The 238,002-nt window shown below is 44.0% G+C and overlaps 3 protein-coding genes across 8 annotated transcripts; 1 reads left to right on the top strand and 2 right to left on the bottom strand.

The window, feature by feature from the left end:
* Positions 1 to 24,099: 24,099 nt before the first annotated feature.
* On the bottom strand, positions 24,100 to 139,093 carry ZZEF1 (zinc finger ZZ-type and EF-hand domain containing 1). 4 transcript variants are annotated; one of them, XM_082603120.1, is made up of 55 exons: positions 138,625 to 139,093; positions 119,332 to 119,476; positions 115,679 to 115,873; positions 113,993 to 114,164; positions 112,078 to 112,277; positions 110,429 to 110,639; positions 106,898 to 107,014; positions 105,674 to 105,852; positions 104,017 to 104,115; positions 99,997 to 100,088; positions 99,466 to 99,614; positions 94,852 to 94,963; positions 93,552 to 93,767; positions 91,596 to 91,696; positions 90,903 to 91,072; positions 90,187 to 90,320; positions 85,834 to 85,904; positions 84,760 to 84,874; positions 80,988 to 81,147; positions 79,722 to 79,843; positions 79,513 to 79,635; positions 78,473 to 78,639; positions 78,308 to 78,389; positions 77,152 to 77,353; positions 75,922 to 76,070; positions 73,988 to 74,228; positions 70,698 to 70,777; positions 68,210 to 68,303; positions 66,977 to 67,445; positions 65,943 to 66,107; positions 62,454 to 62,573; positions 61,501 to 61,662; positions 59,790 to 59,919; positions 57,959 to 58,097; positions 56,218 to 56,383; positions 54,978 to 55,240; positions 53,445 to 53,614; positions 49,429 to 49,579; positions 47,876 to 48,015; positions 47,265 to 47,542; positions 46,005 to 46,179; positions 45,385 to 45,517; positions 40,414 to 40,613; positions 38,798 to 38,917; positions 37,014 to 37,205; positions 36,040 to 36,140; positions 34,328 to 34,463; positions 33,873 to 34,232; positions 32,693 to 32,836; positions 30,971 to 31,139; positions 30,705 to 30,803; positions 30,137 to 30,302; positions 27,708 to 27,861; positions 27,039 to 27,110; positions 24,100 to 25,228 (listed from the first exon to the last, which is right to left on the bottom strand). In XM_082603120.1, exons 1-55 carry the CDS (start codon positions 138,976 to 138,978, stop codon positions 25,148 to 25,150), a joined length of 8,907 nt encoding a protein of 2,968 aa, XP_082459246.1. In that variant the 5' UTR covers positions 138,979 to 139,093; the 3' UTR covers positions 24,100 to 25,147. The 4 variants fall into 4 exon arrangements, with proteins under 4 accessions (XP_082459246.1, XP_082459247.1, XP_082459244.1 ...); XM_082603121.1 differs by having other exon boundaries at positions 85,834 to 85,901; XM_082603118.1 differs by lacking the exon at positions 24,100 to 25,228 and having other exon boundaries at positions 25,235 to 27,110.
* A 312-nt stretch (positions 139,094 to 139,405) lies between these two features.
* On the top strand, positions 139,406 to 152,080 carry CYB5D2 (cytochrome b5 domain containing 2). Of its 2 annotated transcripts, none has more exons than XM_082603122.1 (4): positions 139,406 to 139,796; positions 145,525 to 145,665; positions 149,782 to 149,968; positions 150,467 to 152,080. In XM_082603122.1, exons 1-4 carry the CDS (start codon positions 139,541 to 139,543, stop codon positions 150,681 to 150,683), a joined length of 801 nt encoding a protein of 266 aa, XP_082459248.1. In that variant the 5' UTR covers positions 139,406 to 139,540; the 3' UTR covers positions 150,684 to 152,080. The 2 variants fall into 2 exon arrangements, with proteins under 2 accessions (XP_082459248.1, XP_082459249.1); XM_082603123.1 differs by having other exon boundaries at positions 139,615 to 139,842.
* Positions 152,081 to 157,483: 5,403 nt separating this feature from the next.
* On the bottom strand, positions 157,484 to 231,811 carry ANKFY1 (ankyrin repeat and FYVE domain containing 1). 2 transcript variants are annotated; one of them, XM_082604806.1, is made up of 25 exons: positions 231,753 to 231,811; positions 215,077 to 215,269; positions 210,694 to 210,812; positions 200,024 to 200,159; positions 195,729 to 195,852; positions 194,451 to 194,600; positions 192,993 to 193,158; positions 188,178 to 188,382; positions 186,858 to 186,926; positions 186,437 to 186,636; positions 181,170 to 181,267; positions 177,639 to 177,870; positions 176,585 to 176,683; positions 176,191 to 176,344; positions 175,276 to 175,447; positions 174,344 to 174,462; positions 173,382 to 173,538; positions 172,007 to 172,207; positions 170,279 to 170,455; positions 165,546 to 165,693; positions 164,989 to 165,079; positions 164,560 to 164,684; positions 162,914 to 163,060; positions 160,906 to 160,996; positions 157,484 to 160,241 (listed from the first exon to the last, which is right to left on the bottom strand). In XM_082604806.1, exons 1-25 carry the CDS (start codon positions 231,760 to 231,762, stop codon positions 160,109 to 160,111), a joined length of 3,516 nt encoding a protein of 1,171 aa, XP_082460932.1. In that variant the 5' UTR covers positions 231,763 to 231,811; the 3' UTR covers positions 157,484 to 160,108. The 2 variants fall into 2 exon arrangements, with proteins under 2 accessions (XP_082460932.1, XP_082460933.1); XM_082604807.1 differs by having other exon boundaries at positions 175,276 to 175,444.
* Between the last annotated feature and the right edge of the window lie 6,191 nt (positions 231,812 to 238,002).

Below are 238,002 nucleotides of genomic sequence, written 5' to 3'. Positions count from 1 at the left end.
GGCCTCGGTCCTCTGTTTACTCTGCTCTCTGTTTGTGATTTTTCCACAACAGGCTATTGAGGACACAATGCCAGCTTCCCCCCGAGGAGGTGCTGCAGAGCCCACGCCCACAGCCAAACAGCGGATGTGACTCTCCAGCCCGGCGGTGGGGGGTGGGGTGTGCGTCTCAGACACCCATGGCCCCTGGGCCTAGACCTCAGCCTTCTGAGAGGGGTGCAGAGAGCCCGGGTCAGATTGGGGTTCCATCCCCAGAAACATGCGTGAAACCTACAGCAAGTCGCCTGCCCTCTGAGATGACTCCCAGGCTGTAAAATAGGTCATGTGCCAGCCTGGGGGCCTCTGTGAGGCTCCAAGAGCCCACCACCGACAAAGGGTCTGCCTAAGCTCCTCCCAGAGGCAGCCCCTGCCCGGCATCCCCAGGCACAAAGGGTCGGAGACTCTGGGCAGCAAATGCTTCCTGCCGCAGCTGGCTCCAAGCCAAGCACTGCCTGGCCACGCTCAGGTCAAACCAATAGTATGGCTTTCGCCCCGGCCTCTGGTCCCCAGCCAGGAGCAGGCCCCGGGTGAAAATGCCAAGACACAAATCCTAAGCGTCACTGGGTTTTGTGGTCCTAAGTGTATATACCATCATTGTAAAAAACTAAATATAGAAATAATTGGAAAACAAGTGTCCTTAAACTTCTTGGGTTCCCGGCATAAGACCGTAACTGACACTCAGCCTGCAGTATGGGCTAGGTGTAATCTGAGCACTTTGCCTGACTTTACTCCCTTTATCCCCACTGAGGTTTTCCTCCTTTGATGGTTTATCTGGGCTCAGAGAGGCTAAGTGACTCGCCTAAGGGCACATATTTGTTTATGTTAGGTTCAGGAGCTGAACTCTAACAGTCAGGCCCCTGAAATTCAGGAGGCTGATCTCTGTGCGATGTTGCCTGGAAACGCTGACATCTATTGTTTTGAGGTGTGATGTTGCCTGGAAACGCTGACATCTATTGTTTTGAGGTGCGGGGTGGGACCAGTTATTTTTCCAGGAGCTTAGAACAGTCCACAAGGCACTCTAAGCCTGGCATCCTCTAAGGATCCTTATCCTCAGGGCCATCCAGGCAGGGTGGGTGAGGAGCCCTCAGCTCCAGGCCTTCTGTCTCCTGCCTCAGCCTTACCCCAACCCCAGACTCTGAGCCCTTTGGTCACTGGTGGGCTCCCCCTCCCTCCCAGCCAGCCTGCCTCCGGTCCCCTCATTTCAGTGTCCTCCCACTTCTCCAGCTTACTTCCCCACTTGCTTTGTCTTCTTGTCCTGTCTTTACTCATCATATTCCTTTCTCCTAGTCTGTCTATCTTCATCTTCCGAGACACAAACCATCCTGGCCTGAGCTGGGTCTGGCATTTAGTACACCTGTCCTTTCTGAAATTGTGTAAGTGTGTCCTCTCTTCAAGGTTCTCAGGGGGCCTGGGAGACACCCAGCCCAGGGGTCTGTGTGGCTGGGACAACTGGATATTCACATGCAACAGGCTGAAGTTGGGCCCTTACCTCACACCATATACAAAAGTTAACTCAAAATGAAACAAACAGTTAAAACTATAGGGACTTCCCTGGTGGCACAGTGGTTAAGAATCTGGCTGCCAATGCAGGGGATGCGGGTTCGAGCCCCGGTCCAGGAAGATCCCACATGCCACGGAGCAACTAAGCCCGTGTGCCACAACTACTGAGCCTGTGCTCTAGAGCCCGGGAGCCACAATTACTGAAGCCCTCGAGCCACAACTATGGAAGCCCACGCGCCTAGAGTCTGTGCTCTTCAACAAGAGAAGCCACCACAATGAGAAGCCGGCGCACCACAACGAAGAGAAGCCCCCACTCGCCGCAACTAGAGAAAGCCCGTGCGCAGAAATGAAGACCCAATGCAGCCAAAAATTAATAAATAAATAAAATCTACGTTAAAAAAAAAAACTATAAAATTCTTAGAAGAAAACATAGGGGTAAATCTTCATAACCTTGAAATTTATAATGGTTTCTTAGATATGACACTAAAAGCACGAGCAACAAAAAACAAAGAGATAAATTGGACTTCATCAAAATTAAAAACTTTTACAAAGGAAGCAAGAATATACAATGGAGAAAAGACGGTCTCTTCAGCAAGTGGCACTGGGAAAGCTGGACAGCTGCATGTGAAACAATGAAGTTAGAACACACTCTCACACCATGTGCAAAAATAAACTCACAACGGCTTAGACTTAAATATAAGACTTGACACCACAAAACTCCTAGAAGAGAATATAGACAAAACATTCTCTGACAGAAATCACAGCAATATTTTCTTAGGTTAGGCTCCCAAGGCAAAAGAAATAAAAGAAAAAATAAACAAATGGGACCTAATCAAACCTATAACCTTTTGCACAGCCAAGGAAGCCATAAACAAAACAAAAAGATAACCTATGGAATGGGAGAAAATATTTGCAAATGATGTGACCAACAAAGGCTTAATTTCCAAAATATACAAACCACTGATACAGCTCAATATCAAAAAAAACAAACAACCCAATCAAAAAAATGGACAGAAGACCTAAATAGACATTTCTCCAAAGAAGACATACAGATGGCCAACAGGCACATGAAAAGATGCTCAACATCATTAATTATTAGAGAAATACAAATTAAAACTATGGGTTGGCCAAAAAGCTTGTTTGGTTTTTTCTGTACAATGGCTCTAGTAGCCCTTAGTTGTCTTTCACTTCATTCAAAACAAGTTTGTTAGATTGTATTGTGACAACTGTCGTATCAGTGTGCATTTAAAAAAAAACTTATCAAAATTGGTGAGTTTTTGTGCAACCATTTTAATATTGAAGATGGAAGAAAAAAAGTAACATTTTTGGCATATTATGCTTTATTATTTCAAGGAAGGTAAAAACGCAACTGAAACACAAAAAAAGGTTTGTGCACTGTATGGAGAAGGTGCTGTGACTGATCAAACATGTCAAAAGTGGTTTGCAAAGTTTTGTGCTGGAGATGCTCCACGGTCAGGTAGACCAGTTGAAGTTGATAGCGATCAAATTGAGACATTAATTGAGAACAATCAACGTTATACCATGCAGGACATAGCTGACATACTCAAAATATCTAAATCAAGCGCTGAAAATCATTTGCACCAGCTTGGTTATGTGAATCACTTTGATGTTTGGGTTCCATATAAGTTAAGTGAAAAAAACCTTCTTTTTTTTTTTTTTTTTTTTTTCGGTACGCGGGCCTCTCACTGTTGTGGCCTCTCCCGTTGCGGAGCACAGGCTCCGGACGCGCAGGCTCAGCGGCCATGGCTCACGGGCCCAGCCGCTCCGCGGCATATGGGATCCTCCCAGACCGGGGCACGAACCCGTATCCCCTGCATCGGCAGGCGGACTCTCAACCACTGCGCCACCAGGGAGGCCCGAAAAAAACCTTCTTGATGTATTTCTGTATGTGACTCTCTACTTAAATGTAACAAAAATATTCCATTTTTAAAACAAATTGTGACGGGCAATGAAGAGTGGATATTGTACAACAATGTGGAGTGGAAGAAATCGTGGAGCAAGTGAAATGAACCATCATTAACCCCACGAAAGGCCGTGATGTTGTGTATATGGTGGGATTGGAAGGGAGTCCTCTATTATGAGCTCCTTCTGGAAAACCAAACGATTAATTCCAACAAGTACTGCTCCCAATTAGACTGACTGAAAGCAGCACTCGATGAAAAGTGTCCAGAATTAATCAACAGAAAACGCATAATCTTCCATCAGGATAACACAAGACCACATGTTTCTTTGATGACCAGGCAAAAACTGCTACAGCTTGGCCGGGAAGTTCTGATTCACCCACTGTATTCACCAGACATTGCACCTTCAGATTTCCGTTTATTTCGGTCTTTACAAAATTCTCTTAATGGAAAAAATTTCAATTCCCTGGAATACTGTAAAAGGCACCTGAACAGTTCTTTGCTCAAAAAGATAAAAAGTTTTGGAAAGATGGAATTATGAAGTTGCCTGAAATATGGCAGAAGGTAGTGGAACAAAATGGTGACTATGTTGTTCAATAAAGTTCTTGATGAAAATGAAAAATGTGTCTTTTATTTTTACTTAAAAACCTAAAGAATTTTTTGGCCAACCCAATAAAATGAGGTATCATCTCACACCAGTAAGAATGGCCATCATCAAAAAGTCTACAAATGGGAATTCCCTGGCAGTCCAGTGGTTAGCACTTGGTGCTTTCACTGTCGAGAGCCCAGGTTCAATCCCTGGCCGGGGAACGAAGATCCCGCAAGCTGCACAGTGAGGCCAAACAAAACAAAACAAAAGCCTACAAATAACAAATTGTGGAGAGGTTGTAGAGAAAGGGAACCCTCCTACACTGTTGGTGGGAATGTAAATTGGTGCAACCACTATGGAAAACAGTATGGAGGTTCCTTAAAAAAATTAAAAATAGAGTTACCATATGATCCAGCAATCCCACTGCTGGGCATATATCCAGAAATGAAGAAAACTCTGATTTGAAAAGACAGATGCACCACAATGTTCACAGCAACACTATTTACAATAGCCAAGACATGGAAGCAACCTAAGTATCTATCAACAGATGAATGTATGAAGAAAGTGTGGTATACATTTATGAATGTATAAAGAAGAATGGACAGTCCCTCCCATCAGGAAACTTGCACAAGCCTCTTAGATAGCCTCATCCACCAGAAGGCAGAAAGCTGAAGCAAGAAGAACTACAATCCTGCAGCCTGTGGAAAACCACATTCATAGAAAGATAGACAAGATGAAAAGGCAGAGGGCTATGTACCAGATGAAGAAACAAGATAAAAGAAACAAGATAAGCAAGAAAAACAACTAAATGAAGTGGAGATAGGCAACTTTCCAGAAAAAGAATCCAGAATAATGATAGTGAAGATGATTCAGGACCTCAGAAAAAGAATGGAGGCAAAGATCAAGAAGATGCAAGAAATGTTTAACAAAGACCTAGAAGAATTAAAGAACAAACAAACAGAGATGAACAATACAATAAGTGAAATTAAAAAATACACTAGAAGGAATCAATAGCAGAATAACTGAGGCAGAAGAACGGATAAATGACCTAGAAGACAGAATGGTGGAATTCACTGCTGCGGAACAGAATAGAGAAAAAAGAATGAAAAGAAATGAAGACAGCCTAAGAGACCTCTGGGACAACATTAAACACAACAACATTCGCATTATAGGGGTCCCAGAAGGAGAAGAGAGAGAGAAAGGACCAGAGAAAATATTTGAAGAGATTATAGTCGAAAACTTCCCTAACATGGGAAAGGAAATAGCCACTCAAGTCCAGGAAGCACAGAGAGTCCCATACAGGATAAACCCAAGGAGAAACACGCCGAGACACAAAGTAATCAAATTGGCAAAAACTAAAGACAAAGAAAAATTATTGAAAGCAGCAAGGGAAAAACGACAAATAACACACAAGGGAACTCCCACAAGGTTAAGAGCTGATTTCTCAGCAGAAACTCTACAAACCAGAAGGGAGTGGCATGATATACTTAAAGCGATGAAAGGGAAGAAACTACAACCAAGATTACTCTACCTAGCAAGGATCACATTCAGATTTGATGGAGAAATCAAAAGCTTTACAGACAAGCAAAAGCTAAGAGAATTCAGCACCACCAAACCAGCTCTACAACAAATGCTAAAGGAACTTCTCTAAGGGGAAACACAAGATAAGAAAAGGACCTACAAAAACAAACCCAAAACACTTAAGAAAATGGTAATAGGAACATATATATCGATAATTACCTTAAACGTGAATGGATTAAATGCTCCAACAAAAAGACACAGACTTGCTGAATGGATACAAAAACAAGACCCATAGATATGCTGTCTACAAGAGACCCACTTCAGACCTAGGGACACATACAGACTGAAAGTGAGGGGATGGAAAAAGATATTCCAGGCAAATGGAAATCAAAAGAAAGAGTAGCAATACTCATATCAAATAAAATAGACTTTAAAATAAAGAACGTTACAAGAGACAAGGAAGGACACTACATACTGATCAAGGGATCAATTCAAGAAGAAGATATAACAATTATAAATATATATGCACCCAACATAGGAGCACCTCAATACATAAGGCAACTGCTAACAGCTATAAAAGAGGAAATTCACAGTAACACAGTAATAGTGGGGGACTTTAACACCTCACTTACACCAATGGACAGATCATCCAAACAGAAAATTAGTAAGGAAAAACAAGCTTTAAATGACACAGGTGACCAGATAGATTTAATTGATATTTATAGGACATTCCATCCAAAAACAGCAGATTACACTTTCTTCTCAAGTGCGCATGGAACATTCTCCAGGATAGATCACATCTTAGGTCACAAATCAAGCCTCAGTAAATTTAAGAAAATTGAAATCATATCAAGCATCTTTTCTGACCACAACACTACGAGATTAGAAATCAATTACAGGGAAAAAAATGTAAAAAACACAAACACATGGAGGCTAAACAATACGTTACTAAATAACCAAGTGATCACTGAAGAAATCAAAGAGGAAATCAAAAAATACCTAGAGACAAATGACAATGAAAACACGACGATCCAAAACCTATGAGATGTGGCAAAAGCTGTTCTAAGAGGGAAGTTTATAGCTATACAAGCCTACCTCAAGAAACAAGAAAAATCTCAAATAAACAATCTAACCTTACACCTAAAGGAACTAGAAAAAGAAGAACAAACAAAACCCAAAGTTAGCAGAAGGAAAGAAATCATAAAGATCAGAGCAGAAATAAATGAAATAGAAATAAAAAAAAAAACCAATAGCAAAGATCAATAAAACTAAAAGCTGGTTCTTTGAGAAGATAAAGAAAATTGATAAACCATTAGCCAGACTCATCAAGAAAAAGAGGGAGAGGACTCAAATCAATAAAATTAGAAATGAAAAAGGAGAAGTTACAACAGACACCACAGAAATACAAAGCATCCTAAGAGACTACTACAAGTAACTCTATGCCAATAAAATGGACAACCTGGAAGAAACAGACAAATTCTTAGAAAGGTATAACCTCCCAAGACTGAACCAGGAAGAAATAGAAAATATGAACAGACCAATCACAGTAATGAAATTGAAACTGTGATTAAAAATCTCCCAACAAACAAAAGTCCAGGACCAGATGGCTTCACAGGTGATATTCTATCAAACATTTAGAGAAGAGCTAACACTCATTCTTCTCAAACTCTTCCAAAAAATTGTAGAGGAAGGAACACTCCCAAACTCATTCTATGAGGCCACCATCACCCTGATACCAAAACCAGACAAAGATACTACAAAAAAAGAAAATTACAGACCAATATCACTGACGAATATAGATGCAAAAATCCTCAACAAAATACTAGCAAACAGAATTCAACAACACATTAAAAGGATCATACACCATGATCAAGTGAGATTTATCCCAGGAATGCAAGGATTCTTCAATATACGCAAATCAATCAATGTGATACACCATATTAACAAACAGAAGAATAAAAACCATATGATCATATCAATAGATGCAGAAAAAGCTTTTGACAAAATTCAACACCCATTTATGATAAAAACTCTCCAGAAAGTGGGCATAGAGGGAACCTAACTCAACATAATAAAGGCCATATATGACAAACCCACAGCAAACATCATTCTCAATGGTGAAAAACTGAAAGCATTTCCTCTAAGATCAGGAACAAGACAAGGATGTCCACTCTCACCACTATTATTCAACATAGTTTTGGAAGTCCTAGCCACGGCAATCAGAGAAGAAAAATAAATAAAAGGAATACAAATTGGAACAGAAGAAGTAAAACTGTCACTGTTTGCAGATGACATGATACTATACATAGAGAATCCTAAAGATGCCACCAGAAAACTACTAGAGCTAATCAATAAATTTGGTAAAGTTGAAGGATAAAAAATTAATGCACAGAAATCTCTTGCATTCCTATATACTAATGATGAAAAATCTGAAAGAGAAATTAAGGAAACACTCCCATTTACCAGTGCAACAAAAAGAATAAAATACCTAGGAATAAACCTACCTAGGGAGACAAAAGACCTGTACTCAGAAAACTATAAGACACTGATGAAAGAAATTAAAGATGATACAAACAGATGGAGAGATATACCATGTTCTTGGATTGGAAGAATCAACATTGTGAAAATGACTATACTACCCAAAGCAATCTACAGATTCAGTGCAATCCCTATCAAACTACCAATGGCATTTTTTACAGAACTAGAACAAAAAATCTTAAAATTTTTATGGAGACACAAAAGACCTCGAATAACCAAAGCAGTCTTGAGCGAAAAAAACGGAGCTGGAGGAATCAGACTCCCTGACTTCAGACTATACTACAAAGCTACAGTAATCAAGACAATATGGTACTGGCACAAAAACAAAAATATAGATCAATGGAACAGGATAGAAAGCTCAGAGATAAACCCACACACCTATGGCCAACTAATCTATGACAAAGGAGGCAAGGATATACAATGGAGAAAAGACAGTCTCTTCAATAAGTGGTGCTGGGAAAACTGGACAGCTACATGTAAAAGAATGAAATTAGGACACTCCCTAACACCATACACAAAAATAAACTCAAAATGGATTACAGACCTAAATGTAAGACTGTGCACTATAAAACTCTTAGAGGAAAACATAGGAAGAACACTCTTTGACATAAATTACAAAAAGAGCTTTTTTGATCCACTGTCTAGAGTAATGGAAATAAAATAAACAAGTGGGACCTAATGAAACTTCAAAGCTTTTGCACAGCAAAGGAAACTACAAACAAGATGAAAAGACAGCTCTCAGAATGGGAGAAAATATCTGCAAACAAATCAACGGACAAAGGATTAATCTCCAAAATATATAAACAGCTCATGCAGCTCAATATTAAAGACACAAACAACCCAATCCAAAAATGGGCAGAAGACCTAAACAGACATTTCTCTGAAGAAGACATACAGATGGCCAAGAAGCACATGAAAACTGCTTGACATCACTAATTATTAGAGAAACGCAAATCAAAACTACAGTGAGGTATCACCTCACACCAGTTAGAATGGGCATCATCAGAAAATCTACAAACAACAAATGCTGGAGAGGGTGTGGAGAAAAGGGAACCCTCTTGCACTGTTGGTGGGAATGTAAATTGATACAGCCACTATGGAGAACAGTATGGAGGTTCCCTAAAAAACTAAAAATAGAATTACCATATGACCCAGCAATCCCACTACTGGGCATATACTCAGAGAAAACCATAATTCAAAAAGACACATGCACCCCAATGTTCATTGCAGCACTATTTACAATAGCCACGTCATGGAAGCAACCTAAATGCCCATCAGCAGACGAATGGATAAAGATGTGGTACATATATACAACAGAAATTACTCAGCCATAAAAAGGAATGAAATTGGGTCATTTGTAGAGACGTGGATGGATCTAGAAACTGTCATACAGAGTGAAGTAAGTCAGAAAGAGAAAAATAAATATCGTATATTAACGCATATAGGTGGAACCTAGAAAAATGGTACAGATGAACTGGTTTGCAGGGCAGAAATTGAGACACAGATGTAGAGAACAAATGTATGGACTCCAAGGGGGGAAAGCGGCAGGGGGTGGTGTGGTGGTGTGATGAATTGGGAGATTGGGATTGACATGTATACACTGATGTGTATAAAATGGATGACTAATAAGAACCTGCTGTATAAAAAAATAAAATAAAATTCAAAAAAAAAGAATGGAATATTACTCAGCCATAAAAAGGAATGAAATAATGCCATTTGCAGCAACATGGATAGACCTAGAGATTATCATACTAAGTGCAGTCAGACAGAGAAAGACAAATATCATATGATATCACTTATATGTGAAATCTAAAAAAAGTTACAAATGAACTTATTTACAAAACAGAAACAGACTCACAGACATAGAAAACAAACTTATGGTTACCAAGGGGGAAAGGGGAAGGGATGGATAAATTAGGAGTTTGGGATTAACAGGTACACGTTACTATATACAAAACAGATAAACAACAAGGATCTACTGCATAGCACAGGGAACTATATTCAATACCTTGTAATAACCTATAATGGAAAAGAATCTGAAAAAGAATATATATGTATATATGTGTATATATATGTATATAGTGTGTATATATATATGAATATATATATGAATCACTTTGCTATGCACCTCAAACTAACACATTGTAAATTAACTATATGTCAATTAAAAAAATTTAAAGCTTTAATGCATCAAAGGAACTATTAAGAGAGTAAAAGGACAACCCATAGAGTGGGAGAAAATATTTACAAGTCATATACCTTTATCTTTACTTTTATCTAGCTAAAAGTATAGTTTCTAAAAGACACAGGATAAGCAGGGTGCATCTTACTTTTACTCCAAGATTTTTTGGAGAACACATTCTTTAAATATTAAGACATAATAATAGAGAATGCAGAATTTACACAAAATTCTAGGTACCGTGGGAGACTTTAAGAAATGTGGAACGTGAAGTCAAGCATGTGGTGGGAATGTGAGTTCAACTTCTTGCTCTCCTGCCAACGAGGGACTTGTACAGGAGAGTTTACAAAATCTGCAGGGCTCTGTGGATGGAAGGACCCAGAGGGCTGCCTTGCTGGGCAGGCTGGTGGGGAGACCACAGACAAGGTCAGCCACCAGGAGGAAGCCTGGACCTTACTGGGTCTGTCTGTCACTGCCACGTCCCTGAGCCTGGCACAGCACCTGGCTCCTAGCTCACTGAATTAGGCCTCTTTTGTTTGCAGGTAACAGAAGCTGATCTCAGAGTGGGTGTGCAAAAATGGGAAACTCTCGGCTCCTGTGACTGACAAGTTCAGGGTAGCTGGGGTCAGGATGGCTGCATCAAGGGATGAAGCATCCTCATACTTATGCTCCTGACAGAAGTGCAGAAGGGCCATGCTGATGTTCCTGTGTCCCAGCAACCCCCGTAGAGAGAGAACTTCTCTTTCTCCACAGTTGCGGCAAAGGTCCTGGGACAGAGTTTCATTGGAATGACTTGGGTCACGTGCCCACCCCTGGATGAATCACTGTAACAGGGGAACAGAAGATTCTGATTGGCCAGGCCTGAGTCCGGGCCAGGAGCGGGCATCCTGCTGGGTGAGCCCCAGAGAGAAAAACTTCTGCGAGAGAAGGGAAAATGGCAAGAACAGGTGCTTTATGTAATAATATACATGTATATTTACTGACATGTAAAAACGTTCACAGCGTATTACTAAATGAAAAAATAAGTTATAGTGTCTACAATTTTTTGACCTATAGTGAAAATCTCACAACATTTGCAGTAAAATATTAACATCTGTCATCATTGGCAGCGAGATTATGGGAAATATTCTTTTTGCTTATCTGTATTTTGAAAAAAATTTTTTTGCAATAAATGTGTGGTACTTATTAATAAGAAAGGAAAATAAAAGTTGGTTTTTTGGTTTTTGGTTTTTTTAACATTCTATTGTGAGAGTTTGCTTTTTCAAGTTTTGTTTTTAAATTTGTCACAGGGTTTGGCTTTCTGAGCTCCAGGCTGGAATATGTGGCAGGTTTCCTGCTTGGGGAACTGTGTTTTTCCAGGTTGCCTGAGAGGCACTGGGAGTTTGGAACAAACAGGAGCTGCCCGTTTCTCATGAAGCCCTGACTCTGGGGCAGCCCCTGGACCTGGGTCACCACACCACCCTTAACGCTGAGCCCCACATGCCAGGCCTCAAGCCTGTGTATTTAATTTTACCCTTATTTGCATGAGCACTGTTACTCACGCAATGTTAATGTTGTGAGACTTTTCCTTCTGGGGAAAAAATGTTTTTTCTTATATAAATGGGATTGTTGACATTATTTATATCTTGTTTTTTTATTTAGTAATATGTCTATCTTTATGCCAGCATCACACTATCTTGAAATTCTGTTGCTTTGCAGTAAATTTTGAGAGTGTGAGTTTCCCATTTTTCTTTTTTCAGGATTGTTTTGGCTATGCAGGGTCCCTTGTCATTCCATGTGACTTTTAGAATCAGTTTTTTTTGCCAGTTCTTTTGCCAGAAGAACTTTGCCAGTTCTTCAAAGAAGTGAGTCGGGAATCTGACAAGGGATGGCACCGAATCTATAGATCAGTTTGGGGACTATTGCCATCTTAATAGCAATAAGTCTTCTGATCTATGTATATGGAATGTTTTAAAATCCATTTAGATCTTTTTTTTTTTTTTTTTTTTTTTTTTTGCGGTACACGGGCCTCTCAGTGTTGTGGAGCTCCCATTGCGGAGCACAGGTTCCGGACGCGCAGGCTCAGCGGCCATGGCTCACGGGCCCAGCCGCTCCGCGGCATGTGGGATCTTCCCGGACCGGGGCACGAACCCGTGTCCCCTGCATTGGCAGGCGGACTCTCAACCACTGCACCACCAGGGAAGCCCCATTTAGATCTTTAATTGCTTTCAACGATGTTTCATGGTTTCCACCGATAAATTTTGCACTCCTTTTGTTAAATTTACTCTTAAGTATTTTATTATTCTTTTTTTCCCCCCCTGTAATTTATTTATTTATTTATTTATTCATTTATTTATTTATTTTTGCCGTATGTGGGCCTCTCACTGTTGGGGCCTCTCCCGTTGCGCAGCACAGGCTCCAGACGTGCAGGCTCAGCGGCCATGGCTCACGGGCCCAGCCACTCCGTGGCATGTGGGATCCTCCCAGACTGGGGCATGGACCCGTGTCCCCTGCATTGGCAGGCGGACTCTCAACCACTGCACCACCAGGGAAGCACCCCCTGTAATTTATTTTTAATCTCATAGCATTGTGATCAGAAAAGATGCTTGATATGATTTCAATATCCTTAAATTTTCCGAGGCTTGATTTGTGACCCAAAATGTGATCTATCCTAGAGAATGTTCCGTGTGCACTAGAGAAGAAAGTGTAATATGCTGGTTTTGGATGAAATGTCCTATAAATATCAATTAAATCTATCTTGTCTATGTGTCATTTAAAGCTTTTGTTTGCTTATTAATTTTTGTCTGGATGATCTGTCCATTGGCGTAAATGAGGTGTTAAGAGTCCCCCACTATTATTGTGTTACTGTCAATTTCCTCTGTTATAGCTGTTAGCATTTGCCTTATATATTGAGGTGCTCCTATGTTGGGTGCATACATATTTATAATTATTATATCTTCTTCTTGGATTGATCCCTTGATCATTATGTAGCATCCTTCCTTGTGTCTTGTAACATTCTTTATTTTAAAATCTATTTTACCTGCTATGAGTATTGCTACTTCAGCTTTCTTTTGACTTCCATTTGCATGGAGTATCTTTTTCCTTCCCCTCACTTTCAGTCTGTATGTGTCCCTAGGTCTGAAGTGGGTCTCTTGTAGACAGCACATATATGGGTCTTATTTTTGTATCCATTCAGTGAGCCTGGTTTTTTTTGTTGGAGCATTTAATCCATTCACATTTAAGGTAATTATCAATATGTATGTTCCTATTACCATTTTCTTAATTGTTTTGAGTTTGTTTTTGTAGGTCCTTTTCTTCTCTTGTGTTTTCCACTTAGAGAAGTTCCTTTAGCATTTGTTATACAGCTGGTTTGGTGGTGTTGAATTCTTTTAGCTTTTGCTTGTCTGTAAAGCTTTTGATTTCTCTGTCAAATCTGAATGAGATCCTTGCCGGGTAGAGTAATCTTGGTTGTAGGTTCTTCCCTTTCATGCCTTTAAATATATGGTGCCACTCCCTTCTGGCTTGCAGAGTTTCTGCTGAGAAATCAGCTGTTAACCTTATGGGAGTTCCGTTGTATGTTATTTGTCATTTTTTCCTTGTTGCTTTTAATAATTTTTCTTTGTCTTTAAATTTTGTGAATTTGATTACTACATGTCTCAGCGTGTTTCTCCTTGGGTTTATCCTGCCTGGGACTCTCTGCGCTTCCTGGACTTGGGTGGCTATTTTCTTTCCCATGTTAGGGAATTTTCAGTGATAATCTCCTCAAATATTTTCTCGGGTCCTTTCTCTCTCTCTTCTTTTGGGACCCCTATAATGCAAATGTTGGTGTGTTTAATGTTTTCCCAGAGGCCTCTCAGGCTGTGTTCACTTCTTTTCACTCTTTTTACTTTATTCTGTTCTGCAGCAGTGAATTCCACCATTCTGTCTTTCAGGTCACTTATCCTTTCTTCTGCCTCAGTTATTCTGCTATTGATTCCTTCTAGTGTATATTTCATTTCCGTTATTGTATTATTCATCTCTGTTTGTTTGTTCTTTAATTCTTCTAGGTGTTTGTTCCTTAATTCTTTTAGGTCTTGGTTAAATATTTCTTGCATCTTCTCGATCTTTGCCTCCATTCTTTTTCCAAGGTCCTGGATTATCTTCACTATCATTATTCTGAATTCTTTTTCTGGAAGGTTGTCTATCTCCACTTCATTTAATTGTTTTTCTGGAGTTTTATCTTGTTCTCTGGTACACAGCCCTCTCCCTTTTCATTTTGTCTGTCTTTCTGTGAATGTGGTTTTTGTTCCACAGGCTGCAAGACTGTAGTTCTTCTTGCTTTTTTCTATTTTATTATTCTTGATGCTGTTTTTTGTTTGTTTGTTTGGAATAGTTTTCTTAATTTCATTTTCGGGTTTTTCATTGCAAATATGTAGAAATATAATTGATTTTTTATATATATTGATTTTGTATTCTGCAACCTTCCTGAATTCATTTGTTAGCTCTAGTAGTTTTTTAGTGAACTGTTTAGGATTTTCCATATACAAGATCATGTCATCTGCAAATAGAGATAATTTTACTTCTTCCTGTCCAATACAGAATCCTTTTATTTCTTTTTCTTGCCTAATTGCCCTGGCTAGAACCTCCAGTACAATGCTGAGTAGAAGTGGTGAGAGTGGACATCCTTGTGTTGCTCCTGATATCAAGAGGAAAGCATCCAGTCTTTCACCAGTAAGTATGATGTTAGTGGGTTTTGCATAGATGCTCTTTATAGAAGATCTCTTCTACTCCTAGTTTGTTGTTTTAATGAAAGGGTGTTGGATTTTGTCAAATGCTTTTTCTGTGTATTTTGATGATCCTGTGGTTTTTGTTTTTATTCCATTGATATGGTGTAGAACATTAATTGATTTTCAGATGATTTTCAGATGTTAAACCAACCTTGCGTTACTGTGACAGATTCCATTTGCTCGTGGTGTATAATTTTTTTGTGTGATGTGGATTTGTGCGAGTATTTTGTTTAGGATTTCTGAATCCAATTTCATAAGAGATAATGGCCTATAGCTTTCTTTTCTGGTGCTATCTTCACTATTTTGGTGTCAGGGTAATACTGGCCTCATAGAATGAGTTGGGAAGTATTCTTTCCTCTTCCACTTTTGGAATAGTTTGTGAAGATTTCTTTGGTATGAATTCTTCTTTAAATTTTGGTAGAATTCTGCAGTGAAGCCATCTGATCCTGGGCTTTTCTTTGTAAGTAGTGTTTTGATTACTAATTCAATATTTTGTTAAAGATTTTCTATTTCTGGGAACTCCCTGGTGGTCCAGTGGTTAGGACTTGGCACTCTCACTGCCAGGGGCCCAGGTTCCTGAAGGTAGTTTGTATCTTTACAGGAATCTATTCGTTTCATCCAAGTTATCTAATTTATTGGCATACAACTGTTCATAGTCTTCCTTTATAATCCACTTTATTTCTGTAAGGTTGGTAGTAATATTCCTTCTTTCATTACTGATTCTAGTAATTTGAGTATTCTTTTTTATTTTCTTGGTCAATTCAGCTAAAGTTTGTCAATATGGTTGATCTTTTCAAAGACCCAGGACTTGATTTCATTGATTTTTCTCTACATTTTTCTAACTCTAATTCATTTATTTCCACTCCAGTCTTCATTCTGCTTTCTTTAGGCTTAGTTTGCTCTTATTTTACCATTGTCTTAAGGTAGAAGTTAGGTTATGGACTTAAAATCATTCTTTTTTTATTGTAGGTAGTTACGGCTTAAAATTTCCTCTAAGCATGGCTTTAGCTGCTCTTTGGTGTTTTGTATCTTCATTTTTATTCACTTCATTTTCTAATTTTCCTTTCGGTTTCTTCTTTGACTCATTGGTTATTTAGGAGTATGTTATTTAATTTTCACATACTTGTGAGCTTCCCAAATTTCTTTCAACAGAATAACAAAGAGACACATTTGTGGGACTTCCCTGGCGGTCCAGCGGTTACGACTCTGCGCTTCCACTGCAGGGGCCACAGGTTCAATCCTTGGTTGGGGAATTAAGATCCTGCATGCGGCATGGTGTGGCAAAAAAAAAAAAAAAAAGACACACACACACACTTGTGCACGTGTTCTAAGGTTTCTGCGGGATACGTTCCTGGGTGTGAAATTGCTGGGTTAAGGGTATATATATTCAGCATTTACTTAGATCTTGCAGAAAGGTTGTATCAGTTTGCACATCCACCAGCAATGTGTGAGAGATCTGGGTAAGGTAGAATTTTCTAGTTTGTGTGAACCTCATGGATAAAACAACTGTTTGAATTACATTTCAATTATAAATGAGATTGCACATTCTTTTTCATATCTTCTTTGGCCAGTTGTATTTCTTTCTCTGGAATTTATATTGAAGTAAGGTGTGAGGTAGGAATCAAACTTTATTTTGTTTTCCACATCTGACCCAACATGCTTTCAAGCTTTCCTCTCCTTTGCAATAGTTCTAAATTTTGTATAGTCAAAGTTGTCCATGTCTCCTTTATGGCTCCCATCTTTGATGTCATGCTGTTTGACACTGCCTCTGTTGGACAGAGCTCTTTATGCCTGGCTATCCTGGGCCTCCATTGCTCAGGGCCTCACTGGAGCTCTTGTCAGAAGCTTCTCTTGTTTAAGGAGCAGCCCAGGGCCCCCTCCCTTAGCAGAGAGGCAGGAATGGGATGGCTGTCTCTAAGAAGGATGGTGGACCTGTAAGCTTTGTGACTGACATGTCTAGGACCCACGTTTATCCTCATTGCTTTTTCTTTTTAAAATGTTATTATTTTGGGACTTCCCTGGCAGTAGAGTGGTTAAGACTCTGTGCTTCCACTGTAGGGGGCGCGGGTTCGATCCCTGATCAGGGAACCAAGATCTCACATGCCACGCAGTGCAGCCAAAATACATAAATAAATAAAATCTTATTATTTTATTTTTAATCTTCATTCATTCCTTTCTGTTATCTTGCCTATGTTTATTTTGCTTTTTGATTTCTAACTTCTTGACATGAACACTTTAGTTCATTTAATTTTGCTTTCTTTATGTTAGTAAAAATTCACTTATGGTTATGATTTTCCTTGAATAAAGCTTTGACCACCCTCCACATGCACAATTTTTATATTTTTTCACTGTCATTATTCAAAATAGTAATTGCAGCGTGGATTCTCTTTTTCACAAAAGAACGACCTAGGATAGTTCCCTTCCCTTCTGTTTCCTTGTTCTGGTGGCTAGATTTCTAAACCTTTTGTTAATAACATCTGGTCTTACGGCATATAATTTCTGCTTTAAGTTTTTCATTGAGATATAATTCATAGAACATAAAAGTTACCATTTAAAAGTCAAACACAATTTAGTAGTTTCAGTGTATTTACCATGTTGTGCAAACATCTCCATGATCTAATTTCAGAGTATTTCCATCACCCAATTTCTGTTTTTAAAATATTTATTGAGAAACCCACTCACATTAAGTCAAGTAAAAAGGAGAACACTCTCACAGAAATGAAGTGGAGGAACAATAGCTGGACTTCAGAGGAAAAAGAAAGTACCAGGAAGCTACTCTAGGGCTGGGAATCTCTTATTGAACCTCTTTCTTTTCATCTACTCCAATATCTACTCTGTAGATTAGTTTCATTCACTTGAACATGGCGCAACATGACCACCAGCCCCAATTTTATGTAACTCTTTAGATCCACGGTTTGCCACAGTTTTTGTGTCCTAAAATCCTTATTTCCTAAAGGGTCTGATTGCCGTAAGTTGGGTCAGGTGTTCACTCCTGATCCAATCACCTGTGGCCATAATGGATGGTTACTTGCTCACCACCCCCACCCCCCAGCTGCGCTAGGAATGGGGTCAGGTTCCCTTAGAAAGATTATATGGGAAGTGATGTGATGTCCAGCATATCTAATACAATGGCCTGAAATAGGATCCATTTTTAGGAATTATCCATGAGCACTGGAAAAGAAGGCCTTCTCTATGGGCACGATCTGCATGTACACACACAAGCACAGGTACGCACCCACACTTACTTAAGAACAGAGCAGTGCTATTAACTGCTGTAAGACTCTTGAACAGAGAGACGGTGGGTGATTGTGTTGTGGTCTAGCCAGCCTGTTAGTACCATGATGGGAAGTTGAGTGGAGATGTCCCTGTAGAAACTAGACATTCCCACTGCCCATCAGCCTGGGAAGAATTGGACCTGGGAGAGAAAGTGAGGACTTGGAGCAGGGGCTGGTGTAAGGTGTTTTATTTATTTTAAAATTTATTTCATTGAAGTATAGCTGATTTACAATGTTGTGTTAATTTCTACTGTACAGCAAAGTGATTCTGTTATTTATACATATATATATATATACATATATGTGTGTGTGTGTATATATATACACACACACACACACACACATTCTTTTTCATATTCTTTTCCATTATGGTTTATCACAGGGTACTGAATATAGTTCCCTGTGCTATATAGCAGGACCTTGTTGTTTATCCATTCTACATATAATAGTTTGCATCTGCTAACCCTAAACTCCCAATCCATCCCAGTATAAGGTGCTTTAGAGGGAGGAAAAGGTAGCTCCTGTCCTTTCTGAATCCTGAAGGGCACTTCCTCCCATCCTCTGACTGATGACCAGAGCTAGCCAGTCACCTGTGGTAGATTTGGCTGTGCTGTGGCTCCTGCCTGCTCTGCCTTGACCATCTGACAAGCCTTGATGAGCTGCCCAGCCCAGCCCTGGTTGTGTCATGGGGACTAAGAGGAAGGCCTATGTCCATACCCAGCCTGCAGGGCAAAGGGAGCACAAGGCCCCCAGAGTAGCATGACATGGTCCACCCGGAAGGGGACCCTCAGGGACGGGAGGCAGGCCTAGGAGAGTCAAGGCCTGGGAGGGTCAACTGCCCTCCTTCTCAGGAGGTTCTCTCACCATGGGCAGTCTCAGAGAAGGGGAGCTTTGTCATGAAAGCTTCCTTACAACTCTGCTCTTCATTTTTTTCAAATAACCTGCTGGGAAATGAGAAGGATGTCACCTACCTTCCATTACAATTGCTCAATTCTCCACACATTTCTAGCAGTGTTTGCCTTATGTAATTTCTGGTGGGATTTGGTACAGAAAACTGTTTTAATTGCATATTACACTCTTAAAAAATATATATATATATATATTTGGCTGTGCCAGGTCTTAGTTGCAGCATGCAGGCTCTTAGCTGTGGCATGCGGGATCTAGTTCCCTGACCAGGGATTGAACCTGGGCCCCCTGCATCGGGAGCGTGGAGTCTTAACCACTGGACCACCAGGGAAGTCCCACAAATTACTCTTTATCCACAGAAAATATTGATCCATAAAATGACATTTGGTCCAGTTTAATTTTTTTGTCTTGAATTGCATTGCCTAATACTAAATGACCCTGATTTTCTGGTCTCATCTACTTGATATACCTGTGCTCATTCTTTTCCATGTAACCTTTTTGTTTTTAGATCGGTTGTTTTTGGATGTTTTTCTCCACTTCTGTATGGGAAACGTCTATACCACTAATGGATGAGGGGCATCTTGCCCGGCAGGGTAGCTGAGTGGTTGAGCAGGTGTGCTGGTGTGACCCACAGCACACCTCCGTGGGGCTCTCCCGGCACATCTCCTGCCCAGTTGTCATGGATGCTGTGCTGCTCAGCAGTTCTGGGCTGACAACCTGCAAACTCATGGGTCTCCCAAGTAGCTTTGTAAACATGAACTTAAATCATGGCTAGAAAACATCAGTTAACAACTTAGGGAAGCATCACATAAAGAGACAGTGAGAGGCTGTCGCCACCGGGGAGTCAGTGGTGGGCAGCTGTCAGGTTGGAAAGGAGAGGAGAACCATCACCTGGTTCTTCACCTTCACCTTTGTGAAAACCCAAGAGGGAAGCAGAGCCGGGGAGGGAGGGGGAGAGACAGACAGACTGACCTGGAATCTAGCTTTGCCTGGAGCCAGAGGCAGCTTGGGCTTTTTCAGTTTTGTAAGTCAATGAATTCTCTTTTAAATTAAGTTAGTTTAGAGTGGGTTTAACTTGCAACTGAAGAAATCCCAGTAAATCCAGGGCAGGGCCTCCAAAGTCAGTCTGGAACTTCACTGAGCATGAGCAAAGCTCCATATCAAGAATCCCTAGAAAGGAGAAGAATAACTTGGCAATGGCTGCAGCTTAATGTCATCTGTGGCTTGACTGGACACTGTCAGAAGTCTCTTTGATTTTATTTCAGGAATTTTTACATATTTGCTTTCCATATACCTTTCATATTGAGGTGATGAGACAGAACTACGACATTTTTTTGGAACTATTGGAGCCAAATTGTTGCATAAATTTGGGTCAGAATTGCTTTCAGCTGTAAGAGACCGCACAACAACAAACATATTCTCTCTCATCCTCTCCCTCTCTCTCTCTCTCTCACACACACTCACACACACACACTTCTAGAGGTTGCCCCGTGGCAGCAAGACTGCTGGGGGAGTGCCAAGCATGGTGTTCTCTCACCACAGTCAAGAGGAGCAAGTGGGGGCCGGGGCAAAGTCCCTTCTCCAAGGCCTCCCAACAGGCTTAAGCTGAATTCTCTTTAGCCAGAACTGGGTCACACAGGTACCCTGACTGCGGGAGGGGCTGGACAAGTGAACATTCAGCAAATAGAAATGAGATTACCGAGACGGATTTAAACCAATCGTGACTTTCCTCAGGAGCTAGTGGAAGGTCCTATCTTTCTTGAGATTAAAGTATCTCCAGTCGCCACCTGCAAAAAAATTGGATTCTGTGAGCAGGGAAGGGGAGTGGGTGGGAAAGGGCAGTGAGTAAGTAACAAGGTCCACCATATAGGGCACACAGGGCCATGTTTACATTTGGCCTTGATCGGAGGCTGGTTTTGTTTTTGTTTTTAATAGAAATTACCATTTTAATTAAAATGCAGACTGGAGAACTTAGTAGATGAAGAGGAAACACTGGGGGCTTAAAATCCTTGAAAACATCAGAATTTAAAGCCAGAGCCTGGGTTTTTAACCGGGTGGTTTACATGAAGCTCCAACACCTAGCATAATGCTGACTGGCTGAGTAAATTTGCTTGTTGAATGAATGAACGCATGCCTACCACGGTGATAGCTTTGGGGCTGGTGTGTCAGGAGAACTGAGCTGGTCTGGTTCTGCCACCACTTCCTGTGCGATTCCAAGCTGACCTCTCACAGCTTCTAGTTCTTTCTCAAATGAGGCTTGGCAGGTTGAACTGTGTTTCCCTTCCGTTCTAAAAGGCTTGAGTTCAGATTGCTTTTGACCTCTGTGACCTTCTATTGTTTACTCGTGGGTTCATCTCAGCAGGCAGCCTTTCCAGCCCAGCAAAAGCAGTGTCAAAGCAGCAGCACGGGGCTCAGACGCACAGAGCACAACACAGCCAGCCTCTCCAGGCCGACTTTTTGGAGTAAAGGCCCAAGAAATCAATGTTGCTTAGGTAACACTGTGAGACAGGAAAGGGCGAAAACGTCACCAACAGGCTCTAGAGGGAGACTCAGTGGCTGCACAGGCCTTGGGAGCACCCAGTTCTGCTGAGCCCCACGCTGATCCAGTTTTCTCTCCAGCCTCAAGGATGATGAGGGCTGAGTCTGGGTCCTGGGTCCTGGCCCCGGATTCCTCAGAAGGCAGTCTGGGGGCTTTAGGGGGATGTGTCAAGATGCTTTCAGGCCGGAACAGACGGGCCTCGAAGGTTGGTTACACCCAGCTCCCACCGAAGTCTCTCTTCTCGAATTCATGAGACAGCCCTCGGCGCTAGGAAAGTGGCTGAGAAGGGGGCAGAACAGTAAGTGGCAAACCAGTGACGTGAGGGAGGAAGCGCAAGACCCCAGGATGGGTGGATGTCGGCCTCGTGTTTGGTCAGAAGCAGGTCCAGAGGCAGGCAAGGAGGAAACCAGGCCCTGGCAGGGCAGCAGCCCCGTGAGACCCCTGCCTTCCTCCTCTTGGCGGGCTGCACACAGGTCCCGTGAGCTACAAGAGGTGAGGGGTGCCTGGGATGCAGTTGGGGTGTGTGGCTGGAGAGGAGATGACTGGGGAGAGAGCGTGTATGTGCACAAACCTCTGAGTAGCTGTGCAGAGGGACAGGCCCAGGGAGCAGGGGCTGAGCATAAGCCCCCAGACCATAAGCCCGAGGGGAGGGGCATCTCCGGCACGGCTATAGTCAAGGCAAGAGGTGCACCTGGGAGAGGTATTGGAGCTAAGAACCGTTCTGATTCCTTTCTACCCTGAGGCCGTGGGATTCTAGAAATTCATCAGGATGGACTTGGTAGAAACTCCAGGTATCATCTTCGTAAGAGAGGCAGAAGGAGGGGAAGGAGAGGAAAAAAAGAAAAGCCCACACACAAGTGTACCTTTTTATATAGAATTTGTACAATATATTTCTCTTCATTTGCATATTTTACCCACAACTTAACATCCTTTATACAGGCTGAACTTACTCAGCTGATATAATCAAAATTCTTTCCTTCAACCAAATAAGAAAAATTCAAAATCGTAAACCTGTAAGAAAACAAATTAAAAACGATGATGAAAATAAGTCACTCCTCGTTAGGAACAGCGTCTGTCTGTACAATATACATGGTTTGGAACAGATTTCTTTATAGATTAGGCACATGTTTCCACAACACCTTCATTCCTGCCAGTTTTCTCTCATTCCAGGCAGTCCTGCCTAAGAAGGATCAGAGGGATGTTGGTCTTGATGGAAATCGCGCTTTCGGGTGCTGCTGGCCCAGCTGGGGACCAGGGGAGCGGGGCCTGGCTCAGCGGCGCCACCCAGTGGCTGGAAGCAGAGGCGGGTGGGATGCAGGGGAGCTGGGAGAGGCAGGGCCCTGCCAGGAGAGAGCAGCAGTTGTGGGTGAAGGGGAAACCGAGGCTTATTCTGTGCAAACTGGATACAGAGAGACCAGAATAGCAAGGGTGGTGTACACAGAGAAGCTATGAGGAGTCCAGCGTTTATTTACAGTTTATTTTCCAGGCGGGAGGATGGGGAGCAAAGCTGGTGGCTGGTGGCTGCTGTCAGTTTGAGGCACGGAGGGGTATCGGGGAGGTGGGGGCATGGCGAGGGTAAGCAGTGAGTGCACCATCTCCGTGCTGACCTTCTGTGGAGCCCCTCAGTGAGCCCGAGCGCGCAGTAGGGACCTCTCCTCCCAAGCACGGCACTTCTCTGTGATTTCCCTCCTCACTGCGAGACCCACCCGGGTCTGGGTGGTACGGAGCGTAGGCCCTTCTCTGGGGATGCAGGCAGAGCAAAAGATGAGAAAGCGGCTTCTACCAAGCCAGCAGCGCCTCACACCTCAACACCGTGAGACACCGGGCCAGGCCCGGGCCTTTCCAACACCAGGGTGATGGATGGGCTTCGGGTCACCGAGCTTCAGGAACTGTCCTGTTTCTGTCTCCTTTGAATTCTTCCCTCCATAATGGCTCCACATGCAGCTTGGGGCTGGGCTGAGAATCCAATTCTAGGGCTGCAGAAGGTCGCTGCACCTTGGCCTCCTGACCCAGAAGGCAAAAGTGCTCTTGTGGTGAGACGCTCCTGGGACCAGGAGTCTTGGGCCCTGCAGAGGGGGCTTCCGAGGCCGTGGCAGTGCTGATCTGCTCAACTTGGCCCTGGCTATGATGAGCCTTCCTTGGGTTTGGCCCTGTGTGGGGGACATGCTCGGGCCCAGACCCCCACCCTTAAACGGCAGCTGTGGCTCAAACGTTCTTCAAGTGGCGAGTCCCACTGCGGCTTATCCACGGCACAGGTGCCAACCCAGCCTCACACTCCAAAGCGTGGCTTTGGAAAGAGAAGAGTAATCAGCACTTCAGGGCAAGACTACAACCATTTAAAAAAAAAAAAAAGTGGAAAACAGCATTCATTAGAACTAATGTAGTTATTGCCAGACAAGTGACAGCCAAATAACCACGGAGAGTCCCAGAGGTGGACGTGATGGATTACCACGACCATGGAGCAGAAATACAATCATGTGGTTTTGTTTGTTTTTACTTCTAAGGTAAGGTATCCTCTGACTACACTTCGAGTCTTTAGGTACAGAAGCTAAAGAGTATTCTTCAAGTTCTGCTACTTTCACACAAACCAGTTTGTCCCCCTGAATGACCGATCCACTGGTCATGCCCCCGAGCCTCTCAAGGGAGTTGGTGTGGTCCTTTCTAAGAACACGAGGTGGGAACTGAAATATGTTAAAACAACGAAAACCACGCAGCTGTGCTGGGAGCAGTGCACCGGCAGACGCGCACGGCGGCCCGCTGGCTGTTCCCAAGGGCACTTGTTCTCACCAAGGATTTCTCCGGGACGGCCAAGGCTATGCAGGGGGCCAGTGCGGCAGTGTGTTCCGAACTGAATGGTGGGGACCAGGTGGCAGCCCCGAGGGGCTCTCACTGGTTTTGGTTTGGATGACCCAGTCTCAAGAAGCAAAAGCAAAAGAGGAGCTGCCAGGCTGCTGCTGGAGGTCCTGCTGAGAAAGGTGGCCCAGGGCAGACCCTGTCTTCCCCTGAAGGTCAAGTGCAGGCAGTTCCAGCTCAACGGAGACAGACTCCTTTCCAGAACGGCTGCAGCCAGGTCTTCTTGGGGCTGCGGCTTCTGCAGGGACAGACCCTGGAGGAGGCTGGCCTCTGAACAACCTTCTCAAGGGCCTGCTGCCTGCCCTTTCTGAATAATTTTGCACTGGTCTGCTTATTCTCACATGCTATGGTACATGCGGGTGCCTGGCCTGTGACACGGGAAGTTCTCGGAGACGTGGCGGCTTGGCATTCTAGTTGGGGTGGAAGGGGGAGCTCAAGGAGAGCCAGGCACCGACGCCACAGGAATCTTCCCGAATGAGTTTAGGCATCTGCTCTAAGATCCTTGTGGACAGATTAGCTAGTTCCATGCACACCATACCAAGGGCTAACACTCAACATTCCAGAGGCGGGTGGCCTTGTTTGGGTAGTTGATGGCCAGGCTGACAGCAGCAATGTTCTGCAGGGCCTGTGGAGGGAGAAAGAGTCATCACCAATGTCAAGGACCGGTCACCTGCTGGGTCACTGACTGCTGACAGAACAAGACTCTCAGCTGAGCACCTGAGGGTGGGCAGGCGAGAGGCAGACGCGAGCCAGATGTGGTTCCCCTCACCAGGGGGACCACAGTCTAGAGTGAAAGACAAAGCTATCAAGAAAGACCACATGGAAACTCCAAACGTAGGCAGAATCATCATCACTGTCCCGAGAGGGGAGCAGGTGCAGTTCTGGGGGCTCAGAGGGCACATCTGCCGGGGGGTCTGGGAAAGCCGTTTAGGGAGTGGGGACAGCAGCACAAAAGTGCAGAAGGGAAGAAACAAACAGCCAGTGGGCCCCCCCCACCCCGGAAGCAATCCTGGGAAGGCAGACGCCCTGGAGCCAGGCCAAGGCTGGTCTCCAAGCCAAGGCAGCAGGAGACGAGGGCGGGGGCCGGGGAAGGAAGAGGCGGAAGCAGGGAGAAGAGGCAGAGAGCCAGTCCAGCAAAGTGAACAGGCTGCAGGGAGGGTCAGAATGAGGATTAGGAGGCCGCACACAGCGGCAGGTGAGGGAGGAGCCACAGGAATATGTGATGTGAAGCTTCCCATGTCAAAACAGTCAAATGTCAAGATTTCACTGTGTGAAACCTTGGGACACCACGGGTGGTGATGGCAGGGCTGGCAGGCATCTTTCGGGAGGGGAGGGAGTTTTCACTCCGCCTTCGGGTCTCAGGACGATTCACACAAACCCCTCTGTAGTGGACGGGGGAAGCCCACTTCTAAGCAGGCACTCTGACCCTTTTTTGTAGGAGGACCATAGGTTCACTGAGAAGACTTGCCAGGAACAGAGTGCAGGGCGCTGGCCGGGAGTCCCAGCTGGATGCCCCCTCAAGTGAGACCGCGGGCAAATCTTTCCCTTCTCTGAGCCTCAGCGTCCCCATCTGTCCACTGTGGACGCAGACCACACGCTCTACGATGTTCAAGGAGTCTGTGAGCCTAAGGTTCTCAAAATGTAGTCTGGATCCTGCGGGTTCCCCAGACCCTTTCAGGGGCTCTGCGTCGTAATAATAATACCGAGACATTATTTCTCTTTTTTCACTTTCATACTCTCACGAGTATACAGTGGAGTTTTCCGGAGGCTGCTGTGTGATAATAGAACAACTGAAAGCAGAAACAGATCTGCGAATCCAGCTGTCTTCTGTTAAGGCAGACATTAAAGAGATCTGCAAAAATGGAACACAACGCTACCCTTCTCAAAAACTATTTTGTTTTGAAAAATACCGTTGTTTTTCACAACTGTAGTATTAAATAGAATGAGATTATTTAAAAAAACAAATTGATAAGTGTTTAGCATTTAATTTCTAACTTAATTTCTAAATTTAAAATCTAATTTAATTTCTAACAGTATGTATCAATATATATAACGCACATAAACAAAATCTTTTGGGGATCCTCAGTAATTTAAAAGCGTAAAGGGGCCCTGAGACCCAATAGCTGTCAGAGAGGAGTTCTCCTACCAGGGAAGAAAGTTACATCCAAAAATATCTGAAATCTAACTCTGTAGAAACTTCAGGGATCAGCAAAACTATAAATTTAAGGCACTGGTTGTTCTGGTTTAAAAGCCACAAATTCTTGCTAGTGTCTACTGACCCCACAGTTTAATACCAACGACACTGATAAATGGGGCTCCGTTGCTCTCTGTGACACCAGCAGGAAGTGGCTGACTCGGAACAGAGCTCCGTGTAAAGCCGGGGTGGAGTCTGCACGGGTGCCGGGGGGAGGTTCGGCCACCTGGGGAGGGCATACCTGCGCCGCGCAGCGCAGAAGGTGGTCGTCAGTGGTTAAGGCCAGCAGGTAATCCTGCAGCAGGCCGAGCTCCTGCGGAAAGAGCAGAGGGCAGCTGTCAGCAGGCCACCTGCTAGCACACACCCACCCATGACCCACGGCCCCAGAAGACTCGGGCGGGACACGGCTGCCCACTCCGCTGGGCATCTCACTGCCTGCTTTCCTTGGGAGCCACGGAAGGAACGGGACGATGGGGAGCCAGGTGTCCTGACTCACCGCAGTCTCCTCACTATAAAATGAGGGTGTGAGCTAAAGGGCTCTGAAAGGCCCTTTCATCTCTCACAGTCAGTGAGTCTATTGTGCTGAGGGGAGGGAAAAGAGGAAGAAGAAAGAACCCGTTGGTTTATTTTCCCAAACTCACTGCTGTCAAGGGTCGATCCAGGGCAGTTTCCTTCCCCCTTTGGCATCAGGCCTGAGCAAACAAGCAATCTCGGGGAGGGCCTGGCTCCCCGGGGTGGGAGAGAGGGGAACCCCGGGCCCCAGGCCACGCCTGTCTCCCTGTGCGGGTTTGCCAAGCCCCCACGACACCCCGGGCTCTCAGAGGGCTGTGACCTGAGGCCCAGCGCTGGCCCCAGGCAGCAGACGAAGCAGAGGCCGGGAACCTGGTGGGGAGGCAGGACAGGCCCTCACCTGGGCGTGGTTCTCAGTGACAAAGAAGAGCTCGGTGAGGGCGCGATGCAGGGGCAGCAGGATGCCAGGCTGCGTCACGTCCTCAAACAGGCTGTACTCCATTTGGGTGAAGAGCTGCCACAGGGGCTTCAACAGCATGAGGTCACAGAGGTCGCTGTGGGAGAGGGGTATGGTTTGCTGGGATCACGCCCATCAGACGTCGGACAGACAGAGGGTAGCTGCCGGGCACTGCAGCTCCAACGCTCCCCGCCCCCCTATCCAGTAAAGGCACGACAAGACAGTTCCAGTCACCTCACACCCCCCAAAACAGCCCAAACTATTCACCAATGGCAAATAAAAAAGGGGGCAGCATCTCAACTTCAAACCAGGACTCCGGAGAAAAGGATATCCTCAAGCACGTTCACGTAAATCAACTGCACAGCTTTAAAAATGGTTGTTAAAAACTTCCAGTGACAGTAGAAAAAATCTCAAGGTAAATGTTAAGTGGAAAAGAGCAAGATATGTAACATAAAATGTAAACATTTAAAAACTGTATATGTAGTATTATGTGACCATATTAAAAACAATAGTAAATAAACATATCAAAAATGTTATCAGGGCTTCCCTGGTGGCGCAGTGGTTGAGAGTCCACCTGCCGGTGCAGGGGACACGGGTTCGTGCCCCGGTCCAGGAAGATCCCACATGCCACGGAGCGGCTGGGCCCGTGAGCCATGGCCGCTAAGCCTGCGCGTCCGGAGCCTGTGCTCCGCAACGGGAGAGGCCACAACAGTGAGAGGCCCACATACCGCAAAAAAAAAAAAAAAAAAGGCAAAGGACCTAAAGAGACATCTGTTCAAAGAAGGCATATAAATGGCCAACAGGTACATAAAAAGGTGCTCAATTATCACTAATCATCAGGGAAATGCAAATCAAAACCACAATGAGATATCACCTCACCTGTGTTAGGATGGCTCTCATCAAAAAGATAAGAGAAAGCAAATGCTGGCAAGGATGTCGAGAAAAGGGAGAACCCTTGTGCACTGTTGGTGGGAATGTAAACTGATACAGCCACTATGCAAAACAGTATGGAGGTTCCTCAAGAAATTAAAGCTAGAACTACCAAATGATCCAGCGATCCCACCTCTGGGTATATCCAAAAGAAATGAAATCATTATCTCAAAGAGATTATCAGTACTCCTATGTTCATTGCAGTATTATTCCTAATAGCCAATGTCTGGAAATAATGCCTGTCAATGGACGAATGGATAAAGAAAATGTGGTGTATATACACACAATGAAATATTATTCAGTTATGAGACAAAAGGAAATCCTGCCATTTCCAACAACATAGATGAACCCGGAGGGCGTTATGCTAAGTGAAATAAGCTAGATAAAGAAAGATAAATACTGCATGGTATCACTTTTATGTGGAATCCAAAAAAAAGTCAATCCTATAGAAACAGGGAGTTAGAATGGTAGTTGCCAGGGGCTGGGAAGTGGGGGAAATGGGGAAAGGCTGGTAAAAGGGTATAAACTTTCAGTTATAAGATGAATAAGGTCTGAGGATCTATTATACAACATGGTGACTATAGTTGATAATAGTGTACAATACTATAACACATAACAGAAATTTGCTGAAAAGAAAATTTCAGCAAGAGGGTGAAATTTAAGTGTTGTCACATACCACAAGGTAATGAGGTGATGGATGTATTAGTTAACTCGATTGTGGGAATCCTTTCTCAATGTATAATGTATTATGTATCAAATCATTACCTTCTACACTTTAAATACATTACAATTTTATTTGTCAATTACACCTCAGTAAAGCTGGCGGGGGGGGAAAGAAATAAACTAATTCTAAAATTTACATGGACATGCTGGGTAAAAATAGCCAAGACAATCTTGAAGATGAAGAACCAGTTGAAGGATTTATACTGCTAGATAACGTAAATTTGCTATAAAGCTACGATATCTAAGTGTGGTACTGGCACAAAGATAACCAAAAAGACCAATGGAACAAAAGCAGCCAGGGATGGATCCATGTGTATACGGACACCTTCTCTGTGACAAAGATGGCACTGGAGTGTGGTGAGGGGAAAGGTGGGCTTTTGAGTTAAGTGGAGATCCATGTGAGAAAAAGCAAAGTTTGACCCTACCCTTCAAATCATGCACTAAAATTCATTCCATGTGGATTGTAGACCTAAATATGGAAGAAAAAATGATTAAGCTTTATCTTCATGACCCCAAGGTCAAGTAAGGCAAAATTTTCCTAAATAGCACAATGAAAGCTCTATCATAAAGGAAATGAGTGATGAACTGGAAGACATTAAAATTAGAAACTTCTTTTCATCAAAGACACCACTAACAGAGTGAATGGCAAGCCCTGAAGTGGGGGAGATACTCACAATACAAATACCCAGCAAGGGACTCGTAGCCAGAAGGCAGCTTACCTGTGGGTGCAGCATCGCACGATCCTCAGGAGTAGGTGGATGGCTTTTAACCGCTGATGACCAGTCTGGCGACAGGCCACACCCACCAGCCATTCCCAAATTTTGGCCAACGGGAGGTGCGGCACAACTCTTTCCTCTGACAGCATCTGCTTCAAAATCTCGAATCCTGGCAACCCCCACAACACAGAGACATTTGAAAAATGTAAACTGCTCAAGTTTTAATGAATAGGAGGAAACCACTGTGATCATGTACAGTTCGCCTGAAATTATGCCTTATGTAAAAGTAACATAGGAACACTTTCAGTTCTTCCTTTTTGCAGAATGCCCTGGCAAATTCTAAGAGAACAAGCATCTTTCCTAGGTCTTGACAGATGGCTCTTTAGAAGTTACAACCTGCCAACTCCAGCACATTCACGAGTGACGTGCGTGGGCCTTGCGGACAAATTCGTTGAAGTCTCAGACAAAAGTACCTGCTTTGATCTTAACAAAGATAAGTAACATAATGGCACCGACCCCCAGAGTGTCCCGGGCCGGGAGATCATGCAAACAGAAAGACCAGAGCACACACCTGTCTGGAATCGCCCCAGGTGCCCAGCCGTCACAGTGAATTTGTAGCCCCACTCGGTGTTGCTCATGTCAGAGGTGAAGCGGTAATACAGAGTATCTCCTGGGGCACACAAGAATCAGAAAACAGGTCAGGACGCTGCAGCAACAGGGAAAGGCAAGTGAGCGCTTTCCACTGAGACAGATTCAACACAGTTTTAAACCCCTCAACAATCTCCCTTCTAGATACTTAACGCTAAGAGTCTGTATCCCTCAGTATTTATTTACTACCTGGAAGCTCAAAATCTTTCCATTTCTGCTGAGACCCACTGAAGTTGTGTCGATCCTGCTGAAAGTCACTGCTGCTGGACATGGCCAGCTCGTCACAGCCTTCCTCTGTATTGCACTGAGGATCAAATTTGATTGAGAGGTAGATTGCACCAGGAATGTGAACTTTATCCTAGGAGGGGAAACAAGGACATTCCTGTCATCGCTGGCCACTGGACAGTGACTGAGGGCTTCCTTGTGCCAATCCTGCAGCTAAAACTGGGCATGTAAGAAGGGGTGAGTCACAGCCCCTGCCTTCCAGGAGCTCTCGGCCCAGTGGGGTCCGGGAGCACGCACATGGCTGCAAACACGGCAGGGAGCACACCGTGCAGCCCGGGGCATAGCTCGAAGGAGGCGGGGGGAGGGGAGGGGAGGCGAGGGCAGAAAAGAGTCCCAGTGAAGGGATGTTTGGGTTGCTGTGGAGACTGGGGGCACAGGAGCAGCCTGTCCAGGAGGAAGGAATGGCAGGAGGCAGGTGAGAGAGATGAGCACCTGGGGGGTGCATTCCAGGCAAAGGAAAGAGCCCCGACTGGAAAGCCTGACGTGTTCAAGGAATAACAGGAGCTTGATGTGACTGAGGTACAGGGTGAGCTTTGTGTGCACGTATGCTTGGGAGATGGGGACAGGGGTGACGTGACCCTGGAGAGGCTGGCAGGGACACATGCAGAAGGCTTTGTGTGCTAAAATGAAGCGTCGAGACTTGTCTGGACAGCAGGGGGAGCCCTGGAAAGGTTGTAAGCAGGAGAAAGCCTAGGTTAGGTTTGTGCTGTACCAGGATCACTGTGACAGCTGGTGTGCAGCAAGGCCAGGGCCGGGCAGGCCAGCAGTGGGGGACCAGAGAGGAGCAGAGGGAGGGACCCAGGGAAGGGGAGGAGTCAGGGCAGCGGAGAAGGTAAGGTGATCGCTCTGAGGTAGAACTCGCTAGCTCACTAGGTGTGCCTCCGTGGGGCTGGGGGAGCGGGGACAGAGCCTAGGAGCCGGGGAAGAAAAGAGGCTTAGAAGGTAGAGAGTGAGGAGGTTTATACTTCTGCAAAACGGAACCTCAGCTGGCAACAACCATATCCTGGATTAGTTTCTCCATCGCCCACCACTGTGGCCACAGGCCGTCACCTACTCAGAATGACAGCTCCAACATTTTGAAAAGAGATGAAGAAATGCAAGCAGCACTAAGTCAGTGAGGATAACTGAGGCCGCCCCGCTCCTGACTCATCCAAACTCCTACAGCTCTCTGTCCACGTACAGACTTAAGGATGGAAAAGATGAGGCTTTTCAGTTCTGGGTAATTAAAGGGGTGGGAGACTCCAAGGTGTGGCCAGGTCATCAGGAGATGGACAGTGTGAGGGCTGAACCCAGACCCACACTCAAAGCCTCTGCCAGAGACACCAAGGCCTCATTCTCAGGAGCTTGCTGCAGGAAGAGGAATCTCTCCTCCAGGGCGGGGTGGCCCCTTGCTTTCTATTAAAACAAGGTCAGGAGAAGAGAGGACTTGTCTGTATAGATTCCCGGGACCGGCTTCAGGGAGGCAAACTGCTGCTGAGACCACGGGAGCACTTTCTAGGCCACGTCTGTCCAGGCAGAAAGAGCCGCAGTGGGAGTTGATGAGATTCATGCTACTCAGCAACCCCTGCAGGTCCTGCCAGCTGCGTACCCTGAGGCTGGGCGAGTCTGGCCGACCCGGGATCGTACCTCAAAGTTGGTGTTGTTGTTATACGGGTGTTTCGACTCCCTCACTTGCACCTCCATTCCTGGCTCCTCCATGAACTGGCAGGCAGCCAGGGCCATGGTGCCTAGCATGCTCTCTCGGCACCCCTGGAGCACCTTCTGCAGTATCTGGTGGGACACAGGCAGGAAACATGGGAAGATGGTGACAAAACTTTGTAGTTCAGCTAGAGACTGTGCCCAGGGCTCCTGAGTTCTGCTATGTGGGTCCCCTGGTTCTACACAGAAGGAAGTGGAAGAGATGCTTCCAGCCCTGTGAAAGTTTGCTAACCCAGCACTACTTCAAAAGACCAAGTCGAAGATTTGATTTAAAAACAAAACAAAAGATGATCATCACTTGTCAAGTTGAAACTTAAAATTAGAGCACTGGAGACTTCCCTGGAAGTCCAGTGGTTAGGACTCCGCGCTTCCACTGTACTGGGCACGGGTCTGATCCCTAGTCAGGGAAGTAAGATCCCACAGGCCGCAAGGTGTGGCCAAAGAAAAAACAAAATTAGAGCACTGGACTTAAGAGAATGCACAGACTCTGGTAAGACCCCACGTCTGCCACCCAGAAGCTGGGAGCCTTGGCCAAGCCTCCCGGGCTTGATTTCTTCACCAATAAAACTCCCTGGGTCACAGCGTAACACAGGTATAAGTGCTGGCAGAGTGTCTGACCTGAGGTAGACATTCTAGAAACCATGGTTTAAAACAGAAGACGTAAACCTTCCTGGAAGGCTTCCTGTATTACGGGAACAGGCTGTCAGAATCATAATTAACCCTGTCTCCCAGACTTCACACTGTGTGAGACCCTAGGGGACATGAGAAGAGACAGGCTATCAAGGAGAGTTAGACTCATAAGTCTGAAAACAAAAAAGGAAAACTGCAAGGGCAGGTTTCATGGATCGTTACATCAAACACTCTCTGAGCACCAAGTCTGCCTAGGCCGTGAGCTCGGCTCCAGGCCAGTACTTGGGAGAGTTTAACAGTGACCTGACCCTTCCTTCGTTGCGTTCACACCTGTAAGGGGGCTGTACAGCCACATAGGTAACCTCACTCCAGGAAGGCACTCACTAGAGGAAGCCTATTCAAACCCCCCAGCAGGGGGCTGGGAGGGACACAGAGGAGGAGCAAGTGGGGTGAGCGCCCAGCCCGGCTGCCTAATTACCTTCTCCCACTGGTGCTTTTCTTCCAGCTGCATGAACATATCCAGAATGTAGGTCATGTGGGCAGGGCCGCTCAGCTCCAGGATGTCCTCGCTCACCGGGACGTGCCCTGGCCACTCAGCGAGCAAGGATGCGAGCACGTGGCGGGCGTACAGGACTGCTGTGGCCTCGTTCACGCGGAAGAGGTAGTCCCGCACAGCCCTCTTGCTCTTGCAGTTGAGCTCTTTGTGCAGGAGGGCGGCGCTCTTGCTGCGCCGCTGCTTGGCATAGCTCTGCTGCAGTTCACTCTCCGTGCTGGAGATCAGCTTCTGGGTCACGGGGTTTGACTCCGTGGTGGCCTGGTCACAGCGTGCGGGCCGGGACTGCAACCCAAAGACCACCGTTACAGAGGCCTGGCCTTCTCACAACTGGGGTGGGGGTGGGGCAGACACCTTGCTTCCCAGGTGGGGCCACATACCAAGCATGGTAAGATAATCATGTCTGTATCCACAGCTTTGGCGCTCTGCTCGTCCAGTCTCAGACTCCTGCTGGGCTGCCACCTCTGAGCCAGGGTCCGTATCCTTTCGTCGGTGGTGAGCTCATCCCCGTCAAACCTGAAGAGAAGGAAGGAACACAAAGTTGGGCACCCTAGTTACAGAAAGGCAAGAGTTTAACCTGCAGTGAAACTTGCAGAAATGCCGATCCGGGTTATTTTCCTGTTATTTCGCAATTACGTTATTACGTTCCATATTTCACACGCTAGATTCACAGTGTTCATCTATTCGTGCACGCAAACATGCACACAAACAGACACGCAGGGCTTCCCTGGTGGCGCAGTGGTTGAGAGTCCGCCTGCCGATGTAGGGGACACAGGTTCGTGCCTCAGTCCGGGAAGATCCCACATGCCGCGGAGCGACTGGGCCCGTGAGCCATGGCCGCTGAGCCTGCGCGTCCGGAGCCTGTGCTCCGCAACGGGAGAGGCCGCAACAGTGAGAGGCCCGCGTACCGCAAAAAAAAAAAAAAAAAAAAAAAAAAAAAACGGGCACACAAACGTGCACGCGTGCCCATGTGCCCAAAGCAGAGATGCAAGCCATCCCTTAGGATCCATTCTTCCTTTCATTTAGAAACAAAGTTCCCTGAAGTTTTAGCAAGATACACAATCACCCAGCTGGAGACACAGTTCCCAGTCCTCCTAGCAGCAATGCAACTAGGGTCATGCCAACGGGAGGCCAGTGAGGTAACGTGTGCCATTTCCGCAGCCTGCCCTCAAACAACTGGGTTAAGGATGAGCTCCTTTCCCCACCTTCCCCCTTTCTTCTGGGCTGGAACAAAGAGCTGGTGTCGGGGAGCCAGCTCTGACGACACAGATGAGGATGGCACCCTTGGGGGTGCGGGGTCCCTTGTGAAGCAGACCGCCCACCCACCCTAGGCTGCTGCCTACCTCTGGACTGCGCCGTGAGAGGGAAAACAAATTCCATCTTCCTTGACCATGATACTTCTGTGTCCTAACTGATGCAACCCCGCCTCCCCTCACAAAGGAGTTGAGGCAGTAGATAAGAAATACAGACGGGAAAATAGAAAGATGAAATAAAAGAGAATTAAATTGGAATTGGATATAAATCAGAATAGGAAGTCAAACCTAGGATGTGGGGGATGGAGGAGGAGATCAGTTGCAGAAACAGAAAGTTCTCCACAAATTTAAGAGCTGGGCCCGAGAACTAGCTCTGAACTTCCTGGCCAAGAGGAAGGGTATATTGTTAATTTTATAATAATCCTTGAAGAAAAAACATGAAAATAATGTACAGAAGTGAAAAAACAAACAAACGAAAGGACACTTCTGACCAGAATGTACCAGAAGGTCCTGCTCTGCACTGTTTGCTCCCTGGGCTGACGTGGGAGAGAAACCTTGGCGTCTGTGTCAAAACTCTGCCCCCACAACGAGTTTACTCTAAGAGGCAGACTGTGAATATAAAGCTCTTCCTAAAGGAGAAGCACACAACACAACTCAAAGATGAGCCATGCGGTGTGGCACAGCCAGCTTTCATGTCACTTTACGAAGAAATGAAAACCAACTGCTCTTTGGCCCGTCGGGAGTTTTTATCCAGATCTAGTTGGCAGGAGGTAAACAGAGTCCCGCCCTTACTTGTTGCCTCACTCACTACACTTTGGCTGCATCTAAATGTCCCTTACCTCTTCTGAACCTCCAGGAAGAAAGAGTCGGTCCTCTTCATCTGCAGTTCGTATATGGCCCGGAGAACGTGCAGAGGGGCATTGAGGGCGTCGTGAGCCATCTGAAGGCCACGAGGAGGAAGGAGAAGAGAGACAAGTTAAACTGCTTTAACACGTTATTGATGATCTGACCTCAAAAGTGATAAAACAATTATGTCCTAAAGTTACCACAAGTTATAATTTAAGAACATCACATGGGCACTTCATGTATATAAGATTATAAGCCCTAAAACATGGACTGTAAAATCTGCATTACTGTTATAAATTCAAAGGAAGATATAAAACATGGAAACACCAAAAAAAAAAAAAAGTCATGCAAACAAATGTACTGTTAATAGTCAATAATTACCCACCAAATTGAATTCATTGCTAGCTTCTCTGTAGCAGCTGCCTTGCACTCAAGTTTGTTAAGTGGCACATAAATCTAAGTACTGGACTTTCTTTTGATGTTTTTAAAAACTGTACTTGCTTTTCTTATATCCACCCCATACTCTCTGTTTACTCTTCACACAGTTAGACCCTTTGAAGTCCAAGCCCTTGCCCATTTTCACATCATTCTGAGGAAGAGTGGACTATCCAGGGAAAGTAGGAGTGTGTCTGAGAAACTGTGAGGGCAGACTGTCACCTGGGGATTTATGGACAGGCCTGAAATTACGTGCAAAATTTTACAAAAGTATTTGCAAGTATAGTTTATGGGAGAAACGGTCTAAAGTTTTTGGGTCCATGACCCCCAAACATGAAGAACTACTGTTGTAATAGGGCTTTTCCATCCCTCTGGACGAATTCTGCACAATACCGACTGAGTCTTCAGGAAGTGCGTTCTCAGGACATCAGTCTGAAGCATTTTCACATGGAGGCTAAAACACAGTCCAAGCCAAAGAGAATCCATTCCTTAGAGTCCCTTCCTCAGTCCACACCATGACCCAAGAACGTACCAAGAAACATATTCTGGTGGGCTCATCCAGGCTTTCGAGAGGGTCTAGCTTTTTCTGCTCTGGCTCACCCGGGCTGCTGACTGACCGTTCCACCTCTTCCTCTTGGTCCCCTCGCTCATCCAGCTCCAGCTCTCCATGCTCAGCCAAAGTGCTGATCTCCTTTTTTGAGGAGTACAGCATGATGGACAAAATCTACACAGAAAGAAAATCAGGCAGGGCAGGAACATGAGTGTTTAGTGGGTGAGATCTTTAACCCTCAAAGGGTAGAAAATACCTGACCGAACCTTTTAAAAGACATCAGAATTCACAAAAAGAATGTAAAATTAGCAAAGAAATATGAAAACATGTTCAACCATACTTACAATCAAAGAAATGCTGACTAAAAACTACAAGGGACCTTTGTGTTTAACTTTGCCACTGATGGTGTAAGTTGTTATCATCCTTTTAGAAGGCATTTTGGTGAAATGTAAAGAGCTATACAAATGTTCATAACCTTTGACCTGGTAACTCACCTTCTAGGAATAATGTAAAATGTGTAAAAAGTTATACTCCTGATATGGTCAATGAAGCACTTAATAATGGCAAAAAACTGAAACCCATCTTTATGGATCATCTGCAGCCACTAAAGATGGTCGTTATGGGGCTTCCCTGTTGGCGCAGTGGTTGAGAGTCCACCTGCTGATGCAGGGGACGCAGGTTCGTGCTCCGGTCCGGGAGGATCCCACATGCCGCGGAGCGGCTGGGCCCGTGAGCCATGGCCGCTGGGCCTGTGCGTCCAGAGCCTGTGCTCCGCGACGGGAGAGGCCACAACAGTGAGAGGCCCATGTACCGCAAAAAAAAAAAAAAAAAGATGGTTGTTATGAAAACTACCTAGCAACTTAGAAAAATGGCCATCACATGACCTCAATTTATTTCAACAGTGTGCTTCATTGTACAATCTAAACCTATGTATGTAATATAAACACAGAAGGAAAAAAATTAGAAAAAGGAAATACACATAATACTAACGGTAGCTGTGTTTGGGGGGGATGAAATTTGGAGTTTTTCTTTTTTTTCTATTTTTCAAACTTTCTGAATATAAAAAATATAAGTTTTTGAATGCAAAAAATTTTTACTTTAAAATATTTCCTAAAGAACAAGAGCTCAAATGCTCACCAGGTTATCCATTAATATGTTTTAGCGTATTTTCCTAAAACCTAACCAAATCCTCCTGTGGCAACTGAGAGCTGTTTCCTGGAGCTCAGGCCTCTGTGTGACTGAGAATGGCCAGCTGAGCACCCCCATACAGCAGCAGCCTTTTCTGACCTGAAGCTGACACTTGGCACAGAAACGTCCCAGGGAACCACAGTAATTCCACTAAGAAAAATCTAAGGCCTATGGCGAAAAGTAATAAAATGAAAATTATCAACTAAAATCCTACATAAGGTAAACATAAGTGAGGACAAATTTAGGAATTGATTTTAGCTCAAAGGAATTTTAAAGGGAAATAATAATTCAAGGGCAGATTTACTACCATGATATAACTGGTCAACCGTTTGTTTCCACAAAATACTTCTCTTCCAATGTTCTTTGAACAAACATCAAATTCATTTTCCCTGACAAGGGAGGACAGGTGTCATAATCTCTATTTTCAAAAAGGAAGACAAATATAAGACACTGTTTTAACGACTGCACCAGATGAGAGTGCACAGGGCAGAAGCAGCTGTAACTGACTGGTGGTTCTAACTCCCAGGCCAGTAAATCTGCAGCAGAAAGCAGCAGCAGGGATCACCCTGGTCCCTTACTTCCAGGTCCCGGAGGAGCCACGTTTTACTGAAGCCGGTCCCTTTGCTGCACTTTTTCACCAGCAGCTTCAGCAAATCAGTCTGAAGGAAGGTAGCATGGGTCTCTTCAAAACCATGAGCCTGCCAAACAGAAAAAGAATGATATGCAACTGCCTCAGAGTGAAAAAGGTAAGGGGCACTCGGGGAGAAGCAGGCCTCTGTCAGAGCCCAGTCTCAGCTAGTGGCCCAAGTTCACCTTCTGGTGAAAATTCCAGAGTCAACGGGGAGGATGAAACTCTGAACCTGAGCCATAACCTAAGTCTGTTCGCTAATTCATTCACTCAACAAGTATTTCTGAAGCCTTGTACATTCTATGTGCTGAGTTCTGTGCTAAGAACAGAGGTTTTATGTCCCTCTCCTGCTCTCTACCTTCCAAAAGCTTCCCACTGCCCTGCAGACTGAAATCCGAGTCCCTATTCATAGCTGACAAGGTCCTGCAGGCTCCCTGCCTGTCTCTGTGGTCTCATCTCCTCCTCGGCACTGTCCTGAGGCCCTAAGGTAGTTCCTTCTACTCCCTGACAACCAGGCCTGGAGTTTGACCTCTTCCAGGATGTAATGCTCTGCCCAGACTCCTTATCTATCACCTCAGATAGGCTCTTTCTGACTCAGGGTGGATTTCCTGGCAGGCTCTTTGCTGTCTCCCTCGCAGTTTAGGCTGAAAGCTCCATGACAGCAGGGACATTCTTTCTAGTTCAACACTACGTACTCAGTTCCATCTGGCCATTTGTCAGTTCCATCTGACAAATAGACAAATATTTACGGAATGAAGGATTCAAAGACAGAAATGGTCTCTGCCCTCAGGGAGTTTATTTTCTCTTTCCTACTGTAATGTAAACAACTAAAACAATAGTAGATTGTGATAAATGCCATGAAATCAACAAACAGCAGATGTGTGGTCTCAAGCCTAAAAATATAAACTCTCAGGGCTGGGCCAGAGCTGAAATGCCATCTAGTCCAATCTCCTTGTGGTGCTTGAGTCATTCCATGGCCTCATCGCCAGTGCTGCCAAAGTCAGGGAACGCATAAACTTGCCAAATGAGATCCTTCTCTCATGGCTAGTTCTGTTGGAAAGATCCTCCCTATCGATGCCCCTCAGCTGGTAGAAGAATCATGTTCCCCACAAGTCAAGGCTTCCCAACTCCATGTCAATTATCGCCCAGCTCTTTAACTTGTCTGTCTTCTCTCACACCAAATGCCAAACCTATTGCTCCAAGATCCCGTAAGATATTAGCCCCCTTTATTCTTCCTAGGATGAACCAGAAGGGACCGTGGTTCAGAGGCAAGTGAGAAACTGTTCAGTCCATTTTTCTTCTCATCTTCCAAGGTTATGGGCCCATTAGGTAGTGGTACCTGGTTCCATGAGGCAGGACTGAAAAATTACAGAGAACCAACTATTGGGAAAATTCTGTTTCTTCCTTAAAGTTATCCTTGTGCAAGGTGCCAATTATTTCTAAAAATAATCAAGATCCTATGATTAACCATCCATTGAAATCAGATGGTACTTCCTTCTAGTTAATACCCTGCAGGTGTGAAATCACAGCCAGATTCATTAGCAAATGGAAGAAGCTCACCACTACCTTTAGTGTTTTGTATAATCCTTTGAGGGCCAGGGACAGGACCCAAGTTGCTTCCACTGCCTCGGGACAATGGCTGTCCATGCTGGTTTGCAGAAGGTGACTGGCAATAAAGGCGAAGTGCTGGGAGTATTGGCTCAGCTGGGCCTGAGAGTTGCTGCATTCTGGTCCTCCTCCTTTCTGGACCAGCTGGTAGTCCTTCACTGAAGGGTGATGTCAGGCAGGAAAAGAAGGCACAAAAAGCACAGTTAATACTTCCTGCAGATAAGTTTCTTCCCCAGTAATGTGCCTTACTGAAGCAAGAACTGCAGACCCCCAAACACAAATCTCTCTGGCTTCAAACTTAGCCATTATATTTAAGGCCAACTTGCAGCTGAGCACAAAAGTGGTACTGGGCCACCTACCCACCAAGCCACCAAGAGATGCAATTCACATTCCTACTACTCACACAAACAGGTTGTCTCCAAAGGTGTTAAAGGAAGTTCACAAACACAGAACACATGAGAGACTTCCATTTCAGAACAAGCCTGAGTAAAAGGGATCGGATTTACTCTCTTACATTAAACAACCAGAACCCTGGAAAAATACATGAAACAATGGTTTGCAGACATTGGACAATAGGTAGTACAGGACGATGACCCCTGAAAGAAGGGACATAAACCAGGTGAGCCTTCCAATAGCCCTGGCTATCTGGAGACAATTTCCAGCCTGCACAGCATGGAGTGGAAATCCAAGTCCAGTTTTAATGAACTGAGGAGACAGAGGTCAGAGTTCAGGAAAGTCAAGGCAGCTAGAACTTATGGGACAGAATATCACAGAGAAGGGAGATGAACAGAGAGAGGGCTGTGTGGGAGACCCCTCTAGATATCTACAGAGGGTTCCTCATGAATATTTGGCTGAATACTGATCTACACAAATGTGAGAGGAAACTATCTAGATAGGAAACTACCTAGTTCTAGGAAAGAACTGTCAAAAAGCAGTAGGCAGAAGAATTCTTGGAGCTCACAAAGAACTCTGAGAATATTCTGTCTTCTGACCAGTGAGAGTGGAAGTGTCCTAGTCGGGGGCAAAAAACTATTTGAAGACATAATGATCAAAAAAATCCCAAATTTGATGAAAACTATAAATCTATAGATTCAGGAGCTCTTTAAACCATCAAGCAGAAGAAACATAATGAAAATCATGCCAAGGCACATCATAATCAAAATGCTAAAAAGCAGTGATTAAGAGAAAAATCCTAAAAGCAGGCAGAGAAAAGAGACACATTTTGAAGAGTAACAGAGAATGACAGCTGACTTCATGGCAGAAACTATGCAAACCAGAAGAAAAAAGATCAATATCTTTAAGGTGTGCAAAGAAAACTCTCTCAGCCTAGAAAAATTCACCTCAAAGATGAAGTCAAAGTAAACATTTCTTTGGTTTGGCAGGACGAACCAAAATAACGATTTTGTAGCAGCAGACCTGCACTACAAGAGATATTAAGGGAAGTTTTTCAGGAAAAAAAAATGATACCAGGTACAAACTTGAACTTATACAAAGGAGTGAAGAGCACCAGAAATGGTAAACATGTGGCTAAATAGTTTTCTCATTTTAAGATCCCTTTTAAAGTATGTGACTTTTAAAGCAAAGTAAATAATGTATTGTGAGGTTTATACCATGTAAAAGTAAAATGTGTGGCAACAACAGTACAAAAGATGATGGAATAAAACTATAAAACCTATGTTTCTTCACTATATGTGAGGCGGTAGATTGTTTGAAGATAGACCATGATGAGTTAAAGGTGTATATTACAAACCCTAATGCAACCAGTAAGAAATTATTTGAAGGTAAACTACTGTAAACCCTAAAGCAACCACGAAAAAAATAAGATATACTTTAAAGCTAATAGTGGAGATAACATGGAATCATTAAAAAAAAAAAAACTCAATCCAAAAGAAGTTAGAGAGAAAAAAGAACAAAGAACAGATGTGACAAACAAAAAACAAGCAAGAAGACAGTAGAGGGGCTTCCCTGGTGGTACAGTGGTTAAGAATCCGCCCGCCAATGCAGGGGACATGAGTTCGATCCCTGGCCCGGGAAGATCCGACATGCCGCGGAGCAACTAAGCCCCTGTGCCACAACTACTGAGCCTGCACTCTAGAGCCTGCGTGCCTCAGCTACTGAACCCCGTGCACCTAGAGCCCATGCTCTGCAACAAGAAAAGCCACGACAATGAGAAGCCCACACACCGCAACAAAGAGTAGCCCCCGCTCGCCACAACTAGAGGAAGCCTGCGCACAGCAACGGAGACCCAACGCAGCCAAAAATGAAAACAAACAAACAAATAAATAAGAAGATAGTAGATTTGAACTCAATCATCCTGATAAGTGTATTGAATACAAATGGTCTAAACATCTCAATTAAAAGGCAGGTATTGGGGAGGGATAAATTAGGAGTTTGAGATTAACAAACATACACTACTATATATAAAACAGATAACCAACAAGGACCTACTGTATAGCACAAGAAACTATACTCAATATTTTGTAATAACCTATAAAGGAAAAGAATCTGAAAAAAGAATATATATATTGAATCACTGTGCTGTAAACCTGAAACTAGCATGACATTGTAAATCAACTATACTTCCATTAAAAACAACAACAACAAAAAAGGGCAGGTATTGTCAGACTGGATTAAAAACGAAGACTCCACTATGTGCTATCTACACTTGAAATGTAAAGACACAGGGAGGTTAAAGCAAAAGAATAGAAAAAGATGCATCATGCAAATGTTCGTAACAACAACAAAAAAGCTAGAGAGGCTACCTAAATATTAAAGTAGATTTCAGAACATGGAATATTACTAGGGATATAAAGGAACGTTTCATAATGAAATGAGAAACAGACCATACACACAATTATAGCTGGATACCTCAACATTCCTTTCTCAGTAATTGTTAGAACAAATAGACAAAAAAATCAGTTAAGAGTACAGAAGACTTGAACAGCACTGTCAAATGACTTGATCTCAATGACATCTATAGGACACTCTACCAACAACACAGTATATGCATTTTTTTCAAGTGCACATGGAATCTTATTTGAAACAGACTAAATTTTTGGCCATAAAACAAACTGCAGTAATCTAATAGGACTGAAATAATTCATAGTATGTTCTCTGACCACAACTTGCCATCAATAACAGAAAGATATCTGGAATATCCCCAAATATTTGGAAATTAAACAAAATTTTAAATAATCACAGAAGAAAGAAAAGAATCACAAGACGAATAGAAAATACTCTGACCTGAATGAAAATGATAACACAACATATCAAAAATTATGGATGTGGATAAAGCCACACCTAACAGGAAGTTCACAGCATTAAAATGCTTCTATCGACAAAAAAAGAAAGGTCTCAAATCAGTGATTTAGACTTCCACTTTAAGAAACCAGAAAAAGAAAAAAGAGCAAATTAAACTCAAAGCAAGAAGAAATGAGGAAATTAATAACGGAAAGATAGAAATCAATAAAAGAAAACAGATATAACAGAGAAAAATCAATGAAACCAAAAGCTGGTCCTTGGCAAAGATCCAATAAATTGATAAATCTCTGGCTAGTCTAGGAAACAAAAAAGAAAAGATACAAATTACCAAAACCAGGAATGAGAAGAGGCATCTGATACCCCATGTGAGGTTCAGAGAAATTAAAGATCTACATTTTATAAGACCCAAATTTATCCCATAAGTGAATGGAGAGATATACCATGCTCCCAAGTCAAAAGACTCAGTATTGGTAAGATGTCAGTTCTCCCCGAATGGATCTATAGATTCAACACAAAGCCAATCAAAAGTCCAGCAGGGGGACTTCCCTGGTGGTCCAGTGGCTAAGCCTTCACGCTCCCAATGCAGGGGGCTCGGGTTCGATCCCTGGTCAGGGAACTAGATCCCACATGCATGCTGCAACTCAGAGTTCACATGTCCCAGTTCACAGCTGAAAGGACTCCACTTGTCACAACTAATGATCCCGAATGCCACAATGAAAGAACCCGAATGCCACAACTCAGACTCGGTGCAGCCAAAATAAAAATAAACAAATAAGTATTAGTTTAAAAAAAAAAAGTCCAACAGGTTCTTTAATAGAAACTGACAAGCTGATTCTAAAATTATACAGAAACGCAAAGGAACTAGACTAGCCAACAATTCTGAAGAATAACAAAGTTGGAGAACCTGATTTCAATACTCAGGAGAAACCTACAACAGTCAAGACGATGTGGTATTCGCGTAAGGACACACATATAGATTAATGGAACGTAACAGAATCCACAAATAGACACAAACATACATGGGTCAATTAATTTTCACCAAGTTGCCAAGATAATTCAGTGAAGAAAGAATAGTCTGTTCAACAAATGGTCGTAGAACAATGGGATAGTCACATGCAAACAAACAGACAAACAAACAAATAAACCTTGACTTTTACATTGCACAGCACACAAAAATAGTACAGACGGTGCCTAGTGCTGAAGCTGAACGATAAAGCGATTATTTCAGGAGCAGACCTCGGCACATAATGACGCACCTTCACTGTTCTACTGATGAAACAAAATGGAAAGTGACATGAATGCCAATACAACCATGTGTAGTTATTTTACAGTCCCGTGGCCACCTGACTCCGTCACATAGTTAAATTACCCATTAGAAAACAAATGACACTGGCAAATGAAAAGAGTTAATGTTCAGAATCTAAACATCTAGCCAACTCGAAAACACAGAGCCATGTACACAAAACAACAGTGTGGAAAGGGCCTTCAAAGCGATTCCAATTCAACCATATCACTTCAGAGACAAGCAAAAAGAAGTTCAGGGAGCTATAACTTGTTTTTCAAAAATTCACATGCAGGTGAAGAACCAAGATATCTTAATTGATTTTAGGGTACACAGAGATTAGAAAACTGTCTCTCATTCTCAGAAAAAATAATTATGCTTGGGACCTGTTTTCCTCTTCCGGGTTTTGACATTGACGATCACAGCCCTGTTCTTCTCAGTAAAGTGCTTCAAGATGGTCACATTATGTGGTTCGTTGGCATTATCCATATAAACACAGCGGGTCCCCGCGCAGAGGACCTAAACATGACACAGACAGGAAAGGCAACTCAGCAGCACATAGAGCACAGTGCCTTTTGCTTGTGCCGCTGACTTCAACAAGCACTCAAGGACAGGGTTCTTCCCATCTCTAAGTCCAGGGCCTGGCACAGGCCTGGCACAGAATTGGTTTAAGTGCTTGCTGGATAAAGCCATGTTTTCACAGTCCTCTTCGTCCCAACCAGTTGAGAGACGTGAAAAGTAGAAATGAGATCAAGATGAATGCCAAAGTGAACAACTGTATTTTGAAGTTCTCTGTAATTTAATATATTACAGTTACCTATTATTCAAAGCCAAGAAAATGAATCAAATGGCTAGACTGTTAAAAATGCAAGTTGAACAACCCATCCCATAATCTTGAAAATATACCAATACTGTAAAGGCAAATTATACAACTAAAGAAAAAAAAACTTCCAAAGATATACACTGTGCACATGGTGAAGAGGAGGCCAGGCCTTCAGTGGCGTACCTGGGGGAAGCCGACCAGCACCAGCAGCGTGAAGATGTTGGTATGTTTCAGCTGGAAAGGCAGCTGCTTGATGCAGTGGTCTGTGAAGGTGGCAATGACGTCACGCCACAGGGGGGCGCTGTTGAGTGACCGCAGGATCTCCGCCATGGAGCAGGCCCAGTCTAAGCCCACGCGGCTAGAAGGCAAGAAGAGCTCCATTAGATGGCAGCGCAGAGGCTCCAAATTCAACTCATCAGGTCGCCACACTCTAAGGCAGACCCAGAAGCATGCCAATGAGCCATTCATTATATTAATTTAAAAGCTACCAGAATGCTAGACAACTCTTTATCTGATCAGGAGCCTACTCCTCTATTCTTTCTTTACTTAAAGGTTTTCTTTAAATCATGAATACGTTGTTGTGCTTTATCAAATGATTTTTCTTCACTGGTTGATATGATCACATTGTACTCCCTCACTTCCATTTTGGTTGTTGTTAATGTAGTGATTTTAAAACTGTAAACCCTCCTTGATTTCCTGGAATAAATGTAAAGTAGTCAAAAACAAAACAAACAAACAAACAAACTACCAGAATGATGCTTTTCATATAATGTGATAAGTGTGTGTGAGGGGGGATATCAAGATTTGTTACTTATATACTCAAGTCTACAGCTATGCTTTTAAAAATCTCTATAAAAGGTCACGCACCATGTGCACTTGTGCACACTCACATTCACGCACAGAAAAAAACGCATAGGAAATATATACTAAAATAGCACCAGGGAGTTCCCTGGTGGCCTAGTGGTTAGGATTCTGGGCTTTCACTGCCATGGCTCGGGTTCAATCCCTGGTCAGGGAGCTGAGATCCTGCAAGCAGTGTGATGGCAGTGGGGAGAATAAAACAGCACCAGATGCATTGATGTGGTACAAGGCCAGGTGATTTTCCCCCCTCATTTTGGTTTTCCAAATTTGGTATTGTGATTATGTTACTTTTATATAATGAAAATAGATCTATTTTCTTCAACCCCAAAGCCTACACTTATTACTCTCAGGAAAGAACAAACCAGAATATATATCACCAGAGAGTGCCCAGACTGCACAGCTGTCTTAATGTGGGTTTTAAGCGCAGTTTTAATGTCGGTTGACAGTGTTGCTAATAAAACAAATTCCACTCTCACAAAAGAGCCCTAGACAAGAGCACAGAAGCACGCTGAAATTAATCAACAGTCAGATCACTGACCTAAAGAAATGAACACCAAGGTGGGGTAGAGTGAGGGTGGCTACCTGTCCAGACACACAGCTCCCAGGCTAAAGAGCAGGTGGGTGGTCTTCCAGCCATCTGGCACAATGGAACTGTCCCCGGCTGCAAACAGGTTGTGTTTGGCTGAGAGGACCTTGGTCACTGCGGCATCTACCTCCACTGGTGAAAGGCGGATGATTAACTGGCCGAGAAGACCCAGGGTGAGGTGATACGTTTCATTCAGGTGGCCTGCATTTGAGATGACGACCTGGAACATGAGTGGGAGCACGTGCTCCAGGTCTATCAGGGGGACTGTAGGATCCTGTCGAGAGAGGAGAAGAATCTGTTCAATACAAAAATCTACGTAACCACACCAACTGAACACTCCATCTCCTTCATATATTATTTATAACTGGCCTGGTGCCAAAGGAATTATGCAGTGTCTTTCACAAATGGCTTAGGGACAATCGACTGTGAAATAAACATTCTCAGGTATCATCTTACAATCCTACTTGTAATTTATAATCCTACCCCAGGGATACACAGATGACTGCAATTAACAGTTAATTTCAGTAAATGGCTTTCCAAAAATTTTTTCTATGCATAACACTACCCACCCCACCCCCCCTTTTTAAAATGCCAATTTGTCTCTTACCGAGTTTAAGGGAGGTAACATGGCTGCTAATAATCCCAAAATCCTCTTCTGGGAACACTCAGCAAACACCTGCTCAGGGCTTGGGGTAACTGCCTTTTCCTCGATGGGCTTCTGAGATGATGCTTCTGAATTTTCAGCATCTGAGTTGTAAAACACCAAGCTTTCAGATTTTGCCAGGTTCTATATGTGTATGAAGAGGCAAGTAAACCACTGCACTGTTCCTGTGCCACTACAGAATCTAGCTGGGACTTTAAAAACCTATTGCTGAACACGTCTTACTCAAGGAGGTCTGCCCTGATCACCCTGGTTTAAGGTGGAGCCTGCCCTCCGATCTCTCCCACGCCCTCTGCGCTCTCCATTCCCCTGCTCTTTTGTGCTCATGGCATTTAATTACCTTTTAACACACCATATTATTTGATATTGATTGTTTACCATCTGGCTTCCCTTCTAGATTTTTGTTTTTTTCAGTGATGTATCACAAACACCTAGAAATGTTTCTGGAGCACAGCAGCTATTCAATAAATACTCGATGGATGAATAAACTGTATGTGAACCAGGATGCTGCCTCTCAGATGGAATCAGACCAGAGTGGATTTTGATGACCTGGATTGACATGGAGTCAAACTGTTTTCTGGACCTTAGAATTATAGGCCCTGCAGAGATAAGCATCGGCCCCGTCTAAGAGCTGGTCCCACGGATGGGGCAGGATGCCGGCGCTCACCCCTGCCTGTCACGGAGCGGCCGCGTGGGGAGGATCCCGCCTCCCCGAGCTGCCCTGAGGACAGGGCTGACGTTTCGCTGCCGCACTCCTTCTGCCCACAGCGCCCCCACTCCTGGCTCCTCAGTTGCCCTGAAACAGCCCTGACCTTGCGCTGACATCCCCAGCAGGTGTCCGAGGGCCTCCACAGCAGAGTGCACAGTCCCTCTCCACTTCCACGTTCCAGCGCTCCACTCCCTCCCTACACACCTGCCCCCCAAGGGACTGCCTGGATTCTCTGGGGGTTCCCACTCTGGGGCCTTTGCTCATGTAGTTCCTTCTGCCCTGAATGCCCTTCCCCGCAGTAGATCTCAGAACACTGAAGGTCCCATGCAGGCCTTATTTACAAGGGCTTTACATTGACACAACCTGTTCCAGCTATACACCCATCACCGCTAACACCCACTTGGGCCTCTCTCCTGGACAGAATCACATCCCAGCTCAAATCAGTTACACACACCTTTGTCTTAAACCCTCCCAGACTGTCAGCACTGTGAGGGCAGGAGCTATGTGTCTATTTGTCTGACTTGGTCCCTGTTTCATGCCCAGGGCCTAGCACAGTGCTTGGCACATAGAAGGCACTCAGTAAATTAGGGAATAAACAAGGTAGGAAAGCAGGCAAGATGAAGAAAAGATGACTTTCAAAGTGTTATCAGTACCATCTGATGCAGAACTGAGAAACCATGCACCCTTGGGTGCTAGCCAATTTTAAATTGTGTGCAAGGAATAAGTCAGGGACGGGTATGCGTGCATTTTAAGATGAAAGAGATCAAGGTAACTGTCAAAGAGTCTTTACCTGGAAGTTCTGTAGGTGCACAGGCATCTGCAGGCGAGTCTGAAATCTGCGTCCGGCAGGAAGGACCCTTCAGTAATGATGCACCTTCCCCCGCCTTGCTCCTCCGCTTGCAGTCTAAAGGTCTGACTTCCTTAGGGGCATCCCTCTTCCCCTAAAAACAAAGCGGTGAGTGTGAAAGAATTAAGGTTTCTTTCTTATAAAAGTTTACTTGTTAATATAATACAACTTTTAAAAAAACTAGCCAGTCTTCACAAACAAAAATACTTTTGAATTAGAGAATGCCCCACGTTTCTGATGATAAATCTGTACTCTAATTAAGACAGTAATCACTGCATCACATCCCCCCAACACCTTCCAAATGCCGCTCTGTCAGAGCCTGCAGTCACATAAGCAATGGCTCTGGTACAAACCGCTAACACATTCTATTTATCTTCCAGAAGCCAGGTATGGACAGTTCTTCTCTTGGGGAAAAAGAAAAAAACAAAGGTGTGGATTTCCTTCTAGCACAGTAAGCTGACTTTACACCTTTGAAAATTCCATTTTGGCAGAGAGACTTATAAAGGGGGGCCCTTATTGGAGCTGGGAGGGTTTTCTGGGCTCAGGAGTCTGGCAGTGAGCTGCCCACACTGGCAGGGTGACAGTCCTTGACCTGAATTTCCTTAGGAGTCACTCAGAGTCACCCCAAAAATCACCTGCACTCCCTGGGCCCTCAGGGTACTTTTCTTTGCTGTCACACAGGCTTATATGTGGAAACCAGGCCAGGCAGGAATTCTGTGCATGGTGGAGGCACCCTAGCTCCAAGGAGTCTGCGAAGGCAGGACACTTTGGAGCCAAAGATGGAGCGTTGTCCAACACTAAACACTCATGAGAAGATCCTGACATCTCCCAGCGGCAGCTGACTTATCCTCCCCTCTCCAGATACTGTAACCTCAACATCAATCCTATCCTCAACACCCCCCTAAGAAGGAAGTGGCTATAAGATTGTCCAAGAGATTTGCCCGATGCACACCATGGAACCAAGACACAGAATGGAACTTGAATCTAAGCTTGAAACTGATCACAGCACCAGTTCTGTTTGACCACAAGATGACTGGAGGTTTCTGAGCTTTGTGGTAACCCTGCATCGAGCAAGTTCATCAGAGACATTTTTACAACAATATGCTTTTTAAATTAAGGCATTCTCTGTATTGCCCAAGATGCAGAAGAAGAAATGGAAATGGAAGAGAAAATGTGGGTGCTTGAAGAGTGGACTGGAAACTGGAGTACCATTTACTTGGCTGCCAACAATGAAAACATGGGAAGTGAAAATGGACCACTAAGGATGAACTTCTGCTTACTAATGAGTATCCAATGGTGACACTGGAGTCACCTTTTATCAAAGGGTTAATTGTACATGTCAAAGCTTCAGCTTCCTTGCAAAAAAAACCCCGTGGCTATCTGGTTCAGCATGCTCTACTCGGGGAAGAACTATTTATACACACTTCCTGATTGCAGGAAGGTATGTATTATTTTTCTAGTCAACGTAAGTGAGGACGGCTTCATGACTTCCCTGACGATGGCCCTTGCCATCTGAGCCCTGAAGACTATGAGGTTTTCAAAGAAAAGACAAAGAAAATGGCTGTTCAAGTCAAAAATATCATTAAAGTCAGTGACACAGATACCTGCCCCCGTGACACAAATTAGCCACTCCTCCCCCCGTCTTCATGTCACTGTCGGTTTTTCCCTATGTTAAGTCAGCTAACTGCTTTCTGCATTTGGAAGATAACACATCTATATCATGAATCGACACATTATCAGCTTCATCCACATGAAGACAAATGTGCCTTTACTTTCCACTGTGTTCCCTACCTTCTCTCTCCCCTATGAAGCTGAGATCCATAGACCTGACCATTTTTCCCAGCTCTGTTCCTGACTTGTTTCTTGATCTTGGACTTCTCAATCTCTACGTAAGTTTAAATACAGTTATCTAATAGAAAAAAAAAAAAAAGATTGTCCAAAAAGGGGACCGAGACTGGGAGAGCTACCTGCCTTGTTAAAAATGTACCCTCTGAAAAGATCTCCAACACCATACTCTCTGTACTATGTGGCCCTTTGTGGAAACAATATAATTCCAAAGTTCTGGCTAATAATGTTAGTCTTGATCTTCTTTCCTGTTATCACAGGACTCCAAAGAGCCACTGCAGTTGCACCACATGGCACTCAAGAGTGTCTCATTACTGGCCAGAGGCCGTTGTAGACAGATGATGTCTCTGGCTGAGACTGCTTTCTCAGTTGTTTAAAACAAAAAGTATCTCTAGACATTAGAGGGAAGGAGGGACAATACCCTTAATACAGCCTAGGATTGGCTAGAAACGCATAGAAGTTCAAAAACAAGTGATTTGTACTCAGGGCCCAAATAGGATATGGTTCTTAGGGCCATTGTAGTGGGGACATTTGGGTTCTGTTGTGGGCACAGTGTTGGAAACTGCAATTTGCTAGAGAGAAGACTAAGAGCCAGAGGCAGGGTACCCTGGGTACACCTAGCTGCTGATGGGAAGAGGACCCAAAGGTAGGGACACTTCAGGAATAAAAATAAGGCCCTGGGAGATCCTTAGAAAAAGGCTGATTCCAGTCCCTAGGCAGGGAAAGCCTAAGATAAGCCTGAAACATCTTTTTGTATCAAAAATTAAGAAAGTGCTCAGGCTTCCCTAGTGGTGCAGTGGTTGAGAGTCCGCCTGCCGATGCAGGGGACACGGGTTCGTGCCCCCGTCCGGGAAGATCCCACATGCCGCGGAGCGGCTGGGCCTGTGAGCCATGGCCACTGAGCCTGTACGTCCGGAGCCTGTGCTCCGCAACGGGAGAGGCCACAACAATGAGAGGTCTGCGCACCGCAAAAAAACAAAAACAAAAAAAAACAGGCTTGAAGGTTATTATGTCACTTGTCCTGTGCTGGCTCTCTGGCGGAATGAAGCTAATAGAATTTTCAAGTTTTTGCCAGCCATCTTTGCTTTTGCCTTCCTCTAAATGACAACAGGATCCCAGTGAGCTATAACTACCAAATGGGGATCCTCCACAACAGAGACAGAGGACAGAAACAGCAGCAGCTCTTGAGGCAAAGCCAGGGGCATTTACAGCATCAACTCAAGCTTTGGAGGCAGCATTGTGGAAGCTCTGCTTGCTCTTCCACAGAACAATCTCAATGTCACTGTCACAGGTTCCACCTGGATCCAGGAAGGCTTTCCTTCTACTTACACAAGCATATGTAAACTACTCTAAACTACATACGTAAACTACTTGGTAAGTAGTAAGCAATTAGTATCACCTATTTGTTGGCTGAATATAAAAATAGTTTCACATATATAGTGCTCACCATAGGTCAGGAACCAATCTCTGTAGGTGCATAATCTTGTTCAATTCTTATAAAAACCACAGGAGGCAGGAAACAGGAATAATTAACACTGACTGGGAACTTACTATGAACACTGCTTTTCTTAAAAAATGTTTACTTATTTATCTATTTATTTATTTGGTTGTGTCGGGTCTTAGTTGTGGCATGCATGATCTTCGTTGCTGCGTGAGGAAATCTTCGTTCCAGCATGCAGGCTCTTCACTGTGGCATGCGGGCTCTTCAGCTGTGGCATGTGGGATCTTAGTTGCGGCATGCGGGATCTAGCTCCCCGACCAGGGATCGAACCCAGGCCCCCTGCACTGGGAGCACGGAGTCTTAACCACTGGACCATCAGGGAAGTTCCTGAACACTGTTTTAAGCACTTTATAGACATTAATTCAATGTATGTAATGCATGTAAATCCTCACAACAATCCTAAGGAATAGGTATTATCATTATTATCCTTCCATTTTCACCGATGAGAAAACCAAAGCGAAGAGATTCTGGTGATGTGCCCAAGGTCTGACAGAGGATCTGCACCCAGGCAATCTGGGTCACGAGCCTATACCGTTAACCTCTGTGTTCCAGCCCCTCGTGTGAAAGCTCTGAGCTCACCTGTGATTCTGCCCAGGGAAGGATTGTTACTTACACTGCGGTGCACAGATGGGCCTGCATCGGCTGGCTCCACAGCAGCCTGGATGGCTTTTTTCTCTGGCTGCTCCTCTGGTGTTTGGGTGGGCACAGTGACTGGTGGGGCCTGCTTTTCTGAAGTAGAGTCACCGTCTGGCAATATGCCAAGAAGAGCTAGAGCTTTAAGACCTTCATGGGAAGCAAATAAGAGAATGGTCAAAAGTTTTATAATAAGGATTATTCCCTGCAAATGCCACAAAGCACTTTGCTACTATATGGAAATACATGGCTGAGTTCTCCACAAACTGAACCAAACAGTACTCAGTCCAACCTTCCACCCTCCCACCCCGCCTCCCGCCATGGCTGTCCAAATCTACTCAGCTCCTGATTTCAGACACCTAAAGTTTCGATAGTGAGGGATACTTGTACTTTATTAACAACAGAGGACAAAAGATACAATAGGATTGTCTGTTTAGAAAATCACAAACATTAAAATTTTGTAGTAGTCCCATACAGCCAGACTTCTAAATTTCCACTGGCAAATAGATAACGAAATAGCTCTGAAGTACTGGTATTACCCACGTGCTACTTCATCCAAGTCTGATTTCCCTAATGTTTATTAGAATGGGGAGTTAGTCCATTATTCTGAAAGGAATTTAAATTACTCAGAAGTTGAACATTCACATTATTTTTCTCCTTGGCACCCCTCAGTAGATTCAAAGTCATCTAGATATTTTATTAGTCAAACTTTTTTAAAAAAAATATTTATTTATTTACGTATTTGGCCTTAGTTGCGGCATGCAGGATCTTCATTGTGGTGTGCAGGATCTTTAGTTGCAGCCTGCAGGATCTTTAGTTGTGGCATGCGGGCTCTTAGTTGTGGCATGTGGGACCTAGTTCCCTGACCAGGGATCGAACCTGGGCCCCCTGCTTTGGGAGTGCGGAGTCTTAACCGCTGGACCACCAGGGAAGTCCCTAATCAAACTATTTTAGTTATAAATAGCTCTCATCTAGAACACGGTTGTGTGGTAGTAGATTTGCACTCCAGGTTAAAAAAAGGCTGCATTCCTTTGGCAAAGTCAAGTCTGGTGGATTCAAATACTAAGTACTTCATCCCTGGACATCAAGTTTTAATTATTAATTTTTTTTACATCTTCATGAAATATTTTAGAGAAACTAAACGCTACTTTAATGCCGAAATTTCTCTCAAATGAATCTGGGGATTTTATTTATTTATTTATTTATTTATTATTTATTTATTTATTTATTTCGGCTACACTGGGTCTTAGTTGCAGCATGTGGGATCTAGTTCCCCGACCAGGGATCGAAGCCAGGCCCCCTACATTGGGAACACGCATTCTTACCCACTGGACCACCAGGGAAGTCCTGCATCTGGGCATTTCAAATTAGGTTCCACTCCAGGGTGAGCACCTCTTGTGGAAAACTGGGTTTTACTGCCTCTGAACTGAGCACTGCATTTCACTTCCACTGGGGCTGTTGCTTCACAAGCAGCTGAGGGGTGGTCTGGTTTCCATGCATGAGGAACAATTACCTTTTCCCTGGTGAGCCTTCATCAGACAGTCCCCGACGAGCTGCATACACTGACTCCGCAGGGTGGTGGCACTGCTGCGGGCCTGGGGATCCAGCTTTTCGCCATCCATGTCTTCGGCGCTGGCCAGGTGGGTGCTATAGAGAGCCAGGGCGGCAAAGAGCAGCCAGGAGTAGTTGTGGATGTAGGGCTGGATGAGCCTCTGCCGGTCGCTGATCCGGATGGTCACCATCGGATGGGCAGTGATACTGTGGGTAGGCAAGTGGCTGCAAAGGCAAGACATTTTTAAGGCCTACAGGTCTTTGTCAGCCCCCCAAAAGGGAGAATGGGGCCTCAGGGGACCACATGCATGGTCACAACTGGGCATCAGGTACCTCTAAGACTGTGGTTATTGAAAATTTAAAGACAGGGCTTCCCTGGTGGTGCAGTGGTTAAGAATCTGCCTGCCAATGCAGGGGACACAGGTTCGAGCCCTGGTCTGGGAAGATCCCACATGCCGTGGAGCAACTAAGCCCGTGCGCCACAACTACTGAGCCTGCGCTCTAGAGCCCGCGAGCCACAACTACTGAGCCCGCATGCCGCAACTACTGAAGCCTGCGTGCCTAGAGCCTGTGCTCTGCAACAAGAGAAGTCACTGCAATGAGAAACCCGCGCACTGCAACGAAGAGTAGCCCCTGGTTGTTGCAACTAGAGAAAGCCCGCACATAGCAACGAAGACCCAACGCAGCCAAAGTTAAATAAATAAAATTAATAAATTTATATAAAAAAATTTTTAAAGATGGGTATGGGCCCTCTCTTCAGAAAAATGAACAAACACTGCATATTCCATTTTGGGATTTCACAACCCCCAGAAGACTGTCTATGGAAACCAGCTGAAGTAAGAATTCCTTATTGTGAAGTTTCGCAGGGTGTGGTTATAGCATTTTGGTAACGTGAGAAAATGACCATAGTCTTTAGAGATGGATATGAAGTATGCAGGAAGGAAATGATTTAAGGTCTGGAATTTGTTTTAAAATACTTTAACAAAGGGAAAAAAAAAAAAGAATAAGCTAAGCACACATAGCAAAATCTTCCTAATTGTTGAGTCTGGGTCATTGTTACATGAAGATTCATTGTACTACTCTCTTTACTTGTGGGTATGTTTGAAATTTTTTATAATGCAAGTTTTTTTTTAATTATTAAAAAAAAGGCAAAGGAATACATGAACAAAAGTTTACCAGGCCAGAGGTCATCTGAGACATACCCATAGGAATATTTCTTGGCCGCATAGCATCCATAGCAAAGGTCAAAGTCATCGCACACATTGCAATTCATCCTCCGGCCTATGATCAAACCCTGGCAGTGGTCACACGTAAACTCCATGTTGACCATTTCGTGGTCATCTCCGTGGCCCTCAGGCTTCACCCCACCTGGGGAAAAAACAGCAGCGTGAGGTGAATTGGGCAAAGGGCTCTCAGAAGGGCTAGTTTCCAAACCCAAACCAACCCCAGAAGCAGGGTTGTTCCCAACAGATTCATCGGGGCATCATGGGCCACAGGAATCTTCTGGAGACCAAGGGTTCCCCAGGTGGCTCTTAGCATATGCATGATGTTCTTGGCATGGAATATCTTAGCAATGGTACCGTGCATTGACCCTGCTTTTCCAGCGCAATACGGAGTCTGATCAAACAGGACACCAATCCCATCATGACCTCCATTTGGCAGCACAAGTCCACACACCAATCTGTGGGCTGTCTCCCATGACCTCTCCTCTAACAAATATTGGTGTATTCTTCTTAACAGGCACTGAGAAGTTATCAGGTATTTGCCCTTACTTTTTCATTCCCAAATCATAGATGAAAACAGACTCCATAACCACAGACCCACTGAGTGAGAAAGAATGTTAGTCACGAAAGAGACTGACAGCTCTGGTCTCCTTCTTACTCCGAGTCCAATGGGTCTCTGAGCCCCGTCATACACCCTGCTCAATGCTCCTTACCTCTGATCCACTTCAGTTCCCACTGCCAGAAACCCAGTCCAGGCACTAAACCCCTTGTCACTACTGTGATTGATTTCCTAAAGGAAACTCTTACATGGACAGAACCCCCTTTCTCTAGCATAGCTCTGGTCATGTTAACACCTTTCTTGAAAAACCTTCCCCACTGTCTGTGGACTCATTCAAACTCCTGAGCCTGGTATCTCTGGGTCCTACAACCTGGACCCAACCTGTCTCAATCTATCACTCAGCAGCAGACACTGGAGAGTCTGTCTAAACACACTACGTATGCTCACTCCTCTGTCCCTGGGCTTGCTCGGCTTTGGATGATGACGCACTCTCCACTGTTTCCTTCATCTCCCAGTTCTAACTTTCTTCAAAGACGAATTCACATCCCACCTCCTCCACAAGCCTTCCTGCAATGGCAGCCTTCCCTACTTCTGAACTTTTCCAGAACAATCTATACTGTTCATCTGTAACTCAGCATGTACACTCTTGTCCTGGAATATACATTCTGTGAGCAGGGCCAGTCTCCTGCTAAGACTATAAATGCTTCCAGAGCAGGGGCTGTATCTTATTGGACTGGGTGATGCACACAGAGGGCATTCAACTGCTTACTACTGACAACCTGCTTTATCTCAGCACCTACAAGTCAAGAGGATTCAAGACTTTCTGAAGTTTGCCTGTGTGTATTTTACTTCTTATAAACACTGCATGATTCAGAAGGCAAAATCATTTCCTGAAAACTCAGCTGAATGTACATTCATTGGTGCTGAGTGTTTATCAAGTGCCTATACCCAGAAAGATAGAAGATGACAGCGCATCACATAACAGAGCTCTGGAGTTTATCACTCAGTTGGGGAGATAAGCGTCATATTCGCCAACAAGTCAGAGGACACTGCTGGGGCTGTATTGTTACTGTACAGTGGGAGTTTAAAAAATGACAAGATCACAGAAAACAGAAATGCTTATTCCTTTTGGGTATGGCACACTCAGGCCGTGAAATTTACCTAGGAAGCAAGTCTTGCAGAGATCCATGTCGCTGCACTGCAGACACCGGTAGCGATGCCAGGGGGCAATTTCGTCACACCCGTCACAAGAGATGTCCACGTTTAACAGGTCGCAGTAGCGAGCAATAAACATGTGCATCTATAAGATGAAATAAAACACAATTAACCAACAGACTTTTAATGTGGCCACTATTCAGTAATCAATCCATCCTTCAGTATGTACTTAAAATATTCCAGGCACTGTACTAGGTGCTAGGATTAGGAGATACAGGAGCTTAGTGTCTAGTTGGGAATTCCCTGAAGCAAACAGATGACTGCATACAGTATGACAGGGGCTTGGATAGACGGTTTCAGGAGGCTTACAGGGCACGTGGAGGTTTTTCAAAGGTGCTAATTCCTCAGGTGAGACCCGAGGGGCAAACAGGCATGAGTGGGTGGGGGTAAGGGTGGTGGGCACGCCGGATAAAAGCAATAGCAAGTTCTACAGGAGGCACGAAAGGATCAAGGCAAGGGCTCATGAACTTGGCAATAATTCCGTACGTAGAATACAGTGTGGAGGGGGGATAACCAGATAAAGTTAGAAAGGTTAAACCACAAGTGCCTGGGATGCTAGTCTAAGGAGTCACGGACGTTTTAAACAGAAGAGTAACTGAGCATTCTGAAAGCTCCTCTGGTTACTGAGTGAGAACGGATCAGAGAGGGCAAGACTGGAGACAGGGAGACTGACCCTGACAGCAGCTGTTAAAGCACCCCCCCAACAGGTGATAAGGGCTGGACTGGGCCAAAAGTGAGATGGTGGAAGGTGAGAGAGCTGAGAGGTAGTAGAAGGCAGAGGTGAGGAACCCTGGGGGCTGACTGGTTATAGGGCCCCGTGAAAGGGAAGGGTCAAGAACAACATCCAGGTTTCTGGCTTGGGTACTTGGCTGGACAAGGGTAGTGTTCACAGATACAGGAAACACTGTAAAAGCAGCACTGTTTGCTGGCACTTAAGAAGAAAAACTTTCTGGGGAAAGAGTAAGGGCACCATTTCATGAGCAAAACAAATTGTTTTACTGCAAAGTCCCTAAAGGCTACAGTATGCTTTATCTTTACGGCCTAGAAATAAGGGAAATAAACCACTAAGTCACCATAGTAGTATAGCATAGCAAATATGCCAAGCCACCTTAGAATGGCTCCCAATAAGGTATTAACATACAAGAGAGAAAAATCGCAAAGGCCAAGTTGGTGTGCTCCATCCAAGCACCACAGAGATGCCAAATGAGCAAAGTAACTGGCACATAGTAGGCACACAAACTAAGAAAATGAATGCATCTGAAGCAGCAGATGCCTGGCATAATGTGGTGGTGACAGATAAACCCCTAATGTGGAGAGGGACATGGCAGGCTATGTGAGCCTGATGCCTCTACACATATGAATCATGTAACTCTGATTCTGGGCACACATGGCTGCTTCCACGCTCACCAGGCAACCTTCTGATTGAAACATGACTTCCCAAGTTGCTTGCCTACAGGAAAAGAATGTACCACGGACACCAGAATCCAGGGCCTTCAGCAATTCTATTTCTCACTGGCACCTAATATTTTACTTCAGCCCCACGAGCCTATTTCCTGTGAATCTAGTTCTACGGGAGGGAACCACCACCTGATTGTGGTCAAGTCAGGATTCAGGGCCCCTCAGGTTAAAGACTAGGCTGGGTGATGGCCACTCACTAAGGTACTGACTGCCACCTGGAGCCCTCTCAGGGGACAGCCTGCTGGCACTCCCCCGCACAGACTCTCCTCTCCAAGCTCCTAGCAAGTCACTTCACGTTACTCTAGTTGAGAGGTCTTACTTTCCTCTGCTTCTCTGGATCTTCCTGGGCTATTTTTTCATACCAGGCCTCAAACATGCCATCCTGACACTCATCCATCCATTCTGAATTCTGCTTGGCATCAGCAAGCTCATCTTCTTCACTCCATTGGCTGAAAGAAGGACATAAAGAGAGAAAAGCATGCCTCTCCCAATAATCAAGGAAAGCGCTGGTTAGCAGACTCCGTGTCCTATGGGTCTAATACACGAGGCACTTTTAAACTTCTGAAGGGAAGAGGTCAGTTTGGTTTTCAAAGCCCCAGGATTTGCCAGCTGTTTGATAGATATATACCAATAAAAAGGGAGAAGCCCCTTCCAGAGTAGACTACAATGGGTGAGGAATTAGAGCTTGAAAGGTTGTACCTACATGGCATAATCCCACTCAGCAACCATTTGTGGTGAACCTACTATGTGCCAGGCACTGGAGCCAAATAAAGCAAAAAAAAAAAAGAAAAACGTCCGATTTGGACATGCTCAGCACACCCTAGTGGGAGCAGCACGAGAAGGGAGTCAGGAGACCCTGGGGCCTCAGCTCTCCCGCTGGCTGCTATAAGACCTGGACACAGCACCCAGCCCTGGTCCTCAGTTTCCTCATTTCTAATAGATAATCTCAGGGACTCCTTTTAGGTGCAAAATTACAGATTTCCATAATTTCACTTTACACTTTGTTTCGGCAACCGGAATTTTAAATACAAAACTATTTGCTCGACAGCAAATGCAACACATCTACCAACCAACAAATACACATTTGTTCATTCACGTGTTCCAACACACTGACTTCAGGCCTACACAAACTGAGCTCTGCTCTGGGTGCTATGGGGAGTGGTGAGGAAGGCGCGGTCCCTAGCCCCAACGACTGGGTCACGTAGGAGCAGGCGAAGCTTGAAACAAGAAGCAGACGGATGGCTGAAGAGCCAGCGAGCTGATGCCCCACCCATTCCTCCTCCTTGCTGTGTCCCAGCCCTCCGCCAAGAGTTCCCTCCGACAGCGGGGCAATGGCTGCGGTTTGTAAACAAGGAGACCGCTTAAATTCTATGTCCTTTTCCCAGGATATCGCTTCTGAGAGAGTGCAAATTGGTGTTGACTCATTCACTGACTTCCTCCTGATTATCTCCTCGTGCTCTTCTTCCCCCTTTCTCTTCTTTCTTTTCTATAGACATGAGTGATTAATGGGTAAGTGGAATGAGAAGTGGAAAGAAAAAAAAAGAAAACTTTGCATACTATTTTTTCCCCTCATACCTTAAGTCCTTGTAATGTGCAAGAGGTCATAGTGGCTAAAAATCACACACACACACCACCACCACCACCACCAAAAGAAAAGGATTCTCCGATTCCACAAGCTATATGAGGGTCTCCAGAAACGAGGAAAAAACTCACGCTGAGTTCACAATGCCACCACCACCAGGTTATATGCAACACCATGCACCAGGTACCTGCTAAACACTGAGGAACAGAACTCATTCATCCTTCGCAGCGATCCTGAGGTAGGTACTGTTATTACCTCCAGCTCTAAAGATGAGGAAACTGAGGCACAAAGGAGTTTAAAAAGTTGCCCGAGGTCTTCCAGCTAGCATGTGGCAAAGCCAGGATACTCCCCAGAAAGTCTAGCTCCAGGCCCGAGCTCTGAATGTGCTATGACCCCTGTACTTGATTAGCTACTGTAGGAACTGCAGAGTGCAGGACTGTGTTCTTACCTGATCACACTGTCATGGACACTTATATTTTCTTGTGACATTTTCATGAGGAGATCTGGTAACTGAATGTCAACAAAGAAGGGGAGGTCACTGGGTTCCCAGCCCATATCCAAAAGGTGAAGCAGGGCCGTCTGGACACAGGACAAGGCGGGCAGCAAGGACCTGAAGAGGCCACGAAGGGGAAAGTTACTAAAGCTGCCCATCATCCATGGAGACAACAGAAACACTGTGAATCAGAGACCTGGTGTGCTTGTCAGTGGAAAACAGAAGCGAACGCCAGATGGCTGGTTTGGGTTCCTTCTAATCTCTTTTCAAATTTCTCAGACTCCATACAAACCTTCTTCAAACCACAGCTTAAGCAAAAGAGTTCTGAAAGCATAAAGAGAAAGGTCTCCACCCTGCCAGGACTACCACAGGGGACACTTTACGGTAAAGGACTGAGCAGTAAAACTCACCTCTGATAAACAGCAAGGTCAGGGCCAGGCCCAATAAGCCTAGGTTATACAGCTCAGATGTAGAGAAGAACCATTTGATTTAAGGTTTATGTCTAAACCACTTACTATGGAGGAGACTGGGGAATGGCTTTCTATTCAAGTTTTGTTTGTTTTTAATTTTTATTGGGATGTAACTGATTTACAATGTTGTGTTAGTTTCAGGTGTACAGCAAAGTGTCTATTCAAGTTTTTAAAACTGAAAATAACAAGTTACAAATTTTCAGATGAACCAAAACCCATCCACTTTAAAAAACTGTACACACCATATAGAAAAAAGGCTGGGAGAAAATACACTGATAAGTGAACACTAGCAATTAGCTCTAGATGGTAAGATTAGGGGTTATTTTTATTTTACTCTTTGTGCTTTTCTGTATTTTTAACAGTGGACATGTATTTCTTTAAAAAATCAGAAAAAACAGAAATAACTTTTTCTCTAGAAATCATAAAATTATCCCGTACCTGTCGTTTATGTTACTAAATCCTTTAACTGCTTTGACCAAAAACAGAACAAACTGATAGTAAGTGTCTCGAATTTCTTTGTGTAGATCTGCACCACAGCCCTCCAGGTGTCCAAAATAACTAGAAACAGAAGAAATTACCAGTCACTTAATTGCCAGAACATTAATCACTTAATTGTTAACGAAGTGGCACAGAAACTTAAATAAATAAAAACATAACTTCAGAAAGTAACAGACAAAACAGCAAGTGACTCATCTGCTTGGATCAAGAAGGTTGCCCAACAGGAGTATGGAGATGACAATTACTAACCTTTCTTTGTTATTATAAAAACCACCCTTCCCACCACTACCTGAGCGCCTGGTACCGTGTTAAGTATTCGTCACAAATTACCAAACTTAATCGTCTCCACACAGTCACGCCCACCCCTCTGCCTCCCTTGAGTGACGACTTTAGTGCCAAGCTCAGTGTCTTTCCGACCTTGATCCTTGTCACCTTGGAGACTCCAACACCCATGGGAATGATGCCCCAGTTCTGCCGTCCCTGGATTCTCTGCCATCTTCACCTCCAGCGATCTTCTCCTCCAGCCCCTTTGCCATCCCCGGCTGATGGTCATTCCCTTGACCTTGTCACCACAGTAACGGCGTTACCTCTGAAATCCTGACTTCAGAGCATCCTGCTCACGTACACTGCAACTCCCACCAATCCCAGGGAGCCCCAAGCCATGACGCTCCCTCACGCTGACTATCCACCACTGCCGCCAGGCTTTCTCTTTGCCCCGTACTCAGCTTCAATTCCATGGCCTGCCACCATAATCACACCTTAGCCATCACCAGGTCATCTGCTGCCTTCTCCCTCCACATACTTGCCTGAGAAATTATATGCCTACATCAAAATAGCTCATTGTTGCTGGAGGAAACACCACACAACCAAGCTGACTAGTAGCACTTTCCGTTCACAACCATAATTCTCAAATAATCTCTCCAAACTGTCAGGCAATCAGACCGGCTGTCTCGATTTCCACTACTATTTCAAACCTCCTGCTTCTCCTTCAACTTCCACTGCCTCCTCCTAAGCCATCATTTAGAGCTGATAACTGCCCTCAAATTTTGTATTTTGGAAACAGAAATGATCCCACAGGAACTCCCCCATCTCCGCACCACCAAACCTACCAACCAACTTGCACCTCTACCCCGGTGCGTTTCCCCCTGCTGCCGCAGCCAGCCTCCCTGGCTCTCCAGGGCCGACCACTCTACTCACACCAGTGCTGCTGCAGCCGAGCCCTCCTTCCTGCATCGAGTTTTCCGCACCGACCCACTCCCGCCAGTGTACGGTGTACTCTGCTATCCGCAAAACCCTCGGCTGATGCTACATCCCCTGCAGTTACTATCCTAATCCTCTGCTCTCCTTTAAGGCCAAATTCCCTGAAATAATTGACTAGTCTCCCTCTCCACTTCATCACCCCCATTCTCTTCTCAACCCAGTCCAACAGGGCTTGTGGCCTCACGGCTCCAGTAAGACTGCTGTCAAATCCAGTGTGTCCTTATCTCGCTCAACCTCTCACATCAGCATCTGACACAACGGACCATTCCTATCTTTTGTTTTTTCTTTTGGCTGCGTTGGGTCTTCGTTGCTGTGCACGGGCTTTCTCTAGTTGTGGCGAGCGGGGGCTACTCTTCGTTGCGGTGTGCGGGCTTCTCATTGTGGTAGCTTCTCTTATTGCAGAGCACGGGCTCTAGGCACATGGGCTTCAGTAGTTGTGGTGTGAGGGCTCAATAGTTGTGGCACGCGGGTGCAGTAGTTGTGGCGCATGGGCTTAGTTGCTCCATGGCATGTGAGATCTGCCCGGACCAGGGATTGAACCCGTGTCCCCTGCATTGGCAGGTGGACTCTTAACCACTGCACCACCAGGGAAGTCCCATTTCTATCTTTTGAGATACATTCTTCTGTCGGCTTCGACGGCACCACCATCCCCTGGTTTTTGTTCTTGGTGGTCATTCCCTGGTCTCCTCAGCTGACTCCTCTGCCTCTGCTTGACTTCATCTAAATAAAGAAGTGCCCCTAATGCTCAGTCCGGAGCCCCCTCTTGTCCATCTCTCCGCACTCTTTCTAGAAGGTCTCATCTGGTCTCACGGCTTTACGTACCATCTATATACTGACAACATCCAAATTCTATCCCTACTCCTGGTTTCTTTCGAGAACTTTAGACTCTTATCTCTGTTTTCTCATATTTACTTGGGTATGAAAGAAGCAGTTCAAACTTAACATGACGAAAACAAAACTTTTGATTATCACCCCAATCTGTTTCTTCCATACTCTTCCTCTCAATAAAATGTATCACCATCCACCCAGCTGCTCAAGCCCAAATCCTAGAGGTTTCTTTCCCCATGACTCTCTTCATTCACCCTCTACGTCTAATCCATCAACAAGTCCTTACAATTCCACCTCCACGGTGTATCTTGAATCTCATCCTTTTCTCTCCTTCGCCAGTACTATCTCCTGGTCCAAACCACCTCCACCTCTTGCCTGGGCTACTGCAACAGTCTCTCCACTGCTTTTCTTCCTTCCACTCTTTTTCATGTAGTAGCCAGAAGTATCTTTCATAAACATATATCACAGTGTGTTCCCCTTGGGCTTAAAGTTCTCCAGGGACTTCCCATCTACAACTCTGGGTAAAATCCAAACACCTTAAACCATATCCTACAAAGCTTTACATCATATGGGCCCTAATCTTCTGACCTCACCTCCTCCTGTTCTCTTGCTCAGGCACACTGGCTTTCTTTCTGCTCCTTGGGCTAATCCCCCACCCTAGGGTCTGTGTGGTGGTCCTTCTACCTTTAGTGCTCTTCCCCTGGATCTCAGCTGGTCAGGTCATGCCTTGGTTCCATGTCCTCCTCAGCCTGCCTTCCCCAACTACACAAATTAGGTCACTCTGTATGAAATCACCACATAGCCAGATTACCACTACATATGTATGTCTGTTTTTCGTTTGTTTGTGTTTGTTTTGTTTTGTCTGTCTCTCCTAAACAGAATACAAGCTCCACTAGAACAAGGATCTTGTCTGCCTTGCCCACTGCTATATACAACACCTAGAACAGTGGCTGGTATAGACAACGCTCACTCGGGAGGTATTTACCGAGTGGCTGCTGAAACAACCTTGTGAGGTACTTAGATTTATGTTGTTATGGTAAATAAGCATTAAATTCGGCCCACAGCTTCCAGGAGCCAAATGATGAGTACGGGTACACAGGCAATACAACCCTCATTGGTAAAATAAAGCTGATAAACTCCTCAAGAGGAATAAACATGTTCTGGTATTTACTTACTAAAAGGATAGGACCACTCTTCCTTAGGATGAGAGAATGAATTATTCAAAAACATAAATTTGTATCCTACGTGGAAATGATAGAGTTCTTAATTAGAGAAGACAATCAGGATTTCTTTAAAACGACCCCTGCTTGTTTTCCTTGCAGGCTCGTACTTTGGACTTACTTGGTAAACTCTTTCTGGCAGGTCAGAAGTTCCAACAGGAAAAGTATGAAAGGCGGGTGGAAGCAGTGAGGCTGCCCAAGGGACTCTGTACAACACTGAATGATCCTCAGGACCTCGAGGATGCTCCGGGCTTGGGCCTTCCTCAAGGAAAGAACCTTTACAACACTGGAGACAGAACTCAAGTCAGGAACACCCAGAAAACTCTCGAGCTGGGGCAGAAAGGAAACAGACCCCTACCCAAGTTCTGATGCCGTATTAATAAAAAGGAAACACTATTGTGCGGTACCATTCAGGAAGGATAGCAAGACCTGTTTGCTACTTTTAGTCATGACTCGGCAGCACACTACAAATCAGCTCACTGTCCAGAAGCCCAACAGATCGCGCTGAACAATTAACTGATGAAAAAGGAACTCTGTCTCTGTGGTAAACTGGGGACAAACTTAGGACAGGAAATTAAAACATGCAATACTTCCAGAGGTATAGGTCCACTGACAAGTACTTTTGTCAGAAAATATCAAATCCTAAATTTCTCCCAGCGTTAAAATAAGACAAATTTATTTTGGCAGCTACGAAGAGAAATGTTTCTTTTCTTATCCAAATGGTACATTATTGAGATATAATGTACGTATAGCATAATGTACAAATCTCAAGTGAAAAAAATACCTCTTTAAAAATAAAAAAAATTATCAAAACTTTTTTCTTGAATATTCTAAGACAAATCTTGATCTGTCCTCCAAGTATTATTTGCTTGTTTTTTTTTTTTTGCGGTACGCGGGCCTCTCACTGTTGTGGCCTCTCCCGCTGCGGAGCACAGGCTCCGGACGCGCAGGCCCAGTGGCCATGGCTCACGGGCCCAGCCACTCCGCGGCATGTGGGATCCTCCTGGACCGGGGCACGAACCCGTGTCCCCTGCATTGGCAGGCGGACTCTCAACCACTGCGCCACCAGGGAAGCCCTATTTGCTCATTTTTAACATGGACTTCAAGTCTTGGACGAGATTGGGTACCTGCTGCTTGAAAGGAGAAGGCGCTCACCTCTCGTGGGAGAGTGACTGATCTTTAATGAAGTCCATGGCATCCTTCAGCACGGGGTACTTCTCCTTCACTGTGGGCAGCGGTCTGGCCTCCTCCACTGAGCGGAAGGAGAGCAGCCGGAGCCGCCCCCGGGTGAAGGGAGGCCGCCGGGTGGGAGTGGAAGGTGATGAGGGCTCTTCGGCTGTGGCAGAGGACACTTCTGCGGCAGGAGCACCACTGCTGGGCGGCAGCGTGGGCTGGACATCCAAGCCAGGACTCCTATCTTCCACAGCAGGGGGCGCTGCTTTGGTGGGAGATGCGGAGGCTTGGAAATGTTCTTCCACCACAGAGCTTGTCCTCGGGCGCTTGTCCAGTGGCCGCAGATGATCTGTGTCATCTACAGCCACCAACTTGTCACTGCCTTCTTTTGAACGTACACCCATGGGCAAAAATTTCAGTAGTAGAAGACTCTTCTGAATACACTCTTTCGCTAAATGCAAAAAGCCAGAAAGATGATGAAAAAAAATCGAAATTAAACGTGTTGCCTACTTTTGCATTGAAAATAATCTACTTAAACTCTACAGTTTAGGACAAGAAATACCTCCATTAACACAGTGATATACACATCTACTGACAGGACAGAATCGAATTTTCTCTCATTATATACATCAAACTCTGCCTAGCGCCACCATGAGCACACTTAAAGTTTTACTGTGGACATTTTCAAACATACAGAGAGAGAACAGTGTACGGACCCTTCCCCTTGCCCAGGTGTAACAGCCGTCAATACAAGGCCAGTCTTTGTTTCAGCCACTCCCACTCCCCACTCCCTGGATTATTTCCATGCAGATCCCAGGCATCACACTATTTCATCTGTAACATCTTCAGTATATTTCACTAAAAAAAAGTTTTAAATAATAACATAACCATGAACTTTTAAAAATTAACAGTAGTTCCTTAATTTCATTAAATATTTAGTGTGAATACACTTTAAAAACATAACAAGATGTAGCTCAAAAAGCACTTCGTGCCTCCTAAGGAAAGTAATTAGAAAGATGCTCCATCTGGATCATGTTAATAAACAATTAACTGGCACTTCTCTATTTGTGAACATCCTTGGAAAATACATTTAGTGCCTGTGTTACCTTCCCTAGGTCAACACAGCTTCAACTAAACTTATCTAGAAGGTGGGCCACTGGTTTTCTACAAAATGGAAACAGAAGGCCCAGTGATGACAGCGGCGATGGCACTCACCCAGGCTCTCGGGGTTCACCTCAGCAGCTTCTGACCCGCGTTGTTCTTCTGCCTCAGTCCCCAGGCTCATCAGGGACTTCTGCTTCATCTCTAACTGGGGAAGGATTTGAGCCACATAATTACGCTGTCCAGACAGGGCAGCAAGGGCAGCCACAGCAAACTACTTCAAAAGCACACAGTGCTGAGATCCTGGAGAACTTTACAGTCCTGTGCACAGGGCTGAGCTGTTTTTGTTTGTCCTAAAAATAATTCAGGATTTGAAGCTGCCTAAAGGTCTATCTGCAAAACTACCTCCTTTTCAACTATGTGTTATTTGGGAGGGATTTGTAACCATGACCCTATTCTTTAAAAAATTCTAGAACCCTGGAGTTGGAGGGGCCCTTACCTAAAGCTGACCTAGTACAGACAAAGAAGTGAGGTCTCGGGACTTCCCTGGAGGTCCAGTGGTTAGGACTCCGTGCTTCCACTGAAAGGGGCACGGGTTCAATCCCTGGTCGGGGAACTAAGATCCTGCAAGCCACGTGGTGTGGCCAGAAATCACACACCCGGTTTGCAGCAGAGGTTGAACCACAAGTTGATCTCCATTCTCCTCTGAAGGAGGGGACACCTCTAAGTGATGCTGAGACTGCCAGGCAGAGAATGATGCTTCTAGTACCAGCACAGGCAATGGTCACAGTTTGGGCCATGGTGCTGACAGCCCAGACAGAAGACCATGTGTGATGTATGTAGACCAAGGTCTTAGAGAGAAGGCTGGTATCTTGTCTAATCATCGGCAGTCTGTCGTATGCTAAACCAGAAGCATAATCTACAGTGTGCTTTGTCACAATTGCCAAATCCTTTTTACTTGAACTGTGTGTGGCCGCTGACTTTATCGGACACTCTTTCTTTTCTTTTTTTTTTTTTTTTTGCGGTATGTGGGCCTCTCACTGTTGCGGCCTCTCCCGTTGCAGAGCACAGGCTCCGGACGCGCAGGCTCAGCGGCCATGGCTCACGGGCCTAGCCGCTCCGCGGCATGTGGGATCTTCCCAGACCGGGGCACGAACCCATGTCCCCTGCATCGGCAGGCGGACTCTCAACCACTGCGCCACCAGGGAAGCCCCGGACACTCTTTCTTAAATTGCTATTACTGCCTTGGTTCCTTTGTCAACACACTCTTCTGATGCACCCGCCACCATTCTGATGATGATACCTTTTAGTTTGTTTTGAGAGTCCCTGTTCATTTGGGTCTCCATCTATCTATCTCGTCTACACTGAGCACCAGCTATGTTCTAATCATTGTGGATTTTGTCCAAGGCTGTCTGTTCCTGGATAAACTCATACATTTAAAAAAAAACTATTACCAATGATTTGAAGTTATCCTTATCTCTGCCTTGACATTTATATTCTTTCACATTTACTAAATTCTCCAGCTAGATGTCTTAAATAACCTAGATGTCCTCATACTGAACAGGTCTCAAACTGAACTTAGCACCCCACTCCCAGATCCAAGACCATTCTTCCTATTCTGGTCAACGCTTCTACCCACCCACCAAGTCACCCAAACCAGGGACACGGAAACAGTCCTGAATTCCATGTGCCTGTTCACCACTCAGATCAATCACACAGTCTAATTATCTTATCTCCCAGGTAGCAGAAGCCATCCTCATCTAAGTACCACAACTAGTCTCCTGCTTTCAATCTTATTACCAGCCTCTACTCATTTAAGACTGCTTTCTCAATTACTATACAATATTTAAGGTGGCTGTAAATATATATATAAATAATACTAATATATACTCATCTCCGCACCTAAGAAATAAAAACAATTCTCCTGAATTTGATGTTTATCATTTCCATGCATCTGTATAATTTTACTACATATTTATGTACATAACAGAGAGATCTAGTTTATGTTTAAGCTTTGTATGAGGAATATCACACCTATGCATTCTTGTACAACTTGCTATTTGTTGCTCATCAGCACATCGGTGAGCACCACCCATGCTGATACAGGCAGCTCTACTTCATTCACTTTCGCTGGAATACAGTATTACACAGTACTATGTAATCTTTTTGTCTGTTCTATAAATGGGACATTTTGTCCTTCCCGTTAATTGCTGTCACGAACAATGCTGCGGAACTACTTGTCTAAAATGCAGAAAGAGTGCTCTCCTCTGCCTAAAACTGTCATTGGTTGCCCAGACTCTAACGCAATGCTCTTCCCCCTAGTCTAAAAGGTTAGGTTCCACCAAGCAGCCTTTGGGTTACAGAAGGAGGTAAGGGGGCGGGGCTCAACTGAACCCTGTTTACTCTGACAATCTCAACATTCACCAAATTATGATTTCAAGGGTTCTAAATTATGTTTTATCCATTCACATCACTGAACTTCAGTTTTGAAAAACATTCCTAAAGTTAAATTTTTGAGAAGAGAGCTACTTACCTTAATTCAATGATATCATGGTGGGAAAGCTCGAAATATATAAAAATCACATGCAAAGGAAAACCTTACCATCCATATTCGAATCCCATCTGCCAAGGAATACACCTGTGCCAACTCCTCACTCAGGGCTGTCTTGCCCCCACTGTTTACTGGGGAAAGGAGAGGTTACATTCAGTTAACACAATTCACTACTGCAACATGAAGCCCAAAGTCACCTCCCAATCTCCGCAAAGGAAAACTCTTCCCCTGACACTTGCACATGCGGGTTCGTAAGAGAGGACTGGGGGGAAAAACTATCAATTAAACCACAAACACCTGTAATGGGTTCTCTGTTACTTCAAACTAACTTTTTTCACACAAACAGCATCTGAAATGGATATACTGTTAAAGTATAATATTAAAAGTAAAAATATAGAAGTAAAATATTAAAAAATTAAAAGCAAAATAAAAATTATTAAAAGTGAGTAAAAAATAATTACTAACATGGAAAATCTACAAACAATAAATGCTGCAGAGGGTGTGGAGAAAAGGGAACCCTCCTGCACTGTTGGTGGGAATGTAAATTGATACAGCCACTATGGAGAACAGTATGGAGGTTCCTTAAAAAACTAAAAATAGAACTCACATATGACCCAGCAATCCCATTACTGGGCTTATACCCTGAGAAAACCGTAATTCAAAAAGAGTCATGTACCAAAATGTTCATTGCAGCTCTATTTACAATAGCCAGGACATGGAAGCAACCTAAGTGTCCATCAACAGATGAATGGATAAAGAAGATGTGGCACATATATACAATGGAATATTACTCAGCCATAAAAAGAAACGAAATTGAGTTATTTGTAGTGAGGTGGATGGACCTAGAGACTGTCATACAGAGTGAAGTAAGTCAGAAAGAGAAAAATAAATATCGTATGCTAACACATATATATAGAATCTAAAAAAAAAATGGTTCTGAAGAACCTAGGGGCAGGACAGGAATAAAGATGCAGATGTAGAGAATGGACTTGAGGACATGGGGAGGGGAAAGGGTAAGCTGAGACAAAGTGAGAGAGTGGCATTGACATATATACACTACCAAATGTAAAACAGATAACTAGTGGGAAGCAGCCGCAGAGCACAGAGAGATCAGCTCGGTGCTTTGTGACCACCTAGAGGGGTGGGATGGGGGGGTGGGATAGGGAGGGTGGGAGGGAGACACAAGAGGGAAGGGATATGGGGATATATGTTTACGTATAGCTGATTCACTTTGTTATACAGCAGCAACTAACACAACAATGTAAAGCAATTATACTCCAATGAAGATGTTAAAAAAAAAAACATGGAAAAAAGTTCATGGTATATAGTAAGTAAAAAAGGCTGATTATGAAACAGTATGTACAAAATTATCTTATTTAAAAAGAGTATACATAGTAAAAACATGGTGTGTATATATACATATGTACACATATAAATATACCTAAATAAAAGGTCAGGTAGATATATAGAAAAATGATAATAGAAAAATGTTCTTGAAGTGGTGAGATTATAGTTGATAATTACTTTAAGCTTTTCTGTACTTTGTAAGTTTCTACATGAATAGGTATTATTTTTATAATTAGAAAAACAAAAAAGTTTTCTTTTTTGTCTTTTTTTTTTTTAAAGAAAGACCCATGAGGCCTGCCCCTTTTCATCTAAAAACCAAAGGATAAATTACTAGAACACAGTGACGCTCTCTGTTGAGCCAATGTAAATGCAATGTATTTTCTGAATACCTAGAATGTGCCAGGCTCTATACCAGGCACTGGGAAACACTATGCTGAAAAAAACAAACATGGTTCCTGCTCTCAAGCAGCTTAGAGTCTAGTTGAAAAACTCCTCCCAAACATTTCTAACCCAAAAGGGTGACAAATTTTTAGACAAAGATGAGCAAATTAGCTAGATAAGGACCACTCTCTAAGTAGTTCAGTCTTGAAGAACCCATGAATAGCCCCTTAGAGGCAGGGACAGAAAGAACTGGGAACAAACTGTACCTCTTTCAAAGCAACAGTGGTAGGTATTCTAGAAACAACTTGTATTCGGTAAAATATTTCTAGTTCCTACATTTGATTGTGGGTTTCTTAACTGCAAATAGGTATGTGACAGCTGAACATGATTTGAAAAAGAGCTGGGGGAGAGTTCTATCTCTCAGCTTTTAACTCACAAGGCTTTTATCCTTCCACTGAAAGTTCCCACAGGTAACAAAGGTTGTCCAGTTGTCTTACTACAATTTGATTATGGAAACATGTACCGAATTTTTTTTCAGAACCATACAGGTCAGCTGGCCCCTCATCCCCAGCAGAAATATACTCTCCCATGTGACAGCTGTTTACTTAAATCACTCATGCTTCAGCATAGTTTTATTTACTTGAGCAGCTTCTTAAAGGAAATATTAAGATTTGAAGGAGTAATTGAGATGATTTGGACATCAGGAAATGAACTCTGCAATGTGGGACACACAGGACTAAGCAATAAAGGTAGCAGTGCTAATAATATCAATAATAATAATAATAATTAGAGCAATAAGCAATTACCTACTCTAAGGAAGGAAGCATTTGTTCCTGCTTCTTTCATCGGCACCATGGAAAGAACACATATCCTGCCAAAGTGCTTGGGACAGCCCATAACTTGTCTTTACGATGGGTTTGAAATGTTTTTCCCCTGAAAGGATATGTGTAGGGAGAGACCCTCCCTCTCTGTGGGTCCTGTTAGGCTGCAGTCTACACTTATAGTAAATACACAGAGATGGTATCCTTGGGGGACATGAGGAAAAGAAATGGCAAGGAGCAGGCTATCAACAAAGGAAACCAAGCAGGGATGATCCTACAAAGAAGCTGCAAGTCTAAAGATGGAGTTAATGCCTGCATTTCCTCCTTGGTTATTAGCACTTTCAATTACCTAAACATCTCAGGTTTAAATTGGAATTTCTTAGCATGTCAGAGCTAATCAACTCTAAACTTTATGGCTAAGGATGCTCAGGTGCAGAAAGGTTATCTGATTAACCTGAAGCTGCACAACTTCTAGTCTGTGAGCTGGGACTACAACCCAAGTTAAGGTTTCTTTCCATTAAACTTCTCAGCAGTTTTCCATGAGAATTCTGGATAAAGACAAATTACCTGCTAATTAGGAAACTCAAGGCTACTTGCTATATACTGCAATCTGCTAACTATAAATTGGTCACAAATCTTTTGACTGGCAAAGTAGGACTGGCAAGATGAAGTCTATAGTTGTAGAAGTATGTGTATGTTCCAAAATATTTTAAAACTTTCACTTAGGATAAGCTTTCTTAAAACTTAGCAATTGGCCTTCAGATCAAAAACATTCCCTGTAATATAAGTTACCATATTTTTGCAGCTTCTCATATAAGTCTGGAGTGCGATACACCAGAGCAGCAAAGGTGGCGTTCACAGCTTGATCAATAGTGGAACCAGCAACTATATCTGTCTTTGGGGCCTGTTTTCTACATGCCTGTATGAATCCTTTGAAAAGTTCTGAATATGGCCCACAGAAGTTCTGGGCAGGATCTGACTGTGCAAAGTCAAGAAGAAATTGGTGGCAGGGATCATCAGGGATGTTCTTAACCTGGGAACAACAACAACAACAAGAAAAACCATCATGTTTAATTCATTCATTCAAAAAATAAAGTTTACTGAACACCTACTAGGCCAAAGCAGAAGTATAAAACGCGGTGCTTACTCTCAGGAAGTTTCAATCTACTTGGGGGAGATCAGACAGATACATGGGTTAAAAAAAAAGGTAAACATAAATAAAACATTAAAAGCATTAAAACTACCACTACAGTAAAGCATAAGATTATCAAGTGCCAAATGCCTAGAAGGGACACCCAGTGCTGAGAATTCACAGGAGAGAGCTCCTGGCAGGTTAAAGTAACTAAGAAAAGCCTCCTGGAGGGGACGGGCTTTGGACTGGACCCTGAAGACTGGGCAGGTTTGGCCCTGAGGAACACAACCATGAGCAAAAGTTAAGAGTCAGTGGGGAGACTGACCTGGCCTGAAGTCTCAGCTGGGGAGTGGTGGGAACTAGAGTCAGATAGGTAAGGTGAAAGGAGACTGTAGAGAGCCTTGACTGTCACACTGAGGAGTTTAGACTTCACCCTGTGGGCAACGGGGAGCCATTAATGGTGCTTGGCAGTGGAATGACAAGATAATGCAGTGATTAAAAAAAACTTGGTAGGTACCAATGTAACAATGCAAGGGCCAGATGAGGGTCTGTGAATCAAGATGGAGACAGAGGAAACAGTGATGAACATCTCAAGGAAGAAGCCACAGGGCTTGCAGCTGACTGGACAGGAAAGGTGAGAACAAGGTAGGGATAAAGGTGATGCCAGGGAGCAGTGGTTCAATGCCTGGGAAACAATAATGACAGTAACAGGAGCGAGAAGTCCAGGGAGACGTCCTGGTTTTACACCTCTGAGTTAAAGGGAATCAGAACACTGAAATGGAAATACCTAACAGGAAGATGGGGATACACGACTGGAGCCTGGGAGAAGAACCAGGGCTGGAAACGGACATTGAGGTATTTTTCACACAGATAGGACAACAGAAGAGAGGAGACAGCATCTAGTCTTGGTGGGGTGCAGGGAAGGGGAGGAAGCCCAAAGGAAGCCTACGCTTTGGAGAAGGAGGAAGGAGAGAGGTCAGCAAAGGAGGTAGATGGAGTGGTGAGATTCAAGAAGACAGTGGGCTGCCATGGAGTAAGAGAAGGAGCAGAGAGGCAAAGGAGAAGAGAGGCTGAGCAAGAACCCCTAGATTCAGCAATTAACTACTGAAGAACTGGGGTAGGGGGAGGCAGGAAGAAGGGAGGAAAAGTAGTAGAGCAGAGAGAGAGGGGCGGGGAGATGAAGAGACAGTGGGCAAACGTGTTTCGTTTTTAATTATTATAAGCCTAAATAATGTGTTACTGTTCCATGGAGAACAAATAAGTACAGCATAAATCATTTATTCTGAAGCCTGACTCAGCGGGCACCGGAAACAGACTCGACTTGTTTGTTTAATAACTCCACCAAGAGAGATGTACTGAGCACCTACTGTGTATCACTGAAGAGTCAGTCAGTCAGTACTTCTGAAGACCCGTTACACTGGCCCCTGTGGTGCACAGTGGGGACCCCAAGTGAACAAGGGATAGTTTCTGCCCTCGAGGAGCTAACAGCTTAGTGGGGGTGATAAGATACAAACACAGATGTTTATAATTTAAAGTAATAAATATTAGTAAACATTTCCCATTCCAAATACAAAGACAAGAGAAGAGTAAATACCTCCTTATTATCCTGGGGTGGGTGAGTGGGCCAGCTTGCTTCTAATCCCAACTCTGGACATATTTGGTGCCTGAAGACAGGTTTCCACAAGGGCGAGTTTAGGACTAATGCCATTTTTGCCTGAGGTATTGCCATGTTACTTCCTAACTCTGGAAAGAGAAAAAGAAGGCTGATGAGAGTTCTATTTTTTCCTTAATATACTGAGAATCTTTGAACTGCTGAAGAAAAGGTTTTCAAAAAACTTGGGCATTGAGACTTGGAGGGAATTCACACACATTTAGCAGAATGTAATTGTGATACTTCATAAACAAATACCCCAATGAACCCAAGCCATCAGGCAGTCCTGAAATGCTACCATTCTGTACGACAGCTTCAGTTACAGGTGCCTCTGAAATGACTTAACCCGTGTAGTAAGTTGAAAACAGAATGGGAACTACCTCTAGGGTATAATTGGAGACCACTTAGAAATGTTTCATTATGGGGACATGTTCACAATTCGTAAACTTAAGTTTGTAAAAAAAATAACAGCAATAATTAAATACCCACCATATATGTGTTTATGAATAAACAAAGAAAAAAGACTAGACAGAAATAGATTAAAATGTTAATAATAGTTATCTCTGGGTATTAGGATTAAAAATGGCTTTTCCCCTTGGCTTTTTTCCATTATGCAATTTTTCTATGATATTTTACTTTTAAAGTGAGGAAAAACTCAAGACATGATATAGAAATAAAATACACTAGAAAGTTTCAATCTATTTCTTGTTTCACTCATCCTTGGATGAATTTAACAAATAAGTTGAAGAAATCACTTTAAGGCTAAATCCATGTTCACATATTTATACATATTCACACAAATATTCAAATAATTAGAGAATATACAATTAATTTATTCCATATTTCTGCCTTCTTGTTGGAGTATACCAAAATTGACTCACAAAAAAATGACAATGCTGCCAAAACTCAGCTCCCTCCCCACTTGTCCTCCACAGACAGGGAATCCACCGTGTCCTTCCTTGGCAAGGTGCCCCAGTGTCTGAGTCAAGCAACTTGATGAAAATGGTGCCAAGTAGACATCTTATTCTGGTTTAGTTTAAAGGAAACTGAAAGGGAATTTTACCAGTCCCCTTTGCTCTGCCGCTATGTGGAGACAACTTACACGAAAGGGGTACCACCTTGCTCTTCAATGTGGCTGTTAGCAAGAAGGGAAGGGATGGTCTGTGGACTTACGATGCAGGGATTTGAGTGCCATGCACTGGGAAGCGAGGCGTCCCATCAGCCGGGAAACAAGGAGCTGTAAATCCAAGCCCCAAGACACGGCGACATCAGGAAGGCCATAGGCAGTGACGGTGAATTTGTAGCCCCACTCATTGTTGCTGCTGTCAGAGTGAAAGAGAAACTGCAGCCGGGGACCAGCCTTAAAGGTCACTTTCTAGAGACAAACAAAGAAGTCATGTGGTCAAACTGATTAGAGAAGGTAGCATTTCAGTAATAAGCATGTTCTTCGCGACTCAAAAAAATCCAAATATAAAATTGGTCCCTGGCGGTCCAGTGGTTAAGACCCCGCGCCTCCACTGCAAGGGGCATGGGTTTGATCCCTGGTCAGGGAACTAAGATCCCGCATGCCATGCGGCCAAAAAAAAAAAAAAAAATTGGTCTATATTCTCATCATTATATCTTATCACTCCCACCAAAACTACTAAAGGAGAAATGTATAACGGAGTGACTGAAACAGAAAATTCACAACTGCATCTTATGAAGAAGCAAAGTAGAAAACTGCTGGTCGGTTTTCTAAACCTCAGATGCCCATCTGTCCACCACCTACTCAGCCAGAGAGCATGCTGCCCACTCTTCTGCTCCCAGCCAAGCCCGCTGACAGCAGAGAGAAGGGTCAACAGTGAAGCAGCACTTAACTTCCCAGCCCCAGAGAAGACCACGCGGCCCTAACTGTGAGGGAGATCCTGGCTTTCATCACCACAGTCAGGGACCTCCTGGACTCACTGGCCCTTTCTCGCTAAGGATTACAACTCCCCATTTACTCTGACAATGTGATATAAACCAGGGGTGGCAAACTGTTCCTATGAAGAATCAGAGAGTCAATCATTAGACTTTCTGGGCCGTACAGCCTCTGTTGCAATGACTCAACCCCACCACTAAAGTGCCAAGGCAGCTACAGATGAAACAAACAAATGGGCACAGCTGTATCCCCAAAAAACTTTATTTACAAAACAGGTACTGAACTCTGCTATAAACACTTCCTTTTACGAAAGTGTAATATAAGTGCTTCCCTTCAAAGACCGTATCTCTATTACCGCCTGAGGCTGACAAAAGGAGAAGAATTGACACAGAAGCAAGGATCGCATGGCTCTCTGGGAACATCACTCACCTTGGGCCATTTATCAGTGCCGACTTTTGTGTCATAGCGTGTTTTCCCACCTCTAGCGTCGGTAAATTCCAGATAATCATACCTGTGAAAGCATAATCTTGATCACTTTCCGTCTCTCATTTCTGATCCATTATTGCTTGGGGAAAAAGAACAGGTGAGTTGTACCTTTTTTCAGTTTCACATCTCTCATCAAATTCCACCTCGAAATAGGTTGCCCCTGGGCTAACAAAGACAGACACCTCATGGCAGTTATTTTCATAGTTGTGAGCAGACTCCTTGGTCCACGTATGTAACACCACAGGACGTTCCTGTTGCCAAGTCTCCACATCCAGCTACGTAGACAAACGAGTTAAGAAAGAAGGGTTTTCATCACTCTACATCCAGCCATACACAGGAAACTGTGTTGTGCATCAGTGCCCCAGACAGTAGCCTTTGACATCCCTACGCAAATCATCACACAGGCTAAAAATATACCTGATGTTCCCATCTATATATATCGATCAACATACATTTATTCAGCAGAGAAGACATGGGGTTTCTATTGCGTTATAGTAACTCTGATTACCTTTTGTTTTTCTAACTATGACTACCTGTAAGAACTATTTCTTAAAAACCAGTACTAGCATGAAAGACCTTACACTCCTATTTGGGACCTTGGCAAACCTGAGCCCATCTTGTCTTCTCCCTCCTTTTTTCAGTCTTTGCTTTTTTTGTCTTTAAAATAGGCTTTTAAATATATGCCCTTTCTACTCCCACAGAGTTGTGAGATTCAAACAAGACAGTGAAAAAACTTTTTGTCCTATAAGGCTGAGTAAGGGAGAAAATGCTTTTAAATACCCAACCCTCTAATTTGCCTTTCAATACAGATTTTCTCTTCTGGACTTCAATTTGGTTAATCATTCACATGGTTTTTATATAATTTCATGTGCTATAGAACGATTAAATTAATCTATGTACAGCTTCCTCTGTGTCTCCTGTCTAATGCTCACCATGCCAAATCAACTCAGACTGGCATTTATTCTTGCTGGCAAAACCAACACTGATGACGTTGACGGACACTGATAAAGTGCTGATAAAACAGAGGAGGCTCTTCTAGAGGTAACTTATTCATGTAGACCTGTAACTGAGTGGTATGTCTCATCACGTATGGTCACAGCGCTCCTCAGAAGGGACACAAAGCAGGTTCAAATGCCAGCTCGAGGTACCTTGTTCAGTCCTCCATCTGGGTCACTGCAGAGCTCCTTCAACAGCTCTGTCAGGGCACTGAACTCTCGCAAGAGTGTGCAGTGTGGAATATCTAATGTGCAAAAGTCCAGCAGAAAGATCACCTACAGGAAGATGAACGAAGCACTTAGCGTCCACCTCAGACTCTGCCCCCTCCCACCCCTTACAAATGGCTGCCACTCTGTCTTACCAGTTGACGAGCTGCCATTGAAAACACCGAATTACATAATTTTTCTACTACAGTTTTGCCACTATACTGTGTCAAAAGGGATTCCAAAATCACTCTCATGCGTGCCAGAAACTGTCCCACATCTGCCAAAACATAAAGAAAATAATATAAACATCACTTGCTTGGTCATCATCAAGGACAAAGCTGGAGAGGGTCACAGAAGCTGTGGAGGGAATTCCCCATCAGAAAAGACCATGAGACCGTTTCAGTGTCATACAAACATTTTCCTCTGGGAGGGAAAAGCACTGCGAATCTCAGTAAAAGTTTACTTTTAAAGTGAGTGATTTTTTTTTCTTGTCTTTGCTACTTTTCAATGGGGTGGAGATATCCCTTTTATAAGTGAAGGTACATGGCTGACCAACCCAGTTGCTGGTCTGCCTCTCCCTTTGTTTACAAAGGGCCCGCCTCTAGGTACGCCATATGACAGGCCAAACTTGAAGAGCCAAGACTCAATACTGTAAGCATTTTTGACATGGCTGCTGAGACCAAGTTTGATGCAACTGATTTTTCTACATACAAATTCTCAGAACCTGTTGGGTTTCATATAATTTTCTGTGGGTTTATGGGACATGAATGTGAATATTTTCAGTACCAGCAAAGATCACAGAAGTGCTCACATGTACCTTAGATTTTTAAAGTTCAAGACTTTCTTTTTTGGATAATTTGATTAAAACAGGGAAGACAGACTCTACTGAAGAATACAGTATCATCTAAGAGTGCTGTATGACCGCAGAGGCAATGTTTAGGCCGTGAAATGACCCAACCGTACAATAAAAACACTTAGGCATACTACTTCATTCAGACAGGAAACTGAGCAAAAAGACATGCTACAGAATTCCATTTTAAGAAGAAAAAAACAGGGCCTCCCTGGTGGCGCAGTGGTTGGGAGTCCGCCTGCCGATGCAGGGGATGCGGGTTCGTGCCCCGGTCTGGGAGGATCCCATATGCCGCGGAGCGGCTGGGCCCGTGAGCCATGGCCGCTGGGCCTGCGCGTCCGGAGCCTGTGCTCCGCAACGGGAGAGGCCACAACAGTGAGAGGCCCGCATACCGCAAAAAAAAAGAAAAAAAAAAAAAGAAGAAAAAAACAACCCGAAGACAGATCTGATTTGTAATAATGAAATGAAAGCAACACACACTCTGTTCTATGCATGAGGTACTAGAAGAGAGCACACACAGAGTCAAATCCAAACACCTACCTGTTTTCATGGATTTTGTACTGAAACTCACATTTCTCAATAAGGTCAGCGGCAAGATCTTTGGCTCCAGAGTCCGTGCTCTTCAGCTGCAGGTAGCACCAGGACAGCAGGCTGCCTTGGACAGACCAGAACAGGGAGAAGAGCACAGAGCCCACCTCCCCTTGGGCCCCATCAACCATCAACAGCTCACACTACAAGGGAGGAGAGAAATGCAAAGTGTTTACAACAGGCCATTCACAGAACACAGCCAGGGGCATTCTCTAAGAGAGCAGCTGTCAGAGACTAAGAGATTCTAGGGAAGTGGGGAATATTTATGACAGAGCTTTCAACCCAAAAGTGACCAAGAAAGACGGTATTATGAAAACTCCTCTCTTGCCCTCCAGCTGTTCAGAGCCTTTATAGATGTTGGATTCCACGTGCCATCCCCCTTCCACCCCTTAGGAACCCTACCCAACGGTTATCTCGCCCCTCTCCCCCTCTCCCCCTCTCTCCCTCTCCCCCTCTCTCCCTCTCTCCCTCTCTCTCTCTCTCTCTCTCTCTCCCATCTTCAAAACTTCCTTTTCTCTCCGGCTCCTTCCCCTGAGCCTTCAATCAAATCTCTCCCATTTTAAAAGACAATTCTTTATCCCACTATGGCTCTCTAACCATCATCTTTAATCTCCAGTTTCTCTGAAGAGTCAAATGAACTCTAGGGATAAATTCCTGCACCTACAAACCACAAGATATATTACTTCCATGTAAATGCCCCGAACTGGAAACAACCCAACTATCCCTTCCCTCCAAAGTAAAATGGATAAATAAATTATGGCAGATTCATAAGGGGAATATTGTGTACCAGTGGGTTGGGGGTGGGGGGGAGAACTGCAGCACATACATCAACATGCATGAATCTCAAAAATGCTGTTGGGTGAAAAAAACTTGTCCCAGAAGACTGTGTGCCGCATGATTCCGTTAAAGACCAAAACCAGGGAAAACAAGCCTGCTATGTAGGGATAAGTAGAAAGAAAAACAAGGAAATGATGAATATCAATTTCAGAATGGTGGTTACCTCTGATGAGGAAGGAGGAAGGTGAGCCATGGAAGGGCACTGGGCGGGGAGGGGCAGCCTGCAAAAATATTGGTAATGTTCCACTTCTTAAAATGGATAGTTGTCTCTTCAAATTGTCCACCAATATATATATATTTGTACATGTATTCCGTTTGAAACAGTTGCCTGCATCTGCTGTGCTTGCCTTTCCCCTCCCGGCCATTCTGCCCCTCCTGCACCCACCATTCGTTGAAGCCATTCCTCAAAGGCATTAGTTGCCACCTAGAGAGCAAAGCCTCCCCACTTAACCTCAGCCCTGGGAGCTGTGCCAACCACGGTCCTACTTGAAGCTCTCTCCTCCCTCAGCTTCTGTGGCCCCTGACTTTCTTCCTGCCTCTCCTTCTTACTCTCCTGGCTGCCCTTTCTACACAGATGCCCACAGGCGATGAGAGGACACTGACATTCATGGCTTCAACTATCACCTGCTGGTGAATGACTGCAAATCTCCATTTCCAGCACTGGCTCAGCTCCCGAGGGTCCAACCAGACACTGTCACCTGAAGTCCTACCAGAATCATAAACCCAACATGTTCGAAGCCTAGCCGTTATCACTCTCCTCTTCAAATACCTGCTCCTCCCCATCTCGTCACTGGCCTTTTACATATGCTGTTCTATTAAGAACACCCCTTCCTCTATGCCTGATCAGACTCCGTTCGTGGGCTCACAAGGAGCTCCAGCACCACCTCCTCCAAAGAGCCCTTCTCAAGCTCTACTGCCTTCTTCCACCAGATGGGGTCAGGTGTGCTCTTCTGTACCCATAAGACCTACACTTTTAGGCCCTTACTGTATTGTAACTGATCACATGTTTGCCTGCTCAAGACTGTGCTCTTTTGGCACTGTACCCCCGTGCCTAGCACAGGGCCTGGCACACAGCAGGCTTTTAGTGGATCTCTACTGAATTAACAGACTTGTGAGAAATTTTTCAGACTAGGTACATTTCTGACCACCTTGAAAAAAAGTTTTTTTAAATCGAACTCTTCTTTAGTACAACCATAAATGTTTCTTACTCAAAAAGATAATTCAAGGAAACATCTCAATGGCTGCAGTGATCCCTGGCCTGGGAGGTTCGGTGAAGTTTCTAACTTCCTTTGTATCACAGGTAAGTGACAGGGAAGAAAAGACAATCACGTGATCTCCAAATAGTGAAGATGATGAGGAATTCTCTTGGACAAATGCTATCTCACTTCTCTACGTACAACTCACAGCACACCTGACCGAGTGGAAAGGGGACAAGACTAAGAGTCGAACAGCCTGGGTTTTAGTCCTGGCTCCAGCACATACCGACTTACGCAGGAGGCAGAATTAACACCCACGAAAACCAGTGAGAACACTGGAGTCTTCTGCCCGGGGGCACTGATGATGGGAACATAGAACTTACATAAGAATTCAGCGGTCTGGGAAACACAGAATTTAGATGAGCTCCAGGAGAAAGGGAAAGTGTGGGAAATGGCAGAAATAAGAACAGATGAGAATGAGACACGGCTAACCAGGGCAGAGCAAAAACGGATGGGCAGTAGCCTGGAGTAAGATTTTTAAGGGAGACTCAAGAGAATGGTCTGGAAAGAAGACAGAAAGGAGAAAATAACTAAAGAGAACATTAATGTGACAGCAGAAACTAGAGCATTGATTAAAAACAATCAAGGCTCATAAAGTCAGTACATTACCTTATAGAACACAGGCATCAGTAAAATAAAACTAACCCTGAATTTAAACTCATATTAGGTCTGAATAGTGGCCAGCCCAGTGTGACCTAGCACACTAATGACAACCCAGCTCACCGAAAGCTCTCTAAGGCCCCTGTGAGCAACTGGCGGGGGTAAGTGCTGAGCGGCCTACCACCGCAGGCAGCTGGGAATGCACGAAATCACGGCTCCAGAAGCAACCTGAAAACAGCAAAGCACTAACAAAAACATAAGAGACTTAAAGACACCAAGTTCAGCCACGTCATTGAACACATCAAGGGTGTGGTCTGCACTCTCCCCACATCTCCTCTAACTCCGTGGTTCCTGTATTTTATCCAGAGAGGCAGTGCTTGGTCCCCTACTACAGGGCTTCTGCTACTTCAGAATCTCTGGGGGTGCTTGATATAATGCAGAGTTTTAAGCCCTACCCCCAGAGATTCTAAATCAGTAGCTTGGGGTGGGACCTAGAAATCCAAATGTTTGCCACAATGTACCAGGCGATTCTGATCCAAGTGACAAATGGACTACATTTAGAGAAACAAAATCCTTCATGTTAAAAAAAAAAAAAAAAAAAGAAAAACCTTTAAAATATCATTAGCACAGCAAAAAAGAGACCATCTTTTCAGATTTGATTAGCCTGTGGGTTTGCTAAGTAATCTTAAATTTTAAAAAAAGTTAAAGGCTTTTTCCACAGAATTCACACCACAAATATATGACTATGCGCTGGGCTCGCTGACTGACACAAGGGCACTCAGTAAATACCTATTCCTCCTTTTCAAAGGGAGTCTTACTGAGCACTTTCAGGTATTTATTGCTGGCTGACTACCAAGGGGCAGGGAAGCATCCTCTCGCTCATTTTGCAGAAGCTGCTGACTAGAAGCAAAGGCAGGAGGGGAAACCTCCGAGCTCGTGTGTGACAGTCATAGGCAAAGTTATAATCATGCTGTAAATGAGGGTTAAAGGGGAAGGAGCCGTGACTGCCCTACCCCGTCTCCTAAAGGCAAGAGGCAAAGGAAACAGAGCGGCATCAGTTACCTCTCGAGCGGCAACAGAGAGCAGAGTGCTCATGACCGCCAGCACTTCACTGATGTCCATGTCGGCCAGGTCGCCTTTCTCAGGTAACAGCAGAAGGCCGCCTGGATCCTTATCACTGAAAGGACACAAATTAGTCATGACACCTTGTTTCAGGAAGGGGATTTTCACGCTGTCTATCTCAAAAGGTTCCCAAAGAGAACCTAGCAAGATTTCACTGTCAGTTCTATGGGATGTGAGGAGTTTGGGTCAGGAAGAGGCCAGGGTCCCAGCTGGGTCTGTGCCACTGTCTGTCCACAGGCCCATAAATCTTCAAGTCCTTAGAAAAGATTCCAGGGAATAAATATGATGAATAAATCACCTTGGCCACCAACAGGAAATACACCTAATTTCATGACTGCTAATCTGACAATCCAGGCTAAACATTCCCTGTGCCTTCAAAGGTTCTTCACGTGAGCCCCAGGCTCTTTCATCATCCTTGATACTCCATTCTGAAGACATTTTATACAGTCCTCTAAATCTGGCCTCCGTACCAGGTATAGTCTGACCTGCAGACAGTTGCTCAGGCTTTTAGTCCCCTCCCTCCTTCAAGAGTCTATACCTCTAATAACGCAACCTACAGGCCCATGAGCTTCTTTGGGAGTCAAAGCAGGTAATGGTCTCCATGTCACCCCTCCCAGCACAATTTTTGCTAAACTACCACTCTGTGCCTCTGCAGTTGGGCTTGGGCTTTAATGTATCTGGGTTTTTAGACTTGAGGACTGGACCCCAAACTCCTTCAGTTTCTTTTTTGTCTTCAAAAATCATGTAGAAACTGAAGCATTCAAGGAGATTCCCCATGGGTTCAACTCTAAAGTGTCTTACGGTGACTGGGACTTGGAGCAAACTCTTGACAAGACTATTCTACCACCACTATTTTGGTCACTTCTGAGTCTCATGATACCTCACTCTAGAAACCTGGCTGAGTGAGGGAAGTACTTGGTTACTCCAAAAGCACATGAAAGGAAGGGAGAGCTCAAGAAAACAACGTTGCCAAGATCTGAAATACTGGACAACTGAAAAGAACTGTAAACTTACCTAAAATACGTGCAGAGTGAGCGGAAAGTGAGCTGCAGGGACTGCTTGTGTTCCTGCTCGGTGACATTCTTCTAGAAAACAAGACACTGCGTATTCAGGAAATCTATTCCACAACATTCTAGAGCCCTAGAGCAGCACAAAATGCCATGGCCCACTGATCCCAAACATGGGGAAAGCCAGGGTCAGCAGACCACCTCACGGGCCCAACTCAGACCTGGCCTAGCGCGAAGAGGGAGCGGAGCCCGGAGACGGCAGGTCTGCTTCTGTACGCTGCTGAAGCTGACATTTTCAAGCCTTCCTGCGGGAAAGCTTGATGCAAATGTTTAGGAAGGTGACTCCCAAAAGACGTCTATTTTCATGCCTGGGCAGGCCATCCCAGGAGGAGGGGGCAGACACAGAGTGCCTTTCTTGTGAGCTTTCTGTTTGTTTTTTTAAACAGGATCTAAGCTTTCTCTGTGTAAGTCCGAACAGCCTACGGTGACAGTTAAAGGAATCACACCCCGTGATGAGGCTATGGGTTACTCTGGGGGCACTTTTTTGTTTTTCTTAATTCAATAAATGTGTTGAACACCTACTGCTATGCAAGGCACTGGGGGAGATTTCCAGAGGATTTAAGACCTGGGGCCCTGCCTGGCACACGACGCTGGGAGAGATGAGATATGGTCACAAATGATAGCAGTTTAATTCATCTGCACAAGAAGGGAAAAAAAAAATAGACCTTACCACTGCTGTCAGATAGATGGGCAAAGGAAAAGTTAATGAGCTGCTTTACTAACACACAGCAATGTCATTCAAGAGGTCGCATGTCCTCTATTTTTCTGTGTGGGACACGAGCTAACAAAAAAACCATTTGCTCAGCTGCCTGATAAATGCTTCCAGCAAACAAGTGGGACAGAGATTCGTCCACAATTCAGAGTCAGCTGATGCTGTCAAAGGTTAAAACTCACGAAGTAAAAACTGATCCAAAGGGAACCCCTCATGCACTGTTGGTGGGAATGTAATCGGTGCAGCCATTATAGAAAATAGTAATGGCTTTTGAGGGTGCTCAAAAAATTAAAAACAGAACTACCATATGATCCAGCAAATTCCACTCCTGGATATTTATCCAGGGAAAACAAAAACACTAATTAGAAAAGATATATGCACCCTTATATTCATTGCAGCATTATTTACAATAGCCAAGATATGGAAGCAACCTAAGTGCCCATCCACAGATGAACGGATAAAGAAGATGTGAGATACACACACACACACACACACACACAATGAATGAATATTAGCCATAAAATCTAGCCATTTGTGACAACATGGATGGACCTAGAGGGTATTATGCTAAGTGAAATAAGTCACACAGAGAAAGACAAATATTGTATGATTTCATTTATATGTAGAATTTAAAAAACAAAACAAATGAACAAACATAACAAAACAGGAACAAAGTCATAGATACAAAGAACAAACAGGTGGTTCCCAGAGGGGAGAGGGGTGGAAGGAGGGAAGAAATAGATGAGGGAGATTAAGAGGTACAAACTTCCAGCTGCAGATTAGATGAGTCGCAGGTATGAAATGTACAGTGTGGGGAATATAGTCAATAACTATGTAATATCTTCATATGGTGACACATCATAAAATAGACTTATCGTGGTGATCATTTTGAAATGTACAGAAATATTGAATCACTATGCTGTATAACAGGAAATAATGTAGTGCTGCAGGTCAATTATAATTCAAAAACAAACAAACTCATAGAAAAAGAGATAAGAGGCAGGGGTCGGAGGAATTGGATGAAGGCAGTCAAAAGGTACAAACTTCTAGTTATAAGCTAAATACTAGGGATGTAATGTACAACATGATAAATGTGATTAACACTGCTGTGTGTTATATATGAAAGCAGTCAAGAGAGTAAATCCTAAGAGTTCTCATTGCAAGGAGAAAAAATTTTTTTCTATTTCTTTAATTTTGAGATTTCTTTAATTTATATGAGATGATGAATGTTCATCCAATTTATTGTGATAATCATTTCATGATGTATGTAAGTCAAATTATTATGCTGTGCACCTTAAACTCATACAATGCTGTATGTCAATATATCTCAATAAAACTAGGAGAAAAAAACCTGATCCCTCAAGCTGATATGCAAATTTTGCAGACAGCTGAAAACAACCAAAGATTCTCCCACCTCTTGGAAACCTTCCTCCATCACTTAACCTGAACAAGATTCTCCTCTAAACACCTATTGCGTATAGGGTCAGTTTTTCCTTGTGGCAGTGCCCCCAAATACACTGCAGTCATTTGGCATCAGGGACCACATTTTATGCTTCTTTTATTCCCTTTTTTGTTTCTATGGGGCTTTATGCATTCAACAGGGCGCTTTTATTGCATTTACTAATTAGTTGTTACATACAGAAATGCCCTTTTAAATGCTGCATCTCGTTTTCTTCATCAAAGTCTTCTCAGTACTTCTAATAGTTGTCTGTCTAAACAGACAAATAATGATTATTTCTTTTATTCTTTCTAATTGTTATTTTTAAAATTTCTTTTCCTTGTCCTACAGCACTGGCTAGGCCTTCTAATATAATATCAAAGAGAAGCAGCGACAGTAAGCATCCTTGTTTTATACCTCATTTTGGAAGGGATGAGTTAGTGTCCCAAAGACCAGTACATTGTTTATTGTAGGTTTTGGATACATGCCCTCCAAGAGATTAAGGAACTTCCCTTTTATATCAAGTTTGCTAAGGGTTTTGTTGTTTGAACCATCATCAGAAGTTAATCTTATTAAAATTTTTTCTGCATTTATCAATATGATTTTTTTCCTCTCTGATTTCATTGACGGATTTTCTAACATTAAACCATCCTTGCATTCCTAGGATAAATCATAATTTTGGGTGGGAAGATTAAAACTTGGTTGTATTTTCTTTACAGATATAAACTGCAATATTTATGAATAAAATAAGTCAGGGATTTACTTTGAAATAATAATGGGGGGTGGGAGTGGGTGAAGTATATTACAGATGAAACAAGATTAGCCTAAGTTTATAATTATTGAATCTAGGTGATGAGTACACTTGGGGGGTTGGAGGGATTCATTATATGTATTACTTAGTCTAGCTTTGTATTTAGATTTTCCCATAATAAAAAGTTAAAATGGGGGCTTCCCTGGTGGCTCAGTGGTTAAGAATCTGCCTGCCAATGCAGGGGACTTGGGTTCGAGCCCTGGTCTCAGAAGATCCCACAGGCCGCGAAGCAACTGAGCCCAAGCGCCACAACTATTGAGCCTGTGCTCTAGAGCCCGTGAGCCACAACTACTGAGCCCACGTGCTGCAACTACTGAAGCCCGTGTGCCTAGAGCCTGTGCTCCACAACAAGAAAAGCCACCACAATGAGAAGCCCACACACCAGAAGGAAGAGTAGCTCCCGCTCGACGCAACTAAAGAAAGCCCGCATGCAGCAACGAAGGCTGAATGCAGCCACAAATAAATAAATAAATTTATTAAAAAAAAAAAAGTTAAAATGTTGGAACTTCCCTGATGGTCCACTGGTTAAGAATCTGCCTGCCAATGCAGGGGACTAAGGTTTGATCCCTGGTTGGGGAACTAAGATCCCACATGCTGCAAGCAACTAAGCCCACGTGCCACAACTAGAGAGCCCTCATGCCGCAGCTACAGAGCCCACACGCTCTGGAGCCCACGCGCCACCAGAGAGAAGCCTGTGCACCACAACTAGAGAGAAGCCCACGCACCGCCACGAAGAGCCCACGTGCCGCAATGAAAGATCCCATGTGCCACAACTAAGACCCAAAATAAATACATAAATAAAAATAAATATTAAATAAAAGGTTAAAATGTTAAAAAGAACACTTGGTTGTAGGCATGTCATAAAGCTGAAGGAGACTAAACTCTCCCTTTGTGATTCAACAGGTTCCAAAACGGATGTCAGGATTATCTATCATCCCCACCCTGAGTACAGCGCTATGTCCTTAGATACCTGTGTCCCACACAAAACTTTGCACACAGTATTAAATACACATTTGGGAAACTGAAACTGAGAGGATATTCAGAGAAAACAAAGACTAGTAAGTTTCACCCCAACAGAGTTCTGGAATGGAATCCGTACTTTTTTTTTTTTTTTTCCCGGTAGGCGGGCCTCTCACTGTTGTGGCCTCTCCCATTGTGGAGCACAGGCTCCGGATGTGCAGGCTCAGCGGCCATGGCTCACGGGCCTAGCCACTCCGCGGCATGTTGGGATCCTCCCGTACTGGAGCACGAACCCGTGTCCCCTGCATCGGCAGGCGGACTCTCAACCACTGCGCCACCAGGGAAGCCCGGAATCCGTACTTTTAACGTAAATAATTACCATCATGGTGAAGAGATGGTCCCGCCGGGTCTGTCGATCAGGAAAGAAGATGGCAGCCCCATTAAGAAGGGTATTCCTGACTTCTTGTTTCAATACTTCCATGGGTGCAGAGTCTCCATCCACCCTATCCACCACTGATAAAAATGAATAATCAGCTTTAATATATCCCACCTATTCACTTACAATATATATATTGGCTTTAGCCCATAAACTCGCTACCAGAGCAAAGAAATACTTCTGTACAGGCTAGGCAATGTAAAGAAATTATTTTTTTATTTGTTTACATTTAACAAAAATAAAGACTCCATGTACCAGTTTTTATTTCATTATTTCTGTCCTTTTGAGACACAACTTGGCGAAGCTTTAAAAATAACTTCGGATGATCACGTGTTTTATTCTCAATTAATATTACCATCTCCCCCACCTCAATCTATCAGCCTCATCCACGTGTCTCAGCTGAAGTAAAGACTGGAGTGTGATAGCAATTACTCTCAATATAACACAACTGTATATCAGAAACCAGGAGGAAGTCGTTGAAGAGGGACTAAATCCTGAACTCCAAATAATGATTCAAAAGAGGATCATGGAAACTCATTTTCCAAAGATGTAAACCCTTTTCTGGGTTTGCATGGTCAGAGGGCCCCCTGTTCTCTAAAGGAAAAGGTCCTGCAGGCTATGAGCTCAGGGTCACAGTAAAGAAGAACCCCAATCCCTACCATCACATAGGTGTGTGTAGAGCTCCTTGGCGGCCTCTACCCGCCTACGGCTCATGCTTGGAGCCTTGGCGTCCTCAGAGGTGGCTGACGCGTCTCCTTGCAGCACGGAGAAACAGCTCTGGAGGAGCTGCAGAAGCAGGGTTTGGGCACAGATGCATTCTTCCCTTGGGCTACAGAAAGACAAAGAACATCAGAGAGCAAAAATGCAAGTTGCTTTTACCCTCCAAGCCAAACAACTATCTACAAAGGGCTCTCCCCGCTAGGCATCAGGCTCAGTAAAAAGAGTGCCAACCAGAGGCAGAAAGGTGGAAAGGAAAGAACAGTGGGCTGGGTAGAGTCTGAAAACACAGCTCCTGTCTGATTGTGCCCACTGTGGGCAAAGAAATGCACCTCTGATTCTGTTTCTTCAGTAGTATAATGAGAATACTATAATACTTGACCTGCTTATCATTGTAAGGTTGTAATATAAATGACAAAATGCTTGCAAAAACACTGCCCAAATAAAGCACTTTGTAGAAATGTAAGATGTTTATTTTCAACAATAACCAAATCTTTCGAATCAGAGCAATATAAACTAGCAGGAGGTAAAAAATCTTGGAAGAAAGAAATTGTCCATTTAGAACAGCAAAACTCAGTGTTTTCAGTTGTGCTTATCAATATCCGATTATCACCTTGTAACAAATTCTGACTTACTTTTGCTTTAATTTACTGTAAAAATCCCAGAAGACCTGCAAATCAAGACCCGCAAAGTCCAGAAAAGATCTGTATTTTAAGCCACTTTCCTTCTGCTGTACCTAAAAAATAATAAAGACCAGAAAAAATAAAATGGAAAAATTCATTTAGAGGAATATTGTAGTGGCTCATTTACTTCTCACTGTTAAGGGATAAGGTGGCTCCGCATGTGTAAAATTCCAACATAACTGATGCTTACTCTTTTTTTTTTTTTTTTTTTTTTTTTTGCGGTACGCGGGCCTCTCACTGTTGTGGCCTCTCCCGTTGCGGACGCAGCAGGCTCAGCGGCCATGGCTCATGGGCCCAGCCGCTCTGCGGCATGTGGGATCTTCCCGGACCGGGGCACGAACCTGTGTCCCCTGCATCGGCAGGCGGACTCTCAACCACTGTGCCACCAGGGAAGCCCCTGATGCTTACTCTTAAACTAAGAAGTCCATGAACAACTGTTTTTGGTGTGAAACTTTCTAAAATATGTGTGTGTGTACATATGTACATGAATGTATATATACACATAACATATACACACACATCCCTATGAAAGCTCCTTGACTTCATAGATACTACACCTGGAACGTAAGTGAATCTTTACTTGATGATGATTATTGTCCAGGACCATCCTGCAGCATGTTTTGACCCTTCCCTGCATGTAGGGTGAAAGATCAATTCTGCTGTAATCACTTCTGCTACTCCTAAGCATCTCCCTCTCATCTGCTATTTTCTGCTGTGATAGGAGAGCTCCAGTAACAAAGACCAAACAACCCATATACAAATTGAGTCACCAGCCTCTGAATGTGCCCTGAAGCAGAATGCAGGTCAAGAGTAGACACTGTTGCATACCACACGTGAGAGGGCTCCACCGGATTCCTGAGTGATAAGCCATGTTCTCTATAGTGATGGCTGCAAGAAGCTTTCTTTGAGTAGACTGTCACTGTGTTTTTATTAGTGACTGTAGAAGTCAGTATCAAAAACACAATGTTCACAGCAGCATTGTTTACAATAGCCAAGATATGGAAGCAACCTAAGTGTCCATCAACAAACGAATGGATAAAGAAGATATGGTATATGTATACGATGGAATATTACTCAGCCATAAGTAGAATGAAATTTTGCCATTTGTGACAACATGGGTGGACCTGGAGGGTATTATGCCTAATGAAATAAGTCAGACAGAGAAAGACAAATACTGTAAGTTTTCACTTATATGTGGAATCTAAAAAATGAAATAAACAAACAAATATAACAAAGCAGAAACAGATTCACAGCTGCAGAGAACAAATTAGTGGTTACCAGAGGGGAGTGGAGCGTGGGGAAGGGAAAAATAGGTGAAGGAGATTAAGAGGTACAAACTACTAGGTATAAAATAAAATTTAAGTTACTAGGATATAATGTACAATACAGGGAATATAGTCAGTATTTTATAATAACTTTGCATGGAGTGTAATCTATAAAAACATCGGATTACTATGTTGTATACCTGAAACTAATACTGTAAGTCAACTATATTTCAATTAAAAAAAAAATCCTGTTATTATTTTTGGTACTTTTAGTAAACAAACAGAATTCACCTACACTTCAGGAATAATTCTAGGACTTAAAGAAGACATAAATCCCATAAATGTGCTTTGTCTCCCTGGCAACCAAAGCTGGGGCTCTTTAAGATCTGCATGTAGGTGTATCCCAGGAAACCTCACGATGGTGGCCACATGCCACTTCGTCTTCCACTGACTGATGCCATTAATGCCCAACGCCTCACTCCCCTTGGCCTCCCAATGTCATCACAGCAGCACGATGCCTGCCATCCTCATTCGTGTGGCATGACTTCAGCAGGGCCAGGTTTCACTGGTTGGTGTTCCTTTCCCCAAGCACTATCGTTACTCTTCCCAAAGGAATGAGGTCTAACAACTGAGGAAACACTACCAGGTCGTGGGCGAGCTGCTGGATGAACTGGAGGGTCCTGAGGAGCAGTGTGGCCCCACAGACGCTCTCCTCCACGCCCTTTCTGTAGTGAGGACGGACGATGCTCGGCTCTGCTTCTGCCCTCGCGGGCCGGAGGTACCCACTGATGCTCAAGCCTTGTACTCCCAGGCGCTCTGCCGACTCCTGGCGGGTGCAGAGGAACTTCACCATCAAATACTGGAAAAGGACAAGACAGAGGTGAGGAGAAGGACTTAGAAGCCCCAGGTACTGATGAAAGGGAGATAAAGGCCTTTCTGGGCAGGTCTTCCTGTGACTTTAATGAGGTACCACTATGCCTAGCACTGGAGACACAAAGTATAAGCCCAGCATCTATAACAAACAGGGAAGAGACAATACAAACGCTGAAGTCAGGTTTGGGGAAAGATCACAATAAGAGAAACGGCACTATTCCTGCTTCAAGGCAAAAACAGGATAAGACAGGATGAATAAGAGAAGGACGTCTGCTCTGTGGCACAGTCATTTTGAAACAGACAACAGCTATATGGTGAAAAGAGTCAATGACTGCCCTAAGGGATCATCTCCAAGCCCCCAATTACCTTTAATCCATGTGCTGGGAGCCCAGGACAGAGCCTTGTCTGCTCAAAGCTAAAGCCATTTGCAAAGCCCAACTTCTATGCACACTCTCTGCTTATTATAGTGAAAGCTCCTTTGTTGAGGGCCTTTCAGAATCCACTACTCAGCTGCATAAATACTTACTGAGCACCTACTATGTACAAGCCCTAAAGATAGTTCTTGTTTCTCTTATTTAAGCTTCTTACTAAGATTCACAACGGAGGTTAAAAAAAATTAAGTAGCCAGATAATCACCGTTTCTTTCATAGCTACGGAAAGACATCTCTCTTGCATTTAGGCCTGTGGACTTATTGCTCCCTCAGCCTGAGAGGCCCTTCTCCACACCTCTCAGCCCGGTGAAAGATGACAGCTTAATCAACTTTCAACACTTGGCATCGCACCAACTTTCCTGGGAAGGCTTCCCTAGTGAATTCCAGGCTGGGTAAATATTGTTCCTCTGGGCTGCAACAGCCCCATGTGTCTCTTTATCAGCCCATATCACACTGTCTCATACATCTGTGTCTCCCACTAGACTCGGAGCTCTGTGAGGGTCATGATCACGTCTGATTCACCTCCAGGGTTCCAGTGCTGGCACAGGGCTGGCACACAATAACCGCTTGATAAACACTTACAGTACAAAAGGAGGGGAGTGGGCAGGTGTGCGAAGGCCACACCTCACTGACACTTACCTTGGCAACCCTGCACTGTTGCAACTTGACATCTGCTTCATCCCACTCTTCCTCCAGCTCAAACCAGCCAATAGGATCATCCTCGCCAAGGTTATCAGACGGGCAACCAATCCTGTAAACACAAAAGTAATCACAGAACATTCTCCTATTCCTAAACTTCTCAAGGGTCTTAGGAATAAGGCACCACCTAAATGGCATTTAACTTGTTTACACGGCCTGTCGGTTAACAACTGAGGACAGGGTGTGGCACGTGGTGCCTCTCTAAGCATAGGTGGGAGCTGGTGGTAACATCCTCCCCACTTCTCAGCCTCCTCATCTGTGCAATGGGAACTATTATTAGTCCCAAATATAACCTGGGAACTACGGAGAAAGTTTGCTTCTCTAGATAACTGGCTTATCTGAAGAATGAGACCTGAAGTCAAGGCATCTGAGATGAAGCTACTAAGGAATAAGGTACAATGCAACAGCTCGTGTGTGTTTCTGGAAAGATCCAAAGGAGAGGCAGGTTCAGTTTTCTTTCCCTAGGTCTGGCTAACATAGGTACGACCGGCCTGAGATTCACAACTGCAACAACTGAAGGGTAAAAGCTGAGGAGCTTTCAGATCCTGGAGCTCCAAAAAGGGAAAACTTCAGCCTTCACAGGCCTCAGGATTTTTCCCTATTACTTAAGAAGTCCTTCCAGGGAAGCATTTCAACCCAAAGGCTGAAGAAGTACAACTGTGTGCCATTTTTATTTATTTATTTATTTTATTTATTTATTTTTGGCTACGTTGGGTCTTCATTGCTGCACATGGGTTTTCTCTAGTTGCGGCAAGCGGGGGCTACTGTTTGTTGCGGTGCGTGGGCTTCTCACTGCATTGGCTTCTCCTGTTGCGGAGCACAGACTCTAGGCACGCGGGCTTCAGTAGTTGTGGCTCGCGGGCTCTAGAGTGCAGGCTCTGTAGTTGTGGCGCACGGGCTTAGTTGCTCCGTGGCAGGTAGGATCTTCCTGGACCAGGGCTCGAACCCGTGTCCCCTGTGTTAGCAGGCAGATTCTTAACCACTGCGCCACCAGGGAAGCCCCTGTTTCTTTTTAAAATTGGATACTTGAATGGTACTTCCTTTTTAGGAATTAAATAACTGAGAAGGAGAAAATGGCAGTCTTTTCAAGTAACATTCCTAAAACTTTAAACTATTTAGTCTGTGACATGGCTAACAAGCTAGCCAACACATGGGTATTCTGTATGGATAAGATAAGCAAACACAGGGATTTACAAGAAGAAAACAACCAAGGACCCAGAGTAGGTTCTGTAACAGAGAGAAAAAAACGTTCTCTTCTTACCATTAAGTCTTTCTTAGCATAAAGCTTTCATGATATAGTTAACCCTAAAACCAATGGGACAGATGGTATTCCGTTTTAGCCCAAAACCATGCCAATGACTTTCATCAATATGGTGTTTGAGGATTTTTCAATTCACCCTTTGGGAGTCATCAAGGAAATCCTTGAGATACAGAGAGCTGGCAGGATGTCAGAGAGTGGGGAGAAGCAACCTTGCTCACTACACCAACTCACAGGCAGGGTGGAGAAAACAGAGCTAAGTATCAGTCCTCTTAAATATGTACAGCAACCAAACAGCTGGTCCCAGAGTGTGCTGACTGACCGATGTCTGACCAGAGGGCAGACAAAAAAAAAAAAAAAAAAAAAAAAAAGGCAAGAAGACAGACACATGTCTATTACCATTTTGACCTCCAAACTGGAGAGGGACTGATAATATGTAGCCCAAGCAAATCAGGATTTCAGAGTAGTTCAGGCTGCAACCAGGAGCTAAAATCAACAAGGGACTAGCGAATAAGCCTGCATTTAGGTTAAAAAAAAAATCATCCTATATAAGATGTGAAAGATCTTGTTTGACAGCAGGTTTAGGGGAAAAAAACCTTATATTAATATGTCCCAGGAGTGGGACACAGCTACTTAAAAACAAGTGTATCTCTAGTTATTGTTTAAAAAGAAAAGCATCTTTTAAAAAAGCATGTATGCGTGATGCGAGAGAGATTTGTTTCAATTCATTTAGAGGGCTGAAATTAAGACCACAGAGTTGAAATTACAAGCGTAGATTTCAATAAACATAGACTATGTTACTGAAGTGCAGTGAGTTCTCCATCATTAAGGATATTCTAGGGAGGCTGAGTGACCCTTTGTCAGGGATGCCACCAAAGGAAGTCCATCAGAGAGAGGAAGTTATTCTAGATCCTTGCTATTCCACGTGTGATCCGTGGTCGGGGAGCATCAGAGTCGCCAGGGAGCTTGTTAGAAATGAAGGTCTCAGGCCCCAGGCAGAACCACTGATTCAGAATCCGCATTTTCACACAATTATTGGTGGTTCATACATACATGAAAGCCTAGTAGTACAGTACTCAGTGACAGTAAAAACCCCAGCACCCCATTACCTGTGAAATACAGGAGCAAAAAGGGCAAGTCTCGGGCTCAGCTGCATGAGTTTTAACTTGCTACTAGTAATAACACTGTCCAAGAGGTCACCAACGACATCTGTGGCTAAATCCAACAAGTCCACTTCTAGACTTACCTCGCCGACTCCGGGGTAACATCCAACACCGTTGCCCACTCCCTACTTCTTTTTTTTTTTTTTTTGCGGTACGCGGGCCTCTCACTGTTGTGGCCTCTCCCGTTGCGGAGCACAGGCTCCGGACGCGCAGGCTCAGCGGCCATGGCTCACGGGGCCAGCCGCTCCGCGGCACGTGGGATCTTCCCGGACCGGGGCACGAACCCGCGTCCCCTGCATCGGCAGGCGGACTCCCAACCACTGCGCCCCCAGGGAAGCCCCCCTCCCTACCTCTTTCACCGCGATCTCCCCTGGCTTCTCTGGCTGTCTTGCTAAGCCTCCCTTTCTCTGCTGCCCCATAAATGCTACTGCCACTCAGCATGCTGACCGAAGGTCTCTGTTCTTTTTTCCCAGCCCACACACTCCTCCAGAATGATCTCTTCTAATTCATTTTAAACTATCAACGAGGGCTTCCCTGGTGGCGCAGTGGTTGAGAGTCCGCCTGCCGATGCAGGGGACACGGGTTCGTGCCCCAGTCCGGGACGATCCCACATGCCACGGAGCGGCTGGGCCCGTGAGCTGTGGCCGCTGAGCCTGCGCGTCCGGAGCCTGTGCTCCGCAATGGGAGGGGCTGCAGCAGTGAGAGGTCTGCGTGCCGCAAAAAAAAAAAAAACAAAAAACAAAAAACAAACTATCACCGAAATGTCTCTCATATCTCTGCCTTCAGGACAACATCCCTTCCAGGTTCCTGACCTGTTTATCCAACTAGCTGTGGGATATCTCAGGGGCTTCCTAGAACCTCAAATCCAACAGGACCCAAACTGAGCTCATCATCTTCCCACAAACCTGTTTTCCCCGAGGTATTTTCTGTCTCAGAAAAAGGCGCTACCAATGTCCCCTCTGGCGAGACAAAAATCCAGGACTCACTGATGCCTAAGCCTCCTTCTCTCTCCTGCTGTACATCAGTCACTCACCAGGTCCTGCCGCTTCTACTTTCTAGCCGTCTCTTCAATCGTCCACATCTCTCCATGGCTCCTGCTGCTGCTCTAGTTGAGGTTACCCACACTCTGGCTTCCCAGGTGACCGTGACAGCCTCCCCCCATTTCATCTGGCCTCCCCGCTCACTCTCCTCCAGCCCACCTCACACAGCAGGCTCCAGAGCAGCACTTCCAAACCACAAATGTGATCTCTCCTCGTTCTTCTTGAGGCTCCTCAGCAACACACTCCACCCTGCTCCCTCCCCCTGCCCCCATGGCTTTCAAGATAAAGTCTAAACCCTGAAACAGAGACAAAAGGGCCTTCAGCGACCTGACCCTTTCCTAGCTCTCCAGCTTCACCTCGCCCCACTCTCCAGCTCACGGCACACCTCAGCAATGTGGGGCTCGTCAGTCCCTTGTGTACGCCAGACCCCACCTGAGTTCTCAACTCTGCTTTGCTCTTTGCTCAGGACACTCTCCTTCCACTTCTTCAAGTAGTTAATTAGCTTTAGCTCATCCATATTCAACACCTCCTCCAGGAAGCCTTCCCCGATCAGGTCAGGTGCTCTGCCATACGCTCCCAGAGCACCTCATCCTTCCTACCCACCTTGCATTTATATTACTGTGACACTGCAGGCTTTATCATCTGTCTTCTGAGCTAAACAGTAGGCTCTAGAGCAGGGATCAGGCCAATCTGCTCATGACGGTATCTTCAGTACCTAGCATCAGGCCTAGCACATCATAGGTGCTTAATAAATATTTTCAGTAAAAACACAAAAATAGGAGGAGGGAAGCTGGGGCCTGGGTAAATTTTCCAGTGGCTAGATAAGACTAGAGACCTCAGGCTGCCCACAATTCAGGCATGTATTATTACCCAACCATTTTGAAGATGTGTACACCTGGTCACAGAAGGGACCGAGTAAGAGACTACGAACAAATTAAAATGTATGTCTTCACATGTGCTGCCAGAAAGCAATGAATGCTCATGGCCACTGAAGATGGGTTAGTGGTAACTTTTCTATAAAGAAAACATATTTCACCAATAAGAGAATATATACAATCTTATTAACTATAAAGATTTTTATTCTGTTCCTTACCTGCTTTTTACAAATTGCCTGAATTCCTGAAGCTTCCATTTGTCATATTTTTCAAACCTTTTGAAGTGTTCTTCTGCATGAAATTTATCAGAAGATGAATTATAGGCAAACACCAACCCGCACTGGGCACCAATGCCACCACGTCGAACCTGGAAATAGAGATCTAAATATTAAAGTACATCAAAGGGACCAAAGTTCTGTGGCCATTTTGTTCCCAAATAATATGGTCAAATTCAAATAGCTTAACGCAAAAATCAAACCAACAAAATGAGATTTCAAATACATTAAGTCCTGGAAAAGTAAGAAAGCTGCTTCCCAAGAAATGATTCCTTACTTTTCTTGATCCTTATACTCACACCATTTACAGACTTAACAATCTATTCATCTTTGTGCCCTTGCCCTCTGCTACAGGCCTGACACAGAATAATCACTAAATGTTCAATGAAAAACCAGTGACGTGAACCTCTGAAGTACAATCCTATTTTTAAAAATAGTAGTAACATTTCCTAAAGAAGGCAGCATAAGAATTACCATAATTCTGATCTGAGTAACTTGGAAGGCAGATTCAGTTCCTGTAGAAAAAATAGTACTTGCTCTGGTTTTTCCAGTCTCTGTAAGAAAACCTACAAAAAAGAAAAACTAAAGTTAGGATGACTGAGGCATCTGTAATAACCCTAAGAACTAAGACCAACAAAACCAAAGCATATCCTTTGAGGCAGAGGGCATCTAGTCTATCTGGTTCTCTCATAAAAATCAGAAAAAGGAAGAAGAAAATTAGAAAAAGAATTCCCCTCTGGGCAGAAGCAACCCCCCTGATAGACACCGAGGTAACAGATCATGGTCCAGGTGTAACTTGGTCAGAGCACAATCTTTTCAACTATGCAGGCCACTCGGCTCTGAGGTAACGCTAAAGAAATAAAAAGTTGATAAAGACTGTGACTTTAATTCAAAGAGACAAAAGACTGGACAATCAGTCACCTTTCTGAACCATTCCTAAAACCATGACTGACGTTTGGCTGGGCTGTTAGAAGCAAGCAGGCTTAAAGGCTGAGAGAGGAATTAGATAGTTTCTTGAATACTCTGTGAGGAAAGACTGTAAAAGTCTTTGAAATGGGCAAGAAAAGAATGCTGGGTGTTTGTTTAGTGCACTCTTTGGGTCATCTCCACCTTTCTTTGTCTCTAAACTATTTTACAACTCTGTAAATTGTAGAATAATAACAGTAATGCAAAAGATTCTTGTCCACAGAAATAAAAATTCTGTCTATAGGAACATAGCTGATTATTCCTTATGAAGACTGACCAATTTTGCAACCATCTGTAGATTTGTGTCAGCATTCTTACTGGTCTACGTGTATTACTGAGTTCTCCTTTGACCTGCTTGTAAGATCTTACTGGTTCCCTCAGTAATTAATGGGATAAATAAAAAGATTGACGTGTTCATTTTATATTTGTATGAGAGTTGTGGTTCACCTTTTTTGCTGTTGTTAATTATCCTTTAAAAATTTACAAAAAGGTCTGTTAAATCCAAGGCTGCTTTTCTCTTTCCAACCTCTGTAAATTATATAACTTACACATTTACTCAAATCAGCCTGACCACCCATTCTTCCCGAAACCACGAACTGCTTTCAACCACTCTGCCTTATCAAGACGAAAAGACTAAAACCAATTTCATGCTTATTTCATTACAATGAGTTCAATAAAACAAAAATTTGTGAAGTTAAATCTCCGTAAGACAATATGCACTATTTGTCACCAAAACCAAAAAAATTAAATCCAAAGGAACCTTTACTAAATCACAGGGAGAAGCTATTATTGATCTAATGCTATCAAATAGTAATTCTACAGACAATTTTAAGAAGCCATATGGCCAGAAATTCACACAATTCTACTGACAGTAATACTAAAAACTATCCCAATTATTGAACTGTCACTTTTTCTAGGAGGTCTGGGTGCCTCTAACTAATCAAATCTATTGTAAAGGCCGAAATGCTGCCTGGGAGTAGCTGCCAGTTTTCATTAGTCTCAAAGGAGCTGAAGCAATAATTTAAGTCAAAAGAATCCGACCCTTTTAAAATAACATTGCCATCAATTTTTTAAGGCCCAAATAAATACATACATTAAACAAATAAAGCTTAAAAAGTAAATAAGTTCCTTTTAATAAGTTCCTTTAAATAAGTTCCTTTAAAAAGTAAAAGTTCCTTTTCTTGGTAAAAAACCAGCTCATATGTCTAACTATAATATTTTAAAGCTACAACTGTTTGGACACCATGCCCCTCCTGCCCAATTTAGTCTCTTAAAATGACAGGAAGAAAATAACCAATCTCAAACGTAAACAATTCAATAACCCTACTCCTTCAGTTCTATTGGCAGCAGGCTGCACTCCTTTAAAGTGCCAGACCCGTGGCTGTGACTCACGGGAGGGACATCAGCCCTTGGAGTGTCCACGTTCGGGTTCTCCGGGCACTCTCTGCAGCAAGGGGGAACGTCCAGTGTTTCCCAGCAGCTGGGGAACTTGAAAGGTAGCAGTGAAAAAGAGCTTTGGCCCCCGTAAAAGGAAGAAACAAATCACTCCTCAAAACCCCACAGTTCCGGCTGTGAGGACTTTCCTCTGTCCTCCCTGTCTCGTCAGGTTCATTTTTTGGTAGAGGACCGAATCCTAACCTGAGTTACAAGAAACAGACAGTGACGGTTGTGGAGGGAGAGACCTGGGGAAACCAAGGCTCCTCCCCAAGCCCAGTCACAGCCCACCTGGGCGCTCATCAGAAACATAACAAAAGCAATAAATCCACACACTACAACTAGTTTATGCAATTTATCCATGCAAGGTTAGGTGGAAGGCAGGGAGGAGAGGGGGATGGATAAGACACAGGGAGAGTAACAAACTATTCAAATCAGACCAGGCAGAAGAGCTGGCAAATGCATTGCAATAGCTACAGAAAAACCTGTGGTGCTTTCAGACTTAGAATGGTGTTAAAAATCCAGGCTGATTTTAAGGACAATGAAAACACCCTGTATGGTATTATAATGATGGATATAGGTCATTACACATTTGTTCAAACCCACAGAATGGAAGACATCAAGAGTGAAGCCTGAAGTAAGCTATGGACTTTGGGTGATTACAACGTGTCAATGTAGGTTCACCCTTCGTAAAAATGTACCACTCTGGTGAGTGATGTGGATAATGGGGGAGGCTCTGCATGTGTGGGGCAGGGGGCATACGGGAAAAATCTGTACCTCCTTCCAGTTTTGTTGTAAACCTAAAACTCCTCTTAAAAAAAGAAAATAAAGTCTTTAAAAAGAAAGGCTAGATGGAGACAATTTGAAATTGTTATAAAAGTTTACAAAAGTAAGATAAAACAAGAGAGGGCTTTCAGTAGATGATGATGAGAGTATGAAAAAAAAAATCCATACACTGGTTTTAAGAAGATTCTGCCTTACATACTCCAGAGACAAAAATCCCAATTCTTCAGAGAGCAAAGGAAAACTGCAGAGGGCCTTTGGTAGAGTGTTCTTGCTTTCCTGAGTGTGGGGAGGGGGAAACGGGCAAAGAGCTGCCACCACCTCCTCCCAACCCCACTTTGGACGGCAGGTGACTGGGCAGTCTGTGGTGGCCTTCAGGGTGGCAGGAGATGAATGTGGGGGAGGAAATGTGTCTGCAGAGGCTGAGCTGCTCAGCGAGGACTGCAGGAAGCCTGTCTCGTGCGGTAGTCATGGCTTAAGAAGACCACCAGGAGGAGGTGGGACTGGTGAAGCACGTTTTCCCAGGCGTCTTTACTTCACTGGTGCTAATGACCACAGGAAACAGGACAGAGAGGAGGTGACTACTGAGAATGCACAAGGTCTGTTCTGCTGTGAGGAAAGCCAAGGGGAAACCGAGTCCAAAGTGGTAAGGCCAGTTCCCTTCAATGTTTGGTAACTGCTGGAACATTCCACGTCCTTTTCTGAACTGGCAATATTCAAAGCAGTACAGTGAGTAGAAAGGGGACATGTGCAGGAGACTAACCAGCTGGCCAACAAGACGGATGAGGAAGAGACTCACAAACACTCCCTGGATGAGGAAAAGAGCCACAGTGCTGAAGAGCACATCAGCAATCACCAAGCTGACGCCAGGGAAGGAGCGGGGCTTCCTTCCAGACACTTCAAATGCCAGAGCAGCCACATGGAGAAACACCCTCATCCTGAGCTACGTTTTTAGCACTGGAGTGCTACTGAACCACTGAGTTTCTCAATACTCTGAGATAACACAACAGAAGGACAATCTGAACTTAAAAATGGTAACTTTATATTCCAAGAGGAGAAGTCTTTGCTTTTCAAAACTGAAGGCTCTCAAGTACATTTAAGTTGTTACAGGTGACTGACACCTAGCAGGTGGCAACGCTGTAGTAAAGAAATCACGCAAATGGTTCAGGAACCACTGAAGCCAACTGAAGGACGTCGCAGCGAAGACTGCGTATCTTGAAAGTTTCGAAGACCACAGTGCGGTTTCACACAGCCTCTAGTGAGCACCATGGCCCTTTCTACTCACTAAAACCCGACAGGTCCACCACTCACCATCCCTCGTCCACGGCTCAACAAGGAGGTTTTCAGGTCCTGACTTCTCTTCTTTTCCCTTGACATCACAGGCCTGAAGAGTCAACTGCAGAGGTTTACCTGATCAAAGAAAAGAAAGAGTGAGAAAGAGACAGCCTGAAGCTAGCGCTAAAAACTAGAATGCTCATCAGTGCCAATGGAGAGCCTGTGGACCCCCAGACTGCTCAGTAAAAATTTACCCATTTAAAAGCTAAAATAGGAAGTAATATTAGACAAAAGTTGACACCATCCTTCTCTGCTTTCCTGAAAGAGACAAAGTACAGCTTATGTCCCTAAGTAATTCTGAGGAGAATCATTCTAGAATAACCACTAGTTGGAAACAAAGCACATTATAAGACATAGATTAATAGCACAGGCTCAACATATTTGTGTGTTGAGTGGGGGGAAGGGAGGAATTCCTAAGACACTGTTTTGGAGCCAATAATTAATTTTATTGTAATTGCATTTAAATATATAAATAATGTCTTAGCGTTCTGGGTCTTGTTTCTTTAAAACATCTCCAGGCAAATTTTGAAAGTTTTCAAAATTAGAAAAATCAACTTTTGCTATAATGATCTGAAAACTTTTTCTTTTGTTTTAATAATATAATGAAAACCTTATAACCCTATTAACCTATAACCCACCCCAGAACTAGAACATTATCAATAATGAACAGTCCCCCTACGCATTCCTCCTCCATCCCGTGCTCCCTGCTCAAATAACTGCTAAACTGAATCAAAAACCTTTCTGGAGAATATTTTCCAGACACTACGTATCCCTCCCATTTGGCTGTGCCTTCTATGGGCCCCTACTCCTCCAAAAAAATGACCTTTCCAAAATTGGGGAGGGACTGGATTTACAAGATATTGATTGTCAGACTTAAAAAATTAAGCACAAAATACATTATTAAGTGATATTAAGGCAAAGGTACAAATATCATGAGGAAATATCACAGTATTGCCTCTATTACTGAAGAGGATGGGACCCAATACTGTACTTGTGGACAGAAACTTTAGCAGTAGAGGCCAGGACAGCACATGTCCACTGCAGTCACCTGAGAGTAGCTGTATGGACTCCTGTGTTGAGAAGGATTAGGAGGACCCACCCTGGGTCAGTAGAAAAGTGCTAAGATGGACTGCTGTTGGGCCCAGGAGGGGAAAGTGGTGGCAGGCATGTATGTATGACCATATATGTTGTTCCAACCAGCTATAAACTATCACGAGGAGGCAGAGGGATGGATTCCAAGACAAGGATCCTTTGCTCTGGGTGTGGGGTAGTTTCCTCCCTCCTCCAGATGAGAGGTACTCCAACTTCCCAACCTCTTGACCTACACCATGAGACACTCCCATACTTTATCAAAGATGGCTGTGCTCAAATGGCCACCAAGCCTAAGTGATTAGGCCAGTAAATCCTGGGCGTACAGCGTAGTGAACATTTGGGTCCTCTTCTGCTAATGCATCCATAAATGAACCAACATCTCCCTTCTCCCTACCAACCCCAAAGAAGATACGCTCTTCCAGAAATCATTGTATAACTACAACGACCGAGCCCACAAAGTACACAAAAAGATAAGAAGATGCCAGGAAATCCCACGTTGGTGATGGTTTTATGATGTGTGCATCATGCCGAGGTCGTTTACCATATTTAAGGAGCAGGTTCTGCCTGACTGACGCCATGGATGAGATGAGGGATGAGGCATCATAGTGTGTGTCCAGGTGGTCAGTGACAGTACACAGAGAGCTCAGCACTTTGGCAACACTCCCTCTTGCTAGTGCAAAAGCCAGGAGAGTCAGCTCCACCTCTGGGGTAGAAGAGCAGCTATAAACAAAGAACAACAGACACTTCACTTCCTAAAACTATGAGAAAACCCAGGTAGCTCAAACTCTGTGTAACTGGTTACATAAGCAAAACCAACCTGCCATATATGCTTTCTCTGTTTACCAGAAATACTTTTTCAAAATCCTTAAGACAGCCTAAAGAAAAACTAAATCAACCCAGAGGACCAGGAAATTCAATCCTCACTTCTGTAACCTTCACCTATAAGTATTAAATAATGCTATCAACTTTAATAAGTCAAACTTTATAAACCAAAAATAAATAGGCTGTTGCAATAAGCCCCTGCTATGAAGAAGCCTCGGGTAATAATCTGGCTTGGCCAGAGAGTTAAGAGCTTATTCCTTCAAACACCAATAACATATTTTAGATCTATTCCACATCACATCTGCTTTTTTAAACATATTACACTGAAACTTTTAAACCTGTCTAGATGGGGACTTCCCTGGCAGTCCAGTGGTTAGGACTCCGTGCTTCCACTGCCGGGGGCATGGCTCTGATCCCTGGTCGGGGAACGAAGATCCCCACATGCCACATGGTGTGGCCAAAAAAGAAAAAAAATAAACAACAAAAAACCCTGTCTAGATAGCTCAGGGCCTGGTTTGTACTCTAACAGGGCTCACTGTGACAGAGCTGAGTGTCCCCACACTACGCGACCCCTCAAACAGCTAGCAGGGTGTCCTTTCCCAGGTCTATGGACAATCAGGCTTGTTAGACCTGTTCATGGAGACAGCAGGTGCTGGGCTGGGGATGTGAGGGAACTGAGAGGCTTTGCATTCTGGACTTTGAGACCCCTGCTCTAGCTGAATCTGAGGATTACTCCGCACCCACCCCCAATTCCTGAGGGCAGGTGTACTGCTAGATCATGGAGTTTACACGGGTGCACCGTTATTTCACTTTCTTTTCAGTCACTACAAATGATTCTTTAAAAAAAAATCTTTAAAAGATTTTAAAATTAAAAAAACAAAAAAGACTTATCAAGCACATATGCCCTCTATCCCCCACCAGCCCTTATCAACCTTAATTTTACCTAGTTATCCTTATGAGGAAGCTGTCCACTTCTTCCAGAACGTTGGGAGACAGGAAAGTTGAGAAATCTGTAGATCCTGGTGAGAGGGAAAGTGGAGGCATGTGCTGCAGTGCCTTCCTAGGAGTGTAAAACGTGCAATCAGAACAATCCCTGGCAAACAATAAACTTAATAATACAATTTTAGACCAAAAAAATTGTTGGAAGCTTGTTTGGATTAATCCCTTATCAAGAAACAGTGTTCCTACAGAGAACCTGGTACATAACACAGATCAGCCTTTTTCCTGCAGGGGTCCTGGTGCTAAACAGTTTAATGGGGTTTCTTTCTTTTCTTTTTTTCTTTAAGAGTTCCATTTCCCTCTATAAAAGCTCATTCAACCCTCTGGAAGCAAGTGTTCATTTTAAGTAGTATGAGCAAAAGACATATGTCTACAGAAAAACCCTGAGTTCTTAGAATACTTGACCCCAGGGGCAGAGCTGTTTGTGACACACACAAAACATTCATCTTCAGATCTCTTGTATCTAAAGATGCATCATGATATGTTTATTTTATCCTAAACATATCAGCACCTGTCACCTTCTCTATTCCTTCCTGTGTTCCTTGGCCTTTCTACTCAGAGTCTGCTTTAATGTTTCTCTTTCCTCATCTCCTTTTACAATAGCTTTACCTCCTCTGGACCAGCAGTCATCTAATAAATTTATGCAACGAAATATTACTGAGTCCTACTTGTGCCAGCAACTGTGCTAGGCAACGAGTGTGCCATGAACAACGTGAAGGTACAGAGAAAGTCACTCGAAATTCTACACTTGATAGTCATTTCATGATAATAGTAGTGGGAATCCCTGAAACTATTTTATTTCTACATCTCACAACAGAGACAAAACAGCAAGGCTAACACTGTGTCGGCTTCCACCATGCTCTCGTTTCTTGTCCCCCCATATGAGCTGCATCAGTAGGGCAGCTACACTAACATATAGTCGATCAACAAGGTCTAAAGCCCCTAAGTGGCATGCAAGGATTTACAGAATTTATTCCCACTTTTGTTTCATAATATTTTTTCCTTACTTATTTTTCCTCACTGATTTTTTAAAATAATTTTTAAATTTTAGAATAGTTTTAAGATCACTGATATTTAAAAGTTAGGAGTGACGATACCATTGCCGATTAACTATTACAACTGTTTAGGGATATATCTGTTCTTCAACAACGTGGCATGGCTTCACAAAAATAAGGCGGAAAACGTTTCCTCTTCCCCTTCCTGAAAATTCAGTCCATAAAGTAGGGCTGTGCAAGGTAGGCACTCGTGTGTCCTTGGGTGGGTGCATGGGTGGGGTGCATGGTGGCCCAGAGCGAGGTATTAGAGTGCGGTACTGAGCAAAGGGACAGCCTGGCATGGAATGCAAGCACCAAGAGGGTGAGGAGGGTGTCCAGTCAAGGGCCAGGGAGGTGGGAGACTAGTTATATAGAGCGGGATTGTTCAAATAAGTAAATATTTTAGGGATGATGGGAGCCAGGTTTCTCACAATCACAGAAGGAGTTACAAATAGAGAAGGGGAGAAAACCAGAATGAATAGTAGTGCTGGATTAGAATTAGAAGTTATCAGAGTTTATTAGAAGTATAAACTCAGAGTTTTCAGTGTTACAGATACAGAAATAAATATAGGTGTCAATGTGTCTGTGCATACACATATGTGTCTATTAGTTACACACAAACATGTATTTCCCAGCTGTGTACACTGAGAGAAGCAACACTCCAACAGCAATGAGTTTAGTTTGTTTAGTTTCTAAACACAACTCTCCACTAAGAGTGACCATGACTCCTGAGCAAAACAGCTGATCCTAGGACTATGGCAGGGAACATTCAAGATAAGCCTGGAATATCTTGTTGTAAGGAAGTGTTCCAAGAATATGAGGACATATCAAAAGGACATATGAACCAGACTGAAGGGGTTCCCATCAAACAAATCTGGGCCAATCTGACCGTCAAAACTGTGATGGATTATAACTCAGGGAATAAAACAGGAATCTTGAGTCATACCAATATAAAGTTTGATGAGAAATGGGATATTGACATAGTCTCAAAGTACCTCCTCACAAAATATTTATTAATTACAAAGGGAAAAGAGTTCTTTTACACTGGAAAAGTCTGGCAGACACCACTTTCATCAAAGGGTCGAAGTTAACATCACCAAACTAGTAATAGGACAATCTGAAGCTGTGTGTCGCTGATGGGATGCAATGAGAACCCATCATCACTTCTATGATATTCCTGCCCAAGACACAAAATCTAATCTTAATCATGATGAAACTTCAGATAAACCAAGACTGAAGGACGCTCTTCAAAATAACTGACCTATAATTTCAAAAGCGTCAAAGTCTTAAGAGTCAAGGAAAGACAGAGGAATTGTTCCTTATTGAAGGAAACAACAGAGACATGACAATGAAATACCAAGTATGATTCTGGACTGGATCCTTTTGCTACAAAGGACATTACCGAGACCACTAGCAAAATTTGAACGGGATCTGAGAATTAGATGGTAGCAATGTGTATCAATGTTAATTTCCTGATTTTGATGGTTGTAGCAGCCTGTTCTCATTTGCAGGAAATACATACTAAATAAAATATTCAGGAACCATAGGGCATCAGGTTAGCAAATTACTCTCAACCGGCTCAGGAAGAAGCTGCTTTTTCTTTTTGCATAGAATTTGCAATATTTCTCGAAGTTTGAAAATTTTTTTATTTTTTAAATTTTAAAACAGGCAGGAAGAAAGGAGTCTGGCCAAATATTACCCTTCAGATCTAGCACTGCCGGCGGCATTATTTGCTGAAGAGTTTTATTTAATAGCAAATAACAAAGCTCAAAAGACATCTACAGACAGAAATAGTAGCTACCTCTTTTATCTGATAGTTTGATAGCCTGCGCTAAGAGTGCCCAATATCAGTTACTAAGCTTACATATAACACGAATACTTCACTGCTACTGAAGCGGGCTGCTTTGCCTTATAGATTACCACTGAGTCTTTTTGCCCTAACAGTTTTTAGAAGAAAATTTTCAAAGGTACTCTACATTTAAAAATAAATTAATTTGGTGTCCTTGAAAAGATTTGACTCTTTAGTGAAAAGAGCTTTCAACCTAGGGCCTAGGTCCAAAGACCTAGATTCAAACTGATCCATCACTGCCTGGTCATATACCTCAGGGAAGGTCACCGTATCCTTGTCTATAAAACAGGGATAATCTTTACAGATACATTTTACGACATAAGTAGGTAAATAATATATAGCATCTGAAGGTGTTTTATCCCATATAAATTGCTAGGTAAATGTGAACAATTGTTCCCCAGTGGATAAGGAAGAGGAATGGCATGTGGGACCCCCTCACAAGATAGGAGCTGAAGGCACAAACAGGAAACAACAGGGCACCTGGGGCCCAGCTGTTGACTGAGTCTCGATGATCAAAGGCTGCTCAGTGACTCGCCCTAAAGGGTTAGAGAATGAGCGCCCCGTGACAAGCCTGGAAAGCAGAGCGACTTACTGAGTGTTGCGTAGCACTGTTTGGACAAAGGCGGGATTTGTCTCCATGGAAGCCGTCACCAGAGATGTCAGCAGAGACCAATACCATATTGCAGAAGCATCTGAGACTGAGACCCCAGACTTCTTGACTCTCTGAAAGCCAACAGCCCTCAGACCATGAATTCTAGTGTCACATCCATCACTAAGACAACGCTTTATGTTAATCTGGACATCTGTCAAGCGCAAACAACAAATTCAGTATTGGATTAACTTCTTCAGTTCAGCAAATTCTAGGCTTCCAACTAAAAGCAAGATAGTAATTCACATTTCGAAAAGAAAATTCTGAAGATATACTTTGATGCCAGAAATAAACGATGTGTGCAATGGAGCTAGTATATATAATAAATTTGTCAAAAAAGCATTGACCAATCTAAGGAGTCAAAAGAATCATGTGTAAAACTAAGGGTGGCTTAAATCTTTATATCACAAAGCTTCACAGGCATTTATGAGTTCTGATAATTAACACAAAGTGCATTTTTAAAATCCTGATTAAATACACGGTAAGAAAATGTCTAAAAATATTTCCTAGAGTTCCGAAATTTGGATGTTGTTATGAAACAGCAGCTGGCTCATAGCAGTTGTGAGAATTTCTTTTTAATTATCAAGTCCAGATAAATGGCACAGGCATGACTCACTTTTAAGAGCTGTCGTAATTTCTTATTTGGGTTGGAAAGGAGGTGAGAAGTTTAAAAGGACCCAATTAAGAGAAAAGACCACCACAGTGTAAGACAGGAAGCTTCTACTCCACAAGCTTAACTACTTCTTTGCCCAGGGGTGAGACACAAAGACTCTACCTCCCCAGGCCTCAGTTCCTTTGAGCAAAGTAAGAATACTTCTTTTGGCCCAGGAAAGCATTAGAAGAAATGAGACAAAACATGAAGCATTCCGGCTCCCTGAATGAAATAAGCCTGGAAAGAAATCACAGAATTGTGATTATTTCCAAAATGCTATGTGTGAAGCAAGGTTATAATAGTATAAAAATGGAAACAACCTAAATGTCCAAGAATAAAAGGCTTGTTAAAATTAAGGCATATTCTTACAACACTAAATAAAGGTGTGCATGAATATATGATAAGACAACACATTAAAAAGTCACAAAAGAGTGTGTACAAAATATCACCTTTTTTTGTAAAAAGATATGTATAGATATATGTAAATATATATATATGCAAACCTATCTTTTATTTTTAAAAATGTGTATCTATATATGTGCGTGTGTGTGTGTACTGATACACACAGACATACACACACACACACAAAGAAATATAAGAAAAGGTCTGGAAGGATCCATATCAACAGATTCACAGCGACAATCCCTGGGTAGTGGGATTCTGAATAATTTTTATCTAAATATTTCTAATTTTCTAATAAGAAAACAAAAATAAAATATTTTTAATTAAAATAGGCTTTACTGCTTTTCTATAACATTTAAAAACACTGAATAGGCGAAATAATGACCACTTTCATGTATATGATGAGAAGCAAATCAGATCTCCAAAGAAAAGCAAACAGCTTTTCTACTTCAGAGGTCTTCCCGCCAAAAAACATGACTTCTTCCTCCCCTCCCAATCCCCTTAGTTAGAAGGGCAAGACGTATCTTGGTTGACTCACAGAGCTGACTGATGTTGGCATTTTCCAGCAGTGTCACATAGCCAGTGACATTGCTGGGAATGTGCACGTCGCGGACTTCCTGAAGATCGCTGGCACTCCTCCCCACAGCTACAGTCACCTGCTGCGGCATGTAGCTCTGATCAGTGGCAGCCACTGCAATGGACAGGTGCCTAAGCACAACATCTGGCTTCATTTTTAAACTGGAAAACACGGAGAGCAGAAACTACAAGTGTTTATACAGGTTGAGAACTGGCAGGGCCCACAAGTCCCATCTCTTAAGATCTTACATGTGATATACCACAAGACTGATTCCCCTAAAAGCAACTAACTTGAAATGCTGGCTATTAGTTTCAAAGCCCTTATGACCGTCCCAAGTTTCTAAAATTCCTTTCAGTTCAAGATCAATCTTCTGTTTCTTTTTAAGCTACTAATACAAGCAGGAAAGTACAATATGAACAGTCTAACAAAATCCCTTTACCTGGCAAGAAGCAAATTTCTAAACTGCATGCAAAGAACTGGGTATATTCCCTCATGTATAGATGGCTAAAGAGCATATTTATCCTCTATGAGAAAACAAGGTAATTATTTCTGTTTCCACCAACTGAAATCAGCCCATTTTCCGAAGGGACAGGTGAAATTTTAGATAGCAGCTTCATCATAGTTTACTGTCATCTATTCCACTCCAGTGGGGGAGTTCCCTGGAGGTTCAGTGGTTAGGACTCCGTGCTTCCACTGCAAGGGGGTACGGGTTCGATCCCTGGTCAGGGAACTAAGATCCCCCCACGTGCTGTGTGGGGGTGGGGGAAAAAATTCCACTCCAGGATTCCTGACCACCCCCGTTCCCTCTTTCTCTACTAAACTGGCCAACTTAGTTGTACATAAATTTTTTAAATGTGCAGAAAAAATCTTGAGAAGTAAAATCACATCAGATATAAGAAAAGTACTTGTCCCTTGTGATATTAATCTTCCTGAAAACCTAGTGAAAAAGATCTGAAATCCGTATCATAAAATATTAGTCAAATGCTAATTTTCTCCCTTAAAATACCAAGTAAAGAAATTATCCATATTTATGAATATATGAACCAGGTTAGATAATTTTACATGATTCCTTTAACTTGATTCTTTTCTTTTTTAATAATTTTTTAAAACATTTTTATTTATTTATTTTTGGCTGCATTGGGTCTTCGTTGCTGCGCGCGGGCTTTCTCTAGTTGCAGCGAGCGGGGGCTACTCTTTGTTGTGGTGTGCGGGCTTCTCATTGCAGTGGCTTCTCTTGTTGTGGAGCATGAGCTCTAGGTGCTCAGGCTTCAGTAGTTGTGGCACGTGGGCTCAGTAGTTGTGGCACATGAGCTCAGTAGTTGTGGTTCGCGGGCTCTAGAGCGCAGGCTCAGTAGTTGTGGCGCACAGGCCTAGTTGCTCTGTGGCATGTGGGATCTTCCCGGACCAGGGCTTGAACCCGTGTCCCCTGTACTGGCAGGTGGATTCTTAACCACTGCGCCACCAGGAAAGTCCTAACTTGATTCTTTTTTTTTTTTTTTTTTTTTTGCAGTATGCAGGCCTCTCACTGTTGTGGCCTCTCCCGTTGCGGAGCACAGGCTCTGGACACGCAGGCTCAGCGGCCATGGCTCACGGGCCTAGCTGCTCCACGGCATGTGGGATCTTCCCGCACTGGGGCACGAACCTGTGTCCCCTGCATCGGCAGGCGGATTCTCAACCACTGCGCCACCAGGGAAGCCCCTAACTTGATTCTTAAAGCATTTTTCCAGATAGTCACAAGAAGAAAAACACTAGCCAGTTAAGTAGAAAATATTCTAAAATTTTAAAAAATAATTTTTTAACACATTGATGGGATAAGAGAAAGAAAGTGGGTAATTTTCTTGGACTTTCACTCAAGAATTGGTATTATAGCACCCACCGAATCCAGTGTGAGCGGGCACTGCCATCTGACTGCCAGTATGATGACGTTTCTCCATTTGTCATCTTGTCAATGTCTGCAGGGTTGGAGGATGTTTCTATATAAGCATAGCACTTTGCTACTGACTTGAGTTTGTCCATCTCTGGACTTCTAGTTAGATCTCCAGGGCTCTCTGCAAGAAAAACCAGATTTTATCATGACATCTCTTTCACAAAGAATTTTTTAAAAGATCATTTAAAATATCTAGCAGAAATATGCTTGGCACTTTGGCCCTAGAAAAATAAATGCTCCTTAAAATCTCCTTCCAAATTGGAGAACACGTATAAAGCAGAAGGACTGCTCCATGAGCTGACTGTAGTACAACACAAATCCACTGATATATCTGCAAAACCACCCAAGAGATGAATATGATGTCTTATAGTTTGAATTTACATTTCTTTAATTATGAGTGAGATTTTTTTAAGCCACTTGTTTGTAAGCCACTTGCGTTTCTGAGTATGGCCTGGTCCTGCCCTCATCTATTTTTGTTACTGGGTCACAAGTCTTCTTATCAATTTATATATTTTATGTACATTATGTAATGTATATATACACATACATAGTAAGTAATATTTACTGACTGTTTACTGTGAACCAGGAACTTTTCTACACATTTTTATGTATTAATTCATTTTAGAGATGAGGAAACTAAGGCAATTAGGTAATTGCCCAAGGTCAGAGTTAGTAAAAAAAAAAAATTGAGTCTGTCACAATGTTACAAAATATACTTTTGTTCCCTAAAATGTCATTTGTCTTTTGACTCTGCTTGTATTTTTTGCTGTACAGAAATTTAAATTTGCATACAGTCTAACTTATAATCTTTTCTTTTGTAGTTTTTGAGTTTCATGTCCTGCTCAGAAAGGTTTTCCCATGTCAGGGTTTTTAGCTCTTATAGCTTTCTTTTTGGTTGAACTTTTTAATCCACCTGCAAGTCATTTTCGTGAATACAGTGGGTTAAGAATCTTGTTTTATTTTTTTCTGCAAATGGCTAACCAGTTCCCTAACCCAACTTGTTTGCTAATTCACCTTTCCAACCTGACGTGTAATGCTAACTATATCTGGTACTATGTTCCCACATGTATTTGGGTCTATTTCTGGATTCTTATTATGTTCCACGGACCTGCCAATTCACAGTATCAACTTTTGTTGTGGTCACTAAGTGAGTCTGCAGTGGCTTCCCTCATTTACTGAACAACTATTCACAGAGCACCTGCTACGCGGCAGGCATAGTTCCAGGTGCCAAGTATAATGAAGCGGACAGACAGACAAACACGCAAGTAAATACGAATGCTACAACCTCAGATGACGGCAAGTGCCATTCAGACTATTAAACCTGCAGAGGGGATAGTAACCAAAAGGTGGGGAGTGGCAGGGGTGGGGGCATTAGTTAGATAAGAGTAATGAGAAAAGGTCTGAGCGGAGACTTGGGGTTATGAAGAGGGTGAGAGGGAGGGGGAGGGGGAGGGGAAGGAGAGGGGGAGGGGAGAGGCAGAGCAGGTCACATTCTTGTGCTACAAACTGGTCACTATTACGTGTTCAGAAATAAAGGCAGGGAGAAGTGTTGGCTCATCCTATCAATAAATACCACACTTGGAAGAAACGATGCTCACGCCTTCTCAAGAACACCCCCCACCCCCGCACACGTACCCTTTTCTTTTTGTACCAGTTGATCCAGAGAGTCCTTCAGAACAGAAGCCCTCATGGTGCTCATGTTATTGCAGTGGTCCAACATAGGGTAGGGGATGACGGTGCTAGAGAGCCGGTTGCGATGCAGGAAGCGCAGGATCATTGACGAGTGAACATCCAGGCCCTCCTTGGACTCTGAAAATATGTCTATGAAACCTAAGCAGACAAAATCCATCTTTGGTGTTTTCGGGAACCCACCACAGTAGTTTCCACATCCCCTGCCTGGCGGCCTCTCTGAATTAGCTGAATTAAAAGCAGCTGGTAAGAATCCTCACTGATAGTTTCAGCTTTAATCACTGAAAAATCTAAAAAGGCTTTTAAGAAGTGAATCAGTGGTAATCTCAATTTAAAAATTAACTTCATTGTAGTTTAACAGAAAGTTTAGAAGACTCAGAATAGTGATTATTTGTTTCAATCCAAGCTTCAAATTTTTATAAGTTTAATTTATAAACCTAAATACTAACTTGAAATTTTTAAAGAAGTTTTGCATATAGAATGTGGGCTAGGGATAAAGTTTATCACGTTAGAGAGTAAAGGCATAACTGCTTTTATACTAAGCTACAAAAGACCACAATAATGAAAATATAACCACTGCCCTGACCACAATTCCCGATGGCATCTCATAGTTTTTAAGGTCCTTCCACACACAGCACCTCTTTTGGTCCCCACAATAAGGTGGGGGGGTTGGAGGGAGGGGGAGAGAAGGCACCGAAGGTACTGGTATCCTCCTCTTACAACTGAGGAAAATGAGGCTCAGGTGACAGACCAAGACAACAAAAAGGGGTAGCTCCTCGCACTGCCTCCGGGTGCTCCCTCCACTATTCCAGTTTTTTCTCTCCAGTGTGGCTCCTCTGGAGTCTCCCCCATCTGTCCATCTCTCTGGCCACTGCCCAGGCTCTGGCCTCAACACCGCCCATTCATACCCCTCCCCAGATATCCTAAGCGGCTCCCCTGGCTGCGTTTTGTCTGACATTAACTTGAGTAATCTTACAAAAACACAAAACAGGCCATGTCTACCCTGTTTAAAATCCTTTCATAGTTCCTCATAACCTACAATAATATGTTTTGAACTGAGATGCACATAACCCAGGCGGTTAAGTGAAGAGAGAATAAAAAACATGGCAGCTTTTCCTGGAGCTCAGATATGCTTGTAGAATTGGGGAGGGTTGTTTTTCTTTTTGTTTTGCTTTCTAATTAAAACAAAAGTACATATATTATAATTTTATCATTTGATAAACTGTCACAAACTGAACACACCCACGTAAGCAGCACCTAGAGCAGGACTCCAGAAGTCTGCAGGAGAAACTACTTTTAAGTGTGAAACAGAAACATTGTATGAGAGCAGAAGGAAACTTTGCATTGATTTTTTTTTCCTTTTTGCGGTATGCGGGCCTCTCGCTGTTGTGGCCTCTCCCATTGCGGAGCACAGGGTCCGCACGTGCAGGCTCAGCGGCCATGGCTCACGGGCCTAGCCGCTCTGCGCGGCATGTGGGATCTTCCCGGACCGGGGCACGAACCCGTGTCCCCTGCATCGGCAGGTGGACTCTCAACCACTGCGCCACCAGGGAAGCCCTGCATTGATTTTTAAAGATAAACAGAAGATTGAGGAGAAACTGTGCCCTTGAAGCAGCCCATTTGATTCTGCCCCCTACACAAAACCCAGAGACACTGGTTTGATTTCCCAAGCCGCAGAAGTTGATGCCATCCCTTGCCTCTCCTCTTACAGTTCTTTTCTAAGCAGATGCCCACAGTAATACCCAAACCTCACATGATGACGCTGCTGATGCTGCACTGATCTCAGAATCCGTGTGATGCTTGTAATGGGAAAACTTCTGTCATATGCTGAAACAGTCCCGGTAAAGGGACTGTCTCTCTTTTAAACATTCAGCACCCATACAATGAGAAACAAAAGGAATAAGTGTCAGTCTGGGTTAGACAGAGGGACCAGGGAACTAGGATCCCACCAGAGAGGTGAGGTCAGCTCACCAAGGTTCAGCCTAGGACTGCGAAAAACAACTCTTTTAAGTTGGCTGTTGATAAAAATTTTGAGTAGAAAGTCCTAACTCATTGGGATTTCCCTGGTGATCCAGCGGCTAAGACTCTGAGCTCCTAATGCAGGGGGCCTGGGTTCCATCGCTGGTTGGGGAACTAGATCCCACATGCATGCCGTAACAGAGTCCGCACGCCGCAACTAAAACCCGGCGCAGCCAAAATAAATAAATGAAATAAATAATCAATAAACAAATAATTTAAAAAAATAAAGTAGCGCTACCTTCAGTGTTGTAATTAAACAAAAGAAAGAAAGAAAGAAAGTCCTAACTCACAACCCTGCTAATAAGGTCAGAACCTTGGGATCTCTAACCTAATCTCCCCCTCTCCTCAAGGTCACCCAGAGCAATGGTGCACTAAGTATTGGTGGATCCCCTGGTCTCCACTCCTTTCCTCTCCTCCCAAAACATCTCTTTGAAGTGTTCAAATAAACTCCTGATGCTATCCACATGCTGGTAACACAGAGGTGGGAGTAATACGTAAATGCCACGATGTAAGTTAGTTATGCATAATTCAAAGCATAATTTTAACTGCCATGAGAGTAGGAGAAAAGTTAACATGTACAGGTTACCTATAATGCTCTATAAAAATTACACAATTAAAGACAATTTGAGGAAGAGTGGAAATAGGCATTCTTCATTGAGATACAGAAACCATCCTTCCCTAGCTCAACAGATCCTCAGCAGGAAGTCAGAGAGGTAAAGGACAATCAGAGTTACATTTATGTATCCAACAAGTCTATCTGCCTCCTTGCTGCCCAAGCTCAGGCTCTATACTAAGCATTATGACTCTAAGTGCACAGAGCAGGAAAAGCTCTTGGATAAGATAAACTGAACCAAAAGGATGATATGCCAACTTTTTTTTTTTTTTCCTTTCAAACTCAATTGTTTTCTCACTAGAAAAAAAAAAAAGGTAATTTTATTTTGATTCTGTTTCTGAGCCCCCCAAAGAAACCATCAAAAACACAGACAGAATTTTTTCATAGGTATAATGTAGAAGTATTGCTTAATTTTAAGCTATTTTTATTCTTACTTAAATTTCAGAGTGATGGTTTTCTAAAAAAAACACTGGGTGCCTACCATGTGCCAAAAATTGTACTAAATATGAGGACACAACAGAAATAAAAGAGAAGGTTCCCTGCCCTTGTGGAGCTCACAGGATAAGAGTGAAGACAGACATTTACAAATAAGCGAGTAATAACTAATTAATTAATTACAATGGTAATATGTTGCAAAAAACAAATGCAGGATGCTAAGAGAACATACAGTTGGGGCCAAGGAAGGCTTCTTGAGAGACTGAAATAAAGAGATCCACTAAGGAAGGCAGTCTCATGACAAAGGTTCATAAAAATGGTAGAACTGCTCAACCAACACTGTACTGGGAAGCAAGAGAAATGATTATACTGAACACTAATTCAGACCACGAGCTTAATGAAGACTATCAGAGAAGCACATTTATTTCATGGTGCCCACAAGCTTGCCTAATTACAACCCACATTATAGCAAAGTTCATTTGGGCTTTAAGAGAGCGTTCTTCGGCATTCAGCACTCAGATGACAGCCTTACCTGGAACAAGAGAACAGGCTTGCAGCTGTCTGATGATATGGCTCAGCTCCCCTTGAAGATTAGCTCCACTGGAATTCTTGAGAGCCTCCAACATGTTCTCAGCATCAACGGTACCATCACCCTCGGCATCAAACTGGGCAAAGGCCTAAAAGACGAGAGGCAAGAAAATCAGGTCTGTTCCAAATCCTGAATAATTTTTTTGACACTTCCCAAGACCAGTGATTTTGGTTGTTATTGTTGTTGTGGGAAGAGTTCCTACACATCATTCAAAGAACAAATACATTCAGGATAGTAACTCACTATGCTCTGCAGAACGTGTGTGTAAGTATTGCTACACATATGCACAATTTCATCATCTCATCTCTTTCAAGAGAGTAAGCCCCCTTCCCCCAAATAATTTCAGAAGAAAGCAACCACTGCAAAAATGTTCAGCTGGTTACAAAGTGCCAAGAACAAAGCATTGGCTTAGGGTAGCACCTCAGGTTTATCTGGGCTGTTTCTTTTAAACACTCTTTGGACACGAGAGCTAACTTGGCTTATCTACTTCATAGTCCTGTTTTCACTAACATTTAACCATAATCTAATTTGCTCCCTGTTCATGTTGGGCCATCTGGGGAACCAGGTACAGCATGGGACTTGGCTTGAATCCTGCTCTGTCACTAACTGGCCATGTGACTTTACACATATTTCTTGGCCTCCGTAAGCCTCAGCTTCTTGATCTGAACAATGGAGCAAATATTACCAAACTCACAGACTGCTGCCTGGATTAAGTACCATTGGCACAGAGCCCAGTACAGTGAAAGCACAGGAGCAGTGCAAAGCGGGCCTCTTCTCCTTTCTAATCTGCACTGTTACCTCCTCTTGTGTCCCTGACCCTCTCTCACATCCTAAAGACTTTCCTCACTCAGCAGCTGCCCCTCTCCCCAGATCTCAAGCCCTCCTTCATCAGGGGCTTCTTTCTTCCTGCAGATACACTCACTCACAAACATCCCTCACCATGAAATACTTTAGGAATCTTCTACCTCCTTTCTAAGTAACCCTCTCTCTTTCTTAAAACTCCTGCCCTCTTTCCTTAGTTCCCCCCTCCAAGAAAAATGGAAATGTCCCACTGACGATTCATGACTGACACAAATACCCCTATTTCCATCACAGACCTCTGAACAATGCAGTGTTTAATAGGAACATATGCAAATTCCTGTGTTTGGGTCCAAAAACCATGGACATAAATGCAGGAAGGGGGACAGAGTTTAGAGGTAGAATGTGGGAGAAAGATTACAGCATTCTTGGGGGAGGGGGGTGGGAGGGAGGCTCGAGAGGTAGGGGATAGGTGTATACATAGAGCTGATTCACTTTGTTCTACAGCAGAAACTAACCCAACATTGTAAAATAATTATACTCCAATTAAAAAAAAAAGATTGGGGCTTCCCTGGTGGCGCAGTGGTTAAGAATCTGCCTGCCAATGCAGGGGACACGGGTTCGAGTCCTGGTCCGGGAAGATCCCACATGCCGTGAAGCAACTAAGCCCGTGTGCCACAACTACTGAGGCTGCGCTCTAGAGCCCGCGAGCCACAGCTACCAAAGTCTGCGTGCCACAACTACTGAAGCCCACATGCCTAAAGCCCGTGCTCCGCAACGAAGAGAAGGCCACCACAATGAGAAGCCCACGCACCACAGCAAAGAGTGGCCCCCACTCTCCACAACTAGAGGTAGCCCGTGCGCAGCAATGAAGACCCAGTGCAGCCAAAAATAAAAATAAATAAAATTATTTTGAAAAAAAAGAGATTATAGCATTCTTTTTGCCTCTACTTCTTTTGGGGGATTATCCAAAGAGTTAACAGGCTACATTTATCCAAAAAGTTATCAAAGGCTACACTAATGAAGGCATAATGCTCAGAAGGAGGGAAGATACCATCCTGTTCTTTTCTGATTAGACCCAATCAGGAAAGCTGAGCTTAGCTGGGAAGTCACACACCCAAAGTAAATGAAATAGAAGAGATCAGAGGAAGACATCCTGATGAAGAGAAGACTAGAAATTGCCCTGTGAGAAGAGCTGAAGGACCATGGAATCTTCAGTGAGGAGAAAAGATGACTGGGAGTAATAGACTCCTCTTCAAATACCTGATGGGTTGTAACGGGAAGGAGCAGTTAAGGTCATTAGATAGAAGCTAGAGGGAAAAGCTCATCATAAAGATGGAAGTGTCTGGATGAATGGATAAAGAAGATGTGGTACATATATAATGGAATATTACTCAGCCATAAAAAGAAATGAAATTGGGTCATTCGTAGAGATGCGGATGGACCTAGAGTCTGTCATACAGAGTGAAGTCAGAAAGAAAAACAAATATCGTATATTAATGCATATGTGTGGAATCTAGAAAAATGGTACAGATTAACCTACTTGCAGGGCAGGAGCAGAGATGCAGATGTAGAGAACGGACGTTTGGACATGGTGGGGAAGGGGAGGGTGGGGTGAACTGGGAGATTAGGTTTGACATAAATACACTACCATGTGTAAAACAGATAGCTAGTGGGAACCTGCTGTATAACAGGGAGCTCAGCTCGGTGCTATGTGATGGCCTAGTTGGGTGGGATGGAGGCAGGGCGGAAAAAGGAGGTGCGAAAGGCAGGGGATGTGCGTATGCGTATGGCTGATTCACTTCACTGTGCAGCAGAAACTAACACAACGTTGTAAAGCAACTGTACTCCAATAAAAAAAATAAATAACCTGCTGTATAAAAATAAAATTCAAAAGATAAATAAATAAAATAAAATGAGATCAACATTTTATAAAATTCTTAAAATACTTATGCTTCATCAAAATAAAAAAAGATGGATGTGTCTGCTGTTAGTGGGGTATAAAGATGGATTAGGAGGCTCTAGAAGGAATGCCACCTCATCCCTCAAGGCTTCAGAGCAACAGCTAGACAACCAGCCAACAGGAGTGTTCAAAGAAGTCATACTAAACAAATGCATTTACCTCTGCTCCCTCATGAAATCCCACTAAGACAATATTATAAAGGGATTTTTTTTTAAAGCATAAGGACAAAGAGAACAGGAGATGTTACAATAGCAACAAAATTTTGGAAGCTGGGAAGCAGATGGATGAATAGTACCTCTCTAAATAAAACTGTACGTACACTGGATATATCAGCCATAAAGGGAGACTTGTGGGACAACTGGATACATTTTGGGGGGGACTGGGTATTAATTAAACAGAAATTTATGGAACAGTGAAGACCACTAACTGAAAACACTAGGCTACAGAAGAATATTAGAGAATGATCTCCTGTTAGTTGGAACAAAAAGCATATATGCACTTCCCACTTTGGTACCAAATATATATAGATAGATACATAGATATATCTGAAAGAATAAACATCAAGATGTTAATAGTGGTAATATAGCAATCTACAGATGCTGCTTTTATAATAATAAAGAGGAAATTATAAATATTAAGAAATTTAAAGCACACCCCAATATAAAAAGTAGAGCCAATGGATATGGAGGGAGATAGAGCAGAAGCACACCTCTGTCTGCCCTGAGGTCCCAGGACGAGAATACGCAGTACAGATAACAGCTGCCTTCCAACTCCTTCACATTACAGCATAGTGAGAAAATAGTGTTTGTATGACTCAGCGTATGAGGGGATTAGTACAGCTGTAACCCATTAAATTGGGACTGACAGATGGTTTGGGAAGCTCTGAATTAATATTGAGCACTGGCTAAATGTTAAGCAGTGTTACGTATCATTTATTCCTTATAACAGCAAAAGACTTTACTATTTAACCTCCCCATTTTATAGTTGTACAGAGAGGTCGGAGAACTTGCCCAAGGTCACACGGCTAGCATTCGACTACAAAGCTCCCAGAGCTCATGTTCTTCACCACGACTCCGTTCTCCTTCCTTGGACCAGATAACCCCTGGGGTTCCTTGCAGTCCGGAGACCAAGTGCTCAACACGCCTCTCTTATCCATCTCTTTCCTGCATCTGTAAAACTTGCTCTCAGCACCTTGGGCCCAAGTTAACTCAGTATCAACCTTAAAACTGAGGCTCACTCTCTACGTTCCCAGTAGCACTCAAGTCCTACTGCACTTCGAGTGCCACCTTCATCTCAGGTGCTCTTTGTTCCCAAATTCCCACACAACTCCTGCCGTTACGGCTGATAAAAATCCTATGTAAGCACGGCTATATAAACGGTGACATTCTGCTATTTTTTTTGACTCTTTTTTTTTTTAAGATGTTGGGGGTAGGAGTTTATTAATTAATTTATTTATTTTTGCTGTGTTGGGTCTTCGTTTCTGTGTGAGGGCTTTCTCTAGTTGTGGCGAGCGGGGACCACTCTTCATCGCGGCGCGCGGGCCTCTCACTATCGCGGCCTCTCTTGTTGCGGAGCACAGGCTCCAGAGGCGCAGGCTCAGTGGTTGTGGCTCACGGGCCCAGCCGCTCCGCGGCATGTGGGATCCTCCCGGACAGGGCCTCGAACCCGTGTCCCCTGCATTAGCAGGCAGATTCTCAACCACTGCGCCAAGGAAAGCCCCACATTCTGCTATTTTTAACAGACTCTGTTGATCTGTCAATAGTTAATGAATATGATAAAGAGAATTTTCAAACAAACAAAATAAAGACAGTTCGGGTGAGAAAAAATATCAGAAGAGCGTTGCTAACAGCTTCACCAAACAAATACGAGATTTCCTAACAGTCAGAAATTGTCCTTAAAGAGGGGCTTCCCTGGTGGTGCAGTGGTTAAGAATCCTCCTGACAATGCAGGGGACACGGGTTTGAGCCCTGGTCCGGGAAGATCCCACATGCCGCGGAGCAACTAAGCCCATGTGCCACAACTACTGAGCCTGCGCTCTAGAGCCCAAGAGCCACAACTACTGAAGCCAGCGCCTAGAGCCCATGCTCAGCAACAAGAGAAACCACCACAATGAGAAGCCCACGCACCGCAACGAAGAGTAGCCCCCGCTCAACGCAACTAGAGAAAGCCTGCACGCAGCAACGAAGACCCAACACAGCCCAAAATAAATTAATTTTTTAAAAAAAGGAATCGTCCTTAAAGAAATGCACAAGTTGTAAAAATCTAACACTTAACATCTAGTTTGTTTCACAGAAGCCAATTTACTTAGCACTTATTCAACACCATCCGACAGGCAGCCATATATACTTGACCCCTGCTTGGGTATGTGCATATTGGGATACAGGGCACAGTCCTTGCTCTCCAAAATCCTTACAGCCTAGAAGAAGACAGATACGTAAACCGAGAGCAGCAATGTGATAGGTGTGATAATTATAATATAGAAGTAACAGCATAAACAACTATAATAGCTGATACTTACTATTAAGTAAGCATTTACTAGGCACCAGACAGAGTTCTAAGTACCTCACCTGGATCAACTCATATTTTCTACAACCCTAAGGTCGGTACTATCGCTTTACTAGAGAGGGAAAGAGAGGTTAAGCATTTTGTTCAAGGTCACATGGTTAGTACTGGTAAATGATGGAGCTTGGATTCCAATCCTGGCTTGATCTGGGACCCCACACTGTCAACCACTATGCCATGAGCTAACAGAAGCACTCCAGATGCCAGAAGCCCAGGAGGGGTAGGGGCGTTTGGGGAAAATGGCCCTCAGAAAAATGACCCTTGAATTGAGCCTTAATGAATAACTAGGAATTTGCAAGTATATGAAGACAGGGAGGCCATCTTGGGTAGAGGAGACAGAGTGTGAAATAGACACAGAGTGCACCACAGATTGTGAGAACTATAACCTACCTGTGGTGTGGAAAGGAGGCGGGGATGGGGGATGAAGAGACACACAGAGGTCAGAATAGAGAGAACCTGGCCAACCAGGCTACAGAGCTCAGATCTCGCAGCAAGGGTACCATGAGGCTGCTGGAGAAGACTAAGGGTGGAGGGGGCCGAGCATCCCAGATCTATAGAGGCTCCCATATTGGAATGGACCTACAAATCTCTTAAAATATGTTCCTTTATACTGCTGAACCCCTTCTCCAGTGTCTCTGTGACATACATTGGTGATGGGAAGCTCATGTCTTCTGGCCAGTTGACAGCAACAATGCTCTTCTCTATACACGAAATGGAAATCTCCATCCCTGATGTTACCACCCCGTGGGGCCCTTCAGAACACATCTGTTTCTTCTACCCCAAAACAGCCTGCAGATCACTGGAAACACTGATCAGGTCCCCAAGTTTCTTCAAACCCTCCATCCTTCAGCCAGTTCCCTGTCTGGTATGGCTTCTGGTCTCATCCCATCCTGGCTGCCCCCCTCCAAGATCCCTCCAATTTGACAATAAACCTCAGAGCAGAGCCTCTCAACTTTCATCGGCTGATCCACTATAAGAAATACATTTTATATCATGAGCCAGTACACATGTCATTGGTATAAAAGTTTGGTGAAACAATGTAGCTTTTCTTATCAGATATAATGTACCCTGATCTTTTCTATTCCATTCTACTCTTTCATTTTTTTTTAACTTGCAGGTTAACACTGACTAAATAGATTTCCAACCCACTGAAGCGACAGTCTGAAACTCTGTGCCCTGGAACACGGGGCCCCAGACCCAACTCCATACACTGGGTCTAGCCTCACGGTGTAAAGTAAAGCAAGTCTACCTTTGCCTCTCTGCATACAGAGCAAGACCCCCAATTTCCATGGAGTCTCCACACAGACAGCAACCTGGACTGATCTGCTGTATTCCTCCTCCTCCTCCTCCCCTCCTGCTCCAGGTCTCTTCTTGTCACACCCGCTACGTGCTCTGCCGTCCACATGACAACTATGCAGGCAGCTCCCAAGTGCAGGCATTATGCTAGGGAGCATGTAGGAGATAAAGAGTATAACACAATCAGACTAAGGGGAAATGTGGGTAAGAGATCAGTGTCCCATGGACCTGTTACTCTCTGTGAGACCTGGGACAAGACTCTTGGCCTCTCTAAGTCTCAACTCCTCTTCCCACCCAACCTTCCTTCATAGCTTGTTGTGGAGGTCCAAAGGTTTCATGAACAAGACTATGCCTAGTAAACTGCAAAGAACTATTAATACATTCTAATTAGAGGCCATAATTGATACACCTCACAGACAAGAGACAGAAAAGTGGGCTGGCTGACTACAGATTTCCATCCATTCGCCTTGGCCCGAGGGCAGCATGGGGCCAGGCTCAGACCATTCCTGTCTAACCTTTTTAACCACTACTGGGACCAAGACCACAGTACACATAAGAGAATGAACCAAAATCATCGCAGGCCAGAACTGTGGGCTCAGACCAGCAGAATGCAATGCACCAGGCTTACATATAAAGGCTGCACACTGGTTCAACTTGGAGAAGCACACTCCATAAGAAGTCAAAAGATCTAGGTCTGGTCCTAGTTCTGCCACTTGTTGGCTGAAAGGGTCACTTATCCATTTAAGGCCTTAGATAACTCATCTGTAAGGCTGTTTCACATTTCATGTCTAGTGAAGTACTGAAGGGCTGTCCCAGAAGATGGAGTAAACAATCCTAGAGCAGAGACAGAACAATGGAGAAGAATAAGACCACTAACAGCAACATTTACTGAGCATTAAGCATGTGCCAGACACTGTTCTAAGGGCTTTGCATGAATTCATTTAATCCTCACACTGACTATACAAGGTAGATGCTATTATTATGCTCATTTTATAGCTGAGGCAACTGAGACCCAGAGTGGTCATGTAAGTCAATCAAGGCCACACGGCTTGAGGATGGTGGAACTAGGATTTGCCCACAAGCAGGCTGAGTCCAGGGCCCAATTCTCAAGCTCAGTCTAAAAAAGAACAGTGGAACAGGCAGACTTATAAATCAGCAAACTCAGAACTTCCCTGGTGGCGCAGTGGTTAAGAGTCAGCCTGCCAATGCAGGGGACATGGGTTCGAGCCCTGGTCCAGAAAGTATCCCACATGCCGCAACTAAGCCCATGCGCCACAACTGCCGAGCCTGAGCTCTAGAGCCCAGGAGCCACAACCACTGAGCCGACATACCACAACTGTTGAGGCCCGTGCACCTAGAGCCCAGGCCCCACAGCAAGAGAAGCCACCACAATGAGAAGCCCATGCAGCACAACGAAGAGTGGCCCCCACTCGCCACAACTAGAGAAAGCCCACATACAACAATGAAGACCCAATGCGGTCAAAAATAAATAAATAAAATAAATAAGTTTATTTTTAAAAATGTAAGAAATAAATAAGTAAATAAATCAGAAAACTCGCTAATACCTTTAACAGGCTAACTGTCCAAGATGTTACAGAAGTGATCCTGGGGCAGGTGGGGGACAGGCTGCCTGCAATGGCTACAAAGGTCCCAGCCAACTCAGACTCTAGACCAGGTCCCAAAGAAACATCATTCCCCAAGTTTTGCTTTCTCTCACCTCAATATATTTCCACATGCTGGGCCTTTCAAATGGAATATCCCTTTCTTTCTTTGCCTGGCAAATTCTTTCAGCTTCTCAACCTTTGGTTTGGTGAAGCCTTTCCCAAACTCCCATGCTACGGTTAAATGCTTCTATGTGGTCCTTGAAAGTGGAAAGGGCTTAGCAGGGAGCAAAGGGCTGAAGCGAGAGAAAGCGAGCAAAGGACAAAATTCCCCTCATATATGGGACACAGTAAATGGACCCAGCTGGCTAAATAGCACTGGGAGGTAAGAGTGGAAGGGTATAAAGACTTAAATGTTAGACTAACAGTTGGTTCTGAAGGCAGTGGGAAGCCAATGAAGTTTCTAAAGCAAGACAGTCCATAATGAAGCGGTATTCTGGAAATCAGGGAAAGGCAAAACAGATCCGTGACCTTTCCTCCATAGCTCTCGTGGATTGTGAAGTTCTCCAAAAGAAAGCCAATACCATCACTCCCCCCAAAGCAAAGCACAAACAGCCAGAATAACCTCCAGTTCTCCCAGGATCTTCCTCCTCTGCATGGCCTCGTCACTATCAATGGCCAACGCTCACTGAAGGCTGGAGAAGTGCAGGCAGTGCCTCAGAGCCCCATGGCAGAGCAAGGCTACACAGTGTGCTCTAAGTCCAGAAGACCTGTACAGAAGAGGAAACAAGCGCCTCAAGGGTAGGACTGAAAATACGATTATATAGAAGCCATCTGAATCATGCCACAGGAAAGGCTTGGTACCGACCAGGTGATGGTGCCAAGGCAGGGAATCTTGAAGAACTCATAGAAGCAAGGTCCACACACAGGACAAGGCAGGGGTCCCACAGGGGACCGAGGTAGATAAGGTCAGAGGGAGACAGGCTGGCCTGTGGGCTCCGACTCATTCAGAGGAATATGTACTTGATCCCTCAAGCAGTGGGGAGCCTCTATAGGCTCTGAGCTGAGGGTAAGCAATGCTTGTAGCCTGCTTCTGCGTTACGGTACATTCACACGTCTCTCACACTCTGTGTCTTGACAGAGCACAGAATTACATCTGTATAATTCTATTTGCATAGTTCTTGGGCTCAGAGCCATTCTAAATTGATTGATCAATACTATGACATGGAAACTCTTCCAAAATATAGCAGAGGGAGGAACACTCCCAAACTCATTCTACGAGGCCACCATCACCTTGATACCAAAACCAGGCAAGGATGTCACAAAGAAAGAAAACTACAGGCCAATATCACTGATGAACATAGATGCGAAAATCCTCAACAAAATACTAGCAAACAGAATCCAACAGCACATTAAAAGGATCATACACCATGATCAAGTGGGGTTTATTCCAGGAATGCAAGGATTCTTCAATATACGCAAATCAATCAACGTGATACACCATATTAACAAATTGAAGGAGAAAAACCATATGATCATCTCAATAGATGCAGAGAAAGCTTTTGACAAAATTCAACACCCATTTATGATAAAAACCCTGCAGAAAGTAGGCATAGAGGGAACTTTCCTCAACATAATAAAGGCCATATATGACAAACCCACAGCCAGCATCGTCCTCAATGGTGAAAAACTGAAACCATTTCCACTAAGATCAGGAACTAGACAAGGTTGCCCACTTTCACCACTCTTATTCAACCTAGTTTTGGAAGTTTTAGCCACAGCAATCAGAGAAGAAAAGGAAATAAAAGGAATCCAAATTGGAAAAGAAGAAGTAAAGCTGTCACTGTTTGCAGATGACATGATACTATACATAGAGAATCCTAAAGATGCTACCAGAAAACTACTAGAGTTAATCAACGAATTTGGTAAAGTAGCAGGATACAAAATTAATGCACAGAAATCTCTGGCATTCCTATATACTGATGATGAAAAATCTGAAAGTGAAATCAAGGAAACACTCCCATTTACCATTGCAACAAAAAGAATAAAATATCTAGGAATAAACCTACCTAAGGAGACAAAAGACCTGTATGCAGAAAATTATAAGACACTGATGAAAGAAATTAAAGATGATACAAATAGATGGAGAGATGTACCATGTTCTTGGATTGGAAGAATCAACATTGTGAAAATGACTCTACTACCCAAAGCAATCTACAGGTTCAATGCAATCCCTATCAAACTACCACTGGCATTTTTCACAGAACTAGAACAAAAAATTTCACAATTTGTATGGAAACACAAAAGACCCCGAATAGCCAAAGCAATCTTGAGAACGAAAAATGGAGCTGGAGGAATCAGGCTCCCTGACTTCAGACTATACTACAAAGCTACAGTAATCAAGACAGTATGGTACTGGCACAAAAACAGAAAGATAGATCAATGGAACAGGATAGAAAGCCCAGAGTTAAACCCACGGACATATGGTCACCTTATCTTTGATAAAGGAGGCAGGAATGTACAGTGGAGAAAGGACAGTCTCTTCAATAAGTGGTGCTGGGAAAACTGGATAGGGACATGTAAAAGTATGAGATTAGATCACTCCCTAACACCATACACAAAAATAAGCTCAAAATGGATTAAAGACCTAAATGTAAGGCCAGACACTATCAAACTCTTAGAGGAAAACATAGGCAGAACACTCTATGACATAAATCACAGCAAGATCCTTTTTGACCCACCTCCTAGAGAAATGGAAATAAAGACAAAAATAAACACATGGGACCTAATGAAACTTAAAAGCTTTTGCACAGCAAAGGAAACCATAAACAAGACCAAAAGACAACCCTCAGAATGGGAGAAAATATTTGCAAATGAAGCAACTGACAAAGGATTAATCTCCAAAATTTATAAGCAGCTCATGCAGCTCAATAACAAAAAAACAAACAACCCAATCCAAAAATGGGCAGAAGACCTAAATAGACATTTCTCCACAGAAGATATACAGACTGCCAACAAACACATGAAAGGATGCTCAACATCTTTACTCATTAGAGAAATGCAAATCAAAACTACAATGAGATATCATCTCACACCAGTCAGAATGGCCATCATCAAAAAATCTAGAAACAATAAATGCTGGAGAGGGTGTGGAAAAAAGGGAACACTCTTGCACTGCTGGTGGGAATGTGAATTGGTACAGCCGCTATGGAGAACGGTATGGAGGTTCCTTAAAAAACTACAAATAGAACTACCACATGACCCAGCAATCCCACTACTGGGCATATACCCTGAGAAAACCATAATTCAAAAAGAGTCATGTACCAAAATGTTCATAGCAGCCCTATTTACAATAGCCCGGAGATGGAAACAACCTAAGTGTCCATCATCGGATGAATGGATAAAGAAGATGTGGCACATATATACAATGGAATATTACTCAGCCATAAAAAGAAATGAAATTGAGCTATTTGTAATGAGGTGGATAGACCTAGAGTCTGTCATACAGAGTGAAGTAAGTCAGAAAGAGAAAGACAAATACTGTATGCTAACACATATATATGGAATTTAAGAAAAAAAAATGTCATGAAGAACATAGGGGTAAGACAGGAATAAAGACACAGACCTACTAGAGAATGGACTTGAGGATATGGGGAGGGGGAAGGGTAAGCTGTGACAAAGTGAAAGAGCGGCATGGACATATATACACTACCAAACGTGAGGTAGATAGCTAGTGGGAAGCAGCCGCATAGCACAGGGAGATCAGCTCGGTACTTTGTGACCGCCTGGAGGGGTGGGATAGGGAGGGTGGGAGGGAGACGCAAAAGGGAGGGGATATGGAAACATATGTATATGTATAACTGATTAAATTTGTTATAAAGCAAAAAAATAAAATAAAATAAAATTAAGACAAAAAAAAAAAATACTATGACATGATAATGCCAAGATGGTATTTTTCTCCAAATTTCCTCTAAACCCAACAGTGACTAAGAACCTTTTTAAGTTTTCACTAAAACTGTATTTAACTGTTTCCTCCAATGTCAAGAAATAACTTCTTGGGGATTCCCTGGTGGTCTAGTGGTTAGGACTCTGCATTCTCACTGCTGAGGGCCCAGGTTCGATCCCTGGTCAGGAAACTAAAATCCCACAAACCGCGTGGTGTGGCAAAACAAAAGAAAAGGAAAGAGAAGAAAAATCTTCTTATTAAAAGGTTATGGATTGAATATAAAATGTGAGGTTGGAGAATGAGGACTGTACCATATTCAATCTGTCAAATCAAAACTGAGGGCTCCATGGGGAAAATACCTACTGAGCACTGGCTATGAGCTGGGACTGTGCTAAGACAGTAAATAAATGAATAAAAATGGTCCTTCCTTAAATGGACAAACTCTTAGAAAGGTATAACCTTCCAAGACTGAACCAGGAAGAAACAGAAAATATGAACAGACCAATCACAAGTAATGAAATTCAAACTGTGATTAAAAATCTTCCAACAAAAGTCCAGGACTAGATGGCTTGACAGGTGAATTCTATCAAACATTTAGAGAAGAGCTAACACCCATCTTTCTCAAACTCTTCAAAAAACTGCAGAGGAACACTCCCAAACTCATTCTGTGAGGTCACCATCACCCTGATACCAAAACCAGACAAAGATACTACAAAAAAAGAAAATTACAGGCCAATATCACTGATGAATGTAGATGCAAAAATCTTCAACAAAATACTAGCAAACAGAATCCAACAACACATTAAAAGGATCATACACCACGATCAAGTGGGATTTATCCCAGGGATGCAAGGACTCTTCAACATATGCAAATCAATCAATGTGATACACCATATTAACAAACTGAAGAATAAAAACCATATGATCATCTCAATAGATGCAGAAAAAGCTTCTGACAAAATTCAACACTCATTTATGATAAAAACTCTCCAGAAGGTGGGCACAGAGGGAAACTACCACAACATAATAAAGGCCATATACGACAAACCCACAGCAAACATCATTCTCAATGGTGAAAAACTAAAAGCATTTCCTCTAAGATCAGGAACAAGACAAGGATGTCCACTCTCACCACTACTATTCAACATAGTTTTGGAAGTCCTAGCCACAGCAATCAGAGAAGAAAAAGAAATAAAAGGAATACAAACTGGAAAAGAAGAAGTAAAACTGTCACTGTTTCCAGATGACATGATATTATACATAGAGAATACTAAAGATGCCACCAGAAAACTACTAGAGCTAATCAATGAGTTTGGTAAAGTTGCAGGATACAAAATTAATGCACAGAAATCTCTTGCATTCCTATACACTAACAACGAAAGATCAGAAAGAGAAATTAAGGAAACAATCCCATTCACCATTGCAACAAAAAGAATAAAATACCTAGGAATAAACCTACCTAAGGAGGTAAAAGACCTGTAGTCAGAAAACTATAAGACACTGATGAAAGAAATCAAAGATGACACAAACAGATGGAGAGATATACCATGTTCTTGGATTGGAAGAATCCATATTGTGAAAATGACTATACTACCCAAAGCAATCTACAGATTCAATGCAATCCCAGCAAATTACCAGTGGCATTTTTTACAGAACTAGAACAAAAAATCTTAAAATTTTTATGGAGACACAAAAGACCCTGAATAGCCAAAGCAGTCTTGAGGGAAAAAAATAGAGCTGGAGGAATCAGACTCCCTAACTTCAGACTATACTACAAAGCTACACTAATTAAGACAATATGGTACTGGCACAAAAACAGAAATATAGATCAATAGAACAGGATAGAAAGCCCAGAGATAAACCCATGCACATATGGTCACCTTTTCTTTGATAAAGGAGGCAAGAATATACAATGGAGAAAAGACAGCCTCTTCAATAAGTGGCGCTGGGAAAACTGGACAGCTACATGTAAAAGAATGAAATTAGAACACTCCCTAACACCATACACAAAAATAAACTCAAAATGGATTACAGACCTAAATGTAAGACCGGACACTATAAAACTCTTAGAGGAAAACATAAGAAGAACACTCTTTGACATAAATCACAGCAAGATCCTTTTTGATCCACTTCCTAGAGTAATGGAAATAAAAACAAAAATTAAAAAATGGGACCTAATGAAACTTAAAAGCTTTTGCAAAGCACAGGAAACTACAAACAAGACAAAAAGACAACCCTCAGAATGGGAGAAAATATTTGCAAACAAATCAACAAACAAAGGATTTATCTCCAAAATATATAAACAGCTCAAGCAGCTCAATGTTAAAAAAACAAACAACCCAATCCAAAAATGGTCAGAAGACCTAAATAGACATTTCTCCAAAGAAGACATACAGATGGCCAAGAAGCACATGAAAAGCTGCTCAACATCACTAATTATTAGAGAAATGCAAATCAAAACTACAATGAGGTATCACCTCACACCAGTGAGAATGGGCATCATCAGAAAATCTACAAACAACAAATGCTGGAGAGGGTGTGGAGAAAAGGGAACCCTCTTGCACTGTTGGTGGGAATGTAAATTGATACAGCCACTATGGAGAACAGTATGGAGGTTCCTTAAAAAACAAAAAATAGAATTACCATATGACCCAGCAATCCCACTACTGGGCATATACCCTGAGAAAACCATAATTCAATAAGACACATGCAGGACTTCCCTGGTGGTGCAGTGGTTGAGAATCTGCCTGCCAATGCAGGGACACGGATTCAAGCCCTGGTCCAGGAAGATCTCACATGCCGCAAAGCAACTAAGCCCGTGCGCCACAACTACTAAGCCTGTGCTCTAGAGCCCGCGAGCCACAACTACTGAGCCTGAGTGCCACAACTACTGAAGCCCGTGCGCCTAAAGCCCGAGCTCTGCAACAAGAGAAGCCACTGCAATGAGAAGCCCATGCACCACAACAAAGAGTAGCCCCCGCTCGCCGCAACTAGAGAAAGCCTGTGTGCAGCAATGAAGAACCAACAACGAAGACCCAATGCAGCCAAAAATTAATTAATTAATTAATTTAAAAAAAAAAGACACATGCACCCCAATGTTCACTGCAGCACTATTTACAATAGCCAGGTCATGAAAGCAACCTAAATACCCACTGACAGACGAATGGATAAAGAAGATGTGGGGACTTCCCTGGTGGCGCAGTGATTAAGAATCTGCCTGCCGGGCTTCCCTGGTGGCGCAGCGGTTAAGATTCCGCCTGCCAATGCACGGGACACGGGTTTGAGCCCTGGTCCAGGAAGCTCCCACATGCTGTGGAGCAACTAAGCCCGCGAGCCACAACTACTGAGCCCACGTGCCACAACTAATGAAGCCCACGCGCCTAAAGCCCGTGCTTCGCAACAAGAGAAGCCACGACAATGAGAGGCCCATGCACCACAATGAAGAGTAGCCCCCGCTCGCCGCAACTAGAGAAAAGCCCGCGTGCAGCAACGAAGACCCAACGCAGCCAAAAATAAATAAATAGATAGATAGATAGATAGAAAGAATCTGCCTGCCAATGCAGGGGACACAGGTTCAAGCCCTGGTCCGGGAAGATCCTACATGCTGCGGAGCAACTAAACCTGTGCGCCACAACTTCTGAAGCCCGCGTGCCTAGAGCCTGTGCTCCACAACAAGAGAAGCCACAGCAATGAGAAGCCCATGCACCACAACAAAGAGGGGCCCCCGCTCGCCGCAACCTGAGAAAGCCAGTGCACAGCAATGAAGACCCAACGTAGCCAAAAATAAATAAATAAAATAAAATAAAAAAAAGATGTGGTACATATATACAATGGAATATTACTCAGCCATAAGAAGGAACGAAATTGGGTCATTTGTAGAGACATGGATGTATCTAGAGACTGTCATACAGAGTGAAGTAAGTCAGAAAGAGAAAAACAAATATCGTATATTAACGCATAAATGTGGAACCTAGAAAAATGTTACAGATGAACCAGTTTGCAGGGCAGAAACAGAGACACAGATGTAGAGAACAAATGTATGAACTCCAAGGGGGGAAAGTGGTGGGGGGTGGGGTGGTGGTGGGATGAATTGGGAAATTGGGATTCACATGTACACACTGATGTGTATAACACAGATAACTAATAAGAACCTGCTGTATAAAAAATAAATAAAATAAAATTCAAAAAAGAAAATGGTCCTTCCTTCAGACTTTACAACCCAACAAATTTCACAAAGTAGGCACCAAAGCTAATACAGAAAATTAATAAAATAAGACCTATTCGTACTAAATTCCCACATTCAAGGCATCTGCTATCATCCTGTGTTCAGCACTTTTTTCCTGCTCCAGAGTCTACATGATTTTCTGGAAGCTTATCATATTAAGAGCACAATATCTAATCTCTAATCTCTGATGTCAAATAAGAATTTAATTTTAACTCTAATTCCTCTTCTACATAGGAGTCAATTAAATTAAATATTGCTCCCTGTGAGCAAATCAAAGAGTCCTTCTCCATGGACCACACCCACCAAGAGAAAAGGTGTGTTGTACTATAAAATGATAACGTTTTAGACTTTGGTCTTTGGTACAAGTTCAAGGATTTTTTTAGGACAACACCTCAAGCAACTGAGGTCACAGGAGTGTGAAGGCAAGACAGCTGGGTACACATGGATGGCAACAGGAGCCGGAAGAACCAACAGGTACAACTTGGAAACTCTTACCATTACACTAGTAAATCCTATACACCGATGAGAACCTGCTCTACAATCTGGTCCCTGCCTGCTTCCTAGCCTTGTTCTCCCCCTGCTGCAGTCTATGAAATTGTAACCCAATATCTGTTTTCCTCTTCCTCAGTAATTAAATCCTGATTCTTAGCTGAATATACGGCCATGGAATAAGGATCTTTCCCAGCCTCCCTTGCAGTTAAGTGTTAGCCATGTAACTGGGTTTGGCCAAAAGGGTTTGTGGCCCTCTCCTTCCTCTTCCCTCTCCTGCTGGTTGTGCAAAGCAACAGCAACAGAGCCATTTGGGTCATTAAGTGGAAGGTGACTGTGGAGGATGACAGCACAAGAAGATGGACAGAGTCAGGTCCCTGATAATTGTGAAGCTGCCATATCAATCCTGGACTGCCTAAGTGGACCTTTACATAAAAAGCTTCTTTATCATTTAAAGCACTGATGCACTGGATTTTCTGTCTTGAAGCAGTTCTGTAACCATAACACATCCTACCATTCTTTCTGATTCTCTGTTCTCTGGACTTGGGACTTGTGTATTCGACTCCCTCTGCCTGAAACACTGCTAACGCCTCTGTTCCTTGTCTGCTTTCAGCCTTCAGATCAGAGCTGAAAAGTTAACTTTCTCAGGTAAGTCTTCCTTGACACCCTGGATGAGGTAAAATACTCCTATTTTTTCACTATGCTTTCCCTTGGATAATACCACACCTATAACTGCTGGGTTAATGTGCATCATTTTCAGTACTAGATACTCTTTAAGAACAAGTTATCTGCTTTGTCCACTGTCATCCAAGTGCTGAGCACTCAGCATATGCCCAACAAATATTTGCTCAGTGAATGAATGGATAACGTCATAGCCCTTGAGTGAATTCTGGACCACACCTCCAGGCCTTCTGGCCTTACATTACGGGACTCCCGTAGCTCTGTTCCTGTCAGACACTCTCACAATGTAAACACTGTTTCTCTCCATTCTCTTTTGGACAATTTTGAAATGTGCTAACTCCTTCAAGAGATCTGCACAGCTCTTTCTGACACTGCTTCATTTTCTCTTCATACACCTAGGACTAGAGTGGGAAGTATTGGGAATTCCCTGGCAGTCCAGTAACTAGGACTCCACACTTCCACTGCAGGGGGCCCAGGTTTGATCCCTGCTCAGGGAAATAAGATCTCACAAGCCACGCAGCGTGGCCAAAAAACAAAACAGAAAGATAGAGTGGAAAGTATTATGCATGCTCCTGGAATTTAAAAAAATGGAGACACTTCACTAAGTTATATGACCAACATTTTCAAAAGTCGGGATTCTTTACAGGTATTTTTTTTTTTTTTTTTTTTTTCGGTACGCGGGTTTCTCACTGTTGTGGCCTCTCCCATTGCGGAGCACAGGCTCCGGACGCGCAGGCTCAGTGGCCATGGCTCACGGGCCTAGCCGCTCCGTGGCATGTGGGATCTTCCCGGACCGGGGCACGAACCCGTGTCCCCTGCATCGGCAGGCAGACTCTCAACCACTACGCCACCAGGGAAGCCCCAGTTCTTTTCTTAACTCTAAAATGAAGAATGTGGTACAGCTAATTTCTAAGATCCCTTTCAAGGAAAATATTTTGTTGCCATATCAATTTGCAGTTAATCACTTAACAGAAACAATGTTGGTGACTATGCCCAAAACTATTATATACAATTACAAGTAGTGACAGGAAACCTGGTATTTGCCTGTCAATTTTAGGTTCTAGGTAGGTTTAAATGAGTCGAAAATATGACTTTTCAAAATTGTAAAACAAATGTGTGTTTTAGAAAAGCTAGTTTCTGCGTGATGAGAATGGCTTTCAGAATGTGAAAATTTCCAATATGTGTTATTCTCCTCCCACATTCGTCAGGCCCACACACTGGATTCAGAAGGGGCTCTGCAAAAACCCACTGGCCAATAAAACAGAATGGTTTTCATGGCCACTCCCTTGATCCCTAGAGCACATCTCCCTTAAACCATTCTGGAGCGTGATAAGGAAGCTCCAGAGGGCAGTTGATGCAGCGTCAGGCAACAGCACAAAGGTCTATACTACAGCAACATGCAAAGACATATACACTTGTCCAGTACTTCCGAGCAAGAACGGCCTAGTGCAGGATTTCCACACCTCTAATAAAGGTTAAAGAGATTCACAGTCGTCTCCCGAAGTGAACAGGCTGGAAGCGCCCACTGTGAGTCAAGGCACACTCATGCTCCTATTCTGGGAACCTGTACACCCTATGGGTTCCTGCCCAGCCTCTCCAAAACCACCGCCCACCTCTTCACGCCCTTGGGGACGACCGCCCTGCCCCCGCCCCACAGTGGCCAGTCAGCCCTGACCTCCTCGAACCGCTCGCCCGAGAAGCCGGCGCCACGAGCCTCCAGCAGCTCCCCGAACTGCTCCAGGGTGACGGACTCTTCGCCGCGGCCCAGCCGCTCTTCCAGCCAGCGCAACAGCGCGCCGTGGTGCCTGGACACCAGAGACTCGCAGGGCGGCGCGGGCCGCAGCGCAGCCGCCGCCTCTCGCAGTCGGGCCGGCTCCAGTAGCGCTGCGGCGGGAGGTAGCGCCGGGGCCGCGGGGCCCGGGCCGGGGGTCGTCCCCGAGTCCTTGGCCCAGTCCTGGTGCGGACCCCAGCCCTCGCCCCCGGCGGCTGCCGCTTCGTCTTCACTGCTGTGACTCGGAGCGTTCCCCATGAGGTCTCCGTCTCGGGCACCCGGCTCTGCCGCCGCCGCCGCCTCCCCGCCACGACCTGTCAACCTCCGACGGCACCCGGCGGGCGGGGACGGGGAAGAGACGGCGGCGGCTGCGGCTTCCGGCTTCCTCGCCGACAAGCGAGGATTGATGTCGCAAAGGCGCCGTCAAGCGGACTCCACCAGCTGTCGTGAGACACCTAGCTAGGGCAGCCTGATTTCCAAGACGGCGCGTCTGTCATTACGTCTACGTCATCCCGCGGCCTCCTTTGCCATCTTTGTTGGGGGCAGATAATCTGCCGGTCAGGAAGGCTTCCCAGTGCTCACTTTCTCGGTGTCCCTCCACAGTCGCTAGCTATGCTGGAAAACTACGAGAAAGAGTTGGAGCCAGGGAGTGAACTTTTCGCCAGACTTTCCCTTTTCAGTCCTCCGTTGTCCCCTTGGTGACAGGAGGACACAGGAGAGCGCGCGTCGCGCCGGTGACGTCGCGGCCGGTTCTCCGCCATCTTAGTTGTGGACAGAGAGGCAGCAATCTCGGAGGGGTCGAGGCGGTGCGGCTGTCTAAATGCTGAGGCTCAGCAGGCGTGGGCTCTGGCTGGGCCTGGCCGCGGCGGCGGCGGCGGCGGCGGCGATGGCCGCACGGCTGATGGGCTGGTGGAGTCCCCGCGCTGACTTTCGCCTTTTCATACCCGAGGAGCTGGCCCGCTATCGCGGCCGCCCTGGGGACCCGGGCCTCTACTTGGCCTTGCTCGGACGCGTCTACGATGTGTCCTCTGGTCGGAGGCACTACGAACCTGGGGCCCACTATAGCGGCTTCGCAGGTATTAGCGGGGCGGTTCACGCCTTTTCCTGCTACGACGTGGGCCGGTAGGCGCCTGCGCTTCATTCATTCACTTATTCATTCGTTTATTCATTTCCTCTTTTCCGCCCCACATTCGTCAGACCAGCGTGGGGACCGGGCTCAGCTGCATCATCCTTCTGGTCTGTTTTGACTCGGGCAGGACTATGGGCAACTGTTGGCAGCCTTTGCTTTCCCTGTCTTTCCCCACCGCTCTTCCTGAGTTAGGCTGGAGAAACACATCTCTTGCTTCTTACTAGTTACTTTTTACCCGCCAGCAGAAGCCCCCAGTACCTGCTTTGTGCCACACTGCGTGGCTCTCAGGATCCAGAGATGAGTGACGCCCTGTCCCCGGCCTCAAGTGTTCCCCAAATGGTTGGAAATGATTCCAACCATTTCTTCGATGTGCCCCAATCGGAAGCGATCTTCCTTTCCCCCCACTCCAGGTTTCCCCTAAAAGTAGTACATTTGGTTTGAGTCGTTCTTGCTTCTAGTACAAATGCATTTGTCTGCCTTCCTTAAAAAAGTTTATCAGGTTAGAGCACAGGGAAGGAGTCTGGCCCCATTGACAGTCCTTCAGTACTTAGAACAAAGCTGGCACGTTAGGCCTCAAAGAACATTTGTCAAATGAGGATTATTCTGTCCTCCCTATTTTGTATCTTGGGGGATTGGAGGATGTGATTTGCCTAAAGCCCTCACAACTAAGTCCTGACAGGACTTGAACGAGGAGCACCAGCCTATTACTTTTAGAGATGTCGTCTTACCAGCCCAGAAGAATGACCATCTCCTAGATTAAAAAAGAAAAAGAAAATGACGAGCAAGCCTACAGTCAGTGACTAAGCTGATATGAAATAAGCATTTCCCACTTGTCATTATTTCAGGAGAACTGGGAAGCTGCCTCTGGTACTTAAATACAAGTCACTTCCCTGTCTTTAGGGAGAACTTTTAAGAAATAGAAGCATTGACAGAGAAGGAATTAAGTTCAGTTGGTGTTGCTGAGCTCCTCAAACAGTCCAGAAGGGGAAGGGACTTACCCAGGGCTACACAGTGAGTTAGAAGCAGAGCTGGAACTGGAATCAAGTGTTTTACTTACCTGCCAGGTGAGGACACTTTGGTGCACTCTCCTGCCGCACTCTGATGCAGCCATTGTGGCTGTATGCACAAGTGTGAGCAGAAAACGCTCCATTTCTGGAGTGATTTTTCTTTTGCAGTGTGCTCTACTGTTGACTGAGTTCCTTTGTGCCCGGTATTTATTCACCATCCATTTACTGACCACTGCCACGTAGCTGGCCCTGTGCCACGTAGCTGGCCCTGTACCACGTGCTGAGGAATCAGAGATTATAACATTGCTCCCCAACACCTATGCACTCTAGTAGGGAAGCAGGTATGTTCACTTAGTCGCTCAGTCAGTCAATATTTTTATTTTTTTTAAAGATATTCAGATGGTATAAAATCCACCCTTTTAAAGAGTACAAGTAGTTTTTAACATAGAAAGTTGTGTAAGTATCACTATTATCTCGTTCCAGAGCATTTTTATCACCCCCAAAAGAAACCCCATATCTGTTAGGAGTCATTCCCCAACCCCTCTGACTACTTAGCCCCTGGCAACCAGTATCTACTTTCTGTCTCAAAAGATTTGCCTCTTCCGGGCATTTCATGTAAATGGAGTCATGCATATGGCCTTTTGTGTCTGGCTTCATTCACTTAGCATAATGTTTTCAAAGTTCATTCATGATGTATCAGCATGTCAAGACTCCATTCCTTTTTATGGCCAAATAATATTCCATTGTATAGATATACCACACTTTGTTGATCTATTCATTATTTCTTGGATATTTGGGTTGTTTCCACTTTTTGCTTATTATGAATAATGCTGCTATGAACATTACGTACAAGTTTTGTTGTGGACATGTGTTTTCAGTTCTCTTGTGTATATACCTAGGAGTGGAACTGCTGGGTCATATGGTAACTTATGTTTAACTTTCTGAGAAACTGCCCCTTATTTCCTAAAGTGGCTGCACCAACCTACATGCCCATCATCGATGTATTAGAGTTCCAGTTTCTTCATATTCTCAGCAAACTTGTTACTTTTTTTTTTTTTGATTATAGCCATTTTAATGGGTTTGAAGTGGTATTTCATTGTGATTTTGGTTATTTGCATCTCACTGATAACTAATGATGTTGAGCATATTTTCATCTGCTTGTTGACCATTTGTATATCTTCCTTGGAGAAATGTCTATTCAAATCCCTTGTCCATTTTTAAATTGAGTTGTCTTTTTATTGTTGAGTTGTATATATGAGTTCTTCATATATTCTGGACACTTAGACTCTTATCAGATATATAATTTGCAAATATTTCCTCCCATTCTGCAGGTTCTTTTCACTTCTTTTTGAAGTATAAATGACTCACAATATTAGGTTACTTTCAGGTGTACACCATAGTGATTCGATATTTTTATATATTACAAAATGATCATGATAAGTCTAGTGACCATCTGTCACTGTACAAAGTTATTACAGTATTATTGGCTCTGTGCCCTATGCTGTATCCCCATACTTATTTATAACTGAAAGTTTGTACCTCGTAATCTCCCTCACCTATTTCATTCAACCTCCTGCCTCCTTCCCTGTGGGCAACCACAAGTTTGTTCTCTGTGAGTCTATTTCTGTTTTGTTATGTTTTTTTTTTTGATTCCACATATAAGTGAAATTATATGGTATTTGTCTTTCTCTTACTTCACTTAGCATGATACCCTATAGGTCCATCCATGTTGTCGCAAATGGTAAGATTTCATTCGCTTTTATGGCTAATATTCCACTGTATATGTGTATATCCATTTATCCATCTATGGACACTTAAGTTGCTTCCATGTACTGGCTATTGTAAACAATGCTGCAGTGAACATAGGGGTGCATATTTCTTTTTGAATTTGTGTTTTTGTTTTCTTTGGATAAATACCCAGGAGCGGAATTGCTGGATCATATGGTAGTTCTATTTTTAATTTTTTTGAAGAAACTCCATAGTGTTTTCCATAGTAGCTCCCCAATTTACATTCCCACCAACAGTGTACAAGGCTCCTTTTTCTCCACATTATCACCAGCACTTGTTATTTGTTGTCTTTTTGATAATATCCATTCCTACAGGTGTGAGGTGATATCTCATTGTGGTTTTGATTTGCATTCCTCTAATGATTAGTGATGCTGAGCATCTTTTCACTTGTCTGTTGGCCATTTGTATAGCTTCTTTGGAAAAAAATGTCTATTCAGGTCCTCTGCCATTTTTTAATCAGGTTGCTTGGGGTTTTTTTTGTTTGTTTTTTAATTTATTTATTTTAAATTTTTGGCTGCGTTGGGTCTTTGTTACTGTGCACGGGCTTTCTCTAGTTGCAGAGAGCAAGGGCTACTCTTCGTTGCAGTGCGTGGGCTTCTCATTGCGGTGGCTTTCCTTGTTGTGGAGCACAGGCTCTAGGCACGTGGGCTTCAGTAGTTGTGGCACACGGACTTAGTTGCCCCGCGGCGTGTGGGATCTTCCCGGACCAGAGCTCGAACCCGTGTCCCCTGCATTATCAGGCGGACTCTTAACCACTATGCCACCAGGGAAGTCCCTGTTTTGTTTTGTTCTGTTGATGTTGAGTTGTATGAGTTCTTTGTATATTTTAGATAGTAACCCTTTATCAGATGTATCGTTTGCAAATATCTTCTCCCATTCAGTAGGCTGCCTTTTCGGGTTTTGTTTGTTTATTTTGGCTGCACCTCGAAGCTTGCAGGATCTTAGTTCCCCAACCAGAGATCAAACCCTGGCCCCCTGCAGTGGAAGCACGGAGTCCTAACCACGGGACCGCCAGGGAATTCCCTTGCCTTTTCGTTTTGTTGATAGTTTCCTTTGCTGTGCAAAAGCTTTTAAGTTTGACGTAGTTTCACTTGTTTACTTTTGCTTTTGTTTTCTTGCCTGAGGAGACATTCCCCAAAATATTGCCAAGACCAATGTCAAAGAGCATACTGCCAGGAATTCCCTGGCAGTCCAGTAGTTAGAACTCTGCAGTTTCACTGCCGAGGGCCCAGGCTCGATCCCTGGTTGGGGAACTAAGATCCCACAAACAGCACGGCCAAAAAAAAAAAAAAAAAAAAAAGAGCATGCTGCCTATGTTTTCTCTTGGGTGTTTTATGGTTTCAGGGCTTCACTTTCTTGATAGTGTCCTTTAATGCACAAAATTTAAAATTTCTGACCAAATCCTATTTATTTTCCCTCTGGTGGCTTGTGCTTTTGGTGTCCTAGCTAAGAAACCATTGCCTAATCCTAGGTCACAGACTTACACCTATGTTTTCTCCTAAGAGTTTTATATTTTTAGCTCATATATTCAGGTCATTGATTTATTGAGTCAATTTTATATATGGTAGGGGTCCAATTTCATTCTTTTGCATGTGGCTATTCAGTTGTCCCAGCACCATTTGTTGTAAAGACTATTCTTTCCCTCATTGAATCGGCACCCTTATTGAAAATCAATTAAATATAAATGTATGGGTTTCATTCAGTCATGTATTTATTGAGAATATACTAAAGATCAGGCACTACCAGACACTGGGGAACTGATATTTAAGCTTGGTGTGTTCTTTTCCCTGATAAAACTTGCAGACTAGTAGAAATGACAGACGTTAAATAGTTATCACATAAGCAATTAATCAGTTATTTTTGTGATGAGTGTTAAAAGAACATACTGGTGTTACTAGAGGCCTTAGCCTAGTGGGGGAGGAGGAGAGTGAGGAAGGGAGTACAGTGGCAAGGTGAGGTTGGCGGTGGCTGGTGCAGAGCCTTGAATGGCCTGTTAAGGAATATGTACCTTGTCATAGGGCAAAAGGAAGCCTGAGGATTCTGAAGCAAGAGAATGAGATGATCAACTTATTTAAAATATCAGTCTAAGTGTTGTATGGAAAATAGATGAGCGGGGGACCAAATGAATGCAGGGAGACCTAGCAGGTTACTCTGGTAGTTCAGGTGAGAGATGACGGCAGCCCGGGCTTGCTTAGTAGTAGATGGGGCCAGGCAGACTGATATCTAGGAAGAAATTATAGGACTTGGGGACTGATTGGATGTGAGGGATGAAGGAGGAGTCAAGGACTACATTTCTGGACTGAGCAACTGGTTATTAACCGAGGCAGGGAGTACTAGAATAGAGGCAGGTTTCCAGGGGCTGGGGGTGCAGCATGGACATTTTGAACTTGTGACGTCTGAAAGTCATCTAAGGCACGCTGAGCAGACAACTGGATATACAGGTCTGGAGCTCAAGAGAAGTCTGAGCTAAACATACAAATCTGGCATCTTCGGCAGAGAGGTGGTACTTGAAATCACGGGAGTGGATGAGATTGTCAAGTGGAGGGTGTGGATGGAGCAAAGGAGGTGAACAAGAACTGCTGAGGCTGGGAGAACATGAGCTAGAGGGGTAGGAGGAACACCAAGAGTATAGCGTCACAGAAGCCAAGGGACAGGGTCCACCATGCGAAATGTTGCTGAAAGTCAATGAAAGAACAGGATGCGTGCCAGAAAGTGTGTCTAAGATCCAGGAGCGTCTGTCACCGAGGGGGAGGAGGGATCAGCTTTGCTGGGGGCTGGGGAGTGAGGGTTTTTGGGAGATGTTGCTCAGAAAACAGATCCTTGAGTTGCTACAGTGTTGGTGATTTATAAGTTAATCTACTGGAAACATCTCCCCTGCAGGCCGAGACGCATCCAGAGCGTTTGTGACCGGGGACTACTCTGAAGGAGGCCTTGTGGATGATGTATCTGACCTGTCATTTTCTGAGATGCTGACACTCCAAAGTTGGCTTTCATTCTATGAGAAGAATTATGAATTCATCGGTAAGTATTCCACAGGTCATTTCCATAGATTTCATTTAGTTGTCTTGCAGTTGTTTTTTTTTTTCTTTTTTTTTTTTTTTTTGCGGTATGCGGGCCTCTCACTGTTGTGGCCTCTCCCGTCGCGGAGCACAGGCTCCGGACGCGCAGGCCCAGCGGCCATGGCTCACGGGCCCAGCCGCTCCGCGGCATGTGGGATCCTCCCGGACCGGGGCACGAACCCGTATCCCCTGCATCGGCAGGCGGACTCCCAACCACTGCGCCACCAGGGAGGCCCTTGCAGTTGTTTTTTTGTTTTGTTTTGTTTGTCTTGCAGTTTTTTTAAGGGGCTAGAATTCTTTGGGGATTGGACTCAAGGTTAAAATCTGAAAAATGCCCATGGAATTTTCACCTTAAACTCTGGCTGTCAGTGTGGCGGTATGTCCCAGAAGGAAATGGCTGGGGTGCTTGTTTCCGTCACCTTTTTTTTTTTTTTTTTTGGCCGTGCCGCAGCTTGTGGGATCTCAGTTCCCTGACCAGGGATCCAACCCAGGCCCTTGGCAGTGAAGGCGCGGAGTCCTAACCACGGGCCTGCCGGGGAGGTCCCTGTTTCCCTCGCTCTCGCTCCTGGGAGAGGACTGCCCGACCACTGGCTTTGGCCTCTGCTGCCCCACAGCCTGCGCCACTCTTGAGTGACCCGCCCAGGAGGGCAGCTTCCCCATCTCGCCGTGTTCCAGGCGTCTGGCTTCAGACACAGTCAGGGAGGCTCAAAGCCTGTTTGCAAGTGGTTTTGACAAATATCCTTTTACTTCGTCCCTGAAGGAGACAGACATCAACCTGTGCCCATCCTCAACGAATTGCCTCCCAGGTGGAAGTCATGCTCATCAAACCCTTGTTCAAGCCAGTTGTGTGGAGCGCCGCACCTGCTACCTAAATGAGACGATACCCAGCGGTGTCCTAAAGAAATGTTAGACACTGAACAATAGATTGCTTCACCAACACTGACAGCTGGGATGGTTGGGCCCCTTTTCTCCATCTACTGCTGCCCTGACCTCTCACTGGAGCCCACTTAGACACGGCTAATTTCCTGAGGAGCGTCAGTGTCACTTCCACTGGAACAGGTCTAAAGTGGAAGTTCTTTCTCTGCCCCTAACGCCCCTGCGTGTCTGCTTCTGCCACTGCTCCCTGGGTTACCTTTGCTGAGAACCTTTCACTGGCATTTCCACCGACTCCTCTGTTCCCTCCACATCCACTGGCCGAGGCTTTTGTCATGAATCTGAAGTTGTTTCCAGTGCCCCCTCTTCCACACCCACCACTGCTGGCCCCTGTCACCCCAACCTTTGTTTTCACCCGGTCTGCACCAGGCCACTCCTCAGATCACAACTCTGTTTGCCACGGAAGGAACTGACCTCGATCCGTCTGGCCTTCAGAAGGCTTGGTTCTCCCTCTTCCCCATAAAGTTGCCAAACCAAAGCTGAAACATGACTGTGTTAATAAAGAGAAGAAAAGCGGAGTCCTGTGTGTCAGCAAAGGATGCCAGACCAAACACATCACACTGATAGCGAGGAGCACACTGATGTGTTTGGTAAGATGAGTGAACTCGTCTTGTCTGAACAGTGTTAACGTGCAGGGGAGTGAGGGGCACGTGGTCAGAAATGCCTCCGAAGGACTGTAGTTAAAGTCAGGATATATTCGAGCATCTGCTGTGGATATGCTGTGGTTCTGGTCCTCATGGGGACCACAGATGAGCTGAATGCAGTTCCTGTCCTGTTAGCTCATTCTGTAGGGGAGGGCAGTGTTAGGTTCTTTCAGGGCACCAGAAACCCTCAGGACAGAGCGTCAGAAGATGAAGGCTTATTACACGGTGCACACTGAAGGACGACAGCAGGAAGCCATCTTGGCAGCCACATGGCCAGGCCTCGAGGGGAAACGAGATGCCATTTTTGTGTTCTGGAGACCCGGCCAATGGTGACCGCCATTCTCACAACACAGCTTCTGCCTTTTTCTCTGTTGCCTCTACTACTGCTGTCCTCTCTTTGGGCCTCATGTCTAAAACCCACCAGGACAGGCTTGTCACCATGCATACAGAGACCCTCTATAGGAGAAAGTGCGGTGCCAGGCCAACTCATAGACTGCAGGCCTGGGACTTGGGCCCTGACCCCTTCATTTATTCTAACAAGCGTTCAAAATGAATGCTCTGAACTAAGCTGCTTTGAGTGCGGGGGCCTCACTGGTGGGGAGAGCAATATCATAAACGAGTAAACTGACTAGACAATTCCAGATAGGACTGTGAATAAACTAAAACTAATGTGATGCATGTTTGGGCATGTGTGTGACACCTTTAGAGCAGACGGTCAGGGGAGGCCTCTTGGAGGAAATGAAAATTAAGCTGAGACCTGGAAGGTTAGAAGGAGCCAGCCATCCTGAGATCTGAGAAGAGAGTATTTCAGGCTGAGGGAACAGGGTGCGCGAGGTAGGGAGCAGCGAAGCATGGTCAGGGAGCCTACAGTGAGGGAGGGGACAGCTTAAGAGGAGGCTGAAGAAGCAAACACAAGTCAGATGGTTGTCTTGGAGGCCTTTGGTAAGAAGTTTGTTTTATCCATATGTATTAAGAAGCCATAGGAGGGTATAAACCAGGCATGGAGGTGTGGTTTACGTTTTTAAAAGGTCACCCCAGCTACTCTGTAGAGAAAGAACTGTGGGAAGGAATGAGCTGAAGCAGAGACCACTGGGAGGCCACTGTCATAATCCATCATCTGGATTAGGGTGGTAGCAGTGGAAATGGAAAGGAATGGGCAGAATCAGGGTGTTTTTTAAAGGTTGGACCGACATGATTCGCTCATGGTTTGGACGTGAACAAAGGGAAGTGTACATATAGATGTGAAGGAGGAGTCAGAGATCCAAGGCTCCTAAGCCAGGGAACACAGGCAGAAGTGATAAGAATAGGGACTTCCCTGGCGGTCCCCTGGTTAGGACTCTGCGCTTCCACTGCAGGGGGCCTGGGCTCAACCCCTGGTTGGGGAACTAAGATCCCGCGAGCCACATGGAGTGGCCGAAAAAACGAAGTGATAAGAATAGAATTGGAAAGGTCAGGATAGGGAGTTGGAACTTGAGAAGATGAACTGAATCTTGGGTACATGAACGTACCCTGGAATCTCAGTTCTCAGGGACTGAGAAGATTGGACAGACACAGCAGGGGCAGGTATGTACGGATACCTCCTCCTACTTGAGCAAACCTTCTAGAAGTGCTTTCTGCTGCTTCTCTTGCCCTGTGACAGGGACTGCTGTGAAAGCCACTTGCACTTCAGGACTCAGAGATGAAAGTTCCTGCATCTAAGAACTGATCCCTTCTTGGCTCTGGCCCTACAGGCTCACTGACTACTTGCTGACCACTGCCATAGCTTAGACCTTACAAATTCTGACAGGGATTTTAAACTAAAACCAGTTGCCACTCAGTTTGTCCACTGAAGGACTGAGCCAGAAAAGAATGGTGGAGGGGAGAGCATGAGCTCAGGGCCAGACCCACTTACTAGCTTCAGAGACTTCCCAGCTAGTCAGTCTCCCAGTCTCTCTCCTAGGACCACGGGAGTACTGATTTCTCTCTCAAACGGGTGTTAGGAGGATTACAAAATACTGGTAAGGTGCTAGCACAGCTCCTGATGCTGAGTGAACACTCAGTAAATGACTTATTCATATCCATATAAGACAAAATAATTCAATGTGGGGAAGAAGTGAGCCACAAAAATGTTATGCAATAAGCCATTCATTCATTAAGCATTTCTTGAACACCTACTATGTACCTCGAGCACAGTGGAACATTGAAAAACGAGTGACATGTGGTTCCACTCTCAGGGAACCGATGTCCGGAAGGGGAAAGATTTTCTCATTTCCGTGCAGGAGGACTCTACATCTAGAACAGGGAGGCGTCTACCCAGAGTCGTGTAAGATGTTGAGAGACCTCGGGACAGAAGGCAACACAAGTCCCTCCAACCAGTTCTTAATAAATCAGCAGCCAGCAGGCTACTGTGGAAGGCGGAAGCCCTGGGGACTCGGCTTTACTAGGACTTCTGCAGGAGCTAAGCCTCTGTTCCTGCCCCCCCTCCCACGGCTACTCTGATGTCAGCTTTCCTGTCACCACAGGGAGGGTGACAGGAAGGTTCTACAGAGAGGATGGGCTACCTACTCCAGAACTGACCCAGGCAGAAGCCATGATCACCGAAGGCTTGGAGGCAAATAAACAGGAACTGAAAGAGAAGCAGAAGTTTCCACCATGCAATGCTGAGTGGAGCTCAACCCGGGGCAGCCGGTTCTGGTGCTCCCAGAGGAGGTAAACGGGCTTCCCTTCTGCTCCTCCCGCCTCTCCCCCAAATCCACCTTCTAGGTCACCACATCTGTGTTGTTCAGTGAGGCCATAAATTGACTGTTAACCCAAGGGAACTTTGTCAAAATACGTGTGCTCTGGGATAGCGATTCTCAAGCCAGGCGCTGCTTTTCAGACGCTCAGAGGCCAGTGGGGGAAAGCCTTTCACAGGTGTTGCCACCAGGGCAGGGAAGTGGCGCTGCCTCCTAGGAAGGCAGAGGGCAGGGGCCAGAGCAGCAGTGAAAGGACGACGGGCTCTGCCCTCGGAGGGGAACCTGGAGGACCTCAGGGGAGAGCAAGAAGGTTCGGGTGAACACTGCCGACTACCGCCTTGGGAAAACACCTAGGCGGCAAGTGAAATGGCTTCTCCTTTTCACAAGGCCTGGCTCACTGCTCCCTCTCCTCCCTTCCCAGAGAAACTCACGACTTCATGCTTTAAGCAGCCCTCTTTCCTTCTCTCCTTAGTGGAGGTGTGAGCAGAGACTGGATTGGCGTCCCCAGGAAGCTGTTTAAGCCAGGTGCCAAGGAGCCCCACTGCGTGTGTGTGAGAACAACTGGCCCCCCGAGTGACCAGATGCCGGACAACCCTACGCACAGAAATCGTGGGGACTTGGACCACCCCAACTTGGAGGAATACACAGGCTGCCCACCCCTAGCCATCACATGCTATGTCCCCCTCTGAGCCGGTACCCTGTATGTCCATAACCCACAGGGAACCCTCACCTGCCTTTCCCTAATGGGCCCTTGACTCCTGTGCCCTCGGATGGCTCCTACATGAAACAAGAGGGCCTGGAAGGACTGGGCCATGCTCTGCAGACAGGACTCATGCCCCTCCCCATGGGCTCACCATTTTGGTGACTGAGGCCAGCGCTTGGCAACCTGCCTAGTACTGGTTGGCCTGTTTGTGCCACTATTCCCCTAGATCTCCTCACCATCATCCTTTGGAGTTCGCAGGTATTAATGGGCACAAATTGGACCAACTCAAAGCTAACTGGACAGACATGCAGAAGGGCTCTGAGCTCCAACAGCTTCCTTCCCACGGACTCCCAGGCTGCCCAGATCAGCTGCCGGCCTGGGCCCTGCTTGTAACTCCCACCCTGGTCAGGACATCGGGGGCTACATCATTCCCTTACAACTCAGAAACAAGCAGAGACATCCAGAAAAGCCATACGAACTAACAGTGTCAACACAACCCTGTTCCCGCTCCCCGCTTGCTAATGTGAGCCCTGACTTTTACAACCTTTCTTAAAAGTAAGACCTCTGCCCTTAGGCAAACTTGAATTTATCAATACAACCAAAAGCCACATTGAGTTAATCCGAGCTGGACCAATATAGTGAGAGGTGACAATAAAACAGGATAGGCTAATTCTGGAAATGGAAAAGTTTTTGCTTATAGGGATGCAGCAAATCCAGATGACTCTGAACAGCGCAACAATTTAAAGCAAAGATATTGTTTCTCTTTTAAACACTTAAAATTAGGGGTGGTGTGTTTTCAAAGGGAGAAGTCTACATTTTGAGCAAAAGGTAGTTTCACAGCTCTAACACGGACACTGGCTAGAGCAACATCAGTTTGGGCAAGGCTGCAAATGCCAATACAAACAGCCTCAACAGTGGGTGGTGTGTCCAAGGTCATCTGTAATCTCCCACACTGGACCAAGTTCATACCCGTTACCTCCTGGATTCTAGTTAAGCTCATGGGGGCAAAGAGTTCCTACCTTACAGGTAAGGAAACGAATCTGGAGCGAATCTGGTTCACGGTCTCCCCATCTGCGCTTTCACCTCAACTTCTCCCAATCCCCTCAGCTGTTAATCTAAACATTCTCTGTCCTCCCTTGGTCTTTTTTCCTCTCCTTTATCTTTAATCTCACTTAATAGCTTTCCAGATTCACGGACTAGAAATCGGAAGCTGCCTGCCCTGAACTGGCGTGGCTCGCTGCACTTTGGCCACAGCTGCTCTGCACACCTGACTCCTGCTCTTGGCTCCTTTTGCCATCCAGGATCTTCCTCACCTGCCTTTCCGGTACCTTTAACCTCTTCCTGCCTCCTGGCTCTTCCCTCTAAGTCTGCATTCAACAGCTCACTTCCGGGCTTCCCTGGTGGCGCAGTGGTTGAGAGTCTGCCTGCTAATGCAGGGGACACGGGTTCGAGCCCTGGTCTGGGAGGATCCCACATGCCGCGGAGCGGCTGGGCCCGTGAGCCACAACTACTGAGCCTGCGCATCTGGAGCCTGTGCTCCGCAGCAGGAGAGGCCCGCGCACCACGATGAAGAGTGGCCCCCGCTTGCCACAACTAGAGAAAGCCCTCACACAGAAACGAAGACCCAACATAGCCAAAAATAAACAAATTAATTAATAAACTCCTACCCCCAACATCTAAAATTAAAAAAAAAAATTAAAAAAAAGTAACAATGTTTCCAATACTGTATAAAAAAAAAGAAAAAAAAAAAAAAACAGCTCACTTCCCTTCCCTCCTGCCCCATTCTTCTGAGGCCCCGTATCTCCTTCCTGTCCCTACTTCCCGCCCCAGCGAAGCTCTGGAGAACGCTGCATGTACTCAGTCTTTTCTCGTCAGCCCCCGTCTGCCTGCAACACAGTCGCCCAGCTTCGCCCTTCCCTGCGCCACAGCAGGATAAATTCTGTACTGGCAAACCCATGGCCACATTCAATTATTACCTACCTGGACCTGTCCCATTTGAGGGCCCTCACGAAAGCCTCCCTTGGCTTTTCCCCCATTTCCCTTATCTCCCTCGGGGGTCCCTTCCAGCCTCCTGGAAAGCCTCTCCTCCACACGCCTTCCCACCAGCTCCTGTCTCTCCTGCGTCAGCTGCCAAGTCTGCCATCTAGTCCAGGCGGCTTTCCCGACCATTTCTGTAGGCACCGCAGACTCCACAGTTCTGGCAGTTTGTCTTCATCTCCCTGGTGATTCTTCCAGTGTCCCTGGATGGTTCCACCATTGCCATCTTAAAGCACCCAGTCACACCAAGTAAGAATCCTGGCCATCAGACCCAGCCCCTTCCCTCCTGAGCCCCTCCTCCTGACCAGTCTCCAGGTCCTGGCAATCCCATCCCCTTACCTGTTCAGTACTCCTCTGGTTGAGGCCTTCCTTTCTCACCTGATCTAACTGCACCCCCTCCAGCCCATCCTCCACGCTGCCAAGCCATCCCCGTGATGTTCACGCCATTCTCCGTTTAAACCTCTTCAGTGGCTCCCTTATCTGTAAGGATCAGGTGCTAACTCTTCAGCGGCACACGAGGCCCTCCTAGGGTCCGTCTCCTCTTAGCCTCTGTATCTCTGCCACCACCTCCCACGTGCACTGATCCCTCCAGCCTTCACCTCGCTGCTTTATGCCTGCAACACCTTCACCCCGGCTGTCCCTTCTGCCTGGAATGACACGTCTTCTTCTCAATTTTTCTACCTCTTATCCCTTAATAACTCAGCTCAATCACCTGGGAGGCTTCATTAACCACTGGCCCACCAGTGGATTCAGACGCACTTTCCTCTAGGAAAATAATTCTGTGTTCACTTCTAAAATAACAAATGTCACAGTGTCCCGTAACTATGAACTTCCTATCAGCCTCTCGCATTGGACTGCAGACTCTCTTTGAGACAGGGACCAAGGATCACTTGGCTTTGTACCCTCATATCCACCATACCTAGGACATGAGAAGTGTGCAGAATTAGCTCTCTTTTGCAGATGAGGCAACCAAGGCCCAAAGAACTTAATAAAGGCACACAGCAATGAAGCTGAGCCTAGAACTCAAGGTTCTTGTCCTGACTCAGTGCTATCTTCGTGCCTCCACGGCTTGGTATGTCTCCGCCCTCCCTGGAGCAGGAGCAAACGGTAAGGAGGCGAACTTAAGTGAGGACCTTATTCTGAGTTCCACACAGCCCTTGAGCTCAGTGCCTGAGGCACCCCTGCTGACTCGACCCCAGGCTAACTGAGAACTAGTCACTGCCACTGCTCTCCTTGGTCCTTAGTTATTCGACAGATATTTACCAAGCATCTGTGTGCCATGGGGTTGGGCTGGGGGGAAGTGAGGCTCCTGACCTCAAGGAGCTTGTAGGATGGCCGAGTAAAGCCCTGGTTAGAGCTGGCCTCTGGCCACTCCACTCCTGGGGTAGGAATGCAGGGATAGCGTGGAGGCCAGGTCCAGAGGTGTTTAGATCCTTCCAAAACAAACTGATAGAAAAAGAGCAAAACAAGGCACTTAAAATCATCCCAGCCAAGTACAAACCTGAACTCTGGCTGATGCAAGACCCCTGAGCCCACATTTCAGGACACACTCATCCAGCCCCTGCGGGCTGCTCACTTCCTTGCTCAATGAGCACTCGTTTCCTTTTTGATGCCGACCACTTACTTTATAGGAAACAGCCTCCTCACACCAGGGCAGTGGATGAATCTTCAACGGATTCGCCAAGAGTAGGTTGTCATGTTAACGATCCAAAAGGCTCAGCCATGAGAAGCTAGTGGTTACTGGAGAAATGCCTCTCCTTCCTCTCTCCTGGGCAAGACTATGGAGGAGGAAGGTAGTCCCTCCCTGATGGAAGCCACAGAAAGTTCAGCTCGGGCAGTTAAGACTTGCTGACAGCGGGAAGTGGAGAAGGAAACGAATACATGTTGGGCAAACATGCTGAGCAGGGAGGGAGCTTTATCTGTTCTCACTGAACCTCGATGCCAGCCTTGAGAGGGTCTTTTCATGGTCCAGAAAAGGGGCATAAATTCTCCCACCCCACATCTAATGGTTACAACAGTCATCGCATGACAGAGCTGAGTTTTTTACCCAGGTCTGCTCTCTCTGCCACACCATGAGCAGTGTGAAAGCAAAGGCTGGGCAGCTGCCTTCCAACACGCTGGAGGAAATTATAACGTCTGCCTTTTAATCCTGAGATTCCGGTTTTTCTAGAAACACAGAACTAAGAGTGAAGAGCCCAGAATTTTTTGGCCACAGCTCAGTCCCTTTAACTTGCAAAGGGACCTGTATCAGACCATTGCCGCCATCCCTAGCTTGCTCAGCTCCAGGACAAACTGTGATCTGAAAGATAGACCCTACGGACAGGTTAGGGATATCTGTTCAGAAATCTGTGGAAATCTGAATTTCCATCCTCGAAAGCACTTCCTATTCCCTGGGCCCCCAGATTCCTGCAAATAGGCAGCAGACATTGCTCCCATCAGCCCACATGGGCGGGGACCCTCGCTGTGCACACCAGAATTCATGTACTTGCATGAGAGGAAGGACATATGACTGAATACTGGTACCTTCCTCAGGGCAACCCTGTGAGCTAGGACGAACCGTGGTCACTTCTATTTTACAGACATAAAAATTAAGGCACAGAAATTATGAAACATGCTGGTTTGCACTCACATATTACGACAAGATATGACCAGTGTTCTCCTCAGGGACGGCTGTTAGGATTACTTGGGGTTGTTACATGGAAGCCCCCCACAGTGCCTATTAACTCTGAGTAAAGCCACCAGAGAATGTGACTTATCAATCACCATAGCTGGTCCGAACCAGGAGTGAGCAAAATGGAAAACAGGTACGGGAAAGGAGAGCACTAGTTCAGGAAAGTGTGATGGCGAGGTGAGTTACTAGATTCGTGCAGTTTGTATGGGGGGATTATGGATCACCTAGATTTTAACTTGCAAACCCCTAAACTTTCCTTAGTTTTCTCTGAAACCCACAGCACCGGTCCTCCCTTCAGACCAAGGCCAGCACAAACCTCACCATGGGGGCATCTTCTCGAGTTGCTCCTAAATAACGGAGTCAGGGAGGGAATTTCCAGGGTCCGCGGGAGAGCTGCAGTGGGGTCAGGTGGCTGAGCCTGGGCAGCTGTGGTCACACACGTCACCATGAGCTGAAGTCTGGGCCAAGAGCACAGGATGTCCAGGCAGCTGGTCATTATGCCTAAAACAGCTACTTTCTCACTGCTGTCAACCACGTGTTTCTGAAAAGTGTTGGAAATTCAGATTTTCCTAGAGGGTAGTTGTTAAAGAAATGTATTCACCTGTCAGGAGTGTTAAAATTTTTGTTTGTTTTTAATGCTTACTGGTACTTTTTGCATTAAAAGGAACTACAAATGTGTTATTAAGGTTTCCACTTTAAATGTACAATTTTACCTCATTTTATTTATATGGAAATGTTACAGAAAATGCAAATATCAATATTTGAAAAATACATTCCATTACACGGACTCCAAAGAAACAATGCCGCTAAGCGCCATGGTCCTATATGATGCTCTCGCCCCACACCGAGCACCACCCGGAATGGCTTGGAAGCCAAGGTGATCAACCCAAATGTGTGCCTGTAGTTTCGGCCCAGCCCTCCCCCTGGGTATAGCACACAGGTATGTCATGGTAACAGCCAACTCCACACATCTGCCAAAAAAGGACATTAAGTCATTAAGCTGAGCAGGCTGCCAACTCAAGACTCCCTAGCTACAGAAAACCAACGTTGTCGGTTGTAACAGGTTAATATATTATTTATGCCACACAAAAAAGTAACCGTACAGGCAATGATCTTCCAAGGAAAATCTTTAAGGCATCTATGATAACTTCTGGAAATTTAATAAGTGTTTAGTCAAATCATCAGCTCTGCACTCAATTACTTCCACAAAATGAGAATGTGGCTTCCAAACCCTTTAGAAAGTTATTTGTCCTTGGCTTCCTCCTCTCCCCAGTGGGGCTGGGGAGCTTTGGTGCTTCAGATTAGGAGGGGCTAGTCTTGGCAGCCCAGTGCCCAGTTCTGCTGGGCCTGGTCCTGAGGGAAGCAGTCCCAGGTCCTGGAAGAAAGCTTGTTTCAGGAGCTCTCTCTCAGTCTCAACCTGCAAGCTCCGTGCGGGGCTGTCATGGAAGCGTTATATTTACTTGCTCATGCTGTCACCTGGGGAGTTAGTTTGCCTTTCAGATCTAAGCATTACATAGTTCAATAGGGCTTTTTCTCCAGATTAAAAAGAAACCTAGATGGAGATCAAGGTTTTCCCCCGTCCCAAGGCTTTTCCTCCACTTCATGCCTACAGATAAGATTAGCACAATACCGTTCAATACAACAAGTGGGAGACGTGAACCGGGAGTGGTGGGAACCCACAAGCACGCTGAGTTCCACGCAGGGACCCCATTCAGGGAGAGGAGAGAGGAGAGCTGAACAGGGCGGTCACACATAACTCAGGGCTCTGAGGTAGAGGACTAGTGGTCATGTGGACCCCACTCCTGGAGAGAATATGGCAGGTGAACTGAACAACCTAATCCAGCCTCGACTAAGTTGGTAACTGGGGTTGACAATGCACAGGCAACAAACTCCAAACGGAACACATATTCTAATACATCATTCAGTGAGACACCACTAAAAAGATAACTGAAAATTAAGAAGTCCTAAGTGTAGGCACTTAAGTTTGTGGGAAATTCCTGTGTTCGAGGATCATAGCAAGTTAGTTTTAGCCATTCCATTTATATATATAGCACATGGTTTGTACCTTCATCTTTAAAAAAAAAAAAAAAGAAAGGACTGTCAAGAACACACTGTATCATAAATCTGGTGATGAGCATGAGGCAGTTAAAAAGCTAATTTAGCGTAACAATGTTGACTGATTCAGCAAATTATATTTCAATAAAGTTTATTCTTCCTGCTCTACTCATTCACAGTTGGCAACTTTCTGAATGAATAAAATTGAGCTTTTTCTATTAATATGTAAGCTATGGACTAAAATGTAACAAGAACAGCCAGGCAGTTCTAGAGTCAAGTTTGACGGCTTGGAGAGCACAAAGGGGACTGGGAGCATGTCAAGTCCCCCCAGGTCAGCCACCACTCAGGGAACCTGAGACACAGCCCCGTAAGCATCGGCACGGCAGGGAGAGCCTAAGACTGTGGAAAGGTGCTTTTTCTAGATCTACAAGATCTACCTGAAGCCAATGCAGAACTCACAAAATGTTCCCCCAACTTGTGGCAGCTAAGTACCATTGCTATCCCTGGACTCTGTGAAGAAAAAGAAGCTTGACTCAACAATTTCAAACATGATTTTAAGATTTTTAAGTGAAATTAGAGTGTTATTGAAATTGATATAGTAGGGCAGGGGCAGGACAATCAACCTCATCCCTGATTGAATTCCCGTCCTCCTCTCTCTACCATGAACGTTAAAAGAACAGGTATAAAAGTACCGACGACCTCAATTCATATCTGAAGCATAATTATCTTACTTTCCAATTAAAGAATCAAGCCACCTAACTAAGGCCTACTTCCTCAGGCCCTGTTCAGGCAACAGAAAATGGAAACTGACCACATGCTTCACGTGGTCAGGTGTTTGCCAAGACTAGCTGTTTTCCTATAAAAATTCTATCTGAAATATGTCACAGACTTTAGGGGACAGGGGAACTCTTCTAATTAATTTTTTCTTTGAAACATTGTGCACAAGCTCATATTAATATAGACAGCATATATATCTTATAAATCCACAGAAATGTAAAAAAAAAAAAGTAGCACTCTGGTTTATCAGCTCATTTTACACACATATTTAGGCAGTAGGATGTATAAATCTACAGCAACACGGAGGACATACCACTATCCAAACAAAACAACAGGCTGCTGCAAAAAAATATTTAGTCCCTTTTACACATATATCCATACTTCATTAATACAAAAAAATGTAGTGGTTAAATGTCTGAAAAAAACAGTATGTATGATTGAGATTGTTAATCTCTGAGTATAGCTGTACAACACATATTGTTCATCTCAGAGTTTTGTTTTTTTTTGTCTTTAAAGCAGTGGTAGAACTTTCTCTTTAAATGTGCATTTAAAAAAAAACTGGCCAAACCTTCAAAAGAAAAGAAGTTTAACACTTCAGGATTAATGCATGTACTAGCAGCGACTAAGGCCTGGTAGGCTCTGGGGGCCTCATTCAGCACACGAGCGAGCCTTCCAAGATGGGGTCACATACGCTTGGCCAGGGCCTTTGGCTGCTGGCTTTTATGGGGCAAGGACCTGGGACCAGGGACCTGGGACGGAAGCACTCACAACATAACTGCAAAGGTTTCAGCAAGAAGCACTCATGTCAAGGGGATGGGACCTGCCAGCCTGAGGCTGGAGATTCCCCTTCCCCTCACTTGGCCCATGTCACTCTCCTGCTCCAAATGACACTCTGCAGGAGTTTTCCCTTTAAGACTTAGTGTGAGCTGAGGTCCAGTCAAAGCCGATCATGAGAATCGCTGATGCACGGATGTGTGAGGGTACTTTTGAATATGGATTTTTAAATTGGAATCACCAATAATGCAGCTATATAAAAAGTGCAGCACAATAAAAGTGCATTTTCTCCACCACTGCCTAGTGGCAGGTGACTGAGGACTCCATAGACAGGACACAGCAAGATGAGAGAACAAGACGGCTGCTAGGAGGTGTCAAGCTGCCACACTGCAATCCTGACACCCGAGTAGCATGAATACTGGTAAAGCTTTCAGTTGTTAAGGCCACAATTTTTCAGCTCTCATCTTTGAACCCTGCTTGGAAAGATTTCACCTTTTTTAAAGGGGTAGTTCACTAAAAATACAGCTTAGCTTTTCCCAAAAAAAAAAAAAAAAAAAGAGAGAGAGCGAGATTTCAGGGCAAGAGGATCCTACTACCTTTATGAAAACACTGTGCAGAAAAGTCCACAGCCACTTACCCTAGAGTAAAGCCAGCTCTTGTCGTGCAGCCAGATGCCAGCTTCCTACGGTTAGGCTCTGCCTAGGAAGTCTGCCCAGTCAGGAAGATTTCATGAATGCTCTGAGATGGACACTAAGCTACTGGAAGGGAAAATGGTTTTCGAAGCATCCTTGTACATTGCTAGCAGAATGGGGTCTAATTCCTATCACATTTACCACTTATAGGCTAAAAGACCTGGTCCAATTAGTGAGACATCTAGTGACCTTGATCACAGTCTGATAAACTGACAATCATACAGAATCATTTGAGATGGGATCTATCACACCATGGTCCTTAATTGTTCCAGTCTATTGCCGCAAGAAGACAACTGCCAGCTCCTGCTCTGGGGGGTGGGGGGGGTTGGGGGGGGTCAGGCTGGTGAGCAGAGCAGCTGCTGGGGAGGCAACCGAGGATGTGGCCTGGACCTTCCCGGGGGCTCACTAAGAGACCCCACCCAAAGTCAGTACATCAAAGCAAATGTTGCAAACTCGCACAGGCTTGTTCAGATCAAACTTTATAATAGGAATCTCCTTGGTTGAGCATTTATGGCAAAGAAGACGTCCGCAGTGACGACTGTGGGAAGCAAAGAAAGGAAGTGTGAGAGGGGTTCTCGAGAGCAGACTGCCGCCGGCACGCGAGCACAGCACGGCAGTGCCCCATCGGACAAGCAAGCCCACGCCTGGCACTCTGAGGCCAGCTCTGCCCCTCGCCAGCCAAATCATACCAACGCATGTATAATTTATAGTCCATGAAAACAAAATTCTAGCCAATAATTAAGTTAACGTGATCCTGGAGAAGCCTCTTTCTTTAAAGCTCAAGAAAGGCTCAGCAAGAGCCAGAGAAGCGTCTCCCTGTAATGGGAGCAGCTCCTCAGTTCTCAGGAGGGTGGCCTGTGCTCAGGCTGGGAAGCACACGTCCTGGGAGCGCAGCGATCAACTCAGCTTCACTGCAAGCAGGAAGCCTGGCTAAGATGACAGGAGGCCTGACAGGCCACCTAGCACTGTGAACCCCAGCATTCAGCAGCAAAGCCATCCATCTGAGTGCCCGCTGGCCTCCGTACATCACTAGAAGTGTGCAGGGTCCCATCACCTCATTGCTCCATGTGGTCAAGTTTTGCCCAGGAGAGTACAGGGCCCTGGCAAGTTCATAGTTTACCATGGGAAAAGGCAGCAGCAATGGTATAGCAGAAATCCCCTTATTCCTCTGGCAAGTGATTGGGGGGGGGGGAGGGTCTTACCAGTGATGTTTGCGAGTTGTGACTCCAAACTTGGCAGTGCACTCATAGCAATTGGAGCCGTCACACCACGGAGGCTCCTTGGACAGCATATCTGCAACACAGCACAAGACTAGTTCCTGTCAGATACCGACTGTGCCCAGCCAGACCTGGGGCTCAGAAGTAGCAGGGAAATGGCCCAGTAAATAAAGCAACACGTCGCAGAGGGACGTGAAGGATAAGAAAGCAACATATAGGCACGCTTCCTTTTATTGCGCTTTGCAGATATCGTGCTTTTTACAAATTGAAGGTTTGTGGCAACCCTGCATTCAGCAAGTCTAGCGGTGCCATTTTTCCAACAGCGTTTTTTAACTTCATGTCTCTGTCACACTTTGGTAATTCTCAAAAATTTCAAACTTTTTCGTTACTATTGTATTTGTTATGATGATCTGTGATCAGTGATCTCTGATGTTACTATTTTAATTGTTTTGGCATTTTTTAACAATGAAGTATTTTTCAATTGAGGTATATACATTGTTTTTTAGACAGTGCCATTGCATACGCAATAGACTACAGTACAATGTAAACAGAACTTTTATATGCGCTGGGAAACCAAAAAAATTTGTGTGACTTAGTTTATTGCAACATTCACTTTATTGTGGTGGTCGGGAACTGACCGAGGTCTGTCTATATTCTAATTAGGTCAGGAAAAGTGTCACACAGGGAAATATGGAGAACCAGCATCTGCCAGGCAGACTGGGGTAGAAGGAAACGGCCTTAAGGCAGTGAAACAGCACAGTGTCTGTGGGGGAAACACATGCAGTCAGGGATGGTATGGCAGGGAGAGGGCAGACCAACAGCTGGAAAGACTGGCAGGGGCCCAACGGTAAGGGGAACAGGGATGGAGGGACCAGACAAGAGACATGAAGGGGGCAGAATCCGTCAGGTCTGGTGACTGAACAGAAGTCGGGGGCGAGAGGGAGGCAGGGAGCAGGAAGGAGACGAAGGTGATTCCCAGGTTTCTGGACAGAGTGACTGAGTCTGCGGTGGGACCACTGGCAGGGAAGAGACACCAGAGAGAAGCAGAGCAGCAGAGGAGTTCAGTTTTGAGTCTGTGGAAGCTGTGGGGCATTTAGGTTGCAAGTTACCAGTGTCGGCGACAGCAGCAACCACTAGTATTTCTCTAACCACTTGCCGGCACTGCTTTGAGTGCCCCATGCACAGGAGACTGAGCTCACGGGGAGGAATCAGCCGTCACCAAGCACCTTCCACATGCCAGCACTGCAGATGGTGTGGGCTCCTGATCTGAGCTCCTAAATGGTCGACCAAGAGCACAGCAGATAGTAGACTAGATATAGAAACACTGAGCTTCGGCGCTGGCTCTGCTACAAACCAGCTTTGTGACCTTGGGCACGTCACCTACGTCAAGATCACACAGCTACTAAGTAAGTCTGAGCTCGTTTCTCTGCACATACCATGGGGCTAAGAACCCCGTTCCACCTGCACTGTGGTGACGACAGCACAGTGGCACTTGAGGCATTCTGCATCTTTCTCCACCTCAATGGGGACAAGTAAAGACTTGCAATATGACATCATCAAGCGTGAAGCTCTCCTCGCCACAAAAGGAACACAGAGGAGGAGGAGTCAGTGGGGCTGAACCAGAAGGCAATTCTGAAGGACGCAGAGAAGCGGCATCGGCTGAAGGACAAAGGGTGTGCAGACACGCAGTCGGGAGCCGTGGGAAGGGGGAATGCCTGGAGCTGATAGGTCTCTGGTGGGATCCAGGGACGCAGGAAGCCGACAGGAGCCCCAAAGCGGGACACCCTGTAAACCAGACTTCCAAAAGTGACCCTCCCACCCTGCTCAAAGGCCCTTCATGGCATTCACAAAGTCCTAAACCATATAGTGCCTGGAAAACTGCTGGTTCAGATCGTGAAGCAAGTCATTATGAGATTTCAAGGTCACCAATACATCCAGATAATCAACGCTGTCACTGTGCTTGCACTGGAAGAGCAGAAAGTGGGCCACTCACCTAAGAGTCTAAACAGCAGCTGCTTGGTGGCAACCTGGTAGTTGAAGATGTTGACCCCTTGGTTGTTGTTCACCCCCAGGCGAGCACCTGAGCGGACGATGGCACGGCACAAGTTGGCATTCCCTTTCATGTATGCCAAGAGCAGCACTGGGAAACAAAACCACAGGCAGGGCTACTTCCCACAGCCGAGGGCAGGACAGAACCCTGGCAGGACATGTGATGGCAAAGTCCCCACTGACACACAAGGGCCCTGGGGCTCTCATGACAGCTCCGCAGAGGATCCGCAGCATCTTGCAGCCAAGGACCCGGCCACAAGCCAGGGGGTCCAGAGCAGCTCCAGCTCCAGAGACACACTCCTGCCCATGCAGAGTTCTGGCCACAAGAGAACTGAAGAGGGTTAACACACTGGAGGGAAAATATACCATTGTTTCAGCTGCCTTCCTCTGGCATAAAACACTGGGGGGTGGGGGACAAAGCTCTTTTCACACAATGTAACTAACTCTGAAGACTCGTGAGGTGTGTACACGTGGAGAAAACAATAGATTAGTGCGGTAAACCTGCTCTAGAAAGTTCTTCTACCCCGTGGAGCCTCTCTCCTGTGCAGGTGCAGGCCTGGTGGGCACCCAGGCTCTGGCCAGGCCATCCTGCTGGCCCTCCCTACTTGGGCATGAAGCACCTGCCTGCCTGCCTGTTCACCTGCTCCTGGACAATGGTGCTCACTGGAGTAGGCTCTGGGTCCAGCAGCTCACTCCCAGGGCTGACTCCTCTGAAGCTCAGGCTCACCACTGCTGGCTTAAAAAACATGTTCATGAATCAAGGCCAAGAACTCTTCCCAAGGCCAAGAACTGATGACAAAATATTCGGTCCCATGCTAAGGTTTGGGACACCCTTTGGTGACTGCATTGCTGCCGAAGGCCACGAGGTTCTGTCTGGCATGATGGCGAATGAATGGGAATACAGCAGCAGCAAAGAGCTCAGAGGGCCCTGGGCTAGGAAGAAAGAGATTTGGTATTCGTCTTTGTTTCCTTACTTGAAAAATGGGGACACACTATACGCACTGCTTACCTTATAAGGTTGTTGCGAGTATTCAACAAGAAAATGAATGCAAAAGTCCATCAAAAACACTATGAAAGCTACACAAATTAACACAGTGATTGTGGGTGGCTGGAGCACAACCATGACAGAGGCCTGTTTATTAAACCCCTCAATTAGACATCAGCCCTCATCTGTATATAACATGCCACTTTTTCAAAACACATAAATACGCACTGTAGCACATTTCTTCCTTCTGAAGCACCTGTGAGGTGGCTATATTTCCTCTCTCTCTTGGGATTTGGAAGCTTGGGTAGGGATCTAGTTGACTGGATACGAGGTAGATGAGGGCAGTAAAAACAGGTGGGCAGGCCTGTCTGGACACGGATATGGCTTTGACCCACTAGACCCACTTCAGATGTGCTTATGCCTAAAATCAGACACTGCCAAATTCCAAGTCAGGAATCTGTGACAGGTTCTCACAGAGCCCAGCCCACTGGGCTGAATGTCCTTAAGTAACGGCATGGGTGCCTTGTTTTTCGGCATGGGCTCTTATTTTTCTAAGACGCAAGGAACACCAGTGAGACAGGACAGACAAAAACCTTATTACATACCTGTGTTTCCTTCTGCATCTGGTTTATCCAGAGGATACTCAGGCATGCACTCTAAGAAGAGATCAAAGATGGCTGCTGCGTTCTCCTTGCCATATTGTCCCAAAATGTGCAGTGGCGACTGGCCTCTGATAAAACAAGTTGGAATAGTTAGGGATATATCTGCCACAGCCATCATGCACAAGAGAAATGGGATTTTCAGAACTCTGTGATGCTGGATAAATCTAAAGGACACAATAATCATAAAAGTTTTCCTAAAAAGTTATTTTCAGAAAGAAAAATTCTGGGGTACTAAAGGCTGGTCAAGGGCCCTAGTGGACAGTTCTGCAGCATGCCCCTGGGGCTAATACAAGGTGCCCGTGACCACCAGCTCGGAGGGGCAGGCCAGGGGATGTGGAGCTCTGGCCTCTGCTCTGAACCACACACACTCACCGTAGATTAAAGGCTTCAGCATCCACGGTGCACTCTGTCAGGAGGACCCGGATGTTGTTGAGCCGGCCATGCATGACAGCAAGATGAAGAGCTGGGGAGGAAATCCTCTTACAGTGCAAGCCCAGAAGCACAGAGAGAAAATCTCGACTCTTCCTCACCCTCACAAACCTCCCTCTAAATGGGACTCGGCCAGAGCAGCCACCGTCCACTCACAGAACCATCCTTTCCACACTTCACCATCCCCAAGAATGAGTCTTAAATGCAACCTCCTAAGATTCACTTTCTGCCTCTGCCGTTATTCAAAGATGAGATTCAATAGTTTCACAAAAAGCCATTTAGGCTTCTAGGGTTACCACTCACATCAGGAGGCTACTCAGGCCCTGGTCAGGAGCAGGGTGCATGCCTGGCTCAGAGCATTTCCTGTCACAGCACTGCCCCTGTAAGAGCCAACCTCCGGGATGGGGAGCAGACCCAAGGGGGCAGTGCCCCTCCAACCCTAGAAGGGAGGGACTGCTCGAGGCACTCAGCACTGCACACGGGGAATGACTGGAAGTTACCATTATTTCCATTCTCATCCACAGCAGCAAAGTCCACTCCATTCTCCAAGAGGACTGAGCAAATGGTAGGCAGGTCCTGCTGGGCAGCAAGATGGAGGGCGGTCTGGCGGTGCTTGGTTAATTCATTCACCTTGGCTCCTGCAAGAAGCTGTTGAAGTTGATTACATGGTCAGCCGTTCTACCACAACCAACCAAGGTCCTGTGTAAGGGACCAAGCCTGCCTATCTTCTGGCATCCACAGAGTCTGCCCTGCTCGCAAAGCTGCGAGCAAACTCCTGGTGCGGCACAGGCCAGAAAAACCTATCCCAAAGGCAAACTGGCAATTATCAAAATGTTTAAAAAGCCATTCCCTAGGACACAGAAATTCTAAGACTTCAGTATATTAAACTACACAGGACTGCAGTGCACTATAAAGGATGTCCACTGCATGTAACAGTAGAACCAGACTGCAGAAAAGATTCAATTATAGAAATTATAATATATACAAACAACAGAACTGGTAGCCACTAAGATGTTAAAAATTTATGGTTTAACATGAAAGGATATCTATGCCATAGTAAGTCTAAAAAAAAGGCAAGTTAGGCCTCTCTTGCTTTCTGAGATGGCCCACACTCTGTCTGTGGAGTGTGTTTCTCTCTAAATAAATCCACTACTTACCTATCAAAAAAACAAAAAATAAAAAAATAGGGCTTCCCTGGTGGCACAGTGGTTAAGAGTCCGCCAGCCGATGCAGGGGGCACGGGTTCGTGCCCCGGTCTGGGAAGATCCCACATGCCGCAGAGCGGCTGGGCCCGTGAGCCATGGCCGCTGAGCCTGCACGTCCGGAGCCTGTGATCCTCAACGAGAGAGGCCACAACAGTGAGAGGCCCGCATACAGCAAAAAAATTAAAAATAAATAAATAAATAAAATTTTAATTTAAAAAGGCACGTTAGAAGACAGGAAGATAGTGTGATTCCATTTGGTGAGACAGAGATAGAGAACTGTATACACACACACAAACATACACAAACTGTGAAGGTGTTTAAAAGCATACACGCCAAACTCAGGGAAGAGTCAGGAGTGAAAGGGAGTTACTTACTGCTTTATATCCTTACATGCTTTAAGGGATATAAATAAATCTATAAAAATGTACTTTTTTAAATTATTTTTTTTAAAGAAAGAAAGCAACACAAAGAATTAAAGAATCAAAAGCAGGAAGGTCCTTTAAATAGTGTCTTATATATTCATTTAGTATCTGAAGTTCATTCATTATCCACTTCCTAACGAAGTTTCAAAGACAGCTGCTGTTAACAGAACAGAACCTCTACTTTGCAGTCAAAGCTCAATTTGCCTCTCCTGAGGTCTGCAGCCACCCTTGGTTCCTTTGTCTGTGTGTGCAGGCACTCTGCCTCTGGGAAAATCTAGGCAGTGATCAGCTTCTCTGGTTCTGACCTTGACTTCCAAGTCCCAGCCCCCCAGACCTCTGGGTGCCTGGTCAAATCACTCATAGGTCCAAATAGGACATGTCATAGAGGGGTATTCATGGTCATGAGTGCTGTGCTAGGGTCACCGCTAACCCCAAGGCTGGTTAACTGAGGGCAGGGGGAGAGGTTTGGAGAAAGGCACTGTTTCAGTGTGAACAGGTTCCAACATTAAGCTATACCGATTCATAGACAAAGGACTACGTGGCCACTGTTTGGAAGATCAGCTGTTTCTAGGGACTCCTATCACCTGCAAGATCAAGCCTTAGTAAGACAGAGGCATGACCTTGAGGAAGGGGCCCTGACCCTCAAAACGCCTAGGTTCCCAGGGTGGCGGGCAGACTGACACACACGGGGCGCAACTCCCTATTCACCTCTGCCTCCTTCGCTGCTCCCCACATCCAGTCTGCACCTGGCGTCTGTCAGACCCACCTCCTCATCACTCTCCAGTCCATCCTTCCCTGCGGCTGCCTCCCCTAGGCCTCTTCTCTGCTGACACTGCCCCCACCCCCTCACACCCCACCCCCAAGGCAGATGCTCTCTCAGCTCCAACACATGTCAAGTCATAAAGATTTTCCTAAAAAGAACTCTTCAAAAACAAAAATGGCAGGGCACCAAAGGCGGGTCAAGGGCTCCAGCGGTCAGTTCCGATGGGAGGCAGCCGCAAGTGCCGGCTCTGTAAGCCAGCCAGGTGACGTGGAGCCCTGGTCTTGGCTCTGGACCACGCTCTCAGCTCAAACACTCTACTGAAAGGATGAAGGCTGCTCACAGTTCTTGGTTTGAAATATGAGACCCCATGACCTGGTTTCTACCTGCCTCTCCAACCACATCTCCTTCTACTCTCTGCTCAAATTTCAACCAAACTTTGCCACTTGAAACACCACATGCACTTTCCAGTCTCCACATCTTTGCTCAGACCCTTCCCCTGCCTGGGTGGCATTAAGTTGTCCTGGAAAAGACAGGCTTTGGGGTCAAACAGAAATGGCCAAAATCCCAGCTATACTACGAACTAGTTGATTTTCCTTCCTTTCCTTCCTTTCCTTCCTTCCTTCCTTCCTCCCTCCTTTCTTTCTTTCTTTCTTATCTATCTATCAATTCATTCATTCATTCATTGCTGCTTGTGGGCTTTCTCTAGTTGTGGCGAGCGGGGGCTTCTCATTGCAGTGGCTTCTCTTGTTGTGGAGCATGGGCTCTAGGCGCACGGGCTTCAGTAATTGTAGCACGCGGGCTTCAGTAGTTGTGGCTCGCAGGCTCTAGAGCACAGGCTCAGTAGTTGTGGCACACGGGCTTAGTTGCTCAGCGGCATGTGGGATCTTCCCAGACCAGGGATCGAACCCGTGTCCCCCTGCATTGGCAGGCAGATTCTTGACCACTGCGCCACTGGGGAAGTCCACTGATATTCTTGAGGGAAGAAAATTCTTTGAGATTAAATTTTCTCCTTTGTAAAATGTAAAACATTTCCTACATCCCTCTGAGTAGTTTTGAGAATTAAGATGCAGTAAGCTCCCTGACATCAGTACTGATAGTTTTTTAGATCTGACACCAAAAGCAAATGCAACAAAAGCAAAAATAAAAAACTGGGACTACAAACCAAAATGCTTCTGCACAGCCAAGGAAAAACAATCCAATTAAAAATGGGCAAAGGATCTGAATACATATTTTTCCACAGGAGACATACAGATGGCCAACAGGTACATGAAAAGATGCTCAACATTACTAATCATCAGGGAAATGTATATCAAAACCACTACGAGAGGGACTTCCCTGGTGGTCCAGGGGGTAAGACTCCGAGCTCCCAATGCAGGGGGCCCGGGTTCGATCCCTGGTCTGGGAACTAGATCCCGCGTGCATGTTGCAACTAAGAAGTCCACATGCTGCAACCAAAAAAAAAAAAGATCCCACATGCCACAAGGAAGATCCCACATGCCACAACTAAGACCCAATGCAGCCAAAATAAACAAACAAACAAATAAATAAATAATAAATAAATATTTTTTAAAAGCCCATGAGATATCACCTCACACCTGTTAGAATGGTTATTATCAGTAACAAGTGCTGGCAAGGATGTGGAGAAAAGGGAAGCCTCATGCATTGCTGGTGGGAATGTAAATTGGTGCAGCCACTAAGGAAAAAGTATGAAGGTTCCTCAAAAAATTCAAAATACATCTACCATATGATCTAATAATTCCACTTCTGGGTATTTTTCCAAAAAAACCCCCCACTAATTCAAAAAGATATATGCACCCATGTTTAACTGCAGCATTATTTTTAGCAGCCAAGATATGGAAGCAACCTAAGTATCTGTGATGGAGGGATGGATAAAGAGCTGTGTTATGTATATACAATGAATACTATTCAGCCGTAAAAAGGAATGGAATCTTTTGCAGCAACATGGCTGGACCTTGAGAGCATTATGCTAAGTGAAATAAGTCAGAAAGAGAAAGACAAATACCGTATGACCTCACATGTGGAGTTTATAAAACAGACAACAAAAAAAACCCCCAAGCTCACAGATTCAGAGAATAGACTAGTGGTTGCCAGAGGCAGGGGTGAGGGCTGGGCAAAATGGGTAAAGGGGGTCAAAAGGCACAAACTTCCAGTTACAAAATAAGTAAGTCATGGGGGTGTGATGCACAGCATGGTGACTACAGTGAATAAACTGTAGTGTATATTTGAGAGTTGTTAAGAGTAAATTTAAAAATCCTCATCACAGTAAAAAAATTTGTTTTAACTACATATGGTGACAGATGTTAACAAGACTCGTGTTGATCATTTTGCAAAATATACAAATACCGAATCAATGTTGTATACCTGAAGCTAACTTAATGTTGTTTGTCAATTATACCCCCCCAAAAGATTTAAAAACTCATGAAAAAAAGAGAGTGGGGGGAGGGGGGAGGGAGGGGTGGGGGGAAGGAGGGAGGGGAGGGAGAGGGAGAGTGCGCGCGCTCGCTGGAAAGCACCAGCTGAGTGCCTGACACAGAGCCAGCAGACAACGGAAGTGACCTCCCTTCCCTTGATGCTCCCACCCTGCCGCCGCCAGCCACACACCACCTTCCCTCGCGGCCTCACTCCAGCATCTGCCTGCCCACTGGGCACTCAGGACACGCTGCCCACAGACAAACCTGCTTTCCTTAGTGTACCAGCTACCTCCCCAAATTCCTGCTGGCCTTTCACAATACCTGGCAAAACACCTGTGATAAGAGTCCGCACACACTCTACAACATGCTTTGTCCACACGTTTCATGCGATAATGTTTCAGCGACACTTACCAAATTGCGGACAATAATCTCTGAGCCTGCTTGGACAGAAAGGTGCAAAGGGGTCAACTTGGAAGCATCCTGGACTCTGGAATTCACGTTAGCCTGGACACTGATCAGGAACAGCACACTTTCGATATCAGAGTTCTGAACTGCCACGTGAAGAAAATTCCGGCCCTTGTTATCCACCTAAGGCAACATGTGGGAACCAAAATATTAGTGGGCTCCCCCTGCAAGAGGGCCTCCTGAGCACCTGCAAGCTGCACTGACCACTGGAGAGGCCACGGTGTAGTCTTCCCTCAGTTCCAGAAGCTCCCTCCCAAGAACCAACACTAAATGTCGCGCTACACCCAACGCCCCACACCCCACCATAGACCCACACTGCGTATTTATGCGTGTGACCACATGTGTGTGGTCAGAAAAAGGAAGCTAACCCAAGCTGCCCGGCATCCTCCCGCAGCAGGAGTGGAGTTGGAAGGCCAAGAAAGAGACAACCTGAAGGACAGGGAAAGGAAAGCACCAGAATACTGGGATGCACGGGGAAAGGCAATGGTGGACATCGGCTTTGGCGGTTTCCTGCTTTGGCTAAAACAAGCACCCAGAATTCTAAAAACCACAGCTGCAATGCCAGCCTGACCCTTGAGCAGCCAAACAAACCTTCAGAAATTTCCAGAAAGTCTCCTCTTTCACTGAGCTACAGGATAATAATACACGTTGGGGGAGGCCGCCAACAGTATGTCACAGACTTTGCACCACTGATGTAAAGCAGACAGAAGCTCACTCACATCAAACCACACAGGACACTACAGCTACCAGAGCTGCCATATCAGTGTGAGGGCTCAGGAGGAAGTGAGGGAGACACACATGCTGCACACACACCACATTCCGTCTCTCTCACGCACACACACACACACACACACAGAGCAACATATCTGCAAAGGACTTTGATCAACAGCACTGGTTTCATGCTAGATGGGGAGGAAATGTGAAATGACTTTCTCCATTCATGAACATTTTACCCCATGTGAGCAAGGGTGAGGTCAACACCTACTCCATCAGTCACACTGAGGCAAATGCTGAAGAAAAGGGACGTACGGAAGCCTGAAATACAAAGCAAAGGTCTCCACCCATGTTAGTACTTTTGTTCAGGTCCCAAGTCTCCAATTTACCTTCATAAATGGCTACTCATAAATCTTGGCGTAAATAGACAAATAAAGTGCTGGATGGAGATTCAAGTGTCTGAGAACTGACTTCACAAACCCATCCCAGCTCCCGCCTTAAACCAGTTGCCTCTGCCCTTTCCCACCCAGTCTGATGTTGCAGGTCAACAGCTCACCATCCAGAACAAGGACAACTGAGCCTGCTAAGCTGAATGCTGACAGCTCCTCTAAAACCCAACATGACACCAAAAGCTCAAGTTCAATTTAACCCTTTTAAGACATTCATTACTAGGGCAGGTAAACCACCCAGCAAAAGCAAAGAATGCCCTCAGTCGTACAAGCACAGAATTCCTGTCACTGGGCCCAGCCTCCGCCAGCTCCCTTCTACACATGGCACCAGCAGGTGGCTGGCATGCAGGGCAGAGCAGGCACATTCCATCCAGCACTGACAGGACATCTGAATGGCCAAAATTTAAGAAAGGGGAGTACAAATGTCTTTAACGAGAAGAGCCCTGTTTAGTTGGTGACACGTGTTTAGTGCTTGGGGCGCCGTGGAGAATGTTGGGTGCCGGTCACTCACCTGCTCAGCAGCCCCGGACTCTCGTTTCAGGATGGCCTCGGCCGCCTTGTTGTTCTTGTAGGTCATAGCACAGGCAAAGGGGGTCAGGCCCTGCCTGTCTCGGACATTCAGGTGGATGTCAGGGTGGGAAATCAACAGCTGAATGATGATGCCGTGTTGGTTGCTGATGGCCACATGGACAGGCGTTCTTCCTTCTGCATCCTGTGGGGACAAGGCACAGACTTCAATGTCCAAGCAAAGATAAAACCCAGGAAAAATATGAAGGGGAATAACCTGTAAACAGAATTCAGTTCTGAGAATCAATACTGCCACTCTGTATTTGAAATCAGCTTTTCAAGAGGCCAAACACAGAGATGACTGACAGCCACTCCCCATTACCTCCACGCTCCAGTGACCAGGGGCACAAACACATTTGGTTTAGAAAAGCTGCGATATGGGCTTTCCTGGTGGTGAAGTGGTTGGGAATCCGCCTGCCAATGCAGGGCACAGAGGTTCAAGCCCTGATCTGGGAAGATCCCACATGCCGCGGAGCAACTAAGCCCGTGTGCTACAACTACTGAGCCTGTGCTCTAGAGCCCGCAAGCCACAACTACTGAAGCCCACACACCTAGAGCCCATGCTCCGCAACAAGAGAAGCCATTGCAATGAGAAGCCTGCACACCGCAACGAAGAGTAGACCCCGCTCGCCGCAACTAGAGAAAGCCCACATGCAGCAACGAAGACCTAACGCAGCCAAATATAAATAAATAAAATTAATAAATTTATATATAAAAAAAAGCTGCAGTCACCCTCACCTCTAAGTTAAACCACTACTTATCTGGCTGCAGGGCCAAATAAATCTTTTCTGTTTTTGGCCGCACTGTGCGGCACGTGGGATCTTAGTTCCCCAACGAGGGATCGAACCCGTCCCCTGTATTAGAAGAACCTTAACCACTGGACTGCCAGGGAAGTCTGCTGCACACAAATCTTTACAGGCTAGAACGTTGAAAAGCATCAAGGAACGTAACTCAGGGATGCCCTATTGAGCTACTGGAACAGTTTCCTAAACACAGTACTCAGCTTGGGATAGGAACAAATTCTCAATGGAAATCTGTAACTAATGTGGACAGGAGGCAAAGAAAAGTTGATTGAACGAATCTTCCTCACTTTGTAGAAAGGACAAAGGCAAAGAGAAGAAAAGTCTTAACCTGAAATCATTAAAACAGGCTACATGACCCAAGAGACAGCCACTTCGTGTGTGTCCATCCCTTAGGCCCATTCATGGAAAAGCAGAGGCCCGAGACCAGAGACTCTGCAAGGTCCCTGGCCATAAGAGGAGATTTCCCTGATTCTGGGGTTACCATCCATCTCCCTAGAAAAGAGACACTCTCCTTACCTGTGCATTTACATTGGCACCAAACTCCAGAAGACACTGTATCGTCTCTTCCAGCCCCCAGGAGGCTGCCAAATGCAAGGGGGTCTGCCCATCTCTGGCCTCTTCCTCTCCTTCTCCATTAGCACCAGGTTGTCGGGGACTATTCACATCGCAGCCACTGAAAGGAAGGGGAAGTAAAAGGCATGCTTCCACCGAGCCTGAAGGCATGCTAACAGGTGTAAAGCAGCAGCCTTATCCAACCCAACAGAAAGGCTGCCACGACCAGGGACTGCAGTCCTTGGTCCTTGGCCTCGAATACTGGTGTGTGTGTCCTGCTCCCATAGATTTTTTTCTTTCTTTTTTTTTTGGCCATGCCACACGTCTTGTAGGACCTTAGTTTCCCGACGAGGGATGGAACCTGGGCCCCTGCACTGGAAGCGCAGAGTCCTAACCACTGGACTGCTAGGGAATTCCCCTGCTCCCATAGCTTTTTTGGCAATTGCTCCTGGGGGCAACCTGGGTATCAGAACTCTTAAAAACTCCCCCGGGCGATCTGCATGCATTTAAAGTTTGAGAATTACTGCTCTAAAGCTTTCCTGAATAACCTCACCTCCCACACCTCCTGCACTCTGAGGCCGTGGAGGCTGGCATGACTCAGGCATCTTGGTGGAGTCCTGCAGAGGCCATTCGGTCTCCTCCACCCCAGCCTCCTGGTCTCCTGTGTGAACTGGTCTGATGTGACTACAGGGACCTATACGGCTCCCAAAGCAGGAAGCTGGCTTAGCTTTTAGATTCTTTGATCTGGACACATAAGTCCCTCTCCCTGGCTGACTTGATCTGACAGAACAATGACCCTCTCTAGCCTTCATTACAAAGGTCAAGCTAGCTACAGGCAGGTCAAGACTATAGTTGGAGTAAATGAGAAAAGAGCCAGTGTGCAATAAGCTGAATAAGATCTGAAGGGATACTCAGGCCTCTCAGACCTGCGAATAAGAAAGCAGGCGATAGACTCGTTGTTTCCATCAATGGCTCTGTGCAGCAGTGTCTGAAGGCACCCACTAGGTCCTGGGCCCCAGCACGTGGAATCACAGCCATGTCTGACCTGCAGGAAAACACAGGTCACTCACAAGCACTGCCAAGCAAAGGTAAACACGTTTATTACCATCTGTGAGCCCTATGCACATCATTAGACCCAGTTTTCAGGCGAGATACAGTAGATCGTTAACTGATATTTAGTTTAATCTGTACCATTCATTAGTTTTACAAACACTGATTAAAATCTGCTCAGTGCAAGTTTTTGCACTAGGTCCTGCAGGAGGGGTTTGAGAAATAAAAGGAAGATATGTTTGATTAGTGCCCTCTAGAGCTGTGTCCTAGAAGGGACAGAAAACACACACAAATGCCTGCATACACACACTCATGAGCCCCCAGTAACACACACCTGTAAACAGCAGGTAATCTCAAGAACAGTTGGGTAAAACCCCCAGGTTTAAAATGCCTTTATGTCACATTTCAGGCCCTTCAGAAAACTAAATGAGCTTCTGGGGCTACCTCCACTTTTGGAGCCTGTCTTCTGAATAAGGGGGACAAACCTGAGATTTGAGAACTTATCACTGTGGTGACAGTGAGGACATCCCACAGCCAGTGAAGCCACCACCGGAGCAGACCCCTGAGGAAATGCCTCAGCTCTCTTGCTTCTTGGTAGTTTTCTTGATAAAGACACCATACGAAAAGGTGTTGGCCAAGGCTACGTTGAACCGCAAGCTGCTTTAACATGACTTTTGACTGCTTGTCCTTGACCCAAGCTGTTACCTGGTAGATCTCATGCTCCTTATGATTGCTACGGAGGCCCCAAATCCATCTCTGACACAGAATACCCCATGTGTAAACGGAGCTGAAGTTGAGCTTGTCTCACCAGAGTGGATGCGATGTCCTCCAGATCATTTGCCAGCGCAAGCCACAGTGGGGGGTTCCCCTTCTCATCTGGCACAGACATGTCAGCTCCTCGGGTGCATATGGCATCCACGACAAGGGGAAGCTGATTTCTGATGGCCAGCTGAAGAGCTGTCTCCCCATCCTGAGTCCTGCTGGGACATGGACACCAAAACCAATGTTTGTATCTGGGGCCAAATGATAAAGGGTGCCCTTCTGGGCATCCTAGAGGCCAGAGTCCACTGTATCCCTTAAACACACTTCACCCACATTCATTAATATTCTTTCAGAGAAAGTTAACCTGTCAATAGCATCTGTCCCTCCTGTCTTTTTAAAAAATACAGCCAGGCTATCCTACTGCACAGAGAAGATAACTGCCAAACATCCCAGCATGCCGCAATCTTACAGGCATACAGCTGCTTTCAACAGCATCTGAATAAAGTATCACCCCAACTACCCACTTGACAAAACACTTTCACCCACTCAGTCATTCTGGGTCAGTTGACATTGGAGATAAAGATAAATTCCTTTGAAAAAACAAAAATAATAAAAATTTAACTGTGTATTTTCGCCCCTCAAGCCTTTTGATAGCTCGTCTGTTGGAATGTTCTTCATTATAACTGAAATTCCTACTTAAATAATTGATTTTGGACTGTCCTTTTTAATGAGATTTGTGCAATATTGTGCCCTGGTCTCGAAAGGTTCAAATAAGAGCAAAGCACACAATTCTCCTTCTGAGTCTATGATTACATTTAATTACAACACTGTATCGGTACTTTTTCAGAGTCAGTGTTTCTCTCCCTTTAACAAGGAACAAAACTCTTTTCTACAAGCAAGGCTATGAACCACCTCAACTAAACGTGTCCTGGTGCTGTGGCGGAGTGCTGTTCCAGCCCACCTGATGTTTATGTCCGCCTGGTGCTCCAGGAGAAAGAGCGCGCTCTTGCTGTCCTGCCGCTGCATGGCCATGTGCAGCAACGTCTGCCCGTCTGACATGGTGTCGTTGATGCAAGCCCCGGAGCCCAGCAGCTGGGCTGCGATCGTGTGCATGCCTGGGAAACAGACAAGCCCTGATTAACGTGGGCTCAGCTTCTCCCACTTCATCAACCTCTTACTACAACAAACACCCTCTCAACTTTGCAAAGCCAGCAGTTCTCCACTGGATATTACGGGCTGAACCCAAACAGAAAGGCTGTCCTACAACAAATGATTAGCTCCAACCCTTCCACCTCCCTTCCTCTAGCGCTCACTGTCTGGCGTATGTCTGTCTGCAGCCTCTGGCACCACCTTACCAGTCCATAATGCCAGGCCCAGCACAGTTTGGTCTCGGGAATCCTTGAGGCTGAAGTCTGGAATAATTTGCAGGTTGTTGGTGGCATGAAGAGCATTAGCTAAATTTTTTAAAAGAAAAAGAACACTTGATTTCACCATCCCATGGATCACATTTAAAGTATTCAAGAGAATACCAGCTCAATTTCAAACTGACTGACTGATCATTTCTATACAAAGAGAACTGATAAATCTTCTTGTGGGAAGTGGAAGCCAAGACATTTGATATTTTGGAGCAAAGTTTATGAGGAAAAATGAATGGTTTTAAAGGTTAAAATACTGAATCTTCACAAAAGGAAAACAGCATCCACTATGGAAACACACATTAATTACTTGATTACTGAAAAGAGGATCAAAACAATGCCCTGGTGACATTTCCCTAACACGTAAGTCCTACCATCGTACACCTCCTGTGTGGGCTAAGAAAAAGGCACAGCCTGCCTAACACCCCACTTCCTTCCATGAGCTCAGTGCTAAAAGGTGCTGGCCTTAACAAGGACGCGGGAAAGAGTAAAACAAATTTCAAGGCAGGAAAGAGAAAAACTGGAAGATGACTTTCTGAGGGAAACGGGCCTCCCTCGTGGCAGGGGCTTCCCTCGGCCCCTCTTTCTGGCTCCTCTTTCATGGTTCACCTGCCAGGGAGGCTCAGAGGTGGGCGAGAGAGCTGACCGGCTCGTGGAAGACCGGCGGTGGCAGTTTCCAGAGACAGTGCTCACGCCAAGGCAGAACTCTGCTTGACCCGCACTGAAGTGGCCTGGGGCCACACCCCAAAACAACAGAGGAGCGGCCAGAGACTCTAAACCTTAACCCCGCGGATGAAGTGGGCAGGCCCCATCCTGAAAATGTACACAGGGAAAAACAGTAGCCGGAGCCAGAATATATGCTTATCTGGTTTGACCGCAAAGGATTTTTTGGGTAAGAAAACACACCAATGGAAGAAACATCAACTCTGTCATTAACTACTCAAAACCACTATGCAAAGGTCACGGTGATGGGCAGTAATCCCTAACTACCTACCTTTTTGCTCCAGGATGACAGACACCACATCTGGATGATTATAGGCAATCGCCATGTGCAGTGGTGTCTGCAGGTAGACGCTGCTGTCCGCTGAGCTGGGCAAGGATGCAGGCTGCTTTGGTGAAGGCAGGGCCTCCTCCGTCTGCAGGTTTGGGTTGGCTCCCTGCTGCAGAAGCTCTGCAGTGAGGTTGGCCAGGCCATGCCGACAGGCCGTGTGCAACGGGGTTTCTCCCTGAACAGAAATGAACAGTCCCAGTCAGAGCACTTCAGCCTAGGAGGCCCCTTCACAAAGGGACAAAGACAGCCTACGTGCCGCAGCTCAGGTCCCCAGTGCCAGGCGCAGCCCCCGGCTCACCCTGTCACCAGCTCCAGGGGGGCTGCCCACCCCTCAGGGCTCCTCTCCTTCCCCTTCTCCTGTGCATCATCCTTACTTCCTCCAGTGTCCTCCCAACACCCTCCAAACACCCTGGGTCCTCACCTTCTGCATTTCCACCCTGCACTTAGTTTTTAGAATTGTGTTGCTAAGTATAAAAATAATACATTATTATTATTATTATTAAACAACAGACGACCTCCGAGCGTCACTAAAATAAACACTGTAGAAATCAGAAAAGCCTCACATCCACAGCCCCAGAGATAAGCGGTGCTGTCAGTCAACTGTCACGGCTTTTTAACCCCCTCCAGCACACGGATGCCCTGATTCTTTCATCAGCTTGTATCAACCTCATCTTGAACTCTGATCAAGAAACAGCTCTTTCCCCCACTTTTTAAAATTAAAAAAATTTTAATTGGTATTAGAGGTACCTGATTCAATATTCAAAAGGTGCAAGAGTATACACTGAAAAGAAGTTTCCCCTCATGCCTTCCCCCCCACCTACCCAATTATCCTCCCCTGAAGGAACCATTATTACCAGTTTCATGTTTCTCTCCAGTGACGGAATACTCACACAAAGACATATACACATGTGTATATATGTGTGAATACATATACGTGTACACATGTACACACACACACACACACACAGAGGATCTTTTCACCCAAACTGAACACACTGCTCTGCAACGGCTCCTACCGAAGCTACACATCCTCATTGTTTAGAGTCCAAGAACTTCACCTACAAGGATTGCTGTGAAAAACAGCAAGATCTCACCTCGTTTTCCCTAAAAAAAATTCTCCTTTCCCAGAGGGAACCACTTTGAATTCTTTGAGCGGGTTTTGTAATTTCCTCATTTCTAGCTGACGTGTTTTTATTGCCGCCTCTTGACTTGCCGGGTGTGGGATTCCCTGTGGGTCCTGCCACTGTGATCTCACTGGGTGATAAGGATTTGGCTCTTTCACTTCTTTCCCCCGGTGGACCCCTTCCCACCCCACCCTCTCCCTACAGCCTCCTCCTCGGGGCTGTCTTCTGCTCCAGCCCTTCCCCCCACACAGCCTCCCTGGGTACGCTTATCTACGCCCATGACTTCTACCAGGGAACACAAGCAGGGGACTCTCAAACCCGGATCTCCAGCCTTGTCTGTATATCCAATTTTCCCACTGCCTGCAGGATATCCCTGCCTGAATGTTTAAAAAGGAGTTCAACAATCACAAAATGGAATTCACTCTGCCCACAGCAGTTCTTCCCCCTGGCCAGTCCCCTGCTTCTCTTCTTGGATCCAACACAACCGTCTTAACACCCCTCCAGCCCTTGCTTCTGAGAGCCACAGAGGTAGGTCCCATGGACTATCATTCTGCAATTCCTCTGAAACCCATCCCGTTGGGTCCAAATCTAGTATCAGAGGTCAGGACAAGCCATTGCTTGTCTAGATGATTCCCACCTGGCTCCAGCCTGGATCTCAGTGGTACATCCACCCCGCCAGCTATCCCAGGAAGCTTTCTCAACCCGGAAATGATCATACTGCTTGTCTACTTCTGTGGATTTTCTCTTCCCACAGGATAAAGTCCAAAGACCTTAAACCAGCATTCCAGACCCGTCTCCAGTGTCATTCTCACTTGCTTTCAAGTCGAGTCTCCTCTGTGCCTCTACATCTTAAGGTTTCACCCAGTTTTGCTCTGAAGGGTATCAGAGAAGGAACAGTGGTAGACAATGTGGGCTCAAGGGAGAATTTTTTTTAAAGTTCAGAGACAGTAGAGCATGTCTGTATGCTATTAGAAACGAACAGTGGGCAACACTGATGACACAGGAGAGAGACAGACAGAGGCAGACACACATAATGGCAGGAGCAAAGCCAAGAAACCAGCCGCTGGTGCATTCAGGGCCACGCCATCATTCTAGCTGGAGAGCAGGCCAGTGCAGACAGATTAGTAGATTTAATGGTGGGAAAAAATGGCGCTGCCCTCCCCGCTGTGCTTCTATGACACACTGATTTGTCTCATACACCAAGCTGTTTACTGCTTTGCCCAGCGCTGTTGAGAGAAAATGCAACTGTATGTTGTAGTGCCTGAGTCTTAATACTGGCTCCGTTATTTACGAGTCACTTAACCACTCAGAACCTCAAGGTTCTTTACCCTGAAATGAGGGATTTACAGATGTTGATAATCTCTCTTCAACACATGCTGCTTCTAGATCCACTGTGAGAACTGAAAGGGATAATAACCTTGAAGCTCCTAGCACAAAGTGGCTGTAGAATAAATGTGATCTTAAAGATAAACACATCCTCCCCGTCTGAAAATTATAAAGTAAAAATAACTATCATTTAGTTTCTAATGTCCCAGATGTTATGCTAATAAGCACTTAAATTTATCATTTATTTTTATCTTAACCATACCTTATGAAATCAATATTAACCCCACTTTACAGATGAGAACTGAAGCTCAGAAACGTGAAGCAACTTGCCTAAGACCACATACAGCAGGATGGGAAATGGGAAACCTAGTAAATCCAGAAATGTCCAACCCGAAAGGCCCCCCTTTAACACTGCACCATCTTGCCTTAGCTTGAGATACAGACTAAATAAACATTCACACAGGAAAACTTTAGCAAATGCAAAATGTTACAAAAAATTAAGATGCTAATATGGTAGGTTTTTGTGTCCATGTTTGCTAATCTCTAGTAGACCATGAAGTCCGCAGTGTATTGTTTAGGACCTGACATACCACAAATGCTTAAGAAGTGGTTGCTGAATGAATCGATCAACCAATATTTGAGGATAAAAGCATCTCTTCGACTCTGGTTTTTTTTTTTTTTTTTGCTGTACGCGGGCCTCTCACTGTTGTGGCCTCTCCCGTTGCGGAGCACAGGCTCCGGACGCACAGGCTCAGCGGCCATGGCTCACGGGCCCAGCCGCTCCGCGGCATATGGGATCCTCCCAGACCGGGGCACGAACCCGTATCCCCTGCATCGGCAGGCGGACTCTCAACCACTGCGCCACCAGGGAGGCCCCGACTCTGGTTTTTTAACACTGTCCATGTATTTTTTTTTTTTTTGACAAAAGTTGAAGAGAATCTACTCTGTTCTTTCCTACCCATCCACCACTGCCGTTTCTCCCACAGGCCACAGCCGCTTCACCTGGCCGCCCTGTCACACTTACCCACTTGTTTCTGTGGTTGACGTGGGCACCACTGGTTGCCAGGAAAAGAGCCGCTGCCTCGTTTCCTGCTTCAGCTGCCCGCTGCAGTAAGCAATTTCCTAGGAGAAAATGGGCATATTCATCCTCCCATTTGCATAAAAGTGAGCTCAAGTTCCACACTGCACCACACCCTGCCCTTCCCTACCACCTTTCACAATGTACAAGCCCACACCAGACATAGGGGACATTTAAGTCTACACAGGCACCCTGTGTGTGGACACAGAGACTCAAATGAGCCTGTGTGGGGAGAAAACACTTGGTCTGGAAGTCAGAAGACACTCATTCCTCCCTGGATTTCCCACTAGCCACCTCCTAGGACCAGGGGGAAGCTATGTCTCCTTACCAGGGTTGGTTAGAGCATAATTTGTCAACAGCAGTGCTACTGACATTTTGGGCCAAATGATTCTCTGCTGTGAGGAGTCTGACCTGTACACAGTGCGGTATTTAGCAGTATCCCTGGCTTCTGCCCAACAGATGCCAGTAACACTCTCAAACTTATTTTTTGAAATTAATTAATTAATTAATTAATTTTTGGCTGCGTTGGGTCTTCTTCGCTGCGCGCAGGCTTTCTCTAGTTGTGGCGAGCGGGGGCTACTCTTCGTTGCGGTGCACGGGCTTCTCATGGCGGTGGCTTCTCTTGTTGCGGAGCACGGGCTCTAGGCGCGTGGGATTCAGTAGTTGCAGCACTTGGGCTCAGCAGTTGTGGCACACGGGCTTAGTTGCTCTGCAGCATGTGGGATCTTCCCAGACCAGGGCTCGAACCCGTGTCCCCTGCATTGGCAAGTGGATTCTTAACCACTGCACCACGACCCTCAACCTTATTGTGACAATCAAGACTGTCTACAGATGTTACCAAACGTCCCTTGGGGGGTGAGGCTTGGGAAGTCATCTCTGAGAACCTCTGGGGTAGATGACCATTTTGAAGACACTGTGAGCTGAAGTTCTACCAGAAAATGCTCCTTAAATACTTTAGTTTTACTCCTATGGCCTTAAATATGTTTGTTCTTGGCTTAGAAATGTTTTACTTCGCACTATCACTCTTCTAAATAAAAGTCTTAGAAAGAAAAAAACAATAGGAAAAACTCTCTTTGACATAAACCACAGCAAGATCTTTTTTGACCCACCTCCTAGAGTAATGAAAATAAAAACAAAAATAAACAAATGGGACCTAATTAAACTTAAAAGCTTTTGCACAGCAAAGGAAACCAAAAACCAGATGAAAATACAACCCTCAGAATGGGAGAAAATATTTGCAAACGAAGCAACAGACAAAGGATTAATCTCTGAAACATACAAACAGTTCATGGAGCTCAATATCAAAAAAAACAAACAACCCAATTAAAATGAGCGGAAGACCTAAATAGACATTTCACCAAAGAAGACATACAGATGGCCAAGAAGCACATGAAAAGATGCTCAACATCACTAATTATTAGAGAAATTCAAATCAAAACTACCATGAGGTATCACCTCACACCTAACAGAATGGCCATCACCAAAAAATCTACAAACAATAAATGCTGGAGAGGGTGTGAAGAAAAGGGAACCCTTTTGTACTGTTGGTGGGAATGTAAACTGACAGCCACTGTGGAAAACAGTATGGAGGTTCCTTAAAAAACTAAAAATAGAACTACCATATAACCCAGCAATCCCACTACTGGGCATATGCCCCGAGAAAAACCATAATTCAAAAGGACACATGTATCCCAATGTTCATTGCAGCACTATTTACAATAGTCAGGACATGGAAACAACCTAAACGTCCAACAACAGATGAATGGATAAAGAAGATGTGGTACATATATACAATGGAACATTACTTGGTCACAAAAAGGAATGAAATTGGGTCATTTGTAGAGATGTGGATGGACCGAGAGTCTATCATACAGAGTGAAGTAAGCCAGAAAGAGAAAAACAAACATCGTATATTAACACATATATGTGGAATCTAGCAAAATGGTACAGATGAACCTATCTGCAGGGCAGGAATAGAGACGTAGACGTAGAGAACGGACATGTGGACACAAAGTGGGAAGGGGAGGGCGGGACGAATTGGGAGATTAGGACTGACACATATACACTACGATGCATAAAACAGATAGCTAGCAGGAACATGCTATAAAGCACAGGAAGCTCTGCTTGGTGCTCTGTGATGACCTAGATGGGTGGGATGGGGGTTGGGGAGGGAGGGAGGTCCAAGAGGGAGGGGATATAGGTATACATAGAGCTGATTCACTTCCTTGTACAGCAGAAACTAACACAACATTGTAAAGCAATTATACTCAATTAAAAAAAATTTTTTTTCTTCTTTTCCTCTTGAAATGGTTTTAGTCCCAGAACAGTGTTTTCTCTATTAAAATCCATTTCCTTTTTGGATAAACACAAGTCTCATGTTCTACAGCTATGCTATTTGAAAACTCAAAATAAATTAAATACCAGGACTAAAACCAAGGAAAAGCAACGGGACAAAGTACTGCTTTGTTTTCATGCCATTTTTATCTTTTCCCTCGGAGAAAGTGATTCCACGCCTAGTTGAGAGTCTTTCTAATTGAGAGACTCCTGATAAGAGTCCCATTTTCACTTCTGTAGTCATGCCAGTGTACACAATAATTAAATCATATACCTCACTACAGAACAAAGATAACCTGCAACTGCTAAAACATTACTGATATGTCTATGAAAACTCTAAGTATATAATGGAAAATTGACAGAACTAGCAAGAAAAATGGACAAATCCATAATCGCAGTGACCATTTCTAATATACCTCCCAGAAACTGACAGATCAAGGAGTCCAAAAGTTAGTAAGCTAATGAGTAAGATCTGAACAGCACAATGAACAAGCTTGATTTAATGGACGTAAACAGAGAATGCTACATGCATCCTACAATTAAAGAATGCAATTCTTTTCAAGTACATGTCAGACTTTCATAAAAACTGTATCTCTAAGAGTCTAACATTCAAGTCCGAAACACCAAAGAACCGATCTCTTATATGTCACACTCTTCTATAATGCAGTTAAATCAGAAATCAGTGGAAGTATGGTCAATAACCAACAAACGTTCATAAATTAAAAGCTATTTAGTAACTATCTCATTTCCAGAGGCTCTTTAGGCTAAAACACAGTTCTGCCTGTACTCCCTATCTTGTAGTACTGCTGCCTTTAGCTTTTATGTCACCCAAAGGGTGATTTCATTTGACCTTTATTTAAATTATTAACTTCTTTTAGGGGAAGGGATATTTAATATCTATCTTTTTTTGGGGCCAATTCCCCTCATTAGTGGCACTTACCCATGCTTTTATACACTGCTAGCACCCAATACTGAACCATATGGAATCCTGCTCCTTAAAATACCCCCATGTTTTGTTTAGTCAGATCAAGGACATATTCACATTAAAACAGTGGGTCTCCAAGTATGGTCTTTGGATTCGTAGGGCTTCCTCAGAGTCTTTCAGGGGGTCCGGGAGGTCAAAACTATTTTCATAGTAATAATACTTGATGTTATCTGCTTTTTCCCCCTGTGCTGACATTTGCACTGATGGCCCAAAAGCAATGGTGGATCAAACTGGGGAGCCTTAACACAAACCACGGCAGGGGCCCCAGAATGTACTAGGGGTAGTCACTGTGCTCCTCACGGCCACGCACTCGGTCAAAAACATAACCAATTTCACTTACGGCGGCCCTTGACAAAGCAGTAAAAACTACTAACTTTAATAAATCTCAGGCTTCCCTGGTGGCGCAGTGGTTGAGAGTCCACCTGCCGGGCCTCCCTGGTGGCGCAGTGGTTGAGAGTTCGCCTGCCGATGCAGGGGACACGGGTTCGTGCCCCAGTGCGGGAGGATCCCACATGCTGCGGAGCAGCTGGGCCTGTGAGCCATGGCCGCTGAGCCTGCGCGTCCGGAGCCTGTGCTCCGCAACGGGAGAGGCCACAGTGGTGAGAGGCCCGTGTACCGCAAAAAAAAAAAAAAAAAAAATCTCAACATTGAGTACATGTCTTTAAAATTCTGTGTGACAAAATAAGAAGTATGCATAAAGTATATAAAGTATGTTACATCTGTTGTGTAACAAATTACACACGTTTTCTCAAAGGAAAGCACTTGTGCCATTGTTTCACTGCAAGCTGAAGTAACAGTTTTTTCATGGAACACCATTTTTACTTGAAAGAATGACTGATTAACAAACTACGGTTATTCAAACCTGAGTATTTGACAGACAATTTCTTAAAAAGTAAGCCTGTCTTTGTAAGAAAAACAACTGGCAATATTTCCACCAAATGACAAAATTTGATCTTCCAAGTGAAATATTAGAATTTTGGAAAACTTTTGCCTGCAACTGTAAGTTTGACAGCTTCTCAATACTGAAAGACTTTTCCAATGAGATCAGTGGTGATATTAATAAATGTGATTCTAAAATAAATGAGCATTTTGAAGATCTGCATAACTCAGTGAAACAAGATTTTCCAAATGACTAAGGCATGATGTTACAAAATCACACATGAAGAAATCCATTCAAAGCACACACAGACCATGGATTTTATGTAACAGAGTACAAAAAGTTCACTGATATAGTTTCAGATTCCATATTGCAACTAACCTTAAAAAAATTATCCCTTGATAAATTCTGTTTGCTGTAGTATCAAAGAAATATATCCACAATTACCTGAAAAGGCTCTTAAAATATGCCTCATTTTTAACTACATCACTGTGTGAGGGTATTTTCTTTAACCAAAACAACGTATCTCAAAAGATTGAATACAGATGCAGATACTAGAAACCAGTCACTCTGCCAATTAAATTTTGCTCTGAAAGTCATTCTTCATAAAAAATGTTATATGTCAACATAAAATGGTTTGCTGTTATGATTATTAATTAATACATCTTTTAAAAATTTCTCAGTTTTAATTTCTAATATGGTAAATACCAAAGATATCCACTTAAACAAAAGCTCTTTGGGAAATAATTTTTAAGAGGGTGAAAAGAGTTCTGAGTCCAAAAAGACTGAAATTCACTGCATTAAATAAATAGAAGTGTTTCAGCTTAATGGACTTATCGAGTCTGGCTAGATCTTTGGAAGCACAAGATCAGGCTTTTTACTATGGCTAAAATTACGTACAAAATAATTCTCATAATAGCATGCCGTTCAGTTTTTAAAGTTTTGGTAAAAACACTGACACAGTATTTCATGGGGTCTCCAGACTTGAGCATCAGCTCTTAGGGGTCTGTGTTTTACCTGCTATTGTATCAGGTGCATTGGTGTTGCTGCCACGCTGAATGAGTCTGGCTGCAAAGCTATTTTCATCAAATGAAGTCCCATTTACCACAGGGAGGTCTTCAAAGGGATTTACGGACTGGTCGGAAGACACAGTGATGTACTGCACGGCAAGCCACAGAGCTGTGCTGCCCTCATGGTCTTTCAGCTCTAAATCTAATCTGGAATGAGGAAGCAATGTGAATAGCAAGTATTATCATCTTCTGACACTGTACTGTCAACAGTCTCATTCTTTCTCTTTGTACTTTATGAATGACAATTTTTAATTTTACTTTTACTTATTAAAATGGATAATGCTAAAAGACACTTTAAGAGAATCATTTTTCACTCACAATCCCACCCTCACAACTGCTTTTTCATTTCTCCATGTCTCCCTACGTACTGTTTACACTGCAGCAACTGGTTGAACACGTATTCATTCCTGGCCATGATGGACAAGTGTAAGGGAGACCTACAGGACGAAGAAGAGGTGTCAATTCAGGACAGGCCCAGTTCAGGACTACTCACAGCAGGAGGCAACTAGAATCCACAAGAAATTCCCCATTTCTGTCAGAGTTTCTTTTTCTATCCTGACAAACAGTTTTCCAAAACCATGACCAAGTATCAAAGGATGAAAACGGATATGTTACAATTTATTCAGTAGCCAAAAGAAAAAGAATCAATAAAAGGAAGAGATATAAAATACTCTTCAATTAAATACTGACCCTCATTGAATGTATATGTACTCACGTTTTTAAAACAAAACAGTAGTTTCTGCCATAGGTATGCCTACTTTCCCCTAGGTATCCTCCACAATTCTGAAAAGAAATTTTTTTCTTCCCATAATTCTCTGTTATACTCAAACACATTATGAGTGGCAACGGTAGGAATTGATTAACCACTCTTCACTGCTTTTATTTAGCCCTCATGTGCCCTGAGGAAGATGGCCACCACAGAGCACAGGGACTCCCAGGCTGGTATCTATCTCAGAGGTACAGAATGCCAGAATTTATTACACTTGGGGGCAAAAAATTAAGGAATCACCAGAAGAAAAAAAGGAATGCAATTATTTTGGGAAATAAGGTAATTATGACATTATACTGAGTGCATGGAGAGCCACCTTATTTAAGTACCTTACTCATCACACAAATCTATTTTCCTATTCTGACGACCTCACAGTTATTTTTTGACAGGGTTTTTTAAAGGTATAAAATACTGACCTGCTATGATAAGAAGTGGGTCCCCCTAGTGTTGGTGATTCAGGTGGCTTAACTCCCTTCAATGCCTCACACACTGCTATCCCAGAGGTAAGCAGCCCATTCTCAGATTCTAAACCACAAGGAATCCTCAACCAAATATCTCTGGGAAGGGGCAAAAGGAACATGACAACTACTATCCGTGTGCTGTGGAAGATGGCAAGCTGTGTGGACAGAGCTGTCTAAAGCAGAGGTACTTACAAGAAGGTGGAAATGGAGTTTTGTGGAGATGACAGAAACTGCTTAAAGATCCAAGGACCTCAGTTACCCAGGATGGAAATGGTTTCCCCAAATGCCTCTGGCCTTAGTCTCTCTCATTTGCAAAATGAATCAATGTTTGTAACTTCCATAAAATTCAGAGTGAATAATGCTGAACTACATGAAGTCCCCACATGCCAGTTATGTGCCACCATAAAATAACGTTCTGGGAACTGTGCTCAGAGCAGGGGATCTGTTCCCCGACTTACCTGCCCTTGCTGTCCTGCATGTTGGGGTTGGCGCTCGCCTGCAGGAGGGCCTCTGCAATCTGTGCCATCTCGGACATCACATCTGCTGAGTGTTTTTTTGAACTGTATGATGCTACAAGGTGCAACGGTGTCTCCTGGGCACCCAATGTAGCAGCATTGACGAGGGCCCCGTTCTTAATGAGGAAAGTGGCAGCAAAGAGATCTCCTTGAAAAGAAACAATAAAAGAAATGGTCACATATGACAACACTCAGGGCAAGCTTTTCTGACCAATGCTTCCTCAAAAAGGTACCAGTCAGTAACCGTAGACAAAGAAGATTTCATCATTGAGATCATGGACTTACATACTCAAATTCAACTTCTGATTACCTCCTGTCATCTGTCCTGACCCCTCACTTCAATATCACTTCACAATTTTAAGCATACCAGGCTTCTATCCTTCAAAGGTCATTAACTCTCATAAAGGGTTCTGAGATTCCTCCACAACACAATTTATCTCCCTCTCTCATTCTTGACCACAGTCTATACCTAAGCAGTACTTACCTCTAACCTGCTATACTTGCAGTGGCTCTTACAAAGGCACTTATGAGAAGTTTTCCTTTATATCTTGCAATACCGTTTCATCTTCTTCAACTATACTTCTGCTACCTGAATATCGAGAACGGGGCTTAGTATTTCAGGAGTGGCAAAGCTCTCAAGTCTGTTAGCTGTATTCCTATATTATTCATCTGAATAATATGAGTTTCATCTAGTCTTCAGTAGACATGGAATTTCAAAATCAACTGGTTTTCAATATTTCCCATCTGCTCTATTCTTTCTTCCAAGGGACCATCTTGCTGGAGAGTGTGAGCTCTGGCACTGACGTGGCTAGGCCACCACAGGCCCCTCATATCCTGACTGGTCCATGTCTGATTTATTTTTGTATCTACCACTGTCTTATACAAAACAGGCACCAGGGAAATGTTTGGGAAGAAAGTGGATTGACTGGTTGAAGTTATAAGGTTCCACTTTAACAGACTGGCTCTAATTCCAATCAATTATGATTTGGGTAATGTAAGAGTTCTCTAACCAGACCCTTCTGAAATCTTTTCATTCTTCTGTCCCCGATTTTTTTCTTGGGGGGTAGGGGAAGATACAATCTTTACCAGCATCGTGCGCAAAGGACCGAAGCTTAGATTTCTTTACAAAAAGATGTCGGTAGAGCTCTGAAAGCAGCAGGTAACATGCATATCAGAGATTAGCCTGGGTCAGGCCTTTGCTGTCCATATGTACAAAGACATACTAGGGTTCTCAGCAGGGCCCTAATGTGTAATATGAACAAACCCCACAGAGATTCAGTCTAGGAGAGAATATGTAAAAACAATACATTAGCAATAGAATAAAATACCCTAGAGAAAGTCACTTACATTCTGGAAGTGGAAAGAAAATTTAGAATTATGAGGACAAAGAGCCTTAAAATGACAAATCCGATAAGTAACATACTGGGGGAGAGGTGAAATGTGGTTTCATTATCTTTAAGCTTGGCATATATTCCAAACTAAGTAGTAAACAGATAGTAAAGCTAAAATATGTCAATGAAAAACTTATAATACACTATACACACAGAAGATAAACTGGGCAATACTGTACACAGAAATAAGGGTACAGATCAATGGTTGGATTCAGATGGAAGGCATAATAAGAAAAACTTTTTATATCTTAAGCCCTCTTAAAAAGAATCATAGGGCTTCCCTGGTGGCGCAGTGGTTGAGAGTCCGCCTGCCGATGCAGGGGACACGGGCTCGTGTCCCGGTCCGGGAAGATCCCACCTGCCACAGAGCGGCTGGGCCCGTGAGCCATTGCCGCTGAGCCTGCGCGTCCGGAGCCTGTGCTCCGCAACGGGAGAGGCCACAACAGTGAGAGGCCCGCATATCACAAAAAAATAAAAAAGAATCATAGCTTTTAGATTAGATTTACTTTATTCATAAGCACCGAAGTTTTTTTTTTTAACTTACACATATATACATACATACAATATATGCACCCTACACAAAAAGTTATTTAGGAATTATTGGCAACTGAAAATTGCTGATGTTTTACATTAACAGAAAGTCAGCCCATGGATATACAACCTAGAGGAAATAGACAACTGACATCAAAAAAGCAGAACAAAGGTAGGGAACAGAAAATGCCCAAAACACCATTTATAAAGTTTCTGTCAATAAGAAAACTTCTAATACATTTTAGAACGATTTCCATCAAAAACCGTTAAAACAAAAACTGTTTGGTGCTTAACAGTTCCAATTACTTCATCACTTCACTCCCTGAAACTGCCAAGTAAATGTATAATGACTTGTCCACATAAAAATATTCCTAACAATGTAGTTAATGTTTAAAAAAAATCCACACACAATTTTTCTTTCAACAAAGCTCCCCGACCGAAGTTTCATTCAGGCACCAGGCAGTAACTTTCATTATTTAATTAACAAAAGCTGTATCTCATGGTGCTCCAGTTGGTGGCATCATCTGCAAACCTCCTACAAACAATTAGATAGGAGCATGCTGATTAAGAGACCCACTGATTGAGGTTGATCATCAAGGAAAATAAGCACAAGAAGATTGTTCTAAAAAGCAAGGATTCATCTTCTTGCCCAGATCCAGCTAATCAGAGGAGACGGCATCCCTCTGGTCACATGTATATCTCCTGTGGACGCACTCACAGACGCACTCTCGATACAAACTGATGGGTACACTTGGTTATTAGGATGATTAGTGAGTCCTCTGGTTGGAGATTCTAATGTGTGTCCACAACCAGACCTAAACCTCATATACTAAGTAAGGATCTTCACTCATATTACAATGAACTTAAAGTAAGGTTAACAGTTAAATTTCAGGTATATTACTCAATTTAATCATTTGGGCAGGCCAACAGACTGACAGCTCAAGGTGAAGAAGGAAAGGTGAAAAAAATTCCTACAGAAATTGAAGCTGGTCATGGCACTGCAACACAGGGGCAAGGTAAGAGCTCCAGGCTGACCCTAGCACATGGTAGTCACTGGGCTAGGTGTGCTACTAATCTGTCTCTCTGTCTCCCAACAACCAGTAAAGCAGAAATGATTCCCACCTTACAGGTGAGAAAAAGGAGACTCAAGAATGGTTAAGTGACTTGTCCAAGGCCACAGAGTAAGTGGATGAGCCAGGATTCCCATCTTGGTACATCCAGGCTCCAATGCCAATACTCCGTGCTCCACACCAGGCCACACTGCCACATTCAACAATCACGTTTACCACGCCCACACTGCAGCCCACATGCTTGCAAGCAACTAATGAATTCAGAGCAGAAGACTAAATCAACTGCAAATAAGCACCATAAATGCACCACCAATTCTTGGCAATTCTTGTAACTAAGCAATCATCAAAATATTTAATAACTCATCAAAGATGTTTTTTCATCATACGTAAGAATTTAAGTCCTTAAGAGGAAAGAGACATAATTCTGAGATTGTTTTTTTAGTAACAAGTTTATTTGTTTCCAAAATAAACATTTCAGACACTAAACAGTATGGGAAAGAATAGTTCCTGATGTGGTGGAAACTTTCCCCACTGAACACACAGCCAGTGCTCAGCATCCAATGGCTTTGCACAGTGTGGAGTGGTGCTTGGGAAAAATGCATCTGCTCTTGACACTGACATACTCTAAGGATTTCCTTCCCAATGATGAACAAAATTTTCCTCTCCATCAGCCAGCATGCTTAACACTCTAACACATGACTTAGAGGGATATTTATATTAAAACCTATGCCCAAAAAGGGCAAAGCCACAGCTGCAACAGGACCTTATTTGAAGTAACTGCATTCCACCAACTAGGAGCAACTTGTGAATGGTAAAAGTGTAGCAGAGATAATAACATTGTAATAATGCACAACTGGAAGGTTAAACATACATGATTAAGATATGGGGAAACCATTACATGTATTCTGCTTTTGATGTCCACATGTGAACAAAAAAGTGGCCACAGCCAAGTACTTCAATCAAGTCATCTATCCCTCTACAAAATGAAGGCTTTGAGACATTTGAAAGGTTTCTTTCCATACTGGAACTCTACCTCTATATAGCTTTTCACTCTGTCAAAAAAATGACTACTGCAAAGTAGAGTCAGGCAGGATCCATTTGGGACTTAAGAATTATTAAGACCATGGGAAAAACAAAAGACTAGTACTTGTTTCCCTTTAATTCAATAAGGTGAAAATGTTTTGATCGTAATTCTATCACTTACATAGCTTCCCACTACTAATGACAATGTACTCAAACACAGCTACAATTTCAAATAACTTCCCAAGAACAAAATGAAACTTTATCACTTTGTCATGATCTATAAGAAGTCTACTCTGTAAAAGTGAAAACTCTGAATCCAAGAATATGTTTAAATATTCGTGCTCTTGATACTCTTACAGTAACTGATACAAGTAAAGTCTTCCTAGCACAATTTCTGGAGAAAGTGATGTATTGAATAAGCAAATAACACATCAATTGCTTACAAGTAAAAGGTACTTTTTCTATAAATACCATCTTTCTAGCCTTCTAGCCTTCTTTTAGCCTTCTTCTGGGGGTCCTGCTGACACTCTGAAGAGCCTAACCAACAAGGCATAAGGCAATAACTCTTCCATCTCTCTTCTGACCCACTGATCACAAATTCTAAATCATGCAGCCTGCAAGTACAGACTCAAGAAGCCTTTGAGAATCTGTGGAACAGGAACAGGGTCAGACAGTCTTCAAAAGTTACCTGGATAAAGGTAAAATTGCCCACAGCAAAAAATATAAAATACGCTTCTTCCTACCTCTTTGGATGCCTTTATGTAACAAGCTCCAGCCATTCTTGTCCACCATGTCCACGTCAGCTTTGTGACTAACCAGAGTGGTGGCGATACTCTCTAGTCGTCGTGAAAGGGCTAGATCTAAAGCAAGATCTCCATTATGATCCAACTCATTCAGCTTCCCAGGGAGCTGCACAGAGAAATTTGTAAATCAGCACCCATCCAGTAGAGAATACAACTAAATCTCTCACACCTTGACTCTTAAAAATCATCTCACACAAATGTCAATTTTTAGTCCTATAACTTACTATAGCTTACTCTCCAAATTCAATTGAATTCACAAACTTCTCTCTGGCCTCCTCAGGGCTCATGCCTTTCAGGGAGCCCAGGACTAACGGGGATCACAGAGCAGGTGCAAACACCATGGAAGCCAGTACAAGGGGGAAATGCAGAGAATGCTGTAGGAACACAAGTGTCAGGACAGAAGTTCAGAGAGCCTGATGGGAAACAGCTCACATTTTCACAGAAGACTGTGGCTTAACTATCTAATTCCTCCTAGCAGTTTAATGCCTCCCCCACACCCTGGACACCCAGGATAAAACACACGACACAGCCATCTGTCAAGAGCAGCTACATTTCTTCTAAGGCAGTGCGGTAAGCAGAATAACAGCCCCCAAAGATGTCCACATCCTAATCCCCCGAACCTGTGACTATGTCACCTCACACAATGAAAGGCACTTGGCAGATGTGATCACGGTTAAGGACCCTGAGATGGGGAGAGTGTCCCTGGACTATCCAGGAGGGCCCAATCTATCTAATCCCATGAGTCCTTAAAAGTGAAAGAGGGAAGCAGAAGAGTAGGTCAGACAGTTGTGACACGAGAAAGACTTGATTTGCCACTATTGGCTTTGAAGACAGAGGAAGGGGGCCACGGGCTAAGGCAATGTGGTGGCCTCTAGAAGCTGAGAATGGCCCTGACTCAGCTGACAGCCAGAAGAAAATGGGGATGTTGGTCCTATAATCCCAAGGAACTGAATTCTGCCAACAACCCAAACAAGCAGGCTTCCCTAGAGCCTCCGGAAAGGAACACAGCCTGCCAACACCTTGACTGCTAGATGGGTGATGCCTGGACTGGACTTCCAAGCTACAAAACTATACGATAATAAATTTGTGTTGTTTTAAGCCACTAGGTTTGTGGTAATTTCTTACAGTAGCAAATGAAAAACTAAAGCAGATTTTGGTACCTGGAAGTTAAGTACTGCCGTAACAACTATCTAAAAATGTGGATGTGCCTTTGGAAGTGGGCAGTGGGCAGAGGCTGGAAGAATACTGGAAAGCATGATAGGAAAAGCTCAGACTGCTTTGGACAAGCTACTAGTAGAAATATGTACATTAAAGACTGTGCCAGCAATGGCTCAGAGAAAGTGAGGAGCACTGCAGAGAAGAACAAGAGAAGTATAGTTTGGGGAAAAGGTATAGTACCTGTGAATCCATTTCAATTAGATAAAGGAAGACCACATCTTCTCTCTCCACTTTGATAGCTTTATGTAATGGGTACTCAGTCTTGGACTTGATCATTTTGTATAACAACTGAGCACTCATGCTGCTGAAGTCCTCCTTTCGTAAGTCATCCTAAGGATGAAAAAGACAGTGAAAAGCAGAACAGATTCAACATATCAACAATAACGACAACTGACATTTCTTAAGAAGCCCTTGGAATGTGTCTGGCCCTATGTTAAAGGGCTTAACATTTTCCAACTCATTTAATCCTCATGAAAACCCAAAGAGGTAGGTACTATTATTATCCCCATTCACAGATGAAGAAAGTAAAGCATAAACAGGTTAATTAGCGTGCCCAGCTCGCACAATGAGTGAACGGCCAAGCCGGGATCTGGAGCCCAGAGGCCCACCGGCTGAGCGAGGAGTCTTCACCACAGCACTGCCCTGCCTCTGGGTGAGACGGTAAAGCACAGGCAACACGGACACTCCACAAGGACGAAGTCACAAGGAGCCCTCCCCGTGAGAACAGAGTCCTCCCCTTCAACCCCACAAAGGAGACAGTTACAGAATTAATCAGAACTTCCACAAACAATTCAGTCCACTGAGTCACCATCGCTCTCTACTGCTGCAGATCTCTAAGTTTCTACCTACTTTAGCAGAAAGGTTACCGTTCCTGTTTCAATTCTTTAAAATCCAGTTCTTTAAGACACTTTTTCTCATAATGCTGTTGAGTACCGAACAATTTGCAGAAACTAGGTTATAAACATAGCCCTAGCCATGATTTTCTGAAAAATGCAAAACAGACAACAACAAAGAAATGCAAAACCTGTCTTTAGCTACCTAAGAAGGGCCTACGTAAATTTAACAATGGCCTCCACACGATGAGAAGGCAGGGAAAGCCCGGAAGGGGTGCTGCCAAGCACGAGCACGGCAGGTCTGCTGGCCCTACAGCAGCACCCACTCCCGGGGCTCAGCCGCCACTCCTGCAGTGGAGGGTAAAGCAGGCCTGTGTCCCTCCGTCCCAAGCCTGCTTCTTGACCTGAGCTATCTTCTGCTCCTCTACTGCGAAATCAGAACTATGAGACTTTTAGAGCCCAAAAGAATCTCACAGATCATCCAATGTGACTACTTAGCCTTCAATTTTGTTATAAGAGGAAATGAGGGGCCAGAGAGCTATCTTTCTATGGAAGCAGGTCCCAAGCCCCAGTCTTCTGACTTCCAGTGAAGGTGCTTTTCCACACCTCTCAGTCTCACACTCACCCAATGACTTGCAATAATTTCTGCACAGTAGTTCATCAGCGTGCTGGCATTCAGTTCCTCCGCAGTCTGATAGAAGCGGATACAGTTCCTGACATTCACCAGGGACATCACACCCTTCTCACATCTACGAGACAATTTTAATGATCAACAGTATTATTAGGACCAATTTATTCATAAACTAACCAAAGCAATCATCTGTGTACTGCCTGGCCATGTCCAATAGCACTAAAGTGTAAGGTTTAAGCAAAGCAGCTACGAATGAATTGTAGCTGAGTTACTATATTTTATAAGTCCTAGAATTTCATTATTATATTGCTCATTCTGGTCAGAACTGAAATAATCTGTAAATAAATATGTTAAGCATAACCCCCCAACTGCCTTGAAAGTAATCACGTGAAACTCGGTAATCATACCACACAGGCAATTGTAATATCAAACATGCAATGCATCAAATTCGGTCCTTTGGTATTTAATTGTATGGGACATGTTTGCAGTTCCCACTAGCACAGCTCTATCATGCAACCAGTGTGGCTTAGAAATCACTTCAAATATGAGGCTCTATGCCTCAATAAATGGATATCTCCTTAAAAGTCTTCCCCAAACGGCGATCTATATGGTATGTGAATTATAACTCAATAAAGCTGATTTTAGAAAGCCCACTTTAAAAATCTATCATGTACAGAAACAACTGAGTTAAGAGTCAAACTACGGTACACCAGACAGAGAAGCATGGCTACAACGGAGGCCCCACAGAGCCTGGTGACAACATGACAACAACAGCGACAGTAACAAGACCCTCACAGTCACTAAGAGCCCCGACTACATCAGGGAAGGGAGGGCTGCACGCAGGCCTCTGGTGGCACAAAGCAGGCACACGCATGTCCTAGACTAGAAGATGCAGCACTGGGAAGGCCCACACTTCCACTGCCCCAGGATCCCTGGAAACCTTGGTGGGTCTCCACAGCACAGGGCCCGGGGGAAGGAGGCAGGTGACATGGCCCTCCCATCTCCTTTGCCTGAGCATCTCCCTGCAAATCAGGTTCCCCTCCAAGGGCAGTCGAGAGGCCTAACGTGGCATCAGGTATCCCCTGACACCCCACCGCTGCTTCTGTCCCCAGCTCCCACAAAAACCACGCTCTGATCACACAGGCAGCATACAGTGCTGAACGCAAAGTGAACCGTGAGGTAAGAAAGACCTGAGTTGAGGCCCACGGAATTTGAGGGGCCAAACTATACAAGCTCCCTGTGACCCCACCTCCTCCCCTGTGAGACATTACTCTATCTCAGAGGTTTAGGGGATCTCTGTGTTTTCCAAGATAAAGGAAAACTATGTAAGTCTTGCACAGTCTGAGGTACACAGGAGGTATGCTTGCTTGCAAGCTGAGGTCCTTCTCAAGGAAGCTGCATAATTTAATAACTAATACGAATGGGTTTCAGTACTACTATAAATAAGAATAACTGATTGGCTAGCGGATAACTCCCAATTCTAACAGGTGAGGTTTGGATACCAAGTGGACAGTGGGAGATGGGGGAGGAAAGGAAGAAAGTCATGAGAAAGACCTGGGAAGAACGGGGAACAAACTTTCTAAACCTCACCAATGAGACCTTAGGCTAGGAGCAAGAATAATCGTGGAGTCATTTCTCCATCTGGCAGTAAATGCAGGCACCCATTTTATTCCAAGACCTGTGCTTAAGTGCTTTGTTTTTAAGCTACACAGCTTGGTGTGAAGAAGCATCTCCCCCAGGGCACTTCTAAATCAAATTGTCACAGTATCTAAATAAGTTACTATAATAATGAATAACAATGTTCTATTTCTGAGCCTCTGCTGTCTGTACCACTAGTTTCCCCAAACTATTAGCAGACTGACAGCAATGTTTGAAGTTATTCTGACCCAGGCTATGAAATCAGAGCAAGCCAGGAGAAAAGTCCTCTTTTCAGGTATGTGAAACTTTTACCACTTTTACAGTGACAAATATCCTAATGTCCTAAAACATGGTGTGATCTCAGGGAGTACTGACTTTACAAAGCATTTTTACAGACAAATGCTGAGAGCCTGAAAATTCTATTCCTCTCCTTACTACTGCCAAAATACACCACATCAAGATACTCAACTATGTTGCATGAAGACAGATGTTTTGTTACAACTGGCAGACACTTCATTTTCACTAAATGCTGGGATCCCCAGAGTGCCATTCACTATTTGGATAGCCTATAAATAGTAACTGACATGATTTACACATCCGAAGAACATGTAATTATATCTAAAAACTCAGATTCTCAGTTCATATCTTCTCTTTGAAAAGTAGCAAGGCAGACTAACTTTCCTCTAAAGGGATTTTGTTGCTGTTAATACACATTTTTAATTTTAGAGTACAAGAAGGACACAGATGCACAAAAATGATAAACCTAATTTTTAAAGTACAAAGTCAAGCATATGCTCAAGCATCCCACAAACTCCTGTCTAGTTTTTTATCAATCCCGTGTGTGAACATAAGGCAGAAAATTTACTGAAAGAATGAACAACAAAAGGTTAACAGTGGTTGAATTACAGACGATTTACTTTTTTTCTTTATATCATTCTATACTTTCTAAATACCATGAACTGAATATGTAGTTAATAATCAGGAAAAAATTATATAAACTGTCAGTTGTTAGCATACGCCATTAATTCTCTCCTTTTTTAAGAGTATTTTCCTGATAATGCTTATGCCCAAAACTTCCTTTTCATCAAACTGGTGATAGCATTCCCAAACCACCAAGACCCCTACATTACAAAAATGAGCAACACCGGCTTCACACATTTGTGTTTGGGCCCTTTCACTTACTATTTCAAATGTGTAATTTCTCCTGCAGACAGCAGTGGGCGCTCTGTGACCTTTCAAAAGCCAACAATTGAACCCGCTACTGGGTCTCTTCCATCCCAGCCCTTAACAAAGCCATGACAGATAAACTTAATGCCCACATCCAACAATACAACATTGAGCATCTGGTAATGTTGACAGTTATGAAGCCTAATCAGTCAATAAACAACAAACATTCTAATTAAAGAATCCATTACACAGATTACAATTATCTAAACTACTCCAAACTACAGGGCACTTTTATCAAAGCAATTTAATTTACAAGCAAGTTTGACAAGGTCAATGGGAGAAAGCTCAGGAAATCTGGGGGGGAAAAAGTAGATATAAATCACACTCAATCTAATTAAAATTATTCTCATTTCACTCTCAGATGATTCAAAAACTCACCCAAAGAAAGGCCCTGACAGTAAAGTTATCTTTGCTAACCTAATACTATATGTACCTACAAACCTTAGACCCGCTTGTTTGTTTTTTTTTTTTTACTTATTGGATTTAGGTATTAAAATGCACTCAAGCCCACATCAATCACAGATAGTCAGGAGCAACCTGTGTACTTGACACATGTGGGGCACAGTGGGCCATCTCAGGGGAAACATCAGCCTCATAATGAAAACAGAAAAAGCAGCTCTAGTAGTAAGGTCTCTCTTGACTCACTGAGGGCAACACAACAAGTGGAATGCCTCTTGATAGCTGAAACTACCTCTCCACCCACCCAGGAAAAAAGCCATTCCTTCACGCATGCAGAATACAAAAGATTACTAAGTGACATAAAAAGACGCTCCATCTACCAAGCTGACTACCAAGGGCCATATCTCCAACAAAAACTAAAGGGCATTTTGCTTGATATCGTCTGGTGAACGTTTTGTTTTCTGCTGTTATAAAGGCCAACTCGGGAGAGCAACAGAGAAAATGCAATATAAAAACCATAGGAGGCTATCTCCTTGGAACCTAAAAAGCAGTTAACAAATGAAGTGAGACCTCAGAAACACTATGAAACTTACTGAGGCAGATTCTCATGTACTAATTTAGTCATTAATGTGTTTCTAACAAGAGAATATGACCAAGAACTCCTTCTAAGTAGATGTATCAGAAAGTAGAATAAAATGTCAAAAGGAAATGGTATAGGAGGGAAAGTTGAGGCGTTGGACATTGGATTATATTATTTCATATTCAGTTCATCAGTTCACACAGCTATGTAATCTCAGGTAATAAACCAGTGAAAGAAAAGAGAATACCTAAAAGCTTTGGCAAAATTTAGCTTACAAGATAACACAAAGCAAGGGAGATAAAATTCTCTCCCCACTATTGCGTTTAAAAGAACACCTTGCAAAAGTTATTTACATTAGCAGAAGCAGCTGTTTTCCCAGAGCTTGGCATAATTAAAGCTCAGCCACCACCATCTGAGGTGCTTGAATATATCTGCTGTGACTTGCCTCTCCCTAAGGAGCTGTAGCTGAAACCGATTAGCTAGTTTCATCAGCTCAGTCAGGAACACATCATCTTCTCTGAACTCCAACTCATCCGTATAGATCCAGCGAAGCATTGTCATGGTCACCTCAGGGTTAGCATCTGGTTAAAGAAAGGAAGTAGAAAAACTTTGAAAACAAAGCACAGATGACATACTCAGGCCTTCTTGAGGACCCCTAAAAGTTGAGGATAATAAACTAAATTCTGGTAGACCCCATTCAAAGAAATATCACACAGCCATTAAAAATGGTAATTAAGCATTTTGGGTACCATCTGACTCCAGAAAAGCGTTAAAAGTTCGGCACGGGGCAGTAGGTGGGGGAAATGAACCTATTAAAGATATAAGTCAAATAAACTGGGGGAAACTATTTTAAACATATGGCAAAGAGTTTACATTCTAATAAAAAGATCTTACAAATAAAAATGAGAAGATGGACACTCAATGGAAGTATCAGCAATGGATATAAATAGGATAATTCACAAAGATAAATAAAATGGCCAATAAACCTTACTGATAACTAAATATAAACTTAAACTAGAATACTTTTTTTGTTTCTCAGACTAGCAAAGATTCTTAGAAGTGCATAACCTTTTTTTTTTTCCTTTGGCTGTGCTGCAGTGGAAGAGCAGAGTCTTAACCACTGGACTGCCAGGGAAGTGCATAACCTTTGACACAGCAATCATACATGTAGATTATTATCCTAAGAAAATAACTAAGCAAATACAGAGAAACATAAGATAGTCAATGCAGTATTATTTTTAATAATGAAAAGCTGGAGCAAAACTCTTAAGAGAACTAATTAAATAAATTAGAGTATGAACTGGAAAATGTTGCATCAATTAAAATTATTTAGATCTATATTCAACATAAAAAGATATTCACTACACAGCAAGTAAAAAAACTACATAACTAAAAATACATGTATTAAATGATCTCACTTTTTGTTATATATATTTGTCTGTGTATATATGTGTATACACATACATACACACACACACACACACAACCACATACATAGTTTTGTGTCTGTCTTCCATCCAAGTACTAACCAAGTCCGACCCTACTTAGCTTCCAAGATCAGACAAAATTGAAGACATTCTGGGTGTATGACCACAGAGAGACTGTCCATCTGTCTGTCTATCTATTGAGAGACTGGAAAGACATACACTAAAAGTATTGACCTGGAGGAATTTGTAACTAATTTTTCTTTTAGCTTCTTTTCTCCCTGATTTTTATTTAATGAACATGCATTACTTGTGTAGTTTTTTAAGTTAAAATGCTTTACAGCAACTTGGGGAAATGCTTGAGATGAAAATCATAATGTAAAATATCTAAATTATGATTTCAACTAAAATCAACTCTTGGTTAATCAGAAGGAGGTCAGTGATGGTCAGAGGATCACTCAAAAAATCATGGTCTACACACCAATAGGTCTCAACTGTGGTCCTGGGCTAACAGAATCAGCACCATCTGGAAACGTGTTAGAAAGTCTTATTCTCAGGCCCACCCTCATCTATTGAGTCAGAAACTATAAGAGTGGGGCCCAGCATTTGTGTTTTAACAAGTCCTTCATGTGACTTTGATGCTTGCTAAGGTTTCTTTCTTTTTTTTTTTTTTTTTTCCGCTTGCTAAGGTTTAAGAAACTATACTCAATTCTTGATTACCTAGGAAAGGTGGAATGTAGAACAGGAACATCCCATTAACTTAGTAATTAGGCAACAACTGAATGGTTCTTACTAACCCCTTCTCTTCCAACTCTAGTGGGGAGGAGAGGGTTGAAGAGAGTAATGTCAAGTGAGTGAAACTGAAGGCCCCTGATTAACTTGCAACCATATTAATTCACCATCACCCGCTTAAGTAGCCAGATAGTAAAAGGAGAAAAAAAAAAAAAAGGTGTAATTGGCGGGAAAAAAAAACAGTGAAAAATAATGCATCAAAATGCTAACAGTGGGCCTCCCTGGTGGCGCAGTGGTTGAGAGTCCGCCTGCCGATGCAGGGGATACGGGTTCGTGCCCCGGTCTGGGAGGATCCCATATGCCGCGGAGCGGCTGGGCCCGTGAGCCATGGCCGCTGGGCCTGCGCGTCCGGAGCCTGTGCTCCGCAACGGGAGAGGCCACAACAGTGAGAGGCCCGCATACCGCAAAAAAAAAGAAAAAAAAAAAAAAAAATGCTAACAGTGATTAGGTTAAGGTCTATTTTTTTTCTTTTCTCTCCTACCTGCCGATGTAGTAATAATACTTTTTTAAATGTCTTAAGAGAGAGAAAAACATTTTAAAATCAGATGAAAATCTAATTCGATTTCTTTAAACAATTTACTTGAAGAAGTACTTCAACTAAGCTGTCTAAGGTACACAAAGTAGATCTTGAAACAGTGAAATTCTAAGCTAGCTTTGTAAACTGGGTTTAATGCCTCAGTAGTCTCTTAATGAAAAGAAAAAATATGTAGGCCATGCAATTTGTCCAGAGTCACCAAAAATGCCAAAACTGTGTACAGGCAGACCTCATTTTATTACACTTCACTTTATCACACTTTGCAGATAGTGTTTTTTCACAAATTGAAGGTTTATGGTAACCCTGTGTTATCAGATGACGGTTAGAAATTTTTAGCCATAAGGTATTTTTAAATTAAGGTATGTACATTGTTTTTTTAGACATAATGGCAATGCACACTTAATAGGCTATGTGTAAACATAACATTTACATGCACTGGGAAAACAAAAAATTCATGTGACTCACTTTGTTACAATTTTTGCTCTTTATGGCAGTGGTCTGGGACTGAACCTTATCTCCGAGCAATATCTCCGAGGTCTGCCCGTATACCACCACTCGGCTCATACAGCCTTATTTTGGAAAGATAGCTTATTCCTAATGATGAGAGCATCCCCAACACCACAACCCTCAAATATCTTCTCTGTGGTAGTTTCTTTAATTAATTTTGTTTTAAAATTTGGCTGGTTTCCTTTAATAACTCTTACCCTAATTGTCCAAACAAATAAATTTGACCTGTACGGTTGACAAACCAAAATCTAGTTTTCTTAAAAACCACATCAGCAGGGACGTCCTGGAAGCCCTCAAAATTTCAAATAAAATAAGATCCAAGTGATCACCAAACTTTCCCACTCCTGCCTTGACTCTTCCCTTAATCTCCAAAATAAACTGAGAATAGATCCATTTTGAGACTCAGACTAAGCAGCCCGTGGTATAAGGTGGGCAGAGAACAATGAACCAGAAGGGTATGTGCTTCCAACTGTGTACTTTTAGGCAAGTGATTCAGTCTATCTGCTTCCAATCTACGTAAGCAAGTGGCTATAAAAGTCAGATGACCCCATAAACCAGAAGTTACCTTTAAAAAGATTAGACTCTGAGAAGTGAAACCAGTTTGCATCCATGACTCGCCTGGTATATCTGCTGCTAGAAGCCGTCACCCCCTCATCAGGCCCAGCGCAGAAGCTGGTAAAAATTTGTGACTGCAAGGATGAAAAGAAGGTAACACCCAACCTTCCGACTTCACTGTAGTCCACGATGCATATACGCTTTGGGAAACTTGAAATTTTCTATGTGACCTAGTTGGCTTTTGGGTTTTTTTTTGGTCTGATTTTAAATAAATGTTTTATAAGACATTTGGAAAGAATGGGAATAAACTTCTCTGTACACAAGTAACCATTAAATGAAGCATACTGAGGAAATTAATTTTGTTACTTAAATCCTCTATTCAATCTGTCAAATCTGAGAAAGGTGTTTTGAATCTCCTACTATGACTCTGGTTTGTCTTTGAGTTTTCAACTATTTTTTTCTTCATCCACTCTACAAAAAGTTTTTAGCTCATAAAATTTAAAAATCATGATAGACTGTGTCTTTTTTGTTTTTTTGCCACACGGCAGGACTTGTAGGATCTTAGTTCCCCAACCAGGGATTGAACCCAGGCCCCAGCAGTGAAAGCGCCGAGTCCTAACCACTGGACCACCAGGGGATTCCCATAGACTACATCTTTTATCAGTATAAACACTCTCTTTAGTCAGTTTAAGGATGTACCCTTAAATATAACTTCTTGGAAATAAAAATAAACCCCATACCGTACTTCTAAATAATCCTAGTGTCAAAAAGGAATAAAAGGATAGAGGGTCTAGTTCTGTTATGGCAGTGTGACAACCCATGCTATTTTAGCCGATTATAGCTAAAAACTGTAGACAGTGTACCAAAAACAGCTACCAGAAGATTCTGAAGTAAACAAAAGCATCTGAATTGTAGGGGGAGGCAAACCTTGAAGAAGCAATTGCACTGGACGAGCTTCTCCATTGTTTTTTTTCCCTTTATGGCTTTGTCCTGAGGGTAGACCTGTCCAGGAGGAAAACTGCCGTAGTGACCACGAGGATGCCTAAAACTCCAATAAAAACTCCACCTTTCTGGTCAGATGAAACGGGAAAAGGAGCCCCCAGGGCGCTGAAGGGTCAGGGGAGAGTCCCAGAGTGACGAGAACCAGAGAAGGAGATCTCCTAATTCTGTGTATGAAGCCACATAGGCCTCAGGCTCACCTCTAAGCCACTGATGCGTGGAATAGTCCTAGCCCAGCTTTAAGAACTGAAGTGATATTTGAACCACCACCCACAGAAGGTGAAACAGAAGCTGCAGTTTGCACCTAAGGAGCCTTAGCATTTTCCAAAGGATGACACAGGACCAAAGTCTACACAACATAATGGCAATGTCCAGGATACAATTCAAAATCATTTGATAAAGAAAAACATTTGGAAAATATGACCATTTTTCAAGGGAAAAGATAACCAACAGATGTTAACGTCAAGATGACCCAGATACGGAATTTATGAAAGACTTGAAGACATCTAGTATAACTATGCTCTAGGAGGTAAAGGAAAACACCCTTGAAATTAAAAGAAAATTTTTCAGCGTATGAACTATAAGAAACAAATAGAAATTATAGAAATGAAAAATATGATATGTATAATAAAAACATACTCAGTGGGCTCAAGAGCAGAATGAAAACAGCAGTGCAAGAGGTCAGTAAACTTGAAGATAGATCAGTAGAATGTATCCCATCTGAAGAACAGAAAAAAAAAAGGTTGGGAGAAAAATAAAAAAGAGAGAGCCTCAAAGAGACCTGTTGGATAGTAACAAAGGGTCTAGTATATGTGTCACTGGAGTCCAGAAAGAGAGAAGAGATCAAGGAAGAAAAATAATTTGATAATTATTTCCTAATTTGGTGACAGACCTAAATTTTTAGATTCAAGATCAGAGTACCCTAAACAAGAAGAAAATCATATCTAGATACATTATCAGCAAACTACTGCAAACTAAATATAACGAACAAGTCTTCACCACTTCACATCTGGTAGACTAGCCTCTATCAAAACAAAACAAAACACAGTAAACAAGTACTGGTGAGGATGTGGAGAAACTGGAACCTTTGTGCACTGTTGGGGGAAATGTAAAATGGTGCAGACCGTATAGAAAACAGTTCCTCGGAAATTTAAAATAAAACTACTATATGATCCAGCAATTCCACTTCTGGGTATGTACCCAAGAAAACTGAAAGCAGGCTCCTGAAGAGAGATTTGTACACCAATATTCACTGCAACCTTATTTAAACTAGCCAATAGATGGAAGCATATATTGCTCAATATGTAGATGATCATGTATTCCTCATCTATAAGAGGGAATAAACAATAGTACTTACCTCAAAGTGTTATTCTAAAGATAAATGGGTTAATACCTGTAAACTACCACATGTTAATGCTATACAAAAATTTCCTATGATTACTATTAAAACAGACTATTTTAAACCAACACAGAGACAAATTTAGCATAAACAGAGATTAGAGAGAAAAACACAAAAGCCATGTTAGGGTTGAGTAAGGGGACATGACCACAGATAACACAGATTATTTGAAGCTCTAAGAGAATCTCTGGGAAGGGGTCTCAGCTGTTAGCAGGAGGCCACAAGGCTGTTTGAGTGTCCTCATGACACAGCAGCTAACTTCTTCCAAAGTGAGCCATCCAAAAGACAGAGCAAGGAAGAAGTCACAATGCCTTCAAAGAACCTATCTCTGCAGTAATATGTTATCAATTACAAGCTCAGTCAGCCTATACTTAAGAGGAATGGACTCAGGATCCTCCTTTGAAGGGAGGAATAACAAATAATTTAGGGACATATTTTAAACCACCATGGATAGCTTCAAAATACTGAAACTGAACAAGCTAGAACTAGCAGTTCACATGGTATCTAACAGATACCGTTGTCCCTGTGAGTCTGCTGGAGCACCTTAGTGTGCCTGAGCACAGAGTCTGGGACCCGATGCTCCTGGAACTGCACAGTGCAACCTCCCATGTCTGTGCTTTGGTGCGTAGTTTTCCTAACTGGACTGAAAAGGAGGGAAGGAGGATGCTTTCTGTTTTTGGAATGGCTTGACAGGACACAGGACACATTCCAGGAAAGCTGAATGACTCACCATAAACTCTCATGCCAGGGAACCATAAGATCTTTGCTGGAGGAAGCATGCAAGAAATTCTAGCTTCAAAACAGCCATTCTACAGCATTGGAACGGTTCAGTGTCAGCTGCTATTACTGAAGCGCTATAGAGAGGCTATAAACAAACCATTTAGCCTGAAGCAACCTGCTTTACTTCATAAAGAAGTAAATATTGGGCATCAAGATTTGTTGTACTGTGTTGGGCTAACAGTTATATTCTTTCTCTTCCCAGTTGATCAGTCAGTATCTTTATAAACATCTTTATACTTAAAATAACCAATAAATAAAAAGCAAATTTATACTTTTTACCTTTATATTTTGAAACAATTTCAGACTTAACAGAACAGTTGTAGAATTCCCGTATACCCTCTACCCATCTTCCCCTAATATTAGCATCTTACATAACTATAGCACAATTATTAAAACCAGGTGACTAGGACCGATGCAATACTATTAACTAATTACAAACTTTGCCAATTATCCCAGTAATGTCCTTTTCATGGGCCAGAATCCAACTGAGGTACCACACTGCATTGCATTATCATGTCTCCTTAGTCTCCTCCAATCTCTAACAGTTCCTTAATCTTGTCTTTCATGACCATAACATATTTGAGTAATACTGGCCAGTTATTCTGTGGAATGCTCCTCAATTTGGGTTAGTTTGATGCTTTCCCATAATTAGATTGAGGTCATGCATTTATGGCAAGAATCCTACAGAAGTGATTGTGCCTTTGTCACTGCATCATGTGGTACACGGGCCTCTCACCGCTGCGGCCTCTCCCGTTGCGGAGCACAGGCTCCGGACGCACAGGCCCAGCCGCTCCGCGGCACGCAGGATCCTCCCGGACCGGGGCACGAACCCACGCCCCCTGTATCGGCAGGCAGACTCTCAACCACTGCACCACCAGGGAAGCCCAATATTTTACTTTTTGAACAAGGTATGAGTTAAGAAAACTTTCATGTACCCAAATACATTTTAAACACTTAGTATATAATGCCTACTGTATCTTCATCAACATGTGCTAAAATTCTTATAACAATTAATAGAATTAAAGTTGTGCTTATTTTGAATTTTAAGAAATATCAGTTACACAAGAACCTCCAAAGAAAATGTGAGACTTAGGATGTCACTCTCTAAGAATGTAAGTTCCATGCAAGTAAGAATTTAATTTTGTTCACTGCTATAATCCTAGTACCTTAAAAAGTGCCTGCCACTCAGCATTTGTGATATTAATGGACTAATTCTGAAGAAACAAAATACCAACAAATTCATAAAATGATTTTATTAAGTTCATGAGTGTGGAAAAGGTTCAACCATTTAAAACACAGCTTTTATGCTATTTATACACTTGTTTACAAGAGCCTATTTCCAATCTCCCTCAGGGGAGAGGCAGCCATGGGCAGTAGTGCTTCCAGGTATCGTATAACACACAGGCTTCTTAGGCAGTTTCAGTTGCTGCAAGACCAGATTTAGGTAATCACACTCAGGCCCACCCAGGCAACTCAGCAGGACTCTGCACAAGACACACAAATATGAACAGGTCCACAAATGCAACCACTTCCTTGGAACCCTTCAAAGATACGCTTCAAATATAAAAAGTAAAGATGGGCTTCCCTGGTGGCGCAGTGGTTAGGAATCCACCTGCCAATGCAGGGGACACAGGTTCGAGCCCTGATCCGGGAAGATCCCACATGCCGCGGAGCAACTAAGCCTGTGCACTACAACTACTGAGCGTGTGCTCCAGAGCCCGAGAGCCACAACTCCTGAAGCCCGGGCGCCTAGAGCCTGTGCTCTGCAGCAAGAGAAGCCACTGCAATGAGAAGCCTGCACACCACAATGAAGAGTAGCCCCCGCTCGTCGCAACTAGAGAAAGCCCACGCGCAGCAAGACCCAACGCAGCCAAAAATAAATAAATAAAATTTAAAAACCCTTAGAAAAGAAAAGAAAAGATACCATAAGCTCCACTACAGCTATCTTAGTAGATGCCTGATTTACCAAAGCCACCAGAAACATTGACTCTGCAGCCGCTCACTCCTGAAAGCAAACCTTGTAGCCCGGATCAAACCATGCTGATTATTTACAGCAGGAGGCATGTTCAGGGACATTTAAAGGCATTAACATTATACCTTCCTAAACTCTAGAAAATCTGCTTCTCAGTGATCCAATCTTGTGGTCAGATAGTCACAGATAGTGTTAAACCAGCTCTTAAATGTTCTAATATACTAAAAAAGTAAAAGCAAAATTTTAAGTTCAATGTTTAAGCTTTTCATACATTAATGCAATTTTCTGTGTTCTTACATAATTTTGTTTGTTCTGGGGAGCAGTCACATTTTATTTTTCCCATTCACTCATTCTGGTTGTATGCAATATTTCACAGTTACATTTACCATGATAAACATTTACACTGTCTGAATTACCTATAACAGAATCCATCTGACAGAAGTCAGATGATGAGGTAAAAAAAAAAGTATGACTATTTTATAGCTCAGCTGTCTAACTGCTTTCTAAACCCTTCACACCCATTTATTATGTGACTGGCAATGTGCAAGAATATCAGTTTCATGAGCCTCACAACTACTGGGATCATCAATTTTTGATACTGTAGGTGTCAAAAGGTGATAACTTATTCTAAACATTTTTCTAACAAAGTTGAATATTTTCAATATTTTATTATCTCTACTAGTCTTTGAAAACTACCTGTTCATGTAATCAAGATCCTATCATGCACTGCGAAGAACACCTCATGATCCAATGGGTTTTAAAAGTTATCCATAATTGTGTTATATGGGGTCAAAGATATAAGGCTTCAAAAGATTTTACTTTTAAAAAAGAAAAACTGCTCAGATTTCAATCATGTGGACTGGTGTCCTTCCAGTAAAGACAGTTTCCCAAGTAGATGTTTTAGTTATAGGCATGAATGCATATGCTCATGTATATGCATGTATGAATATTTGTGTGTTTACAGCTATGAATTATGGACCTCAGGTTAAATCCTAGAAATGATCATGAGACAGAGTTCACTCACAGTGGAGAAGCATCAGACAATTTACCCCCTAAATTCCTGAGATAAATGCCTATTTAACCTGTGCAACACTGCTCAGGTGTTGGCCACCTCTGACACGTTCCTTATCAGCCCAAGTTAGTCTCTTCTGTACCTTAGACATAAAGCCATCATATACTGTATATACAGCCCTGGCCTTAAATGATTTGTTATCAGCCCATTTCCTCCAACAGAGTATGAGCTCCATATAGCAAGGATGGTGTTATAATCATCTCAGTGTTCCTAACACTACACATGGAAAACAGTACCTTCTGAATTGGCAAAACTTTTGAACAAAGACATAAATCAGACTTTCCACACAGTCAATCACTTCTGCAAGTAACTCATATCTTAATGCCTGGGTATGCTCCTTACCACATGTTATAATTCTCTTGATTATTAATAGCAGAATTAAATTCAAAATTTGCTCTTTTTATTTTTTTTAAGCAGCTGTTAGGCAAGTACTAAGTGAAAACGCAATTTTGAAATCAACTTTTGAAAACCATGTTTTTAAGTTTAACTTAACCACCATATTTACCCAAATTATACACAACATACTGTGGCATAAAACAATTAAATAATAACATTAAACAGCTCAATGCACTTATTCAAATCCTGAAGACTGATGGTCATCCTTTGATGTTAAAGAAAGAATATTCTTATTCTTTGGAATAAATGTTACTTCTGAATTCAGTTCTTATAGACCAGGAAAAGTACTTTTGGCAGCTATGATTAAATTTTAAGCAACTGAACAGCAGCAGGACTTTTTCTTAGAGTGGAAGAAAAATTTTTCTCTACACATGCTCCCATATTTATAACATACTACTCTATGAAAAGAGTTTCTGGATAAATATTCGTATTATATAAATTCTAAGAACACTGTAAATCCTCAAATATTTATGATTTATTAGCCAGATATTACACAGAAGTGTCCACAAAGTACAACCTACTGATTCACTAATTATTTAACTAGTTTATGGTCACCATCAATTTACAAGAAAAGTATTCTACTACGTTCATTAAACCACAAATATTTCAAAATTACACACCATAACCTTCTGCCAAGTGCTCTTGTGCTGGGAGTTTTGAGTCCCCAGCCCGTCAGAGGCTCACCTGACAGGTCCAGCTCCTCGGTGGAAGACAAACTGGCCAGACTCCAGCTGTCACTGCGGGCCGCCAGGACAAACTTGTGAGCATTGATGTGCCTGCCCCCAACCTTTATCTTCAGATCACTGATGAAGAAAAATACCCACAGATATAAAATGTCATTATAACTAGGTATAGCTAGGATTCACAGCTGATAAATATATGAGTATTGACTGATCAACATACATCTGCAAAAGAAAAAAAAAATCACAGCAAAATTATTTCTCTATGCTACCACTGAATTCTGATGGCTCATATTTACAATATGTTGCTAGACACGTTTTCTATTTCTAACTTCTAGCTTTAGTTCACATGGGATGTTCTGCTCTCAAAGACATTCCCTAATGTCACCCACAACATGGTGAACCTACAAGTTATCAATACATAGGATTATTAATATTCATATAAAGAGTAGAAGAGGTTTTATGAAGGAAAAAAATCAAGATTAATCATCAGGAGAGAGAGACAGAGAGATTAAAGATTGTGATGACAGCTCTGAGACTACGGTGCTGCAATGCTCCACACTATATTAATGCTCAAGCAAGGTTAAACCAAAAACCATGAACAAATTAGCTTTGACAAAGCAGTCAAGAATATGAAACCCAATATCTACACTCCTGTTCTCACCAGAAACATTCAGACCTATTATTGGCCATTTTTTACTCAACCATTTATAAAGAAATGGGGTGAGAGAAATCTTTTTTTCAAACATGTTTCCATATGTATGACTTACCATACCACTACATGAAAAGAGCTTTCCAAATAGTTATTTATTTTTAACTCTGAAATGTCAAATGCCAAGGTGGGAAAGCATCTGGGCAGTTAACAAAAACCTAAGGGTGACCTACTGGGCTGACACAAGCATGTGCCAAATGGCAACGCTGGCAGCAATCCACAGGCACGAATCAGCATCATCCCGCTTGTATCTGCATGTCTTTTTATTTTCATATTCCCATTGAAAATAATTTGTTAGGTTGGAAAGGTTTTAGAAACTAAATACAGAGAGAGAGAGAGAGAGAGAGAGAGGGAGGAAGGGGAGGGAGGGAGGGAGAGAGGGAGGGGGAAAGGGAGGGGGAGAGAGAGAAAAAAAGAAAGAAAGAAAGGAAAGAAAGAAAAAAGAAAGGAAGGAAAGAAAGAAAGAAAGGGAGAGAGAGAAAGGGAAGGAGGGAGGAGAGAGAGAGAGAGAGAAAAAACTATTTCATGAATTGACTCATCCACTTAAAAGGAGATGCAAACAGAATACTGCTTCTATATAACGCTTGATGCAAACACATTTTACCCCACAAAAGCACCGTCTAGAACACACTTTATAATTATGTAAGCATATCAATTCTACTTCTATTAAAGAACTAACCAAGTTGCAACTAATTGCAACTAATTATGTTAGATCAAAAGAGTAACAGGGTACTTATTATTTCAAACTATTAGAAAATACTGTTAACACAAAACACTACTAATAAAGAAGAAATAGAATTGATATTCTATTTAAAACGGAAGATAAAACTGTCTCATATCATATCCTATGATTAGGTTTAAAAAATATAATGAAAACAAAGCACAAATAATTTTTACACTCTAAATTTATTTGTAAAATATTAAATTCTAATAATGTAAATGAACAGCCACTGTTTACTGTTTCTGCCACAAATCTGACTTTAGTCACAAAATTATAAAAATGAATGTTTCTGTAAAATTCCTACTATTATTCATGAATGTCAAGTCAAAATTTTTTCTTTTGTAGTCTTAACATCTCAAAGAGAAATAAGTATAAGGATTTCACTAATCTCTAATAATAATAATTTTTAAAAATATGATTCAAAAATGTAAAATTGGACAGGTCAAGTCTATGAGGACTCTATGCAGAAACAATTAGGAGGCTAGCAGTTTTTTAAAAATTTCATCCTAGTCAATTAAAGGCATTTCCTTTTAAAATATGGATGCTAGGATTTAACAACTGGAGAGGAAACATAAATAAAGAGCTTCTTGCTAGAGTGTCTCAATCAAACACTTAAACAGGAAAAGTTATAAGTTTGTTTGCTAAAAGAATGGTAGTAAATAACTACATATAACCATCATTTTTAACTGTCTTATGGGACCAAAGCCTCCTCCTGAACTTAAGAATAAAAGAAATGCACCAATTTCTTCCACATCGCTCAATTTAAAAATTTTAACACTGACTCTTCAGTTATTCCAATTACTGAAATACACATAAAAACACTATTTAAATTCAACAAAATGCATGTTCATGGGACAAAGTTTCCCCCCCCCCCATCTTGGTAAAAGAGCATCTGCTTCAGGAATTGATATTCCAGTTTCACTTATCCCATCTCAAAAGGTAAGTCCTCTTTGAAGTCTCCATTCCTCATCTGATTATCAATTGTAGATAACAAAGGTATTCAGCTTTCTTTTGATAAAGGACAGGTTTTAGAAGAGGAAGAGAGACCCACCAGAACCATGGGATCATACCATAGCCGACCAGGTAAAAAGTGGCCAGAAGAGGAGACTGCCCAGTCTCAGTCCCAGTCTCCTAGAAGGACTACAGTATAAGAATGCAATCAGGGACTTCCCTGGTGGTGCAGTGGTTAAGAATCCGCCTGCCAATGCAGGGGACACAGGTTCGAGCCCTGGTCCGGGAAGATCCCACATGCCGTGGAGCAACTAAGCCTATGCGCCACAACTACTGAGCCTGCGCTCTAGAGTCCACGAGCCACAACTACTAAGCCTGCGCACCTAGAGCTCGTGCTCCACAACAAGAGAAGCCACTGCAAGGAGAAGCCCACGCACCCCAATGAAGAGCAGCCCCCTTGCTGCAACTAGAGAAAGCCTGCGCACAGCAACAAAGACCCAATGCAGCCAAAAATTAATTAATTAAATAAAATTAATTAATTAAATAAAAAATTTTAAACAAGGAATGCAATCAACTGTTACATATTACAGAAAGTAAATTATGAGAATTCTGAAGGGTAAGAGCCTTGGACAGTGGGAGAGCTATGTCTGTAATAGAAATGCCAGGCTTCCTGGGGCCAGTGTAAACAAAGTTCTCACTTGTCCATGGGAAAAAGAGGAGGGGGAAAACAAAAAAAAGACAATGAACTATATTTTACAAGTAGATACATCCATTAGATGTAAAGAAAGCCCTGTCCTTTACTCAGAGTATGTACTTCCTATTTTTTTGGTATTAAATTTTTCTTTTCTTTTAGAAATGATTAAGATGGTAGATGGCAATTCTGGATTTTGATCTATTTTAAATGTCATAATTTCAAAATTTTACTTAATCATCTAATCCAATCATCCTTCTCCCTAGTAGGCAAGTCCTTCCTTCCACACACATTCATGTCCATGTTTCTTTTCCACATCCACATCCCAGCTCAGTCCTTCATCACTTCCGGTCTGGACTATTTACAACATCATGGCTGCTCTTGTCTCTTTATAATTTCATCTATACGATGTTACCAGACTAATCTGCCTAAAACACCACTTTGATTATGATAGTCCTATAACTCAAAAACACTGTTCCACACTTCCTAGAGGATCAAGTCCAAATTCCTCACCTTGGCATCCCCAATCCACCCTACCTTACCCACCTCTCCCAGTGCTCCCTTACATGGACATGTACCCTAAAATAGGCCCCTCACTGTCCTCTAAATCCTCCACATGTTCCCATGTTTGAGCCTATTCTCAGCCACTCCCTCTACTAGTAATATCACTGTCTTTATCTATCAAATCCTACTCAGCCTTTAACATTTACCTCAAAACTCATTTAATAACAATATCGTTGTAATAACAATTAAAAACCGAGCACTTACTATATGCTAGACTGTTGTTCTAAATGCTTAAACAGTATTTTATTAATTTAATCCTCACAACAACCCTAAGGTAAACAGTCGTATTATTATCCCCATTTTACAGATTAGGAGGCTGAGGCATGTCATATAGCTCCAGGTCACATAGCCAGTAAGTGGCCAGCTGAGCTTCTAGCACAGGCTGTGTGGCTCCAAAGTCCACCCTCAACCATCATGCTACACTACCCACTCGTTCCAAGATGCCCTCTTTGACCAGCTCAGCAGAAAGTGACCTCTCCCCTCTGAATCCCTGGACCTGTAAGCTAATTCCTATCTATACCAGCGATGCTATCACTATCGCTCCTATACTCTGTACTGAATATAAGCAGCAAACAAGAGACAAAATCTTGCCTCAAGGGGCTTACATTCCAGAGACTAAAGGCTGGTCAACTATTAGAGAGAAATAAACTTGGGAAGAAAGTCAATAAGAGAGGAGAAGTTGCAATGTAGCCTGTGAATAAAGCAAAAGGGCTTGCTTCCCCAAACTGGCCCAGTGCCAGGAGCTTACCTATACTGTTCCTGCTCGTAGAGGTCGGCCACAATCGTCAGCAGGCGGCTGATGAAGGACTCTTTGCTGCTTTCCTTGTTTGCCTGCGCAGCCAAAAGGGTGCATCTCTTCTCTGTCTCAGCCAATTTCTTCTGCAGCTTGACATACTCCTGTCGGAGAAGCATCAAGTGCTTCTCCAACTTGGCCACCTCCTCTGCAAGGGAGACAAAAAATCAAGTTTACCACAGCAGGTGTAAAGCAGACAGCATCCACTCATCCCTCATCCTGCAGCCAGGATGGCTACCAAAATGACTACAGCTGACCCCTGAACACGGGGTTGAACTGGTGGGTCTACTTACACACAGGTATGTTTCATTAGTAAATATATACAGTACTACACCATCCACAGTTGGCTGAATCCGAAGATATGGAGGAATCCAGGTCTCGGAGGGCTACAAATTACACCAAGATTTTCCACCGTGCCGGAACGTAGGTGTTCCTAGCCCCTGGAGTTGTTCAAGGGTCAACTGTAGTCACGTGACATTCCTATTTCTTATTGATACTCCTACAAGACCAAGAATGGTTTTGTTTCAGGGTGCCATCACAGTCCAGGGATTTCTTCCCAGTTTCCCTGAAGATCAATATTTAATATATGGAGTCTCAGGAATGATTATCAAAATTACTTGGGAGGCTTTTTCAAACCACTAGTAGTAATAAGTAACTTCTACACATCACATGCTGCTCTACAAGCTTTCCGTGAACTCTCATGCTAGATCCATGACAACCCCATGGGGTAGGTACTATTACTAGCCACACTTTTCAGATGAGGACACTGGGCCACAGATGAAGAATTTGCCCAAGGTCACGAAGCTGGTGAGAGGCGGGGCTGGGATATGAGCCCAGGCATTCTCATTCCAGGGCCTGTGATCTATTAACCACTACCCCACACTGCCTGACACCTGCCCTCCCTCGGGAAGCCTCAGGGCAGTCAATAACGGTTCAGATGGAAGCAAGTAATATTCCACAGGTGTGCTGGGGCAGATTTAAAAGGTTGAGAACCACTGTATTTGATTCATTAAATTCAACAAACATTTACCGAGTAGCTACGAGGTGCCAGACACTGCAGTGGTAAGCAAAATCAGACATATCTTTCCTCAGAGCTTTTAGTTACTGGGGAAAGTAAATTTTTATAATTAAGATAACAATCCAACAACCAAATGCAAAACTACAACTCGAATGAGTACTAGAAGAAAAGAACAGAGCTATGAGAACCTATAATAAAGAAATTTAACTTCGGACATCAGGGAAGACTCCCCTGAGGATGCAAGCAGTCAAGAGACTTCTCTCTTCCTTTACCTGGAACCTTGGTGGGGATTCATGCAACCACGCATAAATCATCGTATCTAGGGAACCACAGTGCTGCTATGGTCATTCTCTGGGCTTCGGTCCATCCACCCCCTACTCCCCACCACAGATATTCCAAATCTTGACACCGCCCGCAAGCCCATCTCCCACCCAATCTGCCGCATTCTTGGCCAGTGTCTTGAGAAAACTGAGCTACTGCCACGGAGCCCCACCGTGCCAGCCACTACTCCCGTCTACCCCACGCTTTCTCAGGGAGGCCATCTCCCTCCTACCCAAGCTTAATCGCTCCACCTCTGCTCCAAACCCATCACTCTCCTCTGGTCCTCTGCGTGACCATCAACCCCCCCTCCTCCAGCAACTTCCATCTCTTTCAGCTGGGCCCTTCTCATCAGCACATAAAGCTGTCCAGGTCTATACGTGGTAAAAACAAACCTCTCCTTCCACACATCCGACCCACCTCCGCCCTTCCAGCTCTACCTACCACACACATGTCCTCACCCACTATTCCCCTGCCACTCCCTCCTTCTGTCCCCACCACTCCCTTGAAACTCCTCTCACTGATGACCTTCTAACGGCCAAACCCAACAGTCACTTGCCAGTGGGTCTCCTTCCCACCCCTCTGTGACATGACTCAGGACACTACTGTCCAGCCCTCTTTTCTTCTCTTCTTTCAGCAACCACAACGCCACCTTCTCTCCAGCTCTGGTGCTGTCTCCTTCACATGCTTCTCTGCATCCCTCCGAACCCTGACCACTGACACTACCCAGGGGGTCTATCCTTGGCCCTCTTCTCCACTGTGTGATCTCCCAAGGCAGCAGATCTTTGGTCTGTGGTTGATACCAAAATCTAGTGCCAGTGATCCGTAGATCCCTCTCTCTAGTGTAGACCTCTCTTCTTCGCTTCAACTATCCATCTGCCTGACAGACATTTCTCCCTAGTGGCCCACAGGCATGTCAAATTCTCTATCCCCAAAACAAAGCTTCGAGCAAATTTGCTCTTCCTTTGTAGGGTCCCTATATTAATAAATGACACCAGCATCTATCCTAGTTACCTGAAGAAGAAATGTGGGATGAATCCTGGACGTCTCCCGTTCACTCACATGACTCTAACCCTACCCCAACTCAAAAACTGACCTTCCCACTTAAAAAACAAAGGAATGGGGCTTCCCTGGTGGCGCGGTGGTTGGGAGTCCGCCTGCCGATGCAGGGGAGGCGGGTTCGTGCCCTGGTCCGGGAAGATCCCACATGCCGCGGAGCGGCTGGGCCCGTGACCCGTGGCCGCTGGGCCTGCGCGTCCGGAGCCTGTGCTCCGCAACGGGAGAGGCCACAGTGGTGAGGGGCCCGCGTACCGCAAAAAAAACAAAGGAATGGTTAAATAAAGTGACACATGAGTTTGAAGTTATTATGTAACTATTAATGTTTTCAAAGAAGTATGTAATACTAAACATGCATTTTCAAATTATAAATATTATTAACAGAAAAAAGGAGGCTGTGAAACAACATATTTTATAAATCCAATTTTATTAAAAACATTCACATATGAGGAATAAAAAGACAAATACCACAAAATACCAGCAGATTTTTCTCTTCTTTGCACTTTCCTGCACATTTCAGGTATTCTACAACAAATGTGTTCTCTTTTCATAATTATAAAAAAAATATTTAAAGAGAAATGTGTTTAAATACTTAAATACTAATAGCCTATCTTCTTCATACATACAGTAGGGAACTTTTTCCCCTTCATCTAGAGAATCCACATTAAATAAATGCCTGGAGTCAAAAACCTGGCTATCTCAGGTATAAATCAGTATTCTTAGGAAAATAAAGGAGAAGGCACTTGCAAGATGAAAATTTGCTTACAACTGCTAAAATGATCACTGTGCTCATGAGTTACATATCAGATGAGAATTCCTAAAACTAATTTTTTTTCAAAATACTGCAATTATTTGGCCTACTAACTGTTAAACCAAATATTGTTTTAAAAAACATTGGCTAAAGGAAAACAGTACTTACAATGATCCTATTGCAATATTTTTCAAATCTTAGCATTTACATTTACACAAAGCCCCTTCAGTAGCACTCAGGTCTACACTTCTATCCTGGTGCGACAAATCACTGGTTTTAAAGAGTTCTTCATAGTTACTCGGACTAAAGAGCCAAGAAATTGCAATTATTTACCTAAAACAGGGACACATTTAACACAAAGCAATAAATTCATGTGACTGTACAAAATTTATACTTTTTCTCTTCCTGTAGAGAAAGCAATGGAGTTGATGGGTCTCTTTAAAGAAAAACTGGCACTCATTTTCTAGCTGTGGTAACAGAAAATGTAAAAGGACATATGAATTAGGAGTAGCTTCAAATTATGTCCAAAAACTGCTAACACTCGTAGCAAAATGAATCTATGGTGTCACGATAATGGTTATCTTTGGAGGAATGGGCGGAGAGTGGTAATTGGGAGGGCACATGAGGGGTTCCCTCTGGGATGCTGGTAACATCCTTTTTTGTTGTTGTTTAACTTAGTAATGGTTACATTCCTGTTTTATTTTGGTAATTCACTGAGCTCTATACTAATGCTTTGCTCTTTGCATATGTCTTATGCTTCAATTAAACAGTTTTTAAAAAATTCATATACACCTGTAGTGGATTCTGGAGTCCAAGCGATGGGGATCTAAATCCTGTTAGTAACTAGCTATGGGGACCATGGGCAATTCATTTCTCTGAGCTTCAGTTTCTTTATATGTAAGATGGGGGGCAGGCAGGAATCTACTACTCAGTGCTGTAGTAAAAATTCAATGAAACTACTGTAACTTGCACATGCACTCAAAACTGTCAGCATTGCCTCCACCCTCCTCTTTGCATTTCACAATTACGTAATTACTGGATAAATAGTTTAAGCTATTATAACTGTTTACACAACATTTTTTTGAGTCATGAAACGCAGAATGAGTTTCAAATGTTTTATTGACTTAGGAATTAAGATTGATCAATTAAAATCATGGCAAATCAACAGGACATTATCAGAAGGATGAGGTGAACAAAAGTAAAAACAGAAATGGATACACCGCTAACTACTGAACGAACTACTTTAAATACTGCATCACCTCGTATAGCAAGTCTGCAGTGACAATTCCCGAACCAAAAAGTAAAGCCTAACATGCTTTAAAAAATCATCACTACTATTCACTTGAAAGAGGTGTAAGTTAGGCTGTACCTTAAAAAAAGCTCTCAAAGAGGCAACTCCTAATCCACCCTAGGAAAAAGGCAGTCAATGTCTACAATTGATCAATCTAGAAATGGCAGTATTATCACTTAGAGGTAAACAAAGAGTGGAAAGTGGTCTGCGGAGTGGGTCTGAGGGGTAGCAAATTTATTTTTTGTTGTAAGTCTTGTAATATTATTTGAATTTTAAATTTACGTGCACTTACAAAGCAAATATACTATTTTACACAAATTTTAAAGATTATGGAAAACAATTACAAGTATGAGGAAAAATAAGTAATTTTCTAATACCCAAGTGTAAGGGTTTTTATATATCACAAAACTTTAGGAAGGGAAGGAGCCTAAAGATCATCTCTTTGGGTTCAATTCCCAAACAGTGAACCGAGGAGCAGAAAGGGGACAGGCCCATGACCAGCAGCCTACCCACCTCTTGCCTCAGACTGTGCTTGATGACATTACTCCCAAACTGGCTGCGTAAGAATCACTTAGGCAGTTTGAACTAAAGAGAGAGAGCGCACCCAAATTCAGTAGATCGGGAGCGGGGTCACAGGAAAAACATAGTACTTTTAAGACTACCCCAGGTATGGGGATGACTAGCCTGGGGAAAAAGTTCAGCCCCCAGCGAGTACCTCCCCAAGTCACACAAAGACTGCTCTGGGAATACTACTGTTTAGATAGAAGACCGACTGAACTGCAATTTTTCTGTTCATTCATTGACTTGTTCAAAAGTTTTCATCTCTTAGGAAGACAGCCGTATAACCTAGTCATTCATCAAAAATTTATTAAGCACCTATGCAGTGCCAGTGTCAAAGTAAAGAAAACCATCTTGGCACATGTTTTTTTACAAAGTCACAGGGTAATAGAGAAGATGGGCAATTAAACAAGACAAATTGATAAAACCTGACAGCACTCTGACAGGGGATGCAAACAGAGCATGGAGCAAGACCACCTGGCTTAAGCCAGCACAAGGAAAGACACTCCAGACAAGTGATGTTTTACTCCAAAAGATTTAAATAAAACCTCTGTTTGTAGCATACTGGGTCCAGAAGATGTAAGGAAAAGGCTTCAGTCTTTTGTTTTCCTGGTCAGATTTTCCTTTTAAACCAGTATCAGTCAATGGGTTTGTGCAACAGGCATAATACTAGGCTCTAGGAGAAATACAAATAATTAGAAGGCAAGACCTAGTCTTGTCCTCCATAAAAGTCACTGGCACCACTCACCTGCCTCTCCCTAAGTCAACTAAATGGATGGCCAGAGGACACCTTATCTTGCTAGTTCAAACTAGTGGCTACAGTCACATCCCACTTGCCCAAGAGATAGCTTCCAAGTTTTCACAGGGTATAGCCTGTGGCTGTCGACTGCAGATTTTTCTTCCCTGAAGCAAACTGAATCCTTTAACCTTGGTTTCAATCACACCATATTCTAGCCAACCTTTTGCTCAAGAGCTCCAATCCATCAAGACTATAGCATCCGTAAATACTCTGCATTTCCATTTCACTTAAACTATCATTCTGCAAGTATTTATGAAGCACCTGCTATGAACTAAGCATTATGATAGATCAGCAGTTGCCTCTTTGAGAGTTTTTTAAAAGGGCAGTCTAATTTGCACCTCTTCCAAACAAATAATGTATTGATAGCACCAAAGGAGTACCAAATATAGAATCAAAGTAGTATCTACAGGAACTCACAAACAGGAGGGAAAAGAACAAAGCTAACAGTCACAAAGAATCTGGATACTGATTCATGTGGGGGAATTATGAGGACATTTGCCTTCAAGAGTAGAAAGTTACCAACTCCTTTAACCCTTAAAGAAAAGATCATAGGGCTTCCCTGGGGGCGCAGTGGTTGAGAGTCCGCCTACCGATGCAGGGGACACGGGTTCGTGCCCTGGTCTGGGAAGATCCCACATGCCGCGGAGCGGCTGGGCCCGGACGCGCAGCCTGTGCTCCGCAACGGGAGAGGCCACAACAGTGAGAGGCCCGCATACCGCAAAAAAAAAAAGAAAAGATCATAAAAGTTCTGTTTCAAACACCTTCTCAAGGAATCCTTGTAAATTTCTTTGGATATCAGTTATACACACGTGAACCCAAAATCTACAGCAATAACCCTAGTCTCTCTCCAGAATTACTGACACAAATTTCTACCTGCAACCTCGACCCTGACATTGTTGTTTCCGTCAACAGTTCCCTAACGAGACATAAATTGCAACGGTTATATAAATTACAAAGAGAAGAGGCAAGATGAAAGGAGGGCTTTAGGATATAGGGCTCTCATTCATGAAATCAGAGATGCTCCCCACCTAGCATCTTTTGTAGGAGGAAACCCTGATCCCAGGCGCACCTACCAGTGGTATTGCAACTGCCACACCATTTCATAGTATAATGGAGAGAGCACCCCAGGCTGAGACATTATCCTGTGGGCAATGTGTCTGCTTGTAAATGGCAATACAAATGTGTCCTTGAAGTACCACCAAGCTGTAGAGTTCTTACAGGAAAAAGTATACAATTACCATTCTGAGCAATAATGGAGAGAGGATCTACAGCACAGTACAGTGATGAGGAGCACAGGGTCTGGAGGTAGACTGACTGGGGTCAGATCCCAGCCCCAGCACTTTCTAGTTGTGACACTTCAGGCAAAGGCCCTCCTTCTCCTCATATGTTAAGTATGTTGTAAACATTAAACATTCTAATACATACAAAGACCTTAGAAGATTACCTGCCTTGCAGTAAGTGGTCAATAAAGGTTAATTATTACAACTCTTAGAAAGGCAACACGATACAGCCCTTAAGAGAGTGTACTCTGGGACTTCCCTGGTGGTCCGGTGGTTAAGAATCCATGCTTCCACTGCAGGGGACATGGGTTCAATCCCTGGTCCGGGAACTAAGATCCCACATGCTGAGCGGCCAAAAAAAAAAAAAAAAAGACTGTACTCTGGAGCCTCACTTGACTGGGCTGAAACCCTGGCCTACCCATTACTAGCTGTGTGACCTTGGCAAGTCACTTACTCCTCTCCGTGCTTCGATTTTCACAGGTGGGAAGTGGCAATAATAATGGTGTCTCAGAGTGCTGTCGAGGAGTAATTGAGTTAAGATAGATTAAATTATTTAGAACAGTGTCTAGTTTAAAGGTTTACTACCACTTCTTTATCAAGTGACTAGTTTTCAGCTGTGGCTTCTTCTTTCTCTTCCTCCAACTTTCCTTTTGAAAAATAAGCCTAGAAATTTAAATAATAGATAAACCTACAGTTTTGCCGAAAGAGCTATGCTAAGTATCGGTGAAGAATGTCAGCACTTGCATTATAAGTTAATCATGTTTCTTTCCAAACAATACCCATTTTCTCTTCACCAACACAGTTGGAGGTGAGACATTTTGATGAGCTCTCTATAATTCATCACTCCTGACCTAACCAAAGATGCCCGAGACAAAAAAAAAATCTACATTCACTATTAACAGCCTAAAAAAGAGACCAACATCAACTGCAATATATATATATATATATATATATTTTTTTTTTTTTTTTTTTTTAATCAGCAAGTCATGGGACAGTCAGAAAAGGAACCAACAATGATCCTTATAAGACTCTTCCTTCTAGGTCAGGAGTTGGCAAACTTTTTCTGTGAAGGGCCAGATAGTAAATAGTTTAGGCTTTGTGGTAGAAAGCAGATCAGTGGTTGCCAGAGGTCAAGGGAATGGGATTGAATGAATGCAAAGGAGTTCAAGGAAATTTTTTAAGATTATAAAAATGTTCTATATCATGATTTAAGATCTTAAGCCAAAGCCCATGCTCATCCCACTGTACCATGCTACCTATTTTCAGCTCTAATGTCACGACATCAAACAGGTATTTATTATTAATTCACTGATTTAGAAATTAAATGTTCTTTCCATTCCCTACCTTACATGTGATTTCTACTCCCCTCTGTATTCATTACATATTTTTAGATTAACAAAACCCTGATATTTCCTTTCTCTACACTTCTATAGCTCTTACTTTCTAGTCCCAATTTTAGCAGTGAATTAGTGTTCTTTGTATAATCCTTTAATTACCAACTTTCTCCCTACTCTGCTTTAACTATGTCCATTAGATAAAAGAAAAATGATTGTAAAAGCTGTGATAACATCTCATTTTGAGAACTACAAGAATTTTTGTTTCAGACATATATTCGAGTCTTCTACATAACAATATTTCATTAAAGCATGTATCAGAGTCCCAGAAAATACTATCTTCTTTGTTGGCACCAGAAAAGATAAGCTCCTCACAGGTGATGAATTACTACCACTACTACTTTCCTAAACCTGTCATACTAAAGATGTCATTTTTCTTTCACTGGGATTACTGAATATTCACTAACCAAGAGTGCTAACTATGGGAAAATTGTGTAATGGAGAATAAGAAATAAGTGGATACATTTACTGTTGAGAATTCAAGTCCACAAAATACCCTAATGAAAAAAGGAAGGGAAGGAATTCCTGGCGGCCTAGTGGTTAGGATTCTGGGCTTTCACTGCCGTGGCAAGGGTTCAATCCCTGGTCAGGGAACTGAGATCCCGCAAGCTGCACAGCTAGGCCAAAAAAAAAAAAAAAAAGAGGAAGGGAAAGAAGACAGCAATACCATCGGGAGGAGATTACAAAGGAATAGTAAGATATCCCTGCCAGTCTGTACCCTCCCAGTTCACACAAAGTTTGGATATTACTAAAAACATAATGGTGCTAAGAGACATTTCACATTTTGACTTTTCACACTTTAAAAAGTCTAGCAATTCTGTCATAACTCAAATGCACTGACAAAGTCCAAAAGCCATTATTTAACAAAAGCTTGCTTTAAAAAATCCTTTTACCCCAGTTTACAAATAAAACCAATTACTCAGGACTTCTTAGGAAAGATGACCTTATTTAATTATGTATATGTGTGTATAAGCACATAGTTATATTTGTTTACAAAATGATTCAGTAAAACCCTCTTTTATTCAATATTGGCTCAGTTTGAAAAAAACGTTTTGGGGGATATACTGATCTTCGCTGAAGCTGAGTGATGCAAAACTCTGAGTGTTTAAAAACTCCCCAGGTGATTCTAATATGCAGGGCTCTCCAGGTTGAGAACCACTAACATGACCTACCAGAATGACAGCAGAAAGGAAAGAACGTACGTGAGAGCTTTGTAAGAGTCACAGGGTTTGGTGACTGACTACAGACTCAGGGGGAAGTCAGGGATGATTACTAGGTTATGGACTTGAGTCCGGCTGGACAGTAGTGCCACTAAGCATCAGTGCAAAAGAGAAAAGTTACTCAACTATAAAGCACAATATGCATGTTTTATGAGAAACTTTGCCTTCCCCTCTAGGTTCCGCTTCCATTAAGGCTGCGACTGTGTGTTGCTCACTTTGTCATCCCTAGCAATAGTTGCTTGTACCTAATAGAAATGAAATACATTTTTCCTGATTGTGATTCAACTCTGTTAAGACTTGTCTGCAGGTCAGTGGCGTGACTTAATACGTTTTTCAAGATCTCACTCTGGGGACTTCCCTGGTGGTCCAGTGGGTAAGACTGCACACTCCCAATGCAGGGGGCCCGGGTTTGATCCCTGGCCAGGGAACTAGATCCTGCATGAAGGTAGCAACTAAAAGTTCACATGACACAACTAAGAAGTCCACATGCTGCAACTAAAGTCCGCATGCCGCAACTAAGACCCGGTGCAGCCTAAATAAATAATTTTTTTAAAAAAAGCACAGCATTAAAAAAAAGAAAAAACCTCACTCTGTGTAGCACTCATCACAGATAGGGCTGGCTTCACAGGAGATACTCAACAAATATTAGCTCACTAGCTAATTTTCACACAAACGCCAGTCTGACTGGAAATGCTTCCAACTGCCTGCTAAGACATAACCACCTAAAGGTATATTGGGCATGGCAAAATCTGTCCACACCTGAGGTCAAGATATTTGTTCTCAAATCTGTTCCTCTTCTTCCTGTTAACAGCCCAGCCATTATCTGAGTCACCCAGGCCTAGAACCCTTCAGTCATCTTTGATAGCACCCTCTTGTCAACATGCAAACAGGTTTCCAGAGTCCTGTCTTTTATGCTGTCTATAGTGACTATCTCTCACAGCAGTCCTCACCAACCCCAATGCCCCTTACCCAAGGACTCATCTTCAATTGCTATGGCACCCACTCCAGCCTCCCTCCCTCGTTCCCTCCCAAGTCCATCCTCTACATTATATAGCCTTTTCAACAGGGCTCAGACAATTCTAGTCACGTCACTACCTTGGCTGATAACTTTCAGTAGCCTCACCCCACGGTCCACAGAGCAAAATGCAAATGCTTAACCAATCCCTTCATAATCTAGCCCTTAACATACTTTTCCAACCTCACATCCTGCTATTGATATTTCTTCCACCGAGAATAGTGACCTCCTCCCACCCACATCTCCCCATGTCCAAAAGCGCCCTATTTTTCCAAAGTCCAGCCCAGATAAGCCCAGCTTATCTCCTGCAGCAAAGGCCTCCCCTGACACCCAAAACATACTCCCCACTTCCCTAAGACACCTCTTCCTACTCTGAATTTTCCAAGTAACTCCTAAGCATTTTTCACCTTCCACCCTACAATGCAGTTTCTTTTTCTTTTTTTCTAAAGTAATTTATTTATTTTTGGCTGCGTTGGGTCTTCGTTGTTGTGCGCGGGCTTTCTCTAGTTGCGGTGAGCAGGGGCTACTCTTCATTGTGGTGTGTGGGCTTCTCATTGCGGTGGCTTCTCTTGTTGCGGAGCAGGGGTTCTAGGCGTGTGGGCTTCAGTAGTTGTGGCACGTGGGCTCAGTAGTCGTGGTTCATGGGCTCTAGAGCGCAGGCTCAGTAGTTGTGGAGCACGGGCCTAGTTGCTCCACGGTATGTGGGATCTTCCCGGACCAGGGCTCGAACCCGTGTCCCCTGCAATGGCAGGCAGATTCTTAACCACTGTGCCACCAGGGAAGTCCCTACAACGCAGTTTCTAACACACATGCTTTTGTCTCCCCTCCTGGACTGCAGTTTTCCCTGTGAACAGGCTCTAGGTCTGGCTCTTCTTTTTTTAACCACCGACTACCTCTCCCTCCACCCCCACTCCAGGCTCATCCCATCCTCCACCCTACAGTGCCTTAGTAGGTGGAGTTCAATAAATACTGTAGGTCCCTGGCCTACTCAGATTTAACGAGAGAGCCTGAGGACATAGTTTCTCATTTTGTTGGGCATGTCTGTAAATCAAGATAATGTCCCAACTACAGAAGCTCACCTTGCCAGTGACTGAACCCCACATATCTTAGCATGATCAGTAGCTCTACTCTGGCACATCCACAGTCACTGCAGTGATTGGATAAACTTTGTTTCTTTGTTTTAAAAAATATATATATATCCTCAAGGAGAAAGCTAACAGCCTCTGCTGGTGACAGAAACGAAAGAAAGGGAAGATAGAGAAAAGAAAGAAATGGTATATAGAGAGATACTGCTTGAGGGGTCACCAGACAATACATAATTATGAACAGACTGGGACGTCTGATGGATGAATAACATAATAAATGAAGAGATAAACTTCCAAACTGGAAGGAGCAAAATTTCTCCTTTCCCTGTTTCTACCAGCCTATAACAAGCATTTTCTGAAACACTGCTGTCCAACAGCACCTTCTGGAATGATGCAAGTGTTCTATTCATCTGTGCTGTCTGCTAACATGGGAGCCGCTAACCACACGGTTACTGAACACCTGGAATGAGGCTAGCATGACTAAGGAACTGCATTTTAAATTTTATTTAATTTTAATTAAATTTAAGAAGCCATATGTAGCTAATGGCTACTGTATTGGCCAGGGATTGTCCAGAATACAGAATGTCTTCACCTTGTTACTTGAATTGTTGTCAAAAGTATTTTCCTGACCAAATTCCAGTAAGCTTATAAAAGTCCATGATCATTTTTCTGTTTAACAAGTCACATTTTTTTCCAACTTTCACTTTTATTTTATTGAGGGGAAAGTGGTTTAAGAGGAGACTAAGAGAGGGGACTTCCGCAGTGGTCCAGTGGCTAATACTCCACTCTCCCAATGCAGGGAGCCCAGGTTCGATCCCTGGTCAGGGAAATAGATTCCACATGCTGCAGCTAAAAAATCCCACACGGGGCTTCCCTGGTGCTGCAGTGGTTAAGAATCCGCCTGCCAATGCAGGAAACACGGGTTCGAGACCTGGTCCAGGAAGATCCCACATGCCACAGGCAACTAAGCCTGTGTACCACAACTACCGAACCTGTGCTCTAGAGCCGGTGAGCCACAACTACTGAGCCCATGCGCCACAACTACTGAGCCTGCACCCTAGAGCCCATGCTCCGCAACAAGAGAAGCCACCGCAATGAGAAGCCCGCGCACCACAACGAAGAGTAGCCCCCGCTCACCGCAAATAGAGAAAGCCCACACAGCAACAAAGACCCAATGCAGCCAAAAATAAATAAATAAAATAAAAATAACTTTAAAAAAAAATCCCACATGCCGCAACTAAGACCTGGCACAGCCAAATAAATAAACAATAAATATATTTTTAAAAAAAGAGACTAAGAAACAGACTGCATGGTAGGTAGACTGCATGATACACTATTTCTTTTGAGATAGAGATTATTCCCCTTTCAAAGTTGAGGAAACTGAGACTGAGAGCAATTAATTGGCTTGCCTGTGATCACAGCTTAGTAAAACTAGGATTCAAACCCATGTCTGCCTGCAGAGACTGAGCTCTTAAGCATGCTTGAATTGCTAAAACTAAACTGGGCTGGATGAAAAGTAGGTTAGGCAGTTCCCAGCAGGCTGATGTTATTCAGAGCACATTAAAAGTTGGACCAGCCAGCTTACTTGACAACAGACTAAGGATGTATCCAGGCAACTTTCTTTCTTAAAAGCTGGACCAGCCAGCTTACTTGACAAGAGACTAAGGATGTATCCAGGCAACTTTCTTTCTTTCTTTCTTTTTTTAAATTTTATTTATTTATTTTTTTATTTTGGCCACACCGCTTGCAGGATCTCAGTTCCCCAACCAGGGATTGAACCTGTGCCCTCAGCAGTGAAAGCGAGGAGTCCTAACCACTGGACCGCCAGGCAATTTCTGGCAACTTTTCTTGATGTCTGGTAAATGATGCTCAATAATTCATCCACTCCTTCAACCATAGGCACGATTCTAAGTTGGAAGATACGGCAGTGAACAAAACAGGAAAAGTCTCTGCCCTCAAGGGGGTTATATTCCAGTAAGGGAATTAAAAAACAAACAAAACCTAGGGACGATCTCTAAAGAGGTGAGAACTGAACAGACACCTGAGTGAATAAAAGTTGATTAGCTGCGTGGAGAAACTGAGGAAGACTGTTCCAGGCCAAGGAAACCGCAAGACAAAGATACAGAGGTAGGAGTGTGTTGGGAATGTACAATACAAAGAATAGCAAGGAAGTTAGTGTGCAAGAGCTTTGTGAAGGAGAAGAAATAAAGTATCAGTGTTAACCAGCGGCCAGATCCTGTTGGCCTGTAAAGGTCACCGGAAGGCTTCGGAAAAATATATTCCAAATGCATATAAGATATAAAATATATAAATTATAAAATATATGTAAGATCATGGAGAGCCACGGGGAATGTGGAGAGCGTGCGGAAGGGTAGGTGTATTGCGAAGAGTGGGAGAGACATGATCTGATTTATGCTTTAAAAGGAACACTGGAAACTGTAAAAACAGGCTGTGGGGAAGCAAAATCAAGGAGAAAAAGTAAAAGCAGAAAGACCAAGTTGGAGTGACTTGTTCGAGTGATGAAGGAAGCTTAGATGAAGGACAGCTACAGAGATGTAGAGTGGAAATGGCAACTAACTTTATGAAAGACTTTAGCTAAATATATATGGTCAAACCAATACCCATGGATGCAAGGAAAGAAAGAAGCTTGGTTTCTAAACGAGGCGCATTAAGAAGTTACTGTATAACAGCCCCTGCAGGTTCTATTTACTATCCCTAAGCGCAATTTCCCACATGCTCACACTCACACCACCTAACGAAGACCATTATCACGGAAATTCCCACAGAGCATGCTTACAGATCATCCAATTGTTACATGACACAGATTTTTGCTATTTGTTTATATTTAAATGAGTATTTCTGAACAAGCATAGCCAGCTCCGATAAATTCTTTTTAAAGTACATGTCCCGTAACACCCCTGCAAAACACTGTTTAGATAACCTTGCCTTCCTGTGCATAACAAGCAGTTTCAGTTTAATGAGGTAACTGGACTAGGATGCTCCACTCAATTCTTCCCAAAGTCTGTGACATTGTTTCCAAAAAGCTTAAGTCAGAACACAGGCTAGGAAATTGGAACACACAAAAAAAAGTACAATTAAAACTGTCGAGTCAGAACCTCCTGACTATGCTTACCTATCTGTACTTCCTTGCCAATTTAACCCTGCAAGGATGTTTTGTTTAAGGTGTGTTCTCCACCAGCTGCATGGCTCTCAAGGTTATCCTAACACAAATCTCAAGGCACTTGCAGGATAACCATCAGCATATTCAGCCAGTAGGAGCTCTTCAGGCTGGAACCGAACTGCGAGGCACAGCAGGTGCTCAGTAAAACTGCTGAATGAAAAACCAACTGCCTTCTACAATTTCCATCTTGGTAATGTATTCCCAAAACATTCCTTAACTTCCCTAACTGGTGTAAAAGCGCTGGAGTACCCGTCACCTCACATAAAGCCTTCCTGAACCTTTCCACCCCAACTCACTGCTCTGGGCAACAAGCTCCATTTCACTGGTTGCCCACTGTGTTAAAAAATCTTAAACGTTCTGTGACTCATCCAATAACTAGCTTCAGGGGATGCCTCAGCTTTCTTCTGTTCCTTTTAATCCTCCTCTGCTTTCATACAATATTTATCTGATGTTTCCCCCTCAGGGGGTCTAACATGGTAGAAAGAGCAGACAAAAAGTGGGTGCCTGCCCCAGATATCTCTAGAACTCGGCCTCAATTCCTTTATCTATAAAGTGCAAGTAACACCCATGCCGGACCTCCTTCACAAGGTTGTTGCCAAGTCTAATCCAAATGAGAAAAGCCTGCAAACTGTCAGGTGCTGCCCCAAAGTAAGATCCAAGTAAAGATAGGTTCAGACAAAGCTTAGCTCAAAACCAATCGGACAGGTGGAGGACCAGCACACTGCAGTCACTCAATAAACATTAAGTCAAATAAGGAGTATTTTCCTCCAGTAATGGGGTGAACAGGAGAAGCACACTAGCCAGGTCCGACAGCGTCACTTTAGGGTCCCTGGCAGGTAACTCCCATCTCTGGGTCTCCTTTCCCGCCACCTGTACAACAAGGCTTTGACAATGAAGGCTTCTACTATTGCTACGTTAAGGGCGGCTCAATCCGAGAGGCCAAATTGCCTTCACCTGCAGGGGCACAAAGAAAGCGCCAGAAAAGCGGGTAAAGACAGGACTGAGAGGCAAAGGAGTCGAGGTCTGGTTTAGCACATCTCTTAGGAGCAGCGTGACCTTGGCCAACTCCCCTACCAAGCAAACCCCCTCCTTCCGTCCACATCTCAACCTGGAGAAAGAATCCCAGCCGCCCCGAATCCCGAGGCTGCTGGGGAGCCCAGAGCCTACAGCCCCCTCCTGTTTGGCTCGTTGGCCCGTGACAGCCCTGGCTCACCCCCACCCCTCACCCTGGGAAGAGTCCTAAGCTCTTTCGCAGGGGAGGGATGTACCCCTTCCGGATGCGGGACCTGCCAGGACAGCAGTTTCGATTTCCTAAGGAGAAGGGTTACGTCCCCCGCCGTCCCAGCACCGCCGGTAATCAAGGGAGCCTCCCCGGCGGCCCTTGGGATACCCGAGGCTGCACTCAGTGCGGGCACGGGACCTCACGACCGGCCCAGCACCCTGCCAAGGTCCCGCGGGGTCGGAGACGCCGGGAGGGGCGTTGCCATAGGAATAGCGCTCAGTACCCCGGCCCGAGGCGCCTGGCAGAGGCTGGAGAGGAAGGCTCGCGAGACCCGCTGTGCCCCAAGCGAACACGCCCGGCCGTTCCCTCACAGGGCTGCTTCGCCCAGCCAGCAGCGCCCCCACAGCTCCGCGCCTTCCCGCCTTGCTCCACAAAAATCCTACCTTCCGCCATGTCGGGCCCAGCCCTGCCTCAGCCTCGCGAGAAGTGCGCCGCTCTACTTGGGCGGTGCGTAACGGAGGTTCCCAAGTCTCGCGAGAGTCATGGGGGCCAGGGAGAGGGAGGGATCGAGACTAGGTAAGAGCAGTGAATGAAAGTGGAGGAGGTAGCTGGACCGGGAGGAACCTAGCTCTCTTCACCTATACTTTCGAGGATCTGGACTTATCAAGCACTGACTGTGCGCTATCATATTACACGCCCTAGGCAGGGGACTGAAAAGGATGGCCGCAGCGAGCATTGACTACTCTTTTGGGAAAATGTGGCCACGAGAGGGTCGAGAAAGGGGTTTTCGTTGTTTTTAGGTTTGTTTGTAAAGATGTGAGAGGCTGAGAGAAAAGAGCCAAAGGAGAGGGAAAGGCTAATGAAGGTTCACTAGCCTGGGGAGGCGGGATGCCCTGCAGGCGAATGCAGAAGGAAATTTAGGGGAAGGGATTAACTGTAGACTACAGGCAAGTCAACTGTTTTCTACTAAAACATTAGGAAACAAGAACATGCATGCAGATGGATGTGGAAGGAAGAGATATCAGGGAGATTGCTTGGTGACATCATTTTTATGGTTGAAGTTCATAGGCAAGGAGACCAAAAAAGAGTGAAGAAAATCTGGGAGAGGAACCTGAATTTGGAAGGCCTGGTTGCACGTGTCTTCTGAGTGTGTGGATGGGTCACTTTTTTCTAGCAGAACTCAGCCACCTGGCTGCAGAAGCAGAGAATATGGATTGTAGCATTTGCTCAGGGCTTGGGATTCATTGCCAAAAATAAATTGAGAGTGCTGTGAGAATAAAACTCTGGTGCAGACAGGGTAGAGGCTGATGTATGAGTCATAAAACTGCAGGTCTCTATAATATTGAAGACCAATGCAGTGTGAACAAGGTTGCGAGAGCCCTGTGTTAGGGTGGCGAACTGAAGTTCGTAAGTTAAACAGTACTAGGAGACAGTAAACTCCAGGACAGAGCCATGGAATATGGTAGCTGAAGTGGAAGTGAGAAGCTAGAAAAATCAGATATTGGAATTCAGAGGTAGAGAAGGTAGGAGACCATAAACCAGGTGCTAAAATCTTTAGTCAATGTGGGGATGACTAATAGCAAAAAGGAGGGCTAACGAGTAATATAACTGAATAGTGTGAAACCTGTCAAAACAGATTTTTACTCAAAGGACAATCAAAAGAATGTGGATTGCACCCATTCCTAGAAGCATCCACAGTTAAGGACTGCGGGGGAAGTGGTGGCCCTGGAGAAGAGCCAAGAATAAGAGATGACAGGTTGAAGGAAGGATCTGAGAACCGGATGAGGGTGTCAGAATAGAAAAGGGAGGATTTGAAAGGGGAGAAATTTTAGGTGCTGCCAAGGTTAACCATTTAGTGGGTACTGAGGTGGAGTGGAAAAGGAATTTGGAGTTTAGATCATGGTAAACATAGTCATGGGGTTAAAATGTTGAGGAAGGAGGAGGAATTCTGGGGGAGGGACACCTGGGAGATGAAAGGGGAGAGGGTATTGAAATGTTTAAGAACAGTGGTGTGCTCAGGGAAATAGCATTCCAGTTGTGGCAAGAGACTAAAGATGTGGAGGAGGTGTGGGCAGGGAGGTGCATACAGCAGCTGCATCAAGCAAGCACAGCTTAGAGGGCAGGAGACCATTTGCCAGGCTCAATGGAGGTGTTGTAGCTCAAAGCTTCCCTGTCAAGAATGGTTTATAGGTGTGCTAAATGGTGAGCCCTTGGAGCCACTAGGGTAGCCAGGCAAGACAGTCTCCTCTGGCCACAGGCAGCCTCATCTGTTTTATCTCAGAGTGCCCTACAAATATTTCCTGGGTCATAACATAAATGTGATCAAGAAGTCCTGTCATAGCTGATGCCTGGTTTTGCATCATATGACTTATCTTTGCCTCTTCACCAGCACCAGCCTAGTGTCTGGCATACAGCAGGTGCTCACAATATTTTTTTAATACGTTCTTTTTAAATTAATTATTATTCATTTTTAGTTGCATTGGGTCTATTGGGTCTTCGTTGCTGTGCGCGGGCTTTCTCTAGTTGCGGTGCATGGGGTTCTCACTGTGGTGGCTTCTCTTATTGTGGAGCACGGGCTCTAGGCATGCGGGCTTCAGCAGTTGTGGCATGCAGGCTCCAGAGCGCAAGCTCAGTAGTTGTGGTGCACAGACTTAGCTGCTCCATGACATGTGGGATCTTCCCGGACCAGGGCTCGAATCCGTGGCCCCTGCATTGGCAGGTGGGTTCTTAACCTCTGCGCCACCAGGTAAGCCCTCAAAATGTTTGATGAGCTGTTGCTGTGAGCTATACCGGGAGTCAGGGGAACTGGGTTCAGATTTGGCTCTGCAACTGATTTGTTGTGTCGATCATGGTCAAGTCCCTGCACGATCTATGCTGCCATCTCAGATTCTCTATCAGTTTCAAGAGGGAGTTGGACATTCTAGAATCCATGGTTCTTAATAACTTAGGGGATCATGACCTTGGAGAATCTGATGAAAACCAGGGACCCTCTCCCTTAGAGCAGCACACATGTAGCAATAAACAAATGTGCCCTTTCAGTTTGCTTGGCCTACATGCCCACAGCCAAACAAGAACTCATCATAAGGGATTTAATCAACTCAAGAGCTTCACTATCTCCTCATCACGAACTACCTTCAAGAAGCCCTCTAGGGCTTCCCTGGTGGCGCAGTGGTTGAGAGTCGGCCTGCCGATGCAGGGGACACGGGTTCGTGCCCCGGTCCGGGAGGATCCCACATGCTGTGGAGCGGCTGGGCCCGTGAGCCGTGGCCGCTGGGCCTGCGCGTCCGGAGCCTGTGCTCCGCAACGGGAGAGGCCACAACAGTGAGAGGCCCGCGTACCGCAAAAAAAAAAAAAAAAAAAAGAAGCCCTCTAGCAGAGGTGAAAGCACTCTTCTTAGCGCTGTCTGTAATATAACCCTATCTCTGGGCCCTTGTCTTCTGAGTAGACTCTTACTGGCTTGAAACCCCTGAGCTATAGGACTACTTAATACACCCTGTAAAATAAAGCAACTACAGTACTCAGTGAATTACAATACCCAGCAGGGTTGGACGGAGCTACAATATTAGATATGACCTGAGAAATCTGAGCACTGAAACATGATTCATTTTAGACCTAATTCATGTTTTGTTGTCTGATTTAGAGGAACTTTGTATGAAGTTGTCTCGGACAGGGAGCATTAAGTACAGGAAGGGAAAAATGCTGCCTGCCTTAAGAGCATAGGGGAACAGGCTCTTTCAGGGGAGGTAGTGTCATATCATGATAGAAGGGGATAGGGAGGGAATCACTAGACTGGTAGTCCAATGAATTGGGTTCAAGTACAAGCCTCAACACGCCTCAGTCTCTACGTGACCTGGGAAAAAATATCCCAGAGGTAAGAAATAACGGCTCGCAGTATGTAAGGGAGGTCATGAAACTGAATCCAGGCCATGAAACCTACTTGCTGTACAGTCTTGAGAAATTAATCTGAACCTGATTCTGCATGAGGATCCTTGTAAGAATTTGACTAGATCCTTTACGAAACACATCTAGCACAAGCCTGCCACAAAGTAGAGGCTCAGTAAATAGGAACTTGATTGCTGGTGCTCATGAGGGTTAAAGGAGAGGTCACAGTGCTAACACACAGTACTATTATACTGCACTTGTTCTTAATGGAGACTGCTGGCAAGGGAAAACCAAGTACCTTATCTATGACTTTCTGTGCAGCTATGTCTAAGATGTGTCTGGCTGCCTTTTTTTAAAGCCTTTCCCTTCTCCTTCACTGCAGCCCAGTGGGGTGTGCAGACTCCAAGAGACAAAGAAGCCTAGTCCTACCGAGACAGCCAGGTTACACCATCTGAAACTGAGCAGTCAAAAATACCTGAATCCCGTTGGGGTTTGCAGTCCTCCAGAAAATGAACAATTTTAATTTGGTGAGGTGTTACCAACTCTATCTTTATGAGAGGGAGGGAGAAAATCAACTGATCCTTCCTCAAAGCCTACAGCCTTGCACACAGTAGACAAAGTCAAAAGCTGTTCATTTGCATTGGACAGCATGGGAATAAAACCTTTTTGCTATATACCTTGAGTAGATGATTATGCTTAAAACTGATATTTAAAGTTTAGGGACATCATCTAGACCTTTCTATAATAGTTTTATTTCAGATATATTTTTCAGAAAAATTAAACCCTGAAAAATGAGCCCCCATTTTCCCCAAACTGCTCTCAAGGAGGATTTTCTTCTTGTGATTAAGAAATCAGGGCTTCCCTGGTGGCGCAGTGGTTGAGAGTCCGCCTGCCGATGCAGGGGATACGGGTTCGTGCCCCGGTCCAGGAAGATCCCACATGCCGCGGAGCGGCTGGGCCCGTGAGCCACGGCTGCTGAGCCTGCGCGTCCGGAGCCTGTGCTCCGCAACGGGAGAGGCCACAGCAGTGAGAGGCCCGCGTACCAAAAAAAATAAAAATAAAAAAAAATAAAAGAAATCAGGCTCCATGTTCTTTTCTCAGAGTTTGTAAGGAAGAGGCCTTAAAACCACTGGCAACTTCTATCAAGACAGACAAGCTTTCAACACCTAACACTGTAAATCCATATAAACTATATATAAAGATGCAGGGTGAAAAGCTAATATTCACATCCTGAATCCTGTTGCAGTTTGCAGTCCTCCAGAAAAAGGAAAAAATTTGTTAAGGGGGAAAGAACAGGGGGAAAAAGTACTCAGTTCTTGCTGCATTTGCCACTAACTTACTGAGTGGTACTGGGCAGGTATTGGGGCCAAGTCTGCCCATCTGCTGAGAGGAGGGAAGATGGGGATTGAGATGGTGCCTGTGTTCTCTTCCAGTTGACGTTTGAGACTGGGTTCTTCAACCTTTTGGCTTATCTTCATGGTAGAACCAGTCTAAGCCAAAGACAAAATCCCAAATAATGCTCTAACATGTGCTCATTTTATTTTATATAAGGTTCTAAATCAGCATGCACAAAATTCTGATTAAGAATGGTGGTTGGCCACGTACTGGAAATTTTAAGACCATTATATCAGGTTGGAAGTAAAGTGAACTTCCTACTCTCTGGTTCCTTCTTTAAATAAGGTTTAAAAATTTTTTTTATCTAGATTCACCTGTGGACTCTGCTATCATGTGCTGTTTATATAGAAAGAATCCCATAACTTGCTTTGGAGACCTGCATCCTGAAACCAAAATAGCTCATGATACAGCCTCTAAGTCATCATTTATTGATTTATAGAGCACCCATCACATGATCGAGGTGCTTTACAATACAGTAAACATCACAACAGAACTCACATAGTTAAATACAATCAACAAATTACAGAACTAAAAAAAAAAACAAACAAACAAAAACCTGGAATGAAGCAACATTATTTCAAAGATGCTGAGAAGTGGCAGTACACAAAAGGTAATTCCACCAACTGGGGACCAGACAGGCAAAGATACACAGGCACCACAACCCCAAACGGGCAGATTTGTAGAGGGTGAATGAGCATATAAAATAAAATTTCACAACCAAGAATGAAGGCCATTAAAGACACTATGACACCCAAGTAATCACAGAACTAGCGGAATAACCTCACAAAAATATTACCTTGTAATGACAAGAAAACCAACCTCATTTGGATTTTAAACTCACAAGAGGCCAGAAAGCCACTGAGATCATCCATCCCATTATGAGCACAGACTGAGATCGATAAGCCTTTACAAGAACTTGGAATAAATTTAGGAAACAGGCAACGGTTCTACAATCCATAAGACTATGCAGGTGGTGTTGATAGTTGGCACGAGGTCAGGGAGAAAAATCCTTTTCCTAAAGCAGACAAAACTCACACTAATGATGAGGCACTGCTGGGACAAAAGCCACCTGGATCAGTGTCACCTGAGGGTGGTTTGACATCAAACGTAGAGGCATTTAGATTCACAGTCAGATGAACACTGGGAAAGGCACAGATGACACCTCTGACAGAGGAAAAGAAGCCAAAACATCTCTCGAGGGCTGTGTTTCTGTATGTAGCACGCTCAGGGCACCAGATGGAAAGGGGTGTCATGAGACGTGCACTCATTCCTGGCTCTCCTTCTACCCCCCCAAGATCTAGCCCTAAAGAACACATGGTGACACCAAAGTAACTGCATTAATGTGGCACTTAAAGTTCAAGAATAGTTGTCCCTGAGTTACTAGGTCATTTGCTCCTCTCTGAAGAGTCAAATCCC

Source organism: Mesoplodon mirus, assembly GCF_964341445.2.
Source record: "Mesoplodon mirus genome assembly, chromosome: 18".
Lineage (NCBI taxonomy): Eukaryota > Metazoa > Chordata > Mammalia > Artiodactyla > Ziphiidae > Mesoplodon > Mesoplodon mirus.
Note: the sequence above shows the minus strand (reverse complement) of the source record. Positions and strands in the feature narration are given on the sequence as shown.

What these genes read in the sequence shown, in the direction of transcription:
- ZZEF1 (XM_082603118.1), bottom strand. Translation starts at nt 138,978, where the DNA reads ATGGGGAACGCTCCGAGTCACAGCAGTGAAGACGAAGCGGCAGCCGCC. An exon ending in TCTCTGTTGCCGCTCGAGAG is followed by an intron (nt 81,148 to 84,759) that starts GTAACTGATGCC and finishes CCTCCCTTGTAG; the next exon opens with TGTGAGCTGTTGATGGTTGA. An exon ending in TGCACCTACAGAACTTCCAG is followed by an intron (nt 48,016 to 49,428) that starts GTAAAGACTCTT and finishes TTTACAACTCAG; the next exon opens with ATGCTGAAAATTCAGAAGCA.
- CYB5D2 (XM_082603122.1), top strand. Translation starts at nt 139,541, where the DNA reads ATGCTGAGGCTCAGCAGGCGTGGGCTCTGGCTGGGCCTGGCCGCGGCG. An exon ending in CCACTATAGCGGCTTCGCAG is followed by an intron (nt 139,797 to 145,524) that starts GTATTAGCGGGG and finishes TCTCCCCTGCAG; the next exon opens with GCCGAGACGCATCCAGAGCG. An exon ending in TTCTGGTGCTCCCAGAGGAG is followed by an intron (nt 149,969 to 150,466) that starts GTAAACGGGCTT and finishes TTCTCTCCTTAG; the next exon opens with TGGAGGTGTGAGCAGAGACT.
- ANKFY1 (XM_082604806.1), bottom strand. An exon ending in TGTCATCCTGGAGCAAAAAG is followed by an intron (nt 176,684 to 177,638) that starts GTAGGTAGTTAG and finishes TAAAAAATTTAG; the next exon opens with CTAATGCTCTTCATGCCACC. An exon ending in GGGCCTGGCATTATGGACTG is followed by an intron (nt 176,345 to 176,584) that starts GTAAGGTGGTGC and finishes TCTGTTTCCCAG; the next exon opens with GCATGCACACGATCGCAGCC.